We start from the raw sequence: 211,134 nt of genomic DNA on the forward strand, positions 1-211,134 counted from the left end.
TGGGCTAGCAGGGGGATAGGGAGCGCGTGCAACCGCCTGTGCGCCCCCGACATTGAATATCACCTTCGCCGGCCCCACCTCTCCTGCAAACCCCCTTGCTGAGAGCCCGGGGCGAAAGTGCTCTCGCAAAGGTGAGGCGGGCAGGGCATGCGCGCGTCACCGCTGAGAAGAACGGAGAACGAGAGTGAGTGATAGCAACAGACAGCAAGATAGAGAGAAAGTGAGAAAGAGAGAGTGAGAGAAAGGGGGGGAGAAAGAGATAGCAAGAGAGAGAACAAGAGAGAGAAAGAGCGTGAGAAAGAAAACAAGAAAGAGTGAGAGAGAGAGAAAGCAAAAGAGACAGAAAGAAAACAAGAGAGAGAAAGTGAGAAGAGAGAGAAAGAGGGGGAGAGAGAGAGAAAGAGAGGGAGAGGGAGAAAGAGAGAGGGAGAGGGGGGAGAGATAGCAAGAGAGGGAGAGAGAGAAAGAGAGGGAAAGGGGGGAGAGATAGCAAGAGAGGGAGAGAGAGAAAGAGAGAGGGAAAGGGGAGAGAGGGGGGAGAGAAAGAGAGAGGGAGAGAGAGAGGAGATAAAGGAAGAGGAGAGAGAGAAAGGAAGAGAAAGAAAGAAAGAGGGATAGAAAGAAAGAGAGAGGGAGAGATGCTCAGTGAGCCTTTCTTTGAAGTTGCCTTTCTTTCTTTCTTTCTTTTTCTTTCTCTTTCTTGCTTTCTTTCTTGCTCTTTTTCTTTCTCTCTTTTACCTTCCCGTCCTCTATTTCTTCTTTTCTTTCTCCTTCCTACCTTCTTCCCTTACTCTCCCCTTTCATAAGTTTCCTTGCTTCCTTCCTCTGTTCCTGTCCCTTCCCCCCTTCTTTCTTTCTTTCCTTCCTTCCTTTCCTCCCTCAATTTCTTGCTTTCCTTTTCCTTCCTCCCTTCTTTCCTCCCTCATTCCCTTCTTTCACTCCTTCCTCTCTTACTCTCCCCTTTCACACCTTTCCTTGCTTCCTTTGCACCCTTCTTCTGTTCCTGTCCCTTCCCTCTTTCCTTCCTTCCTTCCCACCCTCCGTCCATTCATTCACCCATTCCTCTCTTGATCGCCCCTTTTACGGCGCCGCTGACAGCTAGCTCCCCCCCCCCCCCCGGGCCATGGAAAACTGGTCTAGCTTAAAGCCGGTCCCTGGTGCAAAAAAGGTTGGGGACCTCTGCTTTAAAGCACAGGAAAAGATAGTGGTTCATTTATTTTTAAGGAGATCTGTCTGGGTGGGTATGAAAAGCCAATCAAAGAAAGATTGTCTCAGTCCTAACTTGACACAGCTCCTCGTCAGTGGTTGTCACCATTGGCCAGAGAGTTATGGAGGTATTTTCCCTAAATTTTTCAGAACCAATCCCTTGGTTTTTACTGTATTTTTGAACCCCCTCAACCTGGGGGTTGAGACCCCTTTGGGGATCAAATGATCGTTTCAAAGAGATCACCTAAGTTACTAAGTGTTTGGAACTAAAGCTTCTATTCTGGTACCTTGGAACGTATTTTTTCAACTGACCAATCAGGAGTTTACAGTGGGGGTGTCACTCTGACCTTCCTGCCAATCAGCTTAGAGCTCTGCTGAGAGAATTGGCACTAGACTTATGGTTGGGGGTCACCATAACATGAGGAACTGTATTAAGGGGTCGCGTCATTAGAAAGGTTGAGAACCACTGCCTTGGCTACTGCTGCCAATACTCATAAACTGATACCCACTAAGATACCACAACTCCTATTAACTGTCCATAGTACACACCCATCAGATCTTAGAAAAAGGAACACACCTTCATTTAAATCTCCAGGCTACATCTCTCTTATTTTATTTATTTTAACACATTCACATTCCACTCAACCCCAATGACTCCATGCGGCTTTCACACTTAAAACAGGAGTAAAATTTAGCTTCAGAAAATCATAAGCCCAGCTAACCGTTAAAAAATGTAAACATCCTATGCATATCTATAGTAAGAAGGAGAAGTTGATTCCCGAAAATCTGGGTGGCTTTTAGTTAAAATTATTGGTACTATTATTAAATTAATGAATGTACTTCAAATATTTAATTTACTTAAAATAACCAAGGCATTTCGTACTTTGGAACTGCTGGCTGCAACTCCCCTTTCCTTGAACGTCCCTTCTTTACATTCTTGTCCTATGAATGTTGATCCTTAAACTTCTAACATTTGTTCTACACTCTAAAATCAAGATCTGCAAGATTGTTGTGCCAGAAGCCACAATAAAAATTTCTCACTGAGAGATTTTGATGTTGTGCTTCAGCAGTAGATGGTGAGAACTGATGTGCAAAAATATTTTCTTAGGAATTCTCTTGGCAGCATAGGACTTGGTGTCATAAGGAGAAGAGGATATTGTTTCTGCAGAAAATATTTGAATGAGATCCAACAAGCAAGTATTGTGTTTGCTTAGATACTCGGGCAAAGATCAAACACTTGCATAACAAGATGACCCATGGCCTTCTGAAGGCAAAAGAGAACACAGATAGATGGATCTGGAGAACAAAAATAGCCTTCCTTGGTATTGGGGCTTGTTTGATCCAAATCATGCCAGGCACCAACCTACCTGCCTACCTACCTACCTACCTATCTGCATTCTTGAGGTCTGCAGTCCCACTGGCAAAATCACATCTTCAGTTTTCTAGGCCATTATACTTTAAGAAAGGCAATTTATATCTGTTACACTCTTAGAACAGTTACAAATTCAGATTGGTCACCAAGTTCAGCTCTGCCTCCTTGTCATGCTTCATATCAGGGGTGGGCAGCAGGCAGGACGGGGTAAAACGCAGTTCCACCAGTGGAAATTTATTTATTTATTGGATTTGTATGCTGCCCTTCTCTGAGGACTCGGGGCGCTCACAACATAAATGAAGCTGTGTGCCCAGCAATAGCTGACCATCCCACCCTCCCATCCTCCTCCTCCTGGGAAAGCGGCAGGGAGACCAGAAGGAGTTGCAGGGGGCCCATTTCCTCCCCCATCTTTTCTCAACAGCTGATTGGCACCAGTTTGCCCAGCTACCCAGCCTGAGGTAGGGAGTGACCCAGGAAGGGGAGTGCAGGAAGCGCGAAGCAAATTGTCACCCCAGAGAGAGACACTGGTGAGGTTGTAAGCCGAGGACTTAACAGTTCACTTGAATGATGATGATCGTTCAAGCCACTCCCATCTGGTCACATGGCTGGCAAGCCACTCCTACCCAGTCACATGACCAAGCCACTCCCACAAAATAAGCCACACTCACAGTGTGGAAGTAAAAAAATTGGCTGCCCATTACTGCTTCATATATATTGGCAATGAACACATTTGTTATAGCCGCACTCAATTTTTAGAGATACAGTACACCTAAAACTGAAATGTATCAAAGAGGTCCTTAGAAGAGGGAAGAGGGTAGTAAACCTGTACGCCAGTAAAACGTATTTGGAGTCCCTCTTCATGTATGCCTGGGTCAGGGAATACAGGTAGTTCTTGACTGACGACCACAATTGAGCCCAAAATTTCTGTTATTAAGTGAAACACATATTGAATTTTGCCTTATTTTGCATTTCTTGCCATAGTTGTTTAGTGAATCACTGTAGTTGATAAATTAGTAATCTGGTTGTTAAGTGAATCTACCTTTCCCATTGACTCTGTTTGTCAGAAGGTTGCAAAAGGTGATCACATGACCTTGGGACACAGCAACGGTCATAAGTATGAATTAGTTGCCAAGCACCTGAATTTTGATCACATGACCATGGAGATGCTGCAAAGGTTGTAACTGTGGAAAATGGCCATAAATCACTTTTTCAGTGCTGTTGTAACTTTAACAGTCACTAAATGAACTGTTGTAAGTCGAGGACTACCTGTACTTTTATGCGAATTACCATAAATTTGTCCCTCCCTTGCGGAACTTATCACTTACTAACTTTTTATCTCTGGATTCCTTATCAAAAGTGGGTGATTCTCAGCTTTTTATAATTTGCACATAATTAACTTGTTGCCTATTGAACATTCAACTACTACAATGGTTCTCAACCTGGGGGTTGGGACCCTTTTGGGGGGGGTCAAACAACCATTTCACAGGTTGTTCACCTAAGACCATGGGAAAAGACAAATTTCCCATGGTGTTAGGAACTAAAGCTTCTATTCTGGGGCCTTAGAACATATTTTTACTATCCGACCAATCAGGCGTTTACAGTGGGGGGGGGGGTCCCTCTGACCTTCCTGCCAATCAGCTTAAAGCTCTGTTGGGAGAACTGGTGCCAGACTTATGGTTGGGGGTCACCCCAACTACTGTCATGCCCTAAGTTAATAACTCATAAATTAATTCAAATCCACAATTGTTTCTTTGTTTGTTGTTTCATTTACATGGCCCCTATCTAAAATTCATGACTCTGGGTAGCTAACAATATAGCAGTCCTCCTTTTGTGACTGACTTATTTAGCAACCTTTCACCTTTGCAACAGTGATGAAAAAAATACCTTTGCAACCAGTCATTGCATTTACAAACTTTGCAGGTCTGTGGTTAAAAAAAAAAAAAAGCTAAAGAAAGATCGTAAAATATCACGATGTTTCAACTGTTGGAGGAGTAGAAGAAAACTTGCTTATGACCCAGTCTTAATCAGCAGTGAATTAGCACATTATCATTCTTTTTTATTTGAAGGCTTGGACTTCCTGCAAGAAGAATCCCTGCAGAATTATTTAAAATGTTTAAATATTTAAATCTTGGATTGTGCTGCCACCTGGTGGTTTGTAAAATAAAGGGCCATTTGCTGTTTGCCTGTGTTTAGTATGCTGTTAAGAACATAGGGAACAAAGCTAATTCTCTCCTGAATAATGCTGCTAATCAGGAGTTTTCAAAATGTACTAATTATTGGTAGGTATGACACTAAATATTCATATTCACACATGACATATTTGATAGCAGCTAGGAAACAACAAATGAAGGGAGAGATCTATTTGGTTCTGCAACCCAACAAGACTGACACAGACTTCAGAGGATAATCAGAACTGCAGAAAAAAACAATTGCTGCCAACCTGCCTTCTACTGAGGACCTGTATACTGCATAGTCAAAAAAGGGCCATGAAAATATTTACCGATCCCTCGCATCCTGGACGTAATCAGGGGCGGGTTCCACTTACCTTTTACTACTGGTGCACCTCACGTGATTTTCAGTTCTCTGTGAATCCTCTTGCGCAATTTCTGCTCTCTGTGCCAAAAAATGCAAAAAAAACAATGTTTAAGATGGCGGCACACACCGCCCAGCAAAGCACTCACGCGCGCGATTATGATGTACTTCTTATGTACCCAGCACTTTTAGCAATTTGTATCATTCTTTTAAAGTAAATTAGATTTCTTTTATATATTGTTGCATTATAATATTGTTCACCACTCTGAGTCGCTTTGAGAAGGGCGGCATAGAAATCTAAGAAAGGAAAGAAAGAAGGAAGGAAGGGAGAGAGAGAGAGAGAGAAAGGAAGGAAGGAAGGAAGGAAGGAAGAAATAGTTTGGTTGATTTTTAAAAACAAAACAAAATAGGCGTTGATTGCTTACCTGAACGCCTCTTCTCGTACGGTGAGCGGGTACAGCAGTCACATGGGTTGCTCATGTCCAATCCGGTGGAACTGAGCCTAGTGTTAAAAAAGCTTGCTGGATCCGCCCCTTCCCCAGAATTCGCGAATCCGTAGACTAGGCTCAGATGTGAAGCTCTTTAGTGTTCAACTCTCATAGTTAGAGGAAAGAAAAGTTATAGAAGATAGAGAAGACACATACAAGGGCGGGAAGTGACTGCTGTACCCGCTCACCGTACGAGAAGAGGCGTTCAGGTAAGCAATCAACGCCTATTCTCCGTACTGAAGGAGCAGGTCCAGCAGTCACATGGGACATACCCAATAGATTGGTCCCTAGGGTGGGATTAAATTGCTATCGTGAGAGATAACGGATTGGAGTACCCTTCTGCCGAAGGCAGCGTCCGCTGAGGCGTAAGAATCAATCTTGTAGTGCCTGATGAAGGAATTTGGCGAGGCCCATGTGGCTGCTTTGCAGACCTCCTCCAACGGAGCTTGAGTCGCCCAAGCGGCCGAAGTGGCTGCGCTCCTGGTGGAATGCGCTGTGATGTTCTTTGGAACTGAGAGGGAGGCCGACTCGTAGGCCTTAGAGATAGTCCCTCTGATCCAACGGCCTATCACTGTTGAAGACACTTTGGCACCCATGACTCTGGGGTGATAGGCTACGAAAAGTGCTTCCGACCTCCGAAAGGGTCCTGTGCGTTGGATATAGATCCTGAGCGCTCTAATGAGGTCTAGGGTGTGCCATCTAATTGCCAAAGGATGGTCCCGTTGGAGACAGAAGGAAGGTAAGACAATATCTTGGGTTCTGTGGAACATGGAACTGACCTTAGGTAAGAAGGTGGGGTCCAGTCGTAAGACTACCTTGTCCTGATGAAATTGGCAGAGGTCCTGCCTGATTGAAAAGGCTGCCAACTCCGAAATGCGTCGGGCAGAGGTAATTGCCACCAGGAATGCTACCTTAAAGGATAGGTACCTTAGGGACGCAGATTTTAGGGGTTCGTAGGGTGCCTGCGTGAGGGAATGGAGAACCCGTGGCAAATCCCAGGAAGGATATCTGTGGACCTTAGAAGGTCTGAGGTTGGCTATACCTTTTAGGAATTCCTGAACTTCTGGGAAGGAACGGAGAGGCTGTCTGCGGGGCCCTGCTAGGACAGAGGAAATGGCCGCCAGATGACGACGGAGAGTACTGGTGGAAAGGCCTTGATGGAAACCTTGCATAAGGAAGAAGGTGATCCTGTGTATGGGGATGCACAGGGGAGAAAAACCTTCCTGTAGACACCACTGGTGAAACTTGGACCATGTATGGTCGTAGATTCGATTGGTCGAACCTCTTCTGGCCTTTAAGATGACCTCCACTGTGTCGGGGTCGTGTCCACGCAGTTCTAAGTCTCTCCTGATAACAGCCAGGCGGTGAGGTGGAACCACTCCGGGTCTGGATGGAATGAGGCCCCCTGCCGTAGCATATCCCCCGAAACGGGGAGTCGCCAGGGGTCCTGGACGGACAGCTGTTGAAGATCCGCGAACCAGGGCCGGCGGGGCCAATGAGGGGCGATTAGGATTACTCGGGCCCTCTCGCTGAGGACCTTGTGAATCACGTCCGGAAGAATTGGGATTGGAGGGAATGCATACAGGAGTCCTGGGGGCCAGGGGCTCCTGAGGGCATTGGTTGCTTCTGCTCCCGGGGATGGAAATCTGGAAAAGAATCGAGGGAGTTGGGCATTTGCTTCGGTCGCAAAGAGGTCCAGTACTGGTAGGCCGAATCTGAGGCTGATTTGATGAAACAGGTCTTGATGGAGATTCCACTCTCCTGGGTCTATCGTTGCTCGAGAGAGCCAATCCGCCTGGACGTTGAGGCTCCCCGAGATGTGATCGGCTAGGAGCGACTGAAGGTGTTTTTCTGCCCAAAGGCCTAACTTGAGGGCCTCCCTCATGAGAGCCTTGGATCTCGTGCCCCCCTGTCTGCAGATGTGGCTTTTTGTGGCTATGTTGTCGGTGAGAATGAGAACGTGCCGGTTGGGGATGCGAGGCATGAACTGTTTTAGAGCCAGGGATACGGCTCTTAACTCTAGCCAATTGATTGGCCTGGAGGCTTCCTCCGGAGACCACGTGCCCTGGGCTATCATCCCCTGGGCATGGGCGCCCCATCCTGATAGACTGGCATCTGTGGTGATGACGAATTGGTCCGGGCACCTGAAAGGGGATCCTTTGTCCATGGCCAGAGACATCCACCACTTGAGAGATCTGCGAACAATCGATGGGATGACAATGCGACGACTTGAGTTGCTGTGCCCCGATCTCTGAAAGGGTAATAGAAGCCACTGTAGTTCCCTAGCGTGAAGGCGAGCCCAGGGAATGATGCCTATGCATGACACCATCTTTCCCAAAAGAGAAGACAAGGTTACTATGGGGACTGATGGTCGAAGTAAAATGCGTGAAATCAACTCCCCTATATTATGTTTTCTCTCAGGAGAGAGAAAGACCTGGGAGGATTCTGAATTAATAATGGATCCCAGGTGCAAAATGGAAGTGGAAGGCTGGAGGTGACTTTTGTCAAAATTGATGGAAAAACCATGGTTCTGTAGAACTGACATGGTGACAGAAAGATCTACTTTAACTTCCTCCAGGGAGTTCCCATGAACCAAAATGTCATCTAGATAACATAAAATGTGGATGGGCGAGGCCCGGATATAGGCCGCCAGCGACCCCAAGAGCTTTGTAAAGACCCTAGGGGCCGAGGAAAGACCAAATGGCATAGCCCTATACTGGAAATGCCTGCCCTGGAAGGAGAAACGTAAGAATTTTCTGTGGCATTTGGCAATAGGGATATGGAGGTAGGCCTCAGTGAGGTCTAATGAAGCCATGAAATCCCCCGGGTGGATGGCGGCTAAAATGGATGGCAAGGAGTGCATCTTGAACTTCCTATATTTGATGAATAGGTTCAGCTTCTTTAAATCCAAAATAGCTCTCCAACCTCCGGAGGACTTAGGAACCATAAAAAGGATGGAGTAAAAACCCCGGCCTCTCTGACCGGGGGGGACCGGTTGAATGGCTCTGATGGACAATAAATGGGAAATGGCTTCCTCCATACGGATACGATCTGAGGAGGACCTGGGAGAAGGGCAGGAAATAAAACGTTTAGGGGGAGGGGAAATAAACTCTAAAAGGAGACCTTTTTGAACAGTATCAATAACCCAGGGATCCTTGGAAGTGAGACGCCAGCTAGAGAAGAAATAAGCCAGGCGGCCACCTATGGGGATCGAAGAAGAACTACCATCTAGGTTTTTTAGAAGCCCTGTTAGAGGGCGCTCCTCTTTGGTAGCGAAATCCTCTGCCCCTGGAGTTCCTGCTCTGGGAACGAAAACGGGGGGAATACTGACCTGGGTTCCTCTGATAGGTAGACGCTTGATCTTGTTGGCGCCCTGGGCGGCGAAAGGACTGCGTTTTGGTGGTCTTTTTGGTGGTCGGACCCAATACTTTCTTCTTGTCCGTGGTTTCTGTGAGAAGTGGGTCCAGAAGATCTCCGAAAAGCAGATCGCGCTTCAATGGCCCCAGGGCTAACTGCCACTTCTGACGTACTCCTGCTTGCCAGGGACGAAGCCATAGAAGTCTTCTGGCCGTTGTGGAGGCCGCAATAGACTTGGCTGCGAATCTGGTGGACTGTAACGTGGCATCAGCCACGTACTGAGCGGCTGCAAATACCTTGTTGAAGTCCTGTTGACCTCTTAAATCATCGGGAGGAATATGCTGTTGAAGTTGGCGAAGCCACAGAAGCATGGCTCTGGAAAAAAAGGAAGCCGCTGCGGAACTCTTAATAGCCCAGGAGTCTGCGGTGAACCCTCTTTTGAGCATCTGTTCAATCCGCTTGTCCTCTGGACGGAGAACCTCCTCTGCTTCGCCTGGCACGGCAGCCGCCGAGTGTAGGGTTTTGACAGGTTCATCCGGTTTGGGGAAGGATAGGAGATCCTCATAGGAAGAAGAGAGTTTGTACAACTTTTTGTCCTTGGTAGTGGGATTAAGCCCAGAAGCTGGAAATTCCCACTGCTTAAGTAAGGCATCTTTAAACAATTTTGGCATAGGAATTACCTCGTTATCCTCCTGTTCCTCTGTGAAGTAGGGTAAATTCTCCTCCGGAGGGTCAGTGGATGTGGTGGCCTGCTTCTCTTGGGCCGCCAGTCCTGTGGAAACTCTAGCTTTGAGAAGGAGAGATTTGAACAATTGAGAAGGGAAAATAGTAACTGGAGAAGGAACCTTTATTTGGGATTCCTCATCGTCCGAGAGGCCTTGAAATGGATCCTCATCCTCCTCCATATCCTCATATTCATCCTGAGAGGAATCTGATTCGTCCTGAATTGGAGCTCTAACCGTTGGGGGAGAACCCAAGGGACGGGAGGGACGAGGAGGTGGATGAGGTAAGGAGGGCACATTGATGGTAGAAAGTTTGGCATCAATGGCCTTGGATAACACAGAAAAAATAGATTGGAATTCTGGAGGTAAGCTAGAAATATCAGCAGGAATGGCAGAAGAATCCCTGAAAGCCTGAGAGGATCCTGGCTGGGGGGAATCTTCAATAATATCTGGTTCCTCTGGACCTAATCCCCATAGGTTAGGTTGGGGTCTGTCTAGGTTTGGCTCATCCAGAGATAACACAGTGACCCCAGAAGAAGGCGGATTAGGAGCCTCTGGGGGGTCATGACTGCTGAGCACTTGGGCCTGCACTTTCAATCGTTTTGCTGATTTATCATGGATTTTTTGTAGGGCTTGGTCCCTTCTCTTCTCAGCCCTGGTGGCTTTGGTCATGGGGCGGGCTCCTGAAGAAGAGGAGGTCGAGGCCTGGGGGATACTGGTAATCTCATCACCTGTAGGCCTGGCCTCTCTGGGACCTTGTGTGGTGCCTCTCTTGGGAAAGGAAGCCATAGTCTGACAATTAACAGAAGACAAGGCTGAGCCCAAGAAAACTGAATTAGTAGGGAGAAGAATTCCAAGGCTTTCCCAAGAGGAATGGGATCCTGCTCCTAGGCCTCGGAGCTGCTGAGACTTGAGGGCAATCTGGGCAAACCCAGAGTTCGTGTCCTCAAATACAGCGTGGCCAGCCTCCCTAAACTTTAACTAAAGTAACCAAGGCACCCTGGTTGGAGGCTTAGCCGGTGGAGAATTAAGCCTGAGCGTCTCAAAGCCCACTCCAGGATCCGAGCGGTGGACTAAGGCACAAGCGGCTGGCAGAAGGCCAACACGAGAGGCCTAAATTAAAAAGGGCGCGAAGGCCTTCGCGCCGAAAAAATCGCTCCGTAACTGTTACTTTAAAAAGGAAGCGATCGGCTAAGTCCAGGAGACTAGGAAAAAGGCGTCTCGCACCGCAGGAGGTAGAGCCCTTTAAACAACAGAAATATAAATATATAAATACTTGCCCAAAGACCTCCGGGCCGAAGGATTGATAAGAAATCCACAACCGGCAGCAGGAATCGTTAGCGGCGAAAAAAACCCGCAGGAAAATGAAACCGCTACTTCTCCCGATAGAAAAGCCGAGCCGCAAACGGATGGCGCTAATTAGGCAAGTAACAAGGATAAATATAATGATTTCTTACTAGTTTGAAAGAAAGATCGAAGGGAAGGTGTTAAGGTTGAACGAGCTAATCACAATAATACCGCAGGATGCGAGAACTGAGCGAATTCTGGGGAAGGGGCGGATCCAGCAAGCTTTTTTAACACTAGGCTCAGTTCCACCGGATTGGACATGAGCAACCCATGTGACTGCTGGACCCGCTCCTTCAGTACGGAGAACCAGGAATTTGGCTGCACTAATAAACTCTATTTTTAAAAAAATCTTTCATGCCAGCAAGTCTATGCATCTAAGAAAGTAAGCCTGCTGTTTGTGAAAATGTATGCCTTTTAATAAAATATGTTAGTAGGAAAAATTAGTGAGTAATTTCCACCATACATTAGCCTGGTTCTCCTCTTATAAAGCCTGGCTGATGCTTCAGAGATTCCACGCCTAGATTGTAAGTAACTTATGCCACAAACAAATATAGACTAAGTGAGAAAGCAGACAGGAAAGAAACATTTCAGTAAAAGTGAGATAATCAGGAGAAAGTTGAAAGGACTTGACTCCTCCTATTTCTGCTTCTCAGTAATTTCCTCCCCCTCGACTGCACAGTGGTGACATGAACTCTACACATTGTTGGGAATCTTTGTTGTTTAGAACAGGGGTCCCCAACCACCGGGCCGCGGACCAGTACCGGGCCGCGGGGCATGTTGCACCGGTCCCTGGAGTCAGCAGCTGCCGTCCCTCATGCCGCCACCCCCTCCCTCCAGCGCTTCGCCTCCCGCCGGGCAAGAGGCCTCGGGAGGCAGGTTCTGCCAGCCACAGGACGATGGACGGGACAGAGGGGCGGGAAGGACCAAGAGGCTCAAGCCTCTTTTGGCTTCTGCCGCGGGGCGCTTTTGCGTTTTTGGCTGGGGGGAGGCAGGAGGGCCAGCCTGACCCCCTCTCTCCAGCGCTTAGCTCCCGCTGGGCAAGAGGGCTTGGGAGGCAGGTTCTGCCGGCCACAGGGCGATGGCAGTAAAGAGGGGTGGGGAGGACCAGCACCCCTGTGCTTAATCCCGCCCCCAACCACACCCCTTTCCGCCCCCACCGGGCCATAGAAAAATTGTCTTGCTGAAACTGGTCCCTGGTGGAAAAAACGTTGGGGACCACTGGTTTAGAATGTCTCATTCCAGGCTGTGTTCCAGGCATAGAATGAAACTCCATTAAATTTGCAGTTTGGTTCATAGTGATTAAAAATAAGTATATTAGCTGTTTCAAAGCTTTTCTATGTGGGTTTTCTTCTGCAGGTAGTCTAAAAGCTTCACCTGATCCAGAATTCTAGTAGTTTGGAGGACAGGTGGTTGAAGACAGAGCTGCCATTTGGCATGCTTCCCAAAACATCATAAGTCAGTGGTCACCAACTAGTGGTCCATGGACCATTAGTGTGTGTGAGAAAATTTGGGTGGTCCACAGAAAAATTATTTGCATTTTTATATAGACTATAAATATTTATTTATTTATTTATTTTATTTATTGGATTTGTATGCTGCCCCTCTCCGCAGACTAGAGGCGGCTAACAACAGCAATAAAACAGTATACAGTATAACAAAATCCAAAACTAAAAACAGTTAAAAACCCATTATATAAAAACCAATCATACATACAGACATACCATGCATAAAATTGTAAAGGCCTAGGGGAAAGTGTATCTCAGTTCCCCCATGCCTGGCGGCAGAGGTGGGTTTTAAGAAGCTTATGAAAGGCAAGGAGGGTGGGGGCAATTCTAATCTCTGGGGGGAGTTGGTTCCAGAGGGCCAGGGTCGCCACAGATAAGGCTCTTCCTCTTGGGTCCCGCCAAGCGACATTGTTTGGTTGATGGCACCCGGAGAAGACCCACTCTGTGGGACCTAACTGGTCGCTGGAATTCGTGCAGCAGAAGGCGGTCCCTGAGGTAATCTGATCCGGTGCCATGAAGGGCTTTATAGGTCATAACCAACACTTTGAATTGTGATTGGAAACTGATCGGCAACCAATGCAGACTGCGGAGTGTTGGTGTAACATGGGCATATTTGGGAAAGCCCATGATTGCTCTCGCAGCTGCATTCTGCACGATCTGAAGTTTCCCAACACTTTTCAAAGGTAGCTCCATGTAGAGAGCGTTACAGTAATCGAGCCTCAAGGTGATGAGGGCATGAGTGACTGTGAGCAGTGACTCCTGGTCCAAATAGGGCTGCAACTGGTGCACCAGGCGAACCTGGGCGAACGCCCCCCTCGCCACAGCTGAAAAGTGTTTCTCTAATGTGAGCTGTGGATCGAGGAGGATGCCCAAGTTGCGAACCCTCTCTGAGGGGGTCAATGATTCTCCCCCCAGGTAATGGACGGACAGATGGAATTGTCCTTGGGAGGCAAGACCCACAGCCACTCCGTCTTGTCTGGGGTGAGTTTGAGTTTGTTGACACCCATCCAGGCCCCAACAGCCTCCAGGCACCGGCACATCACTTCCACTGCTTCGTTGAATAAGTAGTATTTACTATAAATACTACTTATAGACAGTGATGTTAACACAAGCGGGAACAAAAAAATGGGCTCCGTTTCCCAAACTTAAAATTGTCCAGCCTGGAAGCCTTACAAAGGCACTATCTGCCCTGGAGAGGTAGATAGAAAAAAAGGGGAATTACAAGGACCTTGCAGAAAAAAGCAATCTCCCCAAAGGTTCAGAAATACCCACTTGATTCCGGCCGGGAAGAAACCAGCCATTTTGGCACGTTCAAAGTGCCAAGGAGGAGTAGGAAGCGAAGATTAAGAAATCAACATAAAAATGTTGGCAACAGAAGAGGTCCCCAAAAGGAGGAACAAATATTGAATTATATTGTGGAGTTGAATTATCATGACTTGAAGATTTGAGGCAGTGTGATTGCCTGACAGGGTGGTGATCGGGAGGAGGAAAGAGTGGAAAATTTGACTGAAAAGTTGGATACTTTGAAACTATGTGGATCAGTGGCTACAAACTTCATCTACTTCTTCAAGAAAATTTATAAAACTTTCTAAAATTGAACGGATTTTAAGGGCTGATACTGATGGGTTAAACAAGCGAATTGACGGACTGGAGTGGTGGTGACTGATCGTATAATCAAGAGACAGATATCAGGTAGAAGTATTTTCCAGAGACATTTGGACAACTTGAAGAGCTTGAAGTGCAGGGTAGCCGCTGAATATACAAGAAGTCTTGGATAAAGCTCTTCCAAAGTTTGGCCAAGTTTTCTCTTCTTTCTTGGCCTTGTGTCAGAGCAAACACACAGTTGTACACACCTCATGGTGCACACACCTCATGGTGTGCGTGTTTTGTGTGTGTTTGCTCACATGAGTTAAGGCGGAGGAGGGGAAGGCTTGGTCAAACTTTGGAAGAGCTTTGCCCAAAACATCTCATATATTCAGGGGCTAGCCTACACCTCTCCCAACAATGGGTTTGGTGGTGATCTAAGGCAGTGTTTCCCAACCTTGGCAACTTGAAGATATCTGGACTTCAACTCCCAGAATTCCCCAGCCAGCGAATGCTGGCTGGGGAATTCTGGGAGTTGAAGTCTAGATATCTTCAAATTGCCAAGGTTGGGAAATACTGGTCTAGACATCTTGAAGTTGTGAAGATTGAAGAAAATACTAATTGATACAGGAGTCCGCTTACTGGGGAATTCTGGGAGTTGAAGTCCAAATATCTTCAAGTTACCAAGGTTGGGAAACAATGATCTAAGGAAATGTCTTCCTTCAAGATCGCCTTCAAGATCAAATTTAAGAGCAAATTTAAGAGCACCAAGATCAAATTTAAGCTGAGAGCAACAGTAGTGGCAGTGGGGATGTCAGGCAGGGGTGGGTTCTAATTTACCTCACTGCCTCCTGTTCACTTCCTCCTGTGTCCCGTGGCCACACCTCATGCGCAGCACCAAAAAAAAAATATTTTTTTTTTAAAAAAAGCCAAAAACTCAACTACTGCAATTGCAGTGCCAAAAACTCAACTACTGCACATGCAGAATATTTTTTTAAAAAAATTAAAAAATTAAAAAGATGGCAGCACTCATGGACTGGCACCGACCAAACTGTTTCTGTGACATCATTATGACCTCACCAGTGGGTCACTACCAGTTTGGGCAAACTGGTCTGAATTGGGAGGAACCCATTTCTGGATTTAGCATTAGCATTTAGCATTTAGACTTATATACCACTTCACAGTGCTTTGTAGTTCTCTCCAAGTGGTTTACAGAGTCAGCGTATATTGCCCCCAACAATCTGGGTCCTCATTTTACCCACCTCGGAAGGATGGAAGGCTGAGTCAACTTTGAGCCTGATGAGATTCGATCTGCCAAACTGCTGATAGCTGGTGATCACCAGAAGTAGCCTGCAGTACTGCACTCTAACCACTGTGCCACCGTGGCTCTAAGGTAGATTTACACTAAGTTTGTATCTATTGTGTTCATGTATTGTTGGGGTTGAAGCTGAAGTAGTCATTGACAGGTTGGACATTGTAGCAGATAATTTTGTGTGTTACACTTAGGTCAGATCGGAGATGGTGTAGTTCTAAATTTTCTAGTATTGCCCACAAGATCATATGCTGCAACGTCCTGCCTGTCGGCGAATACTTCAACTTCAACCACAACAACACAAGAGCACACAACAGATTTAAACTTAATATTAACCGCTCCAAACTTGACTGTAAAAAATATGACTGTCGAAGCATGGAACTCATTACCGGACTCCATAGTGTCATCCCCACACCCCCAACACTTTACCCTTAGATTATCTATGGTTGACCTATCCAGATTCCTAAGAGGTCAGTAAGGGGTGAGTACAAGTGCACTAGAGTGCCTTCTGTCCCCTGTCCTATTGCTCTCCTATATCTCCTATATCTTTCTTCTATTCCTATATCTCTTCTTCTATTCTTTCATTGATATGTTCTATTACTATATCTTCTATTCTTTCATAGATATATTTTACTATGAGTATCTCCTCTATAACCATCATCATGTATTTTACTATGTGTATATAGATATATACCCACTAAAACCCTCATTGTGTATTGGACAAAATAAATAAATAAATAAATAATTTCAATTCTGGTGGTAAAGGTGTTCTGCTGTGAAAAGAGGAGTGGAAGGTTCTTTTCTTGAAATAAATATACTTTATAGGATCATTCCCAGATTTATTATTATTATTATTATTATTATTATTATTATTATTATTATTATTAATTAGATTTGTATGCCGCCCCCCTCCGTATACATAAACCATGAAAATAATATGCTGTATAAAATGGCAGCCAAATGATTAAAATGGGCTTCCCCATTTCACAGAGACTATGCTTTTCAAATGCTCCTTTGTTGGTGATCTTCCAGCCTTGATCTCACTTGAATCAAAATGCTCATCATACAGCAGTGAAAGTTTCCTATATGGGATGAGCTAATAGTAAAAGTCTTAAGACAACAACAATGACCAATTCAATCTGCTGAAGAAACCCAAGTCTCTGCCCTAGATTTCCTGAATCAAGGGAAAAAAAGGAATATGATTTGCTTGCCAAAATGGCATTTTCATTTTGCTTTCATGTCATGAGGTTTGAATTGACAGATTGTGTCTGCCTGATTTGTCTGGACATTGTTTACAAGAATCACCAGAAGCAGATGAGAGCTTCAATTCTGAACTGTTTTAACTTTTCCCTTATACAGTGGTACCTCAAGATACGAACCCCTCGTCTTACGAACAACTCGTGATACGAACCCGGGGTTCAGAAAAAAATTGCCTCTTCTTACGAACTTTTTTCGTGTTACGAACGCCAAACCCGAACTTCCGGGTTCGGCGTTGGGAGGCTCCTAGGAAGCCGCCCGGCTGTTTTAAAAGGTGACAGCCGGGCTGGGGGGCTTCCCAACAACCTCCCGAACCCCGAACTCTTGCCGAACTTCCGGGTTCGGGGTTGGGGGGGGTGCTGGGAAGCCCCCCAGCCCGGCTGTCACCTTTAAAAACAGCCGGGGGGCTTCCCAGCAGCCTCCCGAAGCCGAACGCGGAAGTTCGGGTTTGGCGTTTGGCTTTGGGAGGCTGCTGGGGAGCCGCCCGGCTGTTTTAAAAGGTTACAGCCGGGCTGGGGCGCTTGCCAGCAGCCCCGACTCCCCGCCGCTCACCCATATCCGGCAGAAGATCGCTCTTGCCTGGCTTCCCCGCGAGGCATCAGGTCAGCATTCTGTGCGGGTGGGCGGCGGGGAAGCCGGCGGCTGTGGCAGCTGCTGCAGGAGGCTTTCCCCCTCCTCGTCCGCCGCCCGCCCGCCCAGAATGCTGACCTGATGCCTCGTGTGAAGCCGGGCAAGAGCGATCTTCTGCCGGCCATGGGCGAGCTACAATAGGCTTCCACGTCCTTCGCCCGTGCCTGGCGGGAGGTGAAGAGTGCTTTGCCCAGTGCAAAGTTGACAGCAAGCAGCTCCGCAGTCGCCGAAGGAGGCTTAACCGCACTCCTCTGTCCCACCCATCGCCCGTGGCCAGCAGAAGAGCGGGGATAGGCAGGAGGAAGTTATGCCGGATACGGGCGATGGGTGGGACAGAGGGGTGGGGTTAAGCCTCCTTTGGCGGCTGGGGAGCTGCGCGGCTTTGCCTTTTGCTGGGAAGGCAAGTGAAGCGCCGGATCTCCTGCCTTTTGCCCAGCCAAACCCCCAAATGTCTCCGCTGTAGCAGCTGCTACAATAGACTTCCACGCCTTTCGTCCGTGCCTGGCGGGAGGTGAAGAGTGCTTTGCCCAGTGCAAAGTTGACAGCAAGCAGCTCCGCAGTCGCCGAAGGAGGCTTAACCCCACCCCTCTGTCCCACCCATCGCCCGTGGCCGGCATAACCTCCTCCTGCCTATCCCCGCTCTTCTGCTGGCCACGGGCGATGGGTGGGACAGAGGGGTGGGGTTAAGCCTCCTTCGGCGACTGCGGAGCTGCTTGCTGTCAACTTTGCACTGGGCAAAGCACTCTTCACCTCCCGCCAGGCACGGACGAAAGGCGTGGAAGTCTATTGTAGCAGCTGCTACAGCGGAGACATTTGGGGGTTTGGCTGGGCAAAAGGCAGGAGATCCGGCGCTTCACTTGCCCTCCCAGCAAAAGGCAAAGCCGCGCAGTTCCGCAGTCGCCGAAGGAGGCTTAACCACACCCCTCTGTCCCACCCATCGCCCGTGGCCAGCAGAAGAGCGGGGATAGGCAGGAGGAGGTTATGCCGGCCACGGGCGATGGGTGGGACAGAGGGGTGGGGTTAAGCCTCCTTTGGCGACTGCGGAGCTGCTTGCTGTCAACTTTGCACTAGGCAAAGCACTCTTCACCTCCCGCCAGGCACGGACGAAAGGCGTGGAAGTCTATTGTAGCAGCTGCTACAGCGGAGACATTTGGGTGGGGGGGGGAGGCAGGAGGCAGGAGATCCGGCCCTTCACTTGCCCTCCCAGCAAAAGGCAAAGCCGCGCAGCTCCCCAGCCGCCAAAGGAGGCTTAACCCCACCCCTCTGTCCCACCCATCGCCCGTATCCGGCATAACTTCCTCCTGCCTGTCCCCGCTCTGGCAGAAGAGCAGGGGCAGGCAGGAGGCAGTCTTTAACATGCCGCATAGGCTCTGGAGCGCCGCCTGGTCTTCGCAGCACTGGCTTTCGCCCTTGTTGCATTCGCGAGCTTTCATTCCCAGGAAGCTCTCCGAGCTCGGGAAGGATCCCACGGTCAGTCGGCTGCGGGCGGGAGGAAGGCGAATGCGGTCCGGAGGCTGGGAGGGAGGCGGAGAAAGGGATCAATGTAAAAGCGCTGGGCTGGGAACGTCTTTGGCCAATTAGCTCCTGGAGCGTGGAGGCTGCCTCCCTCCTCCTCCCGTATTCCGCCTCCCTTCCCTTTGAGTCATTGCAGCCGGACAGTAACTGTCTACCCAATCCACCCATGAGGCTCCCTCTGGGCAGTCTGCACTGTCTCTCTCCCCCCCCCCGGTCTCCCCCCTCCTCTACCCACCCCCGAACGATCTGAATGCCGGCAGCAATGAGGCAAAAGGGGTGAGTTTTCTGCTTGCACGCATTACAGTAGTCCCTCACCTATCGCGGGAGTTACGTTCCAGACCTTGCCGCGACAGGTGAAATCCGCGATGGGGAATTTATCCTCCTTCCCACCAGCTCCGGATGCCTGGAGGCGAGCAACGGCCGGCTAACCTTCCCCCCCCACTACTACTTACTCTGTTCTTTGCAGCAGTTTGGCCAAATGTTGTGTTTTTTGCCTTGCCCCGGCTGTAAAGTCCCTGGTGAGCTGCCCCGGCTGTTTCTTTTTTTCTCTCTCTCTCTTCCGCCCTCGAGCACTTCCTCTTCCGCCCTCGAGCCCAGTCTGGAAATCCCCACCGCGTCGCGTTCCTTTCTTTTTTTTCCTTTCGGCACTGGTGAGGGGGATTGAACGAGGGGACGGGCCTCCGCCGGAGCTCAGTCCCCGCCCCGCTCATCATTTGGGAGTCCCGCTGGGGGATTCTAGCGCTTGTTTGTGTGGTAAAATCATTCAAATGAAGCTGACTTCAAAACCCGCGATGAAGTGAAGCCGCGGCAGGTGAAGCGCGATAGAGCGAGGGACTACTGTAATCGCTTTCCCATTGATTCCTATGGGAAACATTGTTTCATCTTACGAACTTTTCACCTTACGAACCTCCTCCCGTCACCAATTAAGTTCGTATCATGAGGTATCACTGTATATGACATTCTTAAGAAGAATGAGAGAAACACATATGTGTTGCTATTTTCCCATCGTAAACATGTCAGTTAAACAATATTGTCAATGCAAAAAAAATGACAAGGTAGCTGTGATGATAATGAGCATCGCTAAGATTTTAGTTGTTCGACTAGTAAGAGACAGTTATATACTTAATGAGAGCCGATTTGATGTAGTGATTAAGACATGAGGTTAAAAATTGGAACACTGTGAGTCAGTGTTCCCTCTAATTTTTTTTTGGGGGGGGCGGAAAAGTATAGTGTCTGAGCGGCAGTCCCTTTGGGACTGGGCGGCACAGAAATAATAAATAAACAAACAAACAAACAAACAAAAAACCCACCCTGTATTGCCTCAGAGAATTTCAAAATAAAATACTGTACTGCGTGTCTATAACAGTGAGCTCATAATAGGGCAACTCTATCAATATCAAAATGCCACTTAAATAGTTGAGCTAGTTTCAAACTAGATTTTGATTTTCTTTCTCTCTTCCTTACTCCCATTCTTTTTCTTTCTCTTTTCCTTCCTCTCTTTTTTCTATCTGTTTCTCTCTCTTCCTCTCTTCCTCTCTCTCTCCTTCCCTCTCACTCTTTCCGTCTCGGCTTCTGGGCAGGTTTGGAAAACTCTGAGTTGATGATGATTTTTAAGTGAGCGATTGCTCACTGCTCAGCTTAGAGGGAACTATGCTGTGAGTTCTAGTCCAGTCTTAGGTACAAAGCCAGCAAAAGCCAATCACGTTCCCTTAGCCATAGGAAGGAAGCAATGACAATGTTGCTTGCTCAGGAAGTCTCCAAATATCAGACATGACTTGAAAGAAATAAAAGAAATATAAATAATACTGTATAGTTTCCCTGCTCATTGGGACAACTTTTTATTTGTTTTTAAACAACTTTTCAAGTTGGTATTAAAATGGAATTATTTTTCATTACATTATTTTATGTACTTTTATTGCAGTGATCTTAGATTAAACACAAATTAAAAAAAGAAAGGAACCAGATTCCAAACTGTTCCACTGTCCATATTTACTGAAGCTAAATGCCAATGTAAATCAGAAGATGGATTTCCAAGTGCTATAGCAGCTCAACATAGATCCAAAACCTAAAGCAATTTCCTCCAATGAAGCAAGCTGAAATATCTAGTTTATGAACCTACTATGAATTTAAATAAGGGGTTATCCTAAACAAACTTCTATCCATTTGCTCAAGATGTAATGTGTCATTAAACAAAGTGTTGTCTCACTGAACAAAACCTGAGAACGTAGCAAATGCAAAAGGCATTTTCTCTCCATGTTTGCAAGACAAGGGTTTCTCCTAGCTTGTTCAAAATGAGATATTTCTTCTAACCGTTGAAATAAAATGAAATATGCTGCTCAAAAAATAAAGGGAACACTCAAATAACACATCCTCGATCTGAATGAATGAAATATTCTCATTGAATATTTAGTTGTGTACAAAGTTGAATGTGCATAACAGCATGTGAAATTGATTGTCAATCAGTGTTGCTTCCTAAGTGGGCAGTTTGATTTCACAGAAGTTTGATTTACTTGGAGTTATATTGTGTTTAAGTGTTCCCTTTATTTTTTTCAGCAGTGTATATTTTATATGAGGGGGCAGTGAGTAGAGAATGGGACACATACTGATTTAGATCTTGTTTCAGAAACCTAACAGAAAAACAAAGCGACCTCTCTTATTTTTCCAACAAATATGAAACAGGACGCCAACTTTACAATGCAGATTTTTTACCAGATTTTTCAGTCTTGATCGAGAAAGTAAGTGTATTCATAGTCTAAGAAAGATATAACTATGTAGGGTCTTTGTGATGCCTCCCATCCCATTCAGGAACAGACTATGCCCCCAACTTAAACTCAGGAAGTAAACCCAACCTAGTACTAAACTGATATCTTTCCACAAAGCACTCAAGATGGAATTATTTGTATTTGCAGGGTGGTAAGATACTATAAGAAACATAGAAGACTGACAGCAGAAAAAGACCTCATGGTCCATCTAGTCTGCCCTTATACTCATTCCTGTATTTTATCCTAGGATGGATATAAAAAATAATTTTATCCAGTTTGGAGCAGACATTTATGGCTATTGTAAATGCCATGCTTTATTTAAATAATAATTTATTAAATACAGTATGCATTATTCTAATACGCTATAATTCCTGTATTAATTTGGTAAAGTTATAATTGCATAAACACATATATAATGAACAAAATAACAATAATAAGTATCACATAGTTATGCAGTTATATAATTATATGTACCGCAAATATATAACAATCGTTTGGGCTGAGAGAGGGCTGTAAAGCATTGTGACGCGGTATGTAAGTCAAAGTGCTACGGTGGTTATTATTATTATTATTATTATTATTATTATTATTATTATTATTATTATTATTATTATTATTATTATTATTATTATTATTATTATTATTATTATTATTATTATTATTATATTTGTATGCCGCCCCTCTCTGAAGACTCCGAATTATTGCTATTATGCCTCGGTCCCCTTTTCGATGCAATCCCAGTCGCAATTTTTGCCGCGTTACTTGCTCTTAATCGTCCGCTCCTTCCGCGCCTTCTTTACAAAAGCGAGCACGCCGCCAACCAGCGCCATCTGCTGCTCGGGCGACCGAATGCAAGCAAGGCTGACGAGTCGATAGCCAAGCCGCGCTGGCCTCGATCCGTTAACGCCGCCATATTTGCGACGCTGCCACGCCGTGGGGCGAGCGATGGATGAGTGAAAAGAAAGATGGCGGAGAAGGTGCAGAAGAGGTAAGAGGGGCTGAGAGGGCAAAGCCTGTGGCCGCGATTAATCTCGATCCTTCCCCGCCGTCACAGGAGTTTGTTTTCTTTAGATGCTCATTGAGTCCGTTTTTTTCAAGGCTGGGTTGTCTGTGAGGATACAAAAAGGACTCCCTGATCTTTACAATGGACCGTTGTTGTTATTAAGGCAGCTGCCATAAGGGGAGCCTCTCAAAAGGAATTGGTAAATATACGTTTTCAGCAAGGCCGCAAGTCATTCCGTCCAGTCGGAGAGGGCGGCTTTGAGGACGGAAAACGGGATATTACTACTCCCGACGCCACCCGAGAAAGCCTGGCTGGCACCAAAGGGGGAAATTCAGCTGTTCATTCCCTGGTTTTATTTTTCAGTTTCGGATGCCACTGTGTACAGGAGCCTGGATGATTTCTGGAAGGTTTCCACGGTTTGCTGAATATCTTGAATGAGGCCTTGCATTGATATTATTAGTAGCAGTATTAGTATTTTTTTTAATTCATTAAACATGACATTCAGTCAACTGGACATTTAAAAATGCATCACAAATATCATTGACTGGTGCTAATGGTTGATATGGGTTGCTGCCAGTGTCCTAGGTATCAACCAAGTATCTTCTTAAAATATATAATGTTCTGAGTAGTGCATTTTTTTTGCAGTTCCACTGGTGTTTATTGCATGAAACTACTACTACTACTATTATTATCATTATTGTTATATCATTATTATCACAAAAAATACACAGCAAATGAGATTTTCCTATCGCAAGTCGAACACTTGCCAAGCGTCTAGGACTGTGTGATGTATTTTTGTATGATGCACGCAGATCGTGATTTTGTCAATGTTTATTGTTTTAAAATGCTGCTTGAGGTCTTTTGGTACAGCACCCAGTGTGCCTATTACTACTGGGACCACCTGTACTGGTTTATGCCAGAGTCGTTGTAATGTGATTTTAAGATCCTGCTATCAGCTACATTTTTGTTTTTGTTTTTCATCAATTTGACTGTCACCTGGCATGGCTACATCAATGATCCACATTTTTTTCTTTTCCACAATCATGAGGTCCTGTATGTTGTGTTCCAAAACCTGGTCAGTTTGAATTTGAAAGTCCCAAAGTATTTTGGCATGTCTGTTTTCAACTACTTTCTCAGGATGATGATGATGATGATGATTATCAACAATACAACACAGCAAACAAGATCACTATGCTAGATTTTGTAGTTCATCACCAGTCGGGTGCTTCCCAAGCACCTAGGACTGCGTGATGTAATGGTGAATTATGTGTGCTGACATTATTATTATTATTATTATTATTATTATTATTATTATTATTATTATTATTATTATTACTACTACTACTACTTCACTGAGGTCCTTCGTATTAGAAGAAGCCAAGCCACCTTGTAGATATTCCTAAATAGTTCTGGTAGAAAATGATGAATGAGAATCCAAAGAACATGACTGTGAAAATGTGTTGTTGTTTTTCCTACTACTTAATATTCAACATTTTCCCTAAAAATTGTAAGTGCTTTGCCTTCTTAGAAATTCTTTAAACAACTATTAGGCTTGACTCTTTATGCTACAGGTGACAGATGGAGGCTGTGGAGGTGAGCTAAAGCTTCCCATTGATTTAGTAACTGACAACATTTTGATAGTATGAGAGTCAGAGTTGTGTCCTCAGTCACAATAATTTCCATGTCTTCTTAGCTCTCTGGTCCAGTGTTTCAACTAGAACTGTGGTTAAGGCAGTATTATGGTTTCAACATTTTATTACTGACAAAGCAGCTCCTCAAATGATCTAATTAAACTTAAACTATCATTGCAGGCAGTTATTGGTTGATAGCTGTGATACAGAATCACAGAAAGTTGCATAATTTTCCATTTGGGAACTTTTAAACTTTTACTGAGCACTACTGTGACTCAGAAGATTAAGTCTTCTCATCATTTTTGCTTCTTACACTTTTTCCCCAAGGTACAATCAGATAGATAGAGACCTTTCTCTCTATTCATTTTAAAATGCATTTCCAAGGATCCAGGACTGTCTGACAAGTGATAAGCAAAAGCATGAGAAAAATGCCAATCACTGCTACTGTTTCTGTATATGTCTTTTCTAGTGTGAAGATTGCACCAGGAGCTGTTGTTTGTGTGGAGAGTGAAATCAAAGGAGATGTGACTATTGGTGAGAGAAAATAATTTTATAGAACGATACAGTTGGATTGGCCCAATACACTTAATTTGATTATTGAATTAAGTTAGATATCACAATACCCTTCTTGAAGAATGGCGTCCAATGCAACTACCAACCCATCCCAGCTTTTGCCGCTTGAACTGGTGGACAAGTGCATAGGCTCTCGTATTCACATTGTAATGAAAAGTGATAAAGAAATTGTTGGCACACTCCTTGGATTTGATGACTTTGTCAACATGGTATTAGAAGATGTCACTGAATTTGAAATAACACCCGAAGGAAGAAGAATCACAAAGCTGGATCAAATTCTGCTGAATGGAAATAATATAACTATGCTGGTTCCTGGAGGAGAAGGACCAGAAGTATAAATATTCATTTCACATCACTGCAAGAAGTTTCGCTGTATATTCTGTGTTGAAACATATTCCTAGACTATGTTCTGAAATTAGTTACATTTCTGTTCTTATATTTCATAGTGTTGTTGGATGCAGCATCTTTAATAATAGTTTTGTACATCAAAATCATGACTTTGTTGTAAAAAAATAATAATTTGCCATTAAGAGCAAGAAAAGGAATATTTTTTTTTAAGATATCACAGTATCGTTCAATTACTAACAAATCATCTATGTAAGCTACAACCAAAGTGAAATCCAGAAAAAGCTTAGAAAGTTAGAGTTAGTACTAATTTTAGGTATCTAAAAGATGCTGGTATCTGCATTTTTCTCCATAGTTTCTTAATGCTGCTGCCATAATCCTAGTTCTAAACCCTGCTTATCATTCATGTTGTCCTTTCAACAAATGGAGATAACTATATATAACTATATAAAATAAAATAAAAACATTTTTGGTTTAAATGTAGGACAATATAATAAAAATGTTGGTGAAGTAAGTAGAAACAAGTGATTGTACCGTATGATAATGATTGTGATCCTTCTTTTAAGATGTAAATACTACACCCATTTAAAATGCACGGGAGAGGGCTGACAGCAGTCCTGTATTGATTGAAGCAAACTGGTATTTTCAGATAAATTGGTGCTCAGGATATACATTTCCTTGAAAATTTTTGATGATACATAAGATTATAGCAATAAGTATTTTTTTATAGGACCTAGGACAGTGGTGCACCCCAAAGCCCGAATCATTGCAGAAGCTGGACCAATTGTGATTGGGGAAGGTAATCTCATAGAAGAACAGGCAATTATAATTAATGGGTTAGTATAATTTAATCAACTTTCTTAAGATATTTATTCATTATACTTGCATGGCCACTCAACTTATACAAACAAACCAATCATTTTTAAAAAATTAAAAGTAGAACAAATTGGCAATAGAGATAACACCATATTTCCTGGGGTTTACTCAATACTCTGGTCAAATGCTCAAATATTTTCAAATCCTATGAATCTTATGAAACTTCACTTGTGTCGGGAGTATCTGAACCTTGAGAGGCAATTTGTTCCACAGTTGGCACTGCGACATAGAAAGTTTACTGCCTTAGTCCCAACAGATGGCATTGCTTGATAGAAGACATCAGGAACATGCCATCTCTGTTGGAACTAGTAACCTGTTCCTGGGGCATCATATATTGATTGTATTCACTAAGGTAGAAATTAGCAGCTTGCAGCCATTAAAATAACTTCATACTACTGTTGTCAATCAAAAGTCAGGAGGCAGGATGACATCTTGTGGGAAGGCACTCTCAGAACAAAGTCTGGCACCTCTTTTTATTATCCTCAAGTTACACATCATTAGTCATCAAGTTACATCTCATTGGGTATTAGAGAATACAGGATCCTATTGTTTAATCAATGCATGAGGGCTTTGTGCTTTACCTCGTGGACAGTGAGTGATCAGTTCATGTCATTGCTTATGGACCATTGCCTAGGTTCAGATCTGAAGGTCTTCTCCAGAGCTGTTTTACAACTGATAAGGAAGTATGTATTCCAGGAGAAGGGGGAAGGGTATGTAATGTCAGTAATCAATTGTTGATCTGCTGCCTACAGAAAGTCACGCAGCATATCATGGTTTGCTAGCAATAACTTTTTCGTGCCTTTCTGACGCCACGCCTCCTCCTTTCTTTTTTATTCTTTGTTTTTAAGTAATTTATATGCATTCAACACCTCTTCCCAAGATGGACACTTATGGAGCCGAAATGTAGAAACCAAATTTTGGTAGGCAATAAACACAACAGCAGATTAAAAGAACAATAACAATAAAGGTTATCAGAACAAGTTGTTTGATCCACGATAAGTTTGGTAGTCATGACTAGAGCCATTCCCAGGGGGATTGACACAGAATTAGAAGTTATTGGATTGTTAGACACATTTGTTCCATTAGTTCAATAGTATGAGTTGAGTTTGCTTTGAAATTAGAAATGTAAACACAACAGTGTGAATGCAAAAGGGAATCTGCTTTGCATTCGTCTAGCCATTGAAGCAATGTAATTACATAAAGGAAAAGTGTTTAGGGTCAATCTTTTGGGACATTCAAAAATCACTGGACAACCAATAATTTGACAATTGCACATGTAGCTAGAAAAGTTATGTAAACATTCATACAAAGTACATTTTAAAAGGTTTCTGGTAATGCGGTTGGTAAGAGTAAAGGTAACATTACAATAGGGATAGCATGTACCACAAAGTTTCCTCGAGTATGTGGTGGAATATGCATACAAATCGAACATTCAATACAGCTTAACATAGATAAATTTTTAACATTTGGGATAAAGGTGTTTGTACTCCATAGTCCTTGATAGCAATCAACTAGACAAAATATACATGAAAATTAAGATACAAAACATAATAGTAAAAAAATGAGCATTTAAACAAGCAGCTTATAAAAAGTTCGGAGTTTTCTTCCAAGCCTTCCATCAGCTGTTTGGATTGATTAGATAGATAGTGCTTTGTCCCCGAGTCATTTGGTGATTTTTTCCAAGGAGCCCAATTCCTGTCCTGCGGATTTTGAAGATTCAGGGAAAAGTTCAGAATCAGGTTTTGCAGCCTCCTTTGATGCTGTGCCATCTTTATATATTTTACACAACGAACTGGAATCCAGACCTGAAGGATTAAGCACAGTAGTATATCCTCATCCCCATGTTAACAAAGGGACAGGACCATGCTATTTAGAGTTAGGTAACATTTAGAGTAAAAAATACCTTGTTCAGCCATTCCTGTCTAAGTAGAAGGCCTGAGCATTCCCTGCTTTTTGTTTATGTTTGTTTAAAGCAAGCTTTAAAGTCCTGATTGCTTTTTCAACAATACTGTAGTTTAATCAGTGGGTAGGGTGCCATAATTGACAAAAATCAGCAAAAGAATGGATATAGGTTGGGCCATTATCAGTTTTAAGGGTAGAAGGCTAAACCCATAACTGCAGAGATGCAGATATAATGGTTCCTGATTAGCAGCTTCACCTGTTTGAGGTGTGGCCCATATGTAATTTTATAAGGTATCCACAGTAGCATGGAGGTATTTCCATGGGGGTGGAAGGAGAATGTTAGGTGACATCCATTTGCCATAAATCATAAAATTGTAAAAAATTATCCTTGAATGTTTAACACTAGCATGAGAAATATTGGAATAAAGTCCAAAAAGTGGTTGGAAGAAATATTAGAAAGGAAAATTGAAAAAACTCTAATTTTTTTCTTATTAGGAATAAAATATGAAAAATGTCAAACATATTTAATCTTACATATAATATCAGCAGTGAGATTTACTTCTGCACTACAATGGAAACATAAAAATATGCCAACCGAAGAAGACTTGATAGAAAAATAATGTCTTATCCAGAAATGGATAAATTAACAATGAGGATAAAAGATAAAGATGAATCAGAATATTACAAATGTTAAAATAGATTTCGCTGTTAGCTGATAGAGAAAAATATATATATACTGTACATACAAATACATAGTCAGCCAAAATAAATGTTTGGATCCAAAAGAAAAGAGGATCTGTTAAAAATGTAAGGAGTGATGCTTTAGGAAAATTCTTTGCAGAAAACAATGTATAAAAAGTATAAAACAATAGGAACACTGATAATATAGATAGATCCCTAAAAATTTTGAAATGTCACACATTGCCCAATGTTTTTTATGCTTCTCATGGAGAAATACAAGATTGAGTAAGACTTTTAGCATTTTAAAAAAATGATGGCTTTAAAATAACTCAACAAAGAGTGTTTACAAGATAAGACATTAATTAATATAATCCACATGGAATTCATGGTAAGATAAGACTTACTGGAGAGGTTTGTTTAAGAGTGAAGAAAATGGTTGATATGATTGACCATCCGTCCATGGAAATTATTAACTTACATAGACAATAAAAAGGAGAAAACATGTTAATAGTTTTTAGAAAAAATTCCTGAACACTAATAAAATTTCATTCAATTTTTGTCACCACGATGCAAAAAGAATGTTGAGACTTTAGAAAGAATGCAAGAAAGAGCAACAAAAATAATTAAACTAAAGGCTAAAACATATAAAGAATGGTTGTAGAAACTAGCTATATCTTTTTTAATTTAATTTTAATGAAAAGAAAAACTAGGGGGAGACATACCAGTTTTCTAATGTCTCGGAGGTTGCCACTAAGAGAAACTGTTTTCCAAAAGATCTGAGGGTAGAACAATAAACTAAAAGAGAAGCAACCTAGAATCAAGAAAAAAAAATTCTAACAGAGCGATTAACCAATGAAAGAGTTTGTTCCCAGAAGTTGTGAATGCTTCAACACTGGAACTTTTTTAAGAAGTTGGATGATCATTTCTCTAAAATAGTGTAGGTTTTTTATCTAAGCAACAGGTTGGGCTAGTTGACCTTTAAAGTTCCTTCCAACTCTTGTTGTAATGCTACGTTCCTCATTTCAAATAGGTATGTCTTCCAGGGGAAGGGGGAAATGTATGGAATGTCAGTAATCAATTTAATTGTTGATCTGCTGCCTACAGAAAGTCATGCAGAGTATTGTGGTTTGCCAGCCATAGCTTTTTAGTCCCTTTCTATCTCCACATACTACCTTCAGTGTAAATTTTTTAATTTCAGTTTTCAGTGTTCAGTAGATGTTTAGACTTAGGATCTTAACTGAGAGATTGGGAAATATTGGTTGTAATAAATACCAATTCAGTGAAATTATAAATGCTAAGTATAATCATGATAATGCATTCAGTGAATTTATAATTCAGGAATTGATGGCTGAAAATTTAATATGCTTTTTCTATTCATTTGATAACCAGCCATTTTTTAAAATTTGAACTCTGTGACAATCAAATCACTTATTTGAACCCTATGACAATCATTAAATGTTGTACCTAATCATTCTTGATGAACTTATCTTTTATTTTATGTACCCTGAGAGCCTATGCACCAAAGACAAATTCCTTGGATGTCCAATCACACTTGGCCTATAAAGAATTCTATTCTATTCTATTCTATTTTTAGTATTGTCATCATGAGTTGCAGGCAAAAGGAAAAACATATTTGAAACTATAAGATAATCATTTGAAGCTTTCCCAATTAGTATAGTGAATATTAATGCATAGTGCTTGTACTCGCTCTGTCATCAATTTATATAAATTAAGTAGGGAAGCATTTTGAATCAGTCCATAGAATGTGGGTTCCTAAATTTGAGGTTTTTATTGTATTTCAGGTGTAAATTTTCCTGTAAATCTATTCTTAGTTCAGTTTTTCATAGCATATCTTTGAAATTTTATGTTATGATTATTTTGTCTAAACATTCTTACAAAATTATCTCTTTATTCTGGAACAACCTTGATTGACAGTTGGTGAGTCTGTTTGATGTAGAATAGCCTCTTAATAAAAAGGTATTAAAGTTGGTATTAAACTTTAAAGATAACGTTCTATGTTTTAAGGGCATGACATGTCTGTTTTTAAACACAAAAATGTTAAAGCAACTTTTCCATCTCTACAGCTATCCTGAAAACATTATTCCTAATACAGAGGAAGTAGGAACCAAACCGATGGTCATTGGCACTAATAATGTGTTTGAAGTTGGCTGTTGTATCCTTTTGAAGAGTAAATTAAAAGATTAGAAAGATATATGTTTGCATCAGACAGTAAGTATCTGTGATATAGTATTAGATCCCTAAATTTGAAGCTAAAGCAGATTGTTTGGGATGTATGTTGTTTGCTGTTAAGCACCTATTAGTTGCATCTACTTCAATAAAGGAGATAAAATATTATTAGTTTAATTGCAATTATTTTCCACACTTTGCTAATTTAGTAGAAAAAAAACTCATTGATTCATTGAAGAAAATTAAATTTGTTATAACTATAATGTTATAGTATTACACTTTTAAGTATATTGTCTAAGGCAGTGTTTTTCAACCAGTGTGCCGTGGCACACTAGTGTGCCGCGAGACATGGTCAGGTGTGCTGTGAAGAAGGAAGCTCAGGTTCCAGTCTCGCAACTTTTTGCTGAGAGAGAGTGTGAGAGAGAGAGAAAGAAAGCAAGAGAGAGAGAAAGAGAGAGAAAGAGAGAGAAAGAGAGTGAGGAGAAAGAAAAAAGAGAAAGAGAGAGAAAGCAAGAGTGAAAGAGAAAGAAAGCAAGAGAGAGAAAGAAAGAAAGCAAGAGAGAAAGAAAGCAAGAGAGAGAGAGAAAAGGAGAGGAAGGGAGAGAGAGAGAGAAATGAGCAAAAAGGGGAGAAAAAAAAGAGAAATTAGAAAGTGATTGAGACATAGAATGAAAGGAAAGAGAGAGAAACACAAGAGAGAGAGAAGTGACTCTTGATTTAAAGCATATGATAAAAAGCACCCAAAGAATAAGAGAGAAAAAACCCCCAGCCCTCACCTGTTTTTGGAATGGTGTGTGTTTTTGGTGTGTTTTTGGAGTGTGTATACACACACACACACACACACAAGGGTGGGGAGGAAAAGAGAGGAGAGTGTCTTAGGGTGTCATTTTGTGCCATTTTGGTTGGTGGTGTGCCCCAGGATTTTGTAAATGTAAAAAATGTGCCGCGGCTCAAAAAAGGTTGAAAATCACTGGTCTAAGGTTCATGATAGCTTTTGGTCAAATGAAAAAAAGGGCGGTGTTATTTCAGCTTTTTTAAAAAAAACATGTTTGGAATCTTTTGGAAACTTTTATTGGAATCTTGCTAAAGAGAGAGGTTTCACTAGTTTAGTAGAATTGCCTTTTAACTTTATTACACATGATTTAATTCACTTGTCTGAAATGATAAGAGTTTCCTGTTTCTAGTTGGACGAAGACCTTCAAGGTCCCTTCCAATTCTGTTATTCTTAAGTATCCAAAGATATGTAGTTAGAATAAGGGTCTCCCGGGATCTTTCCTGAAGGCAGTGGAGCTGCAAAAAATCTCTTGCTATATCAGAGAGAACTGAGGATATGGGATACATGCAGACAAATATTCTTAACCAGGCTTGCAGATTCTCAAGCAATGAAAATAGGAGACAACAATGTCATTGAGTCAAAAGGTAAGTATGTGATTATCATTTTGTACAATTTAAAAATAAGTGAGAAAATGGTAATCCTTTTTATTGCTTTAGTTTTTTAGCTATGTGAAATTTAAACATAATTATAAAGGAGCATAACTAATAATATTATGATACAACAATATCAGTAAAAATTTAAAAACATCCGTGCCTCAGTGGTTGAATACCGCCAGTCTTCCGAACATTTAAAAATAATAGGGTTAACATTTGCAAATCTATGAGAATAGCTCCCCCGCATGTACTTCATTTTAAGGGTGGGCAATAGTTAATTGTGGAGTAATCCAGGAGATGAAAAATATACTTTGCACTGGCAATATATTGGGAGATCTGAAGTGGGTATACTGTAAAATGGTGCTGGGTAGCCCATTTAATAAAGACTACTGCAAATGGTACCATCCTGATACATTTCCAAGAGCAAAGCTACCGTATTTTTCAGACTATAAGTATTATAAGTACTATAAATATTATTTTACTGAAAGAGTAGTAGATGCTTGGAACAAATGTCCAGGAGACGTGGGTGGTAAATCCACAGTAACTGATTTTAAACATGCCTGGGATAAACATATATCCACCCTAAGATAAAATACAGGAAATAGTATAAGGGCAGACTAGATGGACCATGAGGTCTTTTTCTGCCATCAGTCTCCTATGTTTCTATGTTTCTATAAGTGAGATTCGAACTGCCAAATTGCAGGCAGCCGGCAATCAGCAGAAGTAGCCTGCAGTACTGCATTCCAACCACGGCTCCTTTTGTATGCCTTTACCCCACCCTTTAGAAAAACATTGCCTAAACACAGAGAAGACTAGACATAAAAGATGTTTCTCTCACGCATACACATGCCTGTTTGTTCTGACTCTTGCATTTCCTTGCCAAAGTCACCTTTCTTCCTCTCTACATCTACAGCAACCGTTGGTCGAAACGTGATCCTGACAAGTGGCTGCATTATCGGTGCCCGCTGCAAGGTCAAGACGTATGAAGTCATCCCTGAGAACACGGTCATCTACGGAGCGGACTGTCTTCGTCGAGTGCAAACTGAGCGGCCACAGGTGAGGAGGGGACGAGGGTGCAAGGCGGCTTGAGTTCTTCGGCTACCAGATTGCTTAATTTGTGGGGTGTGCGTTTACCAATCCAGTCAGTGAGCAGAGCCCTGAAAAAGGTGCACTTCATGATTTGTGTCCCATTAATATCCTGTTGATAAAGTTTTCCTACTTTGACCTCAGATTTAACCTTTTTTTTGAGGGGGGGGAGTCAAAATCTTGGTGATATAAGTAGCATTAGATAGAAAAGATTGTGTCCGGGTATCATATTTTTTGGAGTATAGGATGCACCTTCCCCCCCAAAAGCCCTTCATGGCATCGGACCAGAATATCTCCAGGACCACCTTCTGCCACACAAATCCCAGCGACCAGTTAGGGAAGAGCCTTCTCTGTGGCGTCCCCGACTCTCTGGAACCAACTCCCTCCAGATATCAGAGTTGCCCCCACCCTCCTTGCTTTTCGCAAGCTCCTTAAAACCCACCTCTGTCGTCAGGCATGGGAGAATCAAAATTTTCCCTTCCCCCCTAGGCTTATAGAATTTATACATGGTATGTTTGTATGTATGATTGGTTCTTTAAATTGGGGTTTTTTAGATTATTTTTAATATTAGATTTGTTTACATTGTCTTTTTTATTGTTGTTAGTCGCCCCGAGTCTTCGGAGAGGGGCAGCATATAAGTCTAATTAATAAATAAATAAATAAATAAATAAAAGAGGCTGAAAATTTGGGTGCATCTTATACTCCGAATGTAGCTTTTTCGAAGCTTTTTTCCCCAGCTCTAACAAGGTGGTAGGAAACTTTCTAGCTTGCAGGATTTTTTTCATTGCTACTCCGAAGTTGTTTTTTTCAAACTTAAGCCTTTGCAAGCTTGTTTTCATTGCTCTTCTCTCCAAAAATGTTTTTTTAGCCCTTATAAGGTGCTAGCGATCTTCCCTGCTTGCAGACTTGTTTTCATTGCTACTCTGAAGGTTTTTTTCCAGCCCTAAGTCTTTCCAGGCTTGTTTTCATTGCTATTCCCTCTTGAAAAGGTTCTTTTAAGCCTTAACCAAGGGATAAAATGATGTGCTGAAGCTGACCAAACTGAGGATGCTAGCCAGTAGGTAGTTTTCTTTCCCTATTTTCCTTCCCTAAAACTAAGGTTTGTCTTATACTCAAGGGGGGTCTTATACTCCAGAAAATACGGTAGTTTGTTCTGAGGGTTCAGTTGAGATAGGACAGAAGTACATCTCTTTCTTGCCTTTTTCTTTACAACTCCCTGTGTCTTTTGTGGATGACCAATCTCTATTTCTCCCAGGATAAGGAACACACTGCTCAATAAAAGAGTTTTGTGGCTTTTGTTAATGACCTATGATTTCAGATAAACAGGCAAACTGAGGTTAAGTCAGGTTACCTTGTCGCTTTGCAGTGGGTTTTTTTTTTTTTGGTTATAGTGCTATTATTATCTCTATAGTTTGTAAATTCACATGTAATACAAAAACAGAAACCTAGCCAAGGATCAGATGATGAATGACAAGTGACACTCAAGTCCATATTCGGCCCTAGCTAACTACCCTGTTTCCCCGATAGTAAGACACCCCCGATTGTAAGACGTATCGGGGGTTTCAGGGGGGTCGGCTAATATAAGCCGTACCCCGAAAGTAAGACATATGTCTTACTTTCGGGGAAACACAGGGGTATTGCCACCTCCCTCTCATCTAGCTGCCTTCCTTTTTTAAGCGGGAAGAAGGGCGCGCTTTCGCTGCCTTCTTCCGGGACCGGGGAGGGGAGCTGTGAGGGAGGCGGCCTGCTGAGGCCCAGCCCGCCAGGGAATTTGGCTGACGGAGGGACGAAGCCAGACTGCTAAGCTTCGGCTCGTTAGAGGGAGCTGTCGGCAGGAGACGGTGGGGCTTGCTGCAGTGAGCGACCTGCTCCTGCCTTCGCTTTCGCCTCCTCAAGAGCCAGTGAAACTTGCCGGCAGAGCCGAGTTAGCCGCAGGGAGGAAAGAGGCGTCGTCGAGGGGTCACGGTGCAGCCTCTCCGCGGCAGTCGAGGTAGGCAAGGGCCCTGCCTTGGCGGCCACGGGTTGCCACCGTTATGAACCGGCGGGCTCCTCAGAAATGGCCCTGCAAGGGAAGATGCCCGGCCAGAGGTAGGAAAGTCCCCACCCATCCAGGGCGCTTCCTTCCCATTGGCGCTCTCTTCAGATCCTCCTCCCCTCGCTCTGGGTGAGCAGCGCGGCGTGGCGGCGGTGATGGAGGAGGAGGAAGAGGAGGAGAACGAGGGCGGCTGTCGCCCTTGAGGAGGCTGCCCTGGAGCCCTGAGGTTGAACTTGGAAAAGGGCTCACGAGGCTCCTGTCCCGCGGCTGCCCTTCTAGACTCTGGGAGATGCCGCCTTCGGGAACGCGACCCTTTCAATTTTTTTCCAATATAAGACATACCCCGAAAGTAAGACATAGTGGGGCTTTTGGGGATAAAAAGAAAGTAAGACACTGTCTTACTTTCGGGGAAACACGGTAGGTTTTTAGTCCAGTCTTCCTCAGCGTGAAACAGTGCAGAAGGGCTTCAGCATTTTCTCAATTGCTACATAAAGAACTGAAGTAATTTTGGAAATATTGTTGAAGCTTTCATTGTTTCATGCAAAAAGAGTGGTTTAAAATATATTTGCCTTATATTTGTGAAGAAGACATTTGTGATGTGTCATTTGAGTGAAGGGGAAATTGGGAAACACATTTTCTTAATAGGAATTACCTTAAAACAAGACAGTCCCTTGATCCATCTATCCTAATGATTTCAACACTGATTGGTGTCACTAATCATACATTTCAGGCAGGAGTTTTTCAGTGAGGAAAACCAAATCTCTGGTGTGACATTGTCTATGACAATGTTTCCCAACCGTGGTAACTTGAAGATATTTGGACTTCAACTCCCAGAATTCCCCAGCCAGAGAATGCTGGCTGGGGAATTCTGGGAGTTGAAGTCCAAATATCTTCAAATTGCCAAGGTTGGGAAACACTGGTCTACGAAAGAGGCTATCATGTCTTTTACTGCTGAGTTAAAGCCTTCCCTTGAAATAATTAGAGAGCTAGATATGTTATATTGCATTTTTGTATCAAAATAAGCAATCCAGTCTTCTTCAGATCTGCTGGATCACAATTTCTATAGTCTGTGAGCATTGGCCATACTGATGGGGGATAAATTGTGGGGGAATATATGGGGGAAATTGTGGTCCAGTTGCTTCTTTTAAGCAGATGTGTTGAGATTTATGTATATTTTTCTAACTTTATGCTTTTCATTTTAGCCACAAACATTACAGCTGGACTTTCTCATGAAAATCCTCCCAAACTATCATCATCTCAAAAAGATGATGAAAGCAACATCAACACCTGTGAAGAGCTGAAAGCCTTCCTGGATCATGGTCAAAATTATATTGGAGATGTACTATTTGCTTTCTGGACTTTATGTTTTCAAGTACTAACTTTTTTTTTTTTTTGCTTAGCCTGGAAATTTAGTCATGCAATTATGCAGCTCAATTTTATTTATTAAAATATAAAAAATAAAATGTGCCATTCCCACATTCTCCTTGAGAATATGTTTAGTGGACTTCATTATCTCTATTGCCACTTGTTGTTTTCTTTGTTAATGAAATCAGGGAACTGTCAAACCCATCTTTCATACTGATACTACCTTGGATGTCACCTTATTTTCCTAGTAAGACTGACTTAGAGCTCCATTGATTGGAGACAGTGGGAATGGTCCAGTTCATTTGGAAGGCAGCAAACAGAGAACGTCCCAAAAAGATGAGGTTTTTTTTAATTTAAAAAAAAACCTTGTTAATTTCAATGATACATCTTAGATTATTCCATATTCTTAGTACTTTCCTTAATTGAAACTGCATATGTAATTTCAGACAAATATGTAGCTCAGTAACTCTTCTGGAGTTGATATCCTGAAGGCTTCATGTTGTGGCTTCAGTCCAGATTTGTTTTTATACATGCTGCATGTAACAATGAAAAAAGATTTTGCTGTCAGAAATACAACATACAATACTCTCCTGTGCCTAACATTGCAGTCCTTTGCAGCCTCAGCAAACATAGTTGGGACTTCACTTTTGTATAACCTCCAGAGGTAAAACCTTGTTAATAATTTTAAACAAAATCATAGTCTTCATAAGCCTCTTATTACGATTACTGTCCCTACGTGTTAAACCATGAAATAATACAGGAAAAAAAGCATTTATAACCAAGATAAAAACATTGTTAGCATTTCCTCTAAACATACTGTGTGTGCGCAAACAAACTGTTAATTCCCCTTTTGACATGTGAATGTATGGAGCCACTGGAACTAGATTTTTCCTACAGTATATTTAGTGGTGGAAAAAAGCCGGGAGATTAGTATTTCTCAAAGATGTTGAATGCCTTGCTTTTGAACTTCCCAATACTTTCCCCCAAAGCTTTTTAAACCTAGTTGTAAACTGTGTTTACATTTTTTTGTGTGTGTGTAGCAATGCTGCCCTAGCTATTTCTGAAGCTAAAAGTCCCCTTCTGTGATTCATTTTCTTTTGGGAACAACTTGGAAGCATTTCTTTAAAGCAAATGCTTTCAATGTTCAAAATGCACCTAAAGACTTCTAGTCAAATCACATCTGGATTATGGTCAATTAAAAAGCAATAAAAGGTATATCGGAGTCTAAAAAATTCTAAAAGGTAAAGTATTAGAAGTATATTAAAATGAGTTTTAAAAAATAAAAGGAAGGTTTAGGAGTATTAGATGGAAGTGGGGGAGAGATAAAAATTAGTATACAGCACATTACAAAGTGCACTAGTGTGATGAACTAAGTGCTCGTGTAGGTTTAATTTATGACACCAGTCATCATCTGATGTATTTTAAATGCTGCTGCAAAGAACCTGACCACATGTTGGGATAAGATTGGTATCTGAAATCAGCAGAGAGATTTGCCCTCTGCATTTTTGTAGTAATGGTGAAATGAGGCTAGTACAGTCTCTATAATACAGGCAGTGGAGAAGCACATGCTTTGTTGCTTCAGACTTCTGTCCAGAGTCACAGGGGCATTGTCTCTCTTCCTGTCTCAGCTTTCAAGGTCAGCGGAGGGGAGGGTATGACATAAGACCAGAGTAAAGGCCCTCTGGTGTTTAAGTATTTTGAGATTAGTTAAATATGTCATAGGGCAGTGATGGCAAACCTTTTTTGGTTCGCATGCCAAAAGGGTGTGCGTGCTTTTGCTAGCATGCATGCACATGTCCACACCCATTCCCTCCCCCCACGCATGTGCAGCCCCCCTGCTGCACATGCACACAATCCTCCCTGTTCTTGCGAATGCACACAGGTCTCACTGAAGCCTGGGATGGTGAACAAAAGGGTAAACCAGTAGTTTGGAAAAATGGACTTCCAGTTTGCCCGTTGTGCTGCTTTTCGCACTTTGGAGCCTTCAAGGAAACTTCTGAAGCCCCAGAATATTTATTTATTTATTATTTAGATTTGTATGCCGCCCCTCTCCGAAGACTCGGGGCGGCTCACAACAAGATAGAACAAATCATAAATAATCAGAAAACTTTAAAATTTATACAAGATTTAAAAGAACCCCATATACTAACAGACGCACACACAAACATACCATGCATAAATTAAACATGCCCGGGGGAGGTGTTTCAATTCCCCCATGCCTGACGGCAGAGGTGGGTTTTAAGGAGTTTACGGAAGGCAGGGAGAGTAGGGGCAGTTCTAATCTCTGGGGGGAGTTGGTTCCAGAGAGTCGGTGCCGCCACAGAGAAGGCTTTTCCCCTGGGGCCCGCCAACCGACATTGTTTAGTTGACGGGACCCGGAGAAGGCCCACTCTGTGGGATCTAATCGGTCGCTGGGATTCGTGCGGCAGGAGGCGGTCTCGGAGATATTCTGGTCCAGTGCCATGAAGGGCTTTAAAGGTCATAACCAACACTTTGAATTGTGACCGGAAATTGATCGGCAGCCAATGCAGACTGCGGAGTGATGGTGAAACATGGGCATACATAGGTAAGCCCATGACTGCTCTCGCAGCTGCATTCTGCACGATCTGAAGTTTCCGAACACTTTTCAAAGGTAGCCCCATGTAGAGAGCATTACAGTAGTCGAACCTCGAGGTGATGAGGGCATGAGTGACTGTGAGCAATGAGTCCTGGTCCAGATAGGGCCGCAACTGGTGCGCCAGGCGAACATGGGCAAACGCCCCCCTCGCCACAGCTGAAAGATGGTTCTCTAATGTGAGCTGTGGATCGAGGAGGACGCCCAAGTTGCGGACCCTCTCCGAGGGGGTCAATAATTCCCCCCCCAAGGTAATGGACGGACAGATGGAATTGTCCTTGGGAGGCAAAACCCACAGCCACTCCGTCTTATCCGGGTTGAGTTTATTTATTTATTTATTATTTAGATTTGTATACCGCACCTCTCCGTGAACTCGGGGCGGCTCACAACAGAAATATAAGCAATCGTACAAATCCAAATAGCTTCAATGAATTTAAATATTTAAAATAGTTTAAAAAAGAACCCCACTATATTAACAAACACACACACAAACATACCATACATAAATTGTACGTGGCCGGGGGAGGTGTTTCAGTTCCCCCATGCCTGACGACAAAGGTGGGCTTTAAGAACTTTACGGAAGGCAGGGAGAGTAGGGGCAGTTCTAATCTCCGGGGGGGGTTGGTTCCAGAGAACCGGGGCCACCACAGAGAAGGCTCTTCCCCTGGGGCCCGCCAACCGACATTGTTTAGTTGACGGGACCCGGAGAAGGCCCACTCTGGGACCTAATCGGTCGCTGGGATTCGTGCGGCAGTAGGCGGTCTCGGAGATATTCTGGTCCGATGCCATGAAGGGCTTTAAAGGTCATAACCAACACTTTGAATTGTGACTGGAAATTGATCGGCAGCCAATGCAGACTGCGGAGTGGTGGTGAAACATGGGCGTACCTAGGAAAGCCCATGACTGCTCTCGCAGCTGCATTCTGCACGATCTGAAGTTTCCGAACACTTTTCAAAGGTAGCCCCATGTAGAGAGCATTACAGTAGTCGAATCTCGAGGTGATGAGGGCGTGAGTGACTGTGAGCAATGAGTCCCGGTCCAGATAGGGCCGCAACTGTGCGCCAGGCGAACCTGGGCAAACGCCCCCCTCGCCACAGCTGAGAGATGGTTTTCTAATGTGAGCTGTGGATCGAGGAGGACGCCCAAGTTGCGGACCCTCTCTGAGGGGGTCAGTAATTCCCTCCCCAGGGTAATGGACGGACAGATGGAATTGTCCTTGGGAGGCAAAACCCACAGCCACTCCGTCTTATCCGGGTTGAGCTTGAGTCTGTTGACACCCATCCAGGTCCCAACAGCCTCCAGGCATCGGCACATCACTTCCACCGCTTCGTTGACTGGGCATGGGGTGGAGATGTAAAGCTGGGTATCATTGGCATATTGATGATACCTCACCCCATGTCCTTGGATGATCTCACCCAGCGGTTTCATGTAGATGTTAAATAGCAAGGGGGAGAGGACCGACCCCTGAGGCACCCCACAAGGGAGAGACCTCGGAGCCGACCTCTGACCCCCCACTAACACCGACTGCGACCGGCCAGAGAGGTAGGAGGAGAACCACTGAAGAACAGTGCCTCCCAGCCCCTCCAACCGGTGCAGAAGGATACCATGGTCGATGGTATCGAAAGCCGCTGAGGTTTCCGTGCTGTAACCGGGCCTGAAACCCGACTGCTGGGGACCTAGATAATCAGCTTCTTCCAAGGACTGTTGGAGCTGGAGCGCCACCACCTTCTCGACAACCTTCCCCATAAAGGGAAGGTTGGAGACTGGACGATAGTTGTTAAGTACGGCTGGGTCCAGGGAGGGCTTCTTGAGGAGGGGGCGCACGAGCGCTTCTTTATAGAGTGATGGAAAAACTCCCCTCCCCAAGGAAGCGTTGGTAATCTCCTGGGCCCAGCTCCATGTCACCTCCCTGCTGGCCGAGACCAACCAGGAGGGACACGGATCCAGTAGACAGGTGGCGGAAGTCACAGCTCCAATGGCCTTGTCCACTTCATCAGGTGTCACCAGATCAAACTCTTCCCAGACAGGTGGACAAGTACGTGCCCCAGTCACCTCGACAGACTCGTTGTCAGTCGACTCTGTTTTCCAATTGGAGTCGAGGTCGACCCGGATCTGAGCGACTTTATCAACGAAAAACGTGTTAAAATCCTCGGCACTACTCTGCAAGGGCTCCCCAACTCCCCCCTGGTTAAGAAGGGAGCGGGTCACCCTAAACAGAGCGGCCGGGCGGGATTCCGCTGATGCAATCAAGGCGGCATGGTACGCGCATCTTGCCGCCTTGAGCGCCACTTTGTAAGTCTTAATAAAAGCTCTTACAAGTGTTCGATCAGATTCAGACCTACTCTTCCTCCATCGCTTCTCTAGACGTCTCTTTTGGTGTTTCAACTCCCGGAGCTCCTCGTTGAACCATGGGGCTCCACGGGGTCTAGCACCACGGAGAGGTCGCAAAGGCGCAATCCGGTCAAGAGCCTCCACAGCAGCCGTATTCCAGGCCTCCGCAAGAGACTCCGCCGAACTGTGGATGAGTGCATCTGGAATAACCCCAAGCGCCGTCTGAAAGCCCTCTGGGTCCATCAGGCATCTGGGGCGGAACATCTTCATTGATTCCGCCTCCCTGCGGGGAAGGATTGGAGCCAGGAAGTCGAGCCGTAGTAGGAAATGGTCTGACCATGACAAAGGCAATGCTTCTAAGCCCCTTAGTCTCAGACCATTACTCAATTGCTCGGAAAGGAATACCATGTCAGGTGCGTGCCCTCCCTCGTGAGTCGGACCCTGTATTACTTGAGTCAGGTCCATGGCTGTCATGGTGGCCATGAACTCCTGTGCCAACCCAGAGGTTTCGCCGAGTGACGGCAGGTTGAAGTCCCCCAGGACAATGAGTCCGGGGAACTCCACCGCCAACCCAGCTACCTCCTCGAGTAGCACAGGCAGGGCTTTTGACATGCAGCTGGGAGGCAGGTACGTGAGAAATAAGCCCACCTGAACCCCTAAGTCCAACTTCATCAAGAGAGACTCACAACCTGCAATTTCCGGAGCAATGAGTCTACGTAGGCAAAGGCTCTCCCTGGCTATAATAGCCACTCCTCCCCCCCATTCCCTGGGGTCGAGGTTGATGCCATATCTGAAACCCGACTGGGCAGATTTCAGAGAGAGGAACACCTCCCTCGGCCCAGCCAGGTTTCAGTAATACATGCCAGGTCGGCCTCCTCATCCAGGATCCGATCCCGGATGAGGAGAGCTTTATTTACCACCGACCTGGCATTGAGCAGCAGCAACCTGAGCCCAGGGCCAGAGTTACACTCATCACCAGTACCCAAGATTGGGCTCACAGAGCCAGAACAAGGGATCGTTATTAAGCAACGATCCCTCGTTCCCCTGGAACGGCTAACTCTGTGGCCCCCGCCATATCTGCCTCTCCCCAGCAACACTGGAATATTCCGACCCTCTGCCACCCCAGAGATCGGTGCCCCTTCCTCTCCTGTCTCCCGAGCGTCAGGTGGGCCAAATCTGTCATTCATGCTATTTTCATTCATCTCATGCATACCATAACCCCACCCATTCCAACCATCACACTCACACCAATCATTCATCCTATGCACAATATTACATACACCCCAGTCATCCATTCATTAAGAAACCCCCCAATAATATTAAGATTAAATTAGTAATAATTAAAATAGATTAACTTGATTATTAAAATACAATAAGAAAAAATATCTAAATTTATCAAATTTAAAAAACTATAAATATAATATATATATATATATATATATATATATATAAAATATAAAAAATATGGAAAAATATCAGAAATTAGTCAGCAATAAGATAGTGTTAAATTCTTAATTAGTTCTTAATTGGAAGTTCTGGATTGTAACAGTGTTCAGGGTCCCAGGGGAGTATCTCAACCTGGTTAAAAGGAAGGATCTCTTCTTGATGTTAGTCACCCCTTTTTCTAGCACTATGATGTCTCCCAGGTCTCTTCTCAGTCCCTCAGTTCCATCACCAGTCTCTTGGCTCTCATAGGACCCTCGCCCCTCGTTGGTCACTCCTCGGTGGCCTCCGATGACGTCGCTGATTTCCGAGTGACATTTCCAGTTCTCTGTCTGCCAGACCCCACTGCATGGCCTCCAAGAACTCTCTTTTCCACCTCGATATCGCTTCGACATCTCCCCCAGTCTCCACGCTCCTCTCACTGACCACCTCCTCCTCCTCCTCGACAGCAATATCCAGCCTAATCTTTCCATGCAGGTCTTTTCACCCCGTAGAGCCTCCGATGCTTGGGCGCTCCCACCAAGCAGCTCACAAGCGTCCTTAGTTCATGGGGGGGGGAGTCGTTCCAGCAGCAGCACCTCCAACCAGCGTCGCCTTCGCCTCTCGGTCCCATCTCCTCATTCTCTCCTCCCTTCAAGGCTCCGCTTTTCTCAGTATCAATCTCTCCCCCCAATCTCAGCTACAGCCTCCCGGTGTAATCAAGGGGAACCGCCATTTCCCCGCAGCCCAGCTGCTTCCTCCACAAAATCTCCGCGGCTGAGATGGATTGAAACAAACGCCACGGAGCAGGGTGCAGCAAGATCTTCCCACGCTGAATAAAAACAATCTCTGCTGAGCTCAGACAGCAGGCAGCGTGCTGCGGGGCTGTGAACAACAAGCTGTAAACAAGCTGTAAACAACAGGCGGCTCGACCAAATCCCGTGGCCGTCGTTTCCGGAGCCCAGCCGACCGAGCCATAAACTCTGGGGGGAGAGAGAACACGGAGCACTAAGCAGCAGAAAATAGGGGTCCTTCTGAGCAGCAACTGCTCACCTTCCAAACCTGCAGAACCCCAAGTCCAAATTAGCTCCAATTTCCCATATTTTTTGGTGTTATTTTGCCGTAATCCGGAGGAGCAGCAACATCGCCTTCCTCCTTCCTCCCCCACCGGAACTGGAATATGAAAACAGCACAACGGGCAAACTGCAAATCTGTTTTCTAAACTTCTGATTTGCCCATTTTTTTGCACTCCAGGGCTTCAGGAAGTGTCCCTGAAACCCCCGGAGGGCAAAACAGCCTTCTCCAAGACCAAAAGTCAGCTGGCTAGCACGCACATCACTGTTCCCTCTAACCTGCATGGCCGCGTACCAAACAACGAATTGCTATGCAGCATTTTTCAACACTGCGCAGTGGAGCCGATGGCTGCAACTGGCAGTGCCCAATCCATTCCTCTCAAGATTGGCTTTCCTGCCGCAACCCCCACCTGCCTTGCAGAATCTGCAGTGGGGAGGTGCCGGGAGAGGGTCCCCCTGTAGCCACCTCGAGTCCAAACGGGTCCAAAGACGGGCTACAAGAATGGTGGAAGGTCTTAAGCATAAAACGTATCAGGAAAGACTTAACTCAATCTGTATAGTCTGGAGGACAGAAAGAAAAGGGGGGACATGATCGAAACATTTAAATATATTAAAGGGTTAAATAAGGTCCAGGAGGGAAGTGTTTTTAATAGGAATGTGAACACAAGAACAAGGGGACACAATCTGAAGTTAGTTGGGGGTAAGATCAAAAGCAACATGAGAAAATATTATTTTACTGAAAGAGTAGTAGATCCTTGGAACAAACTTCCAGCAGACGTGGTAGATAAATCCACAGTAACTGAATTTAAACATGCCTGGGATAAACATATATCCATCCTAAGATAAAATACAGAAAATAGTATAAGGGCAGACTAGATGGACCATGGGGTCTTTTTCTGCCGTCAGACTTCTATGTTTCTATGTTTCCTGCTCTCAGCTCCGGGGATCATGCCCACCCCTGCCAGTCCTCCAGCCGTGCTCTCTCCTTGGTGGGGGCGCCATAGCCTTTGGAGCCGTAGCCCCCATGTGGCCTGGGAAGGAAGAGGCGCAGGGAGTCCCCCCCCCACAATCCCCCTGGAAGGAAGCAGAGACAGAGAGGCAAAGAGAGACAGGCAGAGAGATGAGAGGGAAAGTGCATGGGGAAGTGAGAGGGAGAGGGAATGTGAGAGAAAAGTAGAAAGAAAAATGAGAAAAAATGATGGAGGGAAAGAACAAGGGAGAGGAAAAACGAGGGAGGGGGAGAGAAGGAAAAAGGGAGAGGGAAGAAAAAAATGAAAGTGAGACATGAGAGAGAAAGGGGGAGAAAAAGAGAAATGAGAAAATGATGGAGGCAGAGAATGAGAGGAAAGGGAGAGAAACACAGAAGTGACTCTTGATTTAAATCATGATAAAAAGCACACGAAGAAGAAGAGAGGAAAAAAACAGCCCCCCCCTGTTTTGGGAAATGGTTCAAAAGTGAACACGCTTACACAAGGGGGGGGAGGAGACAGGGAGGGGAAAAGAGGGGAAGTGAGGGGGAAGGAATGAGATAGAAAGGGAGAAATGAGAAAATGGTGGAGGGAAAGCATGAGGTAGAGGAAATAGAGGCAAATGAGAGAAAGTTAGAGAATGAGAGGGGGAGAAGAGGGAAACAAATGAGAGAAGGGGAGAAAGAGGGAGAGGAAAGAAAAACAAATGAAAGTGAGAAATGAGCTAAAAGGGAGAGCAAAATAAAAGAGAAGGGGGAGAGAGGAAGAAGTACACAGAAATGGGAGAGATCTGGAGGGAGAGAATGAGAGAGGGAAAAGGGAAAAGAGAAGTGGAGAGAAAGGAAGAAAAGGGAAATGGAGAGGGAGGGGAGAGAAAGAAGCAAAGAGGAAGGAGGGAGGGAAGGAAAGAAGGAAGGAACACCGGGAGCTACAAAACCCACCCACTCGTCACCCCCTCCCCAAACCCACCCCATGGAAAGTTTACAGCCAAGGGGCATCTTGGCATCTTCCTGGATAGATGTATACTGAGGCATGAAAATGTGCTGCTCAGACACTATGTTTTTCCACCCAGGTCGGAAAAAAATTAGAGGGAACATTGGCGCCCATGGGTGCTGCAGCTGACTTAGGGCAATGCCTTGTGTGCCCTCCAATATGGCTCTGTGCCACTGTGACAAGCAGGTTCGCCATCAAGGATCTAGGAGCTCAATCAGAAGCCAATCAATCACCAAAACCCGTAAAGCCAAGCAAAGGGCAAAATCCAGCATTAGTCAAGTGAATCTAATAACTCCCTCCATCTCTAGCCAATCACTTCCTTCAAAGGAAAAGGGTAGCTGCTTAATAAAGCCGAGGGGAGTCACACAACTGGATTCAAACCCAAGCAACGAAAAGCAAAAGCAAACAATCCAGGTTTTAAAAGAACAGCACTATACTTTTATCTGTGTCAAAAGCCTTTCCGGTATTTGTGTAAATGTGAAGTGACCCAAAAAAGAGTGGGTGGCAAACTTTGCTCAGGCAAACCCTTTAGGCATATACTGTAGTTCATTCTCTTTTAGTTACAGGTGTGTGAAACTCCAGATTATTTTACGAACTTCTGATACTTATGGCAAATTTTCTCCCCCAAACTGAATCTTTTGTTTCTTATTTAACGCAACTTGTTCAGATACTTGTCCCTATTCAATAGTTGTATTTTTTAAAAAAATTGATTGCCATCTGATGTTACTACATACTTGATCTTTTCTTTTAGTAGCAATTATTGGGTTCCAATTAACAATATTAACAATTAACAAATATAACAATATTTGTTTCCTTAACTCACAAATACATAAAATAGACAGTGTGTACTGTGTGCTGAAGAGGTAGAGAAGATGGAAGGCAGTGGCAAACTCAGAGACAATAAAGAAGAATAAAGGTACTTTTGTGTCATCAAAAATATTTTTTGTGCTTTCAATATATTGCTCTGGAAATAGTTTCTAAGAGTGGCATGGATAAATCAATCAATCCTGGAATAAAAAATAATGCCAGCTGCTACAGAGAATAGGGAAGATGACCTTGATGGATATATGTGGGAACCGTTACTTGGACAAAAAAAGGTTGAAGCAACTTTTAAGTGCAGAGCCATGAGATAACATCTGGAAATGCCTCAGGCAGATGCTTCTCTAATTCACTCACTTACAAGTAGAGGGATAGGTACAGCACAATCAGAAGTTCAAGATGCTGTTATTTTAGTCAACCACAATAAAAGTAGTTTTAGCCTTCCCGTGAAGCTAATTTCTTGGTGTTCTCTATCTAGTGAGGGTTGAAACAATAGCAACAATCAGAAATTCACATCCTTTTGGCCTGTGATGGCCTATTCGTTTTTGGATAGATTGAAGGATATAGAAGAAGGGAGACCCCCGATAAATGGATGAATTCAATAGAAAAGATTGCAGGTTTTTTCTTGGAGTCAAGTCACAGTAGTGGCTACAGCAAGGGTGAAATTTTACCGGTGAGACCCAGGTCAGACTTACCGGTAGCAGCGGGCCCCGGTAGTTCAGAGAACCAGTAGCAGCGATAGCACAAGGCTCCACCCACCTACCCAGACATCACCGTTTCCTTGTTTGTAACTGTGCATGCGCAGAAGGTGAATAAGTTCATGCTTCCGAACCGGTAGGGAAGGTAAGTAGATCACACTGCTGGTCTGCAGTATTTCTCTCTACAGTAAGCAGCTTTTATAACTCAATGGCATATACGTAAACCAGGGGTCCCCAAACTTGGCAACTTTAAGACTTGTGGACTTCAACTCCCAGAATCATTCTGGAAGTCCACAAGTCTTAAAGTTGCCAAGTTTGGGGACCAAGCAAACTAATATTATAGGCAGCTCTTAGGTTATGAATAAATTCCATCCCTTCTATTTAAATTGTAACTTGTGTTTACAAACAGACTGCCGCTTACTAAAAATGGGGAACGGGCATTGTCTTTCCTCTACCTAATGATTATGCATTATGCTTTCAGAAACTGCTGAAAATGGGCTGTCTACTCTGAGAAGGAGGACACTGTTCACTGTTTTTAGTAATAGACAGCCTGTTTACGGTATATCTAAGGGTTGTCCTTAAGTTGGGCATTCTTAACCAAGGGATTGGCTGTATATTCAGGAGAATGGTGAACACACTTCCTTTGAATAAGAGAATTGGCTGCCCTAACCACTAACTTTGATTGCTCTGCCTCAAAGGAGAGCTGTGTATGTTCTATGACAATATTACTTAAAATATGTTCTGTGAAACATCATTCGCCAAACAAACATGTTCCACAAACATCACATGGGGTTTGGGTAAAAAAAAATTTTTTTAACATAAAGCATAATCAAACTTAGGAATTTACCACCATAAGATGTAGCGCTGGCTTGGACCAATTCATCCAAGTCAATGGGGATCAATAGCTATTATTAGAATGTGATTAAAACATGTTTTATTTCAGTATTCCTTTTAGAAAAAGAAATGAACTGGATATATGTGTGTGTGTGTGTGTTGTGTTCCATGTTTATATTATATATGTACTGTATATCACATGTTTACATACAGAATATAGTTTGTTGGCTATGAATAAATTAACTGCCTTGAAATGGCCCTGGGTTGGGTCTAGAGGCAAAAAGGAACTGTGAGGTTCCTTCAATATACCATATATATGTTATATATAATATGTGTGTGTGTGTTTTAAAAGTATTCATGATCTTGTCCAAGCATGAAAATGTAAGTTCACCAGCATGAGTGTAAAAGGCTGAGTTGCAAATAATTCTCTAGGAACTTTCTGTCTACTTTGATCCACGTACTTAAATAGAGATTTAGAACAGTTGCTTCACTTAACCAGAAACAAAGACCAGAACAAATAGCATCCTGACCAAGTGATCTATTGACCCCAAAATGACCTCAAAAAGAGGTTAGCATCACAGAGACAATTATCCAAAGGTAGAGTTTACATGATCTTTAAATAATATCCCCTCATCACTAGTAAGAAGCTACACCAGTATAAAAAAAATGTGAACATTGCTATTGTACTATTACTACTCATTATTACGAAAGTGCGTAGCATTATTAATATTAAAAAAAATCCCTTCTTGCATTGAGTAGCAAACAAGGAAAGGCATTTTTTCACATCTTACTTGTGAAATTTCAGTGATACCTCTCTTGCCACTGCTGAAAGGAAAAGGGTAGGCCAATAGTGTGTTCTTAAAACCGTAGCTACCAGTTCACGCACATGCAAATCCCAAATGGGTAGGCGGAGCCTCCCGCCTCCACCGCTACCAGTTCAGAGAACCAGACCGAACCGAGATCAATCCACTGCTGACCTAGACTAGGTAGACCTTAGTAGTCTAGTTTTAGCAAGTAACTACATAATGTTCTCATTGCCCCTTGAGATGCTTGTGGTCTATTGCATCTAATTTATTTGTTTGTTTGTTTGTTTGTTTGTTTATTTAATTTATTCAGCATGAAATGGAGTTTAGTTATGTAGCATGACACTGTATATTCTGCAATAGTTACATTTTTGGTAAACCTATTCAAGCTCTGCAAGCTGAGATAATGTGCACTATATTAATGCATATTATGCAATTTCACAATAATGTTGATATAAATCATAAAACAGAGTTAAGGAATACTGTATTCCTTTATTCCATTGTTTTGCTAATCTTTGTACATGACAAACTATGATTTATATGCTTCTTTTTTAATATTGGATTTGTTTCGCTATAATATTGGGTTTTTTTATTATTGTTGTGAGCCGCCCTGAGTCTTCGGAGAGGGGCGGCATACAAATCTAATAAATTATTATTATTATTATTATTATTATTATTATTATTATCTGGTGCCTTAGAGGCATGATGACAGTTTCTGGAAATTCCAACCTATTTAGCAAAGTACATACTCCTACCGGCCAGTTCTTCCAGTTTAGCCCATAAGGCCCAGTGATGTGGGCTCTTTAAATCCCACTTGCTCCCACTCTGAGGGCGATAAAACTGGCTCTCATAGTCCTGTGTGTTGTAAGAGACCGATGATGGAGCAACAATCTCAAAACCTCACGAGAGCCCCAGAACAAATTGCCTGGTTCTTTGGCTTGGATCCTGGCCATTTTCTCCGAGAACATAATCACGTATGTGCTTTCAGACATTGCAATAGCCAGCTGCTATCTCCTGGAAGTCACCTTATCTTTCCAATAATACTGCTAAATCATAATTATTTCTAAGGAACATGTGCAAGCTTGCAACCAGGCTTCCAAGATACCGCATGAATGCAGAGTAGTAACATCTCCCTCCCCACATTCCAATGGTAAAAAGTCATTAGAGGAAAGGCTAATGAGTCAAAATTGCTCTGATAAGAGAGCTGGTATAGCTAAACCCCTGGGAGGCCCAAGGGCTTAAAACAGACTGGGTAAATATTTTAAACAATGCTGAGGAAAGCACAGGAAATTGAATGGCAAGGGAGTCACCCAGGCTGCGAAAACCATAGCAATTGCCTGAAGGAACTGAACTGCCCCAACCCTGCTCTGATCCTAGAAAGCTATACTGCAGCTTCATCAAGCATAGCACATATTCACTAGCCGTGTGACCCTGCCAGAGTGTCAAGAGAAGGGCCCCTACCTGGGCATTGTGATACATTCCTGAATATGTAGAGCTGTCAAATGCTTTTAATGGCCACATAATTCTCGTGCTCAATTTAGGTAACGTGTTCTTTTCAGACTGGAATCAACACCCTTGTTTTCAATTGGTGTGAGAGGGAAAATACAGACACGGGTATTTAATGGGCAGGCACAGCTAACCTGGGTAGGCAGAACGGCCCAATTTCACTTTCTCATTGGCTTTGTGCCTGCATCCTGACCCCGGACTATGTATTCAACAAGTGGATATTGCTGGCAGGATGGAGGATGAGAAGTTAATCTCTATCCAAGCTGCTTTTCAAGACAAAGAATGGAAGACAAAGGAGCATCAGCCTGTGGTTGACCTTTGTCAACTAAAAATCGTATAGCGGAGTGAGCAAACACATTGTTTGGATGGTCACGGTCTTTTCACTCTGCGGAGATTTATTCTGTTTTCTTTTAAGATTAAGATTTATTAGATTTGTATTCCACCCCTCTCCGAAGACTCCTAAGACTTAAATTATGTACTTTATTTTTCCGAGTATAAGAAAACACGTATAAGACGCACCTTAGTTTTTTGGGGGGGGAAATAGGGAAAAGAATCTGCTTACAAGATATTCATCTGGCTAGCGTCCTTAGTCTGGTCAGCTTCAGCACATTATTTTATCCCCTGGTTAGGGTTTTTAAAAAAACTTATTTGGAGAGAGTAACAATGAAAGAGCTTGCAAGCCGGTAAGAGCTGGGAACGTTGTTAGAACCTGGTTAGGGCTGGAAAGAAACATTTGGAGCAAGTTAGAGCAATGAAAAAAACCTGCAAAGAAAGGACTTGGAAAACATTCTTAGCAGAGAGTAATAATGAGAGCTTGCAAGCGGTAAGAGCTGGGAACATTGTTAGCACCTGGTTAGGGCTGGAAAGAAACTTACTTGGAGCAAGTTAGAGTAATAAAAAAAACTCTGCAAAGACTTAGGGTTTGGAAAACATTCTTCACAGACAGTAACAATGAAAGAACCTGCAAGATAAGAGCTGGGAAGATCGTTAGCACCTAGTTAGGACTGGGGGGGGAGCTTTGAAAAAAAAGCTGCATTCAGAGTATAAGACGCGCCTGAATTTTCAGCCTCTTTTAGGGAGGAAAAAGGTGCAACTTATACTCAGAAAAATATGGTAATTGGTTCTCTAAAGTTATGGTATGCAGATCACATGCCCTACATATGTGTAAAGATTTCGCAAATTCAGGGTCCTCTGATGCCTCTGTCGAATCAAGAGGCAAGATAATCAGCCTTTTTTTGTCTCTCTCTGTTGCTTTGCTTTTGGTGGTGTCAAGACATGTAATTAATTAATTAATTAATTAATTAATTAATTAATTAATTAATTAGATTTGTATGCCGCCCCTCTCCGTAGACTCGGGGCGGCTAACAACAATAATGAAAAAACATATAACAAATCTAATATTTAAAATAATGAAAGGACCCTTATTAAAAACCGAACATACACACAAACATACCACGCATAAATATGTATTGTAATGTATTTTAATAAAACATCCTTTATGGTACTGTATCAGTACATGGTCTGTTTTGGATACCATCGGTTGGTACTAGCAAACTGAATTTCTCCCACTGTTTGTCACCATTGCATTAATGGTGCAATGGTATAATGCAGTAGTCAGTTATTCCTAGTTTGGCTATGTTTAGCGAACTGGTAGTGTTGATGGCAGGAGGCTCCGGCCACCAATGTTCAGAAGCCCCACGTGTAAGTGTGCATGCGAACCAGAAGTGACAGGATTTGGAACCCATTACTGGTATAATGAATAAACAATAGATTCATTTTAGCAGTAATGGAAAATGTAATGGAAAGTTATTCATAGTTTATTAGTTTATAAGCTGCTATTTTACTACCAAGGTAAAGTCTGCCATCATATTTTCTTCCAAAGACTGTGTTTGGTAAAGCAATCTCGAATATAAAATTTGGCATGGAAGAGAGGGGTTTTAATCTCTCTATGCCTCCTTTTTTCTGATCTCACACAGTCAAATATTATCAAGCAATTGGATTGTAATGTTTCTCCCTTGCCTCTAACCTAGCATTGCTCTGAGGAAGTTGCTAGCAGATTACATTAAGCTCGTAGTAAAATTTTTCTTTGTTCGCCTTTTAAATTCAAGTTCTTCACTTTTCAAAGAATTAGATTCCAAAATTTTACCTTATTCTGTACTCTGTATCTTTCTTTCTGTAGATCTTATTTCTTTTGACTTCTGTTTAAATCTTTGGCTTCCTCCTCCGTGTGCGAGTCGCTATGGCCGTGTCCCTGCTGGAGTTGGGGCACGGTTCTTCATTGCTGCAACTGCGGGATTTTCCTTACCCTTCGGGGCAGTGGCATTTTGCCCCTCAGGATCCAGGAGACCCCCTGTTCTGGAACGAGCCCTCCAAGCTCGGCCGAAGCGCAATTGACGCCCTACTGCATGAAAAAGAGAAAGAACGGGGACAGAGCACTATCCCCGTTCTCCCAGCACGACTCGATCCCCACCCGGAAGTCCTACATTAAGCTTGTAATAGCTCCTGATAGAGAAGGGGTCCCACCAGGAAACTTTTTACTACTCTCCTCAAAACATAAGCTAGTTTTGGGGGATATTTACTCTACCTCAAGTTTAGACATATCCTAATGTGTAATTGGCTAAGTGAGAAACCATGAGATTTCATATTGAGTTTCTCTTCCACATCCTGTCTGGTCCAATAGAATGCTGGTTTGTTTTGCTTTGTTTCTTTTTGACAACATATTTCAGATATTTACCAGTATGTCTAACAACTGCCATGGGATCAGAGGTAAAAAAAAGATATCATCTCTCTCTCACACACAACGCTATTGGCAAGATGGAACAAACCTACCATCTTCAAACCTTTGAAAACGTGTTCCGTGCACATAAACTCAAGGGCCGCCTAAATATTTTGGTTCCCTTTGGTGTTCCTCCAGGCCTCTAGTTATGTCCAGCTGTCTGTTTGCTGATATTACTTGCTGTTCTTTCATTAGTAATCTTGACTTTTACCAGCCCACCTCGAGGTCTCTGGTGTGTTCCACATCACTTTGACAGCTTGTCTGACTGCCAAGGAGGCTTTTCATCTCTGTACTGTATTACGTGTTTTGCTTTGCTGTTTTATCCAAATTGGCTCCAAATTGAGTCATCTAGACATGCTGTTTATGTGGCCAATTTCCTTTACAAAGCAAAACAATGGGTAGCTCTTTTCATTCCCACTCAGGCAATACACGGCCTGACCTATGAAATGTGAAATGCGTCTGTTCTCTCCTTTGCCTGATTGTGGTCAAAGAGGAAGTGGAAGGCACTAAAAAGCAACATGTTCCAAATTTGAAGATGTTCAGAATGGAGTCACAGAGTGGAGGAGATCAACCTAGTCTCCAAAGCACCTGAGGTTAGAACAAGAAACAACAGTTTATCAAAGAGCGATCCAATCTAGAACTAAGGGGAAGCTTCCTGTTAATGAGAAGAATTAATCAGTGGAATGGCTTGTCTCCAGGAGTTCCAGATGCTCAATCACTGGAGATTTTTAAGAAGAGTTTGGACAGCCTACTAGGGTTCCAGGTAACATCCAAAATTCAATCGGAGTCCAATTCAAGGCGTTGCTTAAAATTCCAATTTAATTCTGGGCCCATCCTAGCACCTCCATAGGATATCCTGAATCTGAGCTTCCCACCCAGTTCAAAGTTTACATACTTGTCACGTTGTCCATTCAGGTTGTGCCAGCGTGGCAGCGTGATAACATAGCAACTCCTTCTTCCGTTCCGGTGGTGGAAATATGTTGGCCTTGAACTTCTTGAAAGAATGATTTGTGCCTTCATCTGTTCCCTCATGAATTCACCCCTCCCAAACATCACACCTTCTACAGATAGTGAGGCAAGCCCTTGATTTATCCCCAACTTCTGCACCGACCTGACACAGCCATTTGTCCAAAATAGTACAGGGTGTCTTGTTTGAGCAAGGTATTGGACAAGAAAACCTACAAGGTCTCTTCCAAGGTTTTTTTTTCTGTAATTTCATAGTTTTGTATTAAAATATGCCTAGCACTCGGGGCCAATTGTTCCTGTGGAGCCATCCCCATTCATGATAATGTCCAGGAGCTACTATGTGGCCTCAGTCAGAGTTACATTTCTGCAGATCATGCTCCAGGGAGCAGCTTCTTTCCTAACATTTGAAGTTGAGTTTATGGCAATTTATTTTAGATAGATAGAATTGAAGTTCCAAAAATTCCATGAGAACCAATCTATAATCTGAGTCCTTGGAGAGGGGCGGCATAGAAATCCAATAAAACTTAAACACATACCAGAGTGGCTGTGTTTTCTAGAAGCAAAGGCTTCAGTCAACAAAACTGAATACAGTGATACCTCGTCTTATAAACACCTTGTCATACAAACTTTTCGAGATACAAACCCAGGATTTAAGGGTTTTTTGCCTCTTCTTCCAAATTATTTTCACCTTACAAACCCAAGCCGTCGCCACTGGGATGCCCCGCCTCTGGACTTCTGTTACCAGCGAAGCGGCCGTTTTTGCGCTGCTGGGATTCCCCTGAGGCTCCCCTCCATGGGAAACACCACCTCCAGACTTTCGTGTTTTTGTGATGCTGCAGAGGAATCCCAGCAGCGCAAAAACGGGCGCTTCACTGGCAACGGAAGTCTGGAGGTGGGGTTTTCCAGCGAGGGGAGCCTCAGCGAAATCGCAACATCACAAAAACACGGAAGTCTGGAGGTGGGGTTTCCCATGGAGGGGAGCCTCGGGAATCCCAGCAGCGCAAAAACGGGCGCTTCGGCTGGCAAAAAGCATGAGTTTTGGGCTTGCACGCATTAATCGCTTTTCCATTGATTCCTATGGGAAACATTGTTTCATCTTACAAACTTTTCACCTTACAAACCTCGTCCCGGAACCAATTAAGTTCGTAAGATGAGGTATCAATGTATATTTGTTTGTATCTGCTAATCTGAGAAATTGTGGTCAATGTGGATTAAGAAAACCGGGCTTACATCCAGGTGGAAGAACAGCCAAGAAGAAATCAGGGCTATTCAGAGAAGAAGGGTGGGGGAAGGGTAGATTCAAGGAGGGTGGATTTGTGGTTTAACAGCCTGTCTAGAGATAAAAATCTCAGGATGCCTAAAAGAATGATAACCACAAGTGCCTCTTGATCATCAAGTCTATAGAAGGATGGATCAATTTAAGGTTGCCTGTCTATCTTAAAACAAAGAAGTCCCAAGAGGCTTACTTCAGAGAAAGGAATGTGATGAGCTGGAGCTTCATAACTTGAAGGAATCCTAAAACAACAGTGATATTGTTTTCTAGCTGTGGAGGAAGAGAAACCTGTTTTTCTTTTTAAGTCAGATAAGTGGGTAGGAGGATTTTGAAGCACTGTTAAATAGGATAAAATATAAATAAGTGAGGCAATTAAAAGAAAATTGGCTTGATCAGGGGCAACAGCCATCTAGTTCCCTAGCCTTCTATTCCAAGTGGGAGTCTTCCTGTCCTAAGAGCATATCAAGGTGAGAAGCATTGGATGAAAGGGACGGTGCTCCTAAGGATACCTTCCCCAACTTGACATGGTCCACATGTAATGGATTCAATTCCCATCCTTCCCTGCCAATATAGCTATTATTTGGAAATAATAATAAGAGTTGGGACACTATGAAACACCCTAAAATCCCCAATTAGGTAAAGCCTGATTTATTTTTTACCTTGTTTCGAATCGGGGCCATTCTATTATTTGATTTATAAATATATACTAATACATCACCATATTTATTGCAATAAATATATGATAATTTTCAATCTAGTAGTAGCTTCAAACTTTTTCTGATGATAGAAACCTCTAATATATCGTAACATCTTGTAGAACAGAACCTATTTTTGCTGCTCTACCTCCATATACAGTGTTCCCCCGATTTTCACGGGTTCGAACTTCGCGAAAAGTCTATACCACGGTTTTTCAAAAATATTAATTAAAAAATACTTCATGGGTTTTTTCCCTATACCACGGTTTTTCCCACCTGATGACGTCATATATCAACTCCAAACTTTCATCTGCTTTTAATAAATATTTTTAATAAACTTTAATAAATAAACATGGTGAGTAATACTGTAATCTAAATGGTTGCTAAGGGAATGGAAAATTGCAATTTAGGGGTTTAAAGTGTTAAGGGAAGGTTTGTGATACTGTTCATAGCCAAAAATAGTGTATTTACTTCCACATCTCTACTTTGCGGAAATTCGACTTTCGCAGGTGGTCTCGGAATGCATCCCCCGCGAAAAGTGAGGGAACACTGTATAATAAATTGTCAATAAATAATTTTAACTTATCTTGTATTGAATTATCTTGACATTGAATTTTCCATATAAACTGTGTTTTGAATACTTTGTCAAACTATCATTGGATCTAATATAAGAGAGAAAGAAGAACCATTTTTCTCAGAACATTCTCCATATCAACCACTATTAAAATATTTTTTTCAAAATAATAATTAAAAAAATCTAAAGCTTTCAATTTTTTTTTTCCAAATGGATATCTATCCTCTTGGTTATTCTGATTGTACCTTATAAAATTCTTGTTATGTATGGTGTTGGTAATATCAGTCTTACATGAAAACCAAGTTTATAAAATAAAATAGAGAGCGAAATAATCAGGCAAAAATATAAAGCAATAACTTGAAATAAACATTGTCTGGCTTTTAAAGAGATAAGTATTGGAAATTCAGGGCTTCACTATAGAAACATGAAAAAAGCTGTTGGAACTTAAATCATGCCATAGGTTTTATTGGGTTTTGAAGACCTTTTTTTTGCTTCTATCTCAGTTTAGATTGACTTCTTGTGTGCATAGAATTGTCATACTTTATAGCACATAAGAGAGCTGATTCCTAGGGGGGGGGGGGGCTTTGCTCTTTTGATCATTACCAGAGAAAATATTACTAAGCTTTTAATTAGGAAGCTGTTCATATAAATACATGGTCTGCATCACAGTAAATGAAAGATCTGGTTGATAACTAGGGGGGCTATTGACAAAAGCAGTATTAGAGTTTGAGAATGTTTTCCCTAAAGAATGTAAGGGAAAGACTATTATCAGTCATCCTTCAAAAAGCTATTAGCAGGAGTCTGCAAATCATTTATAAAGTATGAAGGACTCTTCAGTGGGCAACGTATTTGCATCTTCATCTCTTGAGCTACCAGAACAATTAATTAGTGGAAAAGCTTGCCTCCAGAAGATGGGTGCTGGATCAATGGAAGTTTTAAAGAAGAGATTAGACAGTCATCTGTTGATGTAATATAAATGTTTTATATATTGGTTTTAATTTTTATTGTTGGATTTGTAATGCATTGTATTATTATCATATTGTGAGCCGCCCTGAGTGTTCGGAGAGGGGCGGCATACAAATCTAATAAATAAATAAACAAACAAACAAACAAATAAATAAATCCTCCTGCTAGAGCAGTGGTTCTCAACCTGGGGGTCGGGACCCCTTTGGGAGGGTCGAATGACTGTTTCACGGGGTCGCCTAAGACCATGGGAAAAGACAATGTGGTCGTAAGTAGATGACTTCTGGCTCCTTAGAACATATTTTTACAATCCGACCAATCAGGCGTTTACAATGGGCCTTCCTGCCAATCACCTTAAAGCTTTGTTGGGAGAATTGGAGCTAGACTTATAGTTGGGGGTCACCACAACACAAGGAACTATATTAAGGGGTCGTGGCATTAGACGGGGGGCAAGGGGGGCTTGATTAAAACTTTCTAAAGCCAGTTGAGTGCCAAATACAGTATTGGGCCTCAAAGAGCTGTTTTCTTCGGGGAAGGGACGGCCCCCTCCGCCCCCCTCCTCTCAGCGCCAGCCAATCAGCATCCAGCAGAAGGGAGGAGGAGGAAGAAAGGTGACCTCACATAGAAGGGAGCTGAGGAGGAGCAATCCACACTTTTGTAAGCTTTCCCTGTGACCATCCACACGCCGGACAGCTTGGGAGGGGCAGATCAGCTGTCCGGCAGGGAGAAACGGCGCCCTGCTGCGCGGCCTTTGAAAAGCCTGCACCAGGATTAGGTTTTGAGTGTGCTACAGCGCACCTTAGAGGGAACATTGGCCATGAGATTTCTTTTTTTCCTGCCAGAGACTCAAAGCAGGATGCTAATTTCTTGCTAGCATTTTAGCAGCAGGAAACTAGTAATCTAGTTGCTGGACTTCCTATCTGCCAATGTGAAATCTGTGGTCATCTGTGGACATTGGAGAAAGTGTTTGATATGCTACTTATAGATTGCTGGATGTTTGCACATCGCATCTGTTTACTTTCTTACTTTATGTCAGATGTCTTTGAGCAGATTCCAAAAGCAAAAGCCCTTTTCAAAACAGCACGTAGAGATTAAAAAATAAAAAGCATAACATTGAAACATGAGCAAAACCAACAAACATCCATAACTTAAACTTTCTTTCAGAGTACAAATATCAGACATGCCAACAGAGGTGATGGGTGAACCCAACGGTGTTCAGGTTCGGCACGTTGGCCGAACCCGACCTCGAACTCTGAATGCTGACGTCAAAGCTCCACCTCCAGAATCCCATCTTTTTTTAATTTTACGGATTTTTTATTTTTATTTATTTTTATTTTTACGAAAAAGGACGCCGCAGCGGCTCTGCAAGCAAAGGGCGGTCCTTTCACATAAAAATAAACATGTTTATTTTTACGAGGTGGTCCCCGCTGGGGCTTTGATGTCACAGAGACGTCACTTCCTGGCCAGCCGAGGCAACCAAATGTCAAACGTGACCCCAAACTTTGCCCGAAGTTTCAAAAAACTTTGGGTTCATGTTCGGCATACCGAACACTGCAAAATTCGGTACAGACCTGAATTGTGTGAGTTCGGTTCACCCATCACTAGCCAACAGTTAATAACCCAAGAACAGATATTCAGGTGCAAATTGGTAAGAATATAGTAAATGGGCAGTGAAGGACTGCAATTTTTTTTACTATCACACTATGGGCATGGCTTATTTTGTGGGTGTGGCTTGCCAGCCATGAGACCAGGTGGGAGTGGCTTGACAAGCATGTGACCAGGGGGTGGCTTAAAGGTCATGTGACTGGCTTAAAGGTGACCAACTTGACATCACTCACATCAATGGTTAGGGTGCCTGGCCTCTCCTCGCCTCAAAGAGATACAATTTCCTTATCATAGAAACATAGAAGTCTGACGGCAGAGAAAGACTTCATGGTCCATCTAGTCTACCCTTATACTATTTTCTGTATTTTATCTTAGGATGGATATATGTTTATCCCAGGCATGTTTAAATTCAGTTACTGTGGATTTATCTACCACGTCTGCTGGAAGTTTGTTCCAAGCATCTACTACTCTTTCAGTCAAATAATATTTTCTCATGTTGCTTTTGATCTTTCCCCCAACTAACTTCAGATTGTGTCCCCTTGTTCTTGTGTTCACTTTCCTATTAAAAACACTTCCCTCCTGGAACTTATTTAACCTTTTAATATATTTAAATGTTTCGATCATGTCCCCCCTTTTCCTTCTGTCCTCCAGACTATACAGATTGAGTTCATTAAGTCTTTCCTGATACGTTTTATGCTTAAGACCGTCCACCATTCTTGTAGCCCGTCTTTGGACCCGTTCAATTTTGTCAATATCTTTTTGTAGGTGAGGTCTCCAGAACTGAAAACAGTATTCCAAATGTGGTCTCACCAGCGCTCTATATAGCGGGATCATAATCTCCCTCTTCCTGCTTGTTATACCTCTAGCTATGCAGCCAAGCATCCTACTTGCTTTCCCTACCGCCTGACTGCACTGTTCACCCATTTTGAGACTGTCAGAAATCACTACCCCTAAATCCTTTTCTTCTGAAGTTTTTGCTAACACGGAACTGCCAATACAATACTCAGATTGTGGATTCCTTTTCCCCAAGTGCATTATTTTACATTTGGAAACATTAAACTGCAGTTTCCATTGCTTTGACCATTTATCTAGTAAAGCTAAATCATTTACCATATTACAGACGCCTCCAGGAATATCAACCCTATTGAACACTTTAGAGTCATCGGCAAATAGGCAAACCTTTGTCTATCAAATCTTCCCCTATGTCACTCACAAACATATTAAAAAGAATAGGACCCAGAACAGACCCTTGTGGCACACCGCTGGTAACCTGACTCTGCTCAGAATACTCGCCATTAACAATAACTCTCTGATGTCTACGCTTCAGCCAGCTGCAAATCCATTGAACTATCCAGGGATTAAGTCCAATCTTCACTAATTTACTATTACTCAGTATCCAAAATATACTAATTAATTCTAAGTATATATGCCATATGTGCAAGGATGGGCTACTGCCCGGAGCGGGGGGAACGCAGTGGGGTAGCGAAAATGGAGCTCCACCCCAGCGCACCCCATTTGCATTGAAAGATGTTGAAAGAAAATGCAGGGCGATAGTAAAAATTTTGGTAGCCCTTCACTGCATATGTATACATACATATTACACACAGGCACAGAAAAAGATACATTACCTACTATATAAACTGTATGTGTGCATGCACAGCTCTTCTAAATTACTGTATACTCATTCAACCTCATTTACTGCGATAGGAAAAACATACCCAGAGCCCAGAAGGAGAAAAAAGAAAAAAAATGAAAATTTCTCTACCGGTTCTGCATACCTGAGCAAAATTCTTCTACCGGTTCTGCATACCTGACCTTACCCATAGGAGCCCACCACTGTAAATGGGGCTTAACAATGTTCATTTTATTTAAAAATTGGAAATGTTGGGATTTGGTGTACACCAAATGGTAGCAGCTGTTCTGTAAATATTGCATCACTGCAGAAAAAGTTGTTTCTTGCAGAAGCTAAAAGCCTTCACCAACAGAAGCCTAAGTTTTGTTAGCTGCCTTATTTACCTGCCAGAATAGAAAGATGGTGTGTACATCAAATAAAGGAATAAATAAAACTACAAGCAATTTTTTAGGTTGAACAAATGATGCAAAAATTCCATCATCTAGTTTAGGCTACTAATTTCCCTCTATTTTGCCAGTGAATAAACAGTATAGTATCATGGCTCTATCTGATTTGTGTATATATAATATTGGTGTGTATTCATATTTGTACAGATCTTGCTCTGGGTCCCTTCCAATTCACCAGAGTATTATCCAAAGTAATCCCCTGGTCTTAACTTCAAATTGAGCGTAGCGTGGTTGCGCAATATGGCCGTTTTCATTTTCTGTCCTGTCCAGCTCTGTTCTGCAAATTTTAATACAAGCAGGCTCTTAACCCAAGGTCTCTGTTATGTCTCAGAACAGCTTTGATTAACTGCTCAATTTCCCAATTGTTTATCTTCCATACATACCAGTGGGAGGCCCATTCCCCACTGGAAAGAGAACAGCATTGCAGTAGCTAGAATAACAAAAGGGGGGAAGGGGGTGGAATGCTGTAGGGCAGTGGCCTTCTTTCAGGGAAGAGACAATTTTGTCAAATGATAGCTTTTTATACAACAAGGGAAGGACATACCGTACTTAGCTGATACAGAGCCTAAGAGTGACTTTAAGCTTCATTAAAATGGGGTTGTGCGTAGGGACTTCCTTTTTTTTAAATTATTATTTTGTCCAATACACAATAATACACAATGAAGGTTCAATTCAATTCAATTTAATTTATTAGATTTCTATGCCGCCCCTCTCTGAAGACTCAGGGCGGCTCAGAACAGTAATAAGAAACAGTGTAACAATGGAACAAATCTAATAAAAATATATATAAAAACCTCAACAATTAAAAACCATACAGCACATACACATCAAACATGAAATATAATAAGCCTGGGGGAGATGTCTTAGTTCCCCCATGCCTGGCGATATAGGTGGGTCTTAAGTAACTTGCAAAAGACAAGGAGGGTGGGGGCCGTTCTAATCTCCAGGGGAAATTGATTCCAGAGGGCCGGGGCCACCACAGAGAAGGCTCTTCCCCTGGGGCCCGCCAAACGACATTGTTTAGTCGACGGGACCCGGAGAAGGCCATCTCTGGGACCTTATCCGCCGCTGGGATTCGTGCGGTAGAAGGCGGTTCCGGAGGTATTCTGGTCCAGTGCCATGTAGGGCTTTAAAGGTTACAGAGTACAGAAGATATATGAGATATTGGATTGGATTGGATTGGATTTGTATGCCGTCCCTCTCCGTAGACTCGGGGCTGCTAACAACAGTAGTAGATATAGGAGAGACTATAGAACAGGGGAAGGAAGGCACTCTAGTGTGCTTATGCACGCCCCTTACTGACCTCTTAGGAATCTGGAGAGGTCAACCATGGACAGTCTAAGGGTAAAATGTTGGGGGCTAGGGGATGATACTACAGAGTCCGGTAATGAGTTCCATGCTTCAACAACCCAATTACTAAAGTCATATTTTTTACAGTCAAGTTCGGAGCGCTTAATATTAAGCTTGAATCTGTTGTGTGCTCTTGTGTTGTTGTGGTTGAAGCTGAAGTAGCCTTTGACAGGCAGGACATTGCAGCATATGATCTTGTGGGCATTACCTAGATCATGTTTAAGGCATCGTAGTTCTAAGCTTTCAAGACCCAGGATTGTAAATCTAGTTTCGTAGGATATTCTGTTACGGGTAAATTCCTCCAGATCTGTCCAATGATGGGCTTGTTTTGTCCTTTGCATTGATTGATTAATGTATACATACTTCCTCCAGCATCCAACAGTTCAACATAAGGGCATTCCTATGTACTTGTTCCACCTCTGGTTTGTTTTCCCTCTTGTCACTTTGTCAAAGAATGCAATAAGATTAGTCTGGCATGATCTGTTTCTGACAAACCCATGTTGGCTTTTGGTTATTGCTTTGTTTGCTTCTAGGTGTTCATTGATTCATTGCTTGATTATCTTTTCCAGAATCTTCCCAGGTATTGGGGTCAGGCTGATCGGTCTGTAGTTTCCTGGACCTATTTTCCCCCCTTTTTTGAAGATGGGAACTACACAGGGATGGGCCCGGCCCAAAATGGTGGAGAATGCCGTTCCAGTGGCGGAAATGGAGTGTGTAGCCTAGCTCCATTTTTGCTGAATGTGTGTGTGTGCTGTGCACCCACAATCGGCGCGATTCTGGTAAAAATTACTGGGTTTTGGTAAACTCTGGGAGCTGAAGTCCACAAATCTTAAGGTTGCCAAGGTTGGAGATGGAGACCCCTGCTCTAAAGCACCTTTATCTTGAAACCTGAAGTCCTGCACAGCCCTGCTAGTTACTCCTTTAGGTTCTTCTTTGCTTTATGTTATATATTTAAATAAATAGAAATAACATCATTTTTAAGTTGTGAATACACTCAGAGCAGCTTACAACATGTTAGCAATAGCACTTTTTTAACAGAGCCAGGCTATTGCCCCCACAATCCGGGTCCTCATTTTACCCACCTCGGAAGGATGGAAGGCTGAGTCAACCTTGAGCCGGTGATGAGATTTGAACCGCTGACCTTCAGATCTACAAGTCATCTTCAGTGGCCTGCAGCACAGCACTCTATCTGCTGTGCCACCCCGGCTCGATGTTTGAATTGGATGAATGTGGATGACTGTACATGGGGGTTTTCTAGAATTTTTAGTAATTTTGTATAATTCTTTTTCAAAATAATTAGATTTCTTTACCTATATTGTCGCTTCGAGAAGAGCGGCATAGAAATCTAATAAATACCATAAATATATAAATAATTCAGAACTGGGATTGCTCCCAGAGAGATCAGATCTATACAGTAGTACCTCTAGATATGAGTTTAATTCGTTCCAGAAGGGAGCTTGTATGTCGAACAACTCATATCTGGAACAAATGCCTTTAGCCTTTGTTTTTCCCTGCCGAGACAACCAGAAGCAAGGATTCTTGCGCCACCTAGTGGCCGCTTGGCTCGTATCCCGAATTTGAGCTCGGGTGTTGAAAAGAAATTTCTCTCCCCTCGTGGCTCGTATCTTGGAATACTCGTATGTGGAGCAGCTCGTATCTAGAGGTACTACTGTAGTAGCTGTCCACAGACTGCTTTTATACTGGCTCAAGACACGACTTGGAGACATGACTTAGAGAAGTCTCTTTCAGTATCTTTTGTGGTGTAATGCTTGGCTGGGCAGTGGGCACAGCTAATTTTCTCTCTCTGTTGAAGCATGACAGTTGCTATCACACTTTGTCAAGAGAGAGAATTGCTAAAGGCTAGAATGGCCAGGCTGGGAAAAGTATCTGTCTTACCAAATCACTGCCTGACTGAGCAGTGAAGAGACTGAATCGCTTTGGCCAAGAATCCCTGAAGAAGATATAATAATAATAATAATAATAATAATAATAATAATAATAATAACAACAACAACAACAACAACAACAATAATAATATCAATAATAACAACAACAACAATTGTTGTTGTTATTATTATTTATTTATTTATTTATTTATTTATTTATTTATTAGATTTGTATGCTGCCCCTCTCCGAAAACTCAGGGAAGCTCACAATAATAAACAATGTATAAATCCAATATTTAAAAACACAATTTAAAAAACCCTTATAATAAAATAATCACACAACCCAATCAAACCATACATAAATCAAAATATTTATGGGAGATGTCAATTTCCCCATGCCTGGCGGCAAAGGTGAGTTTTCAGCAACTTGTGAAAGGCGAGGAGGGTGCGGGTAGTTCTGATCTCCGGGGGGAGTTGATTCCAGAGGGCCAGGGCCGCCACAGAGAAGGCTCTTCCCCTGGGCCCCGCCAGACCACATTGCTTAGTTGACAGGACCCGGAGAAGACCCACTCTGTGGGACCTAATCAGCCGCTGGGATTCGTGCGGCAGAAGACAGTCCCGGAGGTATTCTGGTCCAATAGGTCATAACCAACACTTTGAATTGTGACCGGAAACTGATCGGCAGCCAATGCAGGTCATGGAGTATTGATGAGACATGGACATATCTGGGAAGGCCCATGGTTGATCTCGCGGCTGCATTCTGCATGATTTGAAGTTTCCAAACACTAACCATGCCCATTGCCTTCCTCGCAACTGCTTTGGCCCCGGATCATTAAAAAAAAAAAATGACTCTGGCACTTTGCACAGGAGAAAGCATGAGGAACGGAGATACCCAGTAAGATTAAAACAAAGAACAAAGAATGGCAAGATCTTATCTGAGCTTTCCTGGGACATACTAGTTTCAGCACTCTCTATTAAATATCTCTCACATAATTAAAAGGAAAAAAATCAGAGTCACTGAAACATGTAGGATTCTCCCTGTTTCTCCAGCACAAACTATCAAAAGGGCTCTTTTATTTCTGTAGCTGAAAAGATTTTTATCATTTTTCAATTCAGTTCCCCTTCCAACAATCTCCAGTCTTTACATCTGAAGAAGGGGACACAGTTGGATTCAGTTTGTTCATAATTGCTAGCCTCCAATACAGTTAAGATCTCCTATATACAGTAAGTTGTCCTTGACGTACGACCACAATTGAGCTCAAAATTAATGATGTTGCTAAATGAGACAGTTGTTAAGTGAATTTTGACCCATTTAATGACCTTCCTTGCCACAGTGAATCACTGCTGTGATTAAATTAGTTGTTAAATTAGCAAAGCAGTTGTTAAGTGAATCTGGCTTCCTCAATGGCTTTGCTTGTCACATGACCCTGGGACATTGCAACTATCATATAAATATGAATCAGTTGCCAAGTGGTCTGAGTTTTGATCACGTAACTATGGGAATACTGAAATGGTCATGTCACTTTTTTCAGTATTGTTGTAACTTTGAATGGTCACTAAATATACTATTGTAAATCGAGGACCACCAGTATAAGAAAATAATCAAATTAATTAAATTCCTTTAATTTCTCTTATCTCTGGAAGCCTTCCATTATTATAATTCCCTCGCTCTGATAATAGCTTCACATTCCACAAAAATGCAAAAATAGATGTCAAGTATGATAGAAATGAAGGAGAAAATTAAGCAATATTAAGCAGCCCTTCCCCTGGAGTTGGGAGGAAATGTAGATTTTACAGTGTCCTTCTCCTGGAGTGGGGTGGAAATGGAGATTTTAAAGTATCCTTTCCCTTGAGTGGGCAAATAATGAAATTTTTACAGTATCATATGCAGCAAGACAAATTCCTTGTGTGTCCAATCACACTTGGCCAATAAAATTCTATTCTATTCTATTCTATTCTATTCTATTCTATCATTCCTCTAGAGTGGGGTGGAAATGGAGATTTTAAAGTATCCTTTGCCTGCAGTAGGGAGGGAATGGGGATTTTGCAATAACCTTCCCCCAGGACAGTCCCTAAGGCGTTGGGCGGCATAGAAATAATAATATCTTTTTACAAGAACTTTGCATTGGAATTTGCTTGTTGCCACTAGCAGAATTATGAGCAAAGCAAACATAATACAGTACACTATTGTCTAGAAAATGTCAGTTCTGGATTTTGTTTTGTTTTGTTTTAAGGGAAATAACTACCCTGTTTCCTCCAAAATAAGACATCCCCTGATAATAATCATGCTTTTGAGTGCATAGCAATAAGGCCAGGTGCTTATTTCAGGGTTCAAACAAATATGAAAAGGGTCTTATTTTCAGGGAAACACGCAGGGGTGGGCTACTGCCTGGACGAGTCGGAACGCAGTAGGGTAGTGAAAATGGAGCTCCACCCCAGAGCACCCAATTTGCACCGAAAGATGTTGAAAGAAAATGCAGGGCGTCCTTGGGCTGCATTCTTCCTGAAAGCGTTTAAAAACGCCAAATCTGGCAATTCTACTGCAAACAAAAGTGTCTAGGAAAAGTATAAGGAGATAAGATCTGGAATTAATTCTATGTGATCTGGGTTTCTGCCTCCCCCTCCTTTCCGAATGGTTATAATATTCTCTAGAACAGAGGTCCTCATAGCTGGCTGGATAATTTACTTACTTACTTACTTACTTACTTACTTACTTACTTACTTACTTACTTACTTACTTACTTACTTACTTACTTACTTACTTACTTACTTACTTATTTTGTCCAATACATAATACACATTGAAGAGAATAGATATGTAGTAATATAAATAAAGAAAAGAACAGAAGAAAAGATATAAAAGTATAGGTGAACATATTTGAAAGGAAGAAAAGATAAATGAGATAAGGAGAGACAATTGGGCAGGGGACGGAAGGCACACTGGTGCACTTATGCACGCCCCTTAATGACCTCTAAGGAACCTGGAGAGGTCAATCGTTCATAGTTTAAGGTAAAAATGTTGGGGGTTAGGGGTTGACACTACTGAGTCAGGTAATGAGTTCCACGCTTCAGCAACTCGGTTGCTGAAGTCATATTTTTTACAGTCAAGTTTGGAGCGGTTAATATTAAGTTTGAATCTGTTGCGTGCTCTTGTGTTGTTGCGATTGAAGCTGAAGTTTGAAAATTCTGGGAGTTGAAATTCACACATCTTAAAGTTGCCAAGTTTGGGAACCCCTGCTCTAGAAAATGAAATGAATAATGCTTGAAACCTAATGTTTTGCCAGAAACCTTGAGTGTGTTTGTTAGTCTGCAGGAAGGAGGGTTAAGACTGTTATGTGGAATGGAGCATTTTGGGATATTTACTTAGGCTGTGAAAGTAGCAAGGAACACTTTAGATTGTTGCCTTTGAATGAGTGATTATTTTGTGAGCGGCCATTTTAATCATGAAGACACTTTTATGACAATGTTTAAAATGTGCTTTCAAAATTCTAAGTGAGATGTTTCTGTCATTTCACTGTTCTATAGCTGCTCATTTCTAGGATGTGGGTAAATTCGATGACCTGCTTGTTTTTAGTCCATTGATATGGATGTTATTTTGAGGTTCTTGGAAAATCCTTGGTCAAGTCTCAGGATCGTCAAGCTACTCCCACCTGGTCATCTGGCTGGCAAGCCACTCCTACCTGTTCACATGACCACCAAGCCACACCCACAAAATAAGCCACACCCACAGTGTGGTAGTAAAAATTTTGGTAGCCCTTCACTGTATTTGTCGGCAAACTTTCCTTTCACCTGGGTAAATGCAACTATTCTATTCTTGATGGAAATGTAAATTTATTCCATAGAAACATAGAAGATTGACGGCAGGAAAAGACCTCATGGTCCATCTAGGATGCCTTTATACTATTTCTTGTATTTTATCTTAAGATGGATATATATTTATCCCAGGAATGTTTAAATTCAATTACTGTCGATTTATCTACCACGTCTGCTGGAAGTTTGTTCCAAACATCTACTACTCTTTCAGTAAAATAATATTTTCTCATGTTACTTCTAATCTTTTCCCCAACTAACCTCAGATTGTGCTCCCTTGTTCTTGTGTTCACTTTCCTATTAAAAAATATTTCCCTCCTTAACCTTATTTAACCCTTTAACATATTTAAATGTTTCGATCATTTCCCCCCATTCCCTTCTGTCCTCCAGACTATACACATTGAGTTCATGAAGTCTTTCCTGATAAGTTTTATGCTTAAGACCTTCCATCATTTTTGTAGCCCGTCTTTGGACCCGTTCAATTTTATCAATATATTTTTTGTAGGTGAGGTCTCCAGAACTGAACACAGTATTTCAAACGTGGTCCAACCCTTGCAGTTTAAAAAATATGAATGTGCAGCCAATCAGATGATAGAATAATAATCAGATGTTATTCCGCAACATTGGTAACCAGTCACTGCTCCAGCCTGCATTCTGGCCAATCACAGTGTTCTAAAATGTCTTCTCTTTTCTGTTTACGAGGCCAATAGGAACTTTCCTGTTTGTGTTTCCACATTCCAGGCTGCATTTAACATTTGGTCTTGAATGTTCAGAGTGCATTTCAAGCTTTCTTCATGTTCTCTGTCTGAGGTACAACAACAGTTATGAATAAATAGTGGTCAAATTAATGCATCTCATTAAATGGTCCTTTAAGGTTTTTAATGTCAGCCAAAATCAGACACTTATGATTTATTTAATAAAACGTAGTTAAAAGACAGTGGCATCCATGTTGAAGTCCAATTGGTGACTCCTGATATTAATATGTCACTGTTGCAAATCCTTTCAAAGTACAGATGGTAACTGTCCTAGCACTGCAATCTTACATTGACAGTTAACAATTCAACCTGTTTTGTGATCTATTTCCTATTACTAAGAACATTCCTTTGTTACTCTCAACAATTATTTCCTGTCTGTCGTATACAAGATTATAACAGTACAAGAAACTAACCAAAGTCCCTTACTCCTTTGGCCAACACTAGAGTGTTGAGTGAGCTTATACTTCTGGCTAGAGGTCAGAGAACTTTCTACTCTTCTGTATTTCCAGGACAATTTGCTCATATTTATTTCCTTTCTATTTCAAAATAAAAATAACGAGTAAAGCAAAAAATATTTTTAAATTGCAAAAACCTATCTGGGGACTTGGTGAACATATATCTAATAAGAGCGACAGTAAGTATTATTCACAGTGAATTGGAGGAGACAATATTTTAACAATTAACATTTCAAAGGTTATTTCATTTAGATTAAATATAATATTATTCTCTCCTCTCTTTTTTGATAACAGTGTAAGCTTCTCAGGCCTAAGATATTAAAGAGGATTTGATCAATCAAACGCTCACACAGTCATTACCTCTCCTTTATTTTAAAAAAACATGGCACTGCATATGGCGCCACCAGGCTTGGGGGCGTGGCAGGCTTGGGTCACTGCCAGTTCTAGTGACCTAGGCCGCCAAGTTACTACCAGTTCTATAGAACCAGGAGGAACTGGGAGGAACCCACCTCTGGCTTTATTATGTATTTTCTAAAATGTGATTACCAGATTGCATACAGCATTCCAAGTATGGTCATACTATATAAGGTCCTGTACGATGAAATTGGCATTATTCTTTTCAGTTCCTTCCCAGTTAGCCCCAGAATTTGTCATTTTCACAGTATCAACATACATGCATTATTATTTTTTTCTTCAATTGTCTCTTATGTATGTTAAGGAAAACTAAGATAACTTTTATGGTTTTAATATTAGCTTTACTTTAAGAAGATGTAAATGAGAAATAAGATGGTATCCTCATAGACTAGGTATATTGAGGCTAAACGATAATTTTCTGGCATCATCCCCCCCCCCCCCCCCCAGATTCAGGTTCTCCAGAAAAGAATGACATGAGACAATTAATCTGGAAGGATAACAGCTATTGCCTCTTGCAAGAATAAATGTTATCTCAGTAAACCAGGAAAATTGCATATTGAATCCCCTGTCTTTTTCTTAGACTAGACTAGAGCATTAATTATCAAGGTAGTTGTCTCACCTACTATAGATGCATTACCTAGTATAGTTTTTGTTCAAGTTTCACATCTTGTTGATAGCTGATATATCATTTGTGATTTTTTAAAAACTATTTATTTGTTGGGAGATGTATAAAAATATGCATAAAACCCAGAATTCATAGAAGCATTAGGCACTCTTCTACCAAAAAAAATAACCCCAAACCCTGCTCCATATTGCACATAGTTGAGTTTTGGACTTTTCTTTCTTCTTTAATGAGACTATGATTGTGGGAGACCTGAACACAGCATGCCACTAGCACCTAATCAAGTTCAGCTATGTGAGAGGGACAGAGAATATAGTCTGTAATGACATTTACTCAGACAGAACCTGGGAAAAATACCAAATCTATAGCTGTAAATACTATAACTTACTAGACAAGTGTTTGGCAATTATATAAATATTGGCAGTATCCAAGCAAAAAATGGAACCACAGTACAAGAAATTGTGTTTCATCTATTAAGAAAAATAGCCTCACGGTTGACTTCCTTATATGGTCTATGCTCCATCAGACTGCTGAAGCCTTCCCAGCATGACATTCTCCATCTCTGAAAGGAAAAGTTCTATCTATATTCACAGGGATTGCCCCTCACTCACCGTAGAATCACATGCCTTTGTCTTGATTGGGCTATTTGGCATTACAGACCAAGAATTGGGCACTTGGTCAACAAAAGAACTGTACATCCTGAAAAGAACAGGAAGAATCCTTATAAACTGCTGAAGTGGATGACCAGGAAGTGTCAGTCTTATCAATGTTCCTCCTTGACTCTTTTCTGATCCTGTTATTGTTCTTTTTTTAAAAAAACTCATTAAAGCATTGGATCCTGGATTACCATTCAGTGCTGGTTAGTATCTCCCATTCTTTTCCCTTTGCAGTACTGTTTCACATGTGTGGTGATTTGCCACTCATTTTTACTGTATATGGATCTGATTTATTTGAAGATTTCCAGCACTTTTAACAATCTTGAGATGATTACTAAGCTTGTGATATCTTGCTTGAAATGCCACTTTTGAATCATGGCCAAGGAATCTTCTGGCAAAGAATTTTTTTATTTTTCTTTCCAATCACGTGTACAAAAATTACAATTAATATTAATTTATATTACAATGAAACATTTTTACAATTTTGATATGCATAATTTAAACAATGCTACCTCCTTTACATTTGACATCTGAACAAAAATAATTACCCAAATTTCTTATATAGTATTTAAAAAGACTGTTAGCCAATACAAATTTAGGCTGTTCCTAATCTTAATCAGATCTAATTAATTAGGCCATAGTGCTTCATATCAATTTTTATGTATATTTTTAACCTTCTTTTATAATAAATGTCATTTAAAAGAAAGCAAAAAACTGTTTAAAAAGGAGCCACAATTTCTAATTAAATCCAACGGTATTTAAATTAAACCCAACCTTGCTAAAAAATAATTATATCAATCAACTTCAAGGGGTAAAAAAATAAAACAAAACAAATTAAAATGTGTAGAGGGGAAAACCCCCAAATAATATATCCCTAATATCACCAAAATAATAAATCAAATTAATAAATCTAATTTTAAAAAATTCCTTTTAATAGGTAAAATAAAAAATAAAAAGTTAAAGTTAAAAGATTAAAGAAGAAAAGAAAGAAAAGAAATGTAGAAAAAAGTAAAAGTAAAAGCAAAGAAAAAGAGAAAGGAACAGAAAAGAAGGGGGAAAAGAGAAAGAAAAAATATTTCTCCTTTTTCTTGCATACATTCTGTATAGAACCCGATATACAGTAGTTATCATACCCTGCAGAACTTTATGGCTCAAAAATAAACCAATAAAATCCTCCAGCCTATTCTAATCCATATCAATGAAAACCCAATAAAGTAATAAACTCATCATCTCCTTCTCTCTTTATATAATTAAATAACCAGTGTAATCATCATACCCTACTCTAGTTGTAATGCTGCATGCCCAGCAGAATCATCGTGCACTACTCTAATTATGTGACTTTAAGTCCAATAAAATCATCATACCCTATTCTAAGAAAAAAAATCACTGTAAAACCAGTGGAATCATATTGCCCTACTCTAATTATCTCACTGTAATCACAGTGGAATCATCATGCCCTATTCTAAAAAGACAAGTCATTGTAAACCTAGTGGAATCATCATGCCCTTTTCTAAGGAGGAAAAAAAAACACTGAAAACCCAGTGAGATCATAATTTAAAGTTAATAAATTCCTCCTGTCTAGTCCTTTTTATAAGAAAAAACAACAACAACAACCCATTAAAAAGCTTCATATCATATTCAAATCCATTTCGAATCTCTTTTCAGCTCTCTGCACTCACCAGCACATCGCTTAATTGTTCTTCACCTCACCAATGCTTAAAATCCATCCTCTTCCCAGATATTACCGCTCTTCTTCAATCCCTGCATTGTGTTGTCTCCCATTACTAGTGTCAGCTAGGCATGGCAGCCTGGCCGACCTCGCACCACCGCCAGCGTGAGACTAGACCAGTTCATCTGGCGGGGCATGCTGGCCCCAGATCAGACCCCAGGTAGCGTCCCCTATGTCATCTCCCTTCCGGAGAGGATGGGGCCCAGTTTAGAAGAACTGGAGCCCCCGGACGGTGAGGATTTGGGGCTTCCCTCAAGAGAATGAGGGAGCCCCGTGCTGCCGTGACCTTTGAACCCTGCCCCTCTTTTTTTGGCCAGGGAATTTTGAGGGAACTTTCATTTATTTCCTTCCCTAATTTCTGGAATTCTGGAGTGTACAAGTAAATGCTTCTCACATGAGGACAACTGGGGGGATTATCTGGTTTCTGATGCAGATACAGTGGTACCTCTAATTAAGAACTTAATTCATTCCGTGAGCAGGTTCTTAAGTAGAAAAGTTTGTAAGTAGAAGCAATTTTTCCCTTAGTAATCAATGTAAAAGCAAATAATGCTTGTAAAGGAAAGAAATAAAAGCTTGGAATTTGGGGAGGAGGAGGAGGAAGAAGAAGAAGAGGAGGACAGTTGCTGCCAAAGGAAGAAGGTGAGGGGAGGGGAATAAAAAAAATCCAAAACTTTCAGGCTTAAAAAAAAAAAGAGGAACTCTGAGGCGGCAAGGAGGAGCATGCACCTCCCATACACCTGGCGCGAGGCTGCCTCCCATACACTGTGCCAGAGAGAGAAACCCAGGCGGGCAAGAGGGGGAACCTCCTACTCCTTTGACCAAAAGGTGGCTGCTGCTGCTGCTGCTGCCTGCATCCTCTTCCTTCCCATGCTGAAGGACTCCCCTCTCCTCTCACTCGCTCGCTTTGTAGCCGGCGCCTTTCCTTCACTGCGGTGACTCCTAGGTTTGGCTGAAGCCAAAAGGATTCTTTGGCAGCCCAGAAAAGCCTGAGATGGCCAGGATTAAAGGAGGAATGGCAGGAAACTAGCTGGGCCTTCGTGCCGCTCTCAAATTTCCTGGAAAACCTTTTCCGGGCTTGGGTTCTTAAGTAGAAAATGGTTCTTAAGAAGAGGCAAAAAAAATCGTGAACACCTTCTTATCTAGAAAAGTTCTTAAGTAGAGGCGTTCTTAAGTAGAGGTACCACTGTACTTGAATGAGGAATATGGACTAAAACTTAGCCAGTATTTTTCTGTGCATGCATATACAAGGAAGATGTATATCTAGGCAGAAAATGTTATATAGGTCACCTGTTTTGCATAAACAAAACAACCATGTTGAGTTCAAAACTGGAGCTGTTTTAAATGTTTCCACCTGCCTACGTCGTTTTCATAATAAACATGACTGGAAAAAAACATATATGTATGCATATATTTAACCATGGGATGAACAACTGTTTTAAAGGGACAGGAGGGTTTGGAGGGGGAAAGGGCTGAAATCTTCCTCTATATTGTTCTGAAATTACCACTTCCTTCATGGTGGCTTTCAGTAAAGAACAGATGAATTTCTAGTTGTGGAGTCCATTATGACACCTTCTCTTTTAACTCGTAAAAGAGCTTATTTTAAACACTCTTGATCCATAGTAAAGTATTGTGAAGCTGAAGTGACTGCATTTAAAATAGCTATTCCAATTTACATTTTGAATGTGCATCCCCCTCCCTCTCCCCCCTTGCTCCCCCCCTCTCTCAGAAGGCAGCTGAAGTTGTTAAGATGCAGCTTTCTTTCACACACACACTGAATTTACACACTGCAAGGATTTCAAAGGAGCTGCGTGTTCTTTCCTATCAATGCATGAAAGAGTCCCAGAGAAGTGAATAATCATTACCTATCCTTTCTGATTATCTAGTTCAGTGTTTCCCAACCTTGGCAACTTGAAGATATCTGGACTTCAACTCCCAGAATTCCCCAGCCAGCGAATGCTGGCTGGGGAATTCTGGGAGTTGAAGTCCAGATATTTTCAAGTTGCCAAGGTTGGGAAACACTGATCTAGTTTGAGGTTTAGTGATGGAAAGATAGGAATCACATTAATAAACCTCAGCGTAAAGTCCACTAGAGCAAAAGACTTAAACAAAGCAAATTATTTTATTTATTGGGATGTTTAGAAATTATAATTAAAAATAACAGAAAAAGTCATTAACTTAACCTAACTGGCATGATTACATCATTGTTTTCTAAACATCACATGATTTTTTTTCCTGAATTGGAATCACTCTTGTTCAGAGGATTATATATTTGAATATATATAGATTTGCTCTTTCTCAAGGGCATCTCCCTCCTTTGTTTCTCTGTAGATTCCTGATCTGGATATATCCACTGATTGGATAAAGGCATACCCAAATAAGTTATTCTCAGGAACAGCCAAAAAGGAGATCAAGTCTGAGGATGAATAATTGTTCCACATTGCCATTGATTTGAATTACAGTGATCCCTCGATTTTCGCGGGTTCAAACTTCGTGAAACAGCTATACCACGGTTTTTCAAAAAACATTAATTAAAAAATACTCCACTTTTTTTCTATACCAGGGTTTTTCCCACCCGATGACATCATACATCATCACCAAGAGTCACTTCTCTCTCTCTTTCTCTCTCTTTCCTGCCATTCTCAGCTTCAATCATTTTCTCATTTCTCTTTTTTTCTCCCCTTTTTTCTATCATTTCTCGTTCTCTACCTTCCACTCTCCCCCCTCTTGCTCTCTCTCTCTCTCTTTCTGCCTCTCTCTCTCCCTCTCTCCTTTCTATCTCGCTCTGTCTGTTGCTCTCTCTCTGTGAGAATGCCTGCCCCGCCTCTCCTGCAGCCCCCTCGCTGACAGCTGGGATGAAAGCGCTCTCAGCTAATGGACTGTGAGAGGGGCGGGGCGGGCATTCTCAAAGCGCTCAGAGCAGCTAGCGGCCGAATGAGGATGAGAAGCCGTAGCCGCCAGCGCTGCTGCAGGAGGACCCGTGCCCCAAGAAAGCCAGAGAGAGGTGCGGGGGCGGGCGGGGGATAGCGGCGAGGGGCCCGGAGGCACTGGGGGGGCAGGGGGGGCGACATTCAAAACAATCTTTGCCGGCCTCCGCACTTTCGTTGCTCCCTGCCCCCAACTTCAAGCCCGGCTCCTTGCGCGGCCTTGGAAAAGGGTGCATGGGAGCAGTTTTTGGCTGTCCATAGCCAAAAATAGTGTTTTTACTTCCGTATCTCTACTTCGCAGAAATTCGACTTTCGCAGGCAGTCTGGGAACGCAACCCCCGCGAAAATCGAGGGATCACTGTATTCATCTTGTTCGGTGTGATACGTATTGCTCAGAAACTGATTAGAAAGCAGGGTCATGAATTGTATAGAGCTTCAGTTGATAATCTCCCTTGTGGGGGGACATTTAAGGTTCATGCCTAAATTTACTACTTGAACCAAGTTAGCCTGTTTGGACACATATTTTGGAAATAATTAGCTTCTCTTTTGTTAATGACAGCTTTAGAATTGGTTCTAATTTATCACTAAGAAAAAGTATCAAAGTTATAATGTCACTTGAAGAACAATCCTAAGTACAGTACTAATGATTGAAAGAAATGTGAATCATCAAATTATTATTTTTTTAAAGTCAGAAACCTACAGGTTTTTGTGGCCATAACTGGGACTAGCAATTCCATTGTAAAGTGAAGCAGTTACTAAATGAACCTGTGTTATTATTTTATTTCAGTTTTCCTTTACTTTATAGGCCTGCAAAGATAATAAATGCAAGGATTGATCACACAACTACTGCTTCATCACTGATAACTGTGATTAAAACGATCACTACATGAGGCAATTATTAAATCAAAACCACCTGTAATAATTTATTGCAAACCCAGAGAGAAAGTGTTCAGGATTGAACTCTTTTTAACTCCTGCTAGAAGTTTCTCAGGTTCAGTTCACTTTGAAACTAAAAGGAACAATACAACATTGTATGCATGTCAAGTGTTGAGTGGGACTTCTGATTTTCCTGCTGATAGGACTGCTTTTGCATTAGCAGCAAAAAATATTGACCAAATATACAAATATGTGGTGCCTTACATGAGATTAATTTACGTTGGCAGCATAAGATGATGCAAAAAGGGAAGACTCCTAGGCCACTTTTTTTGGTCATCTATTAGGTTCTCTGCTCATCTTATTGAAAAAAAGGAATAAATAATTCCTCAGTTGTATGTCAAGGACTACCTGTATGCCATCATGGCATTAAGAGCCAAGGTGGTGCAGTGGTTAGAGTGCAGCACTGTACGCTACTTCAGCTAACTGCTATCTGTAGTTCAGCAGTTCAAACCTCAAGGTTGACTGAACCTTCATTCCTTCCAAGGTGGGTAAAATGAAAACCCAGATTGTTAGGGGCAGGTGTAGGCAAAGTTGGCTCTTCTATGACTTGTGGACTTCAACTCCCAGAATTCCTGAGCCAATCATGCTAGCACAGGAATTCTGGGAGCTGAAGTCCACATGTCATAGAAGAGCCAACTTTGTCTACCCCTGGTTTGGGGCAATACAGTGGTACCTCGAGATACGAGTTTAATTCGTTCCGGACCTGGGCTCTTAAGTCGAGCAGCTCTTATCTCGAACGACTTTTCCCCATAGGAATTAATGTAAATAATTTTAATTGGTTCCAGCCCTCAAAAAACTCACAAAGTTAGTCTAAATTATGCAGAAAGACATGTTTTTAATGAAGAAATGTACATGTACATATAAATGAATAATGAAGTTTCTTTCACTTAACTTGTAAACTTTCTTAAACTTTTAAATTTACATATGTTCAACTTCTCTGCCACCCAATCCTGTAGGACAGAGGTCCCCAACCCTTTTTGCACCAGGGACCGGCTTTAAGCGATCAAGAGAGGAATGGGTGAATGAATGGACGAAGGGTGGGAAGGAAGGAAGGAAAGAGGGAAGGGACAGGAACAGAGGAAGGAAGCAAGGAAACTTATGAAAGGGGAGAGTAAGAGAGGAATGAGTGAAGGGAGGGAGGGAGGGAAGAAGGTGGGAAGGAGAAAGAAAAGAAGAAATAGAGGAAGGGAAGGTAAAAGAGAGAAAGAAAAAGAGCAAGAAAGAAAGAAAGAAAGAAAGAAAGAAAGAAAGAAAGAAAGAAAGAAAGGGGGAAGGGACAGGAACAGAGGAAGGAAGCAAGGAAACTTATGAAAGGGGAGAGTAAGAGAGGAATGAGTGAAGGGAGGGAGGGAGGGAAGAAGGTGGGAAGGAGAAAGAAAAGAAGAAATAGAGGAAGGGAAGGTAAAAGAGAGAAAGAAAAAGAGCAAGAAAGAAAGCTGCAAGCACCCCCCCCAGCCCCCCAGGCCGGCTGCAACCTTTTAAAACACGCGCGCCGCTTCGCAGCTGTTTCCTGAAGCCGAACGCGGAAGTTAGCGTTTGGCTTCAGGAGACAGCTCCTTGGCGCTTGTATCTCGAATTTGGGCTTGTAAGTAGAACAAAAATATCTCTCCCCTCCCAGCTCTTATCTCGAGTTGCTCTTAAGTAGAGCAGCTCTTATGTCGGGGTTCCACTGTATGTTGATTCTGTAAACTGCTTAGAGCGGGCTATGAAGCGGTATATAAGTCTAAGTGTTCTTGCTAACCAATCAAAATCCCCCCCGAAAGGCCGAAGCCTGAAAGGGGGCCCTCAGGGAAGCTGGCGGACTCGGTGGGAGAGAGAAGCCAGGACAGCTGACAGGCTACTCGGTCTTCAAGCAAAGGCAGGAGGAGGCTTCCAAAGTTATCATCCTCCGTAGCGCCTCCTCCTCCTCCTTCTTCGCTTTGCCTAATCTCCAGCCCCGAGGTTCGCTTCACGTGCTCCGGCCGCGGGGGGCTTTCGGAGGGTGGGGGGATCTTATTTTTCACGCTCCTCCGTTGCCCCAAAGAAGTCAGCGCCAGGCGAAGGGAGACACCCACTCGGCCAAGTGAGAGCCAAAAGGCGCGCCAAAGGCTAAAGCTTGGGACGCTTCCCCGCCTCCTTCCAGAGGGAACGCAGCAGCGGCCGCTCTCTCTCGCCTCACGCTCGGGGGCTGCTCCGCCATTCTTCCCCTCAGAAAACCCTCTCGCAGGCGGCTGAGGGCGGCTGGGGGTAGCCAGGGCGCGAGCCCCACTGCTTTCGCCTTTCCTCCCTCCCTCCCTCCCTCCCTCGCCGCGCCTCGCCTCGCCTCGCCCGCCCGTTTGTGACTAGCGCCGCGGAGAGAAGAGGCGAGGCGAGGCGAGGCGAAGGGGGCATTTCGGGCCGGCGGCGGAGACAATGAACGGCGGCGGCAAAAGCGAGCAAGACCTCAGCCCGTCCGAGGCGAACTTGCAAGAGGAAGAGGTACCTGCCCGAAAGGGAGAGGCGGCGGTCTAATTGGCCGCCTTGGGGTTGGGTGGCGCGGTGAGGGGACGACGACGACTTTCCTTTCAAGGCGCGCTGAGGTTGTGGGGCGCCCTGGGCAAAAGTTTGGGGCGACAAGAAGTGTCGCTTTCTGAGCGGCCAGCTTCGTTGGGTGCTGGGATTTTTTTTTTCTCCTGACACACAAACACACACACACACACACACACCGCCTGTAGAGTCCGTTGACACTTTGGCTCCGTTTTGGAGGCGAGAGAGATTGCGCAACCTTTGTGCAGAAAAACGAAAGGCGTTTCGAGGGTTGCAAACAGCATTCGCTGGTGGACCGTTCTTGAGGCTTGTAGAAGTTGGTGGAGAGTGGGCTTGGGACCTGTATCCTGGAAGATTAAAAAGAGGGGAGTGTGTGTGTGTGTGTTGTTTTCTGTCTCCCTTCCTTTTCACTTATCACCAAAATATGTTAGATAGATAGATAGCTCGGTAGACAGACAGATAGATGCATAGATAGATAGATAGATAGATAGATAGATAGATAGATAGATAGATAGATAGATAGATAGATAGATAGAGAGGCAGGCAGGCAGAGACACAGCCACACACACACACACACACACACACACACACACACACACACACCGAGTGTATTTTTTGCAATTCTGTATTTATTTCCCTGGATTTAGTGTCTGTCCACAGCAACCAGCTGGTTTGAAAGTAGCCTGTTCCTTTAAAAAAAAGCCAGGCGCCCAGATTAATAGATAACGTATCGAGTGCATTCTTTTCCGATGAGTTAAGATGCGGAAAACTTGAAGAAGAACTTGGGTAAATTTTAATCCGCAATGTCATATGCAGGGGGTGAAAGAAAACACCCTGCAATAAAACAAAATAAAAAAGGAGGTTAGTCATGGATCACTGGCAGCGGCAGGTTAGCAGTATCTCGTGATTTAGCAGCCTGGGTTCTTGTACATGTTTGCTTTGGAAATACAGTAAATATTTCCAGGGAGGTGTGTGTTTTCTAGGTGTGCAGCCTTGCACATTATGTGTTCGGATTAAGGTTCAAGTTAAATGGAATTTATGTCCATGGAAGTAAATAAACAGTGTTTAAGCGCTTAGATATATGCTTGGATAGTACAAGCTAAATACTATGGACATGGTGGCTAACTTTTGAAATTATAACATAATATTTGTTGTTGTAAAATGCAGTTATTTAAACTATCAAGTGTCAGACATTCAAAAATCAATCTTGGAGCACCAGGACCTGATGTTGATTTGTGAGAGAAACTTTGTGACTATGTCATAAAAAAATAGTTTTGGCAAGTTGGTGAGACAGTTGCAATTAACTACATTAACAACACACACATAGGCATATTCAAGAAGAGAATAATTTTATCTTGGGAAAAATAATACTCACTACGTAAATAATATTTCTAAAGCGTACCTGTAGATTTCTTCATTGATTGCTATAGATATCCTTTGGCACACTAACTGGTTACCCAGTGATAATACCATTTAGATAAAAATAAATGGTATTACCATTTAGAGTCTTCGGAGAGGGGCGGCATACAAATCTAATAAATAATATTAATAATATTAATAATATTATTAATAATAATAATAATAATAATAATAATAATAATAATAATAATAGTGAAATACGAAGATCTAAAAATCAAGCTGCAACGACTCTGGCATAAGCCAGTGAAAGTGGTCCCAGTGGTACTTGGGACGCTGGGCGCAGTGCCAAAGGATCTCAGCAGAGATTTGAAAACCATCGGAATTGACAAAATCTCCATCTGTCAATTGCAAAAGGCCGCTTTACTGGGATCGGCCAACATAATTCGCCGCTACATCACGCAGTCCTAGGTGCTTGGGAAGTCCCCGACTGGTGATGAAATACAAAATCCAGCATAGTGATCTCGTTTGCTGTGTTATATTGACATAATAATAATACTATTTAGATAAAAAATCAGAAAAGAAGGTTTCTATAATATGTTGTAATTTACATCATAAGACAGTATTTAAAATAAAGCTTTAAAAACTATATTTAATCCGGATTTACTTTCGGAACTAGTAAGATTTGGTATCTTTATAGGTATTTATTTCACTTTTTATCATATCTGGGAAGAGAAAGGTCATATATTATCGTCATAAAACCTTTCTACACTGTGAGCAGATTTCATGGTTTTATTGTGTAACTCTAGTGTTTTTTATTGTAGCACTCTGTAGTTGTGAAACAGGGTATTGTCACAGGATATATCTGCATGGCTATCAGATAAGACATATCCTTTCTTCTAGTAATGCCAAATATGGGGTATGTTTGCTTTTAGAAACAAAGCGAAGAGCATTTTCAGAGGACCTAGAGGTAGGGATTTTTTAAAAAGAATTCTATTACTCCAGCATTTCCCAAAAACTTATATTCAAATACTGACTCTCATTACTTTTACAGTAGCAGGAGATAAACCAGGCAATACTGTTTTAAGAGCCTCTTGTTTTATAGAGAGGTAGGTTAATTTAATATTCTACTCCAATATTATTCTTTAATATTTGTGTTACGTAGGGTTGAATTGAATTTTGACATGGATTCCAGAAAAAGAGATGCTGCTTTAAAAGTTGCACACCGAAAAACTACTCATCCCCATGAATTCTACAACACTTTTTTGGAATTGAATCTGAAGTGATGTCAAGTGCTGTATGGCTCTTGACAGTAAAATTAATTTACTAAAAAGGAAAGAAAGGACTATCTTTTCCTTAGAATATCCGACCCCAGTAATATTTGACGGAGAGAGTATAGAAAATTAAATGTGCTTCTAAGGTGGGCAGAAACTTTACACACTATACCAAGAGGGTCCCCCCCCCCGGATATTTTAAAATGAGACATATGTTCATATTTAGCTTTCTACAGCTGCATAGTCTAATACTGTAATGCTAAATCTTGGAAAATGAAAGTACGGTGTAAATGAAAATAAAAATAAGTTAAGTAATGGGAACTATGTTCTCATTCACTCAACTTTGTGTGATACAAACTAGCTTGGCAATTTAATTGATTAGTATTCTTGAACACTCCTATTGTTTTTACAGTGTGCTTACCTCACTGAAATACTGTATCATATTTTATAGGAAATCTATAGAATATACTGATACTTCCACTGCCAATATTGGGAATCGAAACTATAGATCAAAATCTAGGTAACATGTAAGATATATTTTTCTTTAAAGCCAGTGGAGGGAGGTGTTTCACCACCCTCCATTGTTTTTCCAAAACTTTTTTTCAAAATGTGCTTCTTCCTAAGGCTTTTTAGTAGGATAGCAGTACAGTGTCCATGTCTACAATAACAAGCTAGATGAGTATGTTTTAGCATGTTTTGTCAACCTAGCCCCAGTGGTCAGTTTATAATTCAGCAAGGTATGTGAAACGCGAATGGTGAATTAAGCAGGTAACTCATGAGTGAGGAAGTAGAAACCATGCAAATACAACCAACCCACATAGCTACTTCTCTGCTTGTTTTTTGACTCGGGGCATTAATGCTGAGTCGATGTAACACAAGCCAGAACCCTAGAACCATTTCAGTAATCCAATAAGGAATTCTTAGAAATCAGAAACTGCTACCACGAGGTAAAGAAAAAACATTGCAACATACTGTATCTTGTCTAATTTTACAAAAACAAATAAATCTGTGGCTAAAGTCAGACATGAATCCAAATTTCCATTTCCAGAGCTTATATCTTTCTAATATACTATCGTATCTTCAGCATCAGTTACGAGCTGAAGAATCTTCATGATTAATGGGGATGCACTAATAGTTGAATTATATGAAATGTAGATTGGCTAAAACTGATGGTGTAAACAGGATAATACATGTACAGGGGGAGGGGGGAAGTGGTGGTCCTGGTAGAATGTTTGTTAAATTCCCCAAACTAAAATCCATGCCTTTGTTTCTTAAAGTTCAGAAAGTCCAACCTTTCAATATTCCAAGAGAGTATAGCTATTTCTAATAGTGCTAAATGAAGCAGCTGAAACTATATTAAATGAAGACAAGTAACTTTATGCAAAATGCAAAATCAAAAATAGAACAGAAAAATATTGAAAGTAGGAAATAAGAAATCTAAGAGAAGCCTAACTTAATCTGGTTTGTATCAACTCTGCTTTACTTACCAGTATATTTTTTTGTCTTGGGAAGCTATCATAGCTTCCACTATGCCTGTAAAGTTGGTTTTTGTTGTTAAATGTCTTTTCAGTTTCTCATTAACCCATTCAACCACAACTTTCTTGGTTTTCTTTCCTTTTCACCCATTCCTTTTCACATTGTATACTTTCCTTTACAAATAATTTTTTTTACAATATGTCCAAATTATTTTAATTTTATTCTTTTTTTCACACAGTTTATTCACTATTGTATTCAAGCCACATCCATTCACGATTCTCTTTGTTCTTGTTCTGCCACATATATTTCTTAATTTCTGCAATCTCAGTTCATTCACCTTATTTTTATGTTTCTTTTGACAAATCACAACTCTTGCTCCAACATAATAAAGTGGGCAAACATTTTTGTTTCTTTCAACATTCCTTACCCACAACAGACTGTGTGTTACCATCCCATATTTCTTCAACCACTTTCCCATCTTTTATAAGCATTTTTTTCAAAATATGTAATTAATCTGTTTGCTGTATTTTTATTTGTGGATAATTAAATTGGTTCAATCTTTTCAAATACCTTTATTTAAACACTGCGTGACATTGCTATTGTAACTTTGTAATGAATGTTCATTAACTAATACAATTTGGAACCAATAATACATTTAAATGTCTTATTGCATCAAAGGTGAACACAATTTATCATAGCTTTACAGAAGTCTGATGAATACAATATGATCATCCCCAAAACCCTGTGAAAGGAATTCATTTTTGCATTACAGTACTGGGCAGGTACTCCTTGAGTCTGCTCCATTAAACCACTTCTCTTAATGACCCCTCCCTTGCCTGCTCTCCCAATGCACTCATGAAATTAACCCGCCAATTGTTAAAGTAGGGAGAGAATCTTTAAGAAATTATGGTTTCCAGGTTGTTCAATGTTTCAACAGTCAAACAAACTCTCAGAACTGGTCCTTGAAATAATCTGGCAACGAGTGCACCTCGTATAGCATAAAAGACAAGTTGGTAGTTCTAATAGCTAGACAGTTGTGATGAGAACAAGAATCTTTCATAGAAGAACAGAGCTGTAGAAACATTTTTCTTAACCCAGAGGGCTAACTAGGACTGGGGAGAGCAATGCACCGTTTTCAGCCATAGATTGCCATAGATTGACTTTGGGACTGGTTTTCTCAGATTAGCCTCTTTGTTGTGGACAAAAAATAGGATTTTTAAAAAATATATATTTTAATTGGATTTGTATGCCGCCCCTCTCCGAGGACTCGGGGCAGCTCACAGCATATATAGTAGACATAACAATACAATAGATCCAGTTAATACAATTAATTTTTTTTAAAAAATTCTAAAACACTTAAAAAAATATTAATTGACATTCACCCAATAAATTATGATAAAAACACTCATTGGTTGGGGGGAAGATCTAGTTTCCCCAGGCCTGGTGACAAAGATGAGTTTTTAAACTCTTTTGGATGGCAAGGAGGGTGGGGGCAGTGCAAATCTCCAGGGGGAGCTGATTCCAGGGGGCTGGGGCTCCCACAGAGGAGGCTCTTCCCCTAGGTCCCACCAACTGGCATTAGCTGATGGGACCCTGAGGAGACTAACTCTGTGGGACCTCACCGGACGCTGGGATGGAGCATAGTGGAGAAAAATTTTAACTTCTGGAGGAAAGATATAAAATAAATCATACAAACAAGCAACATTTAGTACTTCAGTGTTGTTAGGATTGGTGCATCTGTTGATACAATCTAGAATGGTCTTTCTGTAGTCCTTTGGGTATTTTAGGAATCCACCATATAGTGCCCACACTACAAATATGCTCATAGGCAGTGCTGTTGCTTCTTCACACTGCCTGGCCCATCTGATTTCTTGTATTAAAATTTTAATTAAAATCCTTGAATCTAAAAATAATGAGAGGTTGCACTAGTTTGTTTGGCAGTTATGACCACCTTCCCAGAAATAGGACAGAGATAAGCAGAAGTAGGAGTGTGCCATAGAAGGAGACTAGTATAATAATAACAATAATTGTAGTAAACTGGTGCTTTGTGCTTATGTTTCCACTAAAGCCTTTTGTCCATAGTTGTTTTGTCAGAATGTTCTCCACATTTGGAATCTGTCTATCACTGTCCCCAAATTGTTATCCCCGACATAGGATAAAATTCAATTCATTTACCCTTGATGCTAAAACTTTCATATACAGCATTAGTAGCAGCAATAATTCCTTCCCCTCTTATGATTCTTTTATGTATATATTTCATGTGTAATGATTTCTGCCAGATATTATTGAACTTCATTTACTCTCTGCCTAATTTCCTGGTCCATTAAGATAATTCTTTTGGCAATCTCCTGGACTTATGGACAATGCAAGAGAAAGCAAATAATCTCTAGAGCAGTGTTTCCCAACCTTGGCAACTTGAAGATATTTGGACTTCAACTCCCAGAATTCCCCAGCCAGCGAATGCTGGCTGGGGAATTCTGAGAGTTGAAGTCCAAATATCTTCAAGTTGCCAAGGTTGGGAAACACTGCTCTAGAGTACCGAGGAAGTTTGCATTTCCTTGCATTTTTCCCACGAACTGAAATATTTATTTATATTGCCCCCTCTTAACCTCGATAGGACATTTCTTTACCACTTGGTTGTAAATTTTGTTTACTTTGGGGTTTTCTCAGAAGGATATCCAACTTTCGTGAAGCAGAAACAGACTAAGCATAATCTTTAATGTACTAAAGTCCATCAGTTGAATGAAGAATTACCCTCGTTTGGCAAATGTGTTTTCGTGGATGAAAATCCATCAACTGCACGAAGTCTTAGTCAGTTGGAAGATGTATGTGGCTGTAGAGGAATTATAAGCAGTGACGTCACTTTCTGTATGTGGCAATGAAATGCAAACAATTCTGCATAAAAGTTTAATAGGTAGGAAAAAAGCACAGTGATTATTCACATAAGCAGTAATTAAATGGGAAATTATCACCACCATTCAAGCACAAACAAAATCAAACTGTTTGATGTGATCTATGTGAAATTGTTTATCACCAATTAAGCCTATACTGTAACACTTTTGGATATGTTTAAAAAACGGAGTACAGTGGTCCCTCGATTTTCGCGGGTTCGAACTTCGCAAAACGGCTATACCACGGTTTTTCAAAAATATTAATTAAAAAATACTTTGCTGTTTTTTTCCCTATACCACGGTTTTTCCCGCCTGATGACATCATACGTCAAACTTTCGTCCGCCTTTAATAAATATTTTTTTAAATAAACTTTAATAAATAAACATGGGGAGTAATAATCTAAATGGTTGCTAAGGGAATGAGAAATTGCAGTTTAGGGGTTTAAAGTGTTAAGGGAAGGCTTGTGATACTGTTCATAGCCAAAAATAGTGTATTTACTTCCGCATCTCTACTTCGCGGAAATTCGACTTTCGCGGGCGGTCTCGGAACGCATCCCCCGCGAAAATCGAGGGAACACTGTACTTCCTCAAGTCAAGTTTAACTTCTGCTAATGTCATGGACATGTGAATTTCCCGACAGCTAAAATAATTAATCAATAGAATGTCTTGCCTTCAGAAGTCGTGGAGATTTTAAAGAAAAAATAAGACAGCCATTTATCTGAAATGGAAAATAGTCTCTTGCTTATGCAAGGGGATTAGAAGACCCCCAAGCTCCCTTCCAACTCTGCTGTTCTGTTATTCTATTATGTTTTGGGCAACAATTAGAAGTGCTTTGCTTTGTTTATTCAAAGATGCTTTTTCAGTTTCCCAATCTAGCCTATAGCCTTGGTATTTCCAAATAAGTATTAACCAAATATGATCCTGCTTAGCTTCTCAAAGTGAGCCAAGATTGGCTACGTCCCACTCCTTGTTGTAGATTTACTTGATATCTTTTATATATCCTTTTTTCAGTCAAGAATTATTTCTAATATATGTATACATTAGGATTTTACAAGTGGAAACCTAATTTAAAAGTATTTGTTCTGTCAATCCCTTAAAGAGTGTTTTGTTCAGGATTCAAATTGCTGGGTACAGGACTCTTACTCTCAGTAATGGTTGGAGGTGGCAGAGAACACTTTTCCCTCCACCATTCCTGAAGGTTTCTTGGTATGTACCTCAGGTGGGTTCCTCCCAGTTCATACCGGTTCTATAAAACTGGTAGTAACTTGGTGGCTTGGGTCACTGGAACTGGCAGCGACCCAGGCCTGCCACGCCTAGCTAGTTCTCTCAGCGGCACTACAAGCGCCGCCATCTTGTTTTTTGATTCTGCTCATGTGCCCTTGTGCCCGTCTTCCCATTAATACATTTTATTTATTTATTTATTTATTTTTCACATTCTCTCAAAGGGGGACTTTGGGCTGCGTACAATACAATGTCAACATATAAAACAGTATATATTGTTTTAACTATTCAGTTGAGTCTGATTCTTAGCAACTTTACAGGCAAGTGTTCTCCATGCATAGCTCCTTTCAGAAATTGGATGTTCATCTTTGCGTTAGCTTTGATATTGTTTTGATTATCCTTTGATATTGTTCTTTGCTTGCCCCTTCTTGTTCCACTAACCATTCCTAGCATCATTGATTTCTCCAATTAATTAGCACTTATGACATAGCCAAAAATGAATCAGATATAGTTTGTGATTTGGGCTTCTAAAATTTAAAAGCAAGAGATTAACATTAGTTAAAAGGTGAAGGGTGGTCTTTCAAGGAAGTAATCAGCCCCATGGCTGAGTGCTTTCCTGGGCTCCCTAAATGATGATGATGAAAGGCCAGGGTCCTCGGGGCCTGTTTTACTACCGGGGGAAGAATATTCCATAGGGTTGGACAACAGCAGAGAAAGCTTTCTTCCTAGATCCTACCAGTCAGAATTATTTAATTGACGGGGTCTGCAATATTTCTTTATTTATATTTCATATTTCTATACCACTCACCTCCCTCAAAGTCATATCTTCCCTGCCTGACCAGGTGGGATAGACAGAAGTAATGGGACAAAGACCCATAACCTGCATGTTTTCTACTACCTTTCTTCATGGTACATGGTACATGGTTCCCTGGTACAAACGGATACAGGAGATGAGTGAGTAGCCTAGAGGTTAAGGCCTTACAAGGCAAGAGTCCCAGGTTCCAATCCCAGAAAGGGTGTGGCTATGGATACATCTATTTTGGCCTTGTTCTGGCCTCCTCAGCTAGCCATACCCTCCCTGGGATTTGAACTTGCAGCCTTTGCCTTGTAAGGCAGAGAATTAACCTCTTGGCTACAGTATCTAATCCCTTCAGCTTTGTACCAGGGAAGTGTTATATGTTTTTTTTAAAAATCATGCTGCATTTATTATTTTTTATAACTCAAGGCAGCTAACATACCTAATATTCCCTAATCCTGCTAATCCCTCAGCCTGTACCACCATCTACATCTGTAAATGGTCTAGTTAATTAGGCTTCACATCTCCATCTTCAGTGTCCTATATTGTTGGTTTGATTCCAATGTTGGGCCTCTGATGCTGCTTTAAGCAAGTACAAATTCTGTTTGTATTGCTTAAAGGACATGTTAGGCATAAACAAAGAATATTCTTTTCATAACTTTATTCACCTGTTTCCTGTAATATTATGTTTATCAAATCCAGATCTTCCTGTAGTTCTTACAATAGAGAATTTCCACCCACTATCTTTTGCATTCTAATGACTCATTACTTTGTCTTTCTTAAGTTTGCATTAGTAATTTGCAGTAGTAATTTGCAGTAGAATTTCTTGATGGTTTCCGCCATTGTCTATAGTAGGTTCATATAATATTGATTTTCAACTGGCTATCAGAGATGATAGAGATGAATGTGTCATTTATGTCCATGTACCCACTAAACTCTATTGAATAGAGAGTATCATTGTCATTCTGTTATATGATTTTACTATCTAATTATCTGACCCATTTGTTCCTAAAACATATCGCTGATCGCTGACCATTTCAATAGCTACTTCTGTTCAGTTTTCTCAAAAGACACCTTACAAAATAATACTATAGAGGGATATAGCATTGCCTCCAACTGTACGGATTCAGCTCCAGTGATCTTAGAAGCCGATGTCTTAGAAGAACTTGAACGATTAAAGATAAATAAGGCAATGGGTCCAGATGGCATCCACCCCAGAGTTCTTAAAGAACTCAGATCTGTCATTGCTACCCCCCTGACTGATTTGTTTAACCAATCCTTGTTAACAGGAGATGTTCCTGAGGATTGGAGAATGGCAAGTGTTGTGCCTATCCACAAGAAGGGCAGTAGAGAAGAAGCTGGTAACTACAGGCCAGTTAGCTTGACATCAGTTGTCGTTAAAATGATGGAGACTCTACTGAAAAAGAGGATAAATCAGCACCTAAAAAACAATAAATTATTGGACCCAAATCAGCATGGCTTTACTGAAGGCAAATCATGTCAGACTAATCTCATTGATTTCTTTGACTATGTCACAAAGGTGTTGGATGAAGGTGGTGCCGTGGATATTGCCTACCTGGACTTCAGCAAAGCCTTTGATACGGTTCCACATAAAGAGCTGATAGATAAATTAGTGAAGATTGGACTTAATCCCTGGATAGTTCAATGGATTTGCAGCTGGCTGAAGCATAGACACCAGAGGGTTGTTGTGAATGGCGAGTATTCTGAGCAGAGTCAGGTTACAAGCGGTGTGCCACAAGGGTCTGTTCTGGGTCCTATTCTTTTTAATATGTTTGTGAGTGACATAGGGGAAGGTCTGGTAGGGAAGGTTTGCCTATTTGCCGATGACTCTAAAGTGTGCAATAGGGTTGATATTCCTGGAGGCGTCGGCAATATGGTAAATGATTTAGCTTTACTAGATAAATGGTCAAAGCAATGGAAACTGCAGTTTAATGTTTCCAAATGTAAAATAATGCACTTGGGGAAAAGGAATCCTCAATCTGACTATTGTATTGGCAGTTCTGTGTTAGCAAATACTTCAAAAGAAAAGGATTTAGGCGTAGTGATTTCTGACAGTCTCAAAATGGGTGAACAGTGCAGTCAGGCAGTAGGGAAAGCAAGTAGGATGCTTGGCTGCATAGCTAGAGGTATAACAAGCAGGAAGAGGGAGATTATGATCCCGCTATATAGAATGCTGGTGAGACCACATTTGGAATACTGTGTTCAGTTCTGGAGACCTCACCTACAAAAAGATATTGACAAAATTGAACGGGTCCAAAGACGGGCTACAAGAATGGTGGAAGGTCTTAAGTATAAAACGTATCAGGAAAGACTTAATGAACTCAATCTGTATAGTCTGGAGGACAGAAGGAAAAGGGGGGACATGATCGAAACATTTAAATATGTTAAAGGGTTAAATAAGGTCCAGGAAGGAAGTGTTTTTAATAGGAAAGTGAACACAAGAACAAGGGGACACAATCTGAGGTTAGTTGGGGGAAAGATCAAAAGCAACATGAGAAAATATTATTTTACTGAAAGAGTAGTAGATCCTTGGAACAAACTTCCAGCAGACGTGGTAGATAAATCCACAGTAACTGAATTTAAACATGCCTGGGATAAACATATATCCATCCTAAGATAAAATACAGAAAATAGTATAAGGGCAGACTAGATGGACCATGGGGTCTTTTTCTGCCGTCAGACTTCTATGTTTCTATGTTTCTATATATCGTGTTTCCCTGAAAATAAGACCCTGTCTTATATTTTTAAACCCTGAAATAAGCGCTTGGCCTTATTGCCATGCACTCAAAAGTCCAATTGGGCTTATTATCAGTGGATGTCTTATTTTGGGGGAAACAGGGTAGTTAAGTATGTTTCATTTCTGATTGGACCCTTTCAACTTTTTCTTAGGATCCTGTTTCTCACTAACCATGCCTCAGTTGCAGATGACTTTGTAAAACCAGGAACTTCTCTTTCAGTACTGGCGCTGTCAGTGATCAGCTTTCAGCTTTATGCTAGTCTTGTCATTATCTCCAAATCTTCTCATGAGCATTTCATGTTCTTCCCCAATAACCATGACGAGATAGCCCATGTTAACCCATTGTAATTCATGTTTTTATTATGCATTGATGATTTGACTTGCAGATGCAAGTGACTCTTTTGCAATTGCTCAAGTTGATTATTTTATATTAATGTTTTTTAAATTGACTTTTTAAATTTAATATTAGATTTGTAATGTATTGTACTATTGTTATGTTGTGAGCCGCCCCGAGTCTTCGGAGAGGGGCGGCATACAAATCTAATAAATTACTATTATTATTATTGTTGTTGTTATTATTATTATTATTATTATTATTATTATTATTATTATTATTAATTATATTGGATGCTATGGTTCCTTGGATGTGGGTGAATGAAAAGCCAGGAAGAGCAAAGTATGTGATCCCAATTCAAGTAGATTTCCAACTTGAAATGGGAAACAAGGAAGGGATTTCAGTTGAGAGGTTTACCACTTATGGGTTAATATAGAAGTTTAAATTGGCTTTCAACCTCTCAGTATTACCGGTAAAGAAACCCCACTTCACTGAATATTATTGTATGCAGGACTTAAAAGCAGTAAATCAGATTAGCATTTCTCCAATTACTTTCCAATTAAAGAGAAGTCGATGCCTTATTTTGCCCTGAGTTTGCCTGACTTAGCAAAGCCTTTTCAGCTGTTTGTACATAAACAAAGGCATATGACTAACATCAATGTTGAGCAGGTGGAAATGCCCTATGGCATATTTTTCCAAAAAAAAGGTGGACCCAGAAGCAGCAAGATTTCCAGCTTCCCTACAAGCTGCTGCTGACATAGGTATTTTGGTAAAAGCTGCAGAAAAATTAACTCTTCTCCAGCCAATGACTGTATATAGAAACATAGAAACATAGAAGACTCACGGCAGAAAAAGACCTCATGGTCCATCTAGTCTGCCCTTATACTATTTCCTGTATTTTATCTTACAATGGATATATGTTTATCCCAGGCATGTTTAAATTCAGTCACTGTGGATTTACCAACCACGTCTGCTGGAAGTTTGTTCCAAGGATCTACTACTCTTTCAGTAAAATAATATTTTCTCATGTTGCTTTTGATCTTTCCCTCAACTAACTTCAGATTGTGTCCCCTTGTTCTTGTGTTCACTTTCCTATTAAAAACACTTCCCTCCTGGACCTTATTTAACCCTTTAACATATTTAAATGTTTCAATCATGTCCCCCCTTTTCCTTCTGTCCTCCAGACTATACAGATTGAGTTCATTAAGTCTTTCCTGATATGTTTTATGCTTAAGACCTTCCACCATTCTTGTAGCCCATCTTTGGACCCGTTCAATTTTGTCAATATCTTTTTGTAGGTGAGGTCTCCAGAACTGAACACAGTATTCCAAATGTGGTCTCACCAGCGCTCTATATAAGGGGATCACAATCTCTCTCCACATAGAGTCAAGGCCATGGTTTTCTCAGCAATGTATGGCTATGAAAGTTGGACCATAAGGAAAACTGAGCGCCAAAGAATTGAGGCCTTTGAACTATGGTGCTGGAGAAGACTCCTGCAAGTCCCTTGGACTGCAAGGAGATCAGAGGAGGAGATCAACCCTGACTGCTCTTTAGAAGGCCGGATCCTGAAGATGAAACTCAAATACTTTAGCCACCTAATGAGAAGGAAGGACTCACTGGATAGAGCCTAATGCTGGGAAAGACTGAGGGCAAAAGAAGAAGGGGATGACGGAAAATGAGGTGGCTGAAGCAGTAGGCGTGAACTTAAATGGACTCTGGGGGATGGTAGAGGACAGGAAAGCCTGGAGGAACATTGTCGTGGGGTCGCGATGGGCCGGACACGACTTTATGACTAACAACAACAACAATATTTTGGCATCTCTTGAGATTTATACAGGTGTTACAGCAGACACCCTTAGTCAGTTACAAGTAGAAGTAGTTACGGTATCTCCTTTTCACAAAGAGCCATCTAAACCCGTATCGTGTTGGATTTTTTATTAGGAAGTCAGGGAGGTCTCTATGCTCTTGTCAATTGTAATACACTGCTGTTAAATTGACCAGCAGGGTAAGATTCTTACTGAGATTCTTAAGGAATCCTTAAACCGTCTGTTAATTTGAATTCAACTGTGCACACTGATGATTCCTTTTTTGAATTTTGGGATGCTCTTATTACCAAATTTGGGGTGGTTATTTTTGTATTTCTTTTTAGTGTTGAATTTATGACATGCTGTTGTATTCAATTCCTTCCCACCCTGATGTCTTCTTGTGTCCAAAGTTTGTCAATTGCTTTAAAATACAGTGGTACCTCAAGATACGAACCCCTCGTCTTACGAACAACTCATGATACGAACCCGGGGTTCAGAAAAATTTTGCCTCTTCTTACAAACTTTTTTCGAGTTACGAACCTGCGTTCGGAGATTGCTGGGAAGCCGCGCGGCTGTTTTAAAAGGTAACAGCCGGGCGGCGGGGCTTCCCAGAAGCCTCCCAAACGCCGGTTCGTAACTCGAACAAAGTTCGTAAGAAGAGGCAAAATTTTGCTGAACCCCGGGTTCGGTTTGGGAGGTTGCTGGGAAGCCCCCCAGGCCGGCTGCGACCTTTTAAAACACCCGCGCCGCTTCGCAGCTGTCTCCTGAAGCCGAACGCGGAAGTTCGGCTTTAGCGTTCGTCTTTGGGAGACAGCTACGAAGCGGCGCGGGTGTTTTAAAAGGTCGCAGCCGGCCTGGGGGGCTTGTCAGCACCCCCCCGAACCCCGAACTTTTGCCAAACTTCCAGGTTCGGGGTTCGGGGGGGTGCTGGCAAGCCCCCCAGGCCGGCTGCGACCTTTTAAAACACCCGCGCCGCTTCGCAGCTGCCTCCCGAAGCCAAACGCGGAAGTTCGGCTTTAGCGTTCGGCTTCGGGAGACAGCTACGAAGCGGCGCGGGTGTTTTAAAAGGTCGCAGCCGACCTGGGGGGCTTGCCAGCACCCCCCCGAACCCCGAACTTTTGCCAAACTTCCGGGTTCGGGGTTTGGGGGGGTGCTGGCAAGCCCCCCAGACCAGCTGCGACCTTTTAAAACACCCGCGCCGCTTCGCAGCTGTCTCCCGAAGCCAAACGCGGAAGTTCGGCTTTAGCGTTCGGCTTCGGGAGACAGCTACGAAGCGGCGCGGGTGTTTTTAAAGGTCGCAGCCGACCTGCGGGGCTTGCCAGCACCCCCCCGAACCCCGAACTTTTGCCAAACTTCCGGGTTCGGGGTTTGGGGGGGTGCTGGCAAGCCCCCCAGACCGGCTGCGACCTTTTAAAACACCCGCGCCGCTTCGCAGCTGTCTCCCAAAGCCGAACGCGGAAGTTCGACTTTAGCGTTCGGCTTCGGGAGACAGCTACGAAGTGGCGCGGGTGTTTTAAAAGGTCGCAGCCGGCCTGGGGGGCTTGCCAGCACCCCCCCGAACCCCGAACTTTTGCCGAACTTCCGGGTTCGGGGGGTGCTGGCAAGCCCCCCAGGCCGGCTGCAACCTTTTAAAACACCTGCGCCACTTCGCAGCTGTCTCCTGAAGCCGAACCCGGAAGTTCGGCTTTGCCGTTCGGCTTCAGGAGACAGCTACGAAGCGGCGCGGGTGTTTTAAAAGGTCGCAGCCGGCCTGGGGGGCTTGCCAGCACCCCCCCGAACCCCGAACTTTTGCCGAACTTCTGGGTTCGGGGTTCGGGGGGGTGCTGGCAAGCCCCCCAGACCGGCTGCGACCTTTTAAAACACCCGCGCCGCTTCGCAGCTGTCTCCTGAAGCCAAACGCGGAAGTTCGGCTTTGCCGTTCGGCTTCAGGAGACAGATGGGAAGCGGCGCGGGTGTTTTAAAAGGTCGCAGCCGGCCTGGGGGGCTTGCCAGCCCCCCCGAACCCCGAACCCGGGTTCGGGGGGGTGCTGGCAAGCCCCCCAGGCCAGCTGCGACCTTTTAAAAGAGCCGCGCCGCTTCGCAGCTGTCTCCTGAAGCCGAATGGCAAAGCTGAACTTCCGCGTTCGGCTTCAGGAGACAGCTGCGAAGCGGCGCGGGTGTTTTAAAAGGTGACAGCCGGCCTGGGGGGCTTGCCAGCACCCCCCCGAACCCCGAACCTGGGTTCGGGGGGGTGCTGGGAAGCCCCCCAGGCCGGCTGTCACCTTTTAAAACAGCCGGAAAGCCGTTTTTTTGCGGGGGGTTTTTTGGTTGCACGGATTAATTGACTTTACATTGTTTCCTATGGGAAACAATTTTTCGTCTTACGAACCTTTCGTCTTACGAACCTCCTCCTTGCACCAATTAAGTTCGTATCATGAGGTATTACTGTAAACCATAATATTATGGAGATCAATCAGTGGTTCTCTATTGACACTTTTTGTCCTTCATTAAACAGGCTGATGAACCTCGTGGTTCTTTTTGTTCTTTTCAACAGTCTAACTTTTAGAAACACAGCACTAGCAAATATGTTTGTGAGGTACTGTATATAACATTTTGTGTTTTGACATTGGATCACCCTCAAGGGGGAGAGGAGTGATAAAGTAGAGATTTTTGCTCAATATATTAATGTTTTTACTCATGTATTGATAATCCATTTTAATTCATATATTATTATTTAGTACATAGCTATAGCTACGGTGTTTTGTACCTGTTTGTAGTGCCTTCACCACTTGGTTAACCTGTTTGTTGCATAGACATCGTGGCACTAGAGAAAAACCAGACCATCTGCCTTTGTACTTAGGAATGCCTATTAACATGATAGATAAGACCTTAGTTACTGGTTACTTACTTGTTAGTGCAGGAATGCTATTGATAAGAGAAAAGCCCTGGTATACCCTTTAACCTTTAGTTGAACTATGTTACTATGAGTACTGGGAATGAATGTACTGTATAATATTATTTTTCATGATTGGTTTATAGCGATGTAAGCCGTTCAGAATTGTATAAAAGAGGTTCACTCCAAGTCGGGCGGTAGGAAAGGCAAGTAGGATGCTTGGCTGCATAGCTAGGGGTATAACAAGCAGGAAGAGGGAGATTGTGATCCCCTTATATAGAGCGCTGGTGAGACCACATTTGGAGTACTGTGTTCAGTTCTGGAGACCTCACCTACAAAAAGATATTGACAAAATTGAACGGGTCCAAAGACGGGCTACAAGAATGGTGGAAGGTCTTAAGTATAAAACGTATCAGGAAAGACTGAATGAACTCAATCTGTATAGTCTGGAAGACAGAAGGAAAAGGGGGGACATGATCGAAACATTTAAATATGTTAAAGGGTTAAATAGGGTTCAGGAGGGAAGTGTTTTTAACAGGAAAGTGAACACAAGAACAAGGGGACACAATCTGAAGTTAGTTGGGGGAAAGATCAAAGGCAACATGAGAAAATATTATTTTACTGAAAGAGTAGTAGATCCTTGGAACAAACTTCCAGCAGACGTGGTTGGGAAATCCACAGTAACTGAATTTAAACATGCCTGGGATAAACATATATCCATCCTAAGATAAAATACAGGAAATAGTAAAAGGGCAGACTAGATGGACCAAGAGGTCTTTTTCTGCCGTCAGTCTTCTATGTTTCTATGTTTCAAGTGCTGTGTCCATTTTTGAAACTTGCTTCTGGGTAACCTTTTATTTGCAAATAAAAGCCTTTAATTCTTGGGAAATAATTAAGTTTTTTTTAATTGGGCCCCACACACCAAGTAAAAAATCTTGAGCTTTTGAGATAACAACCAGAGAAATGCTAGTTGGCTGCATTTAGCTGCCGGCGAAAATTGCCCCGGGGTCAGGAGGAACACGGCAAAGTAAACGCCTGATTGGCGTTTGCGATCTCGCAGGGGACTGTGAGATTGCTGTTGCCGGGCTGCGTGCGCTTGCTCTACCCCTTGTTGCCGGGGGGCGTGCTTGGCGAGCCCAGAAATAGGTTGCGATCTCGCAGGGGACTGCAAGATCACTGTTGCTGGGCCGCGCATGCTGGCTCTGCCTGTTGTTGCCGGGGGTGTGCTGGGCGAGCCCTATAAATAGGTCTACGCCACAGGCGTTCTTCCTTCACCCCCGGCTCACGAAGAAGCAGACACCCGCCCTCCCTCCCTATCTTGCAGTGTGCCTTGAAGGGGTCGCCCACGGGGGCCGAATAGGAATTTTTTGGGGTCTCGGCGTTTTAGCTGCGACTGTTTTTTCGCCTATTCCACACTGGGGAGTGAGGATTGGCCTGGTTGGGTGTAGTGCATTTAGTCCTAATTTGATAATTGGCTTCCCTTTAGTCACTGGGGTTGGCAGGTTAGGGGCGGAAATTGGGCGGTGCTAGCAACTGCATGTTCTCCTTTGGGCATATTTTAAGATGATGGACAGCCCCTCTCCAGGAGCTCATGGTGTCGCGACTGGCCTGGGCAATTGGAGAGGGGCTGCCCTTGGGTCTCACCTATCCCAATAGCCGGAAGGGGAGGGGACGGTGAGCCCTCCCACACACATGGGCGTGGCCAGGACCCAGGTGAAGGCGTGGTACCTTCACCTTGTTCAGCAAGGAGCTACCACCATAAGTTGCCCAGGAAGGTTATTCGTGAATTATTTCCACCCCAAAATATTTTATGACCCCTGCAGGTCCTGGTTATTTGACGATAGTCATTTAAAGTTCATTTAACTTTAATAAAGTGACCCATTTTAAATCCAGCTCTTGGTGTCCGTGTTCTTATTCAGCCTCCGGTGCAAATGCCTTCTAGCTGGGGATCTTGCCAACTGGTAACCTAGACTTAACTGTATGTTTCTGCATGCCCCTATAATTTTATTAGCCAAAATATGGAAGTGGCCTGACATAGCCGTATAATTTTGAAAATGGCATCACAAGCATCAGCACTGCTTATATTCTCATCCCCAATATGTACAGTATTGCTTTTTTCTCTCCCTTTATGGCCCTTTTTCATGTTGACATTTTTAAAAAACCCTTTCCTTTGTATCAGAATATGTTATTTAATATATTTCTGGTTATTGTGGGTTGAAATCCTCAGTAAATATTTTTCCAATCCCTGTTGTGGTTGGCTCTGGCCCAGCTCCTGCCCCAGGGAATGTGGAGGTGGAGGCAGGGGAAACGTCAACATGTCCTAGGCCTGTTTTGTTGCTGGCAGAGTCAGGGAGTGCAGTTTCCTCGGACGAAGAAGAAGGTGGGGGTGACTTGGAAGAGGGGGGCTTGGCACACAGTCCAGGAAGCCAATCACCATTATCTTCGGTCGATTCGGATGACAAAGTGTTAGACCCACGCAGGCGCAGACTTATGCATCGAAGAGACAAATTGAGGAAATATTACAGGAGATAAGGGAGGCCACCTGTGTTTGGGTAGGGCTCCAGTAATTAGAGCTGCTGCTATAAATAGCAGCGTGCTCGTTTGGCCCTTGTGGAAAATTATCTGATCGTAGTTCTTCAGGATCGTGCCTCGCTGTGTCTTAACTTTGTTTGTGGATTTTTCATGCCTTTGACACCAAAGCAGAGTAAAGTGTGTGTGTGTTTCACTTCGTGGGAAGAAGGAGGGCTGTGACGTTTCTTTACAGCTACTAGCTAAGTATTTAAGGACTGATTAAGGGACTTGTACAGCCGACAAGGTTGTTTTGGGGAAGGGTGCTCTTTGCAATACAAAAAAGGTGCTTTGTTTCTTTTGAATTTTGTGATTTTGAATTTTCAAACGTGTGTGTGACTGAAATTTGTACCCGTGAATTTTCGGGAGGTTTCTACCAGAGAGCCTGGCAGAACAATCCCATCCTTGGCTTTCCTGTTCTGCTGGCTCCTCTCTTCTTTGGCATCATAAGCATATGAGATTTCAGATCATACATGATATTATTTTCTGGGTTCCATTTGATAAATAGGGAAAGGAACAAGACTTTTAAGGAGAAAGAGATCCAGTATGCATCCACTGGAGGGCTCCGTTGGGAGGTGTTTTAAAGCTTCTCATCTGTTTCCCAGCTTGTGCTCATGTCAGTGGTTGCCCTTATCCAAGGAAATATACATAACATAAATATTTGCAAATCTGCTTCTTGAACAGCTGTGTTTTTCAGTTCACCAGCAAAAAGAATAGCCAGTGTTTTCATTTATTGCAATTTTATCTTAAAACTAGGCTTCTCCGACTGTTGCTCTTTAAAAAAAAAAAAAAGAAGCTCCTGTTTGCGTATAGCTATCTTAATTTCTGGAAGTTACAGAAAACTATCAGTAGAAATAGTTAGCCTGATTTTAAAACAGGAATAGGGGAAAACAAGGCTCTCCACATGTCCCTATCAGCCCTCCTAGCCAATATGGACAGATTTGGAGCTCAACGACATCTGGAAGGTCACAGGTTCTCCACCTTTGCTTTTTAAAGAAGAAACTAAATTCCTTCAGTGTTTTATACAAATATTTGAATAGAAAATACTTGATTGTTTACCTTTTCAAAAATGGAAAAAAAACTTACAGACCTGCCAGATGTTTCCACAAATACTATTTTCTGTCCATACTTCTTACAAATGAGACCACAAAAATCTAACAGCTCACATATTCTGGTTTGCCAACTCTCGGATCTGCAAGTATCAGCTGTTTTATCAAAGCCCTTTTTAGTCACCTGAAGATTCTGTTTTTATTAATAATGGAAAATGAGTTAAGTTAGTGACACAGAATCCAAGAATTTTGGAGGTAAGACGAGAGCTCAGACGTCAATAAATAAGGTGAGAAAATAGCTGACAGTGTTCTTTATGCTGTATGGAACCGTGACTCTTCTCTGCTGTTATAAAGGCCAGCCAAGTGAGGCTGTCAATGGTCTCTCCCAGTGCCTGCAGGCTGTATGGGCCTGGATGGAGAGGAACCACCACCAATTCAATCCTACTGAGCAGCTGTGGTTATTAATCTTCAAATATGGTTTATATAATCCAATCAAATCTTTGTTACAGTCATAGACCTACAGAAGGAAAGCAAGATACGAACATTCCAGTTTGTTTTTATTTACTTTATTTTTATTAATAAGATTTTCCCCCCTGTATGTTTATTGTGAGCTTCCTAGATTATTTCAGAAATCGGGTGGCACCTGAATCAAAGAAAGAAATAGCTTATACTGTACTTTGGTGTGTTGACATTGTTTGCATAGCTTTAAAGTTCTACTTCCTGTGCAGGTACAATGGGATCATATTTTGAGACAAATATGCTTGTGTAAGAAATAAAAACTGAGTGCAAGATATTGAAAGATTCTCAGCTTTGTACTTGCAAGCTAGTAATTTTTGTGGGTTTATTTGTCAGGCTGATTAAGATAGCTTTATAGCATGGAAACCACCTTGGGCATTAGATCCTCAGGCCTGCCATTTTATGTTGTGAGAAACTGGGAGGGGGGATTGTATGAACTGGGAAATATAATCATATAATCAAAGTCACTCTGCCCTGCACTTGGAAGGGCGTACCTGGGAGGCATCTCCAATTGGGCTGGTGCATGGTTTGATCGATGTGATGGACATATGGGTGCTGGGGCAGGGACTTGAATTTTCTTTTGGGTGTGGAAAACCGGAAGCTTTCTGATTCGGGTTTTCCCTGATGTGCCAATATGACATTTCTAATAAAGTAGAGTGTTCAGGAAACTCAAGCCTCAGAGTTTTCTTTCATTGGGGGTGTTACTTGGAACCCTGTGAAGAGAATCTCACGTAATGTGAAACCAAAGGCTGTCATTTATAAGTGGTGCTACAGCAGTGGTGGGTTGCTACCTGTGCAGTAGGCGACTCGGTATTGGTAGCAGCTGCCAAATTGCACAATTTGCGTTTGATCTCTCTGGTGCCGGTCCTTTGGACGCCACCATCTTTTCTTGATTTTTTCTTTGCTGCTCGTTCACTTCCTGATGCGCTGTGATTAAAAACCCAGCTTCTGCCCTTGCATGGAAACAAAAAACAAGATGGCGCCACTGCCGCTACTGCCAAGAGAGCCAGTTCAGGGGCGTGGCAGGCCTGGGTCACTGCCGGTTCTAGAGACCCAAGCTGCTAAGTTACTACCGGTTCTATAGAACCAGTACTAACAGGCCGGAACCCACCTCGGGATAAATCTATATTCCCACAAGCACTCCTAATAGCACTTTCTCAATGGTATCTATATCACTGCACAGATTCACTTTTATCACATAATATATGTTGGTTTGGTATCACCTCATAAACACCTTACAGCAGGATTCAAGAATGCTATGTTATATGACACTATTTTCCAAATAATAGCAGCCTTTTTATACCTTCCGACTCCTAAAAACAGGTCATTTTGTTCCAGCAAGTATGACATTAATCAGTAACCCAGCTATGGGGACAAGTTAATGCTATCTTCCAGTTGCACCAATCTTGTAAGAGTAATATATGAATTTTTAAGATTTTTCTGTCAAATCTTCAAATGTGAAGAAGGAAAACAGAAATGTAATTGGCAAATATTATCTATCCCACATCCAATCTTTTGCTTGGTAATGGATTGCTGAGGGTTGAGAACAGAGTTTGGCTATCTGTGATTGGAATAGAATAAGAATTAAGAATTAAGAATGAGAAAATAATAGGAATAATAATAAGAACAGAATTAGAACAGAACACATTATTTGCCCAAGTGCGATTAGACACACAAGGAACTTGTCTCCAGTACAGAAGCTTTTAGGATTCTTGCAAAGCAATAGAGTAATAATAATTGAAATAATGATAAAACCAATAAGAGGGGGTAGTAAAACAGATAATCAGAAGGATAATAATACCACAGCCATACTACATGGGTGAATATACTGTATGTAAACATTAGTAATGTGAGAATTAGCTGTTCAGCAGAGTGATGGCATGAGGGGAAAAACTTTCCTTAGGTCTAATTGTTTTGGCATACAATGCCCTACAGCAACATCCTGAGGGGAGGAATTGAAAGAGTTTATGTTCAGGATGTGAGGAGTCTGTAGATATTTTCTCAGCTGTCTTTTGGACGTGCTCAATATATAGGGAGTGGTGGGATTCAAATCTTTTAACAACCAGTTCTGTGGGCGTGGCTTATGAGAGGTTTGGTGGTCATGTGGGTGGGCGTGATTAACTGGCTATGTAATGGGGGCGTGGTTAGCTGTCATGTGACCTGGTGGGCATGGCTATGTGCATAGGAACTACTTAGAAGGCTGGAAAAAAGTGATTTATGACTGGTCCTTGCACTTACGGCCATCCTCACATTTATGCCTGTTGCAGCATACCTAACAACACTCATTTCAAACTCCAATGATTCTCTTCATCGTGGTGACAAGATGGGGCGCAAAATGTAAAATGTGGGGACAGTCATAAGTGTGAGGACCGATCAAAATTCACTTTTTCGGCCCTCTGAGTAGTCCCTATATGCACTCGGCATGGCTAGGTAGTCATGTGACTGGATGGGCAAGGCCAACTTGACATCATTCACATCGAGGAGCGCTTCTCCTCATGTGGCCTCTCATGACCATGGGGATGCTCCAATGGTCATAAGTGTGAAAAACAGTCATAAAAAACTTTTTTCAGTGCCATTGTAACTTTGGTCACTAAGTGAGTTGTTCTAAGTTAAGGATTACCTGTCCAAAAATACAAAAAGCTTATTTGCTTGCAAAAAGTTAAATGGCAGATTTCATAATATAGTACGTACACTGTTTAATGAAAGCTTTTATCTTGATGACTACGTATTGCAGAAGAGACGGAGTAACGACTCGGACACAAGAGCTGGATTTAAACTTGGGTCATTTTTATTATAATAAATTTGCATAATTTATTAATTAAATTAGCATGGATTAGCATAAATTTGCATAAATCAACATACTCCACTATGACCCGGAAACAGTGGACCTGCAGGGTCAAACAAATACTTCCGGGGCGGAAATGACGTAAAAGGTCAACATTCCTGGGCAACTATGGGCGTAGTCGATGCTGGTCCAGGTGAGGGACCTCTCCCTCACCTGAGACCCTGCCATGCCCTCGCATGAGGGGGGTCCCGCCGGCTCACCCCTACCCTGGGACTTCAATAGCGGGACCCAAAGACAGGTTCCCCCCAAGTGCGCAGGTAGCACCCACCATGGGCTTGGAGAGAACCTGTCAATCATCCCCAAAGATGCCCAAGGGAGAACGCGCAGTTGCTGAAATTTCCGCCCCTAACCTGCCTACCCAATGACCAGAGGTAAGCCAATTAACCTAATTAAACACAAACACCCCCTAACCGCACATCCATCTCCCCAGTGTGGAATGGGCGAAAAAACAGCCTGGCCTAATGGGCGAGGCTGCGAAAAATTCCCATTCGGCCCCCGAAGGCGACCCACTAGGCACACTGCAAAATAGGGAAGGGCGGGTGGGTGTCTGCTCTTAGCATCAGGTCCGGGCGAACAGGCTTTCTTCCCGGCCTGCTGTCCCTTAAATAGGGCCAGCAGGCCCCGCCCGGACCCGACGTCATGCCCGGCCACGTGGGAAGGGCATTCTCGGCCGAAATCTCGCCTCGCGAGATTTCGGCCGAAAACAAGATGGCGGCCGCCATCGGAAGGGTCCGAGTCTGCCCGGCCCTTCCGCAACAGCGCCGTGGGGCCGCTAAGTCAGCCGGCGATATTGCAGAAGAGACGGAGTAACGACTCGGACACAAGAGCTGGATTTAAACTTGGGTCATTTTTATTATAATAAATTTGCATAATTTATTAATTAAATTAGCATGGATTAGCATAAATTTGCATAAATCAACATGCTCCACTATGACCCGGAAACAGTGGACCTGCAGGGTCAAACAAATACTTCCGGGGCGGAAATGACGTAAAAGGTCAACATTCCTGGGCAACTATGGGCGTAGTCGATGCTGGTCCAGGTGAGGGACCTCTCCCTCACCTGAGACCCTGCCATGCCCTCGCATGAGGGGGGTCCCGCCGGCTCACCCCTACCCTGGGACTTCAATAGCGGGACCCAAAGACAGGTTCCCCCCAAGTGCGCAGGTAGCACCCACCATGGGCTTGGAGAGAACCTGTCAATCATCCCCAAAGATGCCCAAGGGAGAACGCGCAGTTGCTGAAACCACCCAGATTTCCGCCCCTAACCTGCCACGGAGCGGGGGTCAGATCTCTATCTTGGCCCCCCGACTCCCCCCTCTATCCGCGCCAGCTCACGCAGAGACACTGCAGGTCCAAAAGGGAAAATGGCGTTCCTCAGTTCTGACAGAGGAAGACCAGCAGCCAGGTAAAGCCACAGCTGATCTATGGTGATGCGGGGATGGGCCACACCACCCCGCATAACTTTCTGACTACCGTACTCTGGCCTTAACTCCCCGTCTAACCCGGTGAAGGGCCCTAATGGAAAATGGCGACCCACCAGCGATCCCCCAAGAGGATCTCGACCACACCACCTGCGTGGAGGGCCGCACAGTGCGAAGCCACCGCAGGCTTCGCGAACCTGGCAGATCGAAAACGACCCCCAGGCCCACACCGGTCCTTGCCACCACGGTGCAAGACCCACTACCTGGGCGCCGCAATGGGATGCAGCCCTCCCAGTACCATCTGGGCGCAGCAATGGGATGCCGCCCTCCCAGCACCAACTGGGCGCAGCAATGGGATGCCGCCCTCCCAGCACACATCCAGGCACAGCAATGGGACGCCGCCCCCGGCACTAACTGGGCGCAGCAATGAGATGCCGCCCTCCCAGCACTAACTGGGCGCAGCAATGGAATGCCGCCCTCCCAGCACATATCCAGGCGCAGCAATGGGATGCCGACCCCCGGCACCGGCTGGGCGCAGCAATGGGATGCCGCCCTCCCAGTCCCAACTGGGCGCAGCAATGGGATGCCGCCCTCCCAGCACCAACTGGGCGCAGCAATGGGATGCCGCCCTCCCAGCACACCTCTGAGCGCAACGATGGGATGCCGCCCCTGGCCACCGACTGGGCGCAGCAATGGGATGCCGCCCTCCCAGCCCCACTGGGCGCAGCAATGGGATGCCGCCCCCCCGACACCACCTGGGCGCAGCAATGGGATGCTGTCCTCCCAGGACAAACTGGGCGCAGCAACGTGATGTCACCCTCCCAGCACCTCCTGGGCGCAGCAATGGGATGCCGCCCTCCCAGGACCACCTGGGCACAGCAATGGGATGCCGCCCTCCCAGCAATAGCGGTGGAAACGCCTGTCCCACCGCACACCCCGTCTCCCCAGCCAGACAGCCAGGACCCAGCCGCCACGACGGCAGGGTCCCCACCCCGATGGTAACTTGTTGCTGAGTGGTCTCGGAGCGCTCTGACCCCAAGCAACACCGTCGGTCGCGTCCTGGCGGGGTTGAAGAGAAGGGGACCAAAGGAGGAACCTGGCCTAAGATCTTACCCGGACCCTCAACAGGCCGTTCGTACCCTAAAACAGGCCGTTGACCGCCGGCGGGCGACTTCCCGAATCCTCCGTATCGAGAGGCCGTTACCGCACTAGTGGCAGCGCCTCTCGAGAACGAGCGTTCCCGAATGGTGGGATCCATACGTGGCCTGGCCAAACCCTACATACTAGCACCCACCTACTGAAATAATGAGATGGAAGGCACCAAATTGACCCGGCGGCCCGCGATGCGGCCCCGGCCCAACTTTCCCGCACAGTCACACTGCGGAAGACGCCATAAAACCAATAACCCCGCCCCCGCCTTAAACAAGGCGAAGCCGGTCAACCTGGACCTAATAGTCCCAACCGAAAGGCCACGCTGCCTAAGCTGGACACCAATATGGCCAGGTACACAACTGGGGCAGGCCAGCTATAGGGGTAGCCCGTATACTGCCTGCCATCCCAAACAGTTCACCTGCCCGCTGCGAAGCCCCCCCCTGGGTGCCAGACACTCCCAAGAGTGCCGCAGCCCAGGAAGCCTCGCCTCTTTACTGCACAGTAGCCCCCCCGGCCCCTAGGTGGACAGGAAAAGCCGCTGGCGACATCCGTGCCCGCAGGGCCAGGGTCCGAAACCAGGACAACTGACCATGGGCCGAGGCGTCACAACCCCGTTATCTAACCCGGGGACATGCCTAGCTAAAAACAGAGTGGTCAGGGACAAGGACCTGTGCCCAAAAAATAATTGGCGGACAAGCCGCATGACCCTGTCCCTTTTGGAGGACAGGGCGTTCACAACACGGACAACCACTAGGCTGTCACACCAAAATGCACAGTCCTGCCCCCCAAACCGCTCACCCCAAAGCTCTAGAGCCACTATCAAGGGGGAGAGCTACCAAAAGGGTCAAATCCCTAACCGAAGGAGAGGCCCCCATTAGGAGGCCACGCAGACCAGCCCACTGGTCACCCAACACAACCCAAAGCGCGAGTACATGCCGTACCAGAGCACAACTGCAAATCAGCTTCCAAAAGAAGCTCTTGCTTCCCAAAAAGACAACCCATTAAAACGTTTTAAGAACTCCGCCACACGCAGAGGTCAGCCCTGACCCCTGCACATAAGTGGGTACGATAATGGGGCAAACAGAGCCCCTTCATCGCAGTACATAACCACCTAGAAAAAACCCTGCCCGGCACCACGACCCGGCGGGCAAAATGAAGTATCCCAGCTAGGTCCCGGAGCTGCCGAAGAGTGACCTTCCCGCAGCCCCAGAACCATACCAAGGTGATCCCTGATTTGTGCCAACTTGACCAGGGGCAAACTAGAAGATTGCACCTCTGAGTCCAATTCAATACCGAGGAAGGTAATCCCGGTGGCGGGGCCCTCGGTCCCCGTAGAGGCTAAAGGCACCCCCAACAGAGCGCAAAGGGCTTCGAAGACCCGCATTGGAGCAAAGCAGTGCTCTGCACGCGCAGTCCCCGCCATCAAGAAACCCTCAAGGTAGTGAACGCCGAGCCCGGGCCGCTGCGCCCCTTGAGCGCCCACTCCAAGAAGGTGCTCGAGCTCTCCCAAAAGAGAGCATGAGAGGGAGCCACCCGTGGGTAAAACCCCCGATCACTTAAAAACACCCATGAAATGGAAGCCCAACAGCGCGAAGCCGTCCGGGTGCATAGGGAAGAGCCGGGATGCTGACTTAATGTCGCATTTATCCATAAGGGCTCCATCCCCACACTGCATTACCATGGCCACGACCGCCTCCAAAGATGCGAAGCCGGCCAAACAAAGTTCGTCAGGAACGAAAACCTTCACTGACTCCCTTTTAAGAAAAAACGAGTGGTGAATCAACCTAGATTCATCACCCACCTATCAGGGGACCCCCCTGAATGGGGAGACCCCAAGATTCGTGAAGGGCGGCTCCGGGAAGGGCCCAAGGCCCCTCCCCATGGCCACCTCTTATGCTGTCCCGGACCGAACAAGCCGTTATGTCCCACAACCAACCGGAGGTTGTTGAACCGAAAGGCCTGCTCGAACCCCCCATGTAAGGGATCCCGAATCCCTTAGAGAAACCTAGCAAGAGAGCGGCCGCTCTCGAGCAGGGGTGGTCGTCCATCAACCAACCCCATTGTTGTTGTTGTAGTTGTTGTTATAATTAAATGGGCTGGGCCCAGTTTCCCCCCCCCCCGTAGGTGGGGCTTGCCCTTTCAGGGCAGGGGTACATTGCAGCGGCATGGGAGCCCCGCCTTCCCGCACGCATGGCTATACATACAAAAAGGGGGGAAACAAGTCCCTCTGCCGCAAGCCCAGGACAATGCAGCGAAAGGGTCCCACCCCGTGGTGGCCCCCTTGCCCAATCTCCCTGGCCCCGACGGGTAAGCCGTCAAAAGGGGCGGAGGCCCTCTGGCCAGGGTTGGCGGTCGAACCCCCTGCCCCCAAAGCACCAGGCCCCGGCAAAAGCTGCCCCAGGGGCCTGTGCTCTCGCACTAGGAGCCAGGGGGGGGGGAAGGGGGCAAACCTGGTTAGGAGTCCCCCACCCCCCCGAAAAAACGCCATAGAATAGAATTTTCTTGGCCAAGTGTGATTGGACACACAAGGAATTTGTCTTGGTGCATATGCTCTCAAGGTACATAAATGAAATATACATTTGTCAAGAATCATGTGGTACAACACTTAATGATTGTCATAGGGGCCAAATAAGCAATGAAGAAGCAATATTAATAAAAATCTTAGGATATATTCAGAGTAGTTCCTGTTTGCTGCTCTGATCTCCCTTGTTAATATTTTTCTGGCCTGATTAAGTGAAATAATAGCTGTAATGAAGTTTGTCCATGATTTACTGAAATAGTAAAGGCCTGGAACAAACTTCCCGCAGACCCAGTAGCTGAATCCACAGCAACAGCGTTCAAACATGCCTGGGACAAACATACAGCCATCCCAAGACAAAATACAGAAACAGGACAAGGGCAGACTAGAGGGACCAATAGGTCTTTTCCTGCCTATGTCCATGCTTGCCTACAAATATATGACATCGTTCCAACCATCATCAGTCTCATTAGGAGTATGATTAATATGTGCCATGGTTCTTAATTTACACCTGAGGGAACTGGGGCCCCCAGGCCCCAAGAGGGCAGCAAAAGGCCTCTGCCCAAACAGGCAGCGCAGCAGCATGAAGCTGCCACCGAGGGCCCAACCGTCCTCCTTTTTTATTTTATGTTGTGTTTTATTTTTATTGTTTTTTGGGGGCCACGAACCGGGAGGGGCCGCACACGCAAGCCCCCACCCTAGCCCCCCACGTCCCCAAGGGGGCTACCACAAGGATCCCCCCCCAAAATAGGGGGGGGGGCAACAGCCAAACGGCCTTCCCGCCGGACCCGAAGCCCCCAAACCGTTCCCCGAGCCTCCGATGAGGCTCTCAAAATGGCGACCGCAACACGCGGCCGCCTGTTACGTGGGGTGGGGGTGGGGGCCTCACGCGGGACTCCTGCCGCAAGCCCGTTGCTGCCCAAGACTCCTTGAAAATGTGCAGACCGGCAGCCTCGGATGGGCGAAGCGAGCGACGAGCAGTGCCCCAAGCCTCTAACGAGGCCCGAAATGACGGCCGCCTCACGCGGCCGCCGAAAGGCTCCAAGAGCAGACAGCCGAGTGTCTGCTCTTAGCATCAGGTCCGGGCGAACAGGCTTTCTTCCCGGCCTGCTGTCCCTTAAATAGGGCCAGCAGGCCCCGCCCGGACCCGACGTCATGCCCGGCCACGTGGGAAGGGCATTCTCGGCCGAAATCTCGCCTCGCGAGATTTCGGCCGAAAACAAGATGGCGGCCGCCATCGGAAGGGTCCGAGTCTGCCCGGCCCTTCCGCAACAGCGCCGTGGGGCCGGTAAGTCAGCCGGCGATATTTGTTGAAATGATCATACTTTCTTATATTGCATTTATTATAGAGATATATGAAGTGACTTGTGTTAATTACTCCTTTTATCTTCCTAGACACTCAGATGATTTTGACATTTCTTATATTATATCAAATAACAGGCTGTGATTAGTCATAGAGTAACTAGATCTTCTATGCTACTTAATAAGAATTGCCAAATGGTTTGCTTTTCCTGTTTTTCATATACATATATTTAATTTTTTTAAACCTGTTTTAACATTTCATAGAATAGGAACTTGAAAGGGCAACAACAACTACAACAATTGAAAGGGACCTTGGAGGTCTTCTAGTCTAACCCCCTGCTCAAGTAGGAAACAAAAACGTTTCAGGCAAACGGTTGTCCAATCTCTTCTTTAAAACTTCCAGCGTTGGAGCATTCATAACTTCTCATGGCAAGTCATTCCACTGATTAATTGTTATGTCAGGAAATTTGTCCTTAGTTCTAGGTTGCTTTTCTCCTTGATTAATTTCCATCCATTGCTGTTTGTATTGCCTTCAGATGCTTTGAAGAATAGGCGTGATCTCCTCTTCCTTGTGGCAGCCCCTTAGATATTGGAACAGCATGTCACTCCTAGTTCTTCTTTTCATTAAACTTCAGTCCTCTAATCATCTTTGTTGTTCAATATTTGATCGATTTTTAGGTATCAGGTTTTGTAACCAAAGTGACGCATTTGGTAGGCTCGTATTTGATGATGTAATTGATGATGTTAAAAATGATTACCATTGGTGGTTTGGTTAGGACCCTTAGCTAAAGCTTTTGATTTGTGATAAATAGACTTGTGAAATTCCAATATTAGATAAACTAACTAATTCCATTAATGGAATTAATATTCATATGATGTACTCCAGGAGAAAGAATGTACCTCCTTTTTAAAAGCAATAACAAGAACTATTTCATTTGCTTTCTTTGTCATTTGTGTATCTTATGCTTATTTCTCATTTGTGAGGGGGGGGAAAACATTTTTTCTAGAGAAACAGAAGCTTGAGGAATAAAATTTGAGGAAGAAAGTTTGATATTGCTTACAATCTGTTTTTTCCCCCAAAAAATTTAAAATTAATTTTGTTTCATGTGAAAAAGTGTAGGTCACACTTCTGAGTGAACTTATAATTTTTACTTTCATAAACTTTCATATTTTGTGCTATTAAGTCAATAAAATCCACTTTCGTGTACCATATACAGTAAGAATAAATTGTATGTATCTGTTCATTCTGAGAAACTTGATGTTTCACCCTCTAGCTTTAACAACTGAGAATTTAAAACTTACTTGTAATGTGCATTACTGAATTTAATAGCTTCTTCTTTGTGATGGGAGCCATCCAAAAAGTTTTTAGTTTGCAAAAATGCGACAAGATTATGGACAGGAACATACGTTTCTGAAAATGCAGAGTGACAAGGGAGTTTTGTTAAAGAGTCAGTCAGGTGTCACATGCTATGCTTACTGATTGACAGAGCTTTTTGTATCGGAATGTGCTGAGAAAAATGTTGTTACAAAGGGGATCTGTGGCATGTAAGCATTAGAACATCCTTGAGAGCTATTAAACTGCAGCTACATTAACTTATTAATCAACAAATTCAAAAACGTCTCTGAGCTTTGATCAGAGACCACACTGTTTCATGATCCAAATATGTATGTATGTATGTATGTATGTATGAATGTACGTACGTATGTACATATGCATGTATGTATGCATGCATTCATTCATTCATTCATTCATTCATCCACCCATCCTCCCAGTCATCAATATCAGGTTTGTTAAAGAGCATCACCCTGCGAGTGTCGAGATCTTCGTCTGTGATCTCTGGCTTGTGAGCATAGCAACGTAGAGGTACAGCTGCCGTAGTGTTCTGCCGGACTCTCTGGTAGGAGCCTCCCAAAAATTCAAAGGTACAAATTTCAGACACACACACGTTTGAAAATTCAAAACAATGTTCTTTATCACAAAATTCAAAATAAACTAAGCACTCTTTTTGTATTGCAAAGAGCACTCGTCCCAAAACAACCTGATAGTTTGTACAAGTCCCTTATCAGTTCGTAAGTACTTTGCTTGCAGCTGTGAAGAAAGTCACAGCCCTTCTTCTTCCACGAAGTGAAACATACTTTGCTCTGCTTTGGTTTCAAAGCGGTGAAAAGTCAACAAACAAAGGCTGGAGTCAGCAAGACATTCATGAAACACAACGATCAGATAATTCTCTACAACGGCCAAACCCACACGCTGCTATTTATAGCAGCAGCACTAATTACAGCAGCCCCACCCAACCACAGGTGGCCTCATTTTCTCTTGTAATAATCCTTTAGTTGTTGCTTCCTATGCATCACTCTACGCATGTGTGGATGTGTCATTAATTCTTGTTCAGAATCCAGAGATGATACAGATGATTGATCTCCTCCTGGGCTGTCTGCCAAACTCTTCTCCCTGTAACTCATGGCTCCTTGGTCAGAGGAGACTTTGTCGGCAGATTCCACTGGGAGCAAAACAGGCCTGCAGCATGTGGATGTCTCCCCCACATCCACCTGCACATTCCTTGGGGCAGGAGCTGGGCCAGAGCTAACCACAACACGTAGCGGGCGTCCTCAGGGCCAGGCCGCGCAGGGAGGAAGCTGCACAGCTGTGAGGAAGCTAGGCAGCGGCCAGCATGGCTTTTTGAATTGTCAAAGCAGTGCTTCTTCAGACATCTAATGCAGTAGTTCTTCAGTCAGGCAGCACATATCAAACGTAACTTACACCCTGGGTGCTGGGTGGGGAAATTCACTCTGTTTACTTGCTGGCCAGCCGGCCATGGCCTGGGGGTGGGGAATTTGGCCAGTATGGCTTGCTTTGGCATTGGCACTCAGACTATTGGCTCTCCCAGTGCCATTGTTCTATGTTGCCAAGTTTGAAGATCTGGGCAGCAGCTATGAGGCTGGGCTCTTTTTCATTTTCAATTGATGCTTCCCTCAAATTCCTCTGGATTTCATCCAAAGTGCAGTCACATCTGGCTGGGCTATACCCCAAGCTTTGTGTCTCCCCAAATAATAAGCTTTTTTTTTTTTTTGAGCAACTTACCTTCAAATGAATCAACTGACAATGCAACCTTGGAAAGAGGGAAGACTGAGTCAATCTTGAGCCTGGTGAGATTTGAATTGCCAAATTGAATCAGCCGGCAGTCAGCAGAAGTAGCCTGCAGTCCTGCACTCTAACCACTGCACCATCATGGCTTCCGCAGGAACACGGGAACTTATAAGCACTCTGTCTGCTTCTTAAACCTAACACAGAGGACTCAGAGTCTATGGAGAGGGGCGGCATACAAATCCAATAAATAAATAAATTGAGAGGCGGGATGAGCGAGAACATGAGGAAAAAGGGCTGATATTTGTTTGTTTGTTTGTTTATTTACTTACTTACTTACTTACTTACTTACTTACTTACTTACTTACTTACTTACTTACTTATTCAATTTTTATGCCGCCCTTCTTCTTAGACTCAGGGCGGCTTACAACATGTTAGCAATAGCACTTTTTAATAGAGCCAGCCTCTTGCCCCCACAATCCAGGTCCTCATTTTACCCACCTCGGAAGGATGGAAGGCTGAGTCAACCTTGATCCAGTGATGAGATTTGAACCGCTGACCTACAGATCTACAGCCAGCTTCAGTGGCCTGCAGTGCAGCACTCTACCTGCTGTGCCACCTCGGCTCTATAAAACATAATGCTCATTGCTTGATTGTAATAGATATAATATAGTGATTACATGTATGTATTTACAAAAATTGTCCTCTTTGTGGCAATGACAGAAAAAAAATACATTGTCCCTTATTCCAATCTTTCTTGGTACTTCATTGGATCTTTTCTTAGTTTTTAAATCTCTTGAATGGAAATATGACTTCCTTTATTTTGTGTAGGATTTTGAAAATAATTTAGGGTTACTTCTTAGTTCATAGTTGGGTTGCATTGGAACTAGTGTTCTGTCAAATTTTTGAATTTTTTATTTAAAAATGTATCTGTGTGGTTGCTAACAGTTGATACCAACAAAAACACACATTTATCCTTTCCTCGAAGAAGATTAAAATATAAGCTAGGATCTTTATTTCAGAAGAGGTGTTAAAGTAAGACTTTCATAGTTTTTGTGGCCTCCAGATGTATGGTTTTAATTTTCAGAAATTTCATCAGTTGCCATAAGCTAATGTAAACGCTGGATTACAGGAAAGTGTACTATTTATTCCTAGTTTACTATAATTAAGAAAACTAGTTGTCCTTGTTTTCTGATCATGTACGTAACTTATATGGTGTAATCATCTGTAACTCTCTTATGTATTGAGCACCAATTTCTAGTATCTATAGCAGCCAATGTACAACTTTAAGGCATCAGCAACACTTTTTTTAAAACATCAGCATCAAACTGAGTTATTCTCTTAGATCTAATACATCTGCTTTTTTAACTATTACTCTTTCAGTCTAGATCTGAGAAAACATGGGCTCAAAAGAAGGAGGAAGAAAACTTTAATCATGGCTGGGAAGAATTCAAAGCTTATAATGCTTACTTAGTACCTGATATGCTGTTTCAGTTCCAAAAACTTATAACCATGTACACAATAATACAAATCCTGCTGTGTTACTAAGAAAGAATATTTGTAGCTTTTTTGCAACATAAGCATCTGTCCAATATAGGATTAGTATGTGCCAAGACAATACCTAAAGCAGGATAAAATTACAACAAATGCACTGAATTCATTTGTTAATTTTAAGAACTAAGCACTTACAACCTAATATGGAAGAGCTCTCTGACTCCCAAGATGACCTGCCAAATTTTGAACCTCAATTGGTATTAAATAAAAGGATATCTTGCTTCTATGAATTATTGTATTCTTTATAAAGAAAAGATGTCTTGGTTTAGGAAAGGCCTGAATAGCTTGTGACCAGCCATCTTATATCCTCTGTCAGATAAACGTTACTTCTCTACTAGCTTTTGTTTTGCTTTTGCAAAATAAATGGCAAAAGAGGGAATGACCCTTTACCTCTACTTAGCTGGAATGTGGCTGGAAAGACATCTTTGGGCATTTGATTGATAAGGAAATGCTTTTTTAAAACTATTGGAATAGACTTCGAAATTTCAAAGTCTCTTTCTGTAGTAATAGGTAAATCTCTAGTAATGTTCAAAAAGTAAGGAGGAGTGTAGGAAAATAGGAATTGACCACTGAGTTGGGGGTTGTGTTTACTTCTTTAGTTATTAATATCTCAGAGCTGGAAAAGGAGAAAGCTTTTAAAGATACTCCTTGGATTCTTTTATTATTTCATTATATCACTGTTGTCTATTCCTCTTGTACTAATAAAAAATAATTTTCCTTAATCTGCTTGGATTCTAAGTTTTCTTCAGGGTTCATATAATGAAACTACAGAGATATATTAAATCTATAGCAGTGACAGAGAAAGCTTTTCAGGTTATAAATGAAGAACTATAGGAACAAATTGGAATTTGTTGCTTCACTTGAAATATTATAAGTACAAGAGTGACTTTAGATTTTTGAAACAAATTTCTTGACATTGAAGAATTTTTTCTTAGAGTTTGTGCTGCTGTTTCAGGGATAACCATTCTAAACCTTGGGGAAAGCCTTGACTGCTTTAAGGGAGACTGAAGCTACATTCACATCCTTCCAAAGAAGCTTTCTGCATTCTGATTTACAGGGCGGGACAGCTTGTTTGTGAAGAAATAACTTCTCTTTCAATAAATAAGGCAAGAAAGAAGATGGTTAGGGAAATTAAAAAGCATTGTGTCCTTTCCTTCTGGCTTATGCACCAGCTCACCCTTGACTTGATCACTAGTGCAATAACATTTTATAGTTTAAGAATTGGCTGACCTGTGATTGAACTTTAAAGAAAACAAAAATAATTTCTTATTGGAGCCTGTTTCTGGTCATTCCTTAGAAAAATAATGTACCTGTTTTCTTCCCAAATACAAACATATCATCGTGCACTTGGATTTTAGAATTAAGTCTATGCTTAAAGGTTTTTTTTTTTTTAAAAAACAACACCTTGATTCTTTGAAAATTGGGATGGAAAACCATGGCAGCATTTCCATATAACTATTAATCAAGATTTCTGACTTTCTGTCATCTCTACAAGGTAGACTATATTTGGAAATGTACTGTTCAAGATGACTCGAACCATACTGTAAGTTTCAACAATCACTAAACACTAATTTGAGGACTACAAGTGTACAGGTTTTAACATATACTGCATTAACAAGAGGTTTGGTAAGCCAAGTTTATCTCCCAAGTGAATTTATGTCTTTCCATGTGGAAAAATTGTACATACTAAGAAGTGCCTGGAGTGGATAAGAACCACACTCTCTGGTTAGCGGAACTGTTCTCATCATATTGTTAGCAAGGAAGTGTATATTTCAAAATTCATTTTCTGCCTTTGGGAAGCTAATATATTGGGTAAAATGCTAGGCTTAGAACCTTGTTGAAGATATGTTAGAGCAGTGTTTCCCAACCTTGGCAACTTGAAGATATTTGGACTTCAACTCCCAGTTAAAGTCCAAATATCTTCAAGTTGCCAAGGTTGGGAAACACTGTGTTAGAGGACAGACTAACATGGTTACTGAATATCATAATTAAAATTGATACATTTGTGGCAGAAGGGTTAATCCTTTCCTCTGGTGTCATTAATGTAGTTAAAGTTGCTCTTATTTAAAGCTGAGAACAAAGCTTCAACCTTTCTCCTTATCCTAGTAAGGAGTTATTTTTGAAGCAAATGTATATTTAATGTCAAAGTGTTTAGTGTTGGCTCTAGCTACCTCTGCAGAATCTTTTTTTTTTAATATAAAAGGAATGTCCAGTTATGTTCCTCCAAACTAATTGTGGTATAATGAAGAACTATTTTTGTACAAGAAGTCCTATAGTCATATAAATGGCTACCTGTCCCATGGGCTGTAATATACAAAAGGTCTTTGATAGATAGCCTTATAAATTGTTCTCAACAAAAAGAATCTTTAAACATTTTCGTTCTTGTTTATAGTACTGGACAAAAATATGTTCCTCGTGCTAAGTATTTCTCCTATTTCATTCAGATTGGCTGGCTGGTTATCAGTAGGGAGTGAACAGTGCAAGGTTTTCTGCAAATATTGTGGGTAAACTGTAGGTCATTAAGGGAACTGCTTGCAGAAGTAACTTTCACATATAAAGAGTATCAGTGTAATTGGAAAACACATATCTAAATAATGCAGATAAAATGAAACCCCCGGAATCACTTCTTTTTATGTTGGATATTTTATGTGAGGATGGAGTACACCAAGTTAGATTGATTTGGCCCCATGCCTGCTGTGACTCTTGGAAATTCAGCATCTCATATTAGTACTGATATACAGATGCCCTGGCATCGGTTTCTTTCTCCATTTATGGGGATTTTGACATCTTGCTCTAATGTTCTGGTCCCTGGCCAAATAAATTATAAGATATTATGCAGTTCCTGCTTCTCTTATTCCCAGGAATTTTTCTGCTGGGGATTTGTTTCCATTGTCCCCTGCTGAACTTTATTGATAATTTTTTCCATCAGCTTTTCTTGGCAGTATGTGGAATAAATTCTATTTTTGCTAGTGTAAGTAGAGATTTGCCAACTTATCATCGTGGAATATACGGTAAGTATGACTTAACAAATGAGAAGCATCCAACTAAAATACATAGGTAAACACAAAGAAACAATACTTACTTTATTGTTCAAAGTATATGGATGATGGTGGGGACTCACTGCATACATATACATTATGTTTAACTAACTATCCCAGTTCATTTTAAATTCTTTAACTTATTCTTCGCTGCTTATGAAGTGGTGGCAGAGAATAGCAAACAAAGTAATGTGACCCTCGTTATGTCATCCTTTCCTCCTGGACTTCCATGGAAAAGTTGGTCCAGATTGTTTTCTTGCCGTGGCAGGTGGAGACTTCATTTCATTTCATTTCATTTATTTAGATTTGTATGCCGCCCCTCTCCGCAGACTCGGGGCGGCTCACAACAATAATAATAACAGTATACAATGTAACAAATCTAATATTAAAAATTATCTAAAATCCATCATTTAAGAATCATACAACACAAGCTTACCATACATAAACTATATAAACCCAGGGGAGATATCTCAATTCCCCGATTCCCTGGTGATATAGGTGGGTCTTGAGCAATTTACGAAAGGCAAGGAGGGTGGGGGCAGTTCTGATCTCTGGGGGGAGTTGGTTCCAGAGGGCCGGGGCCACCACAGAGAAGGCTCTTCCCCTGGGTCCTGCCAGATGGCATTGTTTAGTCGATGGGACCCGGAGAAGGCCAACTCTGTGAGACCTTATCGGGCACTGGGATTCGTACGGCAGAAGACGATCCCGGAGATATTCTGGTCTGAAGCCAGGTAGGGCTTTATAGGTCATTACCAACACTTTGAATTGTGACTGGAAACTGATCGGCAGCCAGTGCAAGCCACGGAGTGTTGAAGAAACGTGGGTGAACCTAGGTAACCCCACAATGGCTCTCGCGGCCGCATTCTGCACGATCTGAAGTTTCTGAACACTTTTCAAAGGTAGCCCCATGTAGACAAGAGAAATTGACAAGAGTTCTGCATTTTCACCAAAAAGTGACCATAAAAGCATCAAGATCCTGCTTGTTTTTGGTTTAGTTTTCCTCAAGTAACTTTCTGAAAATATAATGGTGTGCTTGAGCTCAGGAGCGGCAAAGCACAGAGAAGAAAGAATTCCTGCCCATTGAAGGATGGATGGAATAGAAGTTCCATCATGGGGGGGAAATAAAGAAGAAAGAAAGATCAGTTTTATTTCACTTTCAAAGTGTTTTTAAAAAGGTATAACATCCTTATGTGGAAGTGCTGGTGCACAGGCAAGTGATGAGATAGGTTGGTTGTCACTCTCACAGTTCCCACAGAATTTGTGGTAACCAGGTCAATATGTTTCAGGAAACAGCTCCCAATGCTATCAAGCACAGTGGGCACTGGATGTAGAGTGTTGTTCATATGATATTTGTGAAGAGCCCCTCCGATTTCCTGCAGTTTTCAGTGTGCCTTGGAAAACATTTACATAGAACATAGAAACATAGAAGACTGACGGCAGAAAAAGACCTCATGGTCCATCTAGTCTGCCCTCATACTATTTCCTGTATTTTATCTTAGGATGGATATATGTTTATCCCAGGCATGTTTAAATTAAGTTACTGTGGATTTACCAACCACGTCTGCTGGAAGTTTGTTCCAAGGATCTACTACTCTTTCAGTGAAATAATATTTTCTCACGTTGCTTTTGATCTTTCCCCCAACTAACTTCAGATTGTGTCCCCTTGTTCTTGTGTTCACTTTCCTATTAAAAACACTTCCCTCCTGAACCTTATTTAACCCTTTAACATATTTAAATGTTTCGATCATGTCCCCCCTTTTCCTTCTGTCCTCCAGACTATACAGATTGAGTTCATTAAGTCTTTCCTGATACGTTTTATGCTTAAGACCTTCCACCATTCTTGTAGCCCATCTTTGGACCTGTTCAATTTTGTCAATATCTTTTTGTAGGTGAGGTCTCCAGAACTGAACACAGTATTCCAAATGTGGTCTCACCAGCGCTTTATATAAGGGGATCACAATCTCCCTCTTCCTGCTTGTTATACCTCTAGCTATGCAGCCAAGCATCCTACTTGCTTTTCCTACTGCCCGACCACACTGCTCACCCATTTTGAGACTGTCAGAAATCACTACCCCTAAATCCTTCTCTTCTGAAGTTTTTGCTAACACAGAACTACCAATGCAATACTCAGATTGAGGATTCCTTTTCCCCAAGTGCATTATTTTACATTTGGAAACATTAAACTGCAATTTTAACTAAGGAAAGAAATATTTGGTGTTATTTGGGTTGTTTGTTTCTACAACCCACATTATCCTACTTCACTGCGCTTAGCATTTTAGGGTTACTTTTGTCTGCAGTGGATGCTTTGTGTTTGTGTCAGAAAAAAATTGAGTGTAAAACATTGATATTTTAATATACGGATCACTCCTTCGTCATTATACTACTCTTTGCTGAGATGCTGTACAAGTGTAAATAGAGATTCCCTAAGTTTCTTTAGGAGTTTTCCAGATGGCAAGATATATAGATCCAGTTGATTTTGCTAAGCCTTTGAGTCCTTCTAAGAGGGTCACAGCCCTACTTGCTTCCACACTGCCCCCCCCCATCCACCCCCATGAGGATTAAAAATAGTTGGTCTTCACGTGTAAGAATGAAGGAAAATTATGAGGAAGAGTTTTCCTTAGTTGCCTAAGTAGATCCAGCAATAAATTATTGAATGACATGGAACGATATGAACTTATCAAAATTCAGATCTCTTTGAAGCTAACAACATTCAGCATGGTTTTTATTAGGTCTGAAAGAAAAATATTTTCCCTAATTAATTTATTGCCTACAGTACTTTAAAGATTCTAATAGAAAAAAAATCTTTGAAGTAAGGTTCCTCAATTGTTTCAAAGAGCAAAGAGATGGAAGGATTTTAAAAATCCCCATCTGACACTGCCTGATTTAAATCAGATAATCTTTATTGCTATAGTCCCTGACCAGCATTTTGTACTATTAATATACAAAAATTATAAAGTTCAAATTAAAATGAGTTACAAATTCAAGGTTCAAATTAAAAATAAAAGTAAAGGAAATAGCTTGTTATAATGCTATAAATAGAGTAGGACTGTAAAAACTATGAATAAAAAAACCCCTAAAAAACAAAACAAAAAAAATTAATGGTGGAACTAAAGTAAATCAAATACCAAAAAATATACTTAGTAAATGCTACACTCCTAGGCAGATATTTATCTACATGCATATATGAAAAGTACAGGAATCAGTGACTACTGAAGTGTAAATTGAATAATGGTAGGATCTGAAAGGCCAAAGAAGTAACATTCTGCTTATGACAATATGGTTGGTTTTTTCTTTCTTCTTACTCTTCTAAAGATATTAGGATTTTGGTCCAAGAATAAAAAGTAAACATTTTGTTTCCATGGCCCTTTCTTTGATCTGTGGACTGTGTGAGCAATCATCTCATGATTATTATTGTGAATGTTTGTAAGATAATCAGTTTTTGCCTTTCTGTGCCTGATCCAGAATGTCTTTGACAAGAAATAATGCAAAATAAATATTAAATGTTGATTGTAATACATTTTCTACATCATAGGATTCGTTAAACTATATTACTCAAAGTGCTTCCCATTTTAATATGGGTTTTAACTTTCTCATTAAAGATTATTTTAAAAGACAAGTTGATTGATGGGAGAAGTTGACCTGGAAGCAATCTTTTGTCTGTAGATCTTCAAAGCAACTCTTCAAGCAAGAGTTATCATCCCTTCATTCAGCACCATCATAATTTCAAATGGTCACAAAACAAATGGTCAAAAGTCAAGTACAGATAGTCCTCAACTTACAACCACATTTCAGACCAAAATTTCCATTACTTAAGCATTGTTAAATGAGTCATACTCAATTTTATGAACTCCCCCCTCCTATTCAATGCAGTTGTTAAATGAATCTAGGATCCCCCATCGCCTTTGTGTCTCAGAAGCTGGCTGGAAGATAGCAAATGGTGATCACATGACCCTGGGATCCTGCAGCCATCACGAATACCCAGCAATTGCCAAGTTCCCAAATTTTAAGCATATAACTCTGCGATGCGGCAATGGTCTTAATTGTGAGCATTGATTATAAATAACCTTTTCCCCCAGGGCTGTTATGACTCCAAATGGTCACTAAACAAATGATTGTAAGTTGAAGACTGCCTTTACTTGTACAAAAGGTCTGGTAGAATTCCGGAGTGTTAGATTTGAATGCAATTTGTGCTTAAAGTACTTCATTGATATCAGAAAGAAGTGTAAAAGAACAAAAATGTCTTTTAGTGTGAAGAAAGTTAAGTCTTTGCAAAGTCATTTTGGAAGGTTCTGAAATTCTTTCCATTCCATCTACCTAAGAACGCCTCTACTTAAGAACCTTTCTAGATAAGAACTGGGTTTTTCAATATTTTTTTTGCCTCTTATTAAGAACCATTTTCTACTTCAGAACCCGAGCCTGGAAAAATTTCCCAGGAAATTTGAGAGCGGCACGAAGGCCCGACCAGTTTCCTGCCATTCCCCCCGGGTTTCTCTCTGTGGCGCAATATGTGGGAGGCAGCCTTGCGCCGGGTGTATGGGAGGCGCGTGCTCCTCCTTTCTGCCTCAGAGTCCCTCTTTTTTTTTTAAGCCTTAAATTTTGGATTTTTTTGATTCCCCTGACCTCACCTTCTTCCTTGGGCAGTGACTGTCCTCCTCCTCTTCTTCCGCCTCCTCCCACCCAAATTCTGAGCTTTTATTTCTTTCCTAATGGGTTTGCATGCATTATTTGCTTTTACATTGATTCCTATGGGAAAAATTGCTTCCACTTAAGAACTTTTCTACTTAAGAACCTGCTCACGGAACGAATTAAGTTCTTAAGTAGAGGTACCACTGTACTAGGACCTTTGGGCTTCAACTTCATTAATGTGTACAATACCATGAAGCTGTTGGGTTTAGCTGCTGGCATCTCTCTCTCTCTCTCTCTCTCTCTCTCTCTCTCTCTCTCTCTCTCTCTCTCTCTCTCTCTCTCTCGTTATAGTATAGTTTGGAACAATGTACTTTTCTTTCAGAGATAGTGAGGGCAAGTCAACTCTTATATAGATACTTTGGGTTGTAGATTTAGGTTTCTGATTTATGTGCCTTGATTATTTAACACAAGGAAACATGGGTTGGAGATTATTTGGCAGCAACAAATCAGCTTTACTTTCATAGGGGAAATAAGCAAAATCTACAAGAACTTAGATAACAACAGAGAAAATGCAAAATTGGAGAAATTGACTTACACACAATCAAGGAGTGTAAAATAGACTGGTAATAAAATAGACAGGTCTTATATATAGGTTTAGTTGTAATAGGTATAGTTAGGTATAGATCAGCTCAATAGGTTTTATAGGCTTTATATGTATAATTGTTATGTTACTGTATCTTAAATTAATCTTATTCATATATGTACACAGGTAGTCCTTTGTTTACAATCATTCATTTAGTGTTCGTTTGAAGTTACAGCAGCACTGAAAAAATGACTTATAACCAGTTTGTACACTTAGGACTGTTGCAGCATGGCCGCGTGATCAAATTTTGGTGCTTGGCAACTGTCAGGTATTTCTCTTAATAATTGTGGCAAAAAAATCATAAAATGGGGCAAAGGGATTTAACTCTGCCTTGCTTAGTAACAGAAATGTTGATATGAATTTACAGTAGTCCCTCGCTATATCGCACTTCACCTACTGCGGCTTCACTTCATCGCGGGTTTTCAAGAAATATTAATGACAAAAATCATTCGCGGATCTTCGCTGGTTCGCGGGTTTCTGAGGAAGTCGATCGGCAGATTTAAACAGCCCGCGGAACTCGATCGGCAGGTTTTTCAAAAAAAAAAAATCTAAAATTGTAAATACTGTATTTAAATACTGTATCTAAAATAAATACTGTGTGGGAAGGGTTTATAAACACTTAAAACAATGAAAACTTACCAAACAATTACAATATAAATACTTAAATAAGTACTATCAGTCGATAAATTCCCCATCGCGGATTTCACCTATCGCGGCCGGGTCTGGAACGTAACACCAGCGATAGGTGATGTCTTACTGTAGTCATAACTTGAGAAATGTCTGTATGTATTACACACACACACACACACACAGAGACAGACTTTACTATATTTAATGGTCCTTCGGTAGGGAGACGCAAAGAACATTTCTGTCATGTTTATCTTTTCTAGAGACTGTACACGTAGCTGACTTCTGATGAAAACGGAATGCTAGATTAAAAGACTTCTTTACTTGATCCAAGACTAAATCTCTTTGAACATTCATTAAATATAAGAAAGCTTGTATAGGATCCTAAAAACGATGGAAGTGGAGTGCAGTTTTTGATCACATAAAGGAGACTGAATTGCTAATTGCATTTCTTTTTAGTAATTCTTCATTGAATTTTTTAACCTTGTAGACATCAATTCCAAGAGTAATGGAGTTTACATTTGCCCTTTGCCCTTTATCCTTATTTACTGAAAAGTGAATTTGGGTAATTTCTTTGGAAGAAGATTATCTCACATTAGATGACTCAAGGGCTTTGTTGCCTAATTTAAGTGCTTTACTTATTAGTTGATTGAAATAACTTAGTGAAAAGTAAATATCCTGTTTAACCATCTTAGATAATAAAGAAGATGAAAGCATTAAATGGGAAGCAATGTCTTCAGCTGCAGTGGAGTTTTTCTGTTTAAACAAGCCTGTCTTTTCTACTGTTTACATATTTTAGTTACCCCATACTTGAAGGAGTTGACTAATTGCAAGATTGGAGACAGGGACTTTTTTCTTGTTCTTGGTCAAACAACTTTGTAAAATTAGAGGGAGACATATGAAAAACTGCCAAATTTGTCTTGGCAGAGGTAACTCAGTTGGATGTACATGCTATCAGGACTAATCGCTTTTTTAAAAAAAAAAATCCTTGTTTTTCTCTGGGCAAAAAGCAACAATACTTTTAGCCAGTAAATTGGCTTTTTGAGTTCAATAATACCTTTCTCAGTCTTTAGCAAGTTAACTTAACAGTTGTCACTTGGAACACTTTTATCTAGATTTGCATTTAAATGTCTATCTAGAATGTTTTTTCTGCCTCTGTGTTTGCACAAAAACTGATCAGCTGTTCTAGACTTCTGTGCTGAATATCTGATTGATAGATATCCAGGCTGATGGGAATGTTAGAGGGTTGGGGGTTTTTTTGTGATAAATTGTTTTCTGAACCAGAGGTGGTTTCAGCAGGTTTTGACCAATTCTGGAGAACCAGTAGCGGAAATTTTGAGTAGTTCAGAGAACCAGTAAATACCACCTCCAACTGGCCCCCCCACCCCCACCTATTCTCTGTCTCCTGCGTCCCAGTTGATTGACAGGAAATGGGAATTTTGCAGTATCTTTCCCCTGGAGTGGGGAGAGAATTGAGATTTAACAATATCCTTCCCCTGCCACACTCATCAAGCCACGCCCACCAAGCCACGCCTACAAAACTGATAATACAATTTTTTTGAATCCCATCACAACTACTTTGTAATGATTGTAGAGCTGGGTTTTTCTCTAATCAGGCCCTGTCCACAAAGATTGTTGGATTTCATTTTTCTTGTTGTTGTTGTTGTTGCAGGGGGAGATGTGAGGATATGGAAGATTGAGGTGGAAGGCTAAGCAAAGCAAATATATTTCATGTAGAGCAATTGGCTGGAAGGAAGAATGTTTTGTCTTGGCTGAAATTACTTCTCTCCTGATACTGAAACTAGCATATATCTTTAAAAAGAACCAGCACCAATTAGGTCAAGACATTTAACATAATGTGTAGATATGTACTAAATGAAGCACCTTCCTAATGCTGGAGGACATCTGGCATGCTGCAGAAATAATGCTTGATTTGGTGAAACTTAGAGTACACGACACATAGTGAGCATTTTATCTTGCACAGTTTGATATGAGTTGGAGAGGCCTTTTAGGAGTTTGGAATGTACTTAAGGGAGATTGTAAAGATCAGATACTAACTGCAAAATCTTGTCAGGAAATGAACTGGAAGCCTGACAATTTCCTTTTTTTAAAAGCAGCTGCAGATCTTTTGTGTAAGGTAGAGTAAAATCATTGCAGAATGCAGCAGAGCAATGTTGAAAAATCTTATAAATAAACAATAACTAGGAACATCTCTACTCATTTATGAAATATAGAGACATTATAATGGCAGTAGTACTCAGTAATAGATAGCACCATAGAAATTCATCTAGTCTTTCTACTTAAAATCATTTCTAAATATTCAGAAAAAAATCTATTACACAAGATAAAATCTATTGCTTCAAATAATCAAAAAAAAAAGTAAAGAAGAGTGAATACATATGGGAATATATACTCCATATGCCTGTCACAATTTCAACACATCTGCTTAATAGTCCTGTGAAAATTATTGAATTAAGTTGTGGAAACATCATTTGATAATAAATCAAGATAGCTTATAAAATACATAATATATCCCCAATGGATGGGGAATCTGTTCAAATTTTTCAACGTACTTACTTATGTGAAATGCTGTAGAAATGCAAGAGAATAATGATGATAATAATAATAATAATAATAATTATTGTTATTATTATTATTGTTATTGTTGTTATTATTATTATTATTATTATTATTATTATTATTATTATTATTATTATTATTTCGTATTTCATCATCAGTCAGGTGCTGGTGCTTGGGAAGCACCCGACTGGTGATGAAATACGAAATACAGCATAGTGATCTCGTTTACTGTGTTGTATTGACATAATAAATAATAATAATAATTATTATTATTACTATTATTATTATTATTATTATTATTATTATTATTATTTCGTATTTCATCACCAGTTGGGTGCTGGTGCTTGGGAAGCACCTGACTAGTGATGAAATACAAAATACAGCATAGTGATCTTGTTTGCTGTGTTGTATTGACATAATAATAATAATAATAATAATAATAATAATAATATTTTTTATATTTGTATGCCACCCCTCTCCGAGGACTTGGAGCGGCTCACAACAAGTAAAACATCATATACAAATCCAATGTTAAAACCGTTTTTAAAAACCCTATTAAAAACAATCATACAACCCAAACACACCATACATAAAGTCAAGACAGCTAAGGATATATCAATTCCTCCATGTAATTAGAATGTAATTAGAATCCTAATAATTGGAAATAACAGTGACTGCCAGTCTGTTGGTTGGATTTCGTCTATTGGAGTCAGCAATTTAAATACAGTACTGTATATGAAATTCATAAAGAAATTCAGGTTTGTTCATTCATGTATAGTAAGAAAGTATAATTGCAGAGAGAGAAGATTTAATAAATTAGAAGAATTTACATTTTACTGTTGATGATATGGTGCAAATTTGCAGAAAGTTTTCATTTTTCTTGATGTGGATCTTTTTTTTTTTTAAAGGTACGAACACTCTTTGTCAGTGGGCTGCCCCTGGATATCAAACCCCGAGAGCTTTATCTCTTGTTCAGACCATTCAAGGTACTTTCTTTGATATATCAATCTTGAAAGACAACACTAAGACCAAGAACCTTGGTGTGCTTATTTATAGAAACATTGTGATTTGTGTTGTTATTATCAGTGGCATATTTCCACAGTAATGTCTGACGGCTTCTTCTGTAGGAGAATACAATATTCCTAGTATCTGGATTTTTAAAAGTTTGGAATACGGTTAATCATAATACCTTATTTCAACTGAAAACGTGGCTAAGTTGGCCAAATATTCCCAAAGAAAATGGCTATAAGTATTAACAGTGGTGTGAAGAAGGCTCCAGTGGTCAAGGAGGCTCCATATACGAGCCTCTACTGATGACAAATATTAGCTAGAGTTCATAATGTCTATAAATGACATGCCACATATTGTAGGTGCTACCATATAGTCTTCCAAGGCACATTTTACTGGTTTTTTAAAAAAAATCTAATACCAGCAATGGAAATGAACAAATCTAACATGTTTTTTAATTTGTTCTAGGCTTATAAATCTCATTTTAATTTATAGAAAGAATAATATTAGCCTATGTAGGTATGAAATCCATCTTTTTTGGTAATGCAATCTTTTAATCCACTTTATTACATTTCCCCACCCACCCACCCACTTTTGAACTGACTGGCATAGGAAAAATTCTTTTTTGTGTCATTTCTGTTTGACATCTTGATTTATATGCATATTATTATGACTGTGCAAAGCATTTGAAAGAAGTGTTTCCCCAAATGTGTTAGAAACAACAAAGCAACTCTGTTTGAAATGTTAAAACAGCCAGGTCGTTTGCAAGACTTTTAGCTTTCACAGAGATGTGCTTTGTTTATGCTCACCTACTTTGCCAAACATCCCTTTTGAATGCTTTGCAAATGCCTAATACATATCCCATCAGCAGTTTCTTACAGGGATGAAATGCTCCTGGTTTGCTCGTGCCTGTCGGTCATCCAATAGCCGGTCACGAAGACAGCATAAGGCTCTGCCCACCTGCCCAGATGCCACCATTTGGGTTTTTAAAAAAATATTATTATTATTATTATTATTATTATTATTATTATTATTATTTGGATTTGGATTTGGATTTGGATTTGGATTAGATTTGTACCCTCTGCCCATGCACAAAGTGTTCTGTATACGCGTAGCGGGTAAAAGAACCCAAATGGCAGCATCCGGGCAAGTGGGCGGAGCCTCCGCCACCTTCATGACCGGCTCTCGGATGACTGACAGGCATGAACAAATTGGGAGCATTTTACTCCTGGTGTTTTAGTACTTGAGGTATCTTCCATTGTATTTTTCACGTGGTACTTTCTAAATCATTTAAACACTGCTTTTTATAATTTTGCCTCATGAAAGATGGAAACCCACAATATTTCTGGGAAGCCCCCCAAGGTTTCTCCCTGTAGGCTGATGCAGAAGTGGCATTGCTTGCCAACTTAAAAACAAAACAAAACATGGCTGCCCTTGTCCCAAAGGTGATTCTTCAACAGGCAACTGGACTTTCTGGGTTTTTCTCTGAAGACTTTTTGCTTCTCATCTAAGGTAGCATGGGTGCCCTCAGCTATTAACTCTAATCCCCATTCTCAGCTCAGGCCTAGAAATTGGGGCACTAAGTCCTAGTTCTATCTTGGGCATGAAAGCCAACTGGTTAACTTTCGGCCAGTCACTTTCCCTCAGCCCAACACAGCTCATAGGGTCATTGTGGGGAAAATAGGAGGAGGAAGGAATATTAATATTATGTTTGCTGACTTGAGTTATTTATAAAATAATAAAGGCGAGATAAATCTAATAATAAATACTGGTATTTTTAGCAGACACACTTTTTATTAAGGCTTGAAAACACAATCAGACTTGCAAGATTCTGTTAATGTAATCTTACAACAAAGTAGAACAGTTTCATCAGGTGTCTGGAATACCTCACAAGTTGACATCAATCCTGCAGATCTGACAGCGCATTTCTCCTCGTCACCTTTACAGCTCAAAAAATAGAACAGATCTCTTCATGCCCACATTATTATTATTATTATTATTATTATTATTATTATTTATTAGATTTGTATGCCGCCCCTCTCCGTAGACTCGGGCGGCTTACAGCATTGATAAAAACAATATATAATAACAAATCTAATAGTTGGAATCTAAAATAACAATAATACATTTAAAAAGTCTAAAAAACAAGAAACCCCAATATATTAAAACATACATACAGTCATCATACACAAAAAACTACTTAGGCAGGGGGAGATGTTTCAGTTCCCCCACGCTTGACGGCAGAGGTGGGCTTCTGTGGGCTAAGCTGTATCTTACCTGATCATTCCTCTGGCTTTCCCCCTGTCTCTCAAGGTCATTCCCACATACCTTTACCCTTGGGGAAAATTTGCAACAGTGGTGAATTACATGCTAGCAATGAAAATATCAACAAAGAACTCTATCATACAACCTTTCTACCCAGAGGGATAGCTGTCAAAATGCAGAAGAATTGGCAATTCAGTTGGTGCTTCCAGCCTCATTGCGGTTGTTTTATCATCAGTGTTTGCAGAATGTGCTGCTGGTGATGGTGACTCCTTAGGTATTCTCTGAGTGGACAGCAGTAAAATTGCCCAACTGATCCAGAGGTGGGTTCCTGCCTGTTCGGACTGGTTCTCAAGAACCGGTAGCGGGAATTTCCCCTTGCTTGCCAAACCGGTAGCAATGGCTAGCTGGACACCCCCCCCCCCAATTGGTCCTCTGGCTTAAAATCTGTCTACCGAAGCCAAATTTACGTGAAAATAATCTTCTGTGTATGCACAAAGCTTGCTGTGCATGTGTAGATGAGCTTAACCTGGGAGCAGTTTCAATGTGAGCCCAAATCGGTAGCGAAGGTAAATAGAACCTACCAGTTCAGGGCTAGCTTCTATTTACCTTCGCTACCAGTTCAGGGCTAGCTTCTATTTACCTTCGCTACCAGTTCAGGGCTAGCTTCTATTTACCTTCGCTACCAGTTCAGGGCTAGCTTCTATTTACCTTCGCTACCAGTTTGGCCTCACACTGGAAGTGCTCCCAGTCCCAGGTTAAACTCATCTTCACCTGTGCAGGAGGCTTTGCACAGAGGGTTATTTTCATGTAAATTTGGCTCCTGTGAAATAATGCCTTGGCTTCACAAGGGAGCTATCAGATATGGCAAAGCAGTTGTTTACTCCAGCAAGAAAACCTTTGCCCTAGAACTAGTGGAGGAAAAAGACTGCAACATTCTCTACACAGCATTTGCAGGAGAGGTGGAGTAACGACATGGACACAAGAGCTGGATTTAAAACTGGGTCATTTTTATTAAAATAAATTTCCATAATTTATTTTAAATAAATTAGCATAATTAGCATAATTAACCATAACCCTAACAAGGACCCGCAGGGTCAAACAATTGCTTCCGGGGCGGAAAATGACGTATAATAAACTTCCGGGGCAACTTATGGGCATAGCTCCATGCTAATCCAGGTGAGGGACCACTCATGTGGGAGGTCCCGCCGGCTAACCCCTGCAAGGGGAATTAAATGGGCGGGACCCAAAGACAGGTTCCCCCCAACTGCTCAGGTCGTCAAAACCACAAGCCTTTGGAGAGAACCTGTCAATCATCCCCAAAGATGCCCAACAGAGAACACGCAGTTGCTAAACCACCACCCAGTTTTCCGCCCCTAACCTGCCTACCCAAATGACCAATGGTAAGCCAATCAGCCTAACACAGGTGCACACACCCCTAACCGCTTATCCGTCTCCACAGTGTGGAATAGGCGAAAAAACGGTCATGGCTAAATGGCCAGACCACCAAAAATTCCTATTCGGTCCCCTAGGGCAGTGGTCCCCAACGTTTTTTCCACCAGGGACCAGTTTCAGCAAGACAATTTTTCTATGGCCCAGTGGGGGCGGAAAGGGGCGTGGCTGGGGGCGGGATTAAGCATGGGGGTGCTGGTCCTCCCCGCCCCTCTTTCCTGCCATCATCCTGTGGCCGGCAGAACCTGCCTCCCAAGCCCTCTTGCCCAGCGGGAGCTAAGCGATGGAGAGAGGGGGTCAGGCTGGCCCTCCTGCCTCCCCCCAGCCAAAAACGCAAAAGCGCCCCGCGGCAGAAGCCAAAAGAGGCTTGAGCCTCTCGGTCCTTCCCGCCCCTCTGTCCCATCCATCGTCCTGTGGCCGGCAGAACCTGCCTCCCGAGGCCTCTTGCCCGGCGGGAGGCAAAGCGCTGGAGGGAGGGGGTGGCGGCATGAGGGCCGGCAGCTGCTGACTCCACGGACCGGTGCAACATGCCCCGCGGCCCGGTACTGGTCCGCGGCCCGGTGGTTGGGGACCCCTGCCCTAGGGCGACCCTAAGTAGCACACTGCAAGATAGGGAGGGCGGGCGGGTGTCTGCTCAAGACGAAAGGTCCGGGCGAAAAGGCCGAACTCGGAGCCTGCCAGCCCTTTTATAGGGCCGGCAGGCCCCGCCCAGACCACGTCACGATCAGACCACTCTGGGCTGATCATTTGGCCGAGATCTCGCGAAGCCTCGCGAGATCTCGGCCAGAATCAAAATGGCGGCTGCCGCCGGTCTCCGTGTCCCCCGGGCCTCCTGCAAAATGCACCGGGGGATGAAGACCACCAGCGGTATTATCCTGGAATGGAACTGAATCAGTAGTTAGTTGGCAAGCCCACAGTGTGGAGAAAACCCAGGGCAGCAGCACCAGTTTCAGAACAGTAGAATCTGCAGTATTGAACAGGCCTGAATAATGTGAACCTCTGCAAATTCCTCTGCATTGCATCATGATGTTAATACAAAATGGTAGACTTCATGACAGCACATTACGCATGATGTCATTATGGCACATTTTCCTTGTGAGGAATGGATGCCTGTGTTAAGAAAGATGGTATAAGCTCTTATTTGTGTTACTCCAAAGCAAAAATGTCTATGGAGATTCTCAGTCATCCAGGTCATGGGAATTCCAAAAGGGCTTTTTCCAAGAGAAAACAGTTTTCTTGTCCTCCCCCCTTGGAAAATGTTTTCCCTTCTCGTCCAAAAAGAACTGAAGAAGCTTCTTGGATGAAAAGTGAAAAGTTCTCAAAGAAAAAACAACAACCAAGAAAGTCCAGTTGCCTTTTGCAAAAAAGTACCTTTGGCACAAACATGACCTTGCTTTTACATATAGATTTGTAGGGGGCTTTTTCCTGTATGCTTTGCTCAAGATACAGTACAAATAATCCTCATTAACTGACCACTCATTGAGCAATGTTTTGAAGTAATGATGGTGCTGAAAAAGGAGACTTACGACAGGTTTTCAAGATGCAACTGTCCCCTCATTCATGTGATGGGGATTTGGGCACCTGGCAGTTGTGCATTTATCAAGGTCATAGCGCTCTGCAGGCCCATGATTGCCATTTGGGACCTTCAACAGGCAACTTCTGATGAGCAAAGCCAAGGGGGAAGCCAGCAGGAAGTCAAAAGTTGCATCACATGATGTCACATTTAAAACCCACATTCACTTAATGATCACAGCTGGAACTACCAAATTGTCATCAGGTGCGATCATATTAGGCAATGCCATGTGATTTTTTTTTCATTTTACAATTATGCACTTAATAACAGTTACCAGTCCCAGTTGCGGTTGATAAGTGAAAAATGTCTGTAGTTCCCACAATAATTAATATTTTTTAAGTAATGGTATATAACTTTTAATACTTCAACTCAGTACTTTAATTCAATAATTCAGCTTGAGTATTTTAACTCAGTACTGGCTGGGGAATTCTGGGAGTTGAAATCCACCAGGCGTAAAGTTGCCAAGATTGGAGACCCCTGCTTTAACTCATTTTTAAATCCTAGTATTGAATACAAAATTAAGTTCTTGTTATAAATCAGTTTCAGCCTTAAGGGCATATGAAAAAGTTAGGTCTTTTTATGAATTATGGTTGCTGTTCTTAAAAGAAAGGCAAATGATAAAGAATGCTGTATATTAATGTGTGACAATGTGTTGATACATTTAAATGTACAGATCTAAAGATCTTGTATATTATTTTGTACATATATAGTTTTTTATTTTTCTCTCCAGGGGTATGAAGGTTCTCTTATTAAACTCACTTCAAAGCAGGTAAGGCTAACACTGAGTAAATAAATGCTTTATCATAACCATCATAGGAGGTTATTAAGAAGCGGTGAATTATAAATGTTAAAGTTGGTAGAAAAGTTTGGCTCAGAGGTTTAAATATCAATAATCTTTATATTTCTTTTTTTTAAAAAATGCCACTGAAGATGATCAGAATAACTGAACTCACAGTTTTAACCCATTACAATCTTTCTAGTTGATTCAGTACTTACCTTTTAACTACAGTAATCATTGTGTTAGAGATGTATGTTACATGTACTTGAAAAATTAAAATTGTGTCCAGCCCAGTTCATCTTCAAAATGTGGTCACTAACATCGCTGAAGGGATTATTGTGATTATGTTATATATGCAGCTCTCACTTTAAAAAAATTATTATTTTATTGAACACATTTTTAACAAGATAACAGTAGTAATAAATGCATTTATACTCCACCCTCTATCTCATTAATCCCAGCAAGAAAAGTTCTGATTTTAGAATATTGGTCTTTAAAATTTGTTGTATCATTGCATGTATTTGAACCCAGAAATTTCTGGCTTTTTTTGCAAATCCAGTAGTCATGATAAAAATGATCCATGTTGTCCAACATGAATTTAAAGTTCCTCTATACATTCTAGATAATTTTTCTGGAAGCATATATCAGTGTTACATCATTTTATAAAAAACATCTTTTAGATTATAACACAATGTAAATTTCAGTCCTTTTAACCACATATTTTCCCACTGTTCTATCAATGTATTGTATCCAAAGTTTTTATCGCAGTCTTTCATTTGTTCTTTTTACATTTCAAAATTACATCTAAATTACATTTTAGCAATTACATGTTCAGCATTTACACATAATTAAACTTCATATTTTATCATCTGTTGTCAATTCCAAATGTCCTATTATCTACCTTAAATCTTTTTCTTAACTGCATATGAAAACCATTAAAACTAAATCCTTCTTCAGTCAATTACTCTTGAGTTCATTTTATAATCTCCATGTTCCTGTTAGAAGAGCTCTTAATAAGTTAACAATTTTTCTCTATCTACTGTTTCATTCCTGTAAAATGCTGCTTATGCTGAGACTCATAAAAGCATTTTCAGGTAGAACCTGGGTTTATATCTATTTCATAGTCTCGTTATAGCATTTCTAACATAAAAATTCTCAAAATCTACATTAACCTGAACTTTTAGTATACCATTAAAAAATCCATACCATTCAAAGCTCAGATTGTGCTTTTCTAATTCTAAAATTCTCTTTATGTCTCAGAAAAATCCATTATTTCATCCTGACTAAGCAGCAGGTTACAAAATATAATTTCAAACCACGTAGTCCTGTCCTCAGTTCCTTACATGTTACAATATTTTATATTTAATTCCTCTTTTTTAATTGCCATAAAAATTTAGATAATCTTTTTTGCCATTTTTTAAATAGCAATCAGTTATCATAATAGATATTATTTGAAAAAGAAAACATTATTCTTAGCAAAATGTTCATTTTTATCATGTAAATTCTCCCTGAAATGATAAATCTTTTCATGTCCTTAATTTCATTTTATGCCTTAAGATAATTATTCTGATATTACTGGTACATAAAATTCATGTTTCATATTCAAGTATTTCACTTTTTTTCTTATTCGTAAAATTGTTTTTCCCCATCAGTTCCATTTGGTTTTCCAGTTTCATATTCCTTGTTAACATCTGTGCCTTTTATTTATTTTAAAGTCAGTTAACACCCAAATGCTTTAGTTTTTCTATAAATATTTCTGCTCCTTCCAGGAGGCTTTCCAAAATTATCAAAAGGTCATCAGCAAATGCCAGTAATGTATGTGCTTTTCTTTTAATCTTCATTCCAGCATTTCTCTCATCTTATATCTCTGTCTTGAATACTTCCAAAGCTAAAATAAATAGCAATGGTGACAAGGAACATTCTTGTTTAGCCCCTTTCTGTAACTCACAAGTTTTGTTTATTCTCAATTCACAATTAACTGTGTTTATGTTATGAATAAATTGATTTTACCCATTTGATAAAATTCTCTCCAAAATTAATATAGTCCAAAATTTTAAACAAAAATGTCCAATTCAAAATTGTCAAAGGACTTTCTGCATCAAGAAAAATCAATGTTGTTTACTTTTCATAATGGTGAAAAATATCCCATATGTTTTTAATATTCTCCCTCAGCTTTGAGGTGAAAATTCAAACTGATTGACCTTGACCTTCTTGACCTTCTTTAGGTATTAATAGTGTATTAGCCTCTATCAAACTGTCTGGTATCTTTTTACTCTGTAAAATGAAGTTCATTATCTTTTGCAATGGTTGTAGTCATTCATCTTCAAAATATAATACCAAGCTGATAATCCATCTGGTCCAGGTGTTTTCCTTGTTGTGACTTTTTTATAGCTTCACAAACATTTCTTATTGTAATGGATCCATTTGTTAATTATTTTGTATTTCTATGATTTTTGGAAATTTTTGTTTCATCAACTTTACCAGGGAAATTTCTTTTCCTTTACATTAATTAGAGTGATATTGATGGCATTTCTTCTGTTAATATAATATTTATGTGTTTTAATTAATATTTTTTTCTAATGTTCCTTCATTTATATGCCAACAATTTCCCCAAATTATTTGCAAGTTCAAATAATGACTGAAAAATCAATAATAGCTTATGAACTAAAGATGTAATCGGGTTTAATTTGGGCTATCATCAATATTTCAAATGAGAGTTTTCTGCTTAATTTTTAAATGAAAAGTAGCATGTGAAGTAATGGATGGTTTTGACTGTGAACAGTCCAGAAACATTCTAATTTTTCTCTTCTTTCAGCCTGTGGGTTTCGTTAGCTTTGATAGTCGCTCAGAAGCAGAAGCTGCTAAGAATGCCTTGAATGTAAGTACAGTATTAATCACAGTTGACTGGGTTGCTTTCTAAATACCCTATGTTTAAATACTTAAGTATACAGATGTAAATACATACAAGGAAGAGGCACTGGACCATATTAAAATTGAGCTCTATTGTCTACAAAGTCATGTTCTGCAATTCAAATGGGAATTTGAACTGAACTTTCAAATGGGACTGTTGCTTTGAATACTTATAAAAATGCATTTGAAATGATCAGAATAGAAATGAAACCATAGTTATATAATGTACTGCATATAGAGGATTGACTTGTAATCTCTATGCTATATCTACTTTATCTGTCAAGTGTCCATGGAATAAATCAAATGATTTTAACCTGTCAAATACAGTGATGATTGATTATGGTCACCAGGCTGTCAACTTTTAGTGACATATAGACTTTATCTAGGATGATATGTCTCCTACTGGTCCTTCATGGTTTCCAACAGTGGTGCACTTCCATGACTGTACAGTAGTCCCTCACCTATCGCTGGTGTTACGTTCCAGACCTGGCCGCGATAGGTGAAATCCGCGATGGGGAATTTCTCCTCCTTCCCAGCTCTTTCTACAACCCCAAGCACACCACCGCCGCCGCCAACCACTAAGCGCGCCTCCAAAGACTGCCTTCTCGGCACTGGCGAGGTGGGTTGAACGAGGGGACGGGCCTCCGCCAGAGCTCAGTCCCTGCCCCGCTCATCATTCGCCCAGCTGCGGGCTGGTTGGCTTGTCCTGTATCTGTGCCAACGCTGACTTCAAAACCCGCGATGAAGTGAAGCCGTGGTGGGTGAAGCGCGATATAGCGAGGGACTACTGTACTCAAGTTCATCCAGCTTGCTTCTGTTTTTCAAATTTTATTATTGTATTTATTTATTTATATTCCTATTTCTAAACTGCCCATCTCCCTTGGAGATTGGTTATCCTGCTCTTCTGTTTTCTCCCATCTCTCCCAGCATTATGGCTTGTTTGTTTATTTCAACGTATTTCTCAAGGGAGCTATGTTTTACATAAAATGTCAAAATGTGATAATTTTAGCCTGGTCACTCATGCGTTTGTTTGTTTACTTGGGTTTTCAAGATCTTGGGAGTCTTTCCAACACCACAGTTCAAAAATCTCAATGTACTTTCTATTCTTTTAAAAAAACATATCCCACTTTAACTTTCCTAATTCATCACACCAAAAAAAAAACACAGCTTGCACAATTCTTGTCTCTATAAATATAGACATATCATAACATCTGAATATACACTGCTCAAAAAAAATAAAGGGAACACTCAAAGAACACAACCTAGATCTGAATGAATGAAATATTCTCATTGAATGCTTTGTTCTGTACAAAGTTGAATGTGCACAACAGCATGTGAAATTGATTATCAATCAGTGTTGCTTCCTAATTGGACTGATTTACTTGGAGTTATGGTATATTGTGTTGTTTAAATGTTCCCCGTTATTTTTTTGAGCAGTATATTTTTCAAGGCCTTCATTACCAGCATGATGATGATGATGATGATGATATCATCCATTCAGTCGAGTCACTCTTGGCAGTTTTGTAGGCCAGGTCCCTCCACATTTTGCAATCTTCTTTCCTTGAATTTTGTATGCTCTGGCTGATATCAGCTTTGATGGTGATTGCCAGCCTACTAAGTGCAAATCTGCAATATATTTCTTGATTTATGATTCCCTTTCTATCTATTTGATCCTATATAAAAGCTATCCACAACTTCAAAATCTTCAATGTTGCTGGTTGCTGTACCCATTGTTATTAGTTTGGTCCTCTTTATATTTCATTATAATTCTGTTGACAGTCATTGACTGTTTTTAGTAGAGCTTCCAGATTTTTTGTATTGTCAGCTATCAAAGTACCATTGTTAATATAAATCAGGTTATTAATTTTCTTCTTCCAATTTTAAAACCACACACATTTGAGGAAACCAAATTTCCTCACTATAGAATTCTGCATATACGAGTTTGAATAAATGGCTGGAGTGACAACTCTGTCTTATTCCTTTGCCAATGTGGAGCCGATCTGTTTTGCCGTGTTCCATCTGTTCTGTAGTTTTCTGATCTGTGTATTGGTTCTGCATTAGGATAAAATGGATTCCCATTTTTCTAACCTACCGCTTACCATGTTTCTATAAATGTTTCATTAACCCCTGTTGTTTTCCAACTTGGTAATAAACATCTTCTATCATTTGAGGTTCTTGCAAATAGATAACATCTTCTAAGGCAGGGGTCCCCATCTTCTCAGGGCATGGCCCACTACCAGTTAGGTCCCACAGAGTGGGCCTTCTCCGAGTCCCGTCAACTAAACAATGTCGTTTGGCGGGACCCAGGGGAAGAGCCTTCTCTGTGGCGGCCCCGGCCCTCTGGAAACAGCTCCCCCCAGAGATTAGAATTGCCCTCACTCTCCTCGCCTTTTGTAAGCTCCTTAAAACCCACCTCTGCCATCAGGCATGGGGGAACGGAGATATTGCTTCCCCCTAGGCCTTTACAATTTATGCATAGTATGTTTGTGTGTATGTTTGGTTTTATAATAAGGGTTTTTAGTTGTTTTAGTATTGGATTGTTACATGCTGTTTTATCTTTGTTGTTAGCCACCCCGAGTCTACGGAGAGGGGCGGCATACAAATCCAATAAATAATAATAATAATAATAATAATAATAATAATAATAATAATAATAATGCCATGTTGTAGCCTATTGAGAACTGGGCTGTGCAAGAGGCAGGCTAGTTCCTGTGTGCAGTTCAACTTATACAAGTGGCACCCCAAAGGCTTCTCTTCTTTCTTGTGTGAGTGGAGCTGCTGGCCTGCTGCTCGTGCCACTTGATTCCCATCTCTCCTCCAATCTGCCTGCTCACCATGGTCCCAAAGCAGAGAGCTGAGAACAGAGACTGAGGTTGTGGCGCACCAGCTGCCAGCAGAGCTGGTGTCAGACTCGGATGATGAGGAGGTTGGGGAGGAACTAGGGCCAGTCCTGGAATCTGGGGAAGTGCTCTGAGTTGGAAGCAGAGGTGGAGCCAGGTCTGTCTGACATTTCCCAGCTGCCTTCAGAGTCAGAGATAAAAGGTGAAGGAACAGCTGGGGTCTGTTCCAGATGCGCATATGCGCAGAGCTGTCAAGAAAGGAGAACAACTGAGGAACAGGAGCCAACTCAAGAGGAAAGGCACATGTGGATGCTGAAAGGCTCCTCCCTGCTGGGGAATAAATAGAAGCAAAAAGGGAGCGGTGGTTGCAGGAGACAACACTCTGTATTTCTTTCAGAATATTTGCTTATCATGGTTTCAGAGACTGCTTGCTAGGAATTAATTTACAGCTTTGCCTGGCCTGGCAATTATTCAAGGAATGATAAGGTCTGTTTCTGCAATTAGCCCTTTTGAAGGATTATTGCCTGAACTTTTCTGTGTGTGAATGCCATGAATTCACAGTAGCTAAAATAAAGAGGGGTTTTTCAGGACAAAGAGTCTGTTTCTTGGTTCTGCTTAGGCTGGGTCAGAACAACTGAGTGGGATGAGCACACTTTGCTCGGTTTCGCTGACTAACAGAGGCAGCCTGCTCAGGACACCTGAGCATTGCGTAGCTTCAGTTGACTCTGAAGAAGCACGAGACCATTCCCCCAAAGGCTTATCTTCTCTGCGCCAAAAGCTTTTGCAAGTGGACGAAAGGCTTCTTTTTAGGCTTCAGGCCTTCCATCCCTTTGCAGAAAATTTTGGCATGGAGGAGCTTGAAGAAGCATGAAACTGCCCCCCAAAGGCTTCTCTTGTCTCTTGTGGGAGTGGAGCTGTGTACCTCTTGTGTAGCTCAGGTCCCCTCTACCCGCCCCCCAGCTGGGCTGCAAAAGTTGGGGACCTTCTTTTCTAAGGTATCTTAAATGTTGACATCTACTGTAAAGAATTTCCTATTTTAGTTTGAACTTTTTTGAATTATTTACTGTTTGTTTATAAGCATCCTTTAACATATCAGTTTTAAGATGGAACTTCTCTCTGAGTTTGAGATCTTTTGAGAAATGTTCCTTGTTTTTCTTTCTCTGTTTCCATCTTTGATGTCTTCACAGATGTCGTTGTAATATTGCTTCTTGTCTCTTCTTACAGTTCTCTGAAATTCTTTGATAATTTGCTTCTTGGGATCTTTGTTTTTCTTGACTTCACGGCAATTTGCACCATCTGTTTGTACACCCACTTTGCTTTCTTCTGCTTTTATAGTCTTTGCTGTCTATTTTCACGTTCACCCTTAATAACATCTTTGATATAATTCCACAGTTCTTTGGTTTCCTATCAATGAGTTCAGTACTTCAGAGCAATCCCTGATGTTCTTCTTGAAAATGATGGGCACATGCCCAAGATATGTCATGGAAACTGGTTGGCTTTGTTCCTCCACTTTAGCTTGACTTAGAACTTGCTCATGAGCAGCTTGTGATTCTTTTCATAGTAAATCTCTGGCCATATCTTTACTGTTAATAAGAGAGTCTTCCACTATATTACTTGTACCAGTAATATAGCCAGTTTGATATCTGTCTATTCCACTTGATGATGTCCATGTGCTGGATATAGCAAGATTGCAATGGAGATTAGCAATAGAGAAATCATTGGATTGACAGATATGATTCTTGTGCTTCATTTCTGTTTCCTAAGTGAAAGAATCCAGCTATGTTTTTGTTCTTTATTTCCAACTGCTACCTCCCAATTTGTAAGCATAAGCAAATACTTAAGTAACCATCATATTAAAGGGTAATTTGCAAACTCTAATTGATAATATTTGGTCATTTATTGCATTGTAGCCAAGGAAAATCCTTGCTGTATTTTTTTTTTTTGGTGACTATGAAAGCAATGCTATTTCTTTATTGCTTGTTATATCCTGATTAGTAAGCAGTATGATTTTCTGAATGGAAGTTTCCAATTCCACTCCATTTTAATTCTGTTTTCAATGTGCAGTTGATTCATTTCAGTTTTTACTAGGTTGAGTTTTACCATGTTCATGCTTCTTATTCCCATGTTCCATGAAAATCCTGGTTTTTTAGTTACAGAATCTCCCTGTCTACATTTCAACATCAGCAGCTCAACATCTTGGGGGCTTTTATGAAATTGCGTCAGAAAAACCATTAGTACTTTGAAAGATCCTCAGTTTTCCTTCACAGCATATTGAGTGCCATTTAACCTGGAAGGCCCATCATCTGGTGCCACGTCATCAATTATTTAATAATAATAATAATAATAATAATAATAATAATAATAATAATAATAATTTATTAGATTTGTATGCCGCCCCTCTCCAAAGACTCGGGGCGGCTCACAACAATAATAAAAAACAATATTATAGCGAAACAAATCTAATATTAAAAAGAAGCAGATAAAATATTATCTATCCTTATGGGTTTTTTGGTAAAAATTTGTATTTTACCAAGTGGTTTACCATTGCCATCTATTGAACTGTATGGAATGATATTTTTGCCATTGTCTCCAAGGGGATAAGCCAGTGTTTCCCAACCTTGGCAACTTGAAGATATTTGGACTTCAACTCCCAGAATTCTGGGAGTTGAAGTCCAGATATCTTCAAGTTGCCAAGGTTGGGAAACACTGGGATAAGCTACTCCAGTATCTTCCTATACTGCTGCTGCCTGATATAAGTACCTACTTCCATTAATTGAGCAGTTGAGTTGACCTTCATGTCTTGTGTGACCTTCTTGGAAGTATATGTTTTTGGTGCACATTCCAGGCATTCTTTATTCATCCCTTCCAGGAACATCCATGCCATGATACAGCAGGACAGTTGGATTTCAGAGGGAAAGATGCAATGGAGAACATACAGTTCAAACGCTATTATGGTATGCAGAGAATGGAAGAGCAATGTCCTTCATTCCTGCCTGTATAAAGGAATAAGATTTATTTCCAAAGAGGGTAGACAGCAGGGGAAATTTTAAGAAGCCAAGGACATTAAAATGGCAAGCATGACTGGGCAATTGAAGCCCCACCTTTTTAATGGGCACAGTAAAGCCAATGCATGAAGTGAGATAGGCCACTTTTAAATTCAGCCTATGTTACCAACAGGCAGTTCAACACTCTTATGTTTATTGATGGAAGGCACTGTGTTAGTCATTAACACAATGGTGGTTAAATAATCATAAGCTCTGTTATTAAGAGCTATTGTTGAACATTTTTTGTCATTCTGTCTCTGCCAAACAAAATATCAGTCTAAGGCTTCATAATAACTCCATTTAGATGAATGTTGCCTACAGTCCTAATCATACAATCAGTGGTTAGCAACTGTGTATGATCATGTTGCATCAACAGGTCTTCTACATAAAACAGTATGGCTATTTCCAAAGGGGGATGCTGTCAGATTTTGTTGGATAAAAGTCTATTCCCAGAAGCACATACAGATGACTGATTCAGCTGGATTCATTAACTTCTTTACAACAGAACAAAACAGAACAGAATAGAATAGAGTTCTTTATTGGCCATGTGTGATTGGACACACAAGGAATTTGTCTTTGGTGCATATGCTCTCAGTGTACATAAAAGAAAATATACATTTGTCAAGAATCATGAGGTACAACACTTAATGATTGTCATAGGGATAAAATAAGCAACCAGGAAACAATATTAATAAAAAATCTTAAGGATATAAGCAACAAGTTACAGTCATAAAGTCATAAGTAGGAGGGGATGAGTGATAGGAATAATGAGAAAAAATAGTAGTAATAGTAGTGCAGACTTAATAATAGTTTGACAGTGTTGAGGGAATTATTTGTTTAGCAGAGTGATGGCATTCGGGGGAAAACTGTTCTTATGTCTAGTTGTCTTGTTGTGTAGTGCTCTATAGTGACATTTTGAGGGTAGGAGTTGAAACAGTTTATGTCCAGGATGCAAGGAGCCAATAAATATTTTCATAGCCCTCTTTTTGACTCATGCAGTATACAGGTCCTCAATGGAAGGAATGCAGGTTGGCAGCAATTGGTTTTTTCTGCAGTTCTGATTATCCTCTGAAGTCTGTGTTGGTCTTGTTGGGTTGCAGAACCAAACCATACAGTTATAGAGGTGCAGATGACAGACTCAATGATTCCTCTCTAAAACTGTATCAACAGCTCCATGGGTAGTTTGAGCTTCCCAAGTTGGCGCAGAAAGAACATTCTTTGTTGTGCTTTTTTGATGACATTTTTTATGTTAGGTGACCATTTTAGGTCTAGAGATATGATAGAACCTAGAAATGTATATAACTTTATAAACTATACACACATATGCATATGCACACACACACAATTCCACAAATAGATTTTTTTTTCAATGTAGCAGATGCAAGCAGCTCCTAGTTCAGAGAGAGACAGAGTACAGAGTGGACTGAGCCACGGCCAGTCTTAAGGTTAAGTTTTCAGTTTCGATTCTCTGCACAGACTCAGAAGTGTTAAGTTTTCAGTTTTGATTCTCTGCACAGACTCAGAAGTGTTTAACTCCCAACGGCTGGCTTTGTTGCTATGCCTATTCATTGGCTGACCTTGTTAACCTTCCCAGTTCATGAATATCTTAACAGATACCATGGGATTTCAGATTCTGATAATTCAATGGTGTCAGTGTTATAAAATTATCAAGGATTGTTACCAGGTGGAGGAAATGCCAATACATAGGTAATCCAGGGGTGGGCTACTGCCTGGACGGGGGGGGGGACACGCAGTGGGGTAGCAAAAATGGAGCTCCACCCCAGAGCACTTAGTGACTCTTAACAGATTCATTTAGTAACTCTGCAGAATTATGATAGCACTGAAAACAAAAACAAATAAATTGTGACTCGTCATACACATTCCTGTGTTTTCATGCTCCAAATTTGATTGCTTGGCAATCAGCATATTCAATTTACAGTGGTTGCATATTCCCAAGGTCATGTGATCACCATTTTCAACTTCTATTTCCAAGTTGCTTTGGAAAAGCATAGTCGATGGGGAAAGCCGGATTTCACTTAATGACCACACAATTCACTTAATGACCACATTCATTCACTTAACGAGTCTTTGGAGAGGGGCGGCATACAAATCTAATTATTATTATTATTATTATTATTATTAATAATAATAATAATAATAATAATAATGACCACAGCATAAAAGGTTGTAAAATGGGGCACAATTCACTTGCCAACTATCTTTGCTAACTGACAGTATTTCCAATCCCAGTGGTAGTCATAAGTTGAAAAATAACAATTACAATTTGAATCCAGTGATGTCATTTGTTTTCCATGTAATATAATGATTAAATGGAATACTTTAATGCAAGGGTGTCAAACTTGTGGCGTCATGTAGTCGCGACTCCCACCTTGCTAAACCGGGGGTGGGGGTGGCTAGTGGGTGACTCATCCGAACCGTGGACCCCAAGTTTGACAGCCCTGCTTTACTGGGATATAATTCATGATCCTATTAAAATGGTATTGCTAAGAATATAGTTCTTTGTACTGTTGAGACTTGAGAGACAAGAATACAAGGCTTTTCCACTTGAGAATGGAGGAATCTGTAATAATGCAAATTCTAAACAGCCTTTCTGCATTCACAATAAACACCTTCAAATAGGGAAAAAAATGGTACAATCAATGGTGATGATTTTTGAGAGACTTCTTAGGCTTTTAGCATAATCGATCAAAAGACATTTGTGTTCAAAAAGCAGTTAGAAGACATGAGAAAATTACAAGTGAAAGATCTATGGAGCTCCTAAAAAGTTACATTCTTGCACGATAGAAGCCTCATCTTTTTATCTAAACATGTTATTCTGACTTAGGGCGCCACATTTTTCTAAAATAAATTGTCTGCCTAAACAAGCAGACATTGATGTTTTGATCCTTTTTGCAAACAGACCCAAATTTGTTTGTCTTCAGGTTTGCATAACCAAAACATGTGAGACACATGAAGTGAATAAAACAATGTTGCAAATGGTAACTTGATTCTAGAACTTTTACATCATCATCATCATTACATCAACTTATGCATTATACATCATGCATATTAAAATCAGATTTTCTGCTGCGTTTTGCTTAGTGGTACATATGCATTCACCATCATTATGGAGAACTGGTAGTGGAAATTTTGAGTAGTTTGGAGAACCAGTAAATACCACCTCTGATTGGCCCCACTTCCATCTATTCTCTGCCTCCCGAGTCCCAACTGATCGGGAGGAAATGGGCATTTTGCAGTATCCTTTCTCTGGAGTGGGCGGGAAATGGGGATTTTGCAGTATCCTACCCCTGCTACACCCACCAAGCCACGCCCGCCACACCACACCCACCAAGCCACACCCACAGAACCTGTAGTAAAAAAATATGAATCTCACCACTGGCTGTGGAGTAACATAGCAATTTTGCACATTTTCTTTTCTCTTTTTTATATTTTATTAATTAGATTTATAATTAAGTTATAAATTTAGAATTTAGATTATATCACAAATAGTTGACAAGGGCAACCAAGGTGGTGTAGATATTTGAGTAAGACCTGTATGAAGTTTATTTGCAAGCCTCTCATTCTCTATAAAAGAGATCTTTGATAATTGGTAGTCTATAAATCTTTTGACAAATGAGTAACAACTCCCTCATTTCGAAACCATGGTGTCAGCAAGTCTTTTTCTTTTTTTCTTTTCTTTTCCCTCCACCTTTGTACAGCTTATCTTTCTTCTCCCAGGCTGACACATATGTTTGTGGTGGAGATTCATTACCACAGATGAAATATAGCTCAAGAGGAGACAAGCTTGCCATATGACTAGGAAAAGACTTATGAGTATTGATATGGCTTATGCATGATTAAGTTACTCTGGCATAGGGCCAGTGAATATCACATGAAAAGCGTATCAGACATTAGTATGGTACACTGTGAACATTAGTTCCAAATAGACAGACATGCAGGAATTTTGCTATCAAGAAATGTTTCATCCATCCTGTCATCAGATTGCAAATTCAGATAGATAAAATCCAGTTGACATGCTCTGAAGTAGTAGTTGCTGTTAACAGACTTCAGAAAAATTCATATACAGGTCAACTGAGTGATCTAAATAAATATATATATAATTACTTCTTTGAATTAATAGTACTGTGCATTCTTGAACATTTCTGATACCTATCAAATTTCTAGCTTCAGCTGATTTGTAATGTTTTTATTTTAGAACCTTCTTAAATGAGAAGATGGATAGCTGCAAAGCTATCTCTAACATCAGTTTAATATTATTATTATTAATAATAATAATAATAATAATAATAATAATTTTAAAAAAACAAAGCAAAACTACTGTGGGGCTTCCGACTTCAGACTGACCGAATTCTGAAGCATAACACACCAGACATCCTGATTGTGGAGAAAAAGAAAGTATGGATCATCGACATCGTAATCCCAGGGGACAGCAGAATTGAGGAGAAGCAGCTAGAGAAATTAGTGAAATACGAAGATCTAAAAATCGAGCTGTAACGACTCTGGCATAAGCCAGTGAAAGTGATCCCAGTGGTACTTGGCACGCTGGGCGCAGTGCCAAAGGATCTCAGCGGACATTTGAAAACCATCGGAATTGACAAAATCTCCATCTGTCAATTGCAAAAGGCCGCTTTACTGGGATTGGCAAACATAATTCGCCACTATATCACGCAGTCCTAGGTGCTTGGGAAGCGCCCGACTGGTGATGAAATACGAAATCCAGCATAGTGATCTCGTTTGCTGTGTTGTATTGACATAATAATAATAATAATAATAATAATAATAATAATAACAACAACAACAACAACAACAATAATAATAATAATAATAATAATTTATTAGATTTGTATGCCGCCCCTCTCCGAAGACTCGGGGCGGCTCACAACAATTTGATTTCCAATAACCCCTCTGCCTTATTATAAACAAAAATATTGTATGGTTTAGGCAAATTTACATACTGCCCTTGCAGCAGTATGAGGATGGTTTAGAGCGCAGGTGTCAAACTCAACCGTGTCACATGATGTAGCGTGACGTTTTTGCCCTTTGTGGAGTTGGGGTGGGCGTGACCTGCATGTGAGACATCTGGCTCGTTGACCATCAGTTTTGACACCCGTGGTTTAGAACATGTATCAAATGTATCTTATCATCTATCTAAATTAGAGGAATCCTGAGGGCAGTTGCTCTGTTCTGGAAATGGTATGTTCCCTCTGACCTCATCTGTAGAATGTGGCCAATGTAGTCTATATAGCAGTTGATGGAAGAGGTATATTCCATATTGACAAACCTGTAGCTCCAATAGGTTCTGATAGTTTCCTATAAAACCAGTTCTTCCTTCCATCCTCCAAAAAGTCTCTTCTCCTGTCCCTTTACCCTGGTTTTTAACAACCCTCATCCATTTTTTTTCTTTTTAAAATTGGATAAGCCAGCTTGTCACCCTAGAGCAGTGATGGCGAACCTATGGCATGGGTGCCACAGGTGGCACGCGTAGCCATATCTGCTGGCAGGTGAACAGTTGGCCCTGGCTCAGCTCCAACGTGCATGTATGTGCCGGCCAGCTGATTATTGGTTCGCAGAGGCTCTGGGAGTGTGTTTTTGGCTTTCAGAGAGCCTCCTGGGGGATGGGGGAGGGCGTTTTTACCCTTCCCTGGCTCCAGGGAAACCTTTGGAGCCTAGGGAGGGTGAAATATGAGCCTATTGGGCCCACCAGAAGTTGGGAAACAGGCCATTTCCGGCCTCCAGAGGGCCTCTGGTGGGCGGGGGATGCTGTTTTCGCCCTCCACACGCATTGCATTATGGGTGTGGGCACTTGTGCATGCATGATAGCATGTGTGCGCACACTCTTTTGGCACCCAAGGAAAATAAAGGTCTGCCATTACTGCCCTAGAGCAGTGTTTCCCAACCTTGGCAACTTGAAGATATTTGGACTTCAACTCCCAGAATTCCCCAGCCAGCAAATGCTGGCTGGGGAATTCTGGGAGTTGAAGTCCAGATATCTTCAAGTTGCCAAGGTTGGGAAACACCGCCCTAGAGAATGCAAAGCCTTGAAATGCCATTGCTTAAGGCATATAATTGGAAGTATTACTGAAAGGACTTGCCTCTTGTATAGGTCTTCTGGCCTGCCTAACTGTGAATCTACTACTTAGTGGCTACTGCTCCTAAAAACCATGGCTCCTACTTCCTTTCCACATGTAATGTTCTTAGAGTACTTTGCAGTTCCCACTCTTTGCCCCAGCTAAACTCCTTCCTCAAACTTCAGCTGATCAATAGCACTCATCTATCAGTCACACTAATTCAGACAACCACTAGGTGTCAGGCAACAGGATTAAAAAAACCCTCTCTTTGCTGCCTTCTAGTGGTCACAAGGTCAGATGGGTAATCAGTTTCAATGTAACTAGATGACAGAATTATAGTGGTGGGGCTGGAATTTCAGTAGAGGTGACCATCAGTCATGATCTTTTGAAGCTCAGAACGTTATGCATTAAAGCTGCATACCCTAAAGTAGGGTCTGCAAGAAGGACATGCTGTGGGAGCCCTTTAGGGCAGCATGATCCCCTGTGATGGGCCTGCGATGAGTATAGCTTTCTCCTCTTTCATTTTGGAGCAGCAGATTACCCTCTGGAAAATAAAATCTGTATGTACAGAGTTAACTTCAGCATAGGTGGTTATAAAATCGGCTGTTTTTCCTTTTTGTGTTCAGAGAGTAATCTTTTCATACTAGAATAAAAGTATACGGCCAGGACTCATGGTTTTTAGTCTCTGTTTCTATCTTCATTTTTAATGCACAATCTGTTTGGCTCTGGCAATCTCCGGGGATATGAGGGAACAGAGCTGGGTACAGACTACCTTATATGGTGCTGATGCTAAAGATGTTTAAGGAATGTGACTTGCTATAAAGCTTATGCCCCCAGATTTTACTGCCAAACAAATTAGGTCATTTAAATTTCTGAGGTTTTAAAAGGCTGTTGAGATTTTAATTTGGAACAAGGCATTCTGTAGTGTTATTTTTTATTATTATTCAATGGCTCAGATTCCCACACAGTTAGTGGAAGGCTTGAAGAAGTACGGTATGTTTCCAGGTGCATTTTTTTTTCCTGCATTAAAATTAACTGGAAAGAGGCGATGTACATATCACAATGCACAGCCCTACTGGGTACACAAAACACAATTTAGATTTAATGAATTGAAGAGTGAATTTAACACCATGAAATGCACGTTTTCTTCCCAGTTGATTTCAAGGTTCTTTCCACTGGATCTTTCCATTCGTCATATCCTGCAAGATCAGAAAGTAAAGCTTTTCTCCAGAGTGTATCATTTCATTTGTTTTTCTTTATTTACATTATTTCTATACCACCTGTTCATATCAGCTTTGGAGAATAAAACCGCAATTCAAACAACTAGAAATAAGCCCCCTAATAGCCACATTAAAATAACTCACTATAAATCAGCTTAACAGGTCAAAAGGAGAAAAAAAATAGATGCAGATTTTTGCATGTGTGTAGGAGTCAGAAGCCACAGTTCCAGTTTTAAATTAAATTGAATGAAATTATATGTTGTGTGAGACTTCTGTTCTACAAGTACAGTGGTACCTCATGATACGAACTTAATTGGTTCCAGGAGGAGGTTCATAAGGTGAAAAGTTCGTAAGACAAAACAATGTTTCCCATAGGAATCAATGTAAAAGCAAATAATGCCTGCAAACCCTTCAGGAAAATCCCAAACTTTAGAAGGGAGGCGAACAGAGGGCAGGCAGGAGCAGCTAAAGGGGGCGGGTGGAAGAAGCAAGGCTAGGCTAAAGGGTGAGTGGGAAGGAAGAAAGGCAAGGGGGGCGCCCCTCCCTTTTCTTTCTTCAAAAGACACCTTTTCAGTGCCTCTGCAAGCACGCTGTTCTCTGCAAAATCTTTCCCCCTCCAAGCCGCCCCTCCCTTTTCTTTCTTCAAAAGACACCGTTTCAGTGCCTCTGCAAGCACGTTGTTCTCTGCAAAATCTTTCCTCCTCCAAGCCGGCCCTCCCTTTTCTTTCTTCAAAAGACACCATTTCAGTGCCTCTGCAAGCACGTTGTTCTCTGCAAAGTCTTTCCCCCTCCAAGCCACCCCTCCCTTTTCTTTCTTCAAAAGACACCCTTTCAGTGCCTCTGCAAGCACGCTGTTCTCTGCAAAATCTTTCCCCCTCCAAGCCGCCCCTCCCTTTTCTTTCTTCAAAAGACACCCTTTCAGTGCCTCTGCTAGCACGTTGTTCTCTGCAAAATCTTTCCTCCTCCAAGCCGCCCCTCCCTTTTCTTTCTTGAAAAGACACCATTTCAGTGCCTCTGCAAGCACGTTGTTCTCTGCAAAGTCTTTCCCCCTCCAAGCCGCCCCTCCCTTTTTTTCTTCAAAAAAAGGGGGGGGGAAGAAACCTCTTCATCCCAGCAGCAGCGGCTTGGGTTCGTAAGGTAAAATTAGTTCGGAAGAAGAGGCAAAAAAATCTTAAACACCGGGTTTGTATCTCAAAAAGTTCGTTAGAAGAGGCGTTCGTAAGATGAGGTACCACTGTATATCCTTCTTGAGGGGGATAGTCATAGTGGTATGGACTTCATGCATCTAATAAGTCAGCTGTCGAGGAGACGTCATTTGGACTGGAGGGAGAAGATGCCCCTTTATTAGTCTGACTCTGAACATCTTGTCCCAAGGCTTCCTCCTTTGTGGGAGCCGCACTAACTAATATCCATCCTGTCCAGCTATCATGATGTCCTTGCTGTCTTCTTTGACATATTATTAGCATCCCTGACATTTGCACATCCCAGAATCTTCCTTGAACTGTGGAGGATTTAACTGATGACTAACTGGAGCATTCATCAGATAAGCGCTGGACAAATTTCTGTCAAAAACATGGCCAGGAATCCTGGCTGAGGAGGAGGAGGATTGTATGTGGCTACAAACAACCTGCTCAGGTTACAGCAGAAAATACTGAATAGGGATTTCAGTGTTTTCACCCCCACAATTTATGTGTCTTTCAGTTGCTGCTTCTTTTTTTTATATACCAGAAAAGCTCTTACGGATCAAACCTTCTGCCTTGTATGCAGTATTACTTTATAATTAATAACCCAGTATTTTTCCTTTGCCATTTCCTGTTCTTCTTAGCCTGTTTTTATGGAAACAAAAGTTGGCAATACTCTGCTAAGTATTATCTTCCTCTACCGCCTTAAGGACCTTGAATGTCGCTAGTGTGTTCTGTATGCTTTTCATCATCCCTTTGCACATGAAGGGCTGCCTTAACTTAGAATGCCCCCATAATGCTAGGGAGCTTGTGGATATGACCAGAGGTTCAGCCCATCAGCTTTTTGATCAGCTGCTGCTCTGGCCACAGAAATGTCACACAGATTGGTTGGCAGTTTTTACTCTGAAGCTACAGAGAGGACAGTTTTTCAGTGGTGGGAAGGCCTTGTCATCTGCTCAGAGATAAAGACAACCTGCGGTAGCACTCAGTCTCTTTTCTGCTATAATTCTTGGCTGTTTTTATTAGGCTGCTTGGTGACTCTGCTGCAGGAGTGTGTTCCACTTACTTTCGTCACCGGTTTGCATTGCAGTGTGTTGCACATGTGCGTCCGCGCATCCCCTCATGCAATTTTACTTCCGCACATGCTCATAAAGTGGATTCAACCTGAAACACAGCTGAGAAGCAGTGCTTTTGGTGAAGAAATAAAGGTCAGTATTAACCTGGGAGCAGGCGGGAGGGCTTTTTAAAAAGAAGAGGACAAGGAGAAGCCATCCAAACACAGGAAAATTCACCGAAAATTTGGAAAAAAAGATGGCGTCGTGCATGGACCGGCACCGACAGAACTGGATCTGTGATGCCAATGTTACATCACCAGTGGGTTGCTAATGTTTTGGGCGATGTGGTCCAAACCAGGGGGAACTCTCCCCCATTCTGTGGCATATAACTGAAATTCTTAAAATTACTTTTTCTCTCTTAAAAATAAATACAAGCACAGGTGGGAAGGGCAGTAATGGCACATGGCACTTGCTGCTGCCATCTTATGTGGTCCCCCATCTGTTACGGCAACAGAGCACTTGTAAGAGCCAAGGAAGCAGAGAGGACAAAGATGACAATGAGAAGGAAACTCCTACCTTGAATTAAGAGAGTTGTTGGGCACTTGTGGGGGAAAGCTAGCATGGTTTTTATTAAACAATGTCACATGCTTATGTTTGGCTCTGTCTTTATATCTCATTGCCTACAGTGTTTGCCTGTAATGAAAGTAGTGGTAGGATCTTCATGCAGTAATGGGTTCCTCCCGGTTTGGACCAGATCGCCTAAACTGTTAACAACCCGCTGGTGACATGAAGATGCTTATGAGCCGAGGTGGCACAGTGGGTAGAGTGCAGTACTGCAGGCTACTAAAGTTTACTGCTAGATCTGTAGGTCAGTGGTTCAAATCTCACCACCGGTTCAAGGTTGACTCAGGCTTCCATCCTTCCGAGGTGGGTAAAATGAGGACCCAGATTGTGGGGGCAATATGCTGGCTCTGTTAAAAAGAGCTATTGCTGACATGTTGTAAGCTGCCTTAGTCTAAGGAGAAGGGTGGCATTAAAAATAATAATAAATAATAAATAGATGGATGGATGGATGGATGGATGGATGGATGGATGGATGGATGGATGGATGGATAGATAGATAGATAGATAGATAGATAGATAGATAGATAGATAGGATAGATAAATGGACCCTATTCGGTCAGTGACAGTCCGTGCATGCCATCATCTCTCATTTTTTGGAATTTTTAGCAATTATTTCTGTTTGGATGGCTTCTCCTCGTCCTCTGCTTGGAAAAAAGCTTTCCTGCCCACCCCTGGGTTAATACTGACCTTTATTTCTTACCCCGAAGCACAGCTGAGCAGCTCCTGAGCAGCGAAATGTTGCAATGCAAACTGGTGGCGAAGGTAAGTTGGAACCTACCCCTGTCTTCATGGTATAGGGAAAAAATCAAAAAGAGTCTGGTAGCTCCTTTTCTGACTAACTACTTTATTAAAAAGCACAAACTTTTGTGAGCTTATGCTGCATTGCTGTAGCAGACTAAAGTTTTATGTCTTTTAATAAAATATATTGGTTGTGAGAGGCAGTGCCAGACTCCTGATTTGTTTTTGTTTCCTAACAAAAGCACAGACAAACAAAGCTCTCTTCCTACAATGTCCCTAGCTTATGAAAATAATATATCAAGTCAGATTATTTGACCATACAAACAGATTGGCTGATTTATTTGATTCATATATAGATGCTCATCTCAGATATGTGTAACTCTCAGCAAATAAAATGAATCAACAAACAAAAGCACAATACAAGGAAAAAGTCAACAAAACATCTAAAAACATTTTTTTTAAAAACCCATAAAACATATTCATCAGGCGACAATAGAAAACACAGCCTTCAGCATAAACATTGAATAGGCTTTGCATCAAAACTGGATCCCTACGAGTGTCATGGCCAATTTCTGGAGCAATGTATTTCAACCTTAGCAACTTTAAGATACGTGGACTTCAGATCTCAAAATTCTCCAGTTAGCATGATGGCTGGGGAATTCTGGGAGTTGAAGTCCACACACCTTAAAGTTGCTAAGTTTGAAAAACACCGGTCTGGAGGGATGATATTCCAAAGGGAGGTTACTAGTCTCTACACGGGGCTACCTTTGAAAAGTGTTTGGAAACTTCAGATCGTGCAGAATGCGGCCGCTGTTGTGGGGTTACTTAGGTTCGCCCACATCTCTCCAACACTCCATGGCTTGCATTGGCTGCCGATCAGTTTCCGGTTGCAATTCAAAGTGTTGGTAATGTCCTTTAAAGCCCTACATGGCATTGGACCAGAATATCTCTGGGATCGTCTTCTGCCACACGAATCCCAGCGGCCGATAAGGTCCCACAGAGTTGGCCTTCTCTGGGTCCCATCGACTAAACAATGTCGTCTGGCGGGCCCCAGGGGAAGAGCCTTCTCTGTGGTGGCCCCAGCCCTCTGGAATCAACTCCCCCCAGAGATCAGAAATACCCCCACCCTCCTTATCTTTTGCAAATTACTTAAGACCCACTTATATCACCAGGCATGAGGGGAATTGAGACATCTCCCCCAGACTTTTATAGTTTTATGTATGGTATCCGTGTGTTGCATGGTTTTTAAAATGATGGGGTTTTTAGATGCTTTTTAATATTAGATTTGTTTACATTGTCACACTGTTTTATTATTGTTGTGAGCCGCCCCGAGTCTTTGGAGAGGGGCGGCATACAAATCTAATAAATTATTATTATTATTATTATTATTATTATTATTATTATTATTATTATTATTATTACTATGACAGAAAAAGCTCAATATTAAGGCTGGATTGATTGAGGGTTTCTGAAACTTCATCCTTTTTGAGTCAGCCGATGTATTCATTTCTCACCGTGGTCAAATAAGGCAATATTCTCCCTTCTCTCATTCTTATGATTAGGCTGGTTAAATAATCTCCAAGTCTAGTGGTCCTGTGTGCAAGAAGGCTGTAATATTGCAGAGAAAATGTATCTTCTTCTGCAGAATAGGTTTCATCAAACTCTCCCTAGGCTTAACCTCACAGTGTATTGCTCCATCAAACATCCTGCAGTTCTATCAAAAATAAGCAAAGATTTTTGATAAAACTTTAAATGTTTAAACTTTATTTAATTTTTTTCAGTACTGTGTTTATGTGTAATAAAATGCATTAAGTTAGTTGTCCTTAAGCAGAAAGACACATAAAACAAGATTAAATATTGATCGATTGACAAAAATATGTGACCCAGAGGCTCTAACCAGCATAAATAATAAGAATTTATTGTAGTTCGAAAACTCTCTTTGCCAGCCAATCTGTTAAATTATTTATTCTAGATCTAAATCTCATGCAGGTATACAGCTACTCTGTCTACAGATGGAGGCTGATTTTACACTCCAAAATTCTAAATCACAGGAAAGAAGATCCCCTCTTTGTGAGTAAGATTTTTAGTAAGGTCATATTCATTCCCTCCCCCAAAAAACTCTACATCCTTGGGTTTACAATATAGTAGGACGTGAACCAGGTGGCAAAGGAAATGGGGAAGGTAAAGTTAAGCAAAGCAATCTACACATAGGTGCTTGATCTTTTTATTTATCTTGTCATTCCCGAAAACCAAGATGAGTTCATAACTCCAGAAAAAAAGGCCCTGTCATCATTACAGGGAAACAATCCCCAGTGGCTTTTGTAAAAAAGGAGGAGGCTGCTCAGCAAAGGGAAATGGTATTCTCTTATTGTTTGATTTTTCTTCAAAGAACAGGTGGGCCAGTGATGGATGGGTTGCTACTGGTGCAGTAGGCGACTTCACACCACTAGTGGCCACCAGATTGCGCAAATTGCCAAAATCCCGCACATGTGCTTGTCCCCTCACAAGATTTTGGCATGTTTTTGCTTCTGTGCATGGAGTGCTGTCCTATCTGCCACTGTGCAATTGGCAAACCATACACAGATGCAAAACACTCTCTATAGTGCAGTGGTAGAAGGTCAATAGTAGTTTTTCATTCAGTTGTTGTTTCCTAAAAAGTCTCAGGTAGTATAATCTCTGCTGGGCCCTACTGGCCTTAGAGATGGGAGGTTGCAGTTGACAATAAAGTACTTACATTTTATTGAGGCTGGCTAAATCTGATGCTAATGAGGATGTCTAGCCTAAGTTTTGATGGCTGACTATTTAGTCCATACGCTTCTCTTTCTCAAGTGGAACTTCAGTGCTAATAATTGCCATTTTACACAACCTGATTATTTCTAACCTTTGTCTGTAAAGTATTTGAAGGGATTTAAAACCCAGCTGACTAGACTGATATGCTTTTAATTAAAAATGAGAAAGAGGAATTGAAGCTTAATAGGCTGCTTGCTTCTATTTCCCCTTCACCCTTTATCTATTTAATTTTGAGGATCCTCATCCTCTGTGTGATTTACATATTATTGCTCTTGTTTTGTTTTCTTACTTACTTTGCGTGGGTAAAGAGAAAGGGAATGATCAGTTGCTTCTGAAGAAACAGATCTCAATCTCAACTTACTATCTCCCACAACATACAAAATAATGCTGGAGCTGAGATCACTGTTCCTAAAATAAAGCAAAATCTGTCAGCTTTGTAAGGCAGCCCAGACAAGAGGTACATCAGAAGTACTAACTTTATTGGACATTAACACCTGGCTGCCAAAGCCATTCCCACATTCCAGTACAAAATCTATACTGCATCTGGCTTCACTAATCCAAACCTGTGGTCTCATTTCTTGGAACTGAACCCAAAGTTCTAAATGATGGCTCTTCTTTTCTTATCTGGCTTATAGCCAAGCACAGGAAATTCCCCCACCTCCTCCTGTTCAGATAAAGAGGAACGTGAAAAGCAAAATTGCTCAATCAAGACATCCTGGCTGCTTCTGCTAAATTTTTGGAGATAGTGAGTTTTAATGACATGTGTGTCTTGTCCGTTGTATATGTAAATGCAACCCTCTAGCTTACTTTATGGTCCATTGTATTGTGCAAACTCACAAAATGGATTAATAACATTACCTTGTATATACTTGTTCTTTATGGTATACTTAAATAAGTAACCATATACAGTACACTAGGTTAAACACAATAATACTTAGATGAACCATTCTTTGCAAAGGAATACCTACGTTTCATCTACTCCAGAGACTTCAAATGCTGCATTCCTGTATTTCATCCAAGGGCAAAAACATAGATATTATCTCTCAACAATGAACTCAGTCCAACAGAACAGCCAACATACTTCTCGTCAGCCAAACGAATATCTCCAAAGAACCAGAAAACACAAAAATAGAAGAAAAACTATTTTGTTCTTTGGAGTGTATAAGATATAAAATATATTGCAAAGACATCATGGAACATTCATTTATTTATTACAATCATTTACATGTTGTTTACTTTAAAGATAGAAACAGCTTTCAATAGTAGATGAAAAACCTTCCCAAAATTTTACAAAATTTGTATTATACTGTACTGTACTGTACTGCACTATGCTATACTATACTATACTATACTATACTATACTATACTATACTATACAGTGTTCCCTCGATTTTCACGGGGGATGCGTTCCGAGATCGCCCGCGAAAGTCAAATTTCTGCGAAGTAGAGATGCGGAAGTAAATACACTATTTTTGGCTATGAACAGTATCACAAGCCTTCCCTTAACACTTTAAACCCCTAAACTGCAATTTCTCATTTCCTTAGCAACCATTTAGATTATTACTCACCATGTTTATTTATTAAAGTTTATTTTAAAAAATATTTATTAAAGGCAGACGAAAGTTTGGCGATGATGTATGACATCATCGGGCGGGAAAAACCGTGGTATAGAGGAAAAAACAGCAAAGTATTTTTTAATTAATATTTTTGAAAAACCGTGATATAGCCGTTTTGCGAAGTTCAAACCCGCGAAAATCGAGGGACCACTGTACTATATGAAAAATATAATACTCTACTACAGTGTTCCCTCGATTTTCGCGGGGGATGCGTTCCGAGACCGCCCGCGAAAGTCGAATTTCCGTGAAGTAGAGATGCGGAAGTAAATACACTATTTTTGGCTATGAACAGTATCCCAAGCCATCCCTTAACACTTTAAACCCCTAAATTACAATTTCCCATTCCCTTAGCAACCATTTAGATTATTACTCACCATGTTTATTTATTAAAGTTTATTTTTAAAAATGTTTTTTAAAGGCAGACAAAAGTTTGGCAATGACATATGACATCATCGGGCGGGAAAAACCGTGGTATAAGGTAAAAAACCGTGAAGTATTTTTTAAATAATATTTTTGAAAAAACGTGGTATAGGCTTTTCGCGAAGTTCGAACCCGCGAAAATCGAGGGAACACTGTATATTGTAATATATATATATACAGGTATAATGCACTATTATATTGTAAACACATTCCTGTAAAGTGCTGTGAAAGAGGGAAGCCAACATTCTGAGGTCCAACTAAAGAGAGAAAGAGACTGAAAGTGAGTGTTGAGCTCAACAACACATGCCAAATTAAGAAGATCATTAGGAATCAAGTTGTCTGAATTGAAGAAACGTGACTCCACAAATTTGGTCAGACTGGTAAGAAAAGACACAGCAGCTTGACTGCTTATTGGTACAATCAATATTCCATCTCCTTGCTTTCTTCCCTCTCTGTGTTATGCTTTGGATTTTGTTGGACTATCTGAAATTTTGACCGGGACTTGTTTTCTTTTTTGGATCATTGCTGAACTGTCTCGCTATACTATTTGAAAAGTAACCTTTTGTATTTTCATTCTTTAGGTAGAAGGTTGAAGTTTGTAACATGTTTGCATTCTTACAATTAAGAATTTATTATTGCAATAAATATTTTATTTGTTTGTAATTGGCCACTTGGGAGCAATGCTAGGGAATTGACAGCCAGTAGTTCACAGTCCAACTAATCTCACTGCACATTTGCTTTCTTGTCACTGATAAATTTCCCAAAAGACTGCTGAAAAAAAATCAGATCTATAAGGTGCCTGGGAGCATTAATTTAATAGGTCTGTCCTCAATACCAGAGATCAGTGGTAGTTATGTATATCACAATAATTGGCTGTTGACCAGTGCAAACAAGCAAACTGATGTTAATGTCCTCTATTCTCAGATCACAAACTAATTTCAATGAGGTGAAGAGCAGACTGACTTGGAGTTAGTACTGTTATAATTTACTGTAGTTGTCGTGTAGCCATGAACTCCTGAGTTCACTGACTTGACTTTCATGGAATGGAGGTCCTCCAGGACAAACCACTTGCTAGAGTCAACTTTTAGCCTGGCATTGAGGCTGAAGAGATCAAATAAGGAGCAAATTTCTGGTATACCATCAAAAACTTCCAGCTACACATAGGACCTCAACCTAGTCACCTGCAGAACAATGCATCATCAGTACACCAATACATTAGATTCTCAGGAAATTATTAGCACCACCATTCCTGCCTTATCCTGGAGTTGAGGTTAGGGTACAGAGAGATTACTCTATCCTTGGCTAGCCAGATTTCAATGATACATGCTACATCTCCTCCAATATCAGATCATGAAGGAGCAGATCTTTTCACAAATCAGTACATTAGAATCATAGAAACATAGAAGATTGACAGCAGAAAAAGACCTCTTGGTCCATCTAGTCTGCCCTTATACTATTTCCTGTATTTTTATCTTAGGATGGATCTATGTTTATCCCAGGAATGTTTAAATTCGGTTACTGTGGATTTACCAACCACGTCTGCTGGAAGATTGTTCCAAGCATCTACTACTCTTTCAGTAAAATAATATTTTCTCATGTTGCTTCTGATCTTCCCCCCAACTAACTTCAGATTGTGTCCCCTTGTACTTGTGTTCACTTTCCTATTAAAAACACTTCCCTCCTAGACCTTATTTAACCCTTTAACATATTTAAATGTTTCTATCATGTCCCCCCTTTTCCTTCTGTCCTCCAGACTATACAGATTGGATCAACCTGAGTCTAAAGTTTCCTGTAATCTGGCAACAAAGACCATGCAGAGTTGGGTCATAAATGTCAAACGATGAGAAAGAAATCAGATGCCCTCCCCCCCCTTCCCCTGTAAGCAACAGATTCCTGCACATCACCTCCACAATCCTTCTATTACTCTTCAACCTTTCGAGCATCCTACTTGCCCCTTCATCTCCCTCCGTTTGCATCATTTTAACAACCTACCTAGAGCTATTCCAGCAGGTAAAAGCAGGCTGGTCCTTCTCAGAAAAACTCCAGGTTTTAGCCTTCTCCCTGAGAGGAGACACATTCACACACCAACTCTTATTCTCTGAACTACTTCCTTCCCATGCATAATTTGAATGACTTGACTAGTTTTTAAAAGTAGTGGATAAAGATGTTCCTTCTAGAAGAATATTTATATGCATCCATTACTTGCCGATGTCTCATTGTTAGAGTAGCATTTGTTTTTTAAAAAAACTTTGCATATGTCTGCCTTTGATCCCTGATCTCATTTGTGACAACTGAAAATCTAACATTCTTAGTTCTTTTGAAGATGATTAGATTGTTGTCCTTGGCATATTATGGTTCGCTTGGGAAGAACAAACATGTAGTTGATGTTGTTTGGATCTGTTTGTTCATGCCAGTGCATATTTTATGAGATGTAGTTTAAGGATAACTTTTATATGCTTATTATAAATTCAATTATTTGTTTGTAAAGGTTAAATTAAGTACATTTTGTTATGATCTATCTCCTGAATACTTTTAGTTTTTTTTATCAAAATCCTTTTCAATTGAAGTTTGCTTTACACTCAGTTTAAATCTTCTTGATCACCTCAGTAGGATTTATGATCTGCTCTGGTTAAAAGTAACAGTCTTTTTATGCAACTATATTAAGAATTGGTCACATGCATTCAATATTATCTTGGGTCCTTCTACCTAACTGCAGCAGTTTCAGTTTATATGGTAAATCTGGATCTTCTCAATAACTTAATACTTTGTAATGGTCTTTTCAAAACTTATTTGTTTCAACATATTTATTGTTTGTGCAAAGCTTTATGAAAAGTGAATTAGAATTCTGTTAAACCAAATATTAATTTCTTCCTCTCCTTGGTCTGGGTTAATATTAAACAGTAATAGTCCTAAAGTATAATATTTAAACATGACATAATATTAATGGTAATCTGTGCTATCTATCAAGTATTTTATTTGGCAAAGATTACAGAGCCTTTAAATGCACGCTGTTATTTGGTAGAGTTCGGAAAAACTCTTTTATCTTAGATATCTTTGCTTTGAAGCTTCTGCTTTGCTGTAATGTTGTTGCTAGCCTTGTCAGTCAGTTTGAGTGTACCTTGAGTGCAAAATTCAGTCTAGTTGCTACATCAAATGATTCTTCTTGTTTTATTTCCTTTCTGCAAAAGGGAATTCGCTTCGACCCAGAAATCCCTCAGACGCTCCGGCTAGAGTTTGCAAAGGCCAACACGAAGATGGCTAAGAGCAAATTAGTGGGGACTCCTAATCCCAGCACTCCTGCCACCCCCAATGCAGTACCTCAGTTCATTACCAGAGAGCCATGTAAGTGACGGAGTTTCATTGTTAAATTAGAAGACTGATAATGTGCATCTTCAAGAGCAGAACGTTTAGCAAACAGCAGCACAGTCATGCTTAGCTTTTTCAATAGAGGTTTATTTCTGTTTTCCTTGTTCCTATGAAACTGATGGATACGGAGGTCTTGGTTTGGTGGTTTTTCATTCAGTGAATCATTTGAATGCTTTTCTCAATGCCTATGTAGGCCACCGGCATGCAGCTCCTCCTTCAACCTCAAAACAAAGCTTTGGTTCTCTGAAGAAATCTTGTCATTTAATCAAGCAATGATTCACATTCTGTAACTTGGATAATATTTATGGAGCATTTCTTAGGGGGGGGGAAACTATACATTACAGCAATATTCTATGTCTTAGAATTTAATTATTTATTTGATTTTTAAAATAATAATAATAATAATAATAATCATCATCATCATCATCATTTGCCCAGGTTTGCCTGGTGCACCAGTTGCGACCCTACTTGGACCGGGAGTCACTGCTCACAGTCACTCATGCCCTCATCACCTTGAGGCTCGACTACTGTAACGCTCTCTACATGGGGCTACCTTTGAAAAGTGTTCGGAAACTTCAGATCATGCAGAATGCAGCTGCGAGAGCTATCATGGGCTTTCTCAAAAATGCCCATGTAACACCAACACTCCGCTGTCTGCATTGGTTGCCGATCAGTTTCCGGTCACAATTCAAAGTGTTGGTCATCACCTATAAAGCCCTTCATGGCACCGGACCAGGGTATCTAAGAGACTGCCTTCTGCCGCACGAATCCCAGTGACCGGTTAGGTCCCACAGAGTGGGCCTTCTCCGGGTCCCGTCGACTAAACAATGTCATTTGGCGGGGCCCAGGGGAAAAGCCTTCTCTGTGGCGGCCCCAGCCCTCTGGAACCAACTCCCCCCAGAGATTAGAATTGCCCCCACCCTCCTTGCCTTTCGTAAGCTCCTTAAAACCCACCTCTGCCATCAGGCATGGGGGAACTGAGATATTCTTTCCCCGTAGGCCTTTAAAATTTATGCATGTTATGTTTGTTTGTAGGGATGTTTGGTTTTACAATAAGGTTTTTTTAGTTGTTTTAGTATTAGATTTATATGATGTTTTTTATTACTGTTGTTAGCTGCCCCGAGTCTGCGGAGAGGGGCGGCATATAAATCAAATAAATAGATAGATAGATAGATAGATAGATAGATAGATAGATAGATAGATAGATAGATAGATAGATAGATAAAAAATAAATAAAAAATAAAAATAAATAAATAAATAAATAAATAAATCATAATCATTATTATTATTAATTAGACTTGTATGCCGCCCTTCTCCGGGGCAGCTTACAACATGTTAGCAATAGCACTTTTTAACAGAGCCAGCCTATTGCCCCCACAATCCGGGTCCTCAATTTACCCACCTCGGAAGGATGGAAGGCTGAGTCAACCTTGAGCCGGTGATGAGATCTGAACCGCTGACCTGCAGATCTACAGTCAACTTTAATGGCCTGCAGTACTGCGCCACCCCGGCTCCTATTGCACCATGATGTGTGATGGAAATGTGTTTTCCGGCTCCTATTGCACCATGATGTGTGATGAGTGTGTTTTCTTGGTCATGGGGGTCCACAGAGGTTTCTTACTTTCATATAAATGGTGCATGGAGCTTGCAATGCAACACAGACTTTGTCAGTTACACCTTCCTTCTGTGGACATTGTTGCTGTAGACAGTCATGGCACTTCCTTTAAATCTTCGGTCAGATTGCTTTTTTCCTCCTAGAGACCTCCTAATGCAGTGTTTCCCAACCTTGGCAGCTTGAAGATATTTGGACTTCAACTCCCAGAATTCCCCAGCCAGTGAATGCTGGCTGGGGAATTCTGGGAGTTGAAGTCCAGATATCTTCAAGTTGCCAAGGTTGGGAAACACTGTCCTAGTGCACATGTCAGGGAATAAGAGAAGAATGCGGAAGAGTAACTAGTACAGCAATGATGTAGAGGCTAAGTGTTTATGAATTGTTCTTGCATAGAAACTCCCACGTATGTATCCTGGATCAGGGCATTGCTGACAAATTATCTAGAGTCAGAATGTATAATCAAATGACCAAGCTTGCCAGTGATGGCAAATTATTCAAAAATGGTTTCTTATGAAAATATGCTTGCAAATTTGCATGACTTGCAAAGACAGCATGTCCACACTGCATTTCACTTTGCTATATGAGTAGCTTATTAAGATGGAGCAGCTAAGGATTCTGGTGCACCAAGATCATTTTTTGTTTGCTTCAGAATGGCAAAATAAGGATGATACTATGGTATGTTGTTATGTAATGCTCTCTACATGGGGCTACCTCTGAAAAGTGTTCGGAAACTTCAGATCGTGCCCATGTTTCACCAACACTCCGCAGTCTGCATTGGTTGCCGATCAATTTCTGGTCACAATTCAAAGTGTAGGTTTTGACCTATAAAGCCCTTCATGGCATCGGACCAGAATATCTCTGGGACCACCTTCTGCTGCACGAATCCCAGCGACCGATTAGGTCCCACAGAGCTGTCCTTCTCCGGGTCCTGTTGACTAAACAATGTCGTCTGGCGGGTCCCAGGGGAAGAGCCTTCTCTGTGGCGGCCCCGACTCTCTGGAATCAGCTCCCCCCAGAGATTAGAACTGCCTCCACCATCCTTGCCTTCCGTAAACTCCTTGGGGGAATTGAGGCATTCCCCCCCTCCCCCAGGCCTATACTATTTATGTATGGTATGTCTGTGTGTATGTCTGGTTTAATAATGGAGTTTTAAAATGTTTTTTAAATTTATTGGATTTGTCATGAATTGTTTAATTTTATGCTATGAGCCGCCCCGAGTCTGTGGAGAGGGGCGGCATACAAATCTAATAATAATAATAATAATAATAATAATAATAATAATAATAATAATAATAATAATAATAATAAATAGAACTGTGGAGTTAGATCAGAATTTTGCAATATAATTAAACTATCTAGTTTAACTCTCTTCTTGACAACTTCCAAAGATGGAGAATTCATAACCTCTATTAGTAGACTATTCTATTGTTATATAGAATTTATAGGCAGGACATATTTCTTTAGATTTAAATGAAATTTTAAATGTAATTATACTCATTATTTCTGGTCCCACTTTCTGTAGCATTGTTTCTGTGTGCCTGAATATTGATATCATACTGATATTGATATAATATCTCCCCTTAGTCTCTTTCTTTCTTTATTATATAATCTCATATTCTGTATTTAGAAATATTGATTTATGAACAGTTCTGACAATTATCAGAGGCAACCAAATTGGCTAATAAATACTTCTATAAATCCATATCCCATGTGTTCCTTGGCTGGCTATTAGCTGCTGTGTATAGAGTAAACAGTCATATGGTGTGGAATTATGGGGGTTCTGAAAAAAAATTGAAACTAAGCAAACAGATCTTGTATACTTTTATGTAATTTTGCATATTTTTCAGGTTTTATAGTTTGCTTGTTAGAATTGTGAAAGGAGTAGCTTGAAAAAGCAAATGAAATGTTCAGACATTTAGGACTTCCAGTTTTGGTAAAGATTTTATTTATTGGAATGACTGAATTGTTATCTTTGTAACTGGAATCAAAAAAATTGTTCTTGCTCACTATGTGCGTGTTTGTTTCCTTTGTGGCAGAGTTGTCCCTGAACGAGTAGAAGTTTGCATGATTTCAGTTTTGCCAGAAACAGCAGTAGGACAAAATAAATAAGAGAACAGACCATAAATAACAATGAGTTTATGCTGTCTTAAATTCTCTTAAAACAATTTTCTATCTTCATAAATCCATGTAGTTTAAAATCATAATAGAGAATGTGCACCTTGATCTGACAATTATGGTTCTGTTAATAAATCAGTGTAACTACCGGTAACTTTTTTCAGAACAGCTTTGATAACTTGTACACCCCAGTCTCTTTATTTTCACAATTTAGTTTAAAAGTTCCTTTAAGCTTAAAGTTAATATTTAGTGTAGTAGCATCTATATTTTGCTCCATCTTTGTATATCACACTGGATAGATTCTCTGCTTCCCAAGAAACTTACAGCTTAAATATCAGTGGAGGAAAGACAACAGAGAAAGAATGAAATGCTAGATGCAAAATTATGAGTACAGATGCATTGTTTTGAAAGTTTCTAAAAGTTTTATTGGAATAGAAAAGAGACTGGGAGCTTGGATGTACAAAAGTGCTCCTTGGCGTTGCTTTCTTATGACATCTTATGGATGAGGCTAGGGAATGGTATGAGTGTATTTATAAGCTTGTACCTTCCCACCATTTGGAATGACCACAGGCCTTTGGAATGGATGATAAAGGGAAGGTTGTTTGCTTTAGCTCTTGCCAACCTTTTCTTGTTTATCTTACTTTCAAATTGACAGCATGCAGACTTAATATTTTATATAATTAAGATGCATCTTTGTCAGCTCCACTGAAATGAAACTCTTGAGGCTATTCCTGAATATTTCACTATTGTTGGCACAGGGTGTGAAAAGAGAGGATAATAATAATAATAATAATAATAATAATAATAATAATAATAATAACAACAACAACAACAACAACAACAACAGAGTTGGAAGTGACCTTGGAGGTCTTCTAGTCCAGTGATTTTCAACCTTTTTTGAGCCGCGGCACATTTTTTACATTTACAAAACCATGGGGCACATTGGGGGGGGGGGGGGCTAAAAAAAGTTTGGACAAAAAAATTCTCTCCCTCCCTTTCGCTCTATTTCTCCCTCTTTCTCTCCCTCTTTTTTCCTCTCTCCATCCCTCTTTCTCTCTTCCTTCTTTCCTCTTTTTTGCTCTCTTTCTCTCTCCCTACTTCCCTCTGTCTTTCTCTCCCACCTTCCCTCCCTTTCTTTCTCTCTCTTGCGCTCTCTCTTGCTTTCTTTCTCTCTCTTTCTCTCTCTCTTGCTTGCTTTCTCTCGTTCTCTTTCTCTCTTGCTTTCTTTCTCTTGCTTTCTTTCTCTCTTGTTTTCTTTCTCTCTCTTGCTCTTTCTTTCTTTCTCTTTCTTCCTCTTGTTTTCTTTCTCTCTCTCTGAGCTTCGCGGCACACCTGACCATGTCTCGCGGCACACTAGTGTGCCACGGCACACTGGTTGAAAAACACTGTTCTAGTCCAACTCCCTGCTTGGGTAGGAGACCCTACACTACTTCAGACAAATGGTTATCCAACATCATCTAAAAAACTTCCAGTGATGGAGCATTCACAACTTCTGGAGGCAAGCCCTTCCACTGGATCAATTGTTCTGTCATGAATTTTCTCCTTAGTTCTAAGTTGCTTCTGTCCTTGATTAGTTTCCACCCGCTGCTTCTTGTGCTACCTTCAGGTGCTTTGGAGAACAGCCTGACTCCCTCTTCTTTGTCTCTCCCAGTTCTGTTTCTTGGGATCTCTTGGAGGGTTTCAATAAGATGCTGTACTGTAAAAGTCATTAATGACAAATTTTGTAAATACAGTCATGTTGTACTGTTTTGTATCAGTTCAGAAATGCCAATAATTTGGGATAAAACAAAATTGAGATTGAACTAAATCTAAGTAAACATTCTTTTTCTAGTCAATAAATTACAAAAATATATCTTAGTACCTCTGAGAAAAGACAAGGAAACTTATGTGTTCTATCCTGATTCTTATGTGTTTTTCATCTTTGCTTGTGGTGTTTGATAGAGATGTTTATTAGATCGGTGTTTTTCAACCAGTGTGCCATGGCACACTAGTGTGCCGTGAGACATGGTCAGGTGTGCCGCGAAGCTCAGAGAGAAAGAAAGCAAGAGAGAGAGAAAGCAAGAGAGAAAGAAAGCAAGAGAGACAGAAAGCAAGAGAGACAGAAAGCAAGAGAGAGAGAAAGCAAGAGAGAAAGAAAGCAAGAGAGAGAGAGAAAGAGAGGGAGGGAAGGAGAGAGAGGGAAAGACATAAAGGGACATAGGGAGGGAGGGAGAAAAAGAGCAAAAAAGAGAGGAAGGAAGGAAGAGAAAGAAAGAGAGAGAGAGAGAAAGAAAGAGGAAGGAAAGGAGAGAAAGAGAGAGGGAGAAAGAAATAGAGCGAAGGGGAGGAAGAGAGAGAGAAAATTATTTTGTCCAAACTTTTTTTAGGCCCCCCTCCCCCTTCAACTCAATGTGCCCCAGGGTTTCGTAAATGTAAAAAATGTGCCGCGGCTCAAAAAAGGTTGAAAATCATTGTATTAGATAGTGCACTGAAAATGACAGGCTCAGTGATGGAAAGGATAAATTAATGCCAAGGATTATTAAGGAAGGACTTGATAATAGGCAGAGATACTATCATAACTGACAAAATTGCATTTGAGTTACTGCATATTGTTTGCCCCATGTCAAAAAGTAGATCAGAGAATTGGAAAAGTTGCAGAAAAGGGCAGTTACAATGATGAGTTATAAAACTCATGGTTATAAAATCTTCTGTTCAAGGAAAAGATGAAAAAAATGGGGGGGAAATGAAGTGATATCATGATTCATTGTGCCTACTTTGTGTCCTTGTTTCTTAGAGGAAAAACAAAGCAAGAAGAAGCAGTGGCTTTAAGTAGTTGGCCCTGAAAAATAGCTTGAACATGAAGGTTTAATATTGCAAAATTAAACATGCTCTTTGCTCTGTGATTAGAACTTTATATGCATTGTTCTGAAAGATTTAGATTCCTCCCCACTTCCTCCAGATTCTTAATAGATGATTATTTTCATTAGGTAGCTCACACAAAATAATTATTGATGAAGAAGGAAAGTTCTGTTCATTTCAAAACAGCTGAACAGATTTACAATGACAAAGCCATTGATGCTTTAAAGGATTGTGCCAAGTGAACAATAAACAAGAATCAATGCATTAAAGGCTGCTTGTTTAAATAGATACAAAATTTTGATATCATACAATAATTAATAAACAATGACAGGAATTTCAATAGAAGAAAAACATATCACATTGAATATTGGGGGGATAGTTCTGGTTTTATTGCTGGTATATTAGTATTGATTGTTGGAAGTGTAATGACCATTTCTATATAGGGTTGTTGCAATGTTGTAAAATTCAGCAATTTACAAATGTGATTTATAAATAACAGAGTGAAACAAAGTTTAAAAACTGGTTTTTCCTTTCCCACTTGATACTTTTAATTAAATATTACTTTTCCACACAGTGCATTGAACTAATTTTGTGCATGATACTTGTGCATAGATACTTTATGCTTCCTAAATAGAAATTCCCACAATTCTTAATCTATTTTTTATTTTTGTGATGTTTTTGGTATTGATATTTAATGTAGATATTTGGTACTGATACTTAGATTTTGGCAATGTAGTTTTAAAAATATTGTAGTATATGTAGTTATTTAAAACTAATCAAGCAAATGCTAAAAAGATCCTATTTCTCTCATGCCTACAATTTCCCTTTTTATTCATCTTGTGTACACTTGTGATGTGTGCCTTTTCCTCCTTTTCCCCTGTTGCGGGTTCACCTAAGTACACCCACATTACACCAATTCTCCACGAGCTGCACTGGCCCCCTATTGGTCTCCGGGCACAATTCAAGGTGTTGGTCATTACCTTTAAAGCCCTACATGGCTTAGGGCCAGGTTATCTTCAAGACCGCTTTCTGACGCACAACTCCCAGCAACCGATGAGATCCCACAGAGTTGGTGTCCTCCAGGTCCCATCAGCTAAACAGTGTTGGCTAGCGGGACCACAGGGCTGTTCTGGATCTTTGGAACCAGTCACCTCTGGAAGTCATGGCTGCCCCCACCCTATTGGCCTTCCGAAAAGAAGTTAAAACCTGGCTTTTCTAGCAGGCCTTGAGCCATTGAGCTCACGGTTGTAATCTGTGAGATCCAGCCATGGAATTATATGTATAGGTTTTAATTGTTTTATTTACTTACTTACTTACTTACTTACTTACTTACTTACTTACTTACTTACTTACTTACTTACTTACTTACTTACTTACTTACTTATTTCAACATGTTAGAAATCTTATATAAAACTGTAACTATGGGAAACAGAACAAAATATGTTTAATGCTTAAGATGTTTTTAATATTTTATTCTGCCTGGAGTCCTTTGGGTGTTGGGCGACATATAAATTTGATAAATAATAATAACTGTAGCTTTTAAAGAGTTTCCTAATGTATCCATGTAGAACAAATTGAAGTAATAAAAATGGGATGTAACTGTGGTTGGATAATCTGATTAGTGGAAGAAGGATCACAACTGGCCAAAGCATTTTTGACAAATCCAGTGATAGCTGAGAACCTTTCTCAACCATGGATCTGCCTGTCAAGAAGAATGAAGTCCAGTCCCAAAGAGGTTGAATGTTATGAGTCCTATTATTACTTGTTAATTAAACCTCTATCTTGCTTAATATTTAATAAATCAGCATCAGTTTATTCTCCCTCAGCTAGTTTATTATTGAAATTATTCAACATTATGCAACATTCAAAGATACTGCTGATTGCTTCCTTGGAATGCCTTGAGAGGGCAAGGAACATTTTTTGAATTATCTTCTCAAGCAATTTATATAATTGTTCAACTCTTTGTGGATGAAGTAGAATCTACTTGCAGCTCTCTTGCAGAATGAACTCATATTGCAGAAATTAAAGTGGCCAAATTTCAACAACAACAATTGTGGGCCTTTTATGGGATGGATTTAAGGATGAGAAACAGAGTAACTTCCCACAACCTTCCTAGCCTTAAACCCCAGCAAAAGGACAGCTGCATGAACTCAGAACGGGAGGACTATTGGATAGAAAGTCTATTGTCTAGTAAACAAGACAAAAATTCCTAAAGACAAAAGTCACACTGCTTCCTTAACTCCCAATCCGAGTTTTTCAGAGCACACATTAACCCAACGCATACATACAGCTTCCCTCTTTTCTCTCATTCGGGCCTCAGTGATGTACACGAAGTCAGATCAACACTTCTATCTGAGATTAAATCTTGGATAATAGATAAAGTTGCGAAGTCACAACTTTAAGAATGGAGATCCAATTCATTATTTATTTCCTTGATTCCTTTATTTCCTCAACTGCCATGTAAAAGAAGAGAGGCCGGCCAGCTGCTTTATCTTAAATGACTAGATTTCAATCTCCCATCATTTCTCCTTATAGTAGATATTACACTGGTACCTCTACCTACAAACGCCTCTACTTACGAACTTTTCTAGATAAGAACCAGTGGTTCAAAACTATTTTGCCTCTTCTCAAGAACCATTTTCCACTTACAAACCCAAGCCTCCAAAACTGTAACCGGAAAAGGCAGGGAGAAGTCTCTGTTGGGGCCTCTCTAGGAATCTCCTGGGAGGAAACGGGGATGGAAAAGGCGGGGAGAAGCCTCTGTGAGGCCTCTCTAGGAATCTCCTGGGAGGAAACAGGGCCAGAAAAGGCAGGGAGAAGCCTCCGTGGGGCCTGTCTAGGAATCTCCTGGGAGGAAACAGGGCTAGAAAAGGTAGGGAGAAGCCTCCATGGGGCCTGTCTAGGAATCACCTGGGAGGAAACAGGGCCAGAAAAGACAGAGAGGAGCCTCCATGGGGCCTCTCTAGGAACCTGCTGGAAGGAAACGGCCAGAAAAGGCAGGGGGAAGCCTCCGTGGAGCCTCTCCAGGAATCTCATGGGAGGAAACAGGGCTGGAAAAGGCAGAGAGGAGCCTCCATGGGGCCTCTCTAGGAATCTCGTGGGAGGAGACAGGGCTGGAAAAGGCAGAGAGAAGCTTCCATGGGGTCTCTCTAGGAATCTCCTGGGAGGAAACAGGGCCTCCACCCTCCCTGTGGTTTCCCCAATCGCACACATTATTTGCTTTTACATTGATTCCTATAGGGAAAATCGCTTCTTCTTACAGAATTTTCTACTTAAGAACCTGGTCATGGAATGAATTAAGTTCGTAAGTAGAGGTACCACTGTACTTAAATAGACTGATCTATTTACCTATAATTTTTTAAGGAAAATGTATTTGGAAAATACATTTTATACAATATAATAGGCAGGCGAGGGTTGCCACTCCCTCCACTCCTGGTTGCTGCATGCACAGCTCTGCACCTCTGGCATGCGTGTGCGCACGAGCAGCATTTTGCTTCTGCGCATGCCTAGAAAGCAAAATCCTGCGAGGGGATGCGCGAGAGAGATTTGGGTGATTTTTTTTTTGCTTCCGCACATACACAGATTTTGCTTCCGCACATGCACACACGGCTCCATTTTCACTGCCAGTACAATGGCGTCGACCATACCGGTAGGAAACCACTACTGGTAACATTCTACAAAGTGCCAGAAACCTATAGTTTCACATCTTTTGTGAGAAATATTTCTGAATAAATTTTTAGCTTCTGTCACACTGAATATTGGGTGTTGCTTTTAACTTAACCAATTCATTCTATATTCATATGTCTTTCTTTTTGTTTACTTTTAATTGTTTGATCACATGTTTCAAAGGCTCTGATAATATGAATAATGTGATTGTTCTTAGAGTGATGTAGACTGTGTTACTTATCCTGGATATAAATTCCTTATTTTTAATATAAAACATTTTCTAAATAAACCTATATTGGTTTCTTGTATTGGTGGGGTTATTATAATGCCGCAACCTAGGAGTAACTATATCAGAAAAGAGTAATAATAATCGGGAATAATTAGGAACTTAAAAAACTCCCTTCATAGACATATTTCCAGATGAACATATCTGCTCAGGTCTCTCATTTATCAACAGTTCTTGAGAATATTATAGGCTGCTTGCTATGCTCACCTGAGCTCTCTTGTACGATGCTCAGAAGCCATTTTGTCAAACATGAGAATTATCTGAGCATTCGCTTATGCTGCCCTCCAAGTGATTTATTGCCCAGTGACAAGATGATGAGTGAAGATAAAATGGCATACAAAGGATGCAGTTGCTTTGGCAGGTGATCCCAATCAGTACCCTTTACCCAACTTTCCAAGTCTGTGACCATTCTTTTGGAAACTATATATTTCTGCTATTTATGAAATAGTTTAGATGATGCAATTACATACACCGATGCATTTTTCTGCATTTTAATATGTAATGAAGCAAACAGAGTTTCAACTATAGTCATTGATTCGAAAAATTTATTACAGTCTTTCCTAATCTGGTGTACTAGGGATACAGTATGTTAGACTATGATTCCCACCATCCCCAGTCAACCTGGATAATATTATCAATATTTTCTTTGATTGCTGTTAATCGGTAGAGTAACTTACTTTGACTTTCTCTGTCTCCTGTTATGCCCCTGTTGAAAAATATCCTTGGTTTTTATGTAAGATATAGATGTTGGTTTTTCATAGGTTGTCTCAGAGCAAACTTTTATCCCTGGTTTTCTCAGTTTTTTGCTTTTTGAGGAAAGAGGAGAGGTCAGAGACCTTTTAAGTTTGGCGGTGGAAACAATCCGCCGTTTTGTTTTCTACATTTATTGTTTTTTAACGATGACCTTTCCTTATTCTTCTCTTGCAGATGAACTCACAGTGCCTGCACTTTACCCCAGTAGCCCTGAAGTGTGGGCGCCGTACCCTCTCTACCCAGCGGAGTTAGCAACTGCTCTACCTCCGCCTGCTTTCACCTACCCTGCTTCACTGCATGCCCAGGTAATTTATATCCATCAGTCACACCTTCACCCACGTTATTCTTTGATCCTCTTCAGGGCTCACCATACAACTAACCCTTGTCTGCCTAATAGGGTCACAAGAGCGAAATTAATGATCACCCCTCAATCAAACTGACCCATCCTCTAGGAATCACTGGAATTTTCCTTGGTAAAATGGCAGCACCCCTCTGCCTGATAGAACACCTTTCTCTTCTCGAGCAACTTCACCTCCATTCACTTCAGGCAAATAGAAATATCTGCTGGGTCTTTTTATGCATATACTGTATATTTTCTTTTAGATATATTTATATATGGACTGTGCTTCCCAGACTTGCCTTTCAGTAGTTTTCAGTTCCAAGGTTCACAGGTCTTGAAGTAGATCCAGGCAAAATAAGTAAGAATATACTTATAAACACATGTGTTCCTGTAGCTTAAGAAGACAGACGGAAGCAAAGCCCTACATGGCAATGGACCAGATTACCTCCGGAACCGCCTGCTACCGTACGAATCCCAGCGACCGATAAGGTCCCACAGAGTTGGCCTTCTCCGGGTCCCATCGACTAAACAATGTCATCTGGCGGGCCCCAGGGGAAGAGCCTTCTCTGTGGCGGCCCCGGCCCTCTGGAACCAATTCCCCCAGGAGATTAGAACTGCCCCCACCCTCCCTGTCTTTCGTAAACTACTCAAGACTCATTTATACCGCCAGGCATGGGGGAGTTGAGATAGCTCTTCCCCCTAGGCCATTACAAGTTATGCATGGTATGTTTGTGTGTATGTTTGGTTTTATAATCGGGGGTTTTAGTTGTTTTTTTATTATTGGATTGTACATGTTGTGTTTATTATTGTTGTTAGCCGCCCTGAGTCTACGGAGAGGGGCGGCATACAAATCCAATAAATTATTATTATTATTATTATTAATACCCAATGGCAGAGGAAATTTACATGTAATGATGATGAGTGGTAAGTTGGGAAGATCTCCAACAGCAAATCGTTTAATAATAACAATCACATCATTTTACCTATTGAAATATCAGTAGTAATTTAGATGCAACTGAACATAGTATGCGCATCTTAGTTGCAGTGGCCAACCCTATCCGTCACTGAAGTCGCCATTTTGTCTCAGTAGTGTGGGAGTGGGCTTTAAACTAGCTGCTTCTGAAGATATTATAATCCTAATGAAGTGAGTATTAATAGCCATTTGCCAAGTGAAAATGTGCTTGTCATTATTTGCTATTCTAGTTGTTTGTGTACTTTCTAGTGACGAGTAAGACGTTGAATAGATACTTGGTGAAGATGATGATCTACATAAACATTAATGAACTGAAACATTAGAAAACAAATATGGGTAGTCTTTAGTGCCTTGTTTACTGACTGTTTACCATTAGGATGAAAATGGATGAAAAAGTACTACAACTTTACTACCAATTTTCACAGTATGCCCTTTTCAGATCTATAAAGCAATGGGAAGCTGAAATAAGATGATAAGCACTATTATTGTTTCAATTTCAGATCACTTTGCTTAACAACTGAGTTGCCATCCCACTTACGATGCTAAACAAGGGCTCTTTTAATTCTGTGATAATTAATTCTTAATTGTTTGGGATAATAAGGAGGGCCTTCTATCCAGTTCAGATGCATTAGCTTGCTTTTTAAAAAAATTAGAAATATTGATTTGGCATGGTGGGAGATGAGATGTACCTGAGATCCTATGGGGAAATGTCTAGATTGAATATCTCTGTGTGTTTTAAATAAAGCTACTATATAGAGCTACCTTTGCATTAATATTTGAAAGCTTCAGCTCTCTCAAATGCACCTTATAAACTGCTAGAAAAGTGGAAGCAGAATGCCATGGTTTATATAAGAGCAGCAGTGGTTGTCCATTTGTCAGAATGCTGGTGTTGAGTTTTACGGTACCAGGGCTCAGTTTATTTGAAGATTTGCAAAGCAAACCTCTCCTACCACATGAGGGAGGAAGCAAATCTGCAGATCTTGCATGTTCTGTGAAACTATTGGGGGAGGCACGGGGGCGAACCTCTCTGCCTCTTTGACCCTCCCTCAGCCTCTAAGAAAACTTAGGAAGATTAGCCTGTTTAGGTGACCTTTTTTGTTTCTCTAAAGCAGCAGAGGATTGGATTGCTGTGATGGTTGTGGTGTGTTTGTTGTGGGCACCCTTTAACTGTAAGCCGCTTCAAGGGCCTGACTGAGTTGAGTAAGCTGGTTGCCCTACACAAGGGAGTACAGTGATCCCCCGCTCGTTGCGAGGGTTCCGTTCCAGGAGCCCCCGCAACGAGCGGGTTTTCGCGAAGTAGCGATGCGGAAGTAAAAACACCTTCTGCGCATGTGCAGATTGTGTTTTTATTCCCACAGCGCTAGCGAGGAGCCGAAGATTGGGGGCGGCACGGCTGTTTGCCGCCGGCATGGAGGGCTTCCTAGCAGCCCCCCAAACCCGGGTTGGAGGTCCGGGGGGCGCTGGCTCTCGCCGCTTTCGAGCTGAATCCGGGAGCGAATTCGCTCCTGGATTCAGCTCGAAAGCGGCGAGAACGAATGGCAAGGAACGCCTTTTCTACGCCGTTCATTCTCGCCGATTTTGAGCTGAATCCAGGGGCGAATTCGCTCCTGGATTCGGCTCGAAAGCGGCGAGAACGAATGGCAAGGAACGCCTTTTCTACGCCGTTCATTCTCGCCGATTTTGAGCTGAATCCAGGGGCGAATTCGCTCCTGGATTCGGCTCGAAAGCGGCGAGAACGAATGGCAAGGAACGCCTTTTCTACGCCTTTCATTCTCGCCGATTTTGAGCTGAATCCAGGGGCGAATTCGCTCCTGGATGCGGCTCGAAAGCGGCGAGAACGAATGGCAAGGAACGTCTTTTCTACGCCTTTCATTCTCGCCGATTTTGAGCTGAATCCAGGGGCGAATTCGCTCCTGGATGCGGCTCGAAAGCGGCGAGAACGAATGGCAAGGAACGCCTTTTCTACGCCTTTCATTCTCGCCGATTTTGAGCTGAATCCAGGGGCGAATTCGCTCCTGGATGCGGCTCGAAAGCGGCGAGAACGAATGGCAAGGAACGCCTTTTCTACGCCTTTCATTCTCGCCGATTTTGAGCTGAATCCAGGGGCGAATTCGCTCCTGGATGCGGCTCGAAAGCGGCGAGAACGAATGGCAAGGAACGCCTTTTCTACGCCTTTCATTCTCGCCGATTTTGAGCTGAATCCAGGGGCGAATTCGCTCCTGGATGCGGCTCGAAAGCGGCGAGAACGAATGGCAAGGAACGCCTTTTCTACGCCTTTCATTCTCGCCGATTTTGAGCTGAATCCAGGGGCGAATTCGCTCCTGGATGCGGCTCGAAAGCGGCGAGAACGAATGGCAAGGAACGCCTTTTCTACGCCTTTCATTCTCGCCGATTTTGAGCTGAATCCAGGGGCGAATTCGCTCCTGGATGCGGCTCGAAAGCGGCGAGAACGAATGGCAAGGAACGCCTTTTCTACGCCTTTCATTCTCGCCGATTTTGAGCTGAATCCAGGGGCGAATTCGCTCCTGGATGCGGCTCGAAAGCGGCGAGAACGAATGGCAAGGAACGCCTTTTCTACGCCTTTCATTCTCGCCGATTTTGAGCTGAATCCAGGGGCGAATTCGCTCCTGGATGCGGCTCGAAAGCGGCGAGAACGAATGGCAAGGAACGCCTTTTCTACGCCTTTCATTCTCGCCGATTTTGAGCTGAATCCAGGGGCGAATTCGCTCCTGGATGCGGCTCGAAAGCGGCGAGAACGAATGGCAAGGAACGCCTTTTCTACGCCTTTCATTCTCGCCGATTTTGAGCTGAATCCAGGGGCGAATTCGCTCCTGGATGCGGCTCGAAAGCGGCGAGAACGAATGGCAAGGAACGCCTTTTCTACGCCTTTCATTCTCGCCGATTTTGAGCTGAATCCAGGGGCGAATTCGCTCCTGGATGCGGCTCGAAAGCGGCGAGAACGAATGGCAAGGAACGCCTTTTCTACGCCTTTCATTCTCGCCGATTTTGAGCTGAATCCAGGGGCGAATTCGCTCCTGGATGCGGCTCGAAAGCGGCGAGAACGAATGGCAAGGAACGCCTTTTCTACGCCTTTCATTCTCGCCGATTTTGAGCTGAATCCAGGAGCGAATTCGCTCCTGGATTCGGCTCGAAAGCGGCGAGAATGAACGGCGTGGGCGGGCGAAGGGCGGGCGGCAGCGAGGAGTTTGCGTGGGCGGTGGGGAAACTCCTCGCTGACGCCAGCAAGAGGGGGAAGACTCAGGGAAGCCGCCCAGCAGCTGATCTCCCGGTTGCCATCTACGCATGCGTGCCCACGGGCACGCATGCGTAGATGGTATTTTGACTTCCGGGTTGAAAAATAGCGAAGTACCCTGTTCGCAATGGTTGGGGACGCAATAAACGGGGGATCACTGTAGTGGGGCAAGACATTTCTTTCAGACTCTCTGCAGGGAGAAATCAAAGCAGCAGCAGCGAAGGAAGTTTTGTTGCCCCTTCCTTGTAGGATTTTATTGCACTTTAGTAAATTTACACTTCATAAATGGTTAGCTGAATCCACCGGTGGTCTTGTTGGGAAGAAAAAGTATCTTGTGTGTGTGTGTGTGTGTGTGTGTGTGTGTGTGTGTGTGTAATGTATATGTATACCTCTACCTAAGAACGCCTCTACTTACAACTGGGTGTTTTTTGCCTCTTCTCAAGAACCATTTTCCACTTACAAACCGAAGCCTCTGAAAAGGCAGGGAGACGTCTCCGTGGGGCCACTCTAGGAATCTCCTGGCAGGAAGCAGGGCCAGAAAAGGCAAGAAGAAGCCTCTCTAGGAATCTCCTGGGAGGAAACAGGGCCAAAGAAGACAGGGAGAAGCCTCCATGGGGCCTCTCTAGGAATCTCCTGGGAGGAAACAGGGCCTCCACCTTCCCTGTGGTTTCCCCAATCGCACACATTATTTGCTTTTACATTGATTTCTATGGGAAAAATTGCTTCTTCTTACAAACTTTACATTCGTAAGTAGAGGTAGCACTATATATCTATATATACCTCCTTAATTTAAGAATTATACTTTTTAGATGAAGAGGCAGGTTGCTTTTGGAGGACTTCCGGGGTTATGACTGAAAAGGTGTGTCAGAGGCACCCACAGAATCTTTATCACGGTCCTCATGACCACTCATGAAATACAAATTAATTTGGAAATTGACAAACCCCACAGGATGCTCTTTACCATACTACCTCCCCCAGGCTTTTATATTTTATGTTTGGTATGTGTTGTATGGTTTTAATTGCTGGGGTTTTATATATATATATATTTCTTTTAATATTAGATTTGTTTCACTGTTATATTGTCTTTTATTATTGTTGTGAGTCTTCGGAGACTAATAAATTATTATTATTATTATTATTATTATTATTATTATTATTATTATTATTATTAATGCAATGAGGGAGGGGACAGGGAGGAGTTGAGCAAAGGTTTTTTTCTGCAGAAATATAGCAGGAGTAGAGGTTGGTGTATTGGGTTGTTTTTGCTTTTGCAACGGGCAGCTTCATAGTTCATTTTTATTAAAAGAATCATTTTTAAAAGAGTCAGATGATGCAATACGTTCAGTGGGTGACAAGCAAGATATCTTGGGCCAGCAGCGTTCATAGGGGAAGGTCCAAACAGGAAAGGTGGTGAAAATGGTATTAGTATCACCTCTTTTGTACATGTGTCAATGTATATAAAAGGGGCAGGGTTTTGTTTACAACCCCCCCCCCTGCCAATTTAGTAGTACTGTATAAAGTTCTAGTAGCAACTAATTAGGCCTGTTTTATAGGAACTGAGAACAATATTCACACTGGTCCAACATCCAGAGACATTTCGGCTGCTTTTGTTATATGAAACCAAATACTGTTCTCCATGAAATAATAATATGCTAATTAAATCTAAGATAAATAATGGTCACATTTCTTCTGGCATCAAGGGCAGCTATTAAAAGTTTTCAATCTAATGAAAATTCTGCTTTCTGTATCATAAACTCTTTTATGCTGCAGGTACAAAGAGCAGGTTCAGAAAGGCACTTCTCTTTTATACAAGTCAACCATGCGGATATCAATGAGTGCTTCCTGTAATCCAGGTAGACGTTATTTCTTAGGAATGTTAAACAGTCTGAAAGCATACAGCACTAAGCATTTAAGTAAAGCGAGGTGGGCTGGGTGGGAAGCTCTCATATGCTCTTCTAAAAGGGGAGAGAAGGGAGTAAGAAGGTAGAGGGAAGAGATGGAGAAAGTATAAAGAAAATAAGAATAACAGACTGATGAAAAAGAAAAATGAAATAGGTGCAAAATAGGATATCGATTTAAGAATGATTGATAAAATATAATTTTGTATATTATCAATATATTGTATATTGGTATGCAATACCATTGATATATATATATATATATATATATATATATTTTTGTTTTCGTAAATTTTCACGGGTATATGTATGTAGATTGTTCTGAGTTCGGGTTTTGCCCTGTGTAATGTTTTGCATGTCTATGCGACGTTTCGGTGAAATCACATTCACCATCTTCAGGCTGGAGTTCCAATCTTTGTGTTGTTGTAAATGGAATATTAGCAAACTGACATTTCTTCTTAGTATGTAGTGTGGGGGTGGAGATTTGCTTTGAATGTAGCAAATAGATTGGGTGACTATGCTTCAGTGATCTGATTGGTTGGTGTAATCATAGTTGTTAGAAGGAATGACATGAAGATTTTATGAAGTTTTTTGTTTAAGGCTGATTTCCAAATATAAAATTCTAAAATCATAATAATTAGAAGGATTGACATGTTGATTATTATGAAGTGTTTATTTTGTTTAAGGCTGGTTTCCAAATCTCTGGCAGGCGGGAGGTATCATCTCTTTTATTTAAACAAAGGGGTCTCCTCTCAATTTCGATAGCTTCTAGAGAGATTCTTTTATATAAATTCTCTGTTTTGTGGAGTAATTTAGTTTTTTCAAAGTCAATTTCGTGCCCTGTTTTTTTAATGTGCTGGACAAGGGAGGAGGTCTTTTCTTGTTTTTTGACTGCATTCACATGTTCTGCTATGCGTTGGCTCACTCTTCGGTTAGTTTGTCCAATGTATGTGGCTGCACATGTTTTGCAAGGGATTTCATAGATTCCTTGGTATTCCAATTGGATTTTATCTTTGGGGGATATTAGATATTTTTTGGTTAGTGCAAAATGAGGTTTTGATGTTATGTTTGTGCAGAATTTTACTAATTTTATCCGTGGTGCCTTTGATGTAAGGAAGGATGGTGGTGCCATTGTCCTGTTCTTGATCTTGTTTTTTGGGGGGTGTCTCTTTATTGATTAGGTTTGTTATTGTTTTCTCTTTGAATCCATTAGAAATTAGTACATCTTTGAGTTTGTTCAATTCAGTTTTTAAGTGCTCATGGTCAGCTAAGCGTTTGGTTCTGGTGATGAGAGTTTTGGCCACTGAGGTGATTTGTGCGGGGTGGTGGTGTGAGTGTGCATTTAGATAACGGTTGGTATGGGTTTTCTTTTGGTAGATAGTATGTCCTAGGCTGCCATTGGGTTTTTTATAGACCAGTACATCTAGAAAGGGAAGTTGATCATTGATTTCTGTTTCCATAGTAAACTGTATTTTGGGGTGTAGGCTGTTGAGATGTGTGAGGAAATTGTCTAGTTTTTCTTTACCATGTGGCCAAATTACAAAGGTATCATCAACATATCTCAGCCAAAGTTTGGGTTTATATTTGGCTTGCTCTAAAGCATTATTTTCGAAATATTCCATATAGAGGTTGGCTATGACAGGTGATAGAGGTGATCCCATGGGGGCTCCCTCTATCTGTTTATATCTTTGTTCATTATAGATGAAGTATGTATTGGTCAGGCAGTGGTTGGTAAGGTCTAGGATATATTTGGGGGGTTTGTGTTTGTCCTGGATAGCTGTCAAGGCTTCTTTAATAGGTATTTGTGTGAACAGGGACACGACATCGAAACTTACAAGTAGGTCATCGGGTTGTAGGTTTTGTTTTTTAATTATTTGTATAAAGTGGAATGAATTTTGAACATATGAGGTAATAGTTTCTGTATATGGTTGAAGGTATTTGGCTAAAAATTTGGCAAGGTTTTGTAGAGGGGAGCCTATAGAACTGACTATTGGTCTGAGAGGTATTCCTTCTTTGTGTATTTTTGGAAGGCCATAGAGTTTTGGACATATGGAAGATTTTTCTCTGGGGATGATTTTTTGCTGGATTTCTTCGCTGATGGGAGAGGCCTTGATTTTAGATTTGGTGGTTTTTTCTAGGTAGGTGGTAGGATCTGTGCTTAGGAGTTTGTAGGCCGGGTTTTGTAGTAGATTTGTCATTTTTTCTTTGTATTCTGCTGTGTTCATTACTATAGTGGAGTTTCCTTTATCGGCTGGGAGGATTATTATTTCCTGGTTTTTCTTCAGATTGATAAGAGCATCTCTTTCTTCCTGCTGTATGTTGCTTTTAGGAGGTTTACTAGAGCAGAGAATATTAGTGACTTTAAGTCTGATTTTGTTAGCAGTATCTGGGTTGATTTTATTTAAAGTTGTTTCAATTCCACATATGATGTTTTCAGTTGGTATGCGTCTTGGAGTTATTGCAAAATTAAATCCTTTTGAAAGAATATTGGTTTCTGTAGTGAAAATTTACGAAAACAAATATCTTGCCTCTACGGGGAGGACACTTTCCTACTGACTAGGACCTATGAAAAACTTGAAGTCAGAAAAGCCTCCATCTTATGTGATCTCACATTCCTACACAACTGCAGGGACAAAAAAATAATTCCCAAATACTTCCAACTAAAATTCCACCCAAAAACCCCAACCATAGAGAGGATCCTAAAAAGAACTGAATTAGCCCTAATCAGAAATGAACTCCACAAAAAAAAGATTCATACTTGATGAAATCAACAAAAGTCTACTCTCTCTTCACCTTAAAATCAGTAACCAAATACACCCTATACTCTGGGATAAATTCAAACAAATATCAATCTGGAGGGCAGAAACAGAAACCCAATACAAGACAGACACACATAATAAGAAACTCCAAATACTAGAGGTACAGCAAAAACCCAGCCCTCCACAACAACTTATGACCAAAACAGTACATAACATATCAGACAAGATACTCACCACTACAGAAACCAATATTCTTTCAAAAGGATTTAATTTTGCAATAACTCCAAGACGCATACCAACTGAAAACATCATATGTGGAATTGAAACAACTTTAAATAAAATCAACCCAGATACTGCTAACAAAATCAGACTTAAAGTCACTAATATTCTCTGCTCTAGTAAACCTCCTAAAACATCATCTCCTGGGAAGGGGACTCAGCTGGGAAGCTGTTTTAAAACATCGCCGCCGGCATGGGGGGCTTCCTAGCAGCCCCCCAAACCCGGGTTGGGGGTCCGGGGGGTGCTGGCAAGCCCCCATGCCGGCGACAACGTTTTAAAACAGCCGCGCGGCTTCCCAACTGAGTCCCGAAGACAAACGCGGAAGTTCGCCTTTGACGTTTGTCTTCGGGACTCAGTTGGGAAGCCGCGCGGCTGTTTTAAAACGTCGCCGCCGGCATGGGGGGCTTGCCAGCACCCCCCGGACCCCCAGCCCGGGTTTGGGGGGCTGCTAGGAAGCCCCCCATGCCGGCGGCGATGTTTTAAAACAGCCGCGCGGCTTCCCAACTGAGTCCCGAAGACAAACGTCAAAGGCGAACTTCCGCGTTTGTCTTCGGGACTCAGTTGGGAAGCCGCGCGGCTGTTTTAAAACGTCGCCACCGGCATGGGGGGCTTGCCAGCACCCCCCCAAACCCGGGTGGCCGGGCGAGCAGCGAGCGAACGGCGGGTGGCCGGGCGAAGGGCGGGCGAACGGCGGGCGAGCGGGTGCTGGGGGGGGCTTCTCGCCCTCCCGCCAGCAAGAGGGGGAGCGAACGGCGTGGGCGGGCGAGCGGCCGGCGGGCAGGCAGGCGGCGGACAAGCCGTTCGCTCGCGCCGCTCGCTCGCGCTGCTTCCCAGCTGAGTCCTGAAGCCAATTCGCTTCAGGACTCAGCTGGGAAGCAGCGAGAATGAACGGCGTGGGCGGGCGAAGGGCGGGCGAGCGGCAGCGAGGAGTTTGTGTGGGCAGTGGGGAAACTCCTCGCTGATGCCCGCTGCTCGCCCTCCCGCCAGCAAGAGGGGGAAGACCCAGGGAAGCCGCCCAGCAGCTGATCTGCCCGGCGCCATCTACGCATGCGTGCCCATAGAAAAAAGGGCGTGCATGCGCAGATGGTGTTTTTACTTCCGGGTTCAAAAATCGCCATATAGCCGTTTCGCAATGATCGGGAACGCAATACCCGGGGGATCACTGTATTTCCCCTAAAAGATAATTTTGTCTGAAGACTTGTGGAAAATGATTGAGAACACAAACTGTGAACTTGAAGAAAACAATTTGTGACAGGGCAGGAAAAGGAGAATTAGGTTGGAATGGAAAACGATGTTTTATTCACGAGTTACAACAGGGCAGATTGCATGTGAAAATCTCCAAATCCATCTCGCCGGGTGGGAGATCACAGTGCCCAGTAATGTACTGTATGTTCTGTCACAAACACTTTTCCTGCTCCTTGAACTTTGCTGCCTGAAACTCCTAATGTTTTCTGAAAGCTGGTGTAATCTACTTAAAAATTAACCAACAAAGGGGAAAAGTAATGAAACATGGATGGCTTTAATCACTGGGGACTGCCTGGGGAGTATGTCTGGTCTGTAATCCTGCATGCTTGGATGCTCCTCTATAGCCGGGAACATTCATCAAGTTTAGAATAAATTGGTGTGAGCTTTCCTTGGAAGTCTTACAAACTTCTGCTGGTTGGGATTGGCCAAATGTTTATTTATTTATTTATTTATTGGATTTGTATGCCGCCCCTCTCCAGAGACTCGGGGCGGCTAACAGCGACAATAAAACAGTGTACAATAGTAATTTGGTATTAGAAATGATTAAAAATCCATTAATATAAAAACCAAACATACATACATACATACATACCATGCATAGAATTGTAATGGTCTAGGGGGAAAGAGGATCTCAATTCCCCCATGCCTGGCGGCAGAGGTGGGTTTTAAGTTGTTTACGAAAGGCAAGGAGGGTGGGGGCAGTTCTAATCTCTGGGGGGAGTTGGTTCCAGAGGGCCGGAGCCGCCACAGAGAAGGCTCTTCCCCTGGGTCCCGCCAGGCGACATTGCTTAGTTGACGGGATCCGGAGAAGATCCACTCTGTGTTCCTGAAGACACAAGGAGATACCTGAGGTGCAGACTTCCAGAGTAATGGAATGCTGATTAGCTTTGTGGGATTAACTTGAGGAATTAACTCTATCCACTTTCTTGGAAATTATGTTAACAGTCATGATAGAATGGACTCCTTACACTCAGGTTGTCCTGCCACAAGGACACATTATTTAAGATTTAAAATGTTAGGTTTGTTTAGCCTTTTTTAATGTTTCCACATTTTTTAAATTGTTCCACCTTTGTGTTTCTTTTTTATAAGAGCTCTTTCCCCCCCAAATCCAACCATTTTTTCTGTCCATTTCTTTATTTACTTTTATTCTTACCCTAAGCCAGTGTTTCTCAATTATTTTTTGTTACGCCCCCCTTCCCCCCAGAAAGAAGAAAACATTTTGCACACACACACCAACTCTCTGCCGGGATGATGGTTTGCAATTTTTGGCACATTTTCACTGAAAAAGCTCAAGGGGCTTATCGGTGTGATTGGAGTGTAATGTGTTTAAGTGACACCTTAATTTATTTGGCTTCATGATGTCTGCTGCCAACATTTTTAGACACAGTAAACAAATTGGTCTTTCCTTGTCTCTCACCATAATTACAGCACTGCATACGCTTCATCCTATTTCCTCGTCTTAGCTTTCGGGAGAGACTTAATGGTTGTCTCATTAGCTCCGTCTCTCTCCTCCTTTCTTTTCATCCTTGTTAAATATTTTTCCATGGTGTCTCTTAAGGGTTTGTTATATGCATTTCATATCTCTTATGCTGTACTGTGTGCTATTGTTCAGTGCAAAAACCCCCTACTCCCTGCTGCAAAAAAAGCACATTCCCCAAGGTCATGCGCCCCCCCCCCCCCGGCATTGCTCCCGCCCTCCCAGGGGGGCCCATCCACTATTTGAGTAACACTGTCCTAACCCTTATTCTCACAACAAACAAAAGCTATTTAACAAATTTAGGTAGTATAGATCCCCATGGTTCTTTTTATATTTTTCTCTCATCTCCTCAATATTTTATGTATAATTTTTTTAAAAAAAAAACTGATCTCAAAAAAGAGATAATTTTTACTATGAAAGTTTTGAACTAGTGTGCCGAGGTCAGAGGTTCTCAACCTGTGGGTCGCAACCCCTTTGGGGGTCAAACAAACTTTTTACAGGGGTCACCTTAGACCATTAGAAAACACATATTTCTGATGGTCTTGGGAACTGAGACACTGCTCCTCTATCCATCTCCAGGCGGATCCACCCACATGCACATAAACAATTGCAAATATATATATATTTGTACCATGGGAACTTTTGAGCATGCACAGAAGCTGAATTTCCAGCACTGGGCATGTATCACCATCTTGTTTCCGCTTTTTATTTTTCATTTTTTAAAAATTGGCTTTGTCCATGCATGTGTGCAGAAAGTGCACACGCACCCACGAAGTGCGGTCACACAGCACAGGAGGAAGTGAACCAGTAGTGAAGTAAGTTAGAACCCACACCTGAGTTTCCTAATAATTTTATTATTTTATGGTTGCGGATCACCAGTATTAAAGGGTTGTGGCATTAGGAAGATTGAGAACCACTGGTAGATAACAATAGATAGTATTCTGAATGATTAATGTTTTAATTTGTTGGTAAACCTGTTGATAAAAATAGGGTTTGTCTGTGCAAAGTCAGTTTAATTTACCATGAGTGACTACTAGCTGAAGCACATGAAGGTCTGTTTGGGATTTTAAAAAATTATGTGGTAGTATATCCAGCCAAAATTAATCAGGACTAACTCCCTTTCCAAACAACAAAGCAGATCTAATTGAGACTAGTTTGCATTTGAGCGTCCTTTATAAAGTTCTCAGTATCAGGCATCCTTTCTTAAGATGGGCGACTCTTGAATAACTTAAGCATTAAAGGCTTTTGATTATTTTGACCTGGTATTAAATTTTGCAGTCTGCCAGAATGGGCAGCTATAATAAACTTACTGAAATAATAAAATAAAAATGCAATCCAGATACTGAATTAAGATGCTTCCAAATTTAAAAAATACATAGATAATCCTGGATTTACAAGCACAATTGAGCCCAAAATTTCTGTTGCTAAGTGAGACCGTTGTTAAGTGAGTCTTGCTTCATTTTACGACCTTTCTTATCACTGTTGTTAAGTGAATCGCTGCAGCTGTTAAGTTAGTAACATGGTTATTAAGTGAATCTGGCTTCCACATTGACTTTGCTTGTCAAAAAGTCATGTGACTTTAATCACATGACCCTGGGATATAGCAAGTATCATATAAATGCATGTCAGTTGGCAAGCATCTGAATTTTGATCCTGTGACTGGGGGGGGGATGCTGCAATGATCATGTGTGTGAAAAAGCTCATAGGTTATTTTTTTCAATGCCGTTATAACTTACAATGGTCACTAAATGAATGGTGGTAAGTGAAGGATTTCCTGAAGCTCAATCCATGTTTGGAATGTAGATGGTAACAGGTTTAATTCCTCAATGTTTCATTTAAAAGATTATCAGGTCCTTGAACTATATTAAGATGGACCAGTGACTCGGTGATGATTTGCGTCTGGTCGAGGTGCAAGCAGTGAAGGGCTGACAAAGGTTTTACTATCACACTGTGGGTGTGGCTTATGCAGGGCGTCCTTCAATGTTTCTTTCAACATCTTTCAGTGCAAATTGGGTGCTCTGGGGTGGAGCTCCATTTTTGCTACCCCACTGCGTTCCCCCCTGTCGGGGCAGTAGCCCACCCCTGGGTGGAAGGGTAGACTGAAGATATGTTGTTGAGAACAGAAGAGGTACTATCGATATTATTATTATTATTATTATTATTATTATTATTATTATTATTACTATTATTAATTAGATTTGTATGCCACCCCTCTCCGTAGACTCGGGGCGGCTCACAACAGTGATAAAAACAATACATGGTAACAAATCTAATAATTAAAATCTAAAATAACAGATTTACATTAAAAAGTCTAAAAAGAAAAAAAATTAGATAAAATACATACACACAGTCATATCATGCACAAAATTACATAGGCAAGTTCCCCCAAGCCTGATGACAAGAGGTGGGTTTTAAGGAGTTTGCGAAAGGCAAGGAGGGTGGGGGCAGTTCTAGTCTCTGGGGGGAGTTGATTCCAGAGGGCCAGAGCCGCCACAGAGAAGGCTCTTCCCCTGGGTGCCCACCAGACAACATTGTTTAGTCAACGGGACCCGGAGAAAGCCCTCTGTGGGACCTAACCGGCCGCTGGGATTCCTGCGGCAGAAGGCAGTCTCGCAGATATCCTGGTCCGGTGCCATGAAGGGCTTTATAGGTCATAACCAACACTTTGAATTGTGACCGGAAACTGATCAGCAACCAATGCAGACTGCGGAGTGTTGGTGTAACATGGGCATACCTGGGGAAGCCCATGATTGCTCTCGCAGTTGCATTCTGCACGATCTGAAGTTTCTGAACACTTTTCAAAGGAAGCCCCATGTAGAGAGCATTACAATAGTCGAACCTCAAGGTGATGAGGGCATGAGTGACTGTGAGCAGTGAGTCCCAGTCCAGATAGGGCCGCAACTGGTGCACCAGGCGAACCTGGGCAAACGCCCCCCTCGCCACAGCTGAAAGATGGTTCTCTAATGTGAGCTGTGGATCGAGGAGGACGTCCAAATTGCGGACCCTCTCTGAGGAGTCAATAACTCCCCCCCCCCAGGGTAATGGACAGACAGATGGGATTGTCCTTGAGAGGCAAAACCCACAGCCACTCCATCTTGTCTGGGTTGAGTTTGAGTCTGTTGACACCCATCCAGGCCCCAACAGCCTCCAGACACCGGCACATCACTTCCACTGCTTCCCTACCCAAAGTTCCTTCTAAAATGAAGGATGGGAGGGGAAAGTTTGTACCTTTCAAACAAACGTATGACTTCATTCCATCCTCAGGTCCAAGTATGTCATTGTGTGAAATGAAGGATATTCATAAGCTGGATCAATTAGTCAATTGCCTCACTGGGTCACTGTGACTGTTTTGAAACGTGAAACCTGATTTTAATCAGTGTTAGTCAGCAACTTCATTTCCATTGCTTCCAGTGGATTAAATCACGTGACCGTCTAAAAATCCTGGAGAATAGTCGTCATTCCAAGAAATCTGCAAATGTTTTTTGACCTGCATAATTTAAAAACTGTATCTTCTCTCTAATGTGTTTTATGTTCTGATTTCCTGACAGTGAGTTTTCTAGTTCACTTCGACCTTGCTGAACAAGTTATTGTATTTTGTGCTTTCAAAGCACGCTGTCAGTGTTAATGAGCCCTACCCACTGAGAACTGAACAAATCTGGCCTGTTGATCCTCCGTATTGCTCCCACTTTTGTTTTCAGTTGGCTTGCAAGGCAAGGAAAAAGGCAGAGAATCCCCCTCTCCAATTCCAAATAAGGGGCCACACACCAGCAGCCACTGCAGCCATATTCTTCAAAAAATTTCAGGTTTTATGCCTATTCCTGTTGTGTCTCCCCTGGACTGCAGGCCTGGAGGTGAGAATCACTGAGGATAACTCCAGGAACAAAGAGAGATTTTTCCCCCGAATGGCAAGATTATTCCTGCTTTAGGCATAAAAACCAGCCAGTCACTTTGCCTCAGCCTGCTACCTCACAAGGTAGTGGGGGGGGGAAAGGAAGACAGGAGTATCAGATATGTTCACTGCCTTGAATTACTTATAAAAACAATAAAATACGTCTGGGGTAAACATATATCCATCCTAAGATAAAATACAGGAAATAGTATAAGGGCAGGCTAGATGGACCATGAGGTCTTTTTCTGCCGTCAATCTTCTATGTTTCTAATAAAAGCTGTTCTTTTGTCTGTCGGTGTCTTTATGGAAATACCATTCACAATATAGTCACAGTTAAATTAAAAGGGTAGATTCTGTGCTAAGAATTACAGTGAACAGAACTGAAACTAAAATCCAGTATCTTCATTTGATGTGGCTACATTTGAAATACGGTCTGTGTTCCTGATTACCCTATTTCAAAAATTCTGATTACATCTCTCCTTTAGAAGAAAACTAAGAAGGATCAAGAGTTTCTCTTTGAAGAAACAGCAACATATTTCAGACTTTTGTTCACTCTTTGAAAATATTTATTGTTTTTACAAAAAAGTCAAGGTGGTGAACATATCCAACATGCTTTCCCCTCTCCTGTTTTCCCCACAACAACAACCCTGTAAGGTGAATTGGGCTGAAAGAGAGTGACATATATATTATAAAATTATGAATGGGTAATAAAATCAAGTCAGATGAAAGAAGGTATCGCTAGCATCCTTGGTCAGCTTCAGCACATTATTTTATCTCCTAGTTAGGGCTTTAAAACAACTTTATTCAGAGAGAGTAACAATGAAAGAGCTTGCAAGCTGGGAACATTGTTAGCACTTGGTTAGGGCTGGAAACAAATATTCAGAGCAAGTAGAGCAATAGAAAAACTACAAAGACAGGAATTGGAAAACATTCTTGACAGAGAGTAACAATGAAAGAGCTTGCAAGCAGGTAAGAGCTAGGAACATACATATATTAGGTGTAGTTAGCACCTAATTAGGTCTGGAAAGGAACATTTGGAGCAAGTTAGAGCAATGAAAAAAAGCCTGCAAAGACTTAGGGCTTGGAAAACATTCTTCACAAAGAATGTTTCGCTAAACCAGGCAGGGTGGAGCCAGCTTGTGACACATCCGGCCCGCGGCCCATGAGTATCATGATGATAAATACAAATGGTGTGCATCTTTGTGCTGCTGCCATCTTGGTTTTATTGGATTCTCCTGCAGATGCCTTTGCATGTTAAATATGGAAGAGCCACTCAATTTTGTACACTCTTGTGCAGAACTTTCTGCAGACATGAATGACTCAGATCCAACTGATGTAGCAGCAATGTAATGGTTTATCTTTTTATTTGATGGAAGATGTCAAATTGCTTCATTTGTTGACTGCTTTATTTTCATTTGTATTGGTTTAGTTCTTTGTTGTTTTTGATAAAGTTTCTTAAAGTGATCCAGGTTTCCAAGCAAGATATATACTGCATACATAGAAGTCATTACACACACACACACACACACACACACACACACTGATGTAATTACGTCTATGTAATGCTACATGACGCAAATTGAACATGCCTTTTTTTGCTAGCAGCACCAAGTATTATATCTTTATAGTCAGTTCATGTTCAACTGAGCAAAACACCCATAACCAATTACTGTCCACTTCATAGATGTCATTGATAATTTTTCTTCCTATTTAAATTATGTAAACATTTACAAAACTGTATTGCACCTCTAATAATGCTAGAGAAATATCTGTTTATCACATCAAGGATGTAACGGATGCTCTGCATAGGGGAAATAAAACATTTTTTTACAAAAAACACGATCGCCTCACCTTATCTGGAAGGCATAACAATGATGAATTGTGGCGGCAGAATTGAAGGATATAAAACATGCCCCCTGTACAGAGTTACCCTGTATTTGTCTGTGACCTTTATTGTTATAGCTGTAATATTATAATCGCTCACTGTGTTGGTAATTAGTTGGCCAACTGCAGTGTGGTTTTGAATTCATCTTGGAGGAGGAAATTTCATTTTCATGTCAGCTGCAAAAGAAAGGGGTGAGGTGAGGAACTGGCTGAGGGAACAGTGGAGAACTGGGCTGCATCTTCTGGGAACATCTGAACCCCAAGTGACGGAGGCCTGAGGTTCCACCAGCATTTTCACCCGTATTTTGTACCTCTTGTCATTTCTGAATATATTTCATGTTCAGCTAGGCTTTTAAATGTTAAACATGCAGTGAAGATAGAACATTTCATGCCTCTCTCATAATTGCATGTACAGCTTATCTGTGGGGTAAGAAAAGATCAACTTAGCAGGGATTTCTGACTTTCCCTTCTCCCTGTTTGGCTTCAGGCCCACCCACCTACCCAATGAGTTCAAAAATAGACAGCGGCTTGATCCCTGTGGGAGGGTTGGCTCTGTGAGGCTGGGAATGAGATGACACAATACGTTTAATGAGACTGCTAGTGACTTTAAGCCATTGACCTATGGCGCAGGAACTAAGTAACTTTTTTCTTTCAGCTGCTGGTTGCCATTTCTCTAATCAGTCTCTTCTGTGCTGTATTTCCAGCAAGGAGTTTCCTCTGTAGTTTATTTTCTGACAATAATGATCATTCCCCATCAATCCCAGCAGATATGATCCTTCCTTATTGTATTATTGTATTGTATTATTGTATTGTTGTAAGCAGCCCTGAGTCCCATGGGATTGGGCGGCATATAAATCAAATAAAATTAAATTCCTGATTGAAGATCTTACCTGGTAACTGAGTAGAGTATCCCACTGATTGGTTAGTGCTGGTACTTTCTGGCAAGAATGAAGAATGAGTACTTAACAATCTCTTAACTGTTCTGCTCTGTTTTTAGAATCATAGGAACACTGTATTACATTAACTGACCAGCTCAAAAAATAAAACAACAAATTGTGACACAGCAAATAACAAACACAGCAAAATGCAATAATTATGAAACCCATGAGGTCAAACAAGAGAGAGAGTGGGGTGGGGAGAGAGAGATTCTCAAGCAATGCAACACTGTCAGAGTTTAAAAGATGGTTTGTGATAATTATGATGGACTGAGAATGCTATTTAAGAACGTAATGGTTGGTGAAATGACCAACTATTGTATTCTTCAGGATCAATTTATTCTCTTGAATGTGAGCCAGAATTTGAAATTTGATTTTCATTGCGAAGGCTGGCCCTCTTCAAGTGGCTTATGTCGATAGTAACATTGCTTTTTGCCATATATACCTAGGAAATTCACATTCCTTTGGATTTTTACAAACAGTAAGGGGTGAAGCATCTTTTATACTATAACTTAAAATTATATGATTATGAAAATATGATTATGGAACCCCACCAGACAATGTCTTAATGTTTAAGTCTCCAGATCTCCCAGGCATTCCTTAGTTTTTAAATACGAAATAGTCCCCTCCACTATATAAAAGGAGGCAGTGCATATACTGATAATGAACACTCATCTCATGTGGGCTATGCAAATTTCAAGGGTAAGTTTATGCTTACAAGTCCCCTGCTCTCAATAGTCAATGCTCCACTGAGTTATATAGTATTCTTTGATATAAACAGAGTGCAGTGGGGCGAAAATCCGCTCTTTGCTCAGAGTTCTCTTTTAAAAGTGAAGTTCTTTGAAAAGCTAGATCCATAAGTGATCTCAGTAGGTTAGTTAGTTAAGGTGGATCTATTCTCTCTTTTAATGCTCCTTTCATATCCACTCTTCATATTGATTCACTTTTGTTTTTATCTGCTCCTTTGCTATGTGTAAAGATTTAGTAGCAAAGGTACTCCCTTTATTAGCTACCTTGCAGCAGTGCCAAGATATAAAATGTAAAGCTAATAAGTGAAACAAATGAAAAGTAGATCCAATTTGCTGTTCAAGATACAAGGGTGTGTCCTAGCTCCAAGGACCCAGAAGGACATTATGCAAAATCATTGTTCATTTTGGCCCGAGTCTCATTTCTCACTTGTGGGCTTTGGTTTTTTCCCCCCAGATCCGCTGGCTCCCTCCCTCAGAGGCTACTTCTCAGGGCTGGAAGTCCCGTCAATTCTGCTGAATCCTGTGTGAGTAGAGCACAAGTACCATTCACCTGATCACCAGTGGGAGTGCAAGGGTTGTGGCTTCTGTTTTGTGGTGTGTGGAGGATGAATGTCTGAACTTGCGATTACTCTCACCTTTGCAGCTGTTTCCCGTCTCCATATATCTTCTCGCTGAAAAAAATTACCCTTTGACAAGGAAGGAGAACTGTCTTACACAATTTGGATGGGACAGATTTGTTGTGCTATGACATTATTTTAATAATAATAATAATAATTAATAATAATCAGCATACACCAGAGTTGTCCTAATTATTAAGAGAAACTGGATTGGGACAGAGTGAGGATTGAAAAATCATGGGTTCAAATGCATCTCTTCAAGTCCAAGACCAACACCTTAACCATTGACTTAAATTAAATGAATTGGCAGAAATTAGAAATTGTAATGCCTTTGAAATGGCATATGTAAGAAAAAACATTTCTGTACATTTTTTCTCATAATTCAAAAAGGGGGAGAACATGGCTAAACCTTATTTTAACATGATGTTATTAATCAGTTAAAAATGGTGACAGTAATAAAAATAAATAAGTTATAAAATTTATCATGTAGGCTAGTGGGTATTTTTGGAATGTTAAATCTGATGATGTCAGATACCACAACAAAAGACAAAATATGTTGCTTTCCATAGTTGCCCACCTTGCCTGCGATGGGAGCTTTTCAAGGAGAGTCTTTTGCAAAGATTGCATTCCAACATGAGGACTTCAAAGATGTTTTCATCTCTCTTGTAATTACTTATTCCCCCATTCTTTAAGGGATGTAAATAATCCCTTCCCTGTATGTATGCGACCCCTGTAATATGGGTCATTTTACTCACCTCGGAAGACTGTCGACCTTGACTCAGTGAGAATCGAACTGTTGGCAGTTGGCAGAATTAGCCTGCAATATTGCATTCTAACCGCTGTGCTACCATGGCTCTTAGCTGAGTGTCAGAATACACAAGTGATATATCCCTACAAGGTCAAGGGTTCATGCACAAACTACAAAAAACTCCAGCTGCCCTCTAGATAAAAAGAACCGGAGCAGCCTCTCTGACTTTTGCAGCTTTTTGTTTCTGAGGATTAATTCTCCAGTTATCTTTCTCTATTTTTAAATTATTTTTTAGCCAAATAAAACAAATCTGCTGGGGGGTTTTTAAACAACAATAACAAAAAATAAAACTTCACTGGCTGCACTTCAAGTTTGGAAAGCTGTAAATCAAGGGTCCTTGATTTAGTCACAAGACTATTGAAGGACAGAGGCAAGCTGAATTCAGTTCTGTAAATAAAATGGGACAATTTAAGAATGCAAAGCAGTAGGGCTGCCTTAATGAGCAAAAAGGAGGAGAAACTGCTTGCCTCAATTAGGCAGTGGTCGAAACTCAGTCCTCCCCCCTCCTTTGGAGTTGTATTTCTCAGATTCTCCTTGAGAGATTCTTTCTGCATGCCATGTCACCTTCCCTGAAGCCAGGGGTTGGCTGCTGCCCAGACGGGGGACGGGGATGCAGTGGGGTAGAGAAAATGGAGCTCCAACCCAGAGCACCCAATTTGCACTGAAAGATGTTGAAAGAAAATGCAGGGAGTCTTCCATAAGCCACACCCACAGTGTGGTAGTAAAACTTTTGGTAGCCCTTCACTGCCTGAAGCCCTGTGGATTTGGGAATTTATGCCTGTTCTCATTCCAGCCCTGGGAACTGAAACTATTAAGGCTTCATTATCTCGTGGTGTAGCCTGGTAGAACTCCAAAGTGGATCGGTTGCTTTTCTTGGATCTTTTGATGACAGAAGAAATATGACAGCATACAAGCTGTTGTTCAGGAAAAGGTATAGATGTTGCCACTTGTGATGTCAGATACACAGTTGTGACAGTTGCAGAGAATGGTTTTGGAGTTGAAAGAAGAGGGAGGTGTCAGCATGTTCAGAGGAATACACCAGATTTACAGGGATGGCAACATAATTAGGTTAAAAGAAAAAACTCCTAATGAGCAAAACAGCTCTTAACCACAATAAAATAGAACTAAACATGAGCAGTAGGATAAGATGCTGTCTTCAGGAATGGCTGCATGTGAGAATATAATGTGGTGTACAATATTCTGAAAAGAATCTTGGCACTTTGGTGGAATTTTAAAAGTGTTTTGATGGGAATCATATACTGTGCTGTCAAAATATGGTTTCTTGCTTGTGGTTTAGTGTGTTGTATAAATCCAGCTATGACTTAATATACATTTAAATCCTAATTGTGGGTTATTGAGCCATGACTTAGCATGACATATCAACAGTCTTTGTTGCAAATCCCAGGTAGGCAATGTTATCCATTTGTCCCTCACATAGGAACAGTTTCAGATTCTATGGGACAATCTCAAAACCACAACACCTGAGCATTTCCTATTCTTATACATGTAAAACATTTGAGAAGGTGGCTGGTTTTGGATTATGTGACAAAGTAACTGTTGGCTGGGGATCTGGCAGTTGAAGGCCAATATTCCGGATATACTTGCAGATGGTTTTGAAGAAGCTTTGTGATGGTCAGTGGCAGTCTATTGAGCATCATACAGTTCAAGTGAGTTCTCTTCACGCTCAGCTTATGAACACCCAACAGGAGAAAAGTCTTTGCTGGAAATTCACTACTTAGCCTTTTAGTTTGCCAAGTTTTTTTTATCATGTATCAGAACAAGTTCATCTTCATGTCTAAATTTTCATCATTGTTGGTCTAATTCCAGTAACCTTTCCTCCTTCCGCCAAATCTATGCAGCTTACTCTTGTCACGTTTGAAAATCACATTGCAGCTTCATTCGACAGAATATGATTTGCACTGGCGTTCCCTTTGCAAACTCAGTCAATGTATTTTTTTCCTAATATAGCAACTTTCTTTTCCCAAGCCTAATAATTTAATCATCAATGACTAAATGAGAATTGGCTGGTGTTTTTAAGTACAGATACTATGAGCGCAGCAGTGAGTTATTTTCATACTAGCATATTTGTGCATGAGAGGCAGAGATGTAAAAATAAGATTGGAGGACTCGCAGATTTTTCTCTCCAAAACATTATGCAAACATAACCATATTTGGGAACAATTCCCTAAGTTATTGCAATAGCAAAACCACAGAACATCTGTATGTAAAGTTCATCTTCCATAACGCGTATGAATTGTGAGGCATCAAAAAAAGAACTAGGCTCTTTTAAAGAAAAATCAAGACCATAAAATGTTTATTTCATACACTAAAAATACACCTGCTGGCAAAGCAGCCTAGCAATGGAAAATGGCTACATGGACCGATCCATGTAGCCATGAGCAAATACTTCCAAGTTCATTGTTCTTGCTGGCTTAGACCATTTTAAGGCAGACATCTTTGGACTCCACACATCCAACTTTTGCTGATAAGAAAGCAGCCTTTTACTGATTTCAGTATCTACCTTTGAGCAAGCAATTATTTCTTATCCTAGCATGTATTGTGCGGATAACAGAGGTTTATTTTTTTGATCCAATTTCACAGTTGGACAAAACGATGGGCAGCATATATTGTTGGCTAATCATTATAAAATCAAGCTAAATATTAGCATTTTCACTTATTTTTAACAGGATTAGAGTTTTCATTTTGCAAACAGATACCATGTAATTATAATTAATCGCTTAGTAGATTCTCCAAATTGTTTCAATTGCTAAAAATCATACATAAACAGGAATACATTTCTTTAGATAGCTCACATTTTTGTGACTCAGTGTGACATTTAGCAAGTTATCATTTCCTAGTCTTGAAGAGGATAGATGTACCAATTCTTTAAGATCTTCCTCTATTGCTCCAAATAAAATGGCCTACCTCCCATGGATAGAAAAGGGTTTTGTCATTCAAGTGTTGGGAAACAGGATTATAGACTTTGTGTCTTTGGAAGATCAGTTAAGATGATACTCAAGAGTTTTTAGGGGGGGCCTCAGTAGTGGATTTCAATTACCTTTGCTACTGGTTTGTTATTGGGAGTGTGCGCATGTGCAGAAATGTCTGGGTGGGTGGGCGGAGCCTCCTGCCACCACCAGTTCGCCTGATCTGGGATGGACTGGCAGCTACCCACCACTGGGTGGCATTCAAAATTGCAGTTTTCTTGCAAAGATTTTTAAGAAGTGATTTGCCCTTGTCCATTTCCTAGGACTGAGAGAGGGAAACTGGCCCAATTGGCTTTCTGCCTATGGCACTGGAATTCCGGTCTCCCAGTTTCTTGCCTGATGCCTCAACCATTACAGAGAATTGGTTTTATCATGTATTGGTAACACTGAAATAAAATATAGTCAATAAGAGAAAATAAATTTTAAAACAGTACTTCTGCACCTAAGAACATGAACCCAATACACAAAGTTTGCAGAGTAATTTCTATTCCAGATATTTGTACTATTTGTACCACAATTGTGTATTGTAATTCAGTTGGCTTCAGATTAATAAATAACATAATTGTTCATTGTCGCTTGGGTATATAGATCTATTATCTACACCCTGTATTTTAGCAGGAAAAATTGTGTTCACGATCCTGTGTAAAAGTGACAATGTTCAGGCTCTTTTCTAAGCTGAAGCGTATTTGACTTTTAAGAGATTGTGGAAGACAGAGATCTTTTTTGAGTGGCCTGAGGCAATTTGTTCTCATATGGTCTCCATTTTTAGGAATAAGATTGGCAGATAATCAAGGGGAGAAAAGAGAAATGTGTAGCAAATACTAATTAGTGATACTTATAAATTCAGCATATAATAAATGGGGTTTCTGATGACACATTTATCTCTGCTTTAGGTATCAGGTGTGTGATGGCGGCTACACTCGGTCTTGTGGGTATTAATGCATTCCTCCAAAGTCGCTACTGATGTCTTACCTTCATCTTCCAAATTGCAGTGTGGTCGGTAAGTCAACATCTACTGCAATCATAAAAGCACACTATATTTTGAATGAATCAAAAATCTTATAATACTTATGTTGGAAATAGGCTTTTACACTAATACAGTATGTAGCTTTAGATGACTTTGTTTCATAAATAAGTGGGCAGATATTTTTTTACTCAATTGTTTATGTAGGTTCTTTTTGTGTAGTTTTAGGGCTTATATGGAGAACAGATTGTGATTTATGTGATATTTATGCAGAAACAATTGAAAATTCAAAGGAGTTCACAAACTTTCAAAGCACCGTTTTTTTCTACCAGCAATACTAAGGTTCAATAAGGTTGTTATTGTTATTTTGCTATTATTCTTTACACATTAAAGAGTTACACATTATAGTCCTAGACTGTGGCTTAATTTACTACATTCTCATGGCAAGTACTCCAGCAGTTTAATATGGAAGTATAAACCACCTTCTTACCTCCATCCAATATCCAGTCCGTCATTATCTCTTCCCATTTTGGCATCCACTACTATATATCTCAGAGTATAAGATGCATCGGAGTATAAGACCCACCTTAGTTTTGGATCAGGAAAACAAGGGAAAAAATTCTGTCTCTGCCTTCCAGCAAACAGCACACAGTACAGATGATATATACAGTTTGCTCTGTATTTCTGTGCATATGTGCTTGACCCATAGAAATAGCAAAGAATTGGAGAAATATACATTATGGCAGTACAGTATATTAATGCCCAAAAGTTTTCTTAAGTGGTCACACTAACTCCTCCCAATTATTTAAATAGCTGATAATGAGCTGCTTGGCTTAACAGGCTCTGTTCTGTTTGCTGCAAGAAGGTTAATTGCTGGGAGGCAGAGACGAAAGGGTGGCTGGGTGGGGGCTACATTCGGTGTATGCACTCAAGTTTTCACCCTCTTTTGGGGGGTAAAAAGGTGTGTCTTATACTCCACAAAATATGGCAGGTTCTAATTGTCATTCTCTGAATTTCCCTTTAACAATGCCCTCCAGGTTTGGGAAGATGGTTCTCAGCTTTCTGGCCATTTGGGAGCTTTGATTGTGTTGTTGTTTCCTCACAAGCATGTCTTTTCTTTTCTTTTTGCAGGCTTAAAAAAAACCTCACATCAAGCGTGGATTCCTTCAAGACTTTGCCACAGCCTCTATCACACATCTTCTTAAAAATAAAATAGAAAGTATTGAACAATAATGGTAATGATAAAATGCCAAATCCAGTCTAAACATCTGGTTGATTATGTGATGAACCATAATAATAATATGTTCCTCTTCTACATTGTATAAAAGTTTGAGAGTTTAAATTCTATAAGCATGAATTTGTTTGAAAAAATTATTTTCAAGCAGAGCAGCAAAGAGAATAACTATTTTTTATACCAAGCGTTTTAAGTAAAAGGACTATACCTTGGGTAGAAGAACTGATTACTGTATATGTTTGATTTTTAAATATGTATAATCTCCTTTTCCTACCCTTTTAAGATGCATGTTCAAGGCATGTTTTTAAATCTGGTTCAGATTTTTTTTTTAAAGTGTATTGTTTGAAATGCACAGACATTTTGGTTATCAGGTTTTGGAACCTGAGATGGTGTGTTTTAAATATATGAAGTGTATTCCTGTAGTAGTTATTTTCATGTTTTGCCTAATTGTGCCAAATTATATTGAGCAAGACAATCAGCAATATAATAGCTTTTTCATGATTGTAACAGTTGGTGTGCTGTACATTAGCGGTGCCTGATCGCTAGTTCCTGCTGTATTTTTTCTCTATAATTGGATACGCAATTGCGTGGGAAGAAGTAGTACACTGTAGAAAGTAGAATTTCTATTATGAATGAAAATGTGCAGTCGTAATGATGAACTTTTCTGCAATTGTGTCTATCATAGTATACTTTTCTTCAAACAAATATATCTCATGCAATTGTGTGTATTATTTGAAAAAAGAAAAAAAAACTTGGTTTTTTGAGAACCCATCCTGGATGACCAAGCTGCCTAGGAAGTTAGGTACTCTAAATCAAGTTTCTAACATCCATACCATCTACTTTTATAGCAACCTATACACTGAGTGTGTATCTTTGGAAGATAGTTTAGTTTTGTGATTTTATTCCAGATATAAAGTGAATTGGTTCTGGTCATTTATTGTTAATCATATTCTTGGGGAAGGTAAGAGGTGATTGGACCATTGATCCAGAAAACTGAACTTCAGTTGTTGATCCCAGCATCTCATGCCTGTGAAAAATGCCAAAGGTTATTGCTGAATCTGATTCTAATGAAATGGCCATCCTTGGGATATTTGGCTTGCCAGATAGTCTTGATTTTTGCCAGGGAATCTCAGCAGCAGGCATATGTAGTCAGCCCCAAATCTATGCACTGAGGCCAGATGGTGGTTTTTGAGGTGGCAGCAGTAGCAACCACATATAAAGAATTGCCCTCATGGCCAGAACTCCCTGCTGGGGAGAAATCTTCAGGTGCCCACTTTTAAATAGCTATTCAACTTCACCTACTGTATGTCTGCGCTCTTGGGGGGGGAAAGAGGAGAATCTATTATCTACTCTTTTTTTCTCAAGAGCAGGTGTGACTCTCTAGGAACAGAGCAATACTGGGAATGATTTCAAGTGCAGCATGCCAAGGAAAAACTACTTCAAACTTTCCACTTTCTTGAAGGGATTTATCTTTAGGAGCTGGATAATAGCTGTAGCCATATGACATTACCCAGTCTAGGTAGACTTTTGTTCTACAATGGGACTCTGGGACATTGTGTGTGTTGAAAAAAGTGATTTGTTTTCTATTGAAGAGAACTCTCCCACAGATCAGCTTTAGCTCAGGTGTGACTCACAAACTCATCTGTAGCCAAGGGGTGCACCTCTTAAAGGCTAATGATGTGAATTACTGATTTTTTTAAAAAAAAATCTGCTTCCTGTTACCACCTTTATGTAGATATGTGGTCTGTTGAATAGGGCAGTGATGGTGAACCTATGGCACGGGTGCCACAGGTGGCACGCAGAGCCATATCTGCTGGCACGTGAGCCGTTGCCCTAGCTCAGCTCCAACATGCATGTGTGTGCCGGCCAGCTGGTTTTTGGCTCACACAGAGCCTCTGGGAGGGTGTTTTTGGCTTCTAGATCAATAATTCCCGTAAACTTGTTCTTCCCTCAATTGCTGAAGACTGCCAATGCCAGAAATCCCTGACTGTTCTCCCTCCAGCTGCTAGCCCAGAGATTTTACAATCGTGACAAGTCTGGCTCTGCTGGCCTGCTTAGTAGGGAAGCCAATAGGGTTAGTAGGATCAAATTTTCATGAAGCAGCTCCTCTGCCAGGATTATTATCACTTATCCTGAAATAAGATACATTATTTTGTAAGAAATATAAATTGTATGTCAAAATGTAAAAAGGCTTTAAGAATGCAAAATTGCAAGAGGGTTGCTTGGCTTGTTACTCATCTGGATGTGATGTACCTGCTACTCCTGAGAGTTTTACTCCAAACACATCAGAAGAGCCCCAAGTTGGAACTGAAAAATGCCCATTTTTAAGCAAATAGTATGGATCAATTGAATACATTTCAAATGTAACTGTAGATGGTTAAACAACCCTAAAAAGATTTGTGCTGGATTTTTGACTTGACTTTTCCCTACGGCCTTTTGCTGACAGTGACTGAATTATACAATGCTTCCAATTTGTCTATGATTTTTTTAAAAGGAAAAAAGTTGTTAAAGATACTTTTCTATTATAATTTTCTAAAAATAAAAGCGATTAATGAAATAAAAATATGGTCTGTGTTATCACGTCTGCTTATCTACTTAAGTACAGTGGTCCCTCGATTTTTGCGGGTTCGAACTTTGCGAAACGGCTATACCGCGGTTTTTCAAAAATATTAATAAAAAAATACTTTGCGGATTTCCCCCCGATACCACGGTTTTTCCTGCCCGATGACATCATACGCCATCGCCAAACTTTCGTCCGCCTTTAATAAATATTTTTTTAAATAAACTTTAATAAATAAACATGGTGACTAATAATCTACGTAAATGGTTGCTAAGGGAATGAGAAATTGCAGTTTAGGGGTTTAAAGTGTTACGGGAAGGCTTGTGATACTGTTCATAGCCAAAAATAGTCTATTTACTTTGGCATCTCTACTTCGCGGAAATTCGACTTTCGCGGGCGGTCTCGGAACGCACCCCCCGTGAAAATCGAGGGAACACTGTATATCCATTTGAGGAAATCAGAATCTGTGACAGTCATTTTAATATATTACCCCCAACCCAGTTTTCATTTAAACTTCCCTCAAACCTTCCCTCAATAGCAGCTACAAATCAGTGTTGGCACAGGTATCCTAAAGATTACCTCAGATTCTGAGACTCATGACAAGTATAGTTGCCACAAATCAAAGAACTCACTCTCAGATCTTGTTCTTAACCTCCTTCTCCCAAATTCTGACACCTATAGAAAAAAATCACAGAAAGCAAAACCATCAGGGAAAAAAAAACCCCAATCATCTCAAATAGAAGAGAGTTCAAATAGGAGAGACTAAGAAAAACCACGATCCCATCTTCAATTTAAAAAAGACTTCTCCCTTAAAGCACCTTCCCAAAGCTAAATACTCCAACCTATTGACCAGAGGTCTTCAAACTTGGCAACTTTAAGACTTGTGGATTTCAACTCCCAGAATTCTACAGCCAGCATAGAATTCTGAGAGTTGCAGTCCACAAGTCTTAAAGTTGCCAAGTTTGAAGACCTCTGCTATTGAGCATGGCAAAAAAAAATGGGTAGAAGCCTGGCCCCAAATCAACTGGAGAGGATTTGAAGAAGCTTCTTGAATGAGAAGCAAAACATTTGCAAGGGGGGGGGGGGGAAAGGCCAGTTGCCTTTTGAAAAAATACCTTTGGGACAACCATTACTTGAACGACTGAGAAGAACCGTTGAAACTTACCTGAATGGTCTTCTCGATGCACTGCGAGGAGAGTCCAACATGGGTGATACTTTAGCCTGATTGGTTAGGGACTGAGTTAAATTATAATATTAATTAGCTCCGCCCTGTAGTCACCCCCTTATAGCTCAGTCAATAAAAACGAAGGAGTAGTACAATTAACACAACTTTATTAACTCAACTTCAACAAAACACTGAGCCCCTGGGCCAAACGGCCGGGTTGGGTTTGGACTCTCCTCGCAGTGCATCGAGAAGACCGTTCAGGTAAGTTTCAACGGTTCTTCTCCAATGCACTGCTGCGGAGAGTCCAACATGGGATATACCCAAGATTATGATACTAGGGCGGGAGAAGGCTGGACCAGGGGCGTATGGGCATCACACACCCGCTGCAGCATTCGTCGGCCAAAGGCCGCCTCCATGGATCCAAAAGAGTCTAACTTATAATGTTTTATGAACGTATTCGGAGTGGCCCAAGTCGCAGCTCGGCAGATGTCCTCCAAGGGTGCCTGTGTGGACCACGCCGCCGAAGTAGCCGCACTCCTTGTAGAGTGGGCCTTGATGTTCCCAGGTACTGTCTTAGATCGTGAGGTGTAGGCTGTAACAATACAAGAGGTCACCCATCGACTAATTGATGTAGGAGATACCTTAGCTCCCATCGTAGATGTTGCGAAAGACACAAATAAGGCTTCCGTTCTACGGAAAACGGCTGTCCGACGAATATAGATTTTAAGCGCTCGACGTACGTCTATCTTGTGCCAGCGTAACTCCAGCGGATGGTTACCTCGTGCACAGAAGTCTGGCAACACAATATCTGTTGATCTATGGAAAAAGGAGTTGACCTTGGGCAGGAATGTCTGGTCTGGTCTTAAAACTACCGTATATACTCGAGTATAAGCCGACCCGAGTATAAGCCGAGGCACCAATTTTTGCCACAAAAACTGGGAAAACGTATTGACCCGAGTATAAGCCGAGGTTAGAAAATGCAGTGGCTACTGGTAACTTATAAAAATGGAAAACAATAAAATTACATTAATTGAGACATGTTTTAGAATATTTATTTTAAAGAAAACCAGTAAACTAGCTCTGTAAATTTAAAAGAGGGTAAACAAATTAACAATATTAACAATAAATTAAAAAGTAAAAAAAGTAGCTCGATCAGGAACAAAGCTAAAACCTAAGAGTTAAAATCCTTCAAAACTGGATTCCTTCTCATCATTAATTGGATTTACATTATTGTTCTGTTTTTATATATGCTGTGAGCCACCCTGAGTCCTTGGAGAGGGATTGCATACAAATCCAATTAAATAAATAAACAAACAAACAAACAAATAAATAAGTGTATCCAAAGAAGAGCTTCAGCATTAGCTGCTGTGAGGTTATCAGCATAGAAAACCAAATAGATAGATAGATAGATAGATAGATAGATAGATAGATAGATAGATAGATAGATAGATAGATAGATAGATAGATAGATAGATAGATAGAAAGATAGATAGACAGACAGACAGAAAAATAGATAGATAGATAGATAGATAGATAGAAATAGACAGATAGATAGATAGATAGATAGATAGATATAGATAGAAAGATAGACAGACAGACAGACAGACAGATAGAAAAATAGATAGATAGATAGATAGATAGATAGATAGATAGAAAGAAATAGATACAGATAGATAGATAGATAGATAGATAGATAGATAGATAGAAAGAAAAATAGATAGATAGAAAAATAGATAGATAGAAAGATAGAAAAATAGATAGATAGAAATAGATACAGATAGATAGATGATAGATAGATAGATAGATACAGATAGATATAGATAGAAAGATAGATAGACAGACAGACAGATAGAAAAATAGATAGATAGATAGATAGAAATAGATACAGATAGATAGATAGATAGATAGATAGAAAAATAGATAGATAGAAAAATAGATAGATAGAAAAATAGATAGATAGAAAAATAGATAGATAGAAAGATAGAAAAATAGATAGATAGAAATAGATAGATAGATAGATAGATAGAAATAGATACAGATAGATAGATAGATAGATAGATAGAAAAATAGATAGATAGAAAAATAGATAGATAGAAATAGATACAGATAGATAGATAGATAGATATAAATAGAAAGATAGATAGACAGACAGACAGATAGAAAAATAGATAGATAGATAGAAATAGATACAGATAGATAGATAGATAGATAGATAGATAGATAGAAAAATAGATAGATAGAAAAATAGATAGATAGAAAGATAGACAGATAGAAAAAGAATTCCTGTCTAGCTCTGCCTCATAACACATTATTAGATCCTATCCAAGCAAGGACAGCAACTACCACAAAATACCATTTTTTAAACAGTTTAAATCCTTTCAAAGGAGGGGGAGGAGAATCTGACAGCAGGGGGCCTTTTTAATCCGACTAAGGACAATGCAGACAGAGCAAAGAATAGTTACTCACCATTGCTATTTCCCCCTCTCGGTTGGAGCAAATGGCTGCCTCATTTGCTTGAGGCAGGGAGAGGAACTACAGCGTGCCAGAGGGGACAAAAGCTGGTGCCTCCTCGCTCTGGCTCAAGCAATGGCGCCCTCGTGTGGTGACTTTGTCAATGACCCGAGTATAAGCCGAGGCTGTGTTTTTCAGCCCATTTTTTGGGCTGAAAAACTCGGCTTATACTCGAGTATATACGGTACTCGATTGAGTTGGAATAGACAAAGGTCAGGCCTTACTGAAAGAGCCGCTAGGTCAGACACCCTCCTGGCCGATGTGATGGCCACCAGGAAGGCAGTCTTAAAGGACAAAAGACGGAGGGAAATATTACGGAGAGGTTCGAATGGGGGCGCCGTCAGGGTATCCAACACAAAGGAAAGATCCCATGATGGGAACCTGTGTATCGGCGGAGGCCGTATATTAGCTGCTCCCTTGAGAAAATCCCTCACCCACGGGTGATGAGCGATTGTTCTTCCCTCATCCAGCTTAATGATGGTTGATATAGCCGCCACCTGTCTACGCAGGGTGTTGGGCGCGAGACCTCTGTCTAGCCCGGTCTGCAGAAAGGATAGAACCTGCGCTACCGATGCTGATAGCGGGTCTGCTCCAGTGTCAACACAGAATTTGTGGAAAGCCGACCAAGTGGACTGATAGATCCTTGTCGTTGAAGGCCTACGAGCCGCTTGTATGGTGGAAATGACCGCTTGTGGAAGGGCTGCTGCTCTCAATCTGTCCCCCTCAAGCGCCACGCGGCAAGTTTCCACCACTGGGGATCCGGATGGTAAACTGATCCCTGGCTTAGTGAGACAAGGTTGATCGGGAGGCGCCATGGCGGTGTGATTGACAGATCCATTAAGTCCGCAAACCATGGGCGGTGTGGCCAATAAGGGGCGATGAATATCACCTCGGCCCTTTCTGCAATTATTTTGGCCACTGCTCGGTGGATGAGGCACATCGGCGGAAACGCATACAATAGGCCGCCCGGCCATGGGGTCCTGAGGGCATTGACTCCTTCGGCTCCCGGACACGGGAAACGAGAGAAAAGGCGACGCAGGTGTGTGTTTTCTGCGGTGGCAAATAGATCCACCAGTGGATTCCCATACCTCCTTGCCACCGCCTGAAATGCCTGTTCCCCCACGCGCCACTCTGCCGGTTGAAGGGTGGACCTGCTGAGCCAATCCGCCTGCACATTGTCCACCCCTGAAATGTGCTCTGCCCTGATTGAAAGCAAGTATGTTTCTGCCCAGGCGAATAGAGTATTCGTTTCTCGCATCAGTCTGGCTGACCTCGTCCCTCCCTGATGATTCAAGTGGGAGCGGGTCGCCACGTTGTCGGTGAGAATTAAGACATGAGCATTCTGACACTCCTCGAAGAACGCCTGAAGAGCTAGAAAAACTGCCCGTAATTCCAGAAGGTTGATATGACTGTCCTCTAGGTCTGGCATTGTCCACACTCCCTGAGCCACTTGTGTCTCTGAGTGAGCCCCCCAACCTCTGAGGCTCGCATCCGTGGTGATAACCACCTCCCTCTGCCTTAAGGGGGAGCCTCGAAGAAGCGCGGGTGAGCGCCACCATGGGAGCGACCTCCTGACGCTCCTTGGAATTGAGACCATACGCTGTGAGTGGCTTGATCGACTCCGTTGGTACGGGAGGAGGAACCACTGCAGGGGCCTGGTGTGGAATCTGGCCCAAGGGACGATGTCTATGCAGGAGACGAATGACCCTAGTATCTGAGATAGCAAGGCTAAGGTCACTCGCTCCTGATGGCAAAGAAAGTTTACCATGTCCCGAATCTTCATCTTGTGTTCGTCGGAAAGGAAGACCTCGCCCACTTGCGAATCTATCACCGCTCCCAGGTGTTGAAGCCGGGTCGTGGGAGTGAGATGACTCTTTGTAAAGTTGACTGTGAAGCCGTGGTCCTCCAAGGTCTGAATTGTCAACTGCAGGTCCGTTCGAGCACTCCCTGGAGTCCTGGACAGGATAATAATATCGTCCAGGTACGCCATCAGGCGTACCGAACTGGATCTTAGCGAAGCTGTCAGGATGTCCAGAAGTTTTGTGAACGTCCTGGGCGCCGATGACAACCCGAACGGCATTGCCCGGTACTGGTAATGACGGTCATTGACACAGAACCTGAGGAATTGCCGATATTCTGTGTGGACAGGTACATGCAGGTAGGCCTCTTTTAAGTCTATGGAGGTCATGTAATCTCCCCTCCTGATGCAAGAAAGAATCGTACGGAGCGAGTGCATTTTGAAGCGGACATAGCGGACATAAACATTGAGCTGCCTCAGGTTTAGGATAAGCCGGCAGCCCCCCGATGTCTTGGGTACCATGAATACCACTGAGTAGTATCCCTGCCCCCTCTGGTCGAAGGGAACTGGCTCTATGGCCCCTATGTCTTCCAGGTGTAGAATCTCCTGCTGCAAGAGGAGTCTCTTGTGGGGGCATGCAACCCAAGGGCATTGAACAAAACGATGGTGAGGCCAACAAAGGAAACTGAGCTTGAGGCCCTGAGAAACAGTGTTGAAGGCCCAAGGATCTGCGGTTGAATCCGCCCAGACCGAAGCGAATGCCTGAAGGCGGCTTCCGATAGGAACCCCAGTGGTGCAGTCACTTTTGACCACGGAATCCCTTTTGGTTCGCATTCCCAAAGGACTTTCGGGCCTGTTGATATTGGCGCCCTCGATTAACGTAGCCGCCTCTGTTGCTCCTGAACGTATTCTGGTTGAATCCTCCTAAATACGGCCTTGGATTTTGTGTGCCTGCCGTAGCAGGCTCTTGGCGAAATGGCTGCCTGCGGTAGTATGGCATTTGGCGACGATCAGCTCGTTTGGCTGATTTAGGCAGTACCTTCTTCTTGTCCTTATCCTCTATAAGGACTTTGTCCAAGGCCTGCCCAAAGAGCTCTGCGCCATGAAAAGGAGCCGAAGCTAGCCGCCACTTAGACTTTGCGTCCGCCTGCCAAGAACGCAACCATAATAACCTCCTGGAGGACAATGTGGCTGCCATTGCCCGTGAAGCAAATTTGGTTGCCGTCAAGGTAGCGTCCGCCGAGAACTCAGAGGCCAGAAGAAGCTTGCCTATATCCTGGCGAAGGCGCCCTTCTTACGGTCCTACTCTGGACTGCATCTCCTGCAGCCAGAGGATACAAGCCCTGTTGAAAAATGAAGCAGATAGCGAAGCTCTTAAGGCCCACGAAGCCATCTAATGGGTCTTCTTTATGAGTGTTTCGGCCCTTTTGTCGTCAGGCTTGAGGCCCTCTGCAAGTTCCGACGGAACCAATGCACTAGAAACTAAACTGGCCACCGGTTGGTCAATTGTGGGAAAAGCCAGCACGTCCTCAATTTCAGGGTCGAAGGTGTACATCTTCCTGTCCAACATTGAGGGACCCTGAGCTGCCGCCGGTTGCTGCCACGGTCGCTTGATATTGTCCAAGAATATCTGCGATGATGGAATGTGGCATGACTCAGGTTGCGGCTCTGTAAATAGACGCACTGCCGGTTGGGGGCCAGCTCCTGTTTCAACCGGTTTGGATGCTGCAGATAAGGCGGCCACCTGCTTAGCTTTCCTTAAGCGGATTTCGAACAATGCCGGTTTGAAGAGCATTGCTGAGGCAGGTTGATCAGGAGGGGGCCCCTCATCCTCTGACAGCTCACACTCATGATCTGATTCCTCCTCTTCCTCATCCATTTCAGAATCAAGTGGGAAGGAAGAAGCCGGTGGAACTGACCAGAAATCCCTTCTGGGCGGCTTTGCTTGCTGCACCGCTGGTTTCTGGGGCCCCACAGCCATGCCCTGAGTATAGGCGCAAGTTAGCATTTCCTGCAAGGCAGGTGGCATAGACTGCCAGATTTCGTTAACCCTGAGCCCAGCTGCCGATGGGGTAAAAGATGCAGATGGCAAGGAAGTTGCATATGCTGGCTGAGGCGGTTGGAATATGTAGCCTGCTGGCCCCCATGCCTGTGACTGTGGAAAATCCGGCCTATGAGGTGCTTCATTGGGCTGGCTCGTAGACTGTCTGCCTGGTGATAGTTCTATGCTATGCACCGATGGCTCAGAACCCCTTTGTATGCCTGGGGAGCAACCAGGCAGCCATTGTTGTAATTGTGGCAGTATTGGGGTTGTGGCTTGAGGAGGAGGCGAGGGAACCAGCGAGGCCTGCCTTTGGGCGGCCTCCAGCTGCGCCTCCAAAGTTTTAATCCTCCTTTCTGCTTCCTTCAATGATGAAGAGGAGGCCTTGGATCTGCTCTTGGAGGAGGTAGGCTTTGAGCCTAATTTAGGAGCCTCCTCTCTGACAGCTGCTGCCTCAGCCGGGGCACTGGCTGCTTGATCTGTCATTTTAACCAGATAACTCACAGTTGAAAAGATCAATTGATTGTTCTAAACGATCGCTCGTGACTGCTATTTAGTGCACCGATCGCGTCTCCACAATCCACAAAATGGCGCTATGTGGATTGAAATGGGCATGACCCCTCCGAGCAAACAACTTCCGACTAGCCCAAAATGGCGTGCGACGTTGAAGAGCGGGAAAATTTGGCGGGCGCCCCTCCTACCCTGGATCTGTATTTTAACCGTTGGCTAATAAGAGGGGGAGGGGGGGCAACCCGAACGTAGCTCAGAGGCGCTAAAATAGCCTCCCCGCTCGATTCTTCCACTCGCTTTGCAAGATCGCTTTCTCGATAGCGATCAGCTGGGAGTCGGCCTTTTAACGCGCCGCCGCCGAAATCGGCGATCTTCCGCAGCGCGAGCAAGCATTGCCTCCGGCAAAGGCTTCAACTCCCTGTGGTGAGCTTGACTCAGAACAGAGTAGGGAGGGGGGGGTGCCGCTGAGGCAACTGTACCTTCACCCCTCCAAGCTCACTGAGGTTTAGCCACGGAGGCTAGGGACCTCAGCGCAATAAAACGGCTCAGGATCCAACCACTAGGCAAGAAGAGGGGTCTGGCCACGGAAGTCAGGGACCCTGCCTAGGGAGAGCCGTACCCCTGAGCTGATCCCACGGGGGGAACGAGCTCTGAGGAGGTAAGTAGGTGCAGGTTATACCCTCGGGGGGTAGGCACCTGATTCTGGATATCCTTTCTGTTTCTGTAAAAGAAAGAGATAGGGAGAAAAAACCACATTAATTAGTATTCATTTATTCAATAACTAAAACATGTAAACAATTATAAAACACTTCAATCAATTTCAAACTGAAGAGAAGAAAACTCAAGTCCCTATTTCTACGACTGAGTTTTTTAAACTGAGCTATAAGGGGGTGACTACAGGGCGGAGCTAATTAATATTATAATTTAACTCAGTCCCTAACCAATCAGGCTGAAGTATCACCCATGTTGGACTCTCCGCAGCAGTGCATTGGAGAATCTAGAGACATACAACTGAAGAGAATCCACTATATTAATTCCCAAACTTGCCACTTGTAATGAGTCACTGATTTCCTGCGCCCAACAAGGTGAAAAACACAAGCTTATATAAAATGTTAAATGCAGCATGGGCGTGCATATGCACTGAAGAAGATCCACAATATAAGAAAAATTGTTTTACAACTGATAACAAATGAGAATGACTACATATGGCATCCTTCATGGTGTGAAATCATTACAGACACATTCTTAGAAAGAGCAAATCGTACCTTTGACATGGAACTGAGCTAGAACCTGTTCTTCCAACAGACTGGTCCTGCATTTATTATGGAAGAGACATGGCATGGATCCTCGAATCCTGCTTTTCAAGACAAGGACTCTATTATCAATTAATCACTACCAGGCAGAGTTCGGCACAGAAATGAAATCTCATGCTTAAGGAGGCTACAGGAAAGAGAAAAAGGGCACCTACAGATGAAAAAAAATGAATGTACACAGGTAGCTTTCAACTCACAACCTTTTGTTTAGTGACTGTTCAAAGTTACAATGGCACTGAAAAGAGATTTGACCGTTTTTCACACTTAGAACTTTTGCAGCATCCCCATGGTTTACGTCATGGGTCCTCAAACTACAAATACTCATGTAATGTTTATGGGTTAATTTATAAGACTCGCAGACCATTTTCAGTCCAGTGCAATTTATAGAAGTTGGCCAGGTGAAGAAACTGAAGTTCTTTTATATAAATGTCCCCTTTATTTAAAGCAAAATGGCTGAAGTATTGTAGTAACAATAATTAACAACAGGACTTTCCAATTTCTGAATTCTGAAACCAAGATTTAATTGTCTTCTACCTGGCTCTATAATAGGAAAAGGAATTCTAAAGTACCTGGTGGTGAAATATATATATTTTAACCAAGCCAAACACATGCCTCTGCTGGCCTCTGAGCAGTAAGATAGTAAAAGATTCACACCAACACATTTGCAA

At 41.7% G+C, this 211,134-nt stretch overlaps 2 protein-coding genes and 1 pseudogene across 6 annotated transcripts; all 3 read left to right on the top strand.

Annotated features, from left to right (window-relative positions):
- Positions 1-22,464: 22,464 nt before the first annotated feature.
- Positions 22,465-37,289, top strand: DCTN6 (dynactin subunit 6). The gene is made up of 7 exons (XM_070742173.1): positions 22,465-22,577; positions 24,693-24,757; positions 25,872-25,977; positions 30,685-30,773; positions 32,159-32,206; positions 33,129-33,271; positions 36,539-37,289. The coding sequence occupies exons 1-7, from the start codon at positions 22,555-22,557 to the stop codon at positions 36,635-36,637; spliced, it is 573 nt and encodes a 190-aa protein (XP_070598274.1). The 5' UTR covers positions 22,465-22,554; the 3' UTR covers positions 36,638-37,289.
- On the top strand, positions 24,769-25,230 carry LOC139162137 (U6 snRNA-associated Sm-like protein LSm5 pseudogene; annotated as a pseudogene).
- Positions 37,290-79,326: 42,037 nt separating the features above from the next.
- Positions 79,327-201,131, top strand: RBPMS (RNA binding protein, mRNA processing factor). 5 transcript variants are annotated; one of them, XR_011558263.1, is made up of 9 exons: positions 79,327-79,686; positions 126,950-127,027; positions 133,067-133,105; positions 135,930-135,992; positions 160,830-160,983; positions 172,452-172,582; positions 192,413-192,482; positions 197,264-197,370; positions 198,466-201,131. XR_011558263.1 is itself a non-coding variant. In XM_070742174.1 (8 exons), exons 1-7 carry the CDS (start codon positions 79,621-79,623, stop codon positions 192,473-192,475), a joined length of 594 nt encoding a protein of 197 aa, XP_070598275.1. In that variant the 5' UTR covers positions 79,342-79,620; the 3' UTR covers positions 192,476-192,482; positions 192,602-192,687. The 5 variants fall into 5 exon arrangements, 3 of the variants coding, with proteins under 3 accessions (XP_070598275.1, XP_070598277.1, XP_070598276.1); XR_011558264.1 differs by lacking the exon at positions 172,452-172,582 and having other exon boundaries at positions 79,342-79,686; XM_070742174.1 differs by lacking the exons at positions 197,264-197,370; positions 198,466-201,131 and adding an exon at positions 192,602-192,687 and having other exon boundaries at positions 79,342-79,686.
- Positions 201,132-211,134: the final 10,003 nt, after the last annotated feature.

Source organism: Erythrolamprus reginae, chromosome 2 (assembly GCF_031021105.1).
Source record: "Erythrolamprus reginae isolate rEryReg1 chromosome 2, rEryReg1.hap1, whole genome shotgun sequence".
In the NCBI taxonomy this organism is placed as follows: domain Eukaryota; kingdom Metazoa; phylum Chordata; class Lepidosauria; order Squamata; family Dipsadidae; genus Erythrolamprus; species Erythrolamprus reginae.

Bases quoted from the DNA above. Each gene is read 5' to 3' on its own strand.
- DCTN6 (XM_070742173.1), top strand. From the start codon at position 22,555: ATGGCGGAGAAGGTGCAGAAGAG. The intron at 25,978-30,684 runs GTTAGTATAATT...CCATCTCTACAG, and splicing joins CAGGCAATTATAATTAATGG to CTATCCTGAAAACATTATTC. The intron at 30,774-32,158 runs GTATCCTTTTGA...CCAGGCTTGCAG, and splicing joins TGTGTTTGAAGTTGGCTGTT to ATTCTCAAGCAATGAAAATA.
- RBPMS (XM_070742174.1), top strand. From the start codon at position 79,621: ATGAACGGCGGCGGCAAAAGCGAGCAAGACCTCAGCCCGTCCGAGGCG. The intron at 79,687-126,949 runs GTACCTGCCCGA...TTTTTTTTAAAG, and splicing joins CGAACTTGCAAGAGGAAGAG to GTACGAACACTCTTTGTCAG. The intron at 135,993-160,829 runs GTAAGTACAGTA...TTTCTGCAAAAG, and splicing joins CTGCTAAGAATGCCTTGAAT to GGAATTCGCTTCGACCCAGA.